Raw genomic sequence first — 250,987 nt, forward strand, 5'->3', positions numbered from 1 at the left:
GAACGCGCCTGACAATGAAGCACACTGTCATTTATGACAGGAGGCGTTCAGACTACGGTCAAACCGAACGCCGGCGTTCTAGATTATTTATCCGCCGAAAGAAAGAACGCCAGGACGCCGCAATATCAACCACTGTTCATATAGAAAAATATTGAGTTTGACTACACGAATCGGAACAAGAAAGAAGGAGTTTGGCTTAAATTACGATTTTTCATTACCAAGTATATTAATTTCATCTCGCCAGTGGGTGATGGACAGGCACCGATGGAGACAGATCACAAGAATCAGACATCCAGGCGCGGGGAGCGTATGCACCCGTTCGTGGTCCACATTCCATTCGTTCGGACGAAACGTTTTGCCTCCTCCTTTTTGGTACGGACGGCTAACGAATGGAATGCGCTCCCGCCATCTGTATTCCCTGATCAATATGACCTCGGTCTCTTTAAAACAAGAGTGAATAGGCTGTTACTGAACCGGTGAGCTCCATCTTAGGCCCTGTCTTCACTTTCCATCAGGTGTGACTAGGGCCAATCGCCGATCAGTTTATAATAAAAAAAAAAAAAAAAAAACAGGTGTGGAGCATCCACATCCACTGATGACCACGATCCTCAGTCATGAGGGAGCGACCACAGAGAGAGAGATTGGGTGATTGGGTGGGCTCTGTGATTTCGACGTGCACGACTGCACGTACGATAACACACAAAAATGGAACGCTGGATTTAGCACGCCACTCTGTGTGCGGTAGAACGGTTTCGTTTATCAAGCGTTCAGCGGTCAGTAGAACGCGAAACTCCAAACCGCTCTCTGTGTGTGCGGGCTCTTAATTTTTAATTGCATTTTGTCAACGAAGAAATGAAGGGTTCAAAACAATTGACGTTGCTGATAGTGTGAAAAATTATAAAAAGTTAATACTAATCTTATCCACGCAAAGCGAACAAGTACAAAATGTCACCACTTCCTACTTAGAAATTTTGGGCTTTCGCCGATGGACCTACCTACTCGTACATTCGCAGACCCATTTCCTGGAGTATCGAGCCGTGGTACCGTCGCTATAGGTCATTCAGGCTGGATTGCCATGACAAAACGCGACATGTTCGGGAATTCTAGTTTCCTCGACATTATTTTGCTCGACATGCTTAATATCAACCTCGATTTCGGACTACTAGTAATCTAAAATAACGGCCTAACACATAATTTTAGAATCATATATAGACTGACGGCTCCTGGCGCCACCGCCGGGGCGCGCAATAATTGTAACGTGTAGTGTCTGCCGCCGCTGTAGAATCGCGCCTTTCACGAGCTTTAGGATTCCGTAGTCAACCAAGAACCCTTATAGCTCACCGATCGCACACTAAAAATGTCACGTTCGTGTGTAAAGTGCGGTGATTTTTTTAACGTTTAGTGCCTATCGGACCTAGTAGAGGTATCATTAGATATCTAAGTAAACAGGAATAGGAGTCTCGAAAAACGTTTTTTGATAACGTGAATATTTTCGGAAGTAACCGCTCGGTTGAGTTAGTTTTGAAAATTCACAAAAAGAGTCATCCCTATCCCAGTAAAAGCACGTAAGCACTGCATAGACACTCCCTTCTGCGTATTATGTCAATAGTAATTCTAAAAGCTCCCTTTTTAATTCCGCCTACGCCTGTTTTAACGGATCGGCAACTGCGGAACCCTACATTGACTTTTTTATGCCCTTTTGACATGGTTTAATAAAGTAAAACGTTAACCGTAGCGTAATAGTGAGCATGATCATTAACGGTTTTCCGGCGACATTCAAACTGTCGGCTTTATTTATTCACGGGGTATTTGAGATCACTGAAAATTTTACGCACTCTACTGGTGAAACGCTGAACATAACAGTGCTGAAAAGTAGAATTTTAATCAGAGGAACATGAAAACTTGTAAGCTTTAGTAATATTTAACATCGCGGAAAGAATTTACCCCCCCTTCCCCCTACACACAGGTGTATAAAACCATTTTCACCGCGTGGACGACTATGAGTCAAGACCAAAGATTTGTTTCGTTGACTTGTCAGTGATTACAATCAGTTTCGGATATTGTGTGGATTGTTTCGTGGATGATATCTCTAAAATCTAACTCCATGTACATCGAAGTAAGTGTTGATTTGTCCTTCAAATTATCAAATTTTCATTTTCACTAAAATATGATTCATCAAAAAAAAGAATTTAAATGAAAACATTACCCGGACCCGGTTATGTGTGTAGGTAGGTATTGTCTACCTGTAAATATTTAAATAATATATTTGTCCTTATAGGAATATAGGTGTAGGGAATAAGTGCTACAGATTTAACCTTGTGTATGCATGGTGTAGGTATATTTAAAGCTAGAGCATTAATCTAAGAGAAGATTAATTTACGTTGCCAATTTCTTTCTGGGAAAATGGATGTCTTTTCTGACTGGGTAAGATGACTACGTAATACATGCTCAGAAACCATAACAATTCTTATCATGGAAAGTAAAATCCGTTTATTTTCCTCGGTTGTTAAGGTCGTGCGAAATGAAATATTCATAGAGCAGTGACAGAAAGTTTACCCTCTTGGAATCGCTAGCTGCTTATTTTAACATAAGGGTTTCTATTGAATTAAATTACCTTACGGGTCGGTACTTATGAAAATAGACCATGGGTCCTCTTGATCTTTATCAAACATCGGTGGCCTACTTATTCCCAAAATAAATTAATGAGTAAAATACAAAGTATTGACATTATCTAATTACCTAAACACTAATAACCTACCGTAAAATAACTGCATCATCATCTACCTGTATTTAGTAGTTTTCAAATAGATTGGGTACAGTGACAGCTGTCATCTCCAGACAATTTATAACCTTAAAGCAAAAATATGTATTGAGAGTACTGCTGTCACCGAACCTATTGTTGCCCCGTCATTTTTTTCACTACTCGATCATTTGGGGAGCTTTTGGTCCGCTCGGCAACCTACTTTTTTAAACTCTTCTTTCGTATACTGATAGCTCTTGATAACTGTACTCTTGTACAGTGGCATTTTAACGCAGTCGTGTCAAAATGTTTATTATGGAATTCCCCCGTGTGTTTTCCTCATTTTAGAGGTATTGTTAAGTGCAATCTGTTCAGCCGTTACGAGTATTTACGTGCCGACACAAAAATTAATACGAAACATAGTGATGATGTTGTACTTTGGAATTCGTTTTCTTCTTAGTACCTACCTTCACTCTTTACTAAGCATTGTATTCATGCCATGGATCTTAGTAGATGTTATTATCCTCACTCCTAGGAAAAATTGTTATTTGTTATACAAGGGTGCGAAGTTGTATTTTACCCGCGAGTGTTTCAACACTTTCAACACACGAGAAGTAAAATACATTTTCAGCCGTGTGTAACGCAAAACTTTTCACCTCACTATAACGAGGAAAGTGCAACATACAAAAAAATAGGTCATAAAAAATAAGTCTTTATTTGTACACATTATATTCATCATCAGGTTAATTATAAAAATCATCAATAAAAGTAAAAATTTTGTTGACAAAATTGACATTTCTGATGATGCGTTTTGAAATTGCATCGACCCAACTTGTGCGTTATCTGTCAAAAGTTCCCCACTAGTGGATAAAATGCGTTTTTACCAGCTTGTTTTAAAGGATAAAAGACGGCTTACCGAGCTAGTGAGGGGAAAAATACATTGCTTTTTCTAAACTGGAACTAACTCATAATTACAGACTAGCTGACAATGTCCGGAAAGTTCTCAGCAGCCCTGCTCTTCGCCGTCTTGGTAGTGAGCCTCGGCATCACCAACTGCAGTCCTGCTATCGGTAAGTTCATTAGCTAAGTTGATTGTTAAGTTGGATGAGATGGGAGGAAGGAATTAAGTGTCTTCTGTTTGAACTTGAAGACAATTATTGCATTGTCTAGCGCATAGCATTATGTTTCACTACATATCGACCTACTTCTTTTGACTATAGGTAGGTACGACATGCACCATATGTGTCGTTTCCAAGCAAAAATTCCCACTTTGTCGCTTGCCATAAGCACGATATGAAAGGTTATTCGTATAAAGATACAAGTGAATCTCGTCCTTATGATAAGTGACAAAGTGGGACCTTTGACGACTTCGACACATATTGTTCAAGTAAAACATACCTACAACCGGTACGAACTGTACGAAGCCTGGTATAAAATATGACTGTCGTGTTCTAAGCATCATTGATGTTGGGCCCTAGGTATAGTTGTGCTGTGTCCGAGAAAGTTTTCCATTTTGTATGGGGAATATTCTCATGTTCATAGCCCCAGGATACGAAAATAATAAAACTAATACCAGATGGGTACCTGCCTATTTACCTAGCTGCTATCTATATAACCGATTTTTCATTCACAATATAATACTAAAACAACACATAGCTCTTGACTTAACCTCTGGAGTTGCAGGCGTCCATAGGCTACGGTGACTGCTTACCATCAAGCGGGCCGTATGCTTGTTTGACGCCGATGTGGTATAAAAAAAAGCCTAGCCGTAACAGCGTGCGGCTTTCAATCGTCAGATGGTAATGCAGTATGTCATTATGAATTCGGCCAAAGCAGTATATATTTGTTTTAATAAATCAAAAGACGTGAATTGTTTTAATTTCTTAAATAACCAGGTTAGCTTTCTTATTCTGCCGTTAACGTATTTTACATGCCTATACCAGGGCAGACGCAGATCAAAAATAACGCCAAGGTACAAGGCATGTTTGTCGTCATCTATGACTGAAATTGTAATCGCGGAAAATGATGACTTCAGACGTGATAATTGTTATAATAAATTTCCCATAAAAGCTTATTCACAATAGGTATGTATTTGCACGTAGTACAATTATTAGCCAATAAATACTGCACCATAAATACTTATTAATGTCGCCTGACTGGCCAATAGAGAATAGTACTTAAGAGGCCGAGTTACTTAATAGATGAAAATGACTCATTTCGCAAAACCTCCATTAATTATAATATATACATCATCACACAGGAAATATTTTTTTTGCTGAATTCCTATAGCAGCAGACAAAAAGCTGCGCCAAGCCAAATTAAGACCCAGACTACTTTTTTGTGTCTTCGTGATTCATCTCTACCTATAATGCACAAATAACAATAGATATTTAAAGTATAAGTTTATATAGAATTGGAACGCACTAGAAAATTGTTATTTTTTTAAGCAAATGATATAACAAAGTTATGAATGGTGAATTTTAAGTAGTTATGTTGCTTTTAAATAATTATGCATACATTTAAAAAAAATCTGTTATGTAAATAATTACGAACTTTTTTCCTAATGGATTCCTTCATCTTCTGCACAACACTTTTGTCCGATATTCTTGGCGGTGTTGATCCCATGTAGATCGCAACGAATTAATATCCTGGACAATTGAACTAGTTTATTTCTTTTTTTATGATTGCCCAGTAGTTTTCGATAGATCGAAAGTAAGCACAATTTGGAGGATACATCTCGCGGGGTATGTAATCAACCTGACTACATACCCCGCCAAACGATGCCAAAACTTTTTAGGGTTCCGTACCTCAAAAGGAAAAAACGGAACCCTTATAATAATAATAATTAACAGCAAACTTCTCCAAAGGGCCTCTACGTGTTGGATCTGTATCCCCACGCACGCCTATCAAATGACCGGGATGTATATACCCGTGAGTTTATATGAGATACAAATAATAATAATAAATAATAATAAATCATTTATTTCAGACCGAGCTAATCCATAGTTTGTTAGTTACAGAGTATCTTAATAACTATGTTAGTGGCACAATACAAAAATATAGCAGTGTTTTTCATACTGTGGGTCGCGACCCCTTATCCAAGGGGGTCGCGAAATTCAGCTTCGAGAGAAGATTAGATTTTTATAAATCCTTTAAAATTTAAAGGATGTAAATGTACTTACAACAAATATTTTTTTAGGTAGGCTCCTAAACTGAATTTATTTAATTGTATTCAGTGTCTGTATTCAGAAAGAGCAAGTTTGATTTACCTTTGTTGAAAATGTCAGCTCGCATAAATAAGAAGTAGCAAATGATATCAAAATTTTAAGGGCTTATTTTGCTAGATTAAGATATTCAGCCATTCTTTAAACCCAGAATGCACCAATCGAGATGGATACAAACTTCAACTTCAGCATCCTTCCCTTCCTGCAAGTTCCAAAAGTATTTTTTTCAGTCGAGTTGAGATAAGCCACCTCAACGTACCTATTAAAATATCGTATTTAAAATAGTCATGGTAATTTTTTCTAGTTTTTATTTTCTTCTAGGCGAAAATGTGGCTTCAAAGTCTAACTTGCCTAACAAACATAGCGAAGAGAACAAATCGCCAAACGTGAACTATGCGTCGTTGAAGATTTCCGTTCGGATTCATCAGCAGCAGTTCCGCTTCATAAAATGTCACTTTTTTAATGCAAGTGCTTGATTTGTTGATAAAAATACAAAACTCACTATGTGTACCTATGCCTTTAAGATTCGAGGAGTTCCTCCGATTCCTCATGGATCCCATTATCAAAATGGAACCTATCTATATGTATAATATGTCGCAGTCAGATCGTATAATCCGCCGGATTACATTATAGCTAGCCTTTCAATAAAAAAAAACTTCAAAATCGGTCTAAAAATTATGGTTATAAAATAACAAAATGTTAAATTAAAAAAACACAACTGAATTGAGAACCTCATCCTTTTGAAATCTTGAAGCCAGTTAAAATTGATAGTATGTGAAACAGAAAACTACCTTCCTATAAAAGTAGCTTGCGTATGCGTACCAAAACGCATATGTAAGTTATGTAACTCATTGAATGATAGAAAGGTGCGTTCCAGATTTTTTAAACATGATTTTTTGAAACAGTGTTGGGGTCGCGAAAGAATTTTAATGATCATAGGGCCGTGGCACCGTAAAGTTTGAAACGGGACCAATTAAGTTGAAATTTGGTACACATATGTAAGATTGTGACCCAAAGACGAACATGTAACGTAAACAAATGAATTTTAAACATGGGGGCCACTTTTGGGGGGTATATGAGAAAATTAAAAAATAAAGTTTTTCAAACTATATCGTGTTACACATCAAATAAAAGAGCTCATTGTGAGACTCTCAAATTTATATATTTTTTATAATTTTAGAATAAACAGTTCAGAAGTTATTCAAAGAAAATAGGCAAAAAATGACAACTCCCTCCCCCCCTTTATCTCCGAAAATACTGGGTCTAAAATTTTGAAAAAATAGTAGTTTAGTTTATAGTTCTTTATCTATAGATTACAGGAAAACCTATTAGAAATGTGCAGTCAAGCGTGAGTCGGACTTAATTACTTAGTTTTTGATCCGACCCCTACGGGTTTTTAAAAAATACATGGTTTAAATTGTGTAATGTACGGAACCCTTGGAACGCGAGTCCGACTCGTACTTGGCCGGATTTTTTTGAGTAGTGGCAGCTGGCTAAATTAGGCCAAAATTTCATGGGACCGTTATGGGCTTCCAGGAAATGGCAAACCTCATCTTTTATATTAAAGTCCGACTTCATTGTTGACGACGTACCTAATAAAACTTTTTTCGTCTTAAGGCCGCAACTACAATTTCCTATATTTGTCCCCATCATATAGCCATATCATATATTTTTTGCGAACTTGTCAAGTTTGACGAACTTATATTTTTCAACTATTTTCAAGTAAATATATGTATATATATACATATATATATATATATATATACGCGATAAAGCTACGCCGGCTCTAATCCTACACCTCTGACCCGAGAAGATTTAATTCCCTCCTAAATTGTAGGAGGGTATCCCAATATGGGATCAGCAAGAAACTCGGCGGGACACATCTTTTCAAAACATATTATAATCAAAATGTCCAACATCATCCAGTTCACTACATCCAAAACAAAGGTCTCACAGTCTATGTCTCGCTTGTTCCTTTATCAGATAGACTACTGGATCCCAAGCTGGTGGTAGAGAAAAGCCATCTTCCCTATTAAAGTTTGGATATTTCCTTTTAAGTTGCACTTAAAAGACTCAATACGGAAGTTTTTTAAGCACTGAGTCGAATATCACATTTAGACTCAAAAGACTCGAGTTTCTACCAAAAACATGGCAAACAATGGCAAGGTTTTCGTGAAAACCTTCTTTTTCAAAGTCTGCTAAATATGCAACCTACGTAACCCAAGTCATTAAATAAACGTATCGATTGACATTTCATAGATCAAAATCGACTTAGTAGTAGACATGGTATAATAATATACTCCGCCTGGTACTCTCTTCCGAGTCTCGCGAACCACGTGATTGACACAAGCCTACGTCATCGCGAACCTTTTAACAGCACGATGACGTAGGCTTGTGTCAGTCACGTTGTTCGCGAGACTCGGAAGAGAGTACCTTGTTATTATTATACCATGGTAGTAGACACGACACAAACGTACACCACAATATACTTAAGGGTCCCCGGCAAGCTCGGTTCTCCATACAAACGTAGTTACGCGCTCATTTTAAAACGATCCGAGTAGCTAGTTTGCTCCGAAACTCTGACTTACATACATCCTATTATAGGATGAGGTAAATCTATGTCTGTAATTAGTTCAGATACCATAGTAAAAAAAATACAGCGAATTTAAGTTTTTCATACAATACTTGTTTTTGCTCTATTTCGTTTGATTTATGAACTAGAGCTATATAAACTAATTACAGACCTAGACCTCATGTCATTGTACGTGCAAAGTTTCATTACAATCCAAGCCGTAGTTTTAAAATGAGAACGAAACTCCGTCTGTATGGGAAGGTGAAATTCGGCCGACTTCAAGATTTGAAAGGAGGTTCTCAATTCGGTTTTTTTTATTTTATTTAATGTTTGTTACTCCATAACTCCTTTGAAAATTCTTTTTTTGATTGTAAGTATATACATACAGATTGGTCCCGTTTTTGTCAAAAAGCAGTTCTGATGATGGGATCCATGAGGAATCGAGGGAACTCCTCAAATGTTAAAGGCATACATATAGTGATTTTTGTATTTTTATAAACAATACCAGCACTTCCATTTTAAAAAGTGACATTTGATGAAGTGGAACTGCTGATGATGATCAGAACGGAACTCTTCAATGACGCATAGTTCATGTTTGGCGATTTGTCCTCTTCGTTATGTTTGTTAAGCAAGTTAGGTTTTCAAGAAACATTTTTGTCAAGCTCGAGTTCTGATGATGGGATCCATGAGGAATCGAGGAAACTCCTCAAATGTGAAAGGCATATATATATAGTGATTTTTGTATTTTTATAAACAAATCCAGCACTTCCATTTTAAAAAGTGACATTTGATGAAGTGGAACTGATGATGATGATCAGAATGGAACTCTTTAATGACGCATTGTTTACGTTTGGCGACTTGTCCTCTTCTTTATGTTTGTTAAGCAATAAAACTATGAAAACGGATTATATCGCGTATATTGAATTTATAATACATCCCGACGTTTCGAACTCTTTACAGCGTTCGTGGTCAACGGGTGACTGAGGAAAAATTACAAAATGCAAAAATACCCACATACTAAAATAATGAACAATCATAGACTACAAACTTTAAGGCTGGTTGTACATGCAAAATCGGTTCATAAGGCTAGTTATACACTATAATTATTTTTCAAGTAAAGATATATATATATATACGCGATAAAAATAAACTATGCCGGCTCCAACCCTACACCACGGACCCGAGAAGATTTAATTCCCTCCTAAATTGTAGGAGGGTATCCCAATATGGGACCGGCAACAAACTCGGCGGGACACATCTTTTCAAAACATCAGAATGTCCAGCATCATCCAACACTACGGTCTCACAGTCTATGTCTCGCTTGCTCCTTTATCAGGTGGACTACAGGATCCCAAGCTGGTGGTAGAGAAAAGCCATCTTCCCTATTAAAGTTTGGATATTTCTTAATCTCAATGGCCTCGCGCAGCATTCTGGGTATGTAACGCTTCTCCTTGGCAAGAACCAGAGGCTTATCAAACTTGATTGAGTGATTGGCTTTATCCATGACATGCTCACAGACAGCAGACCTAGGTCGACGGTGCTTGACATCAGCTATGTGTTCCTTCACCCGAGTGGAAATGCTCCGTTTCGTCTGCCCGACATATGATAGGCCACACTCACAGTCCAGCCTGTACACTCCTGCAGTCTGTAGAGGGGTATTGCATTTTACAGGCCTCAGGAATTGTGACATCTTCTTCATTGGCTTGAAATATGTTTTTATAGAAGCACGCTTCAAGATGTGGCTGATCCTGTCCGTGACCCCCCTGACAAAAGGCAGAATGGCAGGCCTGCGCTCGACTGTGGGGATCTTAATGTGGGACCTCTGGTTGACCCGCGGTATCCTGAGCTCGTTTGCCTGGAGCGCGCGCCTGGCATGCTGGAGCTCCGCGGCCAGATGCTGGTCATCACATATCCTCTGGGCTCTCTGAAACAAAGATTTGCCTACTGTAACAAGTTGACTGGGATGGTGATGCGATTTGCCATTTAAGTACCTATCAGAGATGTATAGGAATATACACAGTGCGACCTAGGGTGTTATCAGGATTTCTTTTTACCAATACATCTAAGAAGGGGAGAGAACAGTCTTTTTCCAACTCCATAGTAAATTTTATTTTGCTATGGATGGAATTTAGGTGATCCAAGAAAGTTGAAACACTACTTTTTGGAAGTATAGTAAAAGTGTCATCTACGTATCTTTTAAATATCTTCGGTCGCACAGGAGCCAATGAGAGTGCCCTCTCCTCGAAGTCCTCCATAAAGATGTCAGCGACTACTGGAGACACCGGAGACCCCATGGCCACGCCGTCGACTTGAAGGTAGAATTCACCATTCCATAGCAAGTAGCCAGATGTAAGGCAATGTTCCAACAGCTTAGCATATTCCTCTGACATGTTCTGCTCACATAACCTCTTCTTGACAATTTCAATGCAGTCTTGTACCGGTACCATTGAAATTGTCAAGAAGAGGTTATGTGAGCAGAACATGTCAGAGGAATATGCTAAGCTGTTGGAACATTGCCTTACATCTGGCTACTTGCTATGGAATGGTGAATTCTACCTTCAAGTCGACGGCGTGGCCATGGGGTCTCCGGTGTCTCCAGTAGTCGCTGACATCTTTATGGAGGACTTCGAGGAGAGGGCACTCTCATTGGCTCCTGTGCGACCGAAGATATTTAAAAGATACGTAGATGACACTTTTACTATACTTCCAAAAAGTAGTGTTTCAACTTTCTTGGATCACCTAAATTCCATCCATAGCAAAATAAAATTTACTATGGAGTTGGAAAAAGACTGTTCTCTCCCCTTCTTAGATGTATTGGTAAAAAGAAATCCTGATAACACCCTAGGTCGCACTGTGTATAGGAAACCTACTCATACTGATAGGTACTTAAATGGCAAATCGCATCACCATCCCAGTCAACTTGTTACAGTAGGCAAATCTTTGTTTCAGAGAGCCCAGAGGATATGTGATGACCAGCATCTGGCCGCGGAGCTCCAGCATGCCAGGCGCGCGCTCCAGGCAAACGAGCTCAGGATACCGCGGGTCAACCAGAGGTCCCACATTAAGATCCCCACAGTCGAGCGCAGGCCTGCCATTCTGCCTTTTGTCAGGGGGGTCACGGACAGGATCAGCCACATCTTGAAGCGTGCTTCTATAAAAACATATTTCAAGCCAATGAAGAAGATGTCACAATTCCTGAGGCCTGTAAAATGCAATACCCCTCTACAGACTGCAGGAGTGTACAGGCTGGACTGTGAGTGTGGCCTATCATATGTCGGGCAGACGAAACGGAGCATTTCCACTCGGGTGAAGGAACACATAGCTGATGTCAAGCACCGTCGACCTAGGTCTGCTGTCTGTGAGCATGTCATGGATAAAGCCAATCACTCAATCAAGTTTGATAAGCCTCTGGTTCTTGCCAAGGAGAAGCGTTACATACCCAGAATGCTGCGCGAGGCCATTGAGATTAAGAAATATCCAAACTTTAATAGGGAAGATGGCTTTTCTCTACCACCAGCTTGGGATCCTGTAGTCCACCTGATAAAGGAGCAAGCGAGACATAGACTGTGAGACCGTAGTGTTGGATGATGCTGGACATTCTGATGTTTTGAAAAGATGTGTCCCGCCGAGTTTGTTGCCGGTCCCATATTGGGATACCCTCCTACAATTTAGGAGGGAATTAAATCTTCTCGGGTCCGTGGTGTAGGGTTGGAGCCGGCATAGTTTATTTTTATCGCGTATATATATATATATATCTTTACTTGAAAAATAATTATAGTGTATAACTAGCCTTATGAACCGATTTTGCATGTACAACCAGCCTTAAAGTTTGTAGTCTATGATTGTTCATTATTTTAGTATGTGGGTATTTTTGCATTTTGTAATTTTTCCTCAGTCACCCGTTGACCACGAACGCTGTAAAGAGTTCGAAACGTCGGGATGTATTATAAATTCAATATACGCGATATAATCCGTTTTCATAGTTTTATTTCATGAGTAACTATCGCGGTAACCGAAGACAATATTTTGTTAAGCAACTTAAGTTTTTAAGACATATTTTTGTCAAGCTCGAGTTCTGATGATGAGACCCACGAGGAACCGAGGGAACTCCTCAAATGTGAAAGGCATACATATAGTGATTTTTGGATTTTCATCAACAAATCCAGCATTTACATTTAAAAAAGTGACATTTGATGAAGTGGAAACTGCTGATGATGATCAGAATGGAACTCTTCAATGACACATAGTTCACGTTTGGCGATTTGTTCTCTTCCTTATGGACCCAGACCTAAACTTAACTTGGACCCGGACTCGGACCCGGACCCGGGTCTGAACATGGACCCCAACTCGGACCCGGACCCGGACCGAACTCTGACCCAAACTTGGACCCGGACAGCCCGACACGGACCCGGACTCTGATCCGGACCAAGACCCGGACCCGGAAATGCTACTAGAAAAGTGGGTTAGGTGGGTGGTTGGGTTTTGAACTGCGATTCTCACAGAACAGAACTGCTATCAGAAAAGTAGGTTAGGTTAGAGCTGTGACCCTTACAGAAACGAAATGATATCAGAAAAGTAGGTTAGGTTAGGTTAGAACTGCGATCCTTACAAAAACGAAATGCTACTAGAAAAGTGGGTAGTTTTACCTCCTTTTCTACATAATTAGGCAAAAGATGCTGTCTTTTTCATTTCATTGTCTGGAATCTAAGAGTGCACCATCAACAATAAGTGAACTTTCAGCGGCCCCCATTGAAGTCGGTTTTTTTTTCTTAAAAATTATTATGTATCTGATTTTTTCGCCTTGTATCCGTCTGACTGTCGTTTTTGCCAATAGGGTCGACCGAGGCGATTTCACTGGGGAAATCGGATCAAAATAAGCATTTCTGTAAAATTTGAAAGATCGCGGATAGTTACAGCCAGCAAATCAGCGCCCCGCGTTCGTTCTGTTCCTATCCCGCCGGCCGCCGCACGCCGCCACAGTTACTGCCATTGGATAAGACTCACGCATGACGCTTCCCGATGAGTTTTTGTTTAGCTGTATGTTTGCATGTTTTAGATGGTTCGTGCTGCTGCTAAGGTACTAACTAAACAGCTATTCCTACGTCGAGCTGCCGAGTTTTACAACGCACCGTTCACGAGCTTGCAAAGACTAGTCACAATGTCTCGAGGTGTAGTAAAAAGCCGTGCTTTGTACTGCTAAAGTAAAACGTTAAAGTTAACATAGAAAGGACAAGTAAAAATAAATTTAATAGCAAACAGCGGCAGAAAGATAAAGAGAACATGCCAAAGAAGAAAAAAAACAACACCAAAATTAAGAGCTAAAGGTGCATCCTCATCTAGAGACTGGTATTGTATTCAATGCTCTGAAAAGTTTATACATCCTCCTGTGGAGGATTGGATTCAATTCCACGTTTGTAAAGAATGATGCCATGAAAACTGTGCTGATCGAGGTGTCACAGGACCGTACAAATGTGAAGTGTGTAGGATAACAATGATAAGTGATCTCATTAATAGAAAGTTAAATATGTTTTTACTAATCATAAATAATATTTTTATTACAGTTGCTCAAAAGTGCTACTTTACTGTTTAGCGTGCGGAAAGTTAGTTTTCGCGAACTAGTGCTTTTTACTTTTCCAATTTTTTTAAATTTATATTGTTCCAATTCATGACTACTTATTGATGAGTGTTAATCTGTTAATATTAGTTTTCTTTAAACGTCGTAAAAACTGTTAATGTAAGAATACGAATACACGCATATACATACATATACATATTTCATACCTACATATTTCATATTTTGTTACTTACCTCATTTCATTTCATTTCATTTATTTGCACACATGGACAACATATTAAGTATTTACACCATTTTTTGTGAACATGTACCCTGGAAGGGTGTAGCAACATAAGTACTTAATACTAAAAACTTAAAACTAAAATAATTAACTTACAATAAAATTAATTGTTTTAACATTAGTATTTATATGTATATTATATGCTTTGTATTACTAGGGCCACTTATCATTCAAGAACTCTGTTATATCGTAATACACTTTGTTCACTAGCATGTTTTTTAATTTATTTACAAACGAAACGTATTTCTCTTCTGATTTTATATCATTTGGTAAGTGGTTATAAATTTGGATGGATGTATAGTGCGGGCCTTTTTTGAACATTTCCATTTTTGGTTCGGGTAGGACTAAGTTTTGGTTACGACGAGGGTTTGTATCGTATCTAAACAAATGCATGTTTTTACGCACAAATTTTGCTGATTCCAGTATATATATAGAAGGGACGGTTAATATTTTAAGTTCTGTAAAATATTGTTTGCAGCTATTTGGTTTCTTGATATTCGCGATTGTACGAACGCATTTTTTTTGCATGATAAGAGCATCAGATGCATCTACACTGTGTCCCCAAAGCAAAATGCCGTAACTTAATATGGAATAGGCGTACCCATAGTATGCTGTAAGTGCACATTGTTGATCCGTGTTTGTTTTAAGAATGCCTAACGCGAACACAAATGACGCTAATTTGCTCTTGATCCGTGCAATGTGTTGTTTCCAATCTAGATGGGTATCTATAGTTATGCCTAGTAGCGTGAATTCGGAGACTTCCTCAATATTAAGGTTTCGTGTTATAACATTTATGTTGATAGGACGTTTTTGATGCGGTCTAAATTGGATTGCTTTGGTTTTTTTAGGATTTATATCTAGGTTGTGGTCATGTAACCAGCTGACTATATTATTATATGTTACGGTGATTAAATCGTAAGCAACATCACTTGTGGGGCATTTAAACAGGAGCGAAACATCGTCAGCGAACATAATGCACGTGTGTTCCGTTACTCTAGGCAGATCATTGATGTAAATTAGGAAGAGTACGCATCCGAGCACACTTCCTTGAGGAATTGAGTTGTTAACGCATCGAAGGGAAGATTTATATGTTTGCAGCTGATGTGAGTGACTATTGTAATGCTCTATTTGTACATATTGCTTCCTGTTCTCTAAGTAAGATTTTAACCAAGCAAGAGCTGGGCCACGGATTCCAATGTCGTTTAATTTTTTAATTAAGATTGAATGTAACACTTTATCATATGCTTTCGTCATATCTAATAACAACCCAACTCCGTAGGTTTTATCTCTAATGTGTTCGAGAATGGTTTGTATGTAGTTATATACAGCTAGCGTAGTAGAGTTGTTCTTCCTAAAGCCAAACTGATTTTTACTTAGGAGTTGATATTTTTCAAGAAAGTTGTATATGCGGTTAGTTACACATTTCTCGAAAATTTTCGAAATTGTGTGGAGTAGGGCTATAGGTCTGTACTGGCTAACATCGTCTTTTTTGCCCGATTTTTTATAAAGAGGTCTAATTTTAGCGACTGAGTTTTTCTGGGAAACAACATTGTTCTAATGATTGATTGATTAATTTTGTTATAGGAATGGTAAGTTCATCCACGCACGTTTTGATTAATACGGCGGGGATTTCATCGGGGCCACTACTGAATTTGTTTTGCATTTTATTAATAATTTTACGTATTTCTTGTTCTGTGACTGGGTATAGGTACATGGAGTTATTTGCTGAGGTTAGGCCCGTACGGCCAACCATGTTACGGTTTTGAGGTTGCTCACTTATCGATGCAAAATAATTGTTAAACTGGTTGGCTATCTGTTGCGGACAACTTATTTCGGTATTTGAGACTTTCAGTTTAATATTTGTCGTTTGGGTTTTTGCAGTATGCTTTCCAGTTACTTGTTTGATGACATTCCACATAGTCCTAGTCCTGTTTTTAGAATATGTCATACTTGTTATATAATTTATTCGTTTAGCTTTTTTAATGCAGTTTTTTAAGAGTTTTGTATATAGTTTATAATATCTCGTTAAAACTATATTATTTGATTGGTTTACGAGTGATTTTAATAGCCTTTTATGTTTACATGATATCTTTAGGCCCTTAGTGAGCCAGCTGTTATTCTTTTGAATTTTTTGTTTTATTAATGTGTCGGGTATATGTGTATCTAAAAGAGTTTGTAGAATCTCATCGAATATGTTATAATTATCATTTATCGTATAACAGCTTTGAATTTGCGAATCCCAATTTATATGGTTTAGCGCGTATTTGAATGACATTATACGGTTGTAGCTAAAGTTACGCTTCCGGAGATATTTATTACTATTATATTTATCGGTTGAAATATTATTTTCTTCAAAGAAGTATTGCAAACTTTTGTGATCGGAAATGCCCTCGTCTTCGACTATTACTGTGTATTGTTTGCTGTTTGTAAATATGAAATCTATGCATGTTGAGGAGGTGTTAGTTACCCTTGTCGGTTCATCTATTATTTGGTGGAGGTCGTATTCTAGCATCATGTTTATTAGTTTCTGGTAGTTATTTGACATGCTAAATTTATTTAAGTTAAAATCGCCTGTTATTATTATATGTTTGTGGCTTTTACATTTTAGCTTACATAAGATTTGGTTTAGTACTTCAAAAAATATTTCAATGTCGCGGTCTGCTCTATATATTGTAACAATAATAATATTAGGGTTTATTTCTATTGCGCAACATTCTATGACTAATTCTATTGATAAATCTGCAAATTCTGTTCTGTCGTGGTAAGGGATATCGTCTCGTAACAATATAGCTGCTCCTCCGCCCCTATGGTTGGCGCGATTATAACTTGCTGCGGTAACATATCCGTTTATTTGAACGGCGTCTTTCTGTTCTCGTGAAATCCAGGTTTCCGTTAAGCACAATATCTGGAACGGTTGATCGTGTAATAGAGCTTCGATTATATGCGTTTTGTTTTTAAGACTTTGAACATTTTGTACTAGCAGTTTAAAATCAGGTTCGAAATAAATGCTTTCCTGGGGCATTTATTTCAGGCTCATGGTTTGTTTGGTTATTGACGATATTTGGTGACGAACTTCTGGGGATGGAGTAGCTTAATGCAGATGGACTTTTCGGGGCGACTGGGGCCGCGTCTGAGGTATGGCTTGTGTGTGCAATGGTGGGAGTGGGCAACGTGCTGCTAGGGGTGGGATACATTGCGGCAGGCTGTTGCACCTGGGCTTCAAGGGTCTGATTTGCAGGAGTGAGGGTCGGCGATAGGCTGCTGGACGTAGCGTTAACCGCAGCAGGCTGCTGTTCCTGGGTGCTTGCGACTGGTTTATGTTCCTTTCCATTTATATATAACTTGTTGTTTCGGATGATTGCGTGATCTCCCTTCTGGCGTGCATCTATTAATATTTTTTTCAGTCTGTTCCGTTTTTCTAAGTCTTCCTTGCTGAGAAAATCTGATATTGCGTAACCGTAGTATTTAAAATAATGAGCATTTTCTAATATATAACGCTTCATCCTGCTGCTAAGGAGCTCGATGATTAGAGGGCGGCGGTTTCCTTTCCGTCCAACTCGTCGGATGGATTCAATAAATCCGTTAATGTCTATGTTTAATATATCGCTAAACATGTGGCCTATACGGGGGTATATACTTGCTTCGGTCTCCTCGTAATACTCGTCCATTCCGTATAGGACGAATAGTTTATTCGCCTCGCAGTCGCCTCTTCATCATTATAACACGTTAATTTTTTAAAGATAGCGGACGTGCCTTGTAAGTCGTGCTAGTTAGAAATTAGCTATTGTAACGTCAAGATAACATCGATAATAGACGTGACGATATTTCGCTTCTGTCAATCACTCGTTTTGTCTGGTTATGATTTATGATTAATTATGTAATTCAATTTATTATAGAAGCAATTGCTTCTACAATACAATATAATTTTATATGACAAGTAGGTACAATTGTTGTTTCTTGCAGCACATCCTACAGCCTAAATAGGTACGAGAGAGATGCACGAGCGAGTGATGTCAAAAAGAGATTAAATTCACATCAATTTGTAAAATCGAATGCATCAGACGGTCAAGTCCCTACCTACCAATTGGTTTTGTTCTGTTATCGATTTAATCACGCCACTGTTATAAATTGCAAATCGTAATGGCCGTATCCTCATTATCCACTTGTAAAGACCAATTATTGTGACACTGGTTTAAGAGGCCGTAGTTGATTTTGGAGCAAAAATTTAAAATTGATAGATTTAGTCCTTGAAATTATACACGTTTTGTTACGTAATATCTAAATAACAAGTATTGGTTTCTATTAGCACGTCTTCTCATCTTGCCTTTTAATAATGAGGTCGCGAGCGTGCGTCACCGGTAATATATGAAAAGAAGGGGTAGTTTTTAAAAATTTATCAAAAATGTATGGTGGTAAATTATACAAATTGATGTATAAGAATAGTTTCAGCAAATGTTGTAGATTGTTTAAGTATCAAAATTATGTTGAAATTAAGTCGATTTTCAGAGAAATTGTCACTTGTTTTGAAGTAATTTCTGGAGAAAATTGATTTAGTCTAACTTTCATTTACACTACTTCAAAGTCATAATAATAAAAATGTAGTCTGACAAACGTCAAGTACAGGATAAGTGTAATACAAAATTACCATGTTTAGCAGTCCAAACTTTACGACATTTACAAATAAGAGCGACAAAATCAGTGCTTTACGCGCGTTTACCTAAACGTCCATCAGAAAAGCCAACATTACTAAGTTAGTGAGTCTGTTTTCAAAAAATTTATCTGATAAAAGGTAAGATAAGAAGACGTGCTAATAGAAACCAGTACTTGTTATTTTAATTAGGTAACAAAAGGTGTACAATTTCACCGACTAAATCTATCAATTTTACATTTTTGCGACTAAAATCGACACCTAACTAACTTAACTACTTAACTAGAAACAAAATTGCACAAACCGCGACATGGGAACGAATGTTTGAGATTTCACAAAAAGTCATTAAAGGATGTCACGTAAACAGATGGAAAGCAGTCATAGAAGTCGCGTGCGAACCGAGGCAATGACCCCAATCGGCAGATTTGACCGGTTTGCTTTCGCCGTGTGTTTTGTTACGCAATTTCACCTTAGCCGCTTACACTTGACCTCGTGAAGACAGTTCGAGTTACAAACGACGAGCTCAAGATAATCTGGCAAATGTGGGCCCTGACACGTCCTCGGCTTGTCCGGCCCAAACAATTAACTACCTAACCTTATAAAAACTTAAAATGAGCTTAGATATTCTTATTTCGTTTCGCCCTCATGTCAGAGGATACATTGTTATTTTAGCACAAAATTTAATTGTGTAACAGACACCTCTATAAATATTTCTGTAATTCAGTTTACAAACTTACTAAAGTTTTTAGACAATAGTTACCTACCTAGTATATAATGGTATAGTAAAAGCAGTTTACGAAAAGTCAGAGCTTAGTGAGTTCGAAAGTTCCAAAGCGTTGAATAGAATAGGTAAAGTGCTTTGCATGAAAATTTCAGCAGTCGCCTACATAGAAACTGAAGTGTCCTTTCCGGAGGGATGAAGTGATTTTGTTTTTCATATTGGACAAAAGCTTGGTGAAGGAGGGTGCGCACTACAGATACTCGTATAAATAATGAAGAATTTCCACAAAACACGCTATGAATAGGTTTAGGGTTATTGAGTATTCCTAGACAATTCGCGGTCATATCTATCCCATCAAATTGCCATAGATATATCGCACGGCTGCATAATGACATAAGGATCATCGTCAACTATTAAAAATAATTCTAATTGAACATAATTCTAGCGCTAATCACATGCAGTTTGAGCATTACATATATTTATAGCTAAAACCACCGCATGAAAACTCGCTTTCACGTAACAAAACAGCATCGAAATCGGCCCATCCGTTGGAGAGCTACGATGCCACAGACAGACATTGGCGTCAAACATAAACACCCCTCTTTTGGCGTAAGGGATTTAAAAAAATCCACTTATAGGTATTACGAAGCTTTTATAAAACGCCCCAACATTCAGATATTGTACCATCTCTTTTTACTATTACAGCGTCCGGTTTCGACCCTCTGGAAGTGTGCATAGAAAACTGCGCGCAATGCAAGAAGATGCTGGGTGACTGGTTCCAGGGCCCGCTCTGTGCGGAGACGTGCATCAAGCTTAGAGGCAAAGTCATCCCTGAGTGCGAGAACTTCGCTTCCATATCGCCTTTTATTGTCAACAAATTTTAACGTGATTGGAATCATTTTGTGGAGTGCACGATATAAGACGGATAATTTTGGACACTGAAGAATGGGCTGTTGAGTGTAGATTTCCAATATTCTTGGCAGTGGCATCTGTTGATATTATTGGAGAATGCAGAAGCTAGCTAAATATCTCGACAGTAGTAATAAGGGGCAGAAACTAATCCTGTACTAGTTGTGCAAGCTGAGCAATTTAGGTCAGTAGATACAGTAGGTAGATATACCTACATACTATAAATAAACAATCTAAAAAGTTTTTTTTTTATGAAATAGGCAAACGAGCAGACGGATCACCTGATGGTAAGCGATTACCGCCGCCCATGGACACCCCCAACACCAGAGGGGTTGTAAGTGCGTTGCCGGCCTTTAAGATGGGAGTACGCTCTTTTCTTGAAGGTTTGAATTATTTTAATTTAATTCAAATATTGCAAGCTAATTCAGAACAATTTTCCGGTGTTAGATGAAATTTGGTATATGTATGTATGTACTAAGCGTTATCTCGATGACAATGCAATCGTATGCACTAATATATTAATATAGAACTTCAGATAATACCAGTATGCACCTATATAAGAAAAAAATAGATGTAATAGATTTAATGTCCGAGAAAGTTGTCTCATACTTACTTCAATTTGATTTATATTTGACCATACTAGCTCGTTAAGGCTCTCTTTATTCTTCGCACACTGAGAAAGTTGCATTTTATGATACTAATTTTGAGGTTTTTCCTCATGTTGGCTCGTAGAATTTATTTTTAAGTAATGATTTTCAATGATAAATATTTAAAAGCGTTCATTTATATGGATTTTATTTGTAATGTTTTACAGTTTGTATTTTCCTCGCGTTGGTGTGGCGAGTTTTATTTCAATCGGTGGCAAAGTGTTTAACCCTCGTAGTTCGAAACCTCGCGACGCTCACTTTTCCATTTTTCGAACCACTCGCTCTCGCTACGCTCGTGGTTCAATTCTGGATTCTTTCGCTAGCTCTGGTATCAATTTTTTTTTTATTTCTTTACAAAAATTAAAACAGGCCACAAGGCCCATATTACAAATTATACCTTACAGACTAAAACATATAGAGGGTAACCTTAGCCATTGGACAAACCAAAATCCCACTTAGGGTTGCTTCTCAGGAATGCTCTAACGTTAATATTTTTTAATTAGAACAAAAGATAAAAAATAAAATTTCAAACAAAAATTAATTCCAATGATCGACAACAAAAAGAAACATGCTGTATTAATCATTGGCAGTGTTTTTGACCACTTGTTCGAAAATGTGCGGCAATGATGACATTTGTCAAAAGTCAATCTTATTAATGTCATAAAAAAAAGATAATCAATAAGGTCGAAGAAGGTTTCATACTATTTATTACGTCAGAGCTATTAACACATACAGGCTGCTCCAAAGTAAAAAATCGTAATTTGTTAATTTCTTCGTAACCGCTACACCGGTTGTTATGATACTTGGTATACTGATTCTAAATACCCTAATGGATATGTAAATTTAGGCTTTGTCCAATGGCTAAGGACACCCAGTATATATATGCATTTTATAAACTTAAAAACTAAACACTGTTTAGGCGACAAAACAGCGTGGCTCCGTTGAATCGTCTGGTCTTGTGTCGGATTCGGCAGTTTGCCGCGGAACCTCTGAAACACGACACCCTTCGGCCAGAAGTCGACGCACTCGATGGTCCCCTGCAGCGGTCGCGGCACGCGCACCACAAAAGAGTTGAAGCGCACGTCGTGGCGCGATCGAAGCTGGAATACCCTCAGCGTGTAGCCGGTCTTCTGGTGTACATACTCCACCACTACATACAGCAGCCGTGGCGGTGTAATGCAGGCGCGACACATACAGCGGCTTACTCGGTGTAGCAATCCGCAAGCCAGAATTAGCCATTAGCACGAGGGCACAGAATATATAATAGTACTAGGTAGGACGAGGGATTGAACAATGCTTCCTTGTAAAACAAATAACTATCGTACACATTAAATTTATTTTAGGTATTTAACGAATTGTGCCAATATTCACATGCTCTTCAAACTATTCAAATCTGCGAAACGCCCTTTATACTTTCAAACTGGCCTAACTTTGAAGCTCTCTATTTATTATGAATGAAGGGCTAGGCGGAATACAAACATATTTTTTTTACGCCAACAAGAGTATTTAAAAAAGTCCAATTAAAGTTAACTCGGAAAATTTCGCAGCCCTCAAAATGCTCCGTATGATGATAATCAGGCATCGTAAACTGCGAGCGAAATCCATTGAAGTACTAGGATTGTTACTTAGTCAAGTCAAAGTCAAAAATTATACGTCATTTCAATGGATTTCGCTCGCAGTTTACGATGTCTGATGATAATATAAAGAAACGGTATTTTAAATTACTCCCTAATGGGTGATTACTGCCTGTAATCCTGCACCAACCTTTAAAATCATTTTTGATGATTAAAGTTTGCGGACGCTCTCAGTACTTTCACGCTTTTACTGGTTTTTCTATTTTTTTATTTTTATTTATTTGAATGGAGTATTGGAGGAAATAAATTTTGTTATCCCCAAGGAAAAGGACTTAGTGATCGCGACGTTAGCGCTTACTGCCCCTTTCACACATTTCCACATAAAATCCATTATCTGAAACTGAGATAATTTGTCAACTGACAAATCAATGTGCGTGTCGTGTCGTGCACTCGACGAACCGCTATGAACGATTTTTGAAGATAAAGACGAAGCCAAAGTATTAGCTATATACTCATTAGTACTTAATTATTAACTAAGGTTATTATTTTTATCGGTAGCTATACACTTATTTTTAATTTTTATACAGGGACATAATAAACCATGAATATAATAAAATAGTTTTATTTATTTCATTGTATTTTGTAAGGGCCACTTGCACCATATCCCATTAACCCGGGGTTATGCAGTTAACCTAGTGTCAAATTGTACTGGTAACCATGGTAACTTCAGGTTTAACCGGTTAACCCCGGGTTAGTGGAATGGTGCAAGTGGCGCTAAGACAGATTTATTGACATGTAAATATTTTATTACGTAAAAAGTTATAAGGTTAACTCTAAAGCACACTCAGTACACAAATGTTTACTCCAGATCTGCCCTACCACAACCACATGTTACATTGGGAAATCTTAAATAGTACACCTTACTATGCGTAATAATTAGCGCGATTTGTTAAGCGGAGTGGGACAGAAATAATATCGTGCTGAGTAAAATACCTCTTCATAAAAAATAAATTCATTGTAAAACATTTATTTACAAAAATCAAACCCCTGCTATAGTGGGCCAGAGGAAATGCATAGATTTTAACTACGTATTTTTGATTTGCAAATGGGGTTGGTAAAAATTGTCAGATCAAGCTAAGTTGGCACCGATTTTGATAGCCCAGACGGTGCTAGTTTTATTTTAAACGTCAAACTTCTATGAAATTATGTATTTAAAACTTGCACCGTGTGGGTTATCAAAATCGGTGCCAGCTTAGCTTGGTCTGACTCTAACCCTTTTCCATGCATAGTACGATTTATCGACCACATACGCGCCAATAGAATTTCAACTAGAATTCCGATTTAAGGTTCAAATTATATTACACTTTCGGGAAATGTGACTAGTCTTCAAATTAATCATCATAAAGTGGATTATTTGAATATATTTGGATTTTTTGGGAAACCCTTGTAAATTGGTTCGGCCTGAAAAAGGGTTAATTTAGAAAATATACGAGGACATTCTTTGCCACTTTGTCATGCTTTTTTGGAGTTTGAACTGGACATAGGTAGTTAAAATAAAAGCTTGCCAAATTGAACTACATACACCTATTACTAAGACTTGTATCATCTTATAGAAGCATGGCTTGAATGACAAATTAATTGACTTCAATACTTGGAGCAGTTTCTTCCGGCATCTGAACGGGAGGGGCGACGTCCATAGCAGCAGAGTCTTCAGGGCCTACATAAAATAAAAATATAGTTATGGATGAAGATCATAAACAAGTTGGTCAATAATACAAGGGCTTGCCTGCATGGTGCATAATGCCTGGACTTTAAGGCTGCGTTTCGACCAGAGATGTGCGAGGTAGCTAAGCGGCGCGAGGCTGTGTAACGAGGAGGTGTAACGGTGTGAGTGTTTCCATCAAAGATGTGCGAGGCGGCTGAGCGGCGCGAGGCTGTGTAACGAGGAGGTGACAGAGGCTACGAGCGGTGCGAGGATGTGTTGGCCGACGGACACGAGCGTAGTCACTGGACAGTCTCAGAGGTAGATAGATGTGTAGCATGGATCAGCGGAGAAAAATACTTTTATATTTATCAATTTGCGATGAAGAAATGGAGGCAGAGAATACAGAATTTATTTCTACTCTTTTGACACACAGAAGACGTCACAGATTTTGGATACGAAACCATATAAAATTTCATCGACAACATGGAGAATTTTTTACTTTTTTCGCCACGGCTGATGATGAAACATTCGAAAATTCTTATCGGGTGTCTAGAAATACCTTTGAAATATTATTCAATTTAATTGAGAATATTATCAAGAAGAATGACACCCACTTCAGAGACTGTATATCAGCTAAGGAAAGGATAGCAATATGTTTGAAGTAAGTAAAAACGTTTTATTTTTAAATTCGTTTGTTTTTATTAAATCGTAGTAATTAGTACAAAAAATAATCATTTATTATAATAGAAGATGTAATCAATTATATTCTTCACGGGAAATGGTTTTTTTCTGATCCCAGTGGTGTTGGTTTTGGCAGCATGCTAGTAGCTTCAGATTCCGACGGTGTTTCCATCTGGCCTACCACGTTATTAGTCAATTCAGATTCCAGTTGTAACGACGGTGTTTCCATCCGGCCTATCATGTTATTTGTATCGCTACCAGAGCAAGTAGAATAACCACCATTATAACCACCATTTGGATTATACCATGACATTACGTAAGATTCCTCAGTTTCGGATATAATATTAAAAAGTTTCCTTTTTAAAGGAACTTGTAGATAATCAGGTAGTTTTTTATATGTTTTTGCCATTGAAAGAAAGAACAAATCAATATCATCGTGATCCGTTGGTTTTAAGAATTCTTTTAATTCTTGTCTTTCTTTTCGAAAATTTTCCTGATTTTCTAGATGTCTATTCAATATGCATGATAAATCATCTTCTTTTTTCTTCTTTGATGAGGATGAAACATCGGACGTTGACGCTATTTTAGTTCGCAGACTTAAATCATCGTTGCTTTTATTGGAATTTTGAGACGCTATTTCACTTCGCAGACTTAAATCATCGTTGCTTTTATTGGAAGTTTGAGAACTTGAATCATCTGTTTTTTGTGATAGAATAGTATTCTCCAAACTTGAGTCCCTCTCTCTATTTGACATGTACGGCAAAAGGTATTCCATGATCTTTTGATACTTCCATTCACGTATTTTTCGTGGAGACTGTCCGCTTTTTTTTGTTTTCTGCCTCTTAAGGGCGTCGCGATGGCTGTCCCGTAGCTGTTTCCAACGAGATTTTGCGCTTTGAACTGAAACAACAAAACGTATGATTGGTAATCAATACGTGTATTGACTTGTTATAAACACATATTTTATCATTATCACCAGAAATCGGATAAAATTGCGACATTGCTATCAATAATATGGACATAAGTCCAAATATGAATAAATTAATTAATCGATCAATCAAAATTTTAAAAAAACTGCAACAGATTATAATAAATACTAACACAAGTAGCTTTATTACCCTCGACTTGAAAATTAATTAAAACAGGTTTTTTTAAATTATGATTGAATGATTAATTTATTTATTCAAATTTGGAGTCATGTCCATATTATTGATAGCAATGTCGCAATTTTATCGGAACCCTGATTATCACCTATATTTTTAACACGTTCGTTTTTTTTTCAGGTATTTATCAACGGGTCTGTCATTTCATAGATTGGCAGAAAATTTTAGAATTGGAGTCTCAACTGTGTCGAGGATTGTAGTCGAAGTTTGTGATGCCCTTTGGCTGGTACTACAACCTCTTGTCATACCAAAACCCACTGAAGATGATTGGAAACGAATTGCAAAAGAGTTTGGAGAGCTATGGCAGTTTAAAAACTGTTTGGGAGCTCTAGATGGTAAACATGTTTATGTCAAGTGTCCTGCAAATTCTGGATCATGTTTTTTTAATTATAAACATCGATTTTCTATAGTGTTAATGTGCTTAGCTGATGCAAAAAGAAAGATTATAATGGTTGATGTAGGATCCCAGGGAAGATTCAGTGATGCTGGAATTTTCGATGATAGTGTTTTCGGAAGATTGTTAAGAGAGAAACAATTAAATATTCCGCAACCTGAACCCTTATATGAAGGAGGAGAACCAGTACCGTTTGTGTTTGTTGGAGATGAGGCTTTCCCTTTATTGGAAAATTTTATGCGCCCATACCCGCGGGTTCAGTTAAATGAACAAAAACGTATATTTAACTATAGACTGTCGAGGGCACGTCGCATTGTGGAAACCACTTTTGGAGTATTGGCTCGAAAATGGTATGTTTACCGTAAAGACTTTGAATGCAACGTAAAAACAGTAGACAAAGTCGTAAAAGCCACTTGTGTGTTGCATAATTTTTTAATAGAAAGACAGCCCGATTATTTCTCTACCATCGAAACAACAATTCCAACGGGTACTCTTAGACCCATTACTGACAATCCAATCATCGTTGAGACAAGTGATGGTAATCAAGTTAGAGAAAAATACTGTTCCTATTTTAATAATGAAGGAAAAGTGTCGTGGCAAGATACTCGTATTTCGTCACGAATTCATCCGGCACGTGTACAATAAGATATTCTTTGAAAAAAAAACAGTTTTTCTACTTACCGTCTTTAAACTTTATTTGTTCCACAATTTCACCCCATGCAGCATCCTTTGTTTCGTTACATTTGTAATATTTTGAAGAAATGTCCCATAAACATGGATAATTTTTAACCGCTTCAATTAATTTCTCGTCCATAACTACGCTGATTACGCACACCGATCGATGATGGAAACCGGGAGCCAACTGAACTCAGCGGCCAGTATCGCGTGCGCTCCGCTCTCGCCTCACCGCACCCCGCTCGCCCGGAATCCTCGCTACGCATCCTCGCACCGCTTAGCTACCTCGCACGACGCCGCCTCGCAACACATTCCTCGCACACATCTTTCCCTTCGTTTGTATGTACAAAAACCTCGCTTCTCTGAGCTGTTTCCACCAGAGCTAAGCTAAGCGAGGATAGGTAAATGAAGCGTTTCTATTGGTTAATGACAAACACATCCCTCGCAACGCATCCTCGCACATCTCTGGTCGAAACGCAGCCTAAGTATTAAAGACTGAGCACTCATAAGGGCAACAATAGGGAAAACAAACAACATAAAGAATAATGACAAAAGAGTATGAACTCAAAGTTCTTAGAAATAAAATATAATTTGATTAACGTATTGCGTAAATATGTACTGCCCAACAAACTGTATTTTTGTGTTTATCAGTTTATATTCTAAAATAATATTTTCTGGTTATAGAAAATCCCTCCGCGTGAAAGATTTTTATACAGCTATTATTTCTGCAGCTTAATACTGCACAATACGGCATTTTAAGTTTAATAAACAATATTTTGTTACATAAACATACGTGTCACATGAACGTCATTTAAGTATGTATTTAACCCAGAACTAGGATGACAAAGAACAACTGTCAGGCTTTAAAAGTGCGACCAAAAATGAAATGCAAGTGTGTGCGTAAATTGTCTATGTGAGATCAAAACTAGTGATGTTTGACTGCTTTATCGACTACTATTTCAAAATTTCTTTTTTATTAAAATAAAATGTCTCAATTATTACTATTATTAGGCCCTATTAGCGCCTATATTCATATTATATATTTGTATGCACGTAATCGATTATAAAGAAATTGTAGTCGATTATATGTATACTAATTTCATATTTCTTTGTGTCAATATTTCATACTGGCAATAAGATGTCCTTAAACAGAAAAGTGCCACTGATCCCTCCTAGCAGGGAAGAAAAAGCCAGTTTCCGAATAGGTGATGTGAAATAGTAGATTGTGTTACAAGGGAGCAAAATGGCATATTTACGGCGAGGGCGTACATTGAATCCTAAACGAAGCGAAGAATTCTATAATAGAATCCCGAGAGTAACGAGGGATTCTAAAGTAGAATCCTGAGCGTAGTGAGGTATTCAAGTGTGTTACGCCCAAGATGGAAATAATTTTGCTACCATGTGACACATAATGCTTTTCACATCACCTATGAGGTAATTATGACGTTTAAAAATATTATTTCAGCTAAAATAATAATGTGCAAAAAAAAAAAAAAATAGTGTCCTAGAACAGAAAAGTGTTACTTTGATGAAAACCACTTTTTCACATCACTAATTCGAATTCTTCCCTGCTAGGAGGGATCAAAGTGGCACTTTTCTTCCCTGCTAGGAGGGATCAAAGTTTTCTGTTCTAGGACACTATTTTTACATTTTTAGTACATTATTTTTTTAGCTTAAATAATATTTTTAAAAATCATAATTACCTCATAGGTGATGTGAAAAGCAGTATGTGTCACATGGTAGCAAAATTATTTCCATCTTGGACGTAACACACTTGAATCCCTCACTATGCTCAGGATTCTACTTTAGAATCCCTCGTTACTCTCGGAATTCTATTATAGAATCCTTCGCTTCGTTCAGGATTCAATTTACGCCCTCGCCGTAAATATGTCATATTACTCCCTTGTGACACAATGTACTATTTCGGATTGGTGATGTGAAAAGATATATATGTAACTCCGTATAAGATAAGTAAAGTCTAATGAAAAAAAAGCAAGCAAGCGTTGATAATAGCCGTAAGCCCGTAACATACTACCGCACCGCACCGTTACAGCTTTAAAGTAGGTTTCTCGTCGTATGCGTGTGTGTGGTACAACGTCGTTATCACAAACACATGCTAACAGTAGGCGCAAAGGGTTGACTTACCACAGAAAATATGAAATTCGCCACAGAATAAATAATAGTACTACCGTAAGTACCGTACAGAAAGGAAACTTTCTACAAAACCGAAGTTTGACAGTGGTTCAGGGTCGAATCATGATGTCCCTTTCTAATATATGGCACTATCCCTTTCGGCTATTTAGGGTTGTCAAAATTCAGATCATTATCTTATCTGTGACCACTGTGTGCACGACCGTGCACGCAAAGGGACGTCAAGTTGTGACAACCCTAATAATGAGGGCTAACGCGTATGAATTCGCCGCTAGGGGCGCTAGTGTAGATGGTGGTCTTTTCCATAGTTCGAAATGTCAAATGTCACTTGTCACTTCAATGACTGACAGCTGTTCTATAGTCTTTTGGACCACCATCAACAGAGGCGCCAGCTGGTGGGCAAAAAAACGATAGCCCTCATTGCTCGGAGCAATGCTGAGCCGAACAGAGCCGAGTTTGCCCGAAGCTAGGAGTTTCGCACCCCTGATTTCGCGCCTTTTTCTACTGACAAGTTGGATTGGGTGTATACGCTGTGTGCAAATATACGCTGTCTTGTGTTTCCTTGTGTTGGCGGCAAAGTCGTGGAAAAGTGGCTAAAATGTAAGTAAGTACCTACTGTATTGGAAATGAAGTTTAAATTTACCGCTAAATATGTGCACCTTCAAAAAAGGTATTATAACAATCGTTATTATTTTAACTCGGTTATAAAGGCTAATATCTTAATGATGTGAAAAAATAGTTAAATATATATTGTACTTATTATACCGACAAGTTATCGATACAGTCATATGAACATTTTGTCAAGCCCTAGCGTATAGTAACAGTTTAAGTTTTTACACAAAATATTCCAAATTATTGACTAATATGATAAAATATTAGCACACAACTGAAGAAAAACTAATAAATTATTGTATAAACCGGCTTTTTACACTTTTTATGCTGTTAATTTAACAAAATATCGTTAAGAAAACTTCGCTCGGAATTTCATAATTACCTGTGAAATGAATGTTTGCCAGGGTTATTTCGCCCTGTGATACTACGATCCGGCACACTACACGACACCATCTTCACTACATTACTTTATTGTACGTTTTCTTCCTGATTTCTTTTTATTTTCAAGATTAAAAAATACGGCAATGCGCTCCGGGTCGACTTGGGTTGACTTATCACTCAAAAATGGTTACGTTTTCTCATTTGTAGTCTGACTCGCACTCATGGGATGTTCATATACGTGATGGCTTCTCTTTCCCACACTTCAGCTGTCTTTATGCGTAAGCATAAATTTAAGGTCTGTGGTATTTAATAAAACTACTGATCGTATGGTCCGAGAGCTGATGAAGGTGTGTAATTGTGTATGTACGAGTTTCTGGCTTACTGTCTCTCACATTCCGAAGTAAAGCCCTTAATTTGACTGGATTAAGAGATTCGTGATAATGATGTTATATTGTATATTCCTAATAAACAAGAGGGACTTTAGAAGCACTCGCCATTACACAAAACAAAACATCACCTTCTGATATCAAGTGTTACCAGAGGTAGCTAGACTAGTCGCGTAAAAAGTTATTAATATCAGCAAAGAGGATATAATAAGATAGAGCGGTACTGGCATAGTAAATTTTGTAACCACTGTAAATTCACTGCCATCTATCGACATACTTTAAAACTAAACATGAAGATTTATAAAAAATACGTTAAATGTATTTAAATATGGATAAATGATTTTTTTATTTGCATTAATTATTTTTATATGATTTCGACCCATGTTCTTTCACTGATATGCGTTAAAATTATAAATAACAAACGAAACCGTCAACGCCCTCTATACGAGAGTAGGCCAAAACTAGTGGCGCCATCTGATCGAGAATCAAATTTTCGTGATTTTCGAGGCACGTGTTTTCCTTAGACTGTATCCATATCCATCTTTGATATCAGTTAATTTCATGACAAATGAATTAAATTCCAAAAGACGGGGGCCTGATTCCCTTTTTGCTTATATTACCTAAATTATAAACACGTCAATATTTCCTTACCTGCCGCAGAAAGAGAGGGCGTCTCTAGTGACGGTGCCGTTGTATCCATTGATTCGTTTGCCCGATCTTCGGTGGTCTGCGGAAGCGAAGGCTGAGGGCTTGGCGACAGCTGAAATAAAGGCAAATTGTTTTTTCACTTCTCATGCTCGTAAAATACGACTTTAAGTCATGCGTAGACGACATAAAGTTGCTTATTATGTTCTAGAGCATAAAGTAACATCATCTATTACGATCCTTATTGACTTAGCAATAAAATCCAAAATCTGCCATACAAACTGCCAGCCCTGCCGGGGCGCGCCCGACCGGCGCGCTCCCGCCCGGCGTGCCCCGCGCCCCCGACACAACCGAGTACAATTTATTATAGTCTTGAATAAATACGGTAAAATAAAATAAAATATTGGATATTTTTGTATATTTTACTCACACTCGAAGTGAAAAGCAGAGTGTATAACTCAGGCATAAATGTCCATTTTTATCCTCGACTATATTGGTCCTCGCTGCGCTCGAACCAATAAATTGCCTCGGATAAAAATGGATCGCTTTATGCCCTTGTACAATATACTATACTCAAACATGCAATGAAATATCGTCCTTATGTGCGTTACAACAGGCTTCAAAGTATCACGTTTCGGGCGGAGCAACTCCAGAGAACTGTAAAGGAATTTCATAAGAAATTTTCCTGTTATCTATAGGTAAATAACTATTTTGTGTATTTTTTCAGTTTTAGACCCAGTAGTTTCTGAGATAAAGGGGTGGGGTGGGGGATTGGTAATTTTTAGGGTTCTGTACAGTCGCAATCAGATATATCGGAGCGGCCGAGGTGCTCATAAATATCTGAACACGCACTTACCGCCTTGACAATAGAGGCGTGTTCAGATATTTGTGAGCACCTTGGCCACTCCGATATATCTGATGGCGACTGTACCTCAAAAGGAAAAAACGGAACCCTTATGTATGTATGTAAACACTTTATTGCACATAAGACAGGTTAAGATATACAATTAAACAGAAAGTATACAATGTACAAAGGCGAACTTATCCCTGTTAGGGATCTCTTCCAGTTAACCTTTGAGCGACTGAGAGTGGACAATTAAAAATGACATACAAACGAACACTATGTACAGATAAGTGAAATTATGGTTCAATTATTACACGAGTAAATAATTAAAAACCTGTAGCCTATATAATAATATAAATACACATATAATACATATTAATATAAATACATACATATAAATAAATATATACATAACAAATATTAAATAAAAAATACTTAGTACTCAACCAGAACACAAGTCATTGGAGAGCCATAGCTTATGCAATTTACTCTTGAGTGATGCTACCGACTGGGACTGTCTAAGGGTTAACGGCAACTTGTTCCACAACTGCACAGCACGCACTGTGAAGGACTTGGAGTATAACCGGGTCTTGTTACACGGTACAGCGAGAGTTAGGTTTGCACTCGATCTCAAGCGATGACCACTACCATCCGCCAGGTATGTAAACCTTTCAGAGAGATATGGTGGGGCGGTTGGATTAACCCTTATCACTCGTGCGTCTGTCTGTCCTTCTGTTACCGCCCATTTTCTCCAAAACTACTGGACCAATTAAGTACCGGCTGTGCCCAGAACCGGAAAATGAGATTCTTGGTACCGGAACCAGTACTGCATGCCCTACTCATAAGTAGGGTGGCGATCATATAGGCAGGGTACTTGGGTCTCAGTTGCTGTCTATGGATGAATGAACCCTACAACATTATTATATCGTGAATTACCTCGGGAGCCGTCCTGGGCACCTTGCCCACCTTGTGCCTAACGCTAAAGGGCGCGCAGCGCTCGTAGTAGGCGATCATGAAGTCGGGATATGCCTCACCGAACTCGTGGCCTGGCACTACGTCGAATTCTAGGCAATCTTCCCTGGAAACAGATTGACACGCGGGTAAATACGTTAGTTTTTGTAAACTTCTACATAGGTCTTGGCTTTTACGTAAGAATTGAGGTGAATGATACAGGCCACAGCTACTTAGGTATACAGATCACTTTTAGTTAGTTACTAGCTGCAACCCGCGTCTTCAACCACGTAGAATTATTATTTTCGTGATAATAACTATCGTATGTGCTTGCTCGGAAATCAAACTTAATTTTGTGTGAATACTGTGAATATAATTATATGTAGTTTTCATTCAGTACGCGTGCAGAGGTAACAGAGTAACTTTCAAATTCATAACATTATAGTAAAATTAAAAATATATATATATAGTAGAGTCCATGAATCATGTCATGTTAAATGTCAATTTATATCAAAAACATAAATATGTGAAATGAGAGCCAAGTTCAACAGTAAGAATATACTTATGCGCCGTTGTTGACTTCGCCGGCGAAAGAATTGATATATATATATATGTGTGCCAAGTTCTAGTTTACTTGGGCTGTAATTAAAGTTCAGGATTTGTCTTTTGGCTAGCCAAGTCAATTCTTGAACTTCACTGTAATTGAGCAGCTGAGCCAGTGCAGTTCTCTTCGTTTGAACTTGGCTTGACACGCTTCCGCGTGTCTAGATGTAACATAGAAATGCTGCCATTATAATATAAAGGATGAATTAAGTTTAAAAAAATCATTATGCTTACCATTTAACAAGAAAATAGAGAACCCCATGGAATAATTGTCCAGCAAGAATCTTCTCTGGCTGCAAACCACGAGCCAAACCTCTGGGTTTTTCAATTTCCTGTAAAGCAAAATATTTTACCAACTAAAAAAAAAAAACAATTTTTATAACACACATGGCAGATAGTAGTCGCTTACAAAAGCTAGTGCCTACCACACCTCTTAGGATTACTTGTTAAACGGACCCCAGGATCCCATGAGAAATGCAAGGGACAACATTGTATGATATGGGAAAAAATACCAGTTTAATGGGAAAACATTTTCATGCTATTTGACAATGTTAATTGACATACTTTTATAGCATATTCATATTCACCGCACATTTTACCGTCAAGATACAACATCACATTAATTTAGGCCTGCTGCTATATTGTGGATAACGATAAAGATAACCAACCGTCATATGTCACATAGCTGCCAGGGCTGCACCACCATCATGCACAGTAAATAAAACAAAAATTACTTCAATCTTTTTCTTCTTTTCAGCACCTCGACGGCCGCGTTTCCTGGTGCTATACGTTTCCTCCACGGTTTCTGATGGAGGTGTAGGAGTTACGGCAGCGGGAGCAGCGGCCGCTGCGGCAGCCGCAGCGGCCGCAGCGGCAGCCGCAACTTCTACTGCAGCAGCAGTTTCGGCTGTTGCTGCTTCAGCCTCTACAGCTTCACGTTCCCGCTTAAGGCGAGCTTCTTCATATGCTGATATAAGCTCTGGACAGTCGAGGTTGTCCTCAGGCTCCCAGGTGTCGTCCTCACTGTAATGAAAGAACATGTACATTAACTAATTTCAAATTAATTACTTTTTGTCACACAGATTAAACATGATTTCAGGATAATCTGGAGTATTTTTGGCTCTGTTAACTGTAGACCTTGTGAACCCCGATTACTCCATCATTATGATGAATTGCCAAAAATTGAATTAGCAAAAAATTCTACACATATAAATATTGAACCTGTTCACAAAACTTCACAAGAATTGGTTGAGTAATGCCTGTAGAGGAGAACATCCAGACATGAAAGCTTTTTGCCCATGCTGAAATATTTGTGTTTATGTAATGTACATTCTCGTGTTTTGTTATTATTATTTTTGTTATTTTTTAATCGTTACATCATGTAACTCAATGGATGACTGTTATTGGCCTTGTTTTATGTAAACATAATTATGTCTTAGTTATATTTACGGCTGTTGTTATCCTTAATACCAATAAAATAAAATAAAAATAAAAATAGAAACCTTCGCTAAGCTTGGTCAATAAAACTAATTGAATTATCCAGGTAGCATTCAGATGATTTGTGAAAACCAATTAAAATAAAGCAATAGTTTTAGTTTGTCTTTGAGTTTTAAAATAATTGTGATTCTATACTCTGTATCTTTAGGTATTTCAATAAAAGTAAACAAAACCTACACTCAAATAGCCCCTTGAGCCAGTTGAGGGTAGTTAAAAACATTACATGATCAAATAATGTAGGTTAAAGTCAGGTCGTTCAGTGACAGATCCAAGGGGTTTTGTATTTCGTTGGTTAACCAATAAATGTTATAACTACCTGAAAATGTACAAATTTTTTGTTTACTTTTATTTAAATACCTAAAGATACAGAGTATAGCAACAACCAAACCCAGATTGGAGGGTAGGGTAATCACAAAATTGGTGTTTGGTGGAGACATTCAAAGTAGGAATGTACCGACTAGTCGCCGACTAGTCTGGATAGCTGACTATTCGGTCACATTTGTAGTCGGCGATTAGTCGGCCACTAGTTGGCCTATTATTAAGTACAGAAAAATAGCACATAAACGAAATAAACAGCAAATATTTCTCAAATGTTTAAACCCATTTTACTCAAATTATAAAATAATATTTTATACCTAAAATAAGTAAAACATTAAAAGAAAAATATTAATTAATAAATAAACAATCAACCTCACAAAACGCGGGTCACTTAAGGAAAGGATATTTTGCTCAAATGCCCAAAGTCAATTGGCTTCATGTATGAAGTCTGTATTTGAACGAAATTTTTTTTTACTGGGATATTTGATGCCGTAGTATCATGTTACATATAATATGCATTTCTTTTATTAAATCAAATGTACAAAAATTGCGCGCGAAAAGCTATAGTGATGCAATGAGCAATTAGAATGTTCTTCAAAGCATCCAAACTTAGACAAAGCTGCTGCAGTGACCATCCGAATGCAAACTTTTAAGAGAAATATTTTTTTATGGATTTTGCCGACTAGTCGGCTGACTAATCAGCCATCCGAGCGCTGATTAGTCGGCTAGTTGGCCAAATCAATAGTCGATACATCACTAATTTAAAGTAAATAAAAAAAATTGTTTTCAAAAGACATAAAAAGGACTTATTATTCTTTATATGTTTAATCATATTATATGCGTAAAAACAGCCAAGTGTTTACTAAAAATATGCATTAACAACTTCATAGAATTCATCAAATCAGGGATTGTTACTGGTACTTAGATAACTAAAAATCAAAATGTCTGTTTGCATTCACAATATTTCATATACACTAACCTAGGATAGTTTTTGAGAGCCAACATGGAATAGCAATCAATCTTGTAGAGCAAGCCAAGTATTTAGTTCCACAAAATCAATTCAGAACTTACTGAGAATATCCCTTCCACTTAAGCAAGTATTCAACTTTTCCGTTCTTCACACGCCGGTCCAAGACTTTTTCAACAGAAAACTCTTCATGTTTACCACTGGGGCCTAGTGTGCCGGGTTGTCCCGTAGGAACTTGATTCGGTTCAATCGGTTGTACCGGTTCTTGATTAGGCTGGAAGTTTAAATCAACTTCAGCTTGCATATTGCTCTCAGAGAGCGACTCGATAGCTTCCTCCATCCCTAAAAACAAAACTTGTTAGTATGAAATATATTTAAGTGGCCAAGAAATTCGCAGAATATTACAGAACGATTAATTTGACATACTTGTAAATAAATTATATCCTTTTTAATTTACGAAAGTTATGAAGTATATAAAAAAAAACACTAAATTGATACAAAATAAAATGGCTATCTATTAATACTAACTACTTGTATATACTATGTCTATGATTAGATTGATTAGTATGATTTATACATGATTTAAACACAAAAATTAAATTCAACAACGCCGACGTCGCCGACCAAACAAGTCAGTCAACCAACGCCAAACTGAGGCCAAAGAGCATATAATACTTGGCCAAACAAACGCGCTTCACAATTTGACATAATACGAATGTTACCAGTGAAAAAATATATATTAGCATTTATTGAAAACTCAGAATAATGACTAAAGCAAAGAAGCCGGGCAAAAATAAAAGCTTGGTAAAAGATATCGTATTCACAACACGTTATTACTTTTTGTCTATGAGTGAGTGAGACAACAATCCGCAAGTTCTTTCGTTTTTTTCAGTATTGTCATAAGATAAACTGAGGGAAATGTCAAATGGTCCTATGTGGTTCTATAATATAATCCAGCCAAATAAAATATATGTTCGTTATTTCACAGGTAGGTGACAACTGTAACAACTTGACATAGTCGTATTATTTTAGTTGAAATATTTCGGGATGTTTCAGCGGTCATCTTGGTTTATTTTAATTATATTGTTGCTATTCCTGAAAGATTGTTGGAAAACGTGCTGAGTTTTTATTTGTAATGGTTTGAAGTTCCCTTTGTGATAATGTCTTGTGTGATCGAGGGCTGTAAATCGCATACAGGAAGAAAAGAAAATACGCACGAACCGATAACCTTTAATCGGTGAGTTTTGTTCAATTTTGAAGAAATTAATTTATAGGACCTGACCCTAAACATAGAAATCGATATGTTGTTTATGTAATTATTACTTGCATTCAAGTCTATATGAATTTTTGCATATATTTTCTAACTTTTCTGCTAAGTATGAAAGGTTATATTTTTGGCATAGTGATGTAACGACCTCAGATCAATAACCTATCGACATTTACAGCTTTCTTATAGTTTGGCCCAGGACTGTCTCATTTTAATTGATGAGTACAGTCAAGGGCATAAATATATGTACATTCCCAAAGTCTCAAAAATATGTGTACGCTCAGACAATAAAATCGTGTTCACATATTTTTAAGCCATTTGTCTGGATCGATATTTTTGCCTTCGACTGTACCTATAGTTTTCTTTGTTCTTACTTACTGACAGATTGTGTTTGCCAGACTATAGTTTAATACTAAAAACCGGTCAAGTGCGGGTCGGACGCGCGCACCAAGGGGACCGTACTTTTTAGTATTTGTTGTTATAGCGGCAACAGAAATACATCATCTGTAAAAATTTCAACTGTCTAGCTATCACGGTTCATGAGATACAGCCTGGTGACAGACAGACGGACAGCGAAGTATTAGTAATAGGGTCCCGTTTTTACCCTTTGGGTACGGAACCCTAATAAAAAAGACATTAATGATCATTGATAAATGTTCCTTTTATTAATATTGTTGGTCACAAAACTCAACTTTTTATTTCAGATTTCCAAAGGACGAGGAATAGGGGATATTACTGCAATGTTCTGCCACCAGAGTGCAGCACTAGCTTTTTTAGTGCATCGTAGAGTAACTTATTCATACTGTACCTTTAACAGGTTTTTGACAAGTTTTCAGGGGACCTACCGGAAAACTCGAATCCGAAATTTCGTTAACTAGCTGCCTCTTTATCGCTCGAATACGCAAGAGTGACAGAGATGTTAGATAACGAAAGTTCGATTTTCTTGTTTCGCGATAGACCCTCAGATTGTGATAGTGGCGCCACCTACGCCGAGTTTCGCGTAATATTCCCTATTATTAAATAAAAAAAATATATTACACGAACGTTTTTTTTTTCATTTCCTATTTGGTACAGTCAGCTGCAGAGAAAAGGTACCCTACGTCCATACTAATTTACAGAACTTTGTATGCAGGGGGGTGCCTTTTCTCTGCAGCTGACTGTACATGACTAGAAACTATACTTAGTCTTTTAGCATTAGAAAAAACGGTAAACCATTTCCACGTGTCTTTTTATTGACAAGTTTTTTTATAAATATAGCAATATTTTACTTATGAAAGCAAAAGTATGTACCTATAAATGATCGTATATTATATTTGTTGTGACTTATTTTCAAAGTGTTTTTCGATAAAACGACACGTTAAGATCGCTTGCCTTCTTTCTAATGATAAAAAAACGAGAGGTATAGTTAGACGGTTCTGAGTGGTAGACTGCAAATGAGATAAAAGCTATATAAGGTACATGCATTAATCCTCATATCAGGCGGGTCTTTGATTCCAAGGATTGCATAATTTTTATACTTTTTAATGATTTTTAGAATATGAAAATTATAAAAAGTATAAAAGTTATGCAATCCTTGTATTCCACGCATTTCATTTCATTTCATTTCAACGAGCCGCCTGCTACAGATTTCTTGATATTGCCGCGTTTTTTCAGGTTCAAATTTCATTAGCCAGACTATTATCAATTTGCCAATTTCGTGATTATTCTTTTACACGGCACATAAACTTATGCATCATTTATCGATATAAAAAGTCGACACAGTTACATCCCTAGCAAATTATCAAACTTATGACACCGTACGTAAATGAGAAATAACAAGCATATATGCATCTCTTTTCGGCACATTATCTAATTCGTAAGGAAGTAAAGTACGGGTATACATATTTGCGAAGCATTTTTGCCCGACTTCTATGCTTTAGTCATTATTCTGAGATTGAAAATTTGTAACTCAAATATAGTTGGTCAAACCAAAATGTCAGTAAAGAAGAACAAAAAAAAAACTATACATCCTTTTCTTTTGGGCGCTAGTACTAGTGTAAGACAAAGATAGTATGATTCTCTCAGTCTATGTTTGAAATGAGACAGTCCTTTGACAAACTATATATTATACTTAATCCATAGACCTAGCATTACATAGATCAGCAATACGCGTGTGCCCGTGAGGGACAAAACATACGCAATGCGACAATATGATGGGTCGAGTTGATTTGTAGCCCACCATAAACCATACTAAATTTACGGTGGGGAATAAAAAAAATGTGAGACTGTGACAAGGACAAACAATAACAGCGCTTTCTCTGCTACTCCTACCGAAAGATACATAAGACTATCCCGTTCGGTCATTTCCCCCCACCCCTCATGACCGATCCAGTTATATTAGATTCATGACTTAATCGGTCAAACAACTTTACTGTTATTGTCAAAGGACTGTCTTTATTCAAACATAGACAGATAATCATACTATCATTGTCTTACACTAGTACTAGCACCCAAAAGAAAAAGATGAGTATAGTTTTTTTTGTTCTTATTTACGGCCAATTTGGTTTGACCAACTATAGTAGAAAAAGGCGCGAAGTTCAAATTTTCTATGGAACGATACTTTTTTTTAATTGGCGCTTTTTTTTACTAACGAAAATGGCTTGACAGACTATATCTACTACATCATAGACCTATGCAACCTGGCGCAACTAGGACCACAAATACAATATGTATGGAAAAAGGCATAATACCAATGGCGGTGTAAAGGCGGATATTGCCGTCTCATTCTCTCGGTGTATCCATTTTACTTCATCTGCCAGTCGCCATTTTTATCTGCTCCGTATCGGCCATATTGTGTTTACGGCAGTTTCAACAATTTCTGTTAGTATTCGAGCTTTTCGTCGTATTTTTGGTTTTAATTTGTGTTATCATTTTATAAAAATCGTTTACTGAAACGGATTGTGCATATTTACATAAATACCACCAAGGAAACAACATAAAACTTGTGCTATTTGTGGAATTCTTGCCTACCGATGTGAAAATAAAGAAAGGAAGTTTATGGTGAGATTTCCTTTGGATCCTGACCGGTAGGCAAGAATTTTTTTGTTTATGAAATAGGAGGCAAACGAGCAGACGGATTAGACGGATTAAGGATGACTCACGTTAGACCGGGCCGTGACCGGGCCGGAGCTTCCGGCGCTTCGTTTTCTATGGAAAGCATCACGTGATCACCTGTCATGTCATAGAAAAGTAAGCGCCGGAAGCTCCGGCCCGGTCACGGCCCGGTCTAACGTGAGTCATTCTTTAAGCGATTACCGCCGCCCATGGACACCCGTAACACCAGAGGGGTTGTAAGTGCGTTGCGGGCCTTTAAGATGGGAGTACGCTCTTTTGAAGGTTTGTAGGTCATATCGGTCCGGAAATACCGCAGGCGACAGTTCATTCCACAGTTTAGCTATGCGAGGCAGGAAGTTTCTAGATAAACACATAGTTGAGGACTGCCAACCATCTAAGTGGTGAGAATGGTAATGTTGTCGCGTAGGGCGATGGCGAAAAGAAGCGGCATAGGGATTAATTGGACAATATTTAGTCCCGTGTAACGTGAAAGTACGATTGCATGCTTTATTTGTTAAAAAAATTGTTAAAAATTGTTCTGTTCGTAACACTAGTGCTGCTCTTGGTATTTATCGATAACTAGGTATTTTTCATTTACAGACAGTGGGTGAAATGGCGTCATTTGTAGCAGATTCTGTTTAGCATTTCCAGCCGATGAGCAGACAAGAAAGGGCGACAAATGTAACCTGTGAGAGTGGCACAAAAATTGTATTGTTTTCTGTTTGACTATTACTCAATGAATGTAGCAGACAAAATGACTCATTTTCTCTGGTGAAGATAACACTGCCAATTTATTAAAAACCGGCCAAGTGCGAGTCGGACTCACGCACCCGGGGGGCCGTACTTTTTAGTATTTGTTGTTATAGCGGCAACAGAAATACATCACCTGTGAAAATTTCAGCTATCACGGTTCATGAGATACAGCCTGGTAACAGACAGACGGACAGCGGAGTCTTAGTAAAAGGGTCCCGTTTTTACATTTTGGGTACGGAACCCTAAAAAACGTCCGGGCAAGGTGGCAAAGCAAAATAGGCTTTGTAATGTTTGTAATATTTTTTAATAAAATAGACTGCAAGGTAATGTTTTATTTTTTATCGATAAAAATTATAACTTATTATGTATCGCCCCAGAGGCACCACGGAAAATTTATCGATAAATGCTAGGACTGCGTGCGAACAGCACTATTCGTTTCGCTATGTTGGCACTCACGTTGCTTGAATCAATTTTGACGTTTGACGTGTCATATTGTGCGTGTGTCACTAGACGTATGCTAAATTGATTCCATTGGCCAGTAAAGAAGTCCCGTCTCTTAAAACGTAGTGGTTATATACTCTTTTTAATTCACCCACCAGTCTAAGGAAGGTAGAGGTAAGGAAATGAATCTTCATGTATCAAAACGTGACCGTAAAAAACAGTAAATAGGCGGCGCCACCATACACTGAAGTACCTAGACCATACACCTAGTATTTTATATAGATGTGCACCCGTGCGACCGTGAGGGACAGAACATATGCAATGCGACAAAATTAAAAACACGTTTCAATATTCCTGACAACATACAAGAATCAACCTACGTAATTTGGTCGAGTTATTTGCTGTTTCATCTCTACATTATTGTACCTCTATGGTTCATGTCATCGATTCTCCTATATATTACAATACTCTTTGGTCTCAGAGCCTACCTAGCGCCACCGGAGAGATTAGGAACTATTATTTAAAGCTGAAAGCGGTCACTTTTGCAACAATTCTGCCATAAGAGATTGGCATCCTTTCTTCTATACCATCCATACACCAGTCAATTGTCAATCTCACGTCACGTCACGTCTGACAGTCTGACATGCTTGATGCTTATTTGATTGGATTAATAACATCATAACCTATAAGTTTATAAGTCGTACATAACTAAATAAAATAACAATAATTACAGATTTTCAATAAATTTATTCTAAATAAATACCGGCTATATTTGAGGTAAGTTTATTTTAAACGTATTTCATAGCTAAAGAAATATGTACATGCTAGACAAGAAAGTTTTGTTTAATTAGGGAATGGTTAAAATCTAGTTTTCTGCACATCAGGCTATGGCGAGTCGAGTTCCATTCCAGAGCACAACGGGTTTTTGCGCCAGGTGCGGCTCCATTCTTCCTCTATTGCAGGAATTTGGTTCTGTAAAATGCTATGCTTGCAAATCCGTGTATGGGGCTGAAAGTAAGTAAAGTAACATAACTTACCAAGTATAATCGGTGTTACCTATTATAATAGTTATTTCTTGTTTTAACACGTTCATTGTCTTAGACAAACATTCAGCACAGATTTTGAGTTTTTAAAGAAAATAAAAAAGCCTTATTTATAGCTGCATTTCTCCAGAAAGATGGATCATTGTTTTTATAAAAACCAAATCATTGTTCATTTTATTCCTTTGCACTGTTTCTTAATTATCCATGTGAGAATTGATATTATGAATTAACAAAGTGTAATTTTAATCTTAATTTATTAGAATTTTCAGGATAAGTACATACTTATATATTATTAGTGATCGGTAACGTTTTAATTTCATAGCAGGTGAGTTAGAGGAATCTGTAAAGTAAAATTTAGCTCAAAATTATTAATTAAAGTTAATAACCTTTAAATGAACCTTACACCCTTGGGGACCACTAATGTGGGATAAAGCTAAATAATAATAATTAAAAAAAAGGAACCTTACCATCTGCTTCAAAGTTCTTACTTTCCTTTACTTTAACTCAACTACTCTACAATGAAATTAAAACATTGTTACCAATCACTATATATTGTATAGGATGGTGACGTTAGTCCTGGCTTTGTTTTTATATATGTAGGTAGTAGGTCCTTACCATCCTATCTCTTTTCAGACTTTAACAACATAAAATTTAAATACACAATTCACTTTAACACAGTATCATTGTTGCCCAATGAAAATATTTTGAATATGGACAACCCCGAGGGTCCAGTTGTTGAGAGGAAATGTCCCAAGTGCGGCAATGACAGAATGTCATATGCTACCCTACAGTTGAGGTCTGCGGATGAAGGGCAGACTGTGTTTTACACCTGTACAAGTTGCAAGTAAGTTTTAGTTCACAACACACATTATTAACTTAAGAAAGTGGGAGGGTGTGCACCACACCATAAAACTAACATAGGGTGTGGGAGGCAAACGGCTCTTCAATACAATTTCTCAGAACTGCCATCCATTTTATCCACAGGTAGTTAACAGAAAAATTATTTAAAAAAAACTTTTTTTTTTCAGATACAAGGAAACGGAAAATTCGTAAAGGATGCTTCAGATTGTATATTCTATTTAATTATAAGACATTTCAAAGTATTATAGGATATTTTATATGATTTATATTTTATAATTATTTCCTATTTACAATACTAGCTTTACATCAGGCCCGCTCTCACTATACTTTACCAGAAGTCCATACAAACTACTGCTGTCAAATACATCACTCCTAATGCAGTGAATAAATGAGTTTGACGGATGTAATGTGGCAGTGGCACTACCCCGATTTTACCCTAAGCTAGTGCAGTATCCTTAAAGATTCCCTCGTAAGTATTCCCTCTAATGTATTTTTTTTTCTTTTAATTATCAGAAAGGTACACTGTATCTGATATACCTACTACATATATTAATTCATTAAGTATTTAAAATACGCACTAACCTCGTCACAAAACCCCATATGAATCATAGGGACTAAATCTTCATCAAACATCTTTTTAGGGTTCCATACCCAAAGGGTAAAAATGGGACCCTATTACTAAGACTTCGATGTCTGTCTGTCTGTCTTTCTGTCTATCACCAGGCTGTATCTCATGAACCGTGATAGCTAGACAGTTAAAATTTTCACAGATGATGTATTTCTGTTGCCGCTATAACAACAAATACTAAAAACAGAATAAAATAAATATTGAAGTGGGGCTCCCATACAACAAACGTGTTTTTTTTTGCTGTTTTTTTGCGTAATGGTACGGAACCCTTCGTGCGCGAATCCAACTCGCACTTGGCCGGTTTTTTCAAATTTCAGGCATATTTCTAAAAACCTGCATAATAATAATAATAATACGCCTTTTATTCTGAACTTCTCTGCTTTGTATGAGTACTAGGCATGTTCTTGTTTGTTATATTATGTCCCGAAGCTCAGTTTGCCTCTTGGCTTGGCATAGGCCTCTAACATTTTCCATTGGAACCTGTCACGTGCAACTCTTCTCCAGTGATGTCCAACTGTGAGTTTTAGGTCATCTTCCCATCTTGTCTGTTGGTGACCTGCACTTCTCTTCCCATCTCTGGGGTACCAATTCGTAACCGTTTTACTCCATTTCTCTTGTGATTCGCGTAGCATGTGGCCTGTCCATCTCCACTTTTGTTGGTCAATCCGGGTTATTATGTCTACAACTTTGGTTTTCTCTCTTATTATACTGCTTCTCACTCTGTCCTGTTTCCTTATACCTGTCAGGCTTCTCTCCATGGCTCTTTGGCAGCGTTTCAGCTTTTCAATGTGATCTTTCTTGAGAGCCCACGTTTCGCATCCATAAATCATGACTGGGAGTACACATGTGTTGAAGACTTTGCTTTTTGTTTGCATACTTAGCTCCTTAGACTTCAGGACTTCTTTCAATGACCAGTATTTTTTCCATCCATTTCCTATTCTTCGCTCAATTTCCTTGGTGGTTTGATCTTTATGGGATATTATCTGTCCTAAGTAAATGTACTCCGTTACATATTCGAGTGGTTCATTGTCAATTTTTATAGTTACTGCTTTGGAGTTTGTAAGTAATTTTGTTTTTTCTTTGTTCATGCATAGGCCCACTTTCTTACTTTCGTTGTTTAGTGATTCTATCATTATATTCAGGTGGCTTGGGTTTTCCTCAAATAAGACTATATCGTCCGCAAATCTTAGGTGGTTGAGTTTTACGCCATGCACGTTGAGACCATATTCTTTCCATTCTAGTTTGCGGAAGATACTTTCTAGAGTAGCTGAGAACAATTTTGGTGAGAGAGGATCTCCCTGTCTTACTCCCCTTTCGATCTTGAATTTTTTTCCCAAGGTTTCTAGTTGGATCCTCGCTTCGCCATACAAGTAGATATTCTTTATAACGTTTATAACGTTGATGTAAATTGGAGGTATAGTATTCTACCTGCATAGTATTCTTTGAAGAATGCACAACCTAAAAACTTTGAAGAACAAATAAGATAATCAATTGATTTTCCCGCTTAAATAAATAATAAATAAATATTGGACATTCTTATATACACAAATTGACTAAGCCCCACATTAAGCTCAAGAAGGCTTGTGTTGTGGTTACTCAGACAATGATTTATGTAAATACTTAAATACATAGAAAATACTTATGACTCAGGAACAAATATCTGTGTTCATTACACAAATAAATGCCCTTACTGGGTTTCGAACCCAGGACCATCGGCTTTACAGGCAGTATCACTACCCACTGGGCCAGACCGGTCGTCAAATAAAATCTAAGAAAGAAAGAAATAAACAAATACATTCTTGAGGAGATAGGTATATAAAAATATATAAAGTTAATATACACATGTTTGAAATTCATACAGTTATAAGCCTTATGTATATTTTGAATAAATTCAAAATATATAATAAAAATATTCAAAGTTAGGTATTTGACAAGTTCTGAACTTGTCACGCCTGATCACGCCTGATTATCAATATATATGTATATAACAGCTATTATTCATAATGCCTCAGCCTGTTAGACCTTATAGTTTTTTGATTTATAATGGTCAATGTAAATAATTGCTTTAAATGTATATTGGTCCTTAGCATGTATTGTCCTTCTTCTTCTTCTTCTTTTTCTAGGGGCTATGTAAGGCTCCAGAGCCTATGTATCACTGCGACCATCTCTGATCTATTGTGATCGCCACCTACTACAACTCTCGATCCAAACCTGCAACTTCAAATAGCTGCAGGATCTTTTTGGTTTCGAGAGACTTTAACTCCTCCGGGCGCAATATATGTCCACCCAGGATCAAGTCACGAGTGCGCATTAGGCAGGGGCACTCTGTGAGGATGTGTAGGGGCGTCTCCTCTGCCTCCATACAGAGTCTGCACCGCCCCATGTCACGTTTCCCCATAGTGTGCATGTGCTTATTTAGGCCGCAGTGCCCGGTAAGCACCCTAACCAAGTTGCGCAGTTGGTTCCTAGGCAGCGCCAAGGCGCTCGAAGACGCCTTTTTGCTGAAGGCCTTGATAAGCGCTTTGGAATGGTTCAAACCTGGTTTTTCCCTCCAGAGTTGAATGGTTTTGTAGTGACAGTAGGTCTTTAGGGTGAGCCGCGTTAGGCTTCTGGGAATCCCACAAAACGGTTCAGGACTGTAGTTCTTCCTATGTATTATCCTTAGTTACAATCATGAAATGGATTAAGCCCATCACAGACGGAGCGATAATATATCGGCAGATACCGTGAGGTGGTTGTCACACTGCCCCCGCGTCTCGTTGCGAGACGCGGGGCAACGGACTCGCATGCCGAGACAACGCACTAACGTCCGAGTTTTCTCCGCATCTCCGTCCGGAGCTGCGATGCGCGACGTCCCGCGCTTCCGTCTCGCGTTCATTTCACATTTCACATTTGAACGTTAAGGTGAAGACAGTTCCTATTTGTCGATAAAATGGAAACGGAACTTATTCGGAACGCTGCGGTGATATTTTCAGTTTGGTTTTTGTACAATCGAGTCATAAAACGCAGAAGACACTGGGTACATCCCTGTTTACAAACCAGACCTATAAATGGGTCTTTTGCTAGAGATTACCAAGATTTATTATTTAAGGCAACACGAAGAAAAAAATGTTAATTGCACCCGTATGTCAACCGCGTCATTTGATTATTTGCTAAGCAAAATTTGGGTGATTATTACTGGCGCGGACACAAATTTTTTAGTTTAGCTTTTTATATTTTGATTATGATTAAAACCGATACTATAAAACTAAATAGATTTGGAATTAAATAAAAACAATATTTCGATTAAGTAACTTTGGACGACTTTCAATTTCAAAAATAAACTTAGTCATTTTTTCAATATTGCATAGTCATGTACATAATAAGGTTTTACATTTTATATAGCCAGTTCATGACACCCTGTAAGGGCACACAATAGTACAGTTTTTCTATTCTATTAATTCTAATCTACATATTGTAATTAAGGTAACATAACGTAACTTATCGACGTCGATATCCATTGCGCCTACTGTCCTTCTTGCACTAAAATCCGTACGGCACTGCGGAGCTCGGTGTGACATACCCTGCGGCACGCACCGCGTCTTCGTCCGAGCGCGCGAGTCGTCGTGCGTCTCGCACCTCCGCGCGTCGAGGCGGAGCCAGTGTGTCGTACCATGCGATTTTTCTATACAAAATCAAGATTCTACATACAAAGTTAAAAAACGCATCAACGGACGCCGCTGCGAGATGCGGAGCAGTGTGACGACCGCCTAAGATACGGCATCTGCCGATATCTTTTACGTACTATTTGACAGAGTCCACACACGAAGCTGTAATATATATTTTCGTATCTTATGATATCTTATCGCAAGGCATCTTAAGATGCCTTAAGATGTTATACGGTATTATTGCAATTTAGGATATTTCGTCTCTCTCACAATGTAGGTGCTAGACAGAGAGCGATATATATTTTGGTAACGTTGGCGTATGTGGTGCTTAGCGATACTCAGAGATATATATATATACATATATATATACATATACATATATATATATATTATGTCGGTATCTGCCGATATATTATAATTCGCTAATTTAACCTAGCGTTATGTTACATTCAGACGAATTAGTTGCCAACCAAAACGAATAGGTGTCATTAAATACAGTCCGCTTTTAACTTTTATGACATCGAAATTATAACCCTCTTATATTAAAAGCTTTGGCGTGGGACATAATGAATTGCCAAAATTAATGATACCGTCATTGTAGTCTCTTAAGATGCTAATGCAAGTCCTCGGCCCATTTCCTTATCAAACATCAACGGTGTTCTGACATCAAACGGTACCGCGACCACTCATTCACAACACAACACTACCGCGCTCACCAACTTATTCTACGTCATATCCAAGCTCTTACCTCATTGACAAACAGACTATAATTGTTGAAGCTATGTTACAAATAACTTGGTAGGTGGTACAGGTGAAACCTTCGTTTCACATTCGGCACGCGCTACCGCCAAAGATTTCAAGCATTTTTTGACGCCAAAACGAGAAAGATGCACGATTCTGAGAGTTCTTACTACGCGATAGAGAGGGAGGGCCGATAGTTTTTTCAACGATCGTGGCTCTGCGTTGAGATGAGGCGGTAATTAATTTGATCAGTCGGTGTACGTTGAAACCATGTGGCTAAGGAGGGATGCTGCTCTGATTTCAATTTGTCGATAAACGGAAAGTGTGTCAGCCAATTTTGCATCCTGATCACAGTTATCCCTGTTGTATTAAGCCGTGCGACTCCTAGAATACGTGTTTTTATTATTCAACTATATTATTTTGAGATGTTATGTTAAATAAATGAAAAAAAAAGAAGTATTCATTTGAAAATACACTTTTTAATAATATCTGCTATATGAACCACTGTGGCATTTTTAATATTTGATGTTTATTGAGACAATTAAAAATTCTATCTACAGTCAAGTATTATAACAATCTTTTAAGAGGAAATATACATATTTTTGTTTCTTTTAAAGATATTTCTTCATAATAACTGATCTAGTAAGACCAAGATAACTCTGCAGCGATTTTTATAGCACAGACGTGCAAGTGTTATTTAAACGTCATAATTTCATAGAAGTTTGACGTTTAAAATAACGCACGTCTGTGCTATAAAAATCGCTACAGAGTTATCTTGCTCTATAACTGCCATAAGCTCCTTACAAAAACACTCTTATCTCTAATACTCTCTCTTACACCTGGACGTCCTGGACTGACCTGGAAACTAGATTTTGAAATTTTGCCCCTTGTTTACATTGAGCATTTTCCATAATTAATAAAAAAAATACACTTCCAATCGTCTGGGTTAGCGTTGTTCATAACTTTTCAAAATTTGAAATCGATAGCTTACGAGGGTTGATCCGTATGCACCACCCCTAACCCTCTTACAATGAAACTACATTCAAGATTTATTTTTTATTTTTCTACATAGTCTCCCTCAACACTAATACACTTATTCCATCGGTGCTCCAGCATTTCAATAGCCTCCTGAAAAAAAATGTCCGACCTCTGAAAACCACTCCTCCACAACAGATATCACCTCTTGATTATCCAAAAAAAAAATTCCACGTAAAAATTCCTTTAATTTTGGGAATAGCCTGTAGCCGCTGGGGGCCAAGTCAGGCGAATACGGTGGGTGCTCCATCAATTCGAAGCCTGCTTGGTGTATGGCAGCCTTAGCGACACAGGACGTATGGACGGTAGCATTGTCTTGGTGGAAGAGTACGCCACTTGTCAACTTGCCCCGGCGTTTCTCTTTAATAGCCTCTCGCAATTTTACAATTAAGTTTGCATAATAGGCCCCTGTAATAGTCTCTCCCTTTTTCAAATAGTCAGCCAGGATTATTCCTTGAGCATCCCAGAATACAGACAGCATAACCTTTCCTGCAGACGATGCCACTTTAAATTTACGTGGTGGAGGAGAACCACTGTGTTTCCACTGCTTACTTTGAATTTTAGTTTCGGGATCATAGTGATGTACCCAAGACTCGTCCATGGTTACGTATCTATAGAGAAAATTATCTTTATTAGCTTGGTACATATCCAACAGACGCTGGCAAATCAATATTCTGATATAATACAATATAATACAATACAATGTCTTTTCTGATCAATGGTTAACATTCGTGGCACCCATCTTGCACTGATCTTGTTCATACCCAATTCTTTAGTAAGTATCTGTTGCACTACATGATATGACAAGCCAGTCTCTTCAACAATTTGCTTGATACGTATTCGCCGGTTTTGTAACACCATATCGTGAACTTTATTAATGTTTTCGTCTGGAGTGACCGTTACAGGTGGTCCACCGCCATGTTGGTTTTCACAACTTGATCTTCCGCACTTAAACTCTCGACACCAACGTTTCACTATGTAATAGGATACTGCACACTCCCCTACAGTTGCCACAATATCTTGATGGATTTGAGTTGGTGTAAAATATATTTTTTGTAGACATTTTATTACCGCCCTCTCCTCAACAAAATCCATTTTATTACACATTACAGTAAGCTGTAGCTCAATAATAGTTCGACATTTAAAAATGTTTTTTTTTTAATAACCTCTAAATGTCTATAAACCTACAGCAAAAAGGTTTTAATAACCAAGTGACAGCAAAGAGGTCAGGGGTGGTGCATACGGATCAACCCTCATAAGTAGTTCTTGAGGTACTTAGCAATGTGACAGACAGACGGACGGACAGAGTCGCACCATAACGGGTTCCTTTTGTCGGGTATCTTTTTGGTACGGAACCCTAAAAAGGCAAAAAGCAGAACAGTTCAACACGGCTATTAATAATAATAATATTAATTTGTGTTGAAAAATCATTGCTCTAGGATCAAAAACCACGGAGGAAAGAGTCGACCTACGTTTGTATGGAGAAATGAGCACTCCTATATCCTTAAAACTATCCTGGAGGGTCAGATAGGACACAAGCGAGGTAAAGGAAAACCCAAACGCAGTTGGATCTAGTGAAGTAAAAGTAGGTAGGGGTCGTGGGAGTCGTGTCGTATCAAAACGTCAAAGAGCTGGCGTACCTAAGATAGGAAAAGCCGGAAGATACTCCACCGACAAGAAAATAACTCTTAAGTCCATGATGATGTAGATGATGAAGTTGCAGAATACGTCTTCTCTGGTAAAGTTGAACAAGATTGTCTTACTTTATATAGTGAGCCGATCTTGTTCAAACTTGTTCGAGAGATCGGCACACTTTATATTTCGTCAAGCTTACCATGAGGGTTTTGGCAACATATCGATATATCGACATGCACCTGTCCCTAGCCGCGGGGTCCGGGGCAGGTGCCTCGAGACGCGGCGGCGCGCCAGTCTCCCGCGCCCGCCGCCGCGACCACACGTCGCGATCATCGACAATCGAGAGAACACACGTGCGCGCAACCCTATTCGTTTTAATTTCTAATTTTACTAAAATAGAACATTACAGTGCAGTGCTCGCGGATTTTAATCGACTATTTTGTTGCAAGGTAAGAGCTTTTTATGTCACAACTTGTTTCTGAAAGAATTTAGCTATAATATGCCATTAAAGTGTGCCAGTTGTACAAATGTTTTCTAAAGTTCAAAAATGCGTTTTGTTTGTTATCGGTTCGAGATGTGGTTACGAGATAACATTGATTGTACAAACAGATTCGTACCATAATATAAAAGCTCTTTACAAAAGACATCAACGCGCTGCGAGCTGGACTTATGTGTCAGTGGTATCAAGTTTGGCTTCTAAGGTCTTTATTTGATTGGTAAACGGATAAAAGTAGACGGTTACTTTTTTTAATGAATGACTTTCAATTATGAGTTATATCCTGATCGGTACCTATTTACTGCAAATGATGTACGAGTATGTCGAGTATAAGAAACTGTGACTTGACTTGGAAATGAATGTTTATTTGCATTCGAAAAGCATATTAACCATAACGACGGTACCTATAGGTATTATTGCAATATAATTATCATATTCACATATTTAAAGTAGAATAACCGAAGTAAAAACGCCCCCTTGACATTTCTTAGTGTTACGACTTACGACTACATACATATATATTTGTTTCAAAATGTCACCTCACAGCCATAGACTGCGATTTTCAGCGATTACCCATGACAGGTAAACTGTAACGTACCGTTAGCGTCATACCTGTTAAGGAAACAAGAAAAACTAGCATTTATCTGCAAATGACACAAAAACCTGCCTTTCAGAGGCTGTGAGTCTTTTCTACCGGTTGTTTCAGGCACCTTGTAGATTCACCTGGATGTGTTTATGGTAGGTAACAGTCATAAAAAAAAATATTTTACAGTTTCTTGATGGGTTCCATATTATCTGATTTAAGATAGGACTGGGCCAGTTTTGCCAATCACTAATAACGAGGGAATGATCAACGTAACTGTAGACCTATGAGTTTTCCCATGTACAATACAATTTTACGAACGTAATAACAGACAGTTTGGTTCAACCCTTAACGCGATAATGCACCCACTGAAAAAAGATGGTATTCGGGTATGTTTTATGAGATAACCGACTTAGTGACATCTCCATGATATTAGGATATGACCACTTTGTCTTTTTTTACTTGTTAGACTTCGGATAGAAATGTTTAACCATTTACCATCACAAATTCAGATAGGTATAACATGTGTATGAACGCGACGCGCTGCGTGCTGATATCAAATGAAATAGGTAGGTACATATTATTAGTACCTATACTTTCTCCTGGATCCCTGACTATAACATCATGTGCAAATTATTATGCGCACGTTCGCATGCAGTAAACGAACATCAGCTGACATCATGTAAAGTAAAGGATTAAATTACACTCATAATCTTACTGAAAGTACTGAAACGAACACAGCTACCAACCATTATAGGTACCTACAGGGTACACTACATAATTCCGAAAAATTTTATGCCGAATTTTAGAATGTCGAATTTTATCATTCCAATTTTTAAATGCTCGACCCATCAAAATCCGACTGTCGTAATTACGAATGATGAAAATCACGAAGATTTATATTTCCGAAAACCCGAGAAGCCGAATTTTGTAAATTCCGAACCATATAATTCCGATTATTACAATTCCGATGGTGACAAACACCGAATTTAACAATTACGATTTTTGAAATCACGAATTCGAATTGCCATTATTCCGAAATTTTATAATTCCGAATTGACGTGATTCCTATTTTAAATATCCCAATTTTTAAATTTCCGAATAATGATATTCCGAATATATTGTTAAAGTTCGTTTTCTTGAGGGTCGCAGTTCTAACCTAACCTAACACACTTTTCTGGCAACATTTCGTTTTCTTAGGAGTCGCAGTTCTAACCTAACCTAAATTACCTAACCCACTTCTGGCAAGAGTTCGTTTACTTCGGGGTCGCAGTTATAACCTAACCTAACCCACTTTTCTGGCGACAGTTCGTTTTCTTGAGGGTCGCAGTTCTAACCTAAACCACTTTTGTGGCAACAGTTCGTTTTCTTGGAGGTCGCAGTTCTAACCTAACGTAACCTAATTTTCGGGCAACAGTTCGTTATCTTGAGGGTCGCAGTTCTGCCAAATTTATTTATTCAGAATTTTTATGCCAAAAATATTTTATGCCGAATTTAACGTGATGCGACACGACAGGCACCTGTAATAATTACTAAAACGTGAGTCTTAATTTTAATACCACGGATTTAATTTTTCCGACCTTACAAAAAACTGAATTTCATTTTTCGGTATTTAAAATTTCGGAAAAAAATATTTCGGAAAAGTGTCAAATCGGAACTTTAAGCATTCGGTCAAATCAAATGACAATCGGATTTTAAGTTTGCGGAAATAGCACATTCGTGATTTTATTTCATCGTGTTTTTAAAAATCGTAATTTTTATATTTCGGACTTATGAAAATCTTATGAATATATAAAATCGGGATATTTGGGTGTTCCCGTACCGCTATATATATAAAGTTAGCCTCGATAGTCTACCCGACACTGTCTATGTTTATGGAAGCCAGTCAGCCAAAACGAGACCTGACAGATCTGGTTGATAACTAGACGTGGCGTAGGCATTTTCATTTTAACTTTTACTTGTAAACTTGACTTTAGCTATCGACCTTACATAGGTTCCGTTTTGTGACAACTTTAGCGTTTTACTATCGGTTCTGTGACTGATAACTTGATAAGTAATGAATGAAAAACCGGCCAAGTGCGAGTCGGACTCGCGCACGAAGGGTTCCGTACCATTACGGAAAAAAACAGCAAAAAAATCACGTTTGTTGTATGGGAGCCCCATTTAAATATTTATATTATTCTGTTTTTAGTATTTGTTGTTATAGCGGCAACAGAAATACATCATCTGTGAAAATTTCAACTGTCTAGCTATCACGGTTCATGAGATACAGCCTGGTGACAGACTGATAGACGGACGGACAGACGGACAGCGGAGTCTTAGTAATAGGGTCCCGTTTTTACCCTTTGGGTACGGAACCCTAAAAAAATTATCAGTTTCTTTAGGCATATTATAATACCAGTATCTGAAGCTACACACTCTAATGCTAAATTGCTCTACCTATAACAAATGCTGCCGTCACAAAATGATTGTATAATGTTGGCATAAAATTTATCAAAGAATTAAAGTGATTTAAATAGAATTTACTCTGAACCCGGCAATTCCTTTGTAAAAATGGACTGTCAGGAAGTGTGAGGTCCGTTCCTACATCATTTATGTAGCCACACCCAGCGGGTGCGTCATCACCGACTCTATCGACGACTTGTTCGTGAATTTTAATCACATTTTATGACCCTTAATTGCTTTAATAGATATAAACTGCTCATTTATTCAGTTAGTCTTTTGGATCTATATTAAATGAAAGTTTTGAATTGTAAAGTTAAAATCATAATAAGGTATTTGCAAGGTACCTAGTTGCAGTAACGTTGCGTTGCGGTAAGTTGTAGGTCTTAACAGGAATCCAGACAATTCTAGTCCCCTTTTTCTTGATGAATGATGACTAATTTAATGCAGTTTAATTTAGGTTTACCAGAACTGTTTTCCTAAGTTTATATATTTATCATAATATAAAATTGCTCAATTCAAATGGAAAGGTTCAGACTCACCGCTAGAGTTCTGTAGTTGCCCATCCATCACAATAGGCATACTTGAAGGGGAGATTTTTGTTGATTTTTGTATACCTAATTAGGAAAAGTTAGGTTAGAGGGACCCTTTTATATTTTCTTTCGAAACGATTATTTCTGAAATTATTCATTTTATCAAAAAAAAAAATGACTTCTCGAAAAAAGGAAGATGGGAACTAGGAGGGGATTTGGTGGCAGTTATTTCTTTCGCACTCCATCTGTTTTACGAAAAAGCGTATTACTTATTTTATAAAAGTTACAAACAACAATATAAGCGTAAGTAATACGCATCGCTAAGTTGACAGAATCACCAGCAGCGCCGCGGGTTTTCCATTGGAAAATAGGTTTGGCACTAATTTTCCTATTATAACACTCGCGTTATACGGGCAATCAGAAGAAAGTGGCAACGAGTAAAGCCGCGGCGTCAGTGTTCGAGTAGAACTGGGTTACTCGTACGCGAAAATATAATTGGCTTTATTTCACCATGTATCATTCACGCGGACTGAACATCTGTGGACGACGCACTTTTAACGCGGCTACACGCTAAAACCTACCTTATTATGTTAAAAATTTTGATTAAGATAATATTTATCTAGTAGAATCGCTCATTATAAAAGATTAACGTAAGCAACTAATATAATCGCTCATTATAAAAGATTAACGTAAGGAACTAATGCTTGGATGTCAGCTCTAATAACCAAGAGAGATTTGATTATCACCACGTTTTCATATATAATATAGGAGGCAAACGAGCAGACGCGCCCATGGACACCTGCAACACCAGGGGGTCTAGCCAAGATGACAAACGCCAAACGAATAGAAAAAATGGGTATGATGTTACAGAGGGGTTACAAGAGCATTGTAGGCATTTAAGATGGGCGTAAGCTCTTTTCTTGAAGGTTTGAAGGTCTTATCGGTTCGGAAATACCTCGGGCGACAGTAATTGCTTACCACAAATTGCGTAATTACACACCATTTTTCAAGTTTGTTATATGAACGGCTTTATGACTCTAGTTTACTCGTATCACCATTAGCTGTAGAGTAATTCGCAGTAAACATGAAGCTTAAGATAATTTTGCGGACGATAAGTGTTGTATAACTTTCTCCTTTTTATATTGGAATATTTCTTCTAATGAACCCAATTAATCTGGCTTATTAAATATTATTTTATTTTATTTTCGGAAAACGAGTATTAAACAAATCTTCTAATTAAAAATTTTTTTGGAGAGAAATTAATTTACGCAAGCAGCTTAGCCGAGGAGTCAGGACAGGTGATAGGATTTTGTTAGCACAGACTGTGCAAGTGTTATTTTAATGGTCATAATTCAATAGAAGTTTGACGTTTAAAATAACACTTGCACAGTCTGTGCTATCAAAATCGCTGCCAAGTTAGGTTGGTCTAACTCTAGATACTTGCCTTAAGAGTGCCGTATAAAATCCAATTGTACATTGTTTTGCAAGATTTTAGTTCTCGTATTGAATATAACATTTTGTATGATTATCACCCACGATAATTTCATACGATTTTTTGCCCAAAATCGTACAAGAAACTCGTACAATGTAAATAGGCATTGGGCATTAATGCTGTCTCGCTCTGCTTGACCCACTCGGCACGGCATGCGACTAGTCCCACACTCTTACAATCAATAAATTAAACTTACTCGTATCTAAATGAATTATTAATATTATTGTATCTCCTGATTCCTTCTAATAAATCACTCGCTATTAAATTATGAAACGTGTCGAATTCGGGCTTCGAGCTAATGAAATCTATGTTGATATATTTCAGTTGACGGTTATATTATAATTATATAACCGATTTGGAATAGGAATAACATAGTCCTGAGACCCACTCAACCATCAATCATCATCAATTCATCATCATCAAAATTAATGATGATGACAATTGCATCATGTAGTTCATTGAAGTAGGTAAGTTATGATCGTATGTCGTATACCTCCCTAAATAGTTTGTAACAAACTTGTCCATATCCCACGGGTAGCCGAGCACTTGCGAGATATAAAAGTTTTAAAATTTAGAAATATTAAATATAGGTCATACAAAATATATTTAGATTCTTTTGCAGAATATACGCATCCTTCAAAGGACGAGAACGTAAGGTTATTGACAATTAAAGTCCCTGGTAGACTGAGTCATATTCCAACTTAATTAATCATAAAACTTTGACCCGACACTAGTTTCCTTTAAAACCCACATCCTTAAACCCAACTCTCACTCTACCGCAAGATAGCGGAATTCCATAGAATCATTATTAATTTATTAATTTATACGCTCTCTCCGCACGGTCGGTTGCGCGTAGCATCCCCGGCGGATAACGCCACTACGTGATGGATTAACTACGGTTAGACGTGCGATTCTGACATACGCGATCGGGTGAGAATAATTTTTATTGATTCAGACTTCTCAGTAGGGTACTCGACAAATTTCTACTAATTTCTAATAAGTCGATCAAGTTTGTTTTGAGGATCAAATGTCTGTATGGGACCCATTGCCTTAAAGCTATACAAAAGTCACAAATGATAGTCAGTCTGGCAATCGCGCTTTACTGAAGAAACGCTTCTAACAAAATGGCAATACATCGTGACGTCACGATGTCATGTCACTATTGCTTAGAACCGTTTTGATGTATGCAAAACAAGGAAATTGCGATTTTGTCGGTGAAATATTACGTTTATGTATTATATTGTTGCCGTACAATATTTTTAATACAATTTAAGCAATCGAATGGTACCATTATTTTTTTCTTTTTGGATGTTTAAAAAGAACTGAAATTTTGAAACAGGTATTTTTTTCCATTTATATTTTAAATTTCCAATTTATTGTGATAAATTGCTCATTTTCTATCTTCAACATGTGTCAACAACCCTATTTATAATACAATTTTGGTAAAAAAATCAAGGTTTTTACCACCATTTCCTATTTGTCCACCTTCGAAAAATATTTCCCATTACAATGTTTACTTTTAAATTAAATTTATTATTGGATATCTCTCGCAAGGTTCGTTTTTAGGGTTCCGTACCCAAAGGGTAAAAACGGGACCCTATTCCTATTACTAAGACTCCGCTGTCCGTCTGTCTGTCACCAGGCTGTATGTCATGAACCGTGATAGCAAGACAGTTGAAATTTTCACAGATGATGTATTTATGTTGCCGCTACAACAACAAAAACTAAAGAGTACGGAACCCTCGGTGAGCGAGTCCGACTCGCACTTGTCCGTGACGGTTTTTTACATTTAGTATGACATAGAAGTTAGTTTTTCATGAAAGTAATACACCGCGTACATCCTTGTTAAATATGTACCTAATATTCGTTGTTTATTATTCCTATGTATTTTTAAAGCGTCAAACAACGCTAGTTGAACATCTGGGCATCTGCACAACTAGTGAACAGAAGACTCTCTATTTGTATTTATTTATTATTTGTGCCATTTTCAATCAAAAGGGTACTTATTGTCGGTTGTCAATAAGGCGCTATTTCCATACAGCTTCAATTTGAAATCAACCTTATTGACAAGCGACAATGTGGTACCTTTTGGTTGAAAATGTCACATCTATCATATTTATTTAAAGATGACGGCTGTTTTTCCAAACAATTGATTAACTGATTAGTTTTAATAACAGTTAAATTTACAAATTTAAAAGTGCCAAAAATATTTGCTGTTCAACCAAAGTCTTTGAGTATTTTTTTGTCATCAAAAAGCAGTTACACAAAAAATGTAGTTTATTATAAATTATTTTAAAATAAAATTTGTGGCATGGCATGGCATGAAACCTTGATAGATTCTGGGATGGGATGGGTTACTTAAACCAAAGATAGATATAACTCCGTAATAGATGGATACAGTCTAAGGAAAAAACGTGCCTCGAAAATCAAGAAAATTTGACTCTCGATCAGAGGGCGCTACTAGCTTTGGCCTACTGTCGTATAGATGGCGTTGACGGTTTCGTTTGTTATTTAACAATTTTTACGCATATCAGTGAAAGAACATGGGTCAAAATCATAAAAATCATTAATGCAAATAAAAAAAATCATTTATCCATATTTAAATACATTTTATCGTATTTTTATAAATCTTCATTATTAGTTTTAAAATGTGTCAATAGATGGCAGTGAATTTACTGTGGTTACAAAATTTACTATGACAGTACCGCTCTACTACCTATAAGTTACTCTATGCTTAAACGAATGGACTCCAAGGAGCAAAGGGTACTGTAAAGTCAGTGTCAAAGTCAAGTTTATGTTTCTGCGTGTCCTATTCGAAAAATATAACATTCGCGATCCAATTAGTTACTTACTCGACTTAACTAGATACTAAATCGAGCTTGTTCATTGTTACACTATGAATCGTTAAGTAAGTGTGGCGTAAATTTAATGGTCGATACGATTTGTTAGCGAGATCATCCACTTAGCGCTAACTCGACAACAGAGAAAGGCAGTTAGTCACTCAATTCCCGTGACAAACAAGCGTGTCTACAAACCTACATCATCGTTAACGAGAATCCTCCTTAGTTAACATACCTCCATACATAATGCGTATTGTATTAGACCTTTAATGGAAAACACAAGCTATGACAACTTAAACAGGTCCACTTACAGCATTATATCGTTGTATGTACAGTCATTAAAATCACAAGTATGTTAGAGTTTTGAATGATTCACGGTTAATTTCACTAGACTTATATTGACCGGGATATAGACCGTGATTACCTTTTGTATTATTTGTGAGCTCCCGATATTTCGACGCAGTTAAATGCATCATGTTAGGTAATCACGGTCTATATCCCGGTCAATATAAGCACAAGTATGTTTATATAAATGTTTCCTTTGTTATCTTTTTAGTCTTGTGCGTTTTTGCGATAGGTATCTAATACCTCTGAAGAGCCCGCTTGAGACTATTCTTACTCAAGTTGTAATCACGGCAAAAGTCTTATTATCAATCAAAGACATGTTGAATTAATAACACCTTGCGATATTAAAACTGTTTACTTTTTATCCATAAATAAGGTAAATATAGGTATAAATAAGGTATAGGCAATTACAAGAACCATCTTGTTAAATAGGGTTATGTGTCAAAGACTGTGTTCTATCACCTTATTTAAATGTCACCATAAATGACAATTTTCCTAACAATTCTTGCAGCAAATGAATTTCGTGCGGCAAAGTGCGATCTTGCGCACACGCAAACGCGATGTACCGTACAATGCCGTAACTTGGGAACGCGCAGACCCGGCACTGGCAGTTAGCGCCGAATATAGAAGCTTGCTACGTCTTAATAGCGAGAACCGAGATGTCAGGTTTGTGAAACTACTTTTTTCGAGTTATTTTAGCGGTCTGATCTCTGGCGAACTTGTATAGGGCCTTCTAGTTGACAGTTAAGTATTAAACTTGTCTGAGATATTTTAAACGTAAGTAAATTCAAAATGTTAGTGCTCTTTAAAGCTTAGTGGTTCGATAATACAATACTGATATCACATCATTGTAATACAATGATCGGTTGTTTACCTATTTTATTTCTTATTTGACAAATGTACCTAATATGTATTCCTCATATGTGCCAAACCTATAAATAATGGTTAGGGTGGTTCACGTTTGTATGGGAAAAATTCAAACTCTAACTAGAAGACGCGGCACCCCCCTTATTTTGTTACATTTAGTATGTTTATAAAATACGCCAAGTTTTGTAACTTTAGCTCAACCACTTTGAAATTGTTTAACCTTGTATGAAATAATAATATGTATTTTTTTAGATTGTTTTCACATTATTAAAAAATGTGATTTATAATTACTTAAGTAAAAAATATTTTTATTTCCATTTTTTACAAAATTTTTAGGTTAAATTCAAAACATCTAACTTTTGAAAAATTTTAAAAAATAGAAATAAAAATGATGTTTTCTACTTCAAAACTTATAAATAACATGTTCAAATAGTGTGAAAACAGATACTTAAATAAACGTCTAAAAATAAATACTTTTTTTTTGGATTTCATACAACATAAAACATTTCAGTGGTTGAGCTTGTAGTTGAGATAAAGTTACAAAGCTTGGTGTATTTTATCAGCATAATAAGTGTAACATAATTTTTAAGAAAAAAAAATAACCGACTTCAATGGGGGATGCCGCTGAAAGTTCACTTATTGATGATGGTGCACTCTTAGATTCCAGACAATGAAATGAAAAAGACAGCATCTTTTGCCTAATTATGTAGAAAAGGAGGTAAAACCACCCATTTTTCTAGTAGCATTTCGTTTTTGTAAGGGTCGCAGTTCTAACCTAACCTAACCTACTTTTCTGATAGCATTTCGTTTCTGTAAGGGTCACAGCTCTAACCTAACCTAACCTACTTTTCTGATAGCAGTTCTGTTCTGTGAGAATCGCAGTTCAAAACCCACCAACCCACCTAACCCACTTTTCTAGTAGCATTTCCGGGTCCGGGTCTGGGTCCGGATACGAGTCCGGGTCCGTGTCCGGCTGTGCGGGTCCATGTTTGGGTCAGAGTTCGGTCCGGGTCCGGGTCCGAGTTGAGGTCCATGTCCAGACCCGGGTCCGGGTCCAGGTCCGAGTCCGGGTCCAAGTTTGGGTCTGGGTCCATAAGGAAGAGAACAAATCGCCAAACGTGAACTATGTGTCAATGAAGAGTTCCATTCTGATCATCATCAGCAGTTCCACTTCATCAAATGTCACTTTTTTAAATGTAAATGCTGGATTTGTTGATGAAAATACAAAAATCACTATATGTATGCCTTTCACATTTGAGGAGTTCCCTCGGTTCCTCGTGGGTCTCATCATCAGAACTCGAGCTTGATAAAAATATGTCTTAAAAACTTAAGTTGCTTAACAAACATAAAGAAGAGGACAAATCGCCAAACGTAAACTATGCGTCATTAAAGAGTTCCATTCTGATCATCATCAGCAGTTCCACTTTATCAAATGTCACTTTTTAAAATGGAAATGCTGGATTTGTTGATAAAAATACAAAAATCACTATATGTATACATTTCACAATTGAGGAGTTCCCTCGATTCCTCATGGATCCCATCATCAGAACTCGAGCTTGACAGAAATGTTTCTTGAAAACCTAACTTGCTTAACAAACATAACGAAGAGGACAAATCGCCAAACGTGAACTATGCGTCATTGAAGAGTTCCGTTCTGATCATCATCAGCAGTTCCACTTCATCAAATTTCACTTTTTTAAATGTAAGTGCTTGATTTGTTGATGAAAATACTAAAATCACTATATGTATGCCTTTAACATTTGAGGAGGTCCATCGATTCCTCATGGATCCCATCATCAGAACTGCTTTTTGACAAAAATGGGACCAATCTGTATGTATATACTTACAATCAAAAAAAGAATTTTCAAAATCGGTCCAGAAATGACGGAGTTATAGAGTAACAAACATTTTAAAAAAAACAACCGAATTGAGAACCTCCTCCTTTGAAATCTTGAAGTCGGTTAAAAATAAGGGGGATCGGATAATTAGAAAAAATGATTTTTGAACCACCCTAATAATGGTAATTAATAAAAAATGGTAATTAATAAACAATATTGTAATTAATATTCCATTCGTCTGTTTTGATCTGTCGCTAACTTGACTATGTGAGTTCGGCGCCACACCATAAGAAGAGATGAAAACTTATAAAAATAACGCTTGATGATATTCGTTGAAATTTCAAGTTAAAAGTACCTACCTTTTAGGATGAAATTCTATAAAGTCAAAACTTTAAATATATTTAAAAAGATATCCATCCACTTTTGGCATGCGGTATAATGGCAAATAATGTTAGTTAATTTCTAAAGTATTAATTTCCTCACTGCCAATTCTGCGAGACTTTCGCGGCGACTCGCAGCGGACCGCGACATTTGAAATTAAAAATATAACGGACGCGCGATCTCTTATAAACAATTGTTCCGATTTTCCTCAGAAATTAATGCAACTTCGCTCTCATTATCAAGTAGAGGAGGCACGATAAGTGCTCGAACATAAACGACTCGCAAGCACGTACGCTTACAGCACGTTACATACAATACACACAACTATAATATGAGCTTTACTTTACCATCAATGTGGGAGTTATAGAGTACTTTTTAGTTCTCTATAATTATACTTTTCATATAATATACACTGTAGTAGTACTTAACTAAAATAATAAGGAACAATCAAAGGATTTACGTATAATCGTTAAAAACCCATATATACTTACATAATTTACATTACAAATGAATTTAATTACGTTCTGAAACTTTATCACACATTGCGTCTAATGGCCGACCTAGTATTCCCGTAGGTACTGAATTTATCCTTCCATTTCACCCCTTTAGATTTAAACTCTCGTGATAGAAGTATCTTGTAGGAGTTGTATTAGGTATGTATGTTAATATAATATTTTATTTATATTATAAATGTACTTTTGAATTTGTTTTATTTTGTGATACAGTAAAGCATACTTACTTTTACAGGTTGAAAGCTAAAATATACAAGCTGATTGTTTTTAAATTCGCAAACTTTTTGTTCTGTCTTAAGTACATTTTAAGGAATCTAAATGCCATAGTCAGTTTTCGTAAATTAGGATACCTATACTTTTTATACATAATAAATACTTTCGCTGTTGTAAAACAGGCATTATAATTAACACAACCAAACAATTGAAAACTTTTTCATGGCAATTTCATTTCGAGAGTCCGAGATTTGGTATCTCGAACTACTTAATTAACAGACATCATAGTATGATGAAAACCTTACCCCCTATATTTATATCTGTCACATAAAAATATAACGACCAGACTTCATTCATGCTACTGCTAAACAATGAGACAACTTACTCGTATATCTACCAGTAAGTTCACCCCGACGCAAAATTACATGGGCAATGAATTGATTAATTAAGTGGCCATGCAATTTTGCAGCTCACTGTACACACAAAATTGTGACCCACTCTTCGGCGTTAGAATTCATTAATTGGCCATTCAATTTTGTAGCTAGTGAGCTGTACAGTGGTACAGACAAAAATGTGACCCACTCTTCGGTGTTGGACGGGCAAAAGTAGCAAATTTTTGATTGGTCAATGTAGATTTGTGTTTTGGCGGGTACAAGGTTAACGCCCAAACGTATGGTTAATTTTGGTATGCAGTATGAAATTGCTTTAGAAGGTAAGCTAAGCCGCGTTACGAGTATATGTTTGCATTGAATGAATGGTTGTTGGTTGTATTTGAATTCTCAAATAAAGTAAGTGCTTGTAAGTGCTGAATTAAAACAAAAATGTGATGGTATAATTAAGTGAAGATGTTAGCATACCGTTAACCGTTAGCGGTTTTTTAAGAAGATATATTAAATATTATGAAACGGCTATTCTTTAGATTAGTAATAACTTATTACTAATAAGTCTTGTACTTCACAATTCCTTGAGTATACATATAGAAATACAAATAAGTGTTGTAAGTTATTCTTGTGTGTCATCGAAACTACTCTTGGTGCACAGAGCTTTAGAGAAAAAAAAAAGAATAAACAAAATAAGTGTTTTGTGACCACTTTGTGACAATTTGGAATAAAGTATTACCTAGTTTAGCCATAAATTCTGTTACACAGTTAATTGTACGTAAGAACTATAAATGTAAAGTTATTGAAACAAATTTTATATATGAGATAGACAAACTAATTAAGAATTTAAAATGCGTAAAGATTATTGGATTTGGTCATCTCTTGCGTATTTACATGCTTTTTAATTAAGCAGCGAAGTGCGTCAAAAATACGCACGTCTTTTTAACCACCTCCGTCGGGATTTTTTTTTGTCAGAGGAGGAGGTAATCCTCATTGGATACAGTGCCGGCCCGGTATACGGCAGCATGCCCGACTCGGCTGCTCTGGAGATTTAGCCGCCTACTGACTAAACCCCTCCACCCTGTAAAGTGTTTTGTTGCCAGAAACTCGGCGCTATCGGTATACGCGTTGTTTCTGGGTGTGTAGTTGTGTGAACCGGGAAAGATTTGTGTCTAGATGTAAGTGTGATGAATTGTAAAGTGGTATGTGTTTATCAGTGTAAGAAGCGGTCCTGTGACCAACTCTATGCATTGCGAAGTAGAATTTAGAAAAGTAAGGGAGAATGAAGGAGAGGAGTATGGTAGGGTATATCAAGGCTTGCAGTATCATCTATTTGGTGATTAGGTACCGTTGATTTTTTTCAGTTTTTTAACTATATACTCAATGAAGTCGTGAAAGCTTTCTGTTGTAGATTCTTTACTGAGGATTTCTTGTATATTGCTAGGGTCTATGTGTAAGTTTTGACATGTTATAACGTGATTAATTCGTTTAGCTGCACACCTTGGACATTCGTTTATTAAGTGTTCCAATGTTTGTTTGATTTGTTCTGGAGGGTCGCAGGGACAGTGGTCATTATTTACAATTATAAATCTTAATAGGTAAGCCTTGTGAAACCCGTGGTTGCTGAGGTATTGCGTTGTTGCAAAGGTAAGTGGATTTTTGTTGACGTAGTCTATTAGCTGTTCGTGAGTGGGAAATAATGTTTTTGTGTATTTACAATGGTTTGGATTATTGTATAACAGTGCCTTCTCTTCCGCGAGTTTAGTTTTAAGTTTTAGTTTTATATAGCTGATGGGGACATTGGAGTAATCAGATGTACGGTACAATTTGGTCGCGGACTTGGCTGCGGCATCGGCTAGCTCATTGCCCAGGATACCGCAATGAGCTTTTGGGAAGTAGGAGTTACGTCTTTTAGGTAAGGAGCTTTAACAAAATGTCAATCTTTTATCATGGAATACGGTGTTGCAAATAGGTTAAACTTAAGCGTCTATTACGGTATTTTGTTACACTCGTGCACGTGTATTCACTAAAATGGATCAATTTTACGCAAAAATTGGGCTTAGTGACCCTTTTATCGGGGCCTGCTCACAAAACCATAAAATAAACGAGATGATAGTCTTGCAGCACTTTTTTAACTACATCTGCCGCTTCGTTAGATATGTATTCAGACAAGGAATGCATTGAAAATTATAAAAAATGTGGTCACCTGAATATTTTTTTCAGAACAAGAATGTCATATTTCCGCAAAAAATGGTGCGTAAATTAGGCCCTTTTCCCTTAAGGTGAGGGCTGGTAACATGGAATAATTATTAGGCATTTTTAATTCGTTATCAGTTTCTTTATTATTAGGTATATAAAACTTTATCAAATAACTTTAAAATTATAGTCTCTACAGACAATTAACTTTGTCACTGAATTTATGGCTAGAATTGGTATACCTACCTCCTTAATCTAATGAGATTCAACACTTAAATTAAAAATATTCGAAAGTTCCCAGTGATATATCTAAATAAATTATTCATATATTTATTTAAACAATTCTCAAATATTTTATATCCACTAATAAGTTAGGTAGCGAACAAGTAACCTCATTATCAATTATATTACATTGTACATACAATCTGCGGGTCTTTGATGGACAGTAACCAGAAATTCGCCATGCCCAGGATTCCGAAGCGAGATCTTTCGAGAGCAGATGAATAATGCAACGAACGGGCTAATTGTTAAGAATATGACAATGTTTTTGGTAGCTGGCGTCCACATATGTATAATAAGTAGATAGTTAGATACTTATTATTTATTCACGTTCAGAATGATATTTAAACATGAACATATTTTAATTCTCAATTGATCGACACGGACAATGTAAAAGTATACGATTTACTAAAAGCTTTCATCATACAGCTTTAAAGTAGTAGGTAATAGGTACCAAGAAAATCGGGCATTAAAGTTATTTTATGATGTCAAATGCCTTATATAATCATTTTAAAATATTCAGCTAAGCTATAAGAACAAACTATGCGTAATGCGATAACAACGAACAAAGTGCCTAGTGAATGATGAGAATGATAAAACATTAGTTAAATGAATAACAAAAATGACGTCGCTCATTAGTCATTAAACAAGACTTTAGCTTTGCCACCCACTTCATTGTAATAAATAGCTACAATGTTTCTCAATATATCTTACAGTTCTTGTTATTCATACAAACTTTATAAAAGCATCCTTAGGAAGAGGCCATAAGAAACAATATGATATATAGGTATAAGTATGTAGAAAGCGTACCATTCTTATGTCCAGAGCTACTGACAGAAAAGCAGTACATTCATAATCGTTATTGATAGTGGCAGCCAAAGAGTAAAGTAAGTAAGTAAGTATAATAGGTAGTGGCAGCTTAACAAAAGTTTTACGAATTTAATTGGTCATTTATATTACTACTGCCACCATCATTCTGAGTGTTGACGTTCATCTTTGTGTCACGTATAAGGAGGCTGGAGCTATTCAAATTTCATTCATTCATCCAGGCAGTGCGGCAACCATAATGTAAAGTGCATCTGTTTTGACTACCTTAACAGTGTGCAGCCTGTCAGGCTTTAAATGGAAATAAATTTCGTTTTTCTTTGTTAGAGTTTAACAAATACTTAAAAAAATACTAAAACATGAAACTGTTTAATTATCTAATAAAAATCACTTAAAAAGTAATCTAATCAAAACGGATGATTACATTTATCCTTACATATACATATTTCGTTTTTGCACTTGTACCGGTTAAACTGTTTTAATATTTCTAATCGCTTTTAAGGCAGTTTACTGAAACACTAATCGACTTATAATTATTTATTAAAGCACTCTATATTTATAATAAGGGGTGTACCGAAAAAAAACTGTAAACTTCAAATGAAAAAAACTGATGCAATTGATAAGGATTTTTGGAATTTAGTATTACTAGAATATAAAGCTACTTTTAATTTAAATAATTATCAGTTTTTTTTATTAAGTCTCTGCAGGAGTGATAAGAAGCTTTTTCCTAGCGCATTCATTGGCAGCTTTGTCCGGAGCTGTTTTTCATATTTGCCTGCACCATCCCAACACCTGCTGGAGTTGTTAAAGTTTTTTGGCTGTTTTATCCTTCTCTTTTAATAGACTCTTGATTTGAGCCCATGAATAGTCGAGAGAATGGCACTGCAGGACGTATGGTGGTCTTACTTTGCTCATCGTCTATTACAAAATGCGATTTTTGTACGAAGGAAATTGTATGATTTTCGACTTGGCTCAGAAATTAATAACGTAAATTTTCGGTTACTTTAGCTATCCTAACTTTTGTACGAATCTATATACTATGTTTCTTTATAGTTCGTTTCACTTAAGCCGCATATGTACCCCAATTTTTCACGATAAATTTGACGGCATGAGGGGGTCGGCGCAAATTATATTACCTAACAATCTTTCTGATGGTCCTACGGTCACTTGTCCCTAGAGGTCCGCCGCTTCGAGACCTCTGTTCAAGAGACAACGTACAAAATTATTTATTTATATTATGAAATGCACGAAACTTCGAGGTAAGTTTAAGTGCATCGAAAGCAAGCATGGAGGATGTTGAAAATTTTCTTGCCATTTGGAAAATATTAAATTTCAGTGATCTCTTCTATTCACCGGTGTAACGTCGCATGGCGTAAAACCAGAATTATTTATATTGGAATGTATAATTTAATAATAGGACTATTAACTGCGGTTAGAAAGTTGTAGTCATCTTGCTTGGAAATAAAATTACAGCCGTTTGAAATTTACAGTTTTTTTTTCGGTATTATATTATTTATGCTGTTTTTATTAGTATTGAATTTTAACAAAATTTGGTGGTAACTACTGGGGAACAAAATCCCACCTTTTACCAGTGGTAACTACTAGGAAAAAAAAACACCAGTAGTTACCACCAAACCGAGTTGGAGTACCAAACCACTGGTAACAACTTGGTGGTAACTAGTTGAAATAACCCTAATTCATCCATTACAAACCATTACCTTTAAACAGACAAGCTCACGGTTCAACTCTTAACATCAAGGATGCCCTAAGGTGTTCAAACATATCGCCCAGCTTAAACAGAACTCTCTTTTCCGACTAAAGTTTATAAGACGCTGGCGTTAGACGAAGGGGCAGGGGTCACGACAACTGGTAATTGCAGATGATTACATGTTCGGATAGTAATTTCAAATCCAAGACACCCACACCAGAAGCGGCATTTGATTAGAAAAAAATAATGACCAGCAGTAAAAACACCCGAAAAAGGATTCCTGAGATTTGCTATGCTCTGTTTTGAATAAGGTATTTAGTAACTAAGTACCCCACAGTTGTATACGTTTGGAGTAGTGTCCCTTAACTTTATCTTACATACATTGGTAGATGTTAGCTGACTATATGTACCTATATGCGTTAGTTGCTATTGTTATTAGTGTCGAAACTTTTGTCTGGTCTGGTGTAAATATAAATAAGAAAGCTCAAGTCATATTCCATGACATGATTCAGAAAAATGGTAAAGGGAGTCCACTCAATATGCAATGAACACGGGTTACTTTTAAGGTAGGTACATTTCAATACCAATGGACCGGTTTTCATTGCTCTTGAGTGCACACTATACTGAAAGATTTTCTCACATCGTTAATGCAAATAAAAACAAAACTTCAATCGATAGTATCGACTCAACGGCATTAAAGTACCGGAAACGACGTCCAATTACGTACGAAAGATGCGAATTTAACTCAAATCGAGCCGTCGGCGTCGTAGATTATTGATAGGCTCGGTAGATGTTTGATTCCAATATATACGAACCTCACTATTTGCAACGACCCTTTAATGATTTATAGTAAACTTCTTTGAATATTAGGCTTAGTAAAAATGAAAATAACATATTTTTAACAAAATTCAATTCGCAATTCTTTTAATTTAACTGCCTATGAAAAGAATAGGTAAACTCTATGGTTACTAAAACCCAACTACGGTTTATTTGGTGTTTTCCCATTTGACCCTGTCCCACGTGACGTGACCGCTGTCATACATGAGACATGAGGCTAGGAAAAAAAAATTGGAAGGGAACATCATGCTAAATACAGCCAACTTTTTGACTTCGCCGTATTTAGGTAAAAAAAAACTAACTAACTAACTTAATATATGAATATGGCATTATGGTCGACACAACGTAAGTTCCAATATTTGACAGTTATGAATTGACCCTTATTATTATAATAGGTATTGGTTCTTACGTTGCGCCGACTATAGTTATATTAGCATAATTTAAAACGTGATCGGCTAGACGAGCCGCAAATAGGAACCTTTGGCTGCTATATCGCATTATTCAATGTTGGGTCAGCTAGCAACAGTGCCTGTCTTATTAACCTGCAAAGGCCAAGACCGTCTGCCACAGTGTGCTGATGGAAAGGGGTCTAGTACGTAAAATGAAATACATATTATTCTAATGAATAGTCAAAATTGAAGTATTGGTTTGGCATTTTTTATCATATATATTTAAGTATATCATAGTTATATTTTTTGATTCACAATGACTCGATCTAATAAAAATATATAATAATTGTGATCAGTATTATTATATTTGATTCAGGTGTTCAACATGATTATAGGTTTGTGAAGTTATTTGAAAATTAGCTGTCATAAAAGTAAAAATGTTTGCCACAATTAGGAAATAAAATTAGTACCTACCAACATCATTCGCGAATGAAGAGTTGTTTAATTAGTCTGACATCTTTAGTTTTTAGGTTTCCTATTTCCTTCTATCGTTTTTATGATATAAAACGGCAAGTGTTAAATTAACGAGCCTATTCAAATATTCTTATTTGTCTATTTATGTTAGCTTACCTTACGAACCATGCAACTGACGTGACACCTCGATAAAAACCCGACAACTACTAGCACAATCGGATTAAGTCTAACCTCGAAATCCTTCCAAAGTTATGAAATTTGTATGTTAATTAAAGGTCTCTTTTTCATGTCCACACTATTTGACATTTGGGGATTTCGAGGAATCGCAGCCATCTTGGAAAATGTGTACCATCCTGGAGAATTTTGCGTTTTACTCTAAATATATGTTCTCTATGAAAATATGGTGTAAGGCAACATTAAAGCTTATTAAATTCTACACAAAACAGTCCTAGATATCTTTGCGGACACATCTTGTTATAGAAAATAATAGCTGAATCCAGATTGGGTGTTATTTAATCGATCTGCAAAATATTCCTATTTTGATGAATAAAAATATATATTCGGTCAGCCAAAATGTGTATTTGATCAGCAACTGAAGGTTAGCAAGTATTTCAAAATCAGTTCGCAATTAATGTCATAATGAGCTGCTCTAAATTGATTTGGTTGGCAAATTAATTATTTGATCGGCAGTAAGCGATCCACCATTAATCAAAATTTGTTAAGCAGTCAGAGGGTAAGCGGATTATTTCATTTTGGAGTACAATTTAACTGATCCGCAAAAATTTGTTCTAACCTAACCTAACCCACTTTTCTAGTAGCAGTTGGTTTCTGTAAAGGTCGCAGTTCTAACCTAACCTAACCCACTTTTCTAGTAGCAGTTTGTTTCTGTGAATGTCGCAGTTCTAACCTAACCTTACCCACTTTTCTAGTAGCAGTTGTTTTCTGTAAAGGTCGCAGTTCTAACCTAACCTAACCCACTTTTCTAGTAGCTATATCTTCCATTTTACACCTATAATACTGTCAAAGTACCAAAACGGATAAATATCACCAACAAATACTTACGTTAGAACACCGCAATGTGAATGTTAATATTATAATCATCGAATGAAATGCACGCACACGATTCCGCTCCGCCTGCAACACTGCCGATTTTTCAAATCAAACGCAGCCCATCTTATTATATCAGCTTACCATTTCTTTAATATGCATACGTCTCAATTAAACTGCTAACCAATTTTTAAATCTTGCTGACCAAATAATAATTTCGCAGCTCAACTATTTATTAAGCAGATGGATATTGGTTATAAATGTTGACCGTTTGTGAATTATTTGCTGAACAAGAGTTACAGCTCGATTTTTATTTATTGCCGGCAACATATTTGTATGCTGCCCAAATGATTTAATGGCTATTCTTTTTTGCAGATCAGTTTTAAAAATGGCTGATCATTTAATTACTTCCCATCCAGATTTAGCGCTTATACCCATTCAGGGGATATTCTCTTAATATGAAACTTGGAGGAATATGAATTCCACTTTTGTCTATACATTTGTATACGTTCTACCCCAATATCAACATTTTACCAGGAATTCCTTAACCCACCACAGCATCGTCACAAGTCCCGACACCCGCCCTATCAAACCGCTCAAACCCTGACGCAAGATGGCTTCAATATAAAAGACGCTTGGAAATATGAGTGGCAATCCAACCTGCCAAACCCCAGCCTAAGCCAGGGTCGTAAGTAACCCTACCAAAAAGCCGTATGGCTTTTCAGCATCTAGGAAGGAATGGTGCCAATTGAACAGACTTCGCACCGAAAATGGACGCTGTACGGACTACCTGTTTAAGTGTGGTTAGAGAGACTCACCAGCGTGCGACTGCGGGGCCCCGGTACAGACCATACACCACATTATGCATAATTGCCCGATACGGAAATTTATCGGAGAGGCCCTAGATCTTCACTCACCTAATGCACACGCTGCCCAATGGGTTAAGAATTTAGATATCATATTGTAATTAATAATTAGCGACTCTGTATATGCCATACGAATAAATAAAAATAAAATCAACATTTTACTCGACTGCGACTTAAACAGAAAGTAGTGTTATGGGTTTAAATACTGAAAATCAGTACACCCTGTAGCTCAGGATACTGGACGGATTTTTTAAAATGACATATTGGTAGATTCCTCTTGCCCTTTACAACCTGTTTACACTTGTTTTATTAAAGAAAAATCAATACAGCCGCCTTGAGAGGACGCCGAATATTAAATCATATTTTTACTCCTAGCGCCTAAACTATTGAGTGGATTTTAATAAAATAGACATCAGTAGATCCATAATTGGTACACGAGTGCTATGCAATACAAATTTACTAAAATAAATGGAGGTAAAATGTTTAGGACTTAAAAATGTAACTGCAAAAACAGAATTTAGGTCTTAAATGGGGATTAAACAATAGTGACAGTAATGAAATTTTACACCTACAATTTCAGGGATCCCTGTTTGCGTGTCATAAAATTGGAGCTTCGGGGACCACGGGTATCAAACGCCATCTTGAAAAGTATGTCTTTTTTTGGTTTTTCTGTTTTTCTCGGAATATCTGGGTTTAATGTGAATACTGTGTATGGCGAAACGAAAGCTTATTAAATTCCACACTAAAAAGTTATACAACACCATGTCTCAAAAACGAAGCCTTTTTCTAGAAATAGCGCTTACAAGTTACAAGGCAAGCTTACAAGTTTCCACACATTTTTTTAAATTCGTGGTTGGGTAGATAATGTTTTTGTGTTCCAAAAATTGGTAAAAAAATTATACAAGTATTTTTTTCTGCCCCATCTTAAAATAAAATGTTTGTAGGAGATGATTAAGTATATAGACTTTTGACTTCTGAGCCATATTTCTAGAAGAAAGCTCCGTTTTAGGGACATGGTGTTCTATACCTTTTTTGTGTAGAACTTAATAAGCTTTTGTTTCGCCATACACAGTATTCACATTAAACCCAGATATTCCGAGAAAAACAGAAAAACCAAAAAAGACTTGTACTTTTCAAAATGGCGTTTGATTCCCGTGGTCCCCGAAGCTCCAATTTTATAACACGAAAACAGGGATCCCTGAAATTGTAGGTGTGAAATTTATTTACTGTCACTATTGTTTAAACCCCATTTAAGACCTAAAATCTGTTTTTGCAGTCACATTTTTAAGTCCTAAACATTATTCCTCCATTTATTTTAGTAAATTTGTATTGCATAGCACTCGTGTACCAATACTACCAATTATGAACCTACTGATGTTTATTTTATTCAAATTTACTCAATAGTTTAGGCGCTAGAAGTAAAAATATGATTAATATTCGACGTCCTCTCAAGGCGGCTGTATTGATTTTTCTTTAATAAAACAAGTGTAAACAGGTTGTGAAGGGCAAGAGGAATCTACAGATATGTCATTTTAAAAAATCCGTCCAGTATCCTGAACAGGGTGTTGCGATTTTCAGTATTTAAACCCATAACCTTACTTTCTGTTTAAGTCGCAGTCGAGTAAAATGTTGATATTGGGGTAGAACGTGTATAAATGTATAGACAAAAGTGGAATTCATATTCCTCCAAGTTTTATATTAAGAGAATATCCCCTGAAAGGTTATAAGCGCTAAATCTGGATTCAGCTAGTATTTTCTATAACAAGATGTATTTTTTCGCAAAGATATCTAGGACTTTTTGTGTAGAATTTAATAAGCTTTAATGTTGCCTTACACCATATTTTCATAGAGAACGTATATTTAGAGTAAAACGCAAATTTCTCCAGGATGCTACACATTTTCCAAGATGGCTGCGATTCCTCGAGGTCCCCAAATGTCAAATAATGTGAACATGAAAAAGAGACCTTTAATTAACATACATATCAAATTTCATAACTTTGGAAGGATTTCGAGGTTAGACTTAATCCGATTGTGCTATACGTCATTTCAAACAATGCAGTCATTGTTTGAAATTTAACAGCCGATGAAAGTAGGATTTACCTTCTTTAGCAGCGATGTGTCATTCGGTCGGAGTGGGTGGAAACTATACATATAGTAGGTACAGTGATGGCTGGGTAACAAATTATTGATTGTCAAAATGGCGTTATCACCATAACCTACTGTTAAAAATTGACAATACAATTCAAAAAAAGAATTCAAGAATAATTAATTTAACAATTTACTTTACAGTACATATGGTGCTACTTTCTCCCACTAGTGCGTAAAAGAGCACTTTTCGGGCATATGTCGAAAGTTTAAAGGGCCATATGTACTGTAAAACATTGTACGATACACGTGCGAAAAGGTAATTTGCAACTCGTGTCGATTTAAAACACTCCCTGCGGTCGTGTTTTAATTTATCGCCACTCGTTTCAAATTTCCTCTTTTCCGCACTTGTATCGTAATTAACCATTCATCATTAATTAACTATTAATTAACCATTCATCATTTTTGATAAAAAAAGATTCAATGCGGGATTAGTAAAATTAGAACAATTACCAATTGTTCCAGGCTGGGAAATAAAGACACTATTTTTCCATTTTGTTTCCACCCAGTTGCTCGTGGGACGGGGACGCAGAGGAGTACACCACTTATCTGCACTAGAGCAGAATCGTATCACTTTCTGCGCACTTTTTAGAACAACAACGACCCACTTTCAGAGCAAGAGATATGAAAATTAATAAATTAGTTTAATTAGGAAAGGATGTAAAGGAGAAAGAAACTAGGAGGAGGAGAAAACTGCGATTAATGACGTCCAGTCAGTAGGTTATTATCACTGAGCTATAGTTACTTAGTAATAACATAATACTACATCGTACAATACGCCGGATTTACGAGATAGAGTGATTATAATAATAACAGTAAAAGTACCTACCTAATTTAAATCTTTCTTATTAATTTTAATTATCTATAGTCTCAATTTAAACAGGTCCACTCACTAAAAACAGCATGCTGAATCTCGTGGTACAAGTGTACCGACAGTATTACAAATTACAAGACTAACAAATTTTACTTCCCCAACTTCTTAGGAACCCACTTGAGACGATGCCGAAAGTTGTAGACAGTAAGGCTAGGTTCACACGGCGTTAATTTTTCCCATATACCGTATACGGGATTTTATCGAATACCGTAGTGACAGCAAAATTTGTATAGAATCGTTAAAAAATGTTCACACGGCTAGGCGGCTTTCCCGCATAGACGCTGTGTTACGAATTTGAACATTTTTATACAAAATTTGCTGACCTGACACTACGGTATTCGATAAAATCCCGTTTACGGTATACGGGAAAAATTAACGCCGTGTGAACCTAGCTTAAGGCTTATTATAGCTTGGCGTTTGCGATATCAAGTTGTAAGGTGCGTACTCGATAGCTCGTAACACTTACCGTTATCGTGGTACCGTCCGTCTGACGGCCACTCGATCTCTGCGTTTTCATTTCCACATCGAACGGTATTCAATTTTCGAATTTCGCTTAGCATTCTTATCACTGTTTGTTGATCCTCTTTATTAATTTAAGTAAAACCACATTATGAGCTAATTTATCAGTTTATCACAGACCAATATTGGACTAGACGTAGCAATTGCGTCATTTGCGTGTCTTTTAACAAGTATCAGGCACCGAACACCCTTTGGTTCTACTGTAGAAAATCTGTTGGATTGTTAAATAAAGAAAAAAAGCTTATTGTGAGAAGGGGGGCTTCTGCAGGTTGTTTGAGTTTATAAATTTGCCGTGGGGCAATCATGTAATCATGAATACAGGACGACAATTTTTTTACGTTTGTAAGCAATTGTAAGACCCAAAGTGTGGACTTGTTTGGTCGTCTAGTACCTACGATTTTTTCTTACGAGGAGTTTGATCCTAGGTTGATCTGTGTAAGACTGTTCTCAAATATTTATTTATTTATATTGGAAGTAACGTACTTTAACTTAAATATTGTTTGATACGAGTAGGTCGGCTTTTAAGAAGCAGGCAGCAATAATTTAGTTGCCAGATTAATCCCGGTATCGAATTAAAAATTCATCGTAAAATAAATAGCTTGATTAATAATACAAAGGAAGTTTCCTTTGTATTATTAATCATGCTAACAATCCGTCGAATTATAAACAAGTTATTTTAAATGAATTTTCATAATAATGTCGTTAACAATAAAATAATGAACAGCATAATTTTTACAGTTATTTTTATAGGGTAATTTAACAAACATGGATGTTTTATTTACGTAAAGCCTAGATCAAGGCTCATGAAATATTTCATGTTGTATAAAACTCGTATTTATGTAACAATGAGTTTTAATCACAAATAAAAATTACATTACAGTGTAGTAAAGTATTTCTCTGTCGAATTAAATACCATCCGTCATATAAATAAATACTCGCTTTATTTAGAAAAACCGAGTCGGACTCGCCCACCGAGGGTTCCGTACAAGTTAAACTTATTTTTTATTTAATAATTTTTACTAATACTTTTTAGATTTTTCCCTGTACTTGTAGTGTAAGACAATATTACTTGCGAAATTTCATAGTTCTAGGTCAACGGAAAGTACTCTATAAAGTTTGATTCCCTTGAGAGGTCGAAATATACGTTTTTTGCGGCATAAACGTATCGTTTTTTACGTTAACTTAGAAGTTTGATTTTTTACAGCTTCAAGGGACCGTAGACCTGAGTATATGGTTTTTATTTCAACTCAATACGTTCACGCGTTCCCGAGATAAAGGGTCTTGACAGACAGATGGACAGATAACCAAGTTATCCTATAAGGGTTCCGTTTTTTCCTTTTGAGGTACGGAACCCTAAAAATATTTTTTATGGAAGGATTAATGCTTATACTGTTTAATATAAATAAATACCTACAAAAATATAGTTTACGTACTGAATATATACATAAATATAAATATGTATTTATTTATGTTTTCAGTACGAATATTTTAAATAATATATATAAATATGAATTTGTCGTTTCTACCGATTACATTAAACCTTAATTCAACACAAAACACTATCTATGGTTGACTAGTAGAAAATGCCTTGAGGCATTAAGTTCGCCATTTGTACTCATTTTTTATTGTGCAATAAAGTATAAATAAATAAAACGTCGTCGGTTGATGATTCTAATTAAGAAAATAATCTAAGGCTCAAAGGTTGTGTCCATGACCTAATATGGACGTTGTCGAATTAAAAGAGTGGAAAATATGCATAATAAACAATACTAACCTAGCCCGGTCTATCTTTTGCGCACCCGTACCTGTTAAAACTATCAAGTACAAGAAAAGAAATAGCACTGAATAATGTTAGACCAATATCAAATTAAATTCTAAAATTTCAAAGTTTCTCCAGTACATGCAGTAGCCCGAACCCGACCTAATCGTGATATAACAACAAAACATGGCCTACATTTGTACTCGGAACAGAACATCAATGATTGCATTTTTTAGGGTTCCGTACCTCAAAAGGAAAAAAACGGAACCCTTAGGTGGTTGTCACACTGCCCCCGCGTCTCGTTGCGAGACACGGAGCAACGGACTCACATGCGGGGACAACGCACCAACGTCCGAGTTTTCTCTGCATCTCCGTCCGGAGCTGCGATGCGCGACGTCCCGCGTTACTTCCGTCTCGCGTTAGTTTCACATTCGAACGTTAAGGTGAAGATACAGTTCCTATTTGTCGATAAAATGGAAACGGAACTTATTCGGAACGCTACGGTGATACTTTCAGTTTGGTTTTGTACAATAGAGTCATAAAACGCAGAAGACACCGGGTACATCCCTATTTACAAACCAGACCTATAAATGGGTCTTTTGCTAGAGATTTACAAGATTTAGGGAAACACGAAGAAAAACATGTTAATTGCACCCGTATGTCAACCGCGTCATTTGATTATTTGCTAAGCAAAATTGGTGATTATTACTGACGCGGACACAAATTTTCGACGTTCCATTACGGCGGAAGAAAAGCTTTGGCTTACACTCAAGTAAGTAATAATCTACTACTTCAATCTTTAATTATACTTTTATAAGAATTCCTTATATTTAGATTATGATTAAAACCGATACTATAAAACTAAATAGATTTGGAATTAAATAAAAACAATATTTCGAATAAGTAACTTTGGACGACTTTCAATTTCAAAAATAAACCTATCGACGTCGGTATCCATTGCGTCTACGTCCTTCTTGCACTAAAATCCGTACGGCACTGCGGAGCTCGGTGTGACATACCCTGCGGCACGCACCGCGTCTCCGTCCGAGCGCGCGAGTCGTCGTGCGTCTCGCACCTCCGCGCGTCGATGCGGAGCCAGTGTGTCGTACCATGCGATTTTTCTATACAAAATCAAGATTCTACATAAAAAGTTAAAAAACGCATCAACGGACGCCGCTGCGAGATGCGGAGCAGTGTGACGACCGCCTTATAGGATCACTCGTGCGTCTGTCTGTCTGTCCGTCTGTCACAGCCTATTTTCTCCGAAACTACTGAACCAATTACGTTGAAATTTGGTACACATATGTAAGTTTGTGACCCAAAGATGGAAATATAACGTAAACAAATTAATTTTAAACACGGGGGCCACTTAAATGAGTAAATTAAAAAATAAAGTTTGTCAAGCTATATCATGTTTATCAAATGAAAGAGCTCATTGTGAGAATCTGAAATATATATTTTTTATAATTTTAAGATAAATAGTTTAGAAGTTATTCAAGAAAATATGTAATAAATGACCATTCCCCCACAGTAAAACCTATTAGAAATGTGCAGTCAAGCGTGAGTCGGACTTAATTACTTAGTTTTTGATCCAACCCCTACGGGTTATTTAAAGACATTTCACATAAAAAATACATTGTTTAAATTGTGTAATGTACGGAACTTGGCCGGTTTTTTTGTTACAAATTAAGAATGTAGCTACAAACTCCGTTACTTGTGGCGTGGCATACTTTACAAACATGTTCAGACCGAAAATGAAATACCCTCCAAGCGCTCGTTTCCGATAATTTCAGGACACATAAGCCTTTGTGTACTCTGATAAAAAAAACTTTGTATTTCATGATGTTATTAGTAGAAAAATAACAACGAGATAATTCCATGATTTGTACCTATTCAAATGCACCTAAGTTATTTTTAGGATTTCATCTTATGATTGTATGCTATTAAGTGTATACTGGCAATATGGAATAGTATCTACAATCCAATTTTGAGTCTCATCACAATCAGGGTGTCATCACGAAAATGCCTATCTTTAACTGTAATTAAGATACGAAATCATTCAATTTAATCATGTTCTGAGATACTTTAAAGTGATTAATAACAAAATGTTAATATATCGTGTCCATTGTTACAGATAACAAATATAAAATCATTGAGACGAGCAAGTGCAGTGCAGTGACACAAAGGATTATGTTCAGTGCCAAAACTATTCTAGTGGCCAAGAACAGAAGGTGACAGTCGTGCGGCTCATGTCAGTGTTGTTGTGAACAATGATTGTTTGGCGAACGAAGAACCCTAGTCGTCGGAAAATAAGTGGCTGGTAAGTTTTGAGTACCACTAATAATAACATTAGATACTTAGAACAAATTAAATTATTTTCAGAATATATTAATTTGTTTTTATTTTAAGTAGAAACACTACTATATAAATTATAAACTGAAATAAATGTCATATACTAAGAAAGAGTGACCAAGACCTCCAGTGCTTCAGGCTGGAATCGAACAGGCGTCCTCTGCTATCGCGGCAGGTGCCTGAGCCATTCGGCCACCGGGGTCACGGCGGCATAGATCTAGGAAGGATCTAGGATATAAGGGGCCATAAGCCTTCAGTAAGAAATGCATATACTTGGAAAAAATCGATCTATGACGCCGTGACCCCAGTGGCCGAATGGCTCAGGCACCTACCGCGATAGCAGAGGACGCTGGTTCGATTCCAGCCTGGGGCACTGTAGGCCTTGGTCACTTTTTTTCTTAGTATATGACATTGATTTCAGTTTACCACTAATAACATTTAAAATATGTAATAAACGCAATGCAGTTTAAATGAATTATTTCAAGTTAGAAAACTTTCAAATTGTGTTTATATTTAATAAGATAAGGTACTTATTTCTGATACTGAATTCCGCAAAGTAACGCCCATTTCAATTAATAACTTTTTATTAAAACTTACACTTAGATTATAGTTAATTTATGGGACCTGTCGGTAACTAGACAGTTCCATCAACTTTACTCTGCATCACGGATAAAGCTGCGTTAACACTAAGAAAATTAATAATTTAATACAAGACTACAACATTTTTTCAGGGAAGCTTTTTGTTGGTTTTATGAGTTACCTATTTTAAAAGTTATTTTTGGTATCTACTACGGTTACGGTTACGGTTGTGAAGGGCAAAGATCTCATTTTTAATATCTGCAATGGTCAGGTCAACAGTTGGATAGACAAAATTATTGTAAAGAGCAAAAGATACAGGGTATTAAAAGCCTTATATCTCGCTAAGTTACTGATAACTCTAACTACTTACAAGAAAGGTAGTTGTTACAATTAATTGTTACATGCAATGGACGTCATTAAATTTGTCTACTAAGACGTTTTTGGCTGATTGTAATGGTATATTAAAATAAAGCATTTAATTTAGTCTCATAGGTAAAGAGACTTGCACGGTTTATTCACGTCGCAAATGCAAATTACACAGCGTATCACGATGGTGTTTTTGCTAAAGATGTGTCCTATTCCTAACTCTGCTCCGCGGGGCATCGACGGACGCAGTTACCTATGTGCGCAGACACCGTCCATGTATCTTCATCATGCGTTATTGCATACGTCCGCGGAGCAGAGATCTCGCAGGAGAATACCTCTCATTGGAAATGTATTATATAGCTGATAGTCGTATTTGTAATAAATTTATTAAATTATTACATTAATTAAATAAATGGAAATATGTTGCTACTGTTGCTATCCGGGAATTGTTAAAATATTAAATAAGAGTTAAGTAGAACTAGCCGAATTAATAGGAACCTCGTTTTTATTCAAAATTAAATTCTTAAATATGTGATATTTTTATGATCATTAGTTAACAAGTTTTTGGAAACAAATCAAATTATTTTATTAAATATTCTCGCTATAACGTAATTCCGTAAGGAATTCGTTTAGGAGGTGCAAGCGCGCACTGCTTGCCCTTAGAGCTGGTCAAAGACGCCTAGTCTTACTAAGATGGCATATAGTCGAGAAATTGGGACGGGTACCGCCGTGGCGAGGTGGCCTAGGGGTTCGTGGCGTTAGCCGCGATAGCTAAAGACGCCGGTTCGAATCCGGCCTTCACCACTGGAGGGCGTCACTTTTTCTTTAATATTATCATCTATTATAGTTTTTTAATCATTAGTTAAGTGTAAAATGACATAATATTACATTCCTTTACTTAATATCCAAAATTTATATATGTATACGTACCTATATGATTATAATAGAATTTCACAATACTCATTTGATTTGATATGATACATTGAATTCCATAATATTGACATCGCTTATATCCATAACATGTACAATAATCAGCAAGCAATTATAGCGAACTACTCAAATTCTAAATTTTGTGTTGTAAAAAATTTAAATCTTTGTTTTTGGCTTGTATTCGATTGCAAATTATGCTACTGAAGACGTAGCTATATTTAATGAGAGCATAGTTTATTTATAGTAAATGTAAAATAAAATTCGCTTTCGAGCCATATAGGGCTGATGCTTCTTCGTCGACTTCGTTGCCCTGCGTTTAACCACGGGAGGCCCGCTGGCTTGCTTATCTATCACGAAATAGTGGAGTAATTTCACTACCCGTGTCACAAGCCGGCCAAGTACTTATACCAACCAGGAATAAATTGGCATTGTTATGGCTAGTTATTATTAAGCTTAGTATACCCATGAGCAATGAAAATTACCAGTAAATGTAAAATAAAATTCGCTTTCGAGCCATATAGGGCTGATGCTTCTTCGTCGACTTCGTTGCCCTGCGTTTAACCACGGGAGGCCCGCTGGCTTGCTTATCTATCACGAAATAGCGGAGTAATTTCACTACCCGTGTCACAGGCCGGCCAAGTACTTATACCAACCAGGAATAAATTGGCATTGTTATGGCTAGTTATTATTAAGAGCCCGGTTACGATTTTAGTCGCAAAAATGTAAAGTTGATAGATTTCTTCTGTGATTTTGTACACCTTTTGTTACCTAATTGAAATAACAAGTACTGGTTTCTATTAGCACGACTTCTTATCTCTAGGTTTATCAGATCATTTTTTTGAAAAAAGGCTTACTAAATTAGTAATGAATTTTTTTCTGATGGACATTTAGGTAAACGCGTGTAAAGCACTGACTTTGATGCTCTTATTTGTAAATTTCGTAAAGTTTGGACTGCTAAAAATGGTAAATTTGTATAACACATATTCTGTACTCTAGGTTTATCAGATTACATTGTTGTTATATGACTTAGAGTTCGAGGAAATGAAAGTTAAACGAATTCAATTTTCTCCAGAAATGACCTCAAAACAAGTGACAATTTCTCCGAAAATCTACTTATTTTCGACGTAGATTGCATACTCAAATAATCTGCAATGTTTACTTAAACTGTTGCTGTACTTCATTTTATTTAAATTGCAACTTTTATTTTCTGACGATTTTTTAAAAACTTCCCCTTTTTCTGGCATAACATCGGTGACACGCGCTCGCGGCCTCAGTCCCGCGCGGGAGCTGGTAGAGGCAGGACGTTTGTTGATCGGCTCCGCACGTTGCATCGACGACGACGAAGTTATTTATCATTGTGTGCGTCGCTCGCCGTGTAAAAAGTTATATTTGTTTGCGTGTTTGGCTGTACTGTGTGCGTGTAAACTGCGACCAGAAACTTTAATCCTTGGGTTGTAAGTACTTGTTTATTACGCCTTCAAAAAAAAGGAGGTTCTCAGTTTGACCCGTATGTTTGTACGTATATGTATGTATGTTTGTTCGCGATTATCTCGCATTTGGCTGAACCGATTTTGATGCGGTTTTTAGAAAAGTGTTTGTTACATTCTGGAGAAGGTTTTAGTATACATAGAGCTAAGCTGATGCTGAACCCTGGCTGTACCTAGTGGAACGCGGGTTTAGTGCAACATAGGCAAACGCTGTTTTGGTCTGTCTTGATGAGCAATTAGGAGAGCAGTACCCAAGATGGAGCTGATGCTGAACCCTGGCTGTACCTAGTGGAAATCAGGTTTCGTGCAACATAGGCACACGCTGTTTTGGTCTTCCGACACGTCTTGATGAGCACTTGGGAGAGCAGTACCCAAGATGGAGCTGATGCTGAACCCTGGCTGTACCTAATGGAACGCAGGTTTGATGCAACATAGGCACACGCTGTTTTGGTCTTCCGACACGTCTTGATGAGCAATTAGGAGAGCAGTACCCAAGATGGAGCTGATGCTGAACCCTGGCTGTACCTAGTGGAAATCAGGTTTCGTGCAACATAGGCACACGCTGTTTTGGTCTTCCGACACGTCTTGATGAGCACTTGGGAGAGCAGTACCCAAGATAGAGCTGATGCTGAACCCTGGCTGTACCTAATGGAACGCAGGTTTGGTGCAACATAGGCACACGCTGTTTTGGTCTTCCGACACGTCTTGATGAGCAATTAGGAGAGCAGTACCCAAGATGGAGCTGATGCTGAACCCTGGCTGTACCTAGTGGAAATCAGGTTTCGTGCAACATAGGCACACGCTGTTTTGGTTATTCGACACGTCTTGATGAGCAATTAGGAGAGCAGTACCCAAGATGGAGCTGATGCTGAACCCTGGCTGTACCTAGTGGAACGCAGGTTAGGTGCAACATAGGCACACGCTGTTTTGGTCTTCCGACACGTCTTGATGAGCAATTAGGAGAGCAGTACCCAAGATGGAGCTGATGCTGAACCCTGGCTGTACCTAGTGGAAATCAGGTTTCGTGCAACATAGGCACACGCTGTTTTGGTTATTCGACACGTCTTGATGAGCAATTAGGAGAGCAGTACCCAAGATGGAGCTGATGCTGAACCCTGGCTGTACCTAGTGGAACGCAGGTTTGGTGCAACATAGGCACACGCTGTTTTGGTCTTCCGACACGTCTTGATGAGCAAATGGGAGAGCAGTACCCAAGATAGAGCTGATGATGAACCCTGGCTGTACTTAGTGGAACTCAGGTTCATTTATTGTTATCAGAACTTCCACCCCCTTTTAACCCCCAGTACCTACTGCATGTTAAACGTGTGGTAGCTCTGGTCAGGTGCCTGCTTCATCTGGCAGCCCTCCAGGTGTTCCAGGTCTTGAAGAACTTAACCTGCCTACAGCATACTCTACCAACTTCAGATTAAAAGAGTTTTACCCCTGATCCGATGCGTCCAGCAGCACTCCAGGTGTTCCAGGTTTTGAGCTGTCTCCGTCATACACTACCCACAACACGTTGAGCGAGTGTTACCCACCCTTTGCCCTTGACCCTTTGCACTCAGCAGCACTCCAGGTGTTTTAGATCTGGAGCTTTCCCCATCATACACTACCAGCGGCACGTTGAGCGAGTGTTATCCGTTACCCCTGACCCTTTGTACCCAGCAGCATTCCAGGTGTTCCACGTCTGGAGCTTTCCCTATCATACACTACCAGCAGCACGTTGAGCGAGTGTTACCCCTGACTCTTTGCACCCAGAAGCATTCCAGGTGTTCCAGGTCTTGAGCTGTATCCATCGTACACTACACACTACCAGCGGCATGTTGAGCGAGTGTTACCCCTTTTTTTTTTTTTTTTATAGAGGGGAAAATGCTTTTCGCATACCACCCAGGCGCGGGGACGGGCCTGGGATGGTTATGTGGGACTCCCGTATAGGCTCATGGGACCCACGGTTTACCCACTAAAAACCCCTCTTGACCGCCTCAGGGCTATAAGGCGAGGCCACAGGAACACTGGAGCACTCTTCCGCAGCCTCGCCAGCGGCTGTCCGGACTCCGGACCCAACTCTGGAGGGATTTTTTTTTTAGTGTTACCCCTGACCCTTTGCACCCAGCAGCACTTCAGGTGTTCCAGGTCTTGAGTTTTCCCCATCATACTCTACCAGCGGCACGTTGAGCGAGTGTTACCCCTGACCCTTTGCACCCAGAAGCACTCCAGGTGTTCCAGGTCTTGAGCAGTATTCATCGTACAACCAACCACACGTTGAGCGAGTGTTAGAAGAGTGGAGAAGAGAAGAGGATGACTGGAAATAAAAATTATTATCACCCTTCCCAACGATTAAGACTATCTCCATAATATCAAATTCCATCCAAATCGGTTTTATTGGATCCCATACAAATTTCCATTACCCCCCCCCCCCTGCCCCCCGTTTCTGGGGTAAAACCTATCCTATGTCCTTCCCCAGGACTCAAACTATGTCCATACCTCATTTCATCTTAATCGGTTCAGCGTTTATTGATTCCCCATACAAATTTCCACCCCCTTAAAGGGTGAGTTCTTGAATAATATTCTATGTCCTTCCCTGGGATTCAAACTATCTGTATACCAAATTTCAACAAAAGGCTAGTTTCCCCTCTGGGTTGGAACGTTGGAAAGTCAGATCGCAGTCGCTTTCGTAAAAAATAGTGCCTACGCCAATTCTTGGGATTAAGACTTCCATGAGCCGTGGCAAAAAGGCTGGGATAACGCGAGTAAGATGATTATATATATATAAGATATATATGCCTTAGTGCAAATCATTATCATCATGCTATATAATTTGTATGTATTATATGAATACATAGGTAAATTGTTAAGAGTAATAAACGATTATATCAAATTTACCGAAAGTTTTATTTTAACCTAATTAAAGTTATAAAGTGACGCATAATGTTGCGAAAGTATCAATATTGTTTAGGCGGTCGCGTTATTTCAAGCAGCGGCCGGCGTTCGGTTACTGTGTAAAAGTCGTATCTTCGCGCGTTTTCAAATCGACTACGGGCTCTTAAGCTTAGTATACCCATGAGCAATGAAAATTACCAGTAAATGTAAAATAAAATTCGCTTTCGAGCCATATAGGGCTGATGCTTCTTCAGTAAGTGTAGTTGATGCTATCGTTGTTCTTTATCAAAATTGTTAAATTTTTATAGCACAAAAATCTAAAATGCATATACTAAATAAATTACTGCAACCAAAACTGTTTACTCAAGCTGTATAAACTGCTGCAATAATGCTATCTATAAGTACAGGATGTTTTTTTATCGTGAAATAAAAACATTTTTTCAAACTTCATGTTTAAATTATAACAATTATTTGGATAGTAATCGTAATGAACCCAAGTTTATTTGGGCCGAGCAGACTATTTCTTCTTAAAAGTAATCTAAAGTCTTAACATTATTAAAGCAGTAAATTAGTTTTTGATTTACACTTAACTAGGTAGGTAAACACTATCATTAGGTCACTTGAATAGTAGGGCGACTATGAATGCTAACAAAGAAGAATCAAATTCTATTAAAATAAACAATCAATTATCCTTAATTTAATTGCTAGTTAATTGTAATTTGAGCTAGTGCTCCGTGTTAGTCTAATCTTATACCTTTAAACGAGCAATTCTTGTATATATCTATCTATATTTATATATTTCGGGGATCTCGGAAACGGCTCTAACGGTTTTTGGGGGCGAAAAATCGATCTAGCTGGGTCTTATGTCTGAGAAAACGCGCATTTTGAGTATTTATATGTTTTCCGAGCAAAGCTCGGTCTCCCAGATACGCCAGATAGCTTTATACGTATATGTGATTTTGGATGTCTTAATACACGACTAAAAGATCAACATATATATGAGACGTAATTCTTTAGACAAACTACAACAATGATATAATGCCACCTGACCTTGGAATAGGATGCTCTTATCTTAAAATCTATAATTAAATAAGTAGGTAATGAAAATGCAATTAACTATTCCGCTCACTACCGATACCTGTGTTCAAAATGAACTGCAAATCAGACCCGGCGCAAGTTCAATTGATTGATGAACATGGCCCACATGCTGCACGCTGCTTCCAGGAACAGTTAAAAAGTGGCCCGTTTACGTGCAATAACAAAAAAAACAAAATAGTTATAATATGTTTTTCCTTATATATAAACTAGTGTTGCAAACAACCTGTTTGCAAAGTACCTGGTGTATGATTAGTAGCCAGGTATAATTTTTCATTAGCTTAGCGACCATTGCTTAACTTAGTCCCTAATATAAAATTTCCATTAATATAACACCAATCTCACATCACGCCGACAAAATAAAATCGATACCCAAATAAAGGTTCGCAAGAAGACGAAAAGATTTTTCTTTCGCTTCTATCCTATAATTTATAAGTTTAAATATTCACTCAATTTCCTGTCGTGTTTATTGAAATGCAGTCAGCCGAATGCATGGCAAAAAATTAGCTGTCTCCGCAATTCTTTCCTATCTTTACACTACCTATACTTCAAACATTTTACAAGCATAATACATGTGTCTGAATTAGTGTCCGACCGAAACCAGATTTTTTTTACGAAACCCTAACTGAACCTTTGTTGACACTACTGAAAATAAAGTTTCGGTGTGTCTGAAATGTTTGTTAGTTTTTTGGCCGAAACCGCATCTTGATTTTAATACCGAAACCAGCCGCAACCGAAACCAAAACTTCAGTCAAACATTAGTCTAAATACATACAAACAAAGAAGTGGTACTTATGAGTAAAATTCCTTGTTCAGTACGGAAACTCATGCGTCGGTGTTTCGCTTTTCATAATATTAAAGAACATCGATTTTTATTAATTAATTTATTATCAATAATAATAAAACATATTATTAAGCATGAACTGTAAGCTATAGGAGTTTTACTTCTAAATGAAATTAATTAGTCATCAAAATTGCGCGCGGTGCATCAAAGACACTTCTCACATCGATAGGGCGGGCTTCCTGTCCTCATAATCTTAAGATACACGATGTGAAAGTATATTGTACGTATCAGAAAAATCCGGGATTATATTTTTGTTTTGCTAAATAACGATAATAACGAATTACTAAATCGGTCAGTTGCAAAAATAACATACTTATATAAAGTTGACTTGCTAAAAGTTAATCGTTTAGGAAACAATAGATAGATACGTAGGTACTGTCCGTATATTATCCGTAAATTATTACCCTTTACCCAAATACCTAATATACTTATTACTTACTTATTATTTACTGTCATTATTTAACGCTATCTGTAGCCGGAAATGATGTTGCTATTACCTTCAAGTCTCCACAAAATGCATTATTTCTTATGTTTGTGTTGTAACTACTAAACATGCGTTGTCAGTTAGGTACTTCATTGTAATGTAATTATTTTGTTGCTTGCTTCTATATGTAGCTGATAATTGAACCTACAACTTGCCACAAATAAATGTGCTGTAATTTTACTGAAATTGGAAAACACATTTGCCATAAAAAGAAAATTATATGTGTTAAAACTTAGTATAGGCAATTAAATGTAGGATTAGTTCTAGTTTTAATGACCTTTTAATATGGCAGCTTCGTTAACAAAGATTGTAATATATTACATATTACTAACTATTAAATGCATTAGGTTCAGAAAACGGAGTTTTTAAAAAGTCGTAGCGTTTTTTTGGATCACAATACGGCTGCCATACATTTATTTAATTAGCAATCTTGAGGCCTTTCTCGACGGACTGTATCGATTCGAATTCTGAGTTTTTGACTTTCGCTCGATAGAAAACTCTCGAACATAGGTCTAAAATGCCCTTTAAAAATTTGTAACAAATTATGCACAATAGGTTTGAGGGAATGTATCGATAACTTTTTATTTTATTTAAACGTACAAAAAATTTAAATTAAAAACATGATATCCGCGCTTGCGGGCACGCATTTCCACCTCGCTCGCGCTTACGCTCAGTGAGAATGAGAGAAGAACACCAACTTACTGGGCCTTACATTTGAATTAATTGATACCTGATAATCAAATTAAAGGGATTTATAAACTTTTATTGCAAATGTGAGAATTTTAACATTTTTAACCACTATACTCGTATATATGTATAATTAAATGACATTGTCAACTAGCTGATATTTTTTTCGTTATATTAGGTTCCAGCATAATATCCGGCATGATATTATTAAAAAATAAAAACTTAATTTCGTAAAAAAATATTATTTTACTATTATTTAATCCATTTCATTCAAATATAAGTTTTACCAACATTTACAAACCTAGGGCTGACTAAATAGAATAGAAATCCCAATTAGATTCAAGAGTTAATGTAATTATAATTATAGAAACTCTTGAGTAATTTTATAAAAAATGCTGACAATATTTCCATTAACCTACAATGTACCTACATAAGTTAGAAACAAATTCAAGCTATGCAAATTAACAAACTAACCAGCTTTCTAACTAGGCTTTAATGGCCTAGGACTTGGAGTGACACCAATTTAATATTACTCGAATGAAATGACGGTCCGCAGACACAGCAAGTAATGTCTTCATATGTGATTATATGGGAGAATTCCGCGGTGGAGCGTGTAACGTCCGAAGAGCTGGATTCCTAACAGTCACACCACTGTGCAACTGATTTGTAATAAGCTTTCTTTGTTAACATTGTGTACGGCATGCTATTTCATTATCTTAGTAGCAAACTTTTTATTTTGGCTACTTTAGTTATAACAAATCACACTAAATTGCCTAGTTTCACTAATGCAGTTCTTAAGCTTAACATATTTATGCAAGGTCATAAATGTATCTACGTTGAAAAACATCATTTATATACAATTACCTAATGAAGTTTGCGTTCACATAATTTTGACGTTGTATTGTAAGGTATTAGTTCGGTACGGCCGCTTGCTGAGATTCTTGAGTGACAGAATATATCATCAGTATCATCACTACAGGAAGCACAGGTAATTAATAACTATAAGAAATATAAATAGTGAATGAATATAATTGAAAAATATATATGTAGGTACTTATTTTAAATATAATCGCACTTAAAGTATTACTAGGTATACTGAGATGGAGCTGAATTGATTAGGTACTTATTTTATTTTATTTGCTGTATTTATTTTCTTTTATTAAGGCGCGCAAAATAGAGGATTTGTATTGCAGTGTGTGTTACAAAAAATAATGCATTACCGTTTGAAGTTAGGTAACCTAAAAAAATATTGTCGTTAAAATCCGTCTTTCTCATTTGTATTATATTGTGTCGGGCTGCTTATCCACCATCTTAAAGAAAAAAAATCCTAACACGGCTAGCCACATGTGTCCTGTCTGTATAATGAGAGTCCAGTAAATAATAGCCATTTTCTTCGTATTTCCGCGACATAAGTAAAGGCCATTAACTACCATAAGTATCGGGTGTCGCATATCGCCGGGCACGCAACGCTTTAGCGGTTCCACACTAGGTCATAGAGTTTCACAAATATTTGTGACTAAAATGCATATACTTATTCGTATATCACTATTAAATGCAATTATAATTTCAGATTGCTTAATTTAGTATTCAGTTTTGATGAATTAGGTGTTAGATTTTTGTTGTAATACGTAATCATGCAACACAAGTTTAAAAAATGACTTTCACGGTCTATTATTTAGTTACGTGCTCGTAGTATTGTGATTTATTGGTATCATTTTGTATGACATTTATTATCAGATAGTTACGGAGGTTCGTTTAAAAAAAAAACAAGTTTTAAGATTTTTTCTGATACATACTTTTATTTCCGATTAGACCTTTTTAATAAGCCTTAATTCAATGTGTTTATGTTTTTCCATCGAGTTCCTTTGGCTACCTTGCGACAGCATCATCAATTCAGCTCCATCTTAGTATACCTAGTAATACCTACCAATGCATTGTCATAGGAATCTATTCGCCGAACTCAATCAATCAGACACCGGGAACTAGTTTAATGTTACAACATTTGAATCTAATAATTATACGAGCTAAAGCTAAGCAAAAAAGACTATTTCTCTTTCACGATATTATCATTTGACGACCGATCTGGCCTAGTCGGTAATGACCCTGCCTGTGAAGCCGATGGTCCTGGGTTTGAATCCTGGTATAAGGGCATATAATTAAGTAATCTTCTTGAGCTCACTGTGGGGTTTAGTCAATTTGTGTAAGAATGTCAATGCGATTCTACTAGCAATAAAGGTTTCTCTGATTTAGGGCTCGTAAATGATAATTGAAATAAAATAACCTAGCATCACATTATCATCATGATAAGATTCCAAATGCCTTAGCCGTTCAAGCGAAAAAAATGCATTGTTTTTACACGAAACGAAAGTACGTGATCGTGCAGCGACGCACGCGCCTGCGCGCTTCATTACACTGCTCTCTGTAAAGATTTCCAATTGTGCAATAATATGCGATTTATTTCTTTATTGTGAGTAAACCGCATAATATTTCCGCGGCATAATACAAATACTACAAACCCCATACACTAAAATAATACTTGCTTATTAAATCCACTTTTATTGTTTATTTCCTACCAATATTCATTTTGATTACCTGCAATAGCGCATTACGCGGCCTAGTGCACTAATAGTTATTATTTACGATACAAGTGCGGAACAGAGAAAATCCGAAACGAGTGGCGATAAATTAAAACACGACCGCAGGGAGTGTTTTAAATCGACACGAGTTGCGAATTGCCTTTTCGCACGTGTATCGTACAACGTTTTACTGTACATATGGCTCTTTAAACTTTCGACATATGCACGAAAAGTGCTCTTTTACGCACTAGCGCGAGAAAGTAGCACCATATGTACTGTAATAGTTATTTGTTATACAAGGGTGCAAAGTTGTATTTTACCCGCGAGTGTGGAATTGAAACACGAGCAAGCGAAAGGATTCTATAGTTGAACCACGAGTGAAGCGAGTGTTTTAACACACGAGAAGTAAAATACATTTGCACCCGTGTGTAACACAAAACTTTTCCCCTCACTATAGCGAGGAAAGTGCAACATCCACAGGCGTTAGATCATCTTCATCAACTGGAATCACTCGTTTTTTTACGATACTATAACAAAAAACTGGAAATTCTGTACTTTTACGTGAGAAGTTTTTAAGTAAAAATTTTGTTGACAATGTTGACATTTCTGATGTATGAAATGTCAATGGTGCGTTTTGAAATTGCATCGACTTAACTTGTGCGTTCAGAATTATATTTAACATAATTATTAAAAAACAAACGTTTATTATGGAATTTTAAGGTTTATGACTTAAAATCATTAAATAAAGCTAAATCTGGTATTTTTTATTAGATTCTCAAACCATTTATTTAATGATAATTAATATCGAACGAACCATTATTATGAGCGTTTTACGTTTTATTTTTGTCAAGCTACTTAAACACGCTCCATCCAAGGTCAAGTTACTTTCCCCACTAGTGGATAAAATGCGTTTTTCCCCGCTTGTTTTAAAGGATAAAAGACGGCTTTCCGAGCTAGTGAGGGGAAAAATATATTACTTACCGCCATTTAGGGTCCTAGCTAAATTGGTTGTCTTGTCCAATACTTACGCTATAGAATTTCCAATTTAGCAAGAACCCTAAATAGCATAACAATCCCGTGTGGTGACTGTACCTACCGTCTAAACTTTTATTAACAAGTTATTTATAATATTAGGTAGGTACACCTTAAAATTCGATTCTTGTCTATAAACTGTAACTTTTTAGGGTTCCGTACAAAAAATGTACAAAAGGAACCCTTATGGTGCGACTCTGTCCGTCCGTCCGTCTGTATGTCAAATTTGAAATTTGGAATAGTCATGAAGAACGCTAACCCAAACACATTGAGTGTATTTTTTAAATATTTTTTTTATTAATTATGGTAAATGCCCAATATAAAGAGGGGGCAAAATTTCAAAGTCTAGGTCTAGGTCGAGTGGGATATCATTTGTAAGAGCTCAAACTTTTCATAGTAAAAAAAAAAATTACTTATGAAGGAAAATGTTTCAAAAAAATACAACCCTTATCTCCGAAGTTTACCAACCAAACATTATGAAATTTTTACACAATAATAACATTATCATAAATATTACAGGAAAAATATAATCACACCTCTATCTTGAATATTTTTTTTAATTATAAAAAAACATTTTGTAATTTAATTTGCAATTTAAGCGCTTTAGGTGTTCATTATAGTTGACATATCTATGAGATAACACTAAAACCACCTTCTTTCAAATAAAACAAAAACTGTTGAAATCGGTTCACATGATAAAGAATTATCCCAGAAAACCAACATACATACAGGTCGCGTAAATTAGTTAGCCAATTTGCCGATAGATGGGGCTATACACAATTACGCTTATCACTTATGATAGTTATGATTCTGGTCAAAAGTCTTTAGTGATTATAGTTACATAGAAAATTTAAAGTTTGTACGGAACCCTCGGTGCGCGAGTTAAACGAACTCGCACTTGACCGGTTTTTATTACTACCTTGGCGTTTACAAACTTTAATCCCAGTATAAAGAAACAATATACCTAGGTACTAATAAACATTCGAATAGTTTCACGATTACTCTCTAATCGAGCAGTTTTAAATTAAGTGTTTTCCCACCGACTTGGGACGATTTATGTCGAGACGAGATATTGCTTATTGCCCTTGTTTATTTTTCCTAATCGATGGTATGCTTTTAGTTTTAACACCTGGCCTTTGGTAGGATACCTAGTATGTGGTAGGATAATTTTACGACTTTTATTGAACAAAAATATTGAAAGTTGCATTTTCATGTAATTCGTCAATCTCATCATAGGTAAAACTGCAAGTTCTTTTTCCCCTCACTAGCTCGGAAAGCCGTCTTTTATCCTTTAAAACAAGCGGGGAAAAATGCATTTTATCCACTAGTGGGGAAAGTAATTTGACCTTGGATGGAGCGTGTTTGAATAGCATTTGACAGATAACAAAACGTAAAACGCTCATAATAATGGTTCGTTCCATATTAATTATCATTAAATAAATGGTTTCAGAATTTAATAAAAAAAATACCAAATTTAGCTTTATTTATTATGACTTAATGATTTTAATTAAGTCATAAACCTTAAATTCCATAAGAAAATTTGTTTTTTTAAATGATGTTGAATGTTATTCTGAACGCACAAGTTGAGTCGATGCAATTTCAAAACGCATCATCAAAAATGTCAACATTGTCAACAAAAATTATCTCACCGACTCCGACACGACAACTTCCAGTTTTCTGTTATAATATCGTATTATCGTAAAAAAATGAGTGATTCCAGTGATGAAGATGATCTAACGCCTGTGGATGTTGCACTTTCCTCGCTATAGTGAGGGGAAAAGTTTTGTGTTACACACGGGTGCAAATGTATTTTACACTCGCTACGCTCAGGATTCTATTTTTGCTTCGCTCGTGGTTCAACTATAGAATCCTTTCGCTTGCTCGTGTTTCAATTCCACACTCGCGGGTAAAATACAACTTTGCACCCTTGTATAACAAATAACTATTGATTGGATATAATTTATGAAAATATCTCTTTCTGTATAATATAAATTGATACAAATAAGAAGATGAGCTATTATTGATACTGATTGTACCCACCTACATAGGTAATGTTTATTTTATTTAAGAAGGAACAAGTGCGGAAGGTGTTTTTAGATTTAAGACTCCAAAACAGAGAATATTTTAATTCGTGTGAAAGCGATATTGATATGGGCATCGGTTCAAACTGGCTTCCTATGATTGTTTGCATTTATAAATAACATTTTCACTTATGTAAATCTAACGAGTCAATAACTCCTTAGAACTCCTATTACCAGGAATACGCACAGCTAAATGCGTCAATTTGACATCGATTTGATTAACGTTAATATGGAGATGACCGACATAATATACATTTTTGTTTGGGAAAACCGTCGTAGGGCAAGAACTCTCGTATTTGTACACGTACTTTGCTCAAACACACAGGCCAATTCGGATGTACACTGATATCAGAATGACATCTAAATTATGTCATTCAGATATAGTGCATTTTGCTCGTACTTGTCCGTACATGTATTGGCGCGAGCGTCAGGCACGATAACTAAATGATATCAATCTGATGTCAGTGTACCTTCTAATTGGCCTGTCAGTCAGAAAGGAAGAGCTCCTGCATGGTCGCATTTTTATCACCTGCCATGCCATGCGTCACTTTCGCACTTACATATTTGTTAGAACGTGACAGGCATGGTGACAAATGATAAAGAGCCAACCATCTTAGCCCTACTGCTCGCTCCTGCTCTACCGACCTTCTGTAAGTCGAGTATGTGTACCAACTAGGGCATGGTCACGGGAATTCCCGGGAATTTTGTAGTCTCAAAAGAACCGGTACTGAAGACCCGGAACCGGGAATTCCCGGTTCTTTTCGAAATATTCGATTTATTTATTTTTTCAATTTATTTCTGTCCGTTTTGCGATAATAACGCATTTAGTATTTAATGAATTCGCAATGTTGCATCTGCAAAGATCAACATGACTGTATTGCGAGCGTAAAACATCTTCCTTTTCTAACTCATACCAGAATTTATCCTATTTTATTCATTCGCACCTGGTGACCGAGAGATAAGATAACGACTCGTGCCATTTCACGCATTATTTTTTAGCAATTGTTTTAGTTGGACAGAAACATTCATGTTAAACGGTCGTTCGTTTGTGTTTTATAGAATCGTGAATGGTTACGACTTACGGATTACGACGAAAAAGGCATACGATAGAGTCCCCCGTAAGGGTCTATGGTGGTCTATGAGAGAGAAAGGAATGCCAGAGAAGTATGTGCGGCTTGTTCAGGCGATGTATGATAGAGCCAGTACCTACTCACGTCAGGTCTGAAGCTGGAGTAACCGACAAGTTCAATGTGGCGGTAGGTTTACACCAGGGATCGGCTTTAAATCCATATTTGTTACTCCTGGTTATGGATGCTCTGACATCGAACATACAGGAGGAGGCACCCTGGTGTATGCTGTTTGCCGATGACATTGTTCTTGTCGGAGATAATACACTTGAGGTCCAGAGCAGGCTGGTAAAATGGCAAGAAAAGCTGGAAAGTGTGGGACTGAAAATAAGCAGAGCCAAAACGGAGCACATGTTCTGCGATTTCGGTGGTCTATCCAGTTTTTCCCATATTGCCTTAGATGGTGTATCCCTACCAGTCTGCTCCGACTTCCGGTACCTTGGGTCATTGATCCAGAGCGACGGACGCATCGACCGTGACGTGAAAAATAGAATAAATGCGGGATGGATGAAATGGCGACAGGTCTCTGGAACAACTTGCGATCCACGAATGCCTCTTAAACTTAAGGGGAAAATTTACAGGACGATCGTGAGACCTGTTGTAATGTATGGATCAGAATGCTGGGCGACGAAAGTGACGGATGAAAGAAGAGTGCACGCAGCGGAAATGAGAATGTTGAGATGGATGTGTGGAGTGACGAGAAAGGATCGGATTAAGAATGAGTATATTAGGGGAAGTTTGAAAGTAGCACCAGTAACGGAGAAGATAAGAAGTAGTAGGTTAGCGTGGTATGGGCATGTGATGAGGAGGGATGAATGCCATATAGGCAAAATAATGTTAGGGATGAATATTGATGGACGGAGAGCGTATGGTAGACCCAAAAAGCAATGGATGGATTGTGTGAAAGAGGATATGAGAAAGAAAGGAGTGCTGAGGTGACGAAAGATAGAGGAGAATGGAAGAGAAAAACATGTTGTGCCGACCCCACATAACGTGGGATAAGGGCAGGAAGAAGAAGACTAATTATTTATACCTTACATAACTGATTCATAAAGTTTTATTGGGTTTCCATCATTATATAAGCAATTAAAAAAAAAGAATTAAAATTACTAAGAACCGGGAAGAACCGGGATTCCCGGTTCCAGTCCCGCCCGGAACCGGGAAATGAAATTCTTGGAACCGGAACCGGTACTGCATGCCCTAGTACCAACGCATGAGTTGGTAGCGACGAAAGAGTTTTACTTTAAGTTTAAAATTGTTTATTATTTTCTAACATATTTTAGGTAAAGTACTTAACATAAATTTTATTTGTTTTAGTGTAGGTGATTAATAAAATAAATAGATCTACGTTCAATAGTAAAAAACCTACGTACCTACATACAAACATACTAGCGACCCGCCCCGGCTTCGCACGGGTTACACAAAACCTTAACAAATTATACACCTAATCCTCTATTGATAGGTGATAACCGCATGAAAATCCGTTCAGTAGTTTTTGAGTTTATCGCGAACATACACACAAACAGACAGACGCGGCGGGGGTCTTTGTTTTATAAGGTATAGTGATAGTGACAATAATAAGAGTTTTTTCGATATTCCTGATTTACATATATAAAAAAAAATATATATATAAATATTAAAATGCTTTATTTCATCTTCTGTAGAGGATAATTAAAAAACAAACAACACGATGTAAAAACTAATCGATGCCAAAATATCTGTCGGCTGTAGCCGTCGTGGCGTCCATGGCACGACTTTTTGATGTCGGCCACAACTGACTGTGGCGGTCAAAAGGTTAATGTTATACATCTTTTGAGGACCTCATATTCAACAATAACATAATACATAGCAATATTTTTTTGTTTCAGGTCCAAAATGGCATCAGATGTTGCGTCTCATATACCGAGGACGACATTTGTTTGGTTAATTTTTACATTGGTTAATGTAAGTATGTCAACTAATTTAAACTTTTGTGTAATACATAAAATCCCTACATTTCATTATTTAGTAAACCCTACAAGCCTTGAATATTATGAAATTTTAAGGTGCCAAACTATCTAGTTTTAATTATAAGAAAAATGGGTTTGTTTTTCGTGCTCAGCCCGTGCTAGACAATTTTGAAGGCAAATGTTTGGCACCTTAAAATTTCATAATATTATAGGTATTTACTATTATCTACGTTTTACTGACTATACAACAACAGCTATCGTAACATCATTGAACTATCAATCGGTTATCGCCCCGCAAAAACTAATAATCAGTGTGGGTTACACATATTGTGGTAACATGACTGATGAGTTTCGTACTAGTAGGTACTTAACTCTGTATGTATAATGAAGTTGAATATAAAAATGTTGGATTATTGTTGAAGATTATTTTCAAACTTTACAACATTATTTTCAAACTATTTAAAGCTATTTCACTTATCAAAACGGACTTTGAGGTCAAAACTATTTCGAAATGCGAGATTGCAATGTTTTAAGGGTTCCGTACCCCAGGGGGAAAACGGGACCCTATTACTAAGACTCCTCTGTCCGTCTTTCTGTCCGTCCGTCTGTTTGTCATCAGGCTTCATCTCATAAACCGTGATAGCTAGACAGTTGAAATTTTCACAGATGATGTATTTCTGTTGCCGCTATAACAACAAATACTAAGAATAGAATAAAATAAATATTTAAGTTGGGCTCCCATACAACAAACATGACTTTTTGCCGTTTTTTGCGTAATGTTACGGAACCCTTCGTACGCGAGTCCGACTCGCACTTGGCCGGTTTTTTCTCTTACTGTTTAATAAGTAGCGTAGAGTCATCAAATTAAATTAAAATACAAATTACATTTCACCATTCGTCGTACTTCTTAAAAGTTAACTGCACTATAATATTTAATACAAAGTACAAAATTAAATATAATTAGCATTTTATTTAGAGATTGTAAAAGGTTTCATAATATATATAAATGTCAATCAATACTCGCCACTTACAAAATTTGGCTAAAATAATAAGGGAAAGTTTTATAAAAAGTTCTAAGTAAATTGTTAGGGTTGCCCTTATAAAGGGCTAGCTTTATTGTTTGGTAAGTTTTTTGGTCAGGGATAGTCAAATGAATGGGCTAGGCTAGCAGTTCGAACTAGTAAGCCTTTTTCTGGGTTAGCCATCTTAAAGGGACGCCCATTGAAAGGCTTTTAACGAGGAAAGGGTTATGACGGTCCGTGCGCGTATATTTTGTTAACATTTCCTTTTCCCATTTTTCGTGATATTATAATTATTTGTACTGTCAGCAAAACCATTAGTTTAGCACCGCTGCATACAAATAATTATGTATGTAGGTGTGCTAAGCTAATTAGGTTTTATGCTGACTTTACTAATAAGAGATTTAATATTAACAGTCAATAAAGTTTAACATCGTGAGAGGTTAAGCAAACTTAACACGTAATATAGCAAAAAATTTCATTATTTTATGATAATGGAGATGGAGATGATACGAACCATTGTTGTACCGATAGTTAAAAACAAAACTGGTGACATTTCGGACAAAAATAATTATAGACCTATATCGCTAGCAACTGTTCTTGCAAAGGTTTTTGACGGTGTGCTGGATGCGCACTTGAGTAAATACATAAAACTGCATGATAATCAGTTTGGATTTAGGTCTGGTTTATCAACAGAAAGTGCCATTTTAGGTTTAAAGCACACTGTTCACTATTATACGAAACGGAAAACCGATGTTTATGCTTGTTTCCTCGACCTTTCGAAGGCGTTTGACCTGGTCTCCTACGACATACTGTGGAACAAACTAAATGAGGTTCATGTCCCGCCAGAGATTGTTAATTTATTAAAATACTGGTATGGAGGCCAGGTCAACCAAGTTCGATGGGCAGGGGCATTGTCGACACCATACAGACAGGAGTGCGGCGTGAGGCAGGGAGGGTTGACCTCGCCGGTTCTTTTCAACTTGTATGTGGACGGACTGGTGGGTGCGCTCGGTAACACGCATGTCGGCTGTCATGTGGACGGTGTATGCGTAAACAATATCAGCTACGCGGATGACATGGTGTTGCTGAGCGCATCCATCTGTGGCCTGAGGAAACTCGTCAGTATTTGTGAAAGGTATGCGAAGGATCACGGGTTACTATACAATAGTAAAAAAAGCGAGGTCATGGTCTTTGGGGCCGGCTGTAAGATCCCAGATCACATGCCCCCAGTTACATTGAATGGTACACCTCTACAGAGAGTAAATCAGTTGAAATACCTAGGGCATCTGGTAACGGCCGACCTCAGGGATAATGAGGACGTTGAAAGGGAAAGGAGGGCATTGTCACGAAGAGCAAACATGATTGCCCGCAGGTTTGCACGATGTTCACGTGACGTAAAACTTACACTTTTTAGAGCGTACTGTACAAGTTTTTACACGTGCAGCCTGTGGGCTAGATTCACCAAGACTGGTTACAATGCCCTCCGAGTACAATACAACAACGCATTTAGGGTACTGTTGGGGCTGCCTCGACACTGTAGTGCATCAGGGATGTTTGCAGAAGCACACGTAGATTGTTTTTATGCAACAATGCGTAAAAGATGTGCCTCCCTGGTGCGCAGGGTGAGGGCCAGCACCAACAGTATCCTGAAAATGATCTCGAGCAGACTGGACTGTCCGTACATGAATCGGTGCTGCACAGTCGCAAGTGGAGGTGTTCAGCGGTGATCCATGAACGGACAATAATAATATAATGTAATGTAATTTAATTTTCAATTTAATTTTAATTGTTATTTTATTGTATTATAAACCTACTAACCTTAGTTATAAGTAAAACAAAATATGTAACTAACAATATGTGGATCCTGGTTATCTAAATAAAGAACTTTTAATAATAATAATAATAATAAAATAAAATAAGAAATTGCCACTTTTATGTTACCTATTTATTTTTACAGAAAAATTAATAGTTCAACATCATAACTTCCTCTTGGTCGCTGATTCTAAATCGATATGTTATGGCTCCTCTACAGCTATGCGGTGGAATGAGATAGCAATATCACTTGCTTCCTTTAACGCATAAATGCGTACCTTGGACTGGCCTACGCTGGGCCATCGTGTAGAGGAGCCATTAAACATACAATTTTTTTTAAAGAATAGTGTTGATTTTAAGAATAGCGTCTGTTTCGGCGAATATGTATGTATATTTAAAGTAGACAATTCCAGACAGTCTATTTTTTATAACCTTATTAAAAGGTACGATACTTATATTAGATTTTCCACGTAACTTGTTGCACGCATAACATTCTGCATATAAATTTCACTTGTCAATTTGTAAACAACTTGGTTCACGCAGTTTATGCGAAGCAAATTCAATGAACCCACTTATAAGATGACTAAACATTCAACCAAGCGGGTCACTACAAACCGGATCCATGTTAGAAAACGTCAAATTCCTCTGTATTAATTCTGAATCTCAAAATTGCATTCCGCTAGGCTCCGTATCATACAAAAACCCGTCTTAGAATAGTGTAAGTGTGTTGAGTAAGCAGAAACGAATCTCCGTTCCGTCCTTGGGGAGGTCGGGTTGGCAGCCCAACCGATGTGAAAAGCTGTCGGTTCAAAGCTAGGTGCTTTGAATTGAGGTCTTGCTCGTTTGGTCGGTTGTCGCGCAGCGTCCGTTCCATTTGAGCTGGTGGCTGCGAACGTCCGCTAACACACATAGCGTACATATCGCACGCTTGCAACTGGACCGCGAGGGGAAAAAACAAACGGATGGATGCTGTACGGTTAGCAGTGTTGACTTCTGAGTTGTACTTGATTTTTAAACAGGAAGTAAAACTTGAATTAGTCTATAAAAAAATATTTTACCTGTTTTTGTCTTTAAATTAAGTATCATATAATTACAATGCTCAATCTAATCTTATTGGATAGATTTTGTAGATGTGAAAAATCATTTATCATTATATATTATATTAATCATTATATGGCCTGTGTTGCGGGACTTTAACGGCGTCTTGACAAAATGTATTTCTTAAATATGACGTCAAGATTTCATTTCATTTTCATTTCATTTCTTCTCTTCAATTTCCTTGTTGAATCGTCTCTCCTGCTGTCGTTACGTAACGGATCCCGCCTGACTTTACAGTACAATTCAATGAATTATTGAAAAGTACTTGCTTAGTTTTAGCGCGTGCGCGAACTCATGTGTGGGACGAGTGTACTTAGGCTTTAGATGCTCATCTAGATATTTATAACAGTATAGGATAACAATGCTGGTGCCATATTATAGTATTTTTCACATACCTTAGGTACGGATCTCGATTCATTACTGTTCAGTTGATAAGCTAACCATCTTTCATCCTGTGTCAATGCAATTAACTAAAAGAGAAAAGAGTTTATTGAATCATGTGTCGTTAATTTTGCGTTCGTTCATACCATGGAGACTATATAAAGGAGCCAAATCTCTATGTATGAAAAGTGTCCATCAAAAAACAGTAATGAGGCAGCGCCACCATACACCGAAATACTACCAAAAACAACCTACGTAATTTGGTCGGGTTATTTGTTGCCTTATATGGTTCATGTTATACTCATGTCCCAGAGCCTAACTAGCGCCACCGGAGAGATTAGGAACTATTATTTAAAGCTGAAAGCGGTCACTTTTGCAACAATTCTGCCATAAGATATTGGCATCCTTTCTATACCATCCATAGTTCATACAGTCCATTTGCAGCCCATAGACAATTTTTCTAAACTAAAGTAATCATATTATTTGAAAAGAAAGAAAACAATTGTTTCAATGCGTTGGCCATTTAATCATCTCATCAGTCATCACTGACAATAAACGTCAAAGTTTATTATTATTTTCTATTATCCCAAAAATTACAGAAGGTCTGCTTTCCGACTTATGAGCAATGACCTTTTATTAATAATTAGACGCGTGACTTTCATAGTTGACAAAACTAAAATGCAGGCAATATTTAGTAGATGATTGTGACAATCTTGACACATTGGCGTCAGCCGTACGACTTACACAATATAGGTTCAGGAACCTATATTTGATGGCTCAATCAAGCGCCTGGTGCCATATCTACCTCCCTTTATTTACATCCATGCTTATGAGTACCCTACACTGCTCGATTCTGGGTATCTTATTTTGTAAGCTTGTTTATGAGCAGTTTATGTTTCCATAATGTAATGTATTGTTTTTAGTTAACATTGTGTCAGGCATACAGTAATCTCTGTAACAAAAGGTCTGTCAGGTGTCATGTAAATAATTAATCATTTCCTTCAATAGAAATGTTACTGTAAAAACTCTTGGTTCAAATTGTTTTTAAAATTCATCCTAAATAAATGCCCCAAAATTGCCTAATGTAAAACCTGCATTAAATACAAAAAATATAAAAGAACTCGAAATCCTTATTTTATACTTTTATATATGTCAACAAAACTACTAGCTTACTAAACTATTGGCCCGCCTGCATACACATAGAAATGTATGTACGAATTCGTAGCATTAAATTTTATTAAATTAATACAAATAGGTTTTTGTTAGCTTTCATCATTACGGATATTAATGGTATAAACAACTCTATATGATATGTTACATCGAGGCGCGCGCGCGGCCGCGTCGAGTGGGTACGGCTTGTACAATAGCTACTCATTTTTAATTACTCAAACCTACCTCTTTATAGTAATTACCAACCCAGTTTTACGATTTATGTGTTTTTTTATTTATAGTTATGTATGTTAAAGTTGTTTGTGGAAAACATAAGGATGTTACCGCTAAAGATTCCAAGCATGTTAACTCGTCAGCCCTGCGGCTACTGTCACGCCGCTCTCGGACAATACACGTCCTGCCGCATGTAATGGCTGTGAAAGCCGTGTGAACCCAAATGCATGGGAGCCATTGTGGTTGTCACGTACGATCGACTCAATTACCTGTGGCTAATTACCCACCAACCTACATTAGATCTGCTCGTGGTTTCCTTCAGCAAATTGTGGCAAATTGACGAGGTTTGCTCAGTTAATGCACTGTTTGTATTGTGGTCATGGGAATTATGATTATTCCCAGCGAAAGGTGTTGAGAGCAATTGGAGGAGTTCAATTTTAATCGGTGATATAAATGACGTATTCAAATATTTTCCACGATTTGGTTTTCAAATGCGTTAATTACTTACGTTGGCGCGGTACTGTGCCAGCATTCTGTTTGTATTGATCTAATACAATACGAGTCCTATTTCAGACACGTTGTTCTCGCTTAGTTCCGATTTAGCAAAAACATACATATGCAAACCAACGATTCATAAATTCTAGTCGTAAACTATGGATACGAAGTCACTAATTAATTTGGTAATGGCTTAAGGAAATGACAACATGCCTATACGAATGACCCTTTTCTAGGACTACATATTTAAATATTAATTGCCAGGTACGGTTATATGTTACAAAATATCTATTATGTGCCTGCAGACAGCTACCTATAGTGTTGACTAATAATTTGCAACACTAAACTCCCCGAGTAAATTTGCGTTATTCCTTTGAAACTCCGATTAGCATGTGACACGCGATCAGTAAGCTTTCTCTGAGTGCTCTTTACATCTTTACAATTACTAAGATTGTTAGTACATTCCTCTCAGAGGTCACTAGTTTATAGGTTGCAAATGCAACAGGACTCGGTAATTTGCGGTGCATTTCCCATGAATAATGTATAAGAAGTTGTTCTGAGCAACAATCACTATCTCAACAGGCACTATCTAGTGCCTATTTACGTGAGGAGAATGAGGGATCAGTAACGGTCACCAAACCGAGTATCCACGGATACTGTTGAATATGCACATCGGATGACGCCTCGTCGTGGAATGTTAACGGTAGTTACATCTACAATGAAATCTCTCGATACATCGGTTCAGTTTCAGCTAATGAAAGTGATAGCGATCCGGTTTGTATAGATTATTTGCATCAGATCCCATATTAACTTTTTAGTGTGTTGCTAGGACTCATAGTTTCCAAATGACGGGTCAAGAAAATTTTTTGGCGAGTAATGTTACTCTGCCATATTGTTATATGAAAACTTAAGACGTATGAACCAAACAAAAACTCAGCAAGCTTCGTGGCCTAAACACGGTACTGGACTAAAAAGCTCGCTATTAAATATATCACGATTGTATACAATAATACCTACTATTGAAAACTATATAAGTTCGAAAAATATACCTTAGAGACAACTATTATAGAGAGTTTAATGAAAGATTGGTTAGATCTGACGTACGTAACCGTACGTTCCTAGTTATAGTTATATTAATTAAACCATTGTACGCTACGCCATTCCCTTGAATTCATCGTAAAACTACCGCAATGGCTTTTAAACGCCTTTATCGACTCGAGGCAATAATAGATTTTGTAACATTTTTTGAGCAAAAGAAAAATACGTAATCTAAGTTAAAAATAAATAATAATATATCTCCGAACTTACGAAACTTTACTGAAGCGCCTGAAGCCACGCACCAGACTCTAGCCTCGACACTGCGTTGAGTCTCGCAGTGATGGGAGAGCCCAGAAGATTGAAGGTTCGAGGTCCTGAGTCCGGGGAGTAATTCATAAAACGGAGGCAAATAAAGGCGAGTTTTGGCGCCGCAAGGAAATAATTTGCATTTGTCCGAGTTCACCTCTAGTCCCAGCTCTCGAAAACGTGGAAGCATGCACATTGTATTTATTATATTATTGGTTGATTAACCATATTTTATTGCACCGAAACATTAAATCTTAAGTAGAAGCTGTTCGTTATCATAGCTAACATAGGTAGGTACTATAACAATTTAATTCATTTATCTCGCTTGTTTATGCTTCCCTTCGAGGGTGATTTTATCAAACGTCCTTGCACCTTGCGCTTAGTTTATACAACTTCAATATTGAATTACATTGTAGATAACATAACAACTTGGTAAGATAGTTCGGAATAATTTAACTTATTCTGATTAAACAAGCTTGTCTAAGTTTCTTGGATTCATATGAACGGATAAAAATTAAAATTAATATATACTCGTATTATGTAGATAGGTACTACCTAGGTTGAATTTCGAACTAGCAACATTACCTACAGCTACACGATCAAATAAAGTTCAAAAATTTAGAAAATAGAAAATAGAAATAGGTACCATAAACCGGGCTATTAGACATATTCGCCTTAATCAAAAACGTGGACAGTGCCCTAGCAATATATACATTTTGACCGCTTATTTATACTCTGGAAGAGATAATTTTTTGACATTGTTAATATTTTGACAAGTCCGTTAACTCTCAGAATGACATTAGTTTTTCGGGTAAAATCGGACGTAATCGCGTAATAGAAAATGACAGTGTCTTACTGATTTAGTTGCAATCCAACACCCAAAGAGTGCAGTCGTCTTTTCAGCCTTAAACTATATAGAGTAGTTAATACCACCATAACACTAATCACAATTTTCCAATTGTATAATTTTACCATATGAATTGAAATATGTGACTGGTATTATCAACTCTATATAACTTCCGCCAGAAGTGACGGTGTCACGTTCTGTTTTTCAAATTTGTTTTCGAATTTCAAATTCTGATTCTATTTTATTTAGATTATAACAAAAAGTCAAATCGCAATATAGTCATCAACCGAATATTAAGCATGTCATTAAATTAGGGCTTATTTTACATTGAGACAATAGATATCCTTACCTTTTTGCGGTAAGTTTAAAACTTTTTGTGAGTTAATAAGAAAGCAGAACAGCACTGCAGTATCACCTTCACGTGTTACCGCCGATACCCGATGTATCTTTCTAAAATCCGAAGGTCATTCTCAGAGTTAAAGGACTGTAGGTAATTTTTTGACATTGTATTTAGTATTATTATATTCTCTGACATTTTATTTCACTGTATTTGATTTTTAATTTTTTATTTGTTATGATTTGTTTAATTGTTTTTATATATTACTTAATCATTTCACTGAATTATTATCTTTTACAAATTGACGATCTATTTGTGAGTTCATGTTATTTAGACACATTGTGACATTGTAAAATATCATGTAATTTACAATAAGAAATACATTAATATATCTATCTATCATTGGCATGATACAAGTAAATTATATTTTCTCAAACATGCTATGTAATATTGATATTACGTTCTTTATATTAGGCTGGGAAGTATCACGACTCCGGCGCGGCTAGACGAGGGGCCTGTAATGAAATTTCATACAAAGTTGCAGGCCTAGGCCGGGAAGTGCCTCTTTTTTAATTTCCATTTCACATATATTTGTGACACAGCATAATGGCATTCAGCCAAAAAAAAACTATAACCAATATTTGCTTATGGTTCGGAATGACGTTCTGCCAATACCCCTTTAAAAAAAACAATAAACGATAATTAATATATTTTGCAGTTTTACAAAAATATATAAATAAAACACTAACAAATTCCAATAATATTGAATTGCAAATTTACCTACAAATACAGATTTAAAATATAGTTGGTCAAACCAGTTTGTCAGTAAAAAAGAACAAAAAAACTATACTCATCCTTTTCTTTTGGGTGCTAGTACCAGTGTAAGACAAAGATAGTATGATTATCTCTGTCTATGTTTGAAATGAAACAGTCCTTTGATAACCTATATTTCATTTAAATATTAGCGGTAAAAATGTCTATTCAAACACGCGTTGGTGTTTTTTTAATCGTTTTGGAGGTAAAGTTGAACATTTTTCATTGTGTATCTGTAATTCTATTTTATTGGATTTATTGTGCGTTGTTTATTGTATAATATGAGTTCCGACGAAAATATTAAATGAATACCTGTTACTTATACTCCATGTTTAAGGCAACGATGTATGTGAAGCATAATATCAACATAAAAAACGATGTAATCTTAGTTATGTGGCTAAAACTACAGTCAGAAGGATGCAAGGCGAAAAATCAAAGATTCATAAATATACCTTTGAACATTTGTGTAATAAATTGATTAACTACATGTGTAAAATATACGACACGTGTGATAAAGATAGGTACAGGTGGTAGTTATATTTTGTGCCTAGTTTACTTTTAGTTTCTTTAGAATTAAAACTTTGATTTCGTGGAGATTTCTTTATTTATTTCATTGCATGTTTGAGAAAAGCACTATACATACATCGGCGTGAAAAGGGGTTGTCGGCCTCATAACTATCCGGCCTCACTACGTTCGGCCGTATATATGCATTCGGCCGGCAACCCCTTACTTCCCGGCCTCTGTAGTAATGTACTATTTTGTTTGACTAGCTAATCATTTATCTTAAAAGAAAGTACATTAAATGACATTTTATGTTATGGTAGCACGAGTTAAGATCATTAGTATCATTACTATTCACGTTTCATAACACCGTTAATGGTAGTTTGTTTCCGTATTCACTTATAAAAATGTTCAACGAATTGCGCTTTCGATGGATTTTGATGCTTTTATAACAGATATTCTGTTATTATATGTATATATTAGATGAAATAGGTTTCATATTAAAGAATAAGTGACCAACCCTCCGTGGGCCGAGGCCGGAATCAAACCGGCGTGTTCAGCTTACGCGGCTAACTTCTAACCACTACCGAGAGTTCCGAGCGACTGGGTGACCTTGGTCACTATTTCTTTAAGTAGTTGTTGTTTTGGTAGTAGAACTTATTTTTAGTTTAAATTACATTAGGGTAGGTACCTAACGTAGGATTGAACCAACGAGTTTTTTTCAATAAATCCTTTTTACAATAAATACTGATTAAATAAGAGGTATTTCGGGATCCTGTCAGCACTGCATTTGTATAGCGTACCCATGGTTACTAATATTTAGGTAGTTACAAGGAATTACACTCTACTGCAGTGGGTAAATGTAAGCTGGCTCATGAATGAGTTTTTTTCATTTTACAGTCTGACGTTTCAACTATTTACATAGATACAAATAAACCGTTTAAGTATAAGCTAACTTTGCACCGATTTGAACAGAAAAAAGTGAGAGAGTGTCATTATTAATGTCATAATTTTGATATTAATGATGACATTGCCACACATTGTTATTATGCTATGTAGAGTTAGCTTGGCCCGACTCTAGGTATGTATTTATTATACCGTATGTACATACATCTGAACTATTAGACAGCAGCTGCAGCAGTGGCCTCGTTGATAGTCGTTGCTCGATCATACTTACACAGGTAGATACCAATAAATACACCTAATAAACTGCGGGCTCGCCATTACGAGGTTCTTCGTTGTATGATAATTAGTTACAATATAGAACTTTGTAGAAAATGCCGTAGGCACTTTTGCTATGAGCAAATCGTAGTGCGTGTCTCGCACGCCTACTCTACTGTCTATGAATATACTGTGCCAGAAGCGAAGACTTACATTTATTTATTTAATTTTCTGTAATTTATATGTGGTCTCTTAACGTGTACCTATAATTAGTTTTAATGGTATCGCGTAGGCTGTACTTACTGTTCTTATTATCTTTGAACTATACGTTTTTTGTTCGCTCTTAATACTGTTTTTGCAATAATGTTTTAATTGAAGATTTTGATTAATTATTACTTCGACCGAAGTATTAAAGAAAGATTACATAATAAATAATTATCAACAGTAACAAAAAAAAGCAAATCTTTTTCACGTGTAGCCGTGAAAACAACAATAACTAACAGTACAAAAAAATATAGCAACGAAACTCCATAACATTAACTTGGGGGCCCTATGTGATTATCAAACCAATATAACGATAAACAGCTGTTCAGACGACGCTAACGTGTAATTTACCCGCGATACTATGTCAGCCGCATAAATAGGAGAAATAGAATGATAATCACCAAATTACATGCTAAGGGCATGTCGAAGTCGCGATCGCTATAAATTACACATTCAGTATGAGTCTTAACCGTGGAAGTAAACGCTTTTAGACATAAATAGATACAGAATGCATTATTGTTTATTAAGTTATAGGGACTACATCCAATATAGGTATAGGAGGCAGACGTAAACATTGTATGCTTTGATGTGGTTTCTTTATCTCGTGGCTTCCATGATGATGATGAGGTTATTTGTTGTTATTATTGGTTACTTTATCTACTATGTCGGAACTCCGTTCTTGAACAGTTCATTCAAACGCAAGATTCATTAAAACGACTACTAAGTAAAAATAGGGCCAATTTGGTACAGTACAACTTTTTTTTAAGGATAAATTCAGAATACAGCTCAGCTCAAAAGCTCCATACATACATTAAGTAACTTCACGGTTTAGACTCACTTGTTTTAGTCACAACATACATAGTATAGCAAAGTTACAAGTGTAATACATATATTATAAGGTCGGGAGATGTATAAGGTGAATGCACGACAGAATGATCAAGTACGAACCTACCTACGTTTGTAAAACTTCTTATTAAATTCAAATCCATTGCAAAAAATCGCAAACACTTTCAACGTTACGTTACTACAATTATAATATTTACGATGTGGAAAATACCTGCTCCCAGAATATACTCGTACCTCGTAATTGTAATAACGGTATACAATGATCCAATCATTTTATATCTGCTTTTGAGTTTGAGGAGTCAGTGACATCAATTAAATTTTAACAATGGATAATTTAATATTAACCTCAAATGTCAATCAAGTTACGGTGAGCCAAAATACTTATATACTTTTGTACTTATGCTTATAAATATCCAAGATCAGGTTTGTTATAGGTACAGCCAACATCAAAAGTAGCGAAAGAGACAACGCGGCAAAAGCATCTGCTACCCTCGAATACTGTTCCAAATAGTGATCTAGAGTTCGTGTTTAAAAGTATCCGCCACAGTCTTCATTTGTTCTACATGTAAACACAATAATAATAATAATAATAAAATACTTTATTGTGCACTACAAAGAAAAATACATGTTACAAACAATGACAGGACATAAGTGAGTAGGTAACAACAGGCGGACTTATCGCTAAAAAGCGATCTCTTCCAGACAACCTTCAGTATTTCAGTAGTCGGTGAAACAATATGTATTTTTGTTAACCTATTAGAAAACTTTTGACGCATAGTAGTCTGATACGTTATTTTTGATGCTGACTGTACATCGTGCATGTAGGTGCCATAGTTTAGGCATTTTAGCACTACAGAATTTACAGCACGAACACCTATGTACCTGCCCTCTACAGAAATTTCGAATGACCACAAAATGTTATGGTAAGGCTAACCACAGACACATACGACACGAAAAAACATTCATTGTTGAGCTATTTATTTAATACTATAAATTCCTTACAATTTCTGAAATTTTCAAGTATATGACAATAAATAAGCTAGATGACAAATTTTCATTAATAGTATCAACGGATAAGATTTGTCTTTAGGATCAAATGCCCATAAGTCCGACAGTCTTACTTCATTCGCGAAACGCTCCTAACAAAAAGAAAATTGCGTTTCTGTCGGTGAAATACTGCGTTTATGTATAATATACTATATGTAGTTGCTACACAATCTTTTTTTGGATAAAATGTAAGGAATCGAATCGTACCCTTACTTTTTTCCTTTTTGGAAGTTGTATTGTAAAAAAAAACCTTAGTTTGAAATTTTCAGGTCCTGTATTTTTGTATTATTTACATTTTTTTTATATCAACATTAGTGTGAATACTCATTTGCTGTCTATTTTACTAGATTTTCTTATAAAATTCAACATGTGTCATCATCCCTATTTCCTGAAGGTTTTTTTTCCGTGGTAAGTATATGATATTTATTTCGGTTTATAGTTGAATAGTAGTGTGTCTATTCGAAAAACACAAATTAAAATATTTTCATAGAAAGTAATTTAATTTGTTCTTAGAATACAAAAAGGTATCTTAACGTATAAATTTTCCGTTTTTTAAACCTGTTTAATTTTGCATATATTATATTTTAGTTGGCATTTTTTTTAAACCACTAACATTTATTGAACTATATCTAATGCTTACCATGATTAACCTAATATGGAGAAAGATTTACCACAGTTATGAATAAAGCGAAAACTCGCGATAAACAAGGTTGCAACCCCCAATATTATGCATTTGATATTTGCAAAGAGGATATAATAGGATAGAGCGGTACTGTCATAGTAAATTTTGTAACCACGGTAAATTCACTGCCATCTATCGACACACTTTAGACCTTGAGATTTATAAAAATACCATAAAATGTATTTAAATATGAATAAATGATTTTTTTATTTGGTGAAGGTCGCGGGACTTCGGTGGTTGCGAGCGGCACAGGATCGGTCGGAGTGGCGAGCCTTGGGGGAGGCCTATGTCCAGCAGTGGACGTCTATCGGCTGACATGATGGTGATGATGATGATTTTGACCCATGTTATTTCACTGATATGCGTTAAAATTGTTAAATAACAAACGAAAAAGCCTTCTATACGAGAGTAGGCCAAAGGTAGTGGCGCCATCTGATCGAGAATCAAATTTTCGTGATTTTCGAGGAACGTTTTTTCCTTAGACTGTATCCATCTATTACGGAGTTATATCTATCTTTGATATTTGGGAATACTTCTGTCTACACTAGCGCCCCTAGCGGCGAATTTGAACGTGATAACCCTCATTACTGTCTTTTATGAAACCATAGTTTTACATCTCCAGTTTTCATATTACTCAGTCAAACAATTGAACGTGTTAAGGTAGGTCCAAACAAGTCTTGTGCGTTTACATGCGCTGATGACGTCTTCCTCAATCCTCATTCAATTTAATGACAAACTCAATAGGAACTCCTATGTCGTTAGTTCAGTTATATATTATAGTCATTTTTCGTAGGTCCAGATTATAGATAATACTAGCGATGTACCTATCCCTAACTTCTCTATATTACTACTATAATAAAACTACCAGAATTGTTTGAAAAAGATTAAATAAAATATATAAATTTGGCCATGTGATCGTCTAATGTTAAAAATACGTTGTGAACCTTAGTACCCATCGTCTTTTATGTGCAGATTGATTAGATTTGGATTTCAAATACTATCCCTAAATATTCTATGTGTTTGTAAATATTGCTACTATGTTACTTTTATGACTCTATTGTATGATAAATAAATAGTAAAATATATTTTTTTTGAATTTATCTCCTACCGGGCCCTAACGTGACCAGTTACCGTGGACAGTAGTAAGTCCTTTTAGTTTGTAATTTAAACCTTATATTTTCCTTTTATATATATCCATTCGCTAACCTAGCTAGCTAAAGGAAAATAATTATATTAATGTAATGTAAAAATAGTACGTACAAACTTACTTTATCTACTGCCACGCCCGGATGAAGACGGGTCCCTAATCTAGATAATACCCATTTTATTTTATTTTTATTTTTAATAGGTATTCCTATGCACTATGTAATATTTATTTTACCAGCGTTTCGTAACCTAATTTCAGACGAGAAGAAACGCCAAGAAACTCATCTGAATATACTTTAAATGAATGAAATACTGAAACAATCGTCTATTAAATATGATTTATACCCTTATTTACCCAGTTATAGAAAAGCTCAATTGTCACTAGTGAACTGCTCTGCCTGTCACTAGCTCCCTATAACAAAATTATTTAGTATGTCCTCAAATAACTTTGTTCCCCTATCTCACCCAATATAAAAAATGTGTAAACCTTTATATCATATTTAATGTACGAGCCACAGTAACCCATCCATATGCTACTGAATCTAGATATTTATTTTGTATTTTGAACCAATTAGCACTATAAAGTTTTTAATACTGTACGCAATCAAACCATATGTGAAAGTAAATAATTGAATCTAACACCCAAATAATGACTCTACCCTAACTCTACCCCAATTTCACCTATTCTAATGAGTAAAACTAGAAGCGAACCACTAGTTTTACAGGGAGGAATGTGTAAGAGGGACCCTAATCTAAGCTGTAAACGTTCGGCCGACAAAACCGAGGTATTGCAAACCCTAGTGTCTGTGTTCTTGCCTCCCCCCGTCTGTTTAAGCCGAAGCTAAGGGTACAAACGAGTAAGGCGCCCTATCCAGATATATAATGTGAATATATAAATATACATAACAAGACCACGCTTCTTCAATTACTAACAGATTTCAATGAGTCTGGATTACTCCAAATGGTCCACACGTGAGACCCTCACATCCCTCTGTCAGACCTTGAAGAGAACGTAAGAGGTATATTCGTCACCTGTGTTGGTAAAAAGGTTGACGCCAGGCCCCTCTCGCGACCTGGACCTAACACTCTACTGGATTCCCGGAAATGCCTGTTTAACAGCCGCAAGGTTAGGCGTTTCCGGTAGATCGACCATGCGATCTGACACAAATCTGGCTCTAAAACACAATAAAAATCACAAAAATAGGTAAGCACTGACACTAAAAATAACAATTGAACAGTTTGACAAAAAGTAGCATAATAACTACGTCATGTCAAGCTTTCAACCGTCAAAATAACCACCTTTGTTTTAACGTCTACGAATTAGCCAGAGATTGTGACAATCCGACGAACAAAAATTGAATAACCCCTTCCCCGCTTGGTTTAGGGGTATTTATAACCATACAACACATTAAGAAAACGCATTCCTCGACGTGCTTTTTTAATAACTCGAGCACCATACTTGAATAGTTTCTGCAAAGATATTATGTGACTCGTATAAGAGAAGCAAAGTTTAAGCAAAAAACGCTCATCGGAAACCAAGGAACAATCACTCTCAAACAGATGGTGCCACACCTCTGATACTTAACAATAGAGTATTATCCCTCCAATCGAGCTAGTTTCTCCTTTTAGAACGGTCAAATCGCCCCGCTAATATGGAATTCATATGAAACACCACATAATGACGTCACGGTCATCTCATCCTCCTTTTATAATTCTATCTGATTTATTAAATATAACTTGTATTTCATAACAACTGCTATCTATGTTTTTCCAATAAATATCCGATGCTTTATTCCATGCATTTCATTTATTTTAACTACAATAAAAATCCTATTTTAACACATATTAACGAAATAACATGGGTCAAAATCATATGATGATCCAATAATAATAATTTACATATATATATATATATATATATATAAATCTTTTCGATATTTTTATACATTTTCATTCTTAGTTTCTATGCTGAGTCGACAGATGGTAGAAAACGAATTATAATCATAATCAAATTGTTAATAATAAAAATTACAAATCATAGTTATTGTCTATATCTAATAGGCAAATATCAAACACTTTTAATACATACAAAATACTGTACGTAGCATTACGTATCTGATTTTATAAGACCACAAACCTAGAATTTACCATAACAACAACCCTCTTAACAAACTATTCTCTTTGGTGTCTGCAATCATTTTTTCTGGTTAACGGCCCACTTGGACACATGATTTGGTTAGAGTTTTTTGTTTGTTGTTTGGAACTTGGCGTGAGAACACTTTTGCTTTTATTTACATATTGATTTACTGAATGCATACGTATTTACTTTCATGTATTCTATTATATGTAACATTGATACTTAGTAATCAAGATTTTAAGTTTATGAAAATATTATAGACTGATCAGCTGTGTCGATCATCCTAGTATAAACCAAAGTCGCTTTCCGCTGTCTGTATGTCTGTCCCTATGTATGCCCAGATCCTCAAAACCACGCAACGGACCTTGATGCGATTTTCCCCAATAGATAGAGCGATTTAAGAGGAAGGTTCATATGTATAACTTGTAAAGATTTTGTTTAAATTAGTTGAACTACCCGTGCGACGACGGGGCGGGACGCTAGTTTTATAAATTAACTAGTTCAGCTAGTGCGTCTAGTTACAATCGCCCCCTCGAGAATTCGCAATGTATTGTCATACACATACATGTAGTATTCTCGGACCCTATTCCAATAAAACTGAAAACTATCTCCTAAATTTGTTGGTATTATCCCCTTTCCCCCCTCTATAAACGTAATCGTGTGGTGTATGATGTGTGTTTAAACCAATACTCATTGATTGCGATTGATTCGGTATAAAACTCAGATCATTGAATTCTATTAATGAATCATGATTATCTTTTCGTCACGATTTTCCTACCAGCACAGGGTATTGGGTTGTGAATCCAATAAACTCTAGTAGTTCGATTTTATGGTCGCATCCTAGTCTATGGATCTTTCTATCCGGCGACTTAACCACATTGTCCGGTTAATAGATGAACCAGCAAAACCTCCCTTCACAAAATAGGAAAAACATTTGGTATAAGTACTGGGATACTCATTCCCCATTAATTAAAAATCAATCCGAATTCCAATACCAAAACATACCTCCCAATCAAATTTTCTTGGAGCATGTCACATACATGAACAAGATATTTGTCCAGACTTATTCCCATATTAACAATAAAGTATTTAAAAAAAAACCTAAAATACCATGATAATATCCCGATACATGTATCAAAATATTACCTTTACAAACATAACATAGATATAAACAAAAAGATACTATGCAATGTCTGCAAATAGATATTAAAAAAATATATTTTTTTTTATTCAATCGAAAAATTTAAAATGTTTTCTGAATTTATAATTTCCTACAATAATATAAATACTTCACCATTATAACATATGAAAATAAGTCTTACTTGTAGATATGTAATACTACTATTTATTTTTCTATTTAATAAATAAATTCATAAAACCATTTTTCACACAAAACCGTATTTCAAATGTCATTAAAATTTTATAAAAAAATATTAATAATACTTTCTTTAGCATATAATAATATGATAATGCATGTTCATTGACATATCATTATCAGATTTGATATCAAAGATCTTATTCACGATGTGGTGTGTAATTAGTCATGGTCTTAGCTTCTTGTGTAGTGTATAGTCAACAAAAACTACCCTTTGAAATGGGTCGAATCGTCATACGATTTTAGCCTACTGATAAGAATTTGTTGACTATTTTGTGTATTATTCGCAACAAAATACCAACAAATCCAGGTTGACTGCAATCTAACAGTTGTCTAACCGTAAAAATCATTCTTACAAAAATACAAAAGTTTCACACTTTTCTTGCAACAATAACAAATATCCATCAACCTTTTAAAATTAAATTAATCATTAAACTTTCATTGCCTTTCATTTGCCAGTTCACACAATCCATACCAGGCCATTTCTACAGATAGCCAACGTTAACGATATGCAATCAAAATAAAATGAAACAAATGAAACTAAATTTTTTTTAAAGACAAATCAATAATTCTAACATAACCCCAAGTTCCCTCCTATTAATTGTAAATCAATAACAAACGTAATTTTAATTTTGCAAACCTATTTATTATTAAGTTAAAAATTTCAGTTGAGATAACGTTATTACCGATTAAGTTAACGTTACGTTATTATATCTTACTATGGCAACACAATAACTCATTATTTTATCACGGCAACCCCGCAAGGATGCGTCGCAAAGTGACAGTAAAAGGGGGAAGATGATTCGCGCCTATCTGACCGTTGTCAGTTTGAATGAACAGTTTTAAATTTTACTCAGTGCTGTGTAGATCAGTTTAATGTTATTGTGAATTGTGACTAGTGAAATTTTGCTGCTGAATAAAAATCGGTAAGTTTGGATATATTTCTTACTTTTTACATCCTATCTAGTTTTTTATTTATACAACTTAAATCGTTAATTTTGTACATTAATGCCATTGTTTCTGCATTATGTATATCACGTGTATTATTTTATTACCATCTCATGTAAAATATGTATTATGTAAAATTAATTTTAAAGTATTACCTTCAAATATATTTTTAATTCTTCTTGATATGTATTTTAAAACAAATATTTAATTTCCATCGTTTTAATCCAAAGATATCATATTTTATGATACTATAACAAATATTATATTAAACTATTTATTTAATAGTTTAATAATCAAAAGTATCATTGTATTAATATTTTGTTAAACATATTTATAGACATGTTAATATCTTTACATACTAAAGACCACAAATAATTGCAAGTAACCGGCATTCGATCTATTCGATCACTCTTGCTAAATATTCAATATTCAACCAAAATCACTATGCATGGCATATTTACTAAATACTTGTGTTATTTTTAGTATCTAGATCAGTTAAATAACATTCTATCTCTATCTTTGTACTCAAAAACCCCACACATTTCGAACCCAGGTATAAAATCTCCGAGGCGCTGGACGTTTTTTTTTTTTTTCAACTTCAACATGTGCAACCAGGCTGACTCTTCTTCGAAAATCTATTGTCTTTAACGGTCTTTTGTTTATACGACCAATGGCTCCGGTTCCAACTTATCAATTTTATGACTTGAACATGTTTTTATGGTAGTGAATAATGATAATTACTCAAACCCAAGTTAAAAATATTTTTGAATGGTTATTAATATACTATTGCAAATAATTTGATTGTTAGCAACATTGATGCTACTGTTAAAACTATGACTATGGCGTCCTCTGTGGCGCCCCCTGGCATAAACTATAAGTTACAAATTGGCACTTCGGTATATCCAACGTCAAACTCTTATTTGAAGTGCTAGCTTGTGCTTGAAACGTGTTAATCATGAAACTTGAAAATATTGACCTTTTGATCTGCGACTTTCCAATAATTTGGGATAGAAATAATTTATTCTATGGAGACCAATTTTTAACTGAATTGGCTCGTAAAGAACTTTTGAAAGTAATCAAAAATGAAAAACCTCATTATAACATAAACATGGTAAACCAAAAAAATTAGAAATTTCAAGGACCGTCTCCGTAGATTAACGGTATATATTTTCATGTTTATATATTTATTTATTTATATACTTGTTTTGACAAAACATTTTATCATAATGATCTCTTAACTATTATCATAAAAATGTTTAATTCTAATACCAAAACATTTCTTATTACAGAAAAAACTAATCGACAACAGACAACATTTCCGGTATAAAATCCGAATAATCCAATCGTCTCCGGGATTCCCACACTACGCTACTATCACCGTTGAAGAAATTCAAGATCAAAATCAAGTAAGTATAATCAACATATTGATAACCTATTTTATTTATTCATTGTTTAGCTTTTTGTTAATTTTATTGTTTATTTATTTTTAGATTCCATCACAGTTAGAAAATTTACTATTCGACATCCCGGAGAAAGTGGTTGAAAACGAAGAACCTCCTTTTGACTTCAACGTACGTTGTTTTTTTTTTATTACATATATTTTACTTTCTTATTCCATTATCAAAACTTATAATAATGCTTATTTAAAAAAAATTAGGCCCTAATCAATGAATCCGGATTGCTGAAGGACGGATGATCATACTTGATCCTACCCTTTATGTAAGTAGTACACTGTTCTTTCTACTATCATACATTTCTCTTTCTCTTTTATGCAATGTTTTTCTAGGAATGCCAATTTGGTAGAACACGATCAATTCTTTAAGTATATAATGCATTACGTAATGCTAATTTATACTTAACATTTAATGAATATCTATCTATGTTGTACTATCCTAGTGCCATTTTATTAACTCATTACGTATAAGTATAGGTATATTATATAAATTCAACTCATTGATCTATACCAATTTTTCTCGTCTAAAATCTTTGTTTACACTAACTTTACAGCTAACCTTTTTTTCCGATCCCTTTTAAGTGGCTGAATGCGTCTCTCGATGTTCATCAGCTAATTTTGGAACATTTATATGTATTTGTTTTACAGTTTGTAAATTTTTACTTAAAAATGATTTCAGACACGTAAGGCGATCGGGCAAGCTGATTATATGTAATTAGACCTCCTAATTATGTGACAACAGTTTCTAAGTAAGTATGCTTTTCCTAACCTTATAATATTTCATTTTTATTTATAAATTAACTAAAATAATTTTAATGAACTATCAAACATCTTCATTATAACAAATTAATAAATTATATTGCAGTAATCAAACATTTACTCTATTTTCTTATTCAGATTAATTATTTTTAACCAAAAATGTTTTTAAACAAAAATGATATTTGAATATGTCTTATTAATATGCCCAAGTTTTTTTTTGTTCTGTATGACATATTGAAATCTACGACTGCCAAAATAAATACAAATCGATCTTTGTTCTTTGTCTAAATTGAATTCTTCCCGTTTTTCAGATGTTCCACCTAACTAGAGACCGAGTGTGGCTGAAAGCTGGCTCTTCATTTTATTAGAGGTAATTAAATTGCTTACTTGTTACTAACATACCATTCACTTTTTCTATCAGATTATAATATGATACCATTTAAATATACTTTTCAAAATGATTTACTGAATTCATAATAATTACTACTAGTCTCTTGTTGATTTAAAGATATTTTCTGTATATACTTTATTTTTATTTTTTTATGTATATAAAAATATTTTTTATTTTTTTGTGAAAATCCACTACCCCTATTTGTGCCTTCGGGTAACATAAAGTAGCCCAACCCTTTATTTTACATGCTTAAAAGGTTATTATAATTAACACATATTTTTCACTTATTTAAAACACTTTTTTAACACAACTTTCAATGGTTTTCTGCACTGTGTTGATAGTAACAATACATATATGTATTCGCTCGCACATATACATATATGCACATATTTGTTTGTTGAAAACAAAACTATCGCCCCCTATCTTTTCGAACTTGAATAACGCATTGTATTTTTAGCTAATCTATACTAGCTTGTTTATACTAATGTATTTTTGTGTTTGTTACAGGTGATATTACGCTAAGCCACGCTACGTCGCTACACATCGGTACAGTGAAGTCAAGAGGAGGAGAGTTTAATATTAATGTTAAAATAATATATAGAAATAATGTATAATTTTTAGAAAAATCCAAATCAAATCAACTCACATTCCAGTTTTCTTACGGCAGCAAAAATGTAGCCAAAGAGGCTACCTTCTATAATAAACTATTTATGTATTTAATCCTGGTCATTCTGGTACCAAAAATGTACCTATCCCTAACCTCTCTATATTACTACTATAATAAAACTACCAGAATTGTTTGAAAAAGATTAAATAAAATATATAAATTTGGCCATGTGATCGTCTAATGTTAAAAATACGTTGTGAACCTTAGTACCCATCGTCTTTTATGTGCAGATTGATTAGATTTGGATTTCAAATACTATCCCTAAATATTCTATGTGTTTGTAAATATTGCTACTATGTTACTTTTATGACTCTATTGTATGATAAATAAATAGTAAAATATATTTTTTTTGAATTTATCTCCTACCGGGCCCTAACGTGACCAGTTACCGTGGACAGTAGTAAGTCCTTTTAGTTTGTAATTTAAACCTTATATTTTCCTTTTATATATATCCATTCGCTAACCTAGCTAGCTAAAGGAAAATAATTATATTAATGTAATGTAAAAATAGTACGTACAAACTTACTTTATCTACTGCCACGCCCGGATGAAGACGGGTCCCTAATCTAGATAATACCCATTTTATTTTATTTTTATTTTTAATAGGTATTCCTATGCACTATGTAATATTTATTTTACCAGCGTTTCGTAACCTAATTTCAGACGAGAAGAAACGCCAAGAAACTCATCTGAATATACTTTAAATGAATGAAATACTGAAACAATCGTCTATTAAATATGATTTATACCCTTATTTACCCAGTTATAGAAAAGCTCAATTGTCACTAGTGAACTGCTCTGCCTGTCACTAGCTCCCTATAACAAAATTATTTAGTATGTCCTCAAATAACTTTGTTCCCCTATCTCACCCAATATAAAAAATGTGTAAACCTTTATATCATATTTAATGTACGAGCCACAGTAACCCATCCATATGCTACTGAATCTAGATATTTATTTTGTATTTTGAACCAATTAGCACTATAAAGTTTTTAATACTGTACGCAATCAAACCATATGTGAAAGTAAATAATTGAATCTAACACCCAAATAATGACTCTACCCTAACTCTACCCCAATTTCACCTATTCTAATGAGTAAAACTAGAAGCGAACCACTAGTTTTACAGGGAGGAATGTGTAAGAGGGACCCTAATCTAAGCTGTAAACGTTCGGCCGACAAAACCGAGGTATTGCAAACCCTAGTGTCTGTGTTCTTGCCTCCCCCCGTCTGTTTAAGCCGAAGCTAAGGGTACAAACGAGTAAGGCGCCCTATCCAGATATATAATGTGAATATATAAATATACATAACAAGACCACGCTTCTTCAATTACTAACAGATTTCAATGAGTCTGGATTACTCCAAATGGTCCACACGTGAGACCCTCACATCCCTCTGTCAGACCTTGAAGAGAACGTAAGAGGTATATTCGTCACCTGTGTTGGTAAAAAGGTTGACGCCAGGCCCCTCTCGCGACCTGGACCTAACACTCTACTGGATTCCCGGAAATGCCTGTTTAACAGCCGCAAGGTTAGGCGTTTCCGGTAGATCGACCATGCGATCTGACACAAATCTGGCTCTAAAACACAATAAAAATCACAAAAATAGGTAAGCACTGACACTAAAAATAACAATTGAACAGTTTGACAAAAAGTAGCATAATAACTACGTCATGTCAAGCTTTCAACCGTCAAAATAACCACCTTTGTTTTAACGTCTACGAATTAGCCAGAGATTGTGACAATCCGACGAACAAAAATTGAATAACCCCTTCCCCGCTTGGTTTAGGGGTATTTATAACCATACAACACATTAAGAAAACGCATTCCTCGACGTGCTTTTTTAATAACTCGAGCACCATACTTGAATAGTTTCTGCAAAGATATTATGTGACTCGTATAAGAGAAGCAAAGTTTAAGCAAAAAACGCTCATCGGAAACCAAGGAACAATCACTCTCAAACAGATGGTGCCACACCTCTGATACTTAACAATAGAGTATTATCCCTCCAATCGAGCTAGTTTCTCCTTTTAGAACGGTCAAATCGCCCCGCTAATATGGAATTCATATGAAACACCACATAATGACGTCACGGTCATCTCATCCTCCTTTTATAATTCTATCTGATTTATTAAATATAACTTGTATTTCATAACAACTGCTATCTATGTTTTTCCAATAAATATCCGATGCTTTATTCCATGCATTTCATTTATTTTAACTACAATAAAAATCCTATTTTAACACATATTAACGAAATAACATGGGTCAAAATCATATGATGATCCAATAATAATAATTTACATATATATATATATATATATATATAAATCTTTTCGATATTTTTATACATTTTCATTCTTAGTTTCTATGCTGAGTCGACAGATGGTAGAAAACGAATTATAATCATAATCAAATTGTTAATAATAAAAATTACAAATCATAGTTATTGTCTATATCTAATAGGCAAATATCAAACACTTTTAATACATACAAAATACTGTACGTAGCATTACGTATCTGATTTTATAAGACCACAAACCTAGAATTTACCATAACAACAACCCTCTTAACAAACTATTCTCTTTGGTGTCTGCAATCATTTTTTCTGGTTAACGGCCCACTTGGACACATGATTTGGTTAGAGTTTTTTGTTTGTTGTTTGGAACTTGGCGTGAGAACACTTTTGCTTTTATTTACATATTGATTTACTGAATGCATACGTATTTACTTTCATGTATTCTATTATATGTAACATTGATACTTAGTAATCAAGATTTTAAGTTTATGAAAATATTATAGACTGATCAGCTGTGTCGATCATCCTAGTATAAACCAAAGTCGCTTTCCGCTGTCTGTATGTCTGTCCCTATGTATGCCCAGATCCTCAAAACCACGCAACGGACCTTGATGCGATTTTCCCCAATAGATAGAGCGATTTAAGAGGAAGGTTCATATGTATAACTTGTAAAGATTTTGTTTAAATTAGTTGAACTACCCGTGCGACGACGGGGCGGGACGCTAGTTTTATAAATTAACTAGTTCAGCTAGTGCGTCTAGTTACAGCGACCCGCCGCGGCTTCGCACGGGTTGCACAAAACCTTTACAAATTATACACTAAAACCTTCCTCAAGAATTACTCTATTGATAGGTAAAAACCGCATCAAAATCCGTTGCGTAGTTTTAAAGATCTAAGCATACATATGGACAGACAGACAGCGGTAAGCGACTTTGTTTTATACTATGTAGTGATATCCATTCAATGGGTATAGAGTATTTCGACCAAGTCCTAGCTGTCACTACTAATGTACATTCCGTTAACTCTCAGAATGACATTCGTTTTTCGGGTAAAATCGGACTTAATCGCGTAATAGAAAATTACAGTGTCTTACTGATTTAGTTGCAATCCAACACCCAAAGAGTGCAGTCGTCTTTTCAGCCTTAAACTATATAGAGTAGTTAATATCACCATAACAATAATCACAATTTTCCTATTGTATAATTTTACCATATGAATTGAAATATGTGACTGGTATTACAACTCTATATAATTTCCGCCAGAAGTGACGGTGTCACGTTCAGTTTTACAAATTTGTTTTCGAATTTCAAATTCTGATTATATTTTATTTAGATTATGACAAAAAGTCAAATCGCAATATAGTCATCAACCGAATATTAAGCATAATGTCATTAAATTAGGGCTTATTTTACATTGAGACAATAGGAATCCTTAACTTTTTGCGGTAAATTTAAAACTTTTTGTGAGTTAATAAGAAAGCAGAACAGCAGTATCACCTTCGCGTGTTACCGCCGATACCCGATGTATCTTTCTAAAATCCGAAGGTCATTCTGAGAGTTAACGGACTGTACCTAACTTAGTTTACCATTGCGAGACCTTTTTTGCATTGGCGTAAGGGTCAGCTACACAGTTGGCCAGTTAAGTGTGTTGCTGTTGTTACCTATCAAAACTTGTTATCAGGTTTCAAAGTAGAACCTGAGATTCAGATTCCTTAGCCTGGTCAAGCAAATCTGTCCAGTCCGATCTATTTGTGGCTTTCCTTCTCCAACTTTTCACTCTAAGGTCCTGATGTCCTGGTATTCGTTAAACCATCTGAGCTTGGGCCTGCCTTTACCTCTGTGGCTCCGCATCACATCACAGCTCCGAATATGCGTCTTAGTATTCAATTAACGCGGTGAGAAAATGACATGTCTATCGGGTGAGGCGGTCGACGGCTCTAAGCTATCATTACCATTATGATCGGAGCGCGGATATTACTGTTCTAGATGAGACTAACTACTTGTAAAATGTTCTATCAGCAGAATGCTACGAAAAGACAAATATATAGATTGTTATTCTTCTATTTATTCTTCTATTACAAAACACTTATGCCAACATCTCTGTACACAGTTATTCAATAAATATTATCTTATCTTATGAATATCAAAAGCTACCACCGGAATTACTTCTAAGTTTTATTTAAACGCAGACATTTAATTGCTTATCTCTTAATCCAAAGGGCCCAAGAAGCAAAATCTAAAACTACATATAAGAGATAGCCTTTGTACTTAGAAACCACAAGGATAATTATAAGATAAACAATATATAATATATAGATTTACAGAAAAAGGATATGAAACGGTTGCTCTGAGGCAGTGTTTTGAAAAAATAATGATGAAATGTATCAATTTCTAGTCGTAGATAAATGGTTCCATAATATAATCCGTTGCTAATAGTTTGGGCTATCTTTTTATGATTTTTTTTCCATTTAACTTTTTATTTCATTTACGGGTAAAGTTATTTAGGTAGACATCATACTTTGATACTTTTGTATTTTAAACATAATATATTAAATACATCTCTACAATTTCCGTTATTATAATGCGCTGTGTGAACAGAAACTACGCTCACCAGCCATCTAATATAAGTACACTCATGCCTCTTCCGTCTCTGCTAATTTCACGATTCACACCACCTGGCGCGGTGGCGTTGACCTTCCACTGTACAAGTCGGTTAGTACGACGACACTATGCCAAAAAACTTGAAGCATATGAAATACATACCTACCGATGAAATGCTACCGACGAAGAGGCGTGGTTTCTAATGGTGGGAGACTAACTTACAGGATTGCGTCATTGTTATAATGAAAGTACCGATATGTAGGTACGATGTCTAACGTTTAACGTCGCATCCATCAATAGAATCCTAATCACCACAACTCGACTTTAAGTCTAATAGGCATATAAAAAATATGAGAATTAAGTGTTTGCTAACAGTAAGCATACTTAATACATTAATTAAATTAGCGCTAATAGGTAGTAGGTACTACGTAATAAACGGGTGAGACATAAAATTAGCAGTAAATTCGACTATGTCTATATTTTGGTTGTGTTGTGTAGTGGTTGAGTATCAGAAAATATTGATACACAACATAACTAGATAAAACAGTATAATTAGGCCGGTTAGGGCTTTCTTTTTTTACAAGCATTTATTTTTTACTTGCCTTGTTAGTATGTTAATGTGGGTCAAATCAAATCTTGGAAGCTAAATTTGACTCACTTCCCGATTTTCAATTGAGCTGGAATTTTGCATACCTACATAATATGTAGATTGGATAAGAATGCAATATTATGTATGATGATATGGAACTGATCAGATGACGGAGACAGGAGGTGGCCATGGGAGCTCTGTGAGAAAAAACGTAAACTATTTGTGTTTGGGGTTGTTAGCATTGCCTGGATGAGTATTAGCTGCCTGTGTAAAGAAGTACATTTAGCGATAAAAGCTTGTACCGAAAATTATTTTTTTACCAAAAACTTCTTTCTAGTTTATACCTACCTAGATCCATACAATAGATTTATAAAAATAAATGACCAGTCATATAATGTACCTAGTCATATATTTTTCAATATATCTTATTTTTAACATGAATCTTTTCTTATTATGTATAAACATCGAAGATCTGTGAGGATATTACGGTTTGTTTTGCGGTTTTTGAAATAAATTGATTTTTTGTTCCTGCTCCATACATTTTTTTTGAAAAAACATCATAACTCGACACTCTTTAAACCCAAATCGTCCCAAATTCAAAAGTTACCATAACAGTGCTGGTCAAAACCTATTTCAATAAAAAAAATGAAAATAACAACTTTAGTTTCTATGTCAATGAAAGCCGAATTTCAGCCCACAGTGCGGCAGGTAGGTACGCTTAGTGCAGCAGTGCTAATATCGAAAGCAAATGTTGTAATCCCCATCGATAAATTTCTCCGCTCCAGTTTCACCATTAATAACGCGCAGCGCTAACGTAAGTTCCTGAGTTCCATCCACTTAATTCGTAATCAGCTTGCAGGCTCTCGCAATTATTTCCCTTAAAGTTGTTCAGGGATTAAAGCGGTGTAACAGATCAAGATACCTGGGGCCCTATTCGAGATGCACAACTGTCAGTTTCGGCTTCAACATCAGTTCAACAGTGGAATGAATCATTTGTTCATCAACTGTGGAAAGTATCATTTGGTTGTACACCAAAACTCATTCATTGAAAAAATTATGCAACAAAAATCAACTTTGTTTTCTTACTACTATACGGTTTAAAATGGCTCTGAACTCTGCGTGGTTCGGTTTGGTTTCGTTGTCACCTAACTGTGGATTGCTAATGTCAAATTTACCTATTTGACAACACACGATTTCTTCCATTCAACTGAAGTTCAACACGAAACGTCACTTAACGCATGTCGAATACCGCTCCTGGTATTAGTTGTATTTATTTTGTGCAATCATAAGGAATTTTAATTTAGTACATCATTTAACAGATTTAGATGCAAACAAACTTACTGTCCGCCTAATTGTAAGCGGTTTCCATAACCTATTTTATATTCGATATCAGATTTTTTTATAGTAAACTGCTTGTAAATGCATATTTATCTGATCATTTTGCAATTTGGCTAGTTTACATAATGTCTGGTCAATAGAATTTGGTTCTAAAAATACTAGCAACTGGCTTGATCATACCTAGCCTGTATAACGTATTAACGCCACGCTTCTTTAATAAAGTTACACATTTATTACAATTTTATATATCAAATATACTCGAAATCCTTAATTCACACCAAAACACACAACTTATAACATCTTAGTTTAGGTACTAATATAGTAATTTAAGTATATTTGTAACTAACAAAATATGGATTGTTTTGTCCGAAATAAATGTATTTTTTTTATAATTTTGCCTAAATTTATATATTTGTGTTGGCTGGAGTAGTGTCTTAATATATAATTTTAAAGCAACTACTAGATAACTACTACCTGTTGCTTTTGTACTATAATATAACTAGGCAGATGTCGTGCAATTGTTGTACGTCGTAACTTTATTAGAATAGTGCCACATAAGTCTATAGGTTCTATGTTCATAAGTTGTTACTCTTTCTATGGTGTTTTCTATAGCTAGTCATGACAGTAATGACGTATACTAGACTTTTGTTCCCGTTGCTCACCGAGCAACCAACAATAATTGGCGCAGGAACCGGTGTAAATGTAACCTCGACATCGGTAAACATTATTTGTAATGGTAGTTACAGTTATATGGTTCGTTTGGGCGGCTCACCGGTGCTCAATAAACTAATGCGAAAACGCTCCAGCAAGCAGCAAGTCGTTAGTGCTAATACTGCTAAATAACTGATTCATCAGTAATGTTATTGCCGCATAAAATGCGCCAGTTTCTCTAATCGCAGTGGCATGGATTGCAAACCAATGCCACATAGCAAATATAATTTATCTACATACCCGCTAAACTGTGAAAATCAGTAAAATCTCCACTTCATCGATAAGTAATAAATATCGTGATATTCCCATATAGCTGTTTTTAGAGACGTTGAATTCGTATTGATCCTTACTAATAAGTAGGTATTATATATGCGAAAGTAGGTAACTATCTATCTGTATGTCTGTCTCTACCACTTCACGCTTAAATCGCTCAACTGTATTGACATAGCTTGAGGCCCCAGAAAGGACATGCGATAGTTTTTATCAATCATCATTATTATTCGACGCAGACGGAGTCGCGGGTAGAAGCTTATTTATTTAAATATGTACCAATCGCTATGTAGGAAAAGATTATTTTTGGGAGTTCTTCTTAAACGGTTTTCTTAACTAATTTTATGTACATTAGCGGAAAATAATTATCATATTTTTTCAGGTACATTTGCATAAAATTTTTGAAAATTTCTCAAAAAGGGCTCCAGTGATTTCGATGAAATTTACAATATAGGGGCGTATGAAAACGACAATTTGATCAAACTAGTGTTCATATTTAAAATAATTATTTTGCCCGAGTTTTCGCTATTGCCCGGTGGGTATTAATTTGTAAAGTAATAATTCGATATAATTTTCAAATCAGTCTAGGTTTTATTGTTGGTAAGATTCGCTGTTGAGTGTTTTCAAATAAGAAATTCAATATTGCGTGTGAAGTCCCTAATCCGCATTGTGCTAATTTGGCGGCCTACCTTGCCATGTGCAGTGGGACGTACGTTTATATATATGGTCGTGATGATACAATCATTGTTTACATGATATGAAGACTAATTTCACGAAATTTTGAAATCAAAACAAGACAGGTTACAGTGAAAAGTGGTACTCTTTATTTTTCATAAATATAAGTATTAAATTTAAATAAAAATAATGACTTGGCTTCGATAAACATTGTTTATCTATAAACATTTTTGTTTCATGAAAAAGAGCAAATAAGCATACATTTAATTCAAAAACTCGATGACAGGTTAAGATGTCACTTTTTTGAGAATTACTCTTGAGTACATACATACACATACATATAATCACGCCTATTTCCCGGAGGGGTAGGCAGAGACAACGGCTTTCCACTTGCTACGATCCTGACATACCTCTTTCGCTTCCTTCACTTTCATAACATTCCTCATACACGCTCGCCGGTTTAGGGTGCTCTTGACCTGGCCTTTCTTCAGAATTTCCCCGATCTGATCAGAGAAAGCCCGCCGAGGTCTGCCCCTTCCAACTCCCGTTTCTACCTCTCCCTTATACACTCTCTTTGTTAGCCTTCTTTCACTCATTATTTCCACGTGTCCAAACCATCTCAACATACCTTTCTCAATTTTTGTCACTACATCTTCGCTCAGTCCACACTTTTCCCTTATCACACTGTTCCTGAACTCTTGAATGCCTGCAAAAAATGGCAGTATGATAGTTTTTTTGCCGCTACTGTATGTACCAATAATCCAAATTCAATTAATAGACAAAAATTAATCACTCATTAATCGTTTTCAAGGAATATGCAACTAAAACTTTTGTCCGTACTTAGAGCCGTACTTACGGCTACTTGCGAGTACATCAAGAGAGTAGCAAAATTACTTGTGATTAGTTCGATCGGTCTCTATAATTCCAGCGCTTGCACAGAAACACACTGTCGTTACTCCGTAATAACATAATGATATTATTAAAATATGTATACTCGATATTTATCACGTACTCCAAACATGAGTCTATTATTTTGAACATGGTGAATCTTCAAATAATTATAAGTGTTGGCAGGAGAGTTTAGGTAAGTGTTAAAACCGAATAATAACGAATTATTTCTAAATTTACAACACGTTTCCGTCTTTACTCAGCAACAAATCATGGGATAATATCTAGTCCACACTCATACTAATTACGCGGAAAATTTGGTTGCAATATAAACCTTTTGTTTGTGCACTATGGATTATTTATATACTACTTAATTATAATAAAACTTTTGCCGTAAGTAGTACGAGTGTGAACTAAGGGTATCGAATGTGGTTTTTCATATCCGGTTATGAATACTCCGGTGGGGTAAGAGTAAAATACATATAGTTAGCTAAATCTTTTTTTATCTGTGGAAGGTTCACATGGGAGTCAATGTTGAGTGTTTTAACGTTTCCGATGATCAATAGGTAACGTACAGCATTTATATACACGGATTTAGGAACTACATATACCTATCGATCCTATCCGGTCAGCATTTCAATTTCACCTAGTCCTTTTTTGTTGAAAAAGTATTTTTAGAAGGTTCTTTATTATTTACTCATTGATAACAATTTACTAGGGTGTAGGTACTCGTATATTATATGCCTTTAAACCAAAAGCGCCATTTTTAACACAAACCTTCATATTATGCAATACTACTCATCTCATCAAAAAACCATTCCATCTTACTTAACCCAACGTACGTTATTTTCAAAATCCCGCTGTCGTTTCATGAATTGTTACTGCGCGCGTGACCTCAACTCTGATGATAACCGCGTGAGCATGACTGTCACCTCTCTCGAATTGTCAATAATCATCAAATACATCAATAACGATTTCCTATTGTTTTATTTATGATATTGCCTATTGAATTTTGCCGATCGTTTTGATGATCGGGACTGATCATTATCTCTCTGTTATCGATAACGAAGCATACTTTGGTTTTAAATTTAAATCATATCGTCGATCTGTCTATAAATATATAATGTTTTTAGAAAAAATACGTCACCCATGTAAGTTTTTTCGTAACATCAGAAGGTTGGCGTTAAGAGTAAAACCACTGGAAAATTCAGCACTATAGGTATATATTTTTAATTGACATATTCAACATGCTGTGGAGTTGTATGCGTTATAACAACAAAGTGGATACTACAATTTTCAACGACGGTGGCTATCGTGTTATTCTATTGTGCTTTGTTACCAATCTTATGGCAATTGCATTAGCCACTGACAAAGGAATAATTAATATAATTTAAGTAAGTACCTAAGTAACATACAATCCGTTAGTTGCAGCGTGGATAAGTGGAGCATGGATACATTATCGAATATTGAACAGAAAACTAAAGAGACAATTTGAGAATAAACGGCGGTAACTATTGAGTAAGAGTATCTGCTTATACTGGATGTTTAAAATTAACTTTCTCTTCAAGTATGCTCCGGGAATCTGGACGGACTGCTTTACACAGGAAATAATAGGGATAGGGATCCAACTACATAGTTACTTAATAATGCTATGATTATCCTTGGACATAATGGGCTGATAGCGTTTGGTGTTTATTAAGCAGAACAATTATTTATTGAATACTTCACTTAGTGAATTAATGTGAATAAATCTACCTTTGACGGCGTATTGTAACTGACATAAAAAAACTGTTGTTAAATGGTTGGATAATTGACTGTAATTTCCCGCATAATGATAAAAATGGATTGAAATCGACGTGTAATTGTCTATTTCTTAAGGAACATGTGTTTAAATTTAAGAACAAAGTTTAATACAACAAAGTATTAGTAATATAAGTAGACGATAAGTATTATCCCAAAATAAACTTAGATACCCACTTATATATAAGCTTTCGTAAAACATTTACCTACAATTGGTTTCGTAAAAGCCGACAACGCTCTTACAACCCCTCTGGTGTTGCGGGTGCGCTTACCATCAGGCGATTCTTCTGGTCAATTGCCTGTTTTTTTTTACAAAAATCCATTTATTTACATACAAGATATATACAGTGGTACTACGTAAACGAAATTAATGACTAGCTTAAATCTAAAATTGGCCCTTGAGGCATTGTACCAAGGATGCTGGCGGCATTTCCTCGCTGTATGCTGATACGTTGTGCGAGGAAGCCGCCAGCTCTTCAGTCAGCAGTTACGTCAACCACATCTTTACATTAGTCCGTTGGAAACTGACAATATAACAAAAACTGATATACCGTAGTTCAACAAAATGTTTTTGAGCAGTTTGTTAAAAATTGTATCGCATAAACCATCAATCTCAACTCCAACTTCTTTAAAATCATTTATTACACAAATCATTTTAGTGTTGTGCTCTAGTCGGTTGACCCAAATTATGATTAAGCGTTCAGTAATATTTCACTGCCATACATAATCATAGTCGGATTCATACTCGTAAATGCTACCCGTGTCATGTGATTAATGTTTTAAATAATGTACCTTTCTTAAAAAAGAACACAGATATCCACCATACCTATAAAAGAATTGAATGACCATGATAGGTTGAACTTAAAATGCTAATATGACTTTTACTACTTTAAATCTTTCAAGATTTTAGTAAAAACACTGTCTCATCGCCAGTACCAGATACCAATTCCTCTAGGTTTATACATTATAATATTATGCACTAATGAAATATACGGGCATGCCGCCCCGCATACCTGACAAGTGCTAAACCCGTTCAGTTGCGCAGTTTTTGGTGCATCCCTGTACAAAAATGCACGGTAAGTACCTACTCAAGTACTCACTCACACATCGCCGAATCGCAAATTCCTCGTGGGAACTGCGCGAGCGACGTTCCAGGAACGTGCCTCGGACGCCTCGGTACTTCATCAAATCGCTCGCAAAGATCACTAAACTTAACCTGCGGAGCGAATCGGAAATAGTGGATTTACACTTACTAATTGGTAGTTTCGAGATATGTGTTTCTTAGAGTAGAATTTTAATAAACAACGCGCTCTTATGATTTTTAATCTAATAAAATGATTGATCTATATAAAATGATTGTCTGAATATAAACATTAAAACCTTTAGGCTTTTAAGATGCATATTACTGACACATCTCCATAGATGTGTCAGTAAAATGCATATAAGTATCCATATACTTATGGTGCTCATGGTCCGAATTAAACAATATCATTTTATTTTTATTATTTATTATATAAATGTCAATATACAAAAGAAAAGCAATTCCACAACAACTTATGGCTAAACTTAAGCCTAGTCAAAGAGTCCCCCCCCGAGTTGTCCCTGGCGCAAAGGTGCCCATCACACTAGCCGCGTTACCACGTTGAATTGCGATGGACAACCTTTACACCAGGTACGAACCCGCGCGGGCGTCAGACCCCCTCTCCCTAATACGACGTCCCACTTCCCATTTATTTTCCGTTTTATTTTATGTATTTAAAAGCATTAAATAGTTACCTATTTTTATTAAACTGTAGGAACACCTTTGCTTAATGAAGTAAACCTGAGGAAACGCAGTTTACGTGTGATTTAAGTACCTACCTAATTTGATTAGTAGCTAAATCATGGACTGGTAACTGAGTGGTAATGCATACAGCTACCAAACCGGTGGACGTGCTTATCACCCAGGATCATGTCAATGAGTTTCTCAAAACTTATAGTTAAAAATATGTTTATGTCAGAGCCATCTACCGAAACATTATGATATTTTTTTCTTTGCACCTATATTAATCCCAATGCATAATGTGACCGCTATTACCAAGACACAAGGTCTCGTTTTGATTAAAAAAATTATTGATCATGAACATATCTTCGATCAACTATAGTTGCCACCCGTAATGTTGCAAATTTCAGCTTCATATCTTCAGTGGTTTAGATTGTATGATGTCCGGAAGTAAGCAAAGTAAGGTAGAGTTTTGTTAAAGATATTAAAATGTATGGGATATTATGAAAAAAAAAAACTACGGAAAATTTTGAGTTGAAAGTTTAAACATCGATTAATTACAATAGGTTTAAGTTAGTTATAAAATAAAATTTAATAAAAATATCCACCCTTAATGGTGAAATGGGGGGGGGAGTGAAAATTGTATGAATAAAAAGAAGAACGACAAATTTGGTACCTTACTCGTAAAATGGCATATCGCGAAAAAAAATGAACCCTCCCTAGAAAATGGACCAGCCAAAATGTATGAAACAGCCAAATTTTTTTTCGCGATTTCGGGGTTGGTCCCGTCGTAAAAGTTGCTCAGTATAATCCCAAAACCTCCCTGGCACGGGATTGCACTTAATTTTTAGCCACCGTGTATATCAACTTATATTAAAAAATGGAGCTAATTTTGGAGCACATTTTAAATATTGAATGGACATCCTTTGCCTTATGGCAGTGCTTACTTAACACCCTAAAGAAAGACATATGTTTAGGTTTTTTGCTACAGTAGCAGCCAGAATAGCCGGTATTAACGTAAGTAGTACAAAACAAAAGTATTGCTAATAATTAGACTGTTCCTTATTGTTCTCACGACCACCTTCTTCTAGATGTGTAGATGTGTAGTAATAAATTCGTGTGTGAATGTGATGTACATATTATGTTTGTTGACAGACACGGGTACGGGCGGGCGAGCTATGGCCCGTCGACAGGCCAGACGGCATGCCAGTCATACAGTCGCTAGAAGTAATGTGCGGGAAGGATCATATGGACGTACACCTCACGTTCTCACATCCTTTTGAAGGAATCGTTTCGTCAAAAGGTAAGTTGAACATACGAGTACAATTATGTAAGGAGTTGCAGGTAGGTATGCTATTATACATACATGTATTGGGGGGAGTGGGGGAATTGGGAACGGCGGGTAATTAAAAACAGTAAGATACTTCTGATTGCACAAAAAATCTTTAGTATGTTTAATACGAACATAAAGAGGCCTTGATGTGCCTAAGTGACTGTATGATTCGGAAGCTACGCACATGTGGTCACGATCAATCAAACAAAATATTTTCAACTTTTGTTATATTTTTTATCATATACGTATCATGATAGATGTAAGCATTGAGTTTTTGGAGTTAGAGACTCCAAATATTGTTATTATCTTGTATATGATATCTGCCTTCAAACCCCAGTTGGTTTCAAGTTCACCAAAATTACAATCATGAGTGATACTCATTTTGATTGATATTAATTATTTGGGGTAATTAGGAACTAAGAAAATGAGAGTTTTCCCAATTAACCCTTGCATTCTCAATGATTCCTACTACTTACTGATTGAAAATCCAATATGTTTTACTTTGTAATTTGTTATGTATCCCGTTAGGTAAAAAAAGATCCTTGAAAAGTTATAATAAACTGAAAATCTTCAGTGTTTCCATTTCCCCCGCGGACTGTTTCCAATTACCCCATACGGTTTCGGGTAAAATGGACCGGCAAGGTTTTTGTTTTTGTCCAAATTTAGTAGGATAACATTAACTTATAATTATTATTTTATTATAATTTGATAGACAGATAACCAAACTAACGGTTAGCATAAAAACAATTCGGTTTGTGACATTTCTATATCTTTTTAGAGCGTTTGAAGTTTGAAGTTAAGTGTTCTCAATTCCCCCACTCTCCCCTACATTTCAAAAACTTGTTTTAATGGTTAAGGGTCTATTCAAATGGCAGGGCGAGGGATAGGTGTTCATAATAAATGTTAGCCACGTCGCAGCTAACACTCTAACAAGTCGAATAGATGCCGTTATTTTTTAAAATCAACATACAACACGATCCTCATATCAGCGCTGAGGAGAACGAAGCAAGGAAGATGAAACTAATTTATGTTTCTTACTATTTTCAGGCATATAAAGGTCTACAGAAACATCATAATATAATCTAGAATCCTAGATAACCAAGGAAGCTGAAAACGTTTTTTTTTCCCTACTAGTTTTACTACCAACTACCATAGCTCATCAGTTGATTCATTGCCCATCTACACTACAGTCATATTCGTTTATTTAATTTTTATTAATGTAATGAAATCTCATTTGGGCTAGAAATCCCACTCTCTGCCCATCATATATAAGTTGAAGCACCTTTCAACTACACATACTAGTTAAGTCTCACCATACCCCACAGTATTTAGACCGCTACTAATTGTTATTTGTAATTGCCCAGTTTCACTTACAATTATGACGGATACATGCTGAACTATTAATACATGCCCCAGTTTCAGGCTTTAGTGAACAAATGTGTCAGTTACCGGGATATAGCCCTTGTAAATGATAGTTGAAAGCAGATAACACGTGCTTTACTTCTGAGTATTTACATTCAGTATTGTATATTTACAGGGCTAATAGTTATATTAGTTATACTCTTTTAAAATTAATAATTTATATTGCAAAGCGGGTGAGGTGTTTAAAATTCTCACATGCTTTTACCCCTACAATAAAGGTGTATTTAAGCCATATTGAACAGCTAGCTGCTGACGATGCTAAGTAGCTACCTATAAAACATAATTAATGCTGAAATAAAGCATCTTCAATTCAACCAATGATTTTTAAATTGTATTTTGTACACTACTGTTTTTTTTTTTCTCGATATGTATAGCTTACACCTTTAAAAAAAGCCATCAATTGAAAGTGGCTTCATTATTTTCTTCTATGATGTAAATTCACGTCTGGCATACAGCAGCAGCCGTCGCGTTAATCCTGTGATGTGAAGCTGTTTTGTCACGCGAGTGCGAAGACTCGAAATCTTAACCGCTGAGTGAAATGAAACATTCCTCTATAAATATTAATGAATGAAAGTTTATATCGAAAACGCAAGCACGGGCTTTGAAATTTCTATTGGTATCATAGAATTTTAAAGCAGAACTAGTTAGATTAAATTATTCTTAAAAGTTATTCATTAATATGATTATATGCCTATATTTTTATTTGTCAGAAATTAATGATTATTTGATTAATACGTTGGGTTTAAACTTCATTAAACCGATTTTTATCAAATTGTACTAGGGATATATAACCTAAACATACGAAATAGTGTGAAATCAATGTTTAGGTAAAAACAATCTATAAAATAGTATTTTTTTTTTGTATTTCATGCGACATAAAAAAATCAAAGTGGTCGAGCACATCTTTGTAGTTGAGAGTTACAAAACACGGTGCATTTTATTAACATAAAAAGTGTAACAAAACAATACACTCCTTTTTTTGGGCAGTCGTGTAATAAGCGGGTGCCGTGTCTTCTGGCTAGACTTTTGTATTTTAGTAAAATAACAGTAAAATAATTTTACCCCTGTCAGTTTTTGAAACAATTACACATTCAGGAATTTGTATACTTACATGTTTTTTCGTAATTTACTTGATTGTTGTACATTTTGTGTATAATATTTAGTACCTTCTACCTATATATATATTCTAAGGTCTAAAGTAAATTAGGTCTCAACTGTGTTTTTATTATTAAACGGCCTCGTAGTCTGATTGACGTTGACTGCTTACTACGAATCATGGATATTATTTGATATTTACTTATTAATTTAATTGAAATCAATTTCTGTAAGATGGTCCCATAATATTGATTAATTGATTTCTAGAATTTAGTAGGTACCTGGGTAAATGTACCTAGGTATTTAGAAGTGGGTCACGTGGAATACCTAGTGTTGAAGCTGATGGTGATACTGATAACAAGTGATAATCATGCTTTTGTTTTGCCAACAGGTCAGCACGGGGACCCTCGCTGTGTCTACGTACCGCCGTCGACAGGGCAAACTTACTTTTCCTTTAGGATCGCATACGCAAAGTGCGGAACAAAACCAGGTGAGTTCAAAATAAATTAAATTCGTATGAGTACCGCAATTAACATAACCTCCCAACTAAGCCTGAACCGTACCTTCTCCTTTAGGTGTAACTATTATTATTAATCAATCTTAAGAGGAAAGAGGACGGCCGTTTCTCCATACAAACGTCCCCATTTTCTTCTCCGGATATTATCATTTTTTACTTATTTGTTGAAAAATATTTTTTAATACAGTTGCTCAAAAAGTGCTACTTTACGTAGCTGTTTAGCGTGCGGAAAGTTGGTTTTCGCGAACTACTGCTTTTTACTTTTTCAATGTTTTAAAATTTATACTTGTTCCAATTCATGACTACTTATTGATGAGTGTTCATGTTAGTTTGTTTCCTTTAAACGTCGTAACCAACATAAAAACCTACTGTTAATGTAAGAATACGAAAAATATACATATTTCATATTTTATTACTTACCTCTTCATCATTATAACACGTTTATTTTTTAATATTGTAGATTGAAAAACCGTTCTTGAATAAGTTGTCTGAATGGAACGGAATAGCTATGGAAGGTAGAGGTAGGAATAGCTGCCGAAACGCCTGTCAAAGAAGAGGCGTTTTTTCTTACTGCAAGCTAAGTTTCCAAAGGCAACATTCGATTATTGTTTTTATTCCTTACCTACTTGTTGTTTTTCTTATTTTTTCGCAACTGTATTAAAAAACGTCGTTCGATACACGTGCAGAAACGTCATTAAGTAATGACATACATTCCGAACTAGCAGCGAAATGTACTATTACCATAACTGTATGTTAACATAACATGTATATGTCAGTGTACGTTCGAATTGGCCTGTTCGTCTGTACGTACTAGACTATATTTAGGCGTTGATATTTTGGAAGCTATTTTTGTCTACTTACAGCCCCCGCTCATAGTTACGCTTGTTTGTAAACATTAGTTTCCTTAATTAAAACAGCAGTTTTAAGATAATGATTTTTTCAATTAAGTTTGTAGAATAAAATTGTTATTATATAAATGTCTGGGAGACCGAGCTTTGCTCGGAAAACATATATAAACTTAAGAATGCGTGTTTATATATATAAGAATTGCTCGTTTAAAGGTATAAGATATGACTATGACCCTACGTTTGACTTTTTTGACCCGCCCCGGCTTCGCACGATAGTAAAGCGTAATATTTACATATATATAACAAATTAACCCGTGCGTTAATATGCCTAAACTTTTTCATTTTTTCAACTTCTACCCTCATCTCATCCCTTTTCCACCCTTAAAGGTATGGCTAATTGGTCAAACATACATAAACATTCTTTATTTCTTCATCATCATCATCCACCGACAACATCAGCTTTCCCTATCCTGTGCCAACTCTTTGTCTTTGATACGACACGACCCCTACTATTTGTTTCACTTGTTCTAAACAGCTGCGTCTGGGTTTTCCTCTACCCCGCTTGCTTAGCCCTATCCGCCCCCCCCAGGATAGTTTTAAAGAAGCGGTCGTGTCGTTTTCGTGTCATCCAATAATTTTCCCGCGTCTATTTGCAATAGTGTTCAGAATAGCTCTCCTTTCACTCACTCTTCTTAGCACCTCCTCATTCGTTATCCTGTCTCTCCGACTAATGTCTTCCATTCGCCTCCAGCACCACATTTCAAATTCTTCCATTCTCTTTCTAAGACCCTTTATTTCTTACGAAAACTTAATAAATGGTAAGTGTCATTATTTAAGAAATTATTGATCCCCTCTACAAATGTAGCCCCCATTTTTTACACCCTAAAAGGATGATTTCGGGGATAAAAAACTGTACTATATCCTTTCCCACAAATCAAACTATCTCCACACCTCATCTAATTTGGTTCAGCGGTTATTGATTCCCCATACAAATTTCCACCCCCCTTTTCACCCCTTTAAGGGGTGCGTTCTGGGATAAAAAAGTATCCTATGTCCATCCTCGGGACTCAAACTATCTGTATACCAACTTTCAACTAAATCGGTTTAGCGGTTTAAACGTGAAGAGGTAACCTAAAGACAGACACACTTTCGCATTTATATAATACTAGCGTTTGCCCGCGACTTCGTCTGCGTGGACTTAGTAACCCTAGCTAGAGTAAGAATAGATTAGATTAGAGTTAGAATAGCGCCTGGAGAAAGTATTATAGCAATCATTCAATTTGAGCATAATATGCACACAAATATTAGGCAACTCATTTATTATCTCAATTCCACCATGATTCCACCCCGCGTTTCACCCTCTTATGGGATGATTTTCGGGATAAAAACTATCCTATGTCCTTCCCCGGGACTCAAACTATCTCTACGCCAAATTTTAACTAAATCGGTTCAGCGGTTTAAGCGTGAAGAGGTAACACACAGACAGACAGACAGACAGACAGATTTTCGCATTTATAATATTAGTATGGATTATTATATAATTTATATAGTATACCATGTAATAAACGATACTTAGAAGACACCTCCCAAACTGAATAAAATAAAACTTAAGTTGGTACAAGTAGGTTTCATAAAATTTTAGTTACCTACTTATTTTGTTTGCGTGCTGCAACATTACGGTGCAATAGGAACGTTAATGTTCTTGTGCTCATACATTTGACACAAATATTTTGGTAAATGTGACAAATTTTACTAACCACACTACCGTTATTATTATGTTTATAAACTTTTCCGATAACATTAACTCTTTACTCGTAGTTATCACAAATTTATTGCGGGTTTTCATGCATTTTATTAAATAATTAAATTGCAACTTTCTGTTAAACGACGCATTAAAAATGTTAACGAGAAGCAATATGGCTAACGCTTAATGTTCCTCCTACTTAAGTCCTAACGATAACATATTGAGCAATGTTTGGAAATAAAAAGTGGTTAATTATCAGCGGTTTCTGTATGACTTAAAAGTAATGATCAATTATAAATATTTTTTAGTGACTTTTATACTCTTTACTTATTAACTACAACCTTTCAAATATTCACTTGAGATACCTATCTATTAAAAAAAAACTGAGCAGCCCACTGCTGGACACAATCATCATCTCATTGACTAGGCTCGACTAGATGGTAATAAAATAATTTATAGGTAATTTAAAATTTATTAATTTTAATCTAGAAGGCTCACAATCAGACAAATGTTATGAAACTTGTTGTATACCTGCGCTCATTATTAATTACTATTTTATGGGTAACTCCAAATACACAGGTGTGTACCTACCTGTTTTGCAGGGTACGTCACTTTTCAATAAAAATGTCCCAAGACGTACATCCTTTTAGTTTCTACGTTAGAACTAGTTACGGTCCGGCACGCTACCCTGCTCGGAATGGTGGGTTTTTTCACTCGTGCGCTAATGTGGAAAGTGCACACTGTCAACATAGACACAGAACAGTTATTATAATTGCATCCCAGTGTACTGTCGATGTCGTGGTGACTTATAATTTTTAATAGCTGTTATTTTTGCATTAAAGTTCAGTGCAATTAATCTAATAATTTGTGCGGAAAGAGAAGAGTCACAGAATGTATTGGTTCCCTTTCCCTTATATTCCACGGCTCGTCTCTTTCTGCACATACTCTAATGGTGTAAAATTTGAGAATACTTATCTTATATGGAAAAATCGGCCAAGTGCGAGTCGGACTCGCGTTACAAGGGTTCCGTACATTACACAATTTTTAACAATGTATTTTTTTATATGAAACGTGAGTGAAAATCGAATCGAATCAAAAACTAACTTATTAAGTCCGACTCACGCTTGACTGCACTTTTCTAATAGATTTTCCTGTCATCTATAGGTAAAGAACTATTTTTTTTAATGCTAGACCTAATAGTTACGGAGATAAAGGGGAGGAATGGTCATTTTTTGCCTATTTTCTTGAATAACTTCTAAACTGTTTATACTAAAAAAAAATATATATGAGTTACTCACAATGAGCTCTTTCTTTTTATATGTAACATGATATAGTTGAAAATCTTTATTTTTTAATTTTCTCGTTTACCCCCCGAAAGTGGCCCCCATGTTTAGAATTCATTTGTTTACCTTACATGTCCGTCTTAAGATCACAAACTTACATATGTGTAGCAAATTTTAACTTAATTGATCCAGTAGTTTCGGAGAAAATAGGCTGTGACAGATGGACAGACAGACAGTCAGACGTACAAGTGATCTTATAAGGGTTCCTTTTTTTCCTTTTGAGGTACGAAACCCTAAAAACATAGAAAGTGAATTAAATACCGTTTGTTATAGTCTATTGTACTTAACCTATATTGAGTAAATAGGACTTTTTTGTCAAAAGTAATTAAAATAATTATATTTCTATTATTTGAATTTCAAATGGGTATATTAATTCTTGAAAGTATATTTTCTTATATTTAAAATGGATTGTTCCATTGACTTAATTAATCTACCCCATCATGCTGACAGCACATTACGCTACGTTCTGTTTAAAACGCCATACGCTACGGACAGCGTGCCGATGCCGGACGTAACGACTGGTGACTGACTGGTCTGTTTGACCACACGCCGTCCGCGGCGTACGAATGCTACGTATCATAAAAACTGTGTTAGGGCCACCCCAATCTAGCGTCTCGCGAGCGACGGCGTCTAGTCAACTCTATGGCTGCTGCTCGACGCAACGTTGGCGCAACTGCGCAGCGAATGCACATACAGTTGCACAATATAGTACAAACGTAACAATCAGACGTCGTCGGTCGCGGGCGGCTGGCAGCCGCCCACCGCGGACGGCGTCTGGTCAAGCAAGCCGCAGCCTAAGATTGCGATGTCTACCTACCTACCCATAAGTCTATAGGTATATATATGTGTATATGTATACGTATATTTTACTAAGAAGAAGAATCGCCTGAGGTCGGAACGCGAAGACTGAGTCTTTCAGTCGTTCCGCGGGATAATTTATGTGACAAATGAATAGAAATAGCAACCAGGCAAAGCGGCGTTTTCTTAGGAGCACCGTTTCCGTCCATAGAGGTACGCTGCGGCTATACTGCGGCAAATTCGAAAACGTTTTGTTTACTTATACATTGAGGATATTTTCGTTTAATGTATAACATCACTGCCAAACTACAATTGGATATTTATTCTAGTTAAAAAATCAAAATGAAAAAGCTTAATAATTCATAAATAACTATAATTATGTTGCCGAATAATGTTGGCTAATGGTAACATTATATTATAACAGTAATCTAATACGTGTAAAGTATATCAAAATGTTATACGAGTAACACATAACTTTTTTATTTCTTTGAACTCGGTGTTTTTGTGGAGCACTTGCTCTCAATTTTAAAACTGCTTTACATGAATATAATTTGATCCGTACTCGATAAAAGTGAAATAAACATGTAAAGAGTTAGGTACCTACACCTCCATTTCTTAGTTCGTTATACTGAGAACAATCGCCGAAGGGCGTCGAGTAAAAGTAGACAAGTGTCTTACTAAACTTACTGCGAACGTTTCGAGCCACACCAAGAACTTGCTGACACTTCTAACCATAAACTATGTAGGTATGTTTAAAAATGCAATGTAAAAGAAACTGCTTCATTGTTAAAATGCCTGATAGTTATGAATCTAGATTACATGCATATCCGTTTAAACGCTGTATGTATAAACTTCTTGGCAGCTGCGGTAATTCGTAACAATTTCGCAATAAATCGTTGCAGGCCAAGTTTTATGGCATGTCGGTCCCATTTCAACAAAGTAAGAGAGTTTTTCTCGTTCCGATTCCTAGTTGTATCCACTATGGCTACTGTGGTGTATAACGGACGACGCATGCGTCCCGCTCCTTCTGCGAATGTTGTGCGCGCATTGTTTCTCAGAATCGCTACCCACCGGACCACATAGCGAGCACGTAAGGACCATTCTCCCTTGATACGATGCCATCCCTCAAAGCAATACTTGCTCTGCGTACTAGCGTATTTCCTTCCCTCCGCATCGAACTATTTGCGACTTTAAAAATAAACCAGCAAAACGAATTATTATAAGCTGATCTGACAATGAAAACTCGATTTTAAAGCTTATGGAATAAAGACTGAACGTACAGGTTCGATTGATGTTGGTAGATTAGTATCCTAATAGCTGATGGTGCTGAAAGGGAGTTGAACTGGAACTTTCAAAGCTCAGTTTCGCTTGCGCGTTGTCGATCAAGAGGCCACTGGTTCGATCCGCGTTCTTCGGACGCGACTTCAACTTTTTGCGCGAGTTCATCCGCATGTTCAGCCCTAGCAATAAGGCTTTAAAAATTAAATGTTTGGTTTTTAATTTCTCATATTACAACTTCATTTATAATCTCGATACATTCTCATGTAACTATAAGTAGATGATTGATTTCTAAAACGATATCAGTCAATTATGATTCCTGTTACAAACATAAAAATCGTATTTCAGATCTCCACGGTCAGTTCTACGAAAACACAGTAGTAGTCCAATACGATAAGGATCTCCTGGAGGTGTGGGACGAAGCCAAGAGGCTGCGCTGCGAGTGGTTCAACGACTATGAGAAGACCGCCTCCAAACCCCCCATGGTCATCGCCGATTTGGATGTTGTGCAGCTGGACTTCAGAGGTAACTTTACTTGTGGTACAGGATGTCACTTGTAACATCAGCCACAGACATATGGTGTGTCTTTTAAATCTTAACAGCATCAAAACAAATAGGAAAACAATTTTTTTTGCTTTCCAAATCGCCTGGTCTAATATTTTATTTTATTCTTATAATAGGTATGTGCCTGTATTTTTTGTTTCCAAACACTCAGCTTAATACCAAATTGCGGCTAAACTCGTAGCCAGATAATATTACCAACGTTTTGATGGACTAATAAAAATATTTGGGGATTTTGTTTTTCACCAGTGGCTTGATTTTAATAACTTGTAATAAATATTGCAGGAGATAACGTGGACTGCTGGATGGAGATCCAAGCCGGCAAGGGCCCGTGGGCGCCGCCAGTGTCGGGCATCGTACCTTTGGGGTCCACACTGACGCTTGTAGTCGCCATCAACGACTACCGAGGTGATATTTTTTATAACAATTTTTAACGGTTTGTTGAGAAATACGTGTTATATAAACTTAAAGATTTCGTCAAAATCTAGCCTCATCTGAACCATGGTTACGAATCGCAAAATATAGATTTTAAAGATAAAATCTAGTCTTCTCTGAAGAGTAGACTAGATGTGTCGCACGATCTGTATTATTTTACAGTTTGATTTGACGACAACATTGAAGCATTTAACCAATGACAATTTGACCCACAGAAAAGATAATATTGATGAAAATTAAAAAAAAAAAAATTATTTATTCTGTGATTTGACCAATACATATTAGCAGTTAACACAAGCATATTAGTGATAATCAGTACCTACATATGTATTACCTATTCGTTCTATAATATTCGTTATGTTTCGTAAAACGGCACTGACTAGTAGTGGACAAATACATTTTTCTTACAAGTTTTAGTATTTATAGCAACTTAACAGATATTTTACAAGCTTTTTATTAACTTGCAACTTTGCCTATGTATGTTAGTAATCAAATTTTGCAAGTTAAATTTGACCCTGTTTCCGATGAAGTCCGATATGTAAGTCGGGTGACAATGCAATATTATGGTACTATCGAGCTGATCTGATGACGGAGACAGGAGATGGCTAATATAAGAACTCTGTGATAAAACAAAGCCACCTACTGTGTTTGGGGTTTTTAAAATTGTCTAGATGAGTTAGTTGCATGTAGAAAGAAAAGTACAATCAGCGATAAAAGCTTGTACCAAAAATTTTTTTTTTGCCATAAACTTATTATATTTTTAATAATTCATACATTGTTAAACTTCAGGTAACGTCCCAAATGTCATGCGAAAATATCCAATCAGCCCTTAATCAATTAACAATGGTTAATGGTTGAGAGACTTGAGAGTAATTTATATAATCTTAATTTCTCAATCAACATTGTTCCGTCGTTCTTACAATTATGCTTTTCAATTTTACAATACTATTCAATAAACCGGATTCCACTATAAAACGTTCGTTTAGCTTTATAACCAATTCAAAAACGAAGACGTTTATATAAATGTTTATCAATTCCACCGATTGGTGTCTGTCATTATGTGAATTATAGTGTATTGTTGCATGACCCGTTAGGATTCCGGCAATAAACAAAATATAAAAGTCTGGCACAAAAATAGTCATTACCTATTGTGATTTTGTTAGTTCCATTAGCGTGCCTGTATTATTATATTTTGTTTTCGAAATTTAAAGTTATGGTCAAATTCTGGGAGAAATTGATGAATTTAGTAGTCATAATCAGAGCGGAAATATAATAGTAGTTTATGTAACTGCTACTAATGAAAGGCATTAAAATACGAGTGTGGGTTTATGATACGAATGAAACGAGTTTCATAAAAGGATCACACGAGTATTTTAATGCCTAATTATGTACAGGTACATACACTGCATGTCACGCAACCGTGGTTATTTTTTAATTCAGAGACAAACTAGAGTCGGGGGCCGACTGCCATATTTATATTTGCCGGCGGACAGTTATTAGCCTATTACTAAACGTTTATACAACACTTCTGTGTTACTTGGCTATCGTTCGACATCAAGTAATATGCGAAATTTGACAAAATTGTTTGCAACTAACACTTCATTTCGAATAAAACGTCATCTCGACTGATATTAGGATAAAGGCCAAATCAAATTTCTGTTTCTCAGAGATGTTCTATATTTTGAATGTAATTAAGGTATCGGTTATCGATAACGTAAAGTTAAAATTACGATGCACCCACAGATACATGTTTGTTAATATAGGCTGTTAGCTTATCGTTTCTGAATATTAAAGGGAGGTATGATCAGAGTTCGGACAAATTATCGCAAAAATAAATATGGTATGGAACCAATAAAAAAATGAACAATTTTAAACTGCAGTTTTGAATATAATGTTATTCAAAAATACTGTACATAATAATGTATTAAATCTTGTCCTATTTTGAGATATAAATAATTTTTGATGGTTTTGCGATGATTTGTCCGATCATTGGTTATTATATTGGTGTAGATAAAATGATGTATGTACTAAACACAAGCGTCATTAGATATTAGTCTGTCATATTAATTATTTCAATTATAGTTTTCGTGATTGTAACAAAGTAAAAGTCCTCCTTCTCAACTTAACATTTTTCCGGTTGTATCTTAAAATAGTCTAATCATAAGGATGCGTCTTACGTAGGCGAACAACTCGCGAACGCGAAGCGAAGCGGCGCCACGCGGCGCGACGCGATGCGATGGCCTTGTCCGAAGTGGGCGCGTCTATAATACACGTGCATGGGTTTGATGCTGGAAAGATATCGACTTTATTCTTATTTAATACAGATTTTTGTATTGTGTGCTAATATTGTCGTGAATTTTAAGAAATAAAAATAAAACAACTAGTGGCTCTGTGAGCTTTTGTAGACCTCGCGATAAGCTTCATAAGGTAAAAAATTTAAAAATGATAAATCTTAATTAGTTGAGTCATTATCACAGTAGTCTTAAGTGCCATTGACGTTACATGCACTTAAGTCCTTTATCTCAATTTCCACCATTTTGAACATTGATATAAATAGGAAACGATCAAAAAACCGGCTCACAAAATTTCACGAAAATCGATTAAGAAATGCGACCTGCAGAGGAAAACATCCGGACAATCGAAACGGAGACCTTCGCTAACGCTCTTTCAATAAACGAAACTAGGGGCTCTGTGAGCTGTAGACCTCGCAATTAGCCTAACAACCGTAATACTCCTAATAATAAATAATCACTTCTATGGGTACCTGTCAAAGGATTGATCTAGCCGCGTCGCGCCGCTTCGCTTCGCTTCGAATTGGCACAGGCTTTTGTTTTAACGAAAACGTGCCATCTGATTTACCAACCCAGAGGGTAAACTAGGCCTTATTGGGATTGTTCTGGTTTCCTCGCGATAATATTACCTATTCTTTGCCGAAAAGCGATTGATAAATATCAAATTATATTACTTACATAAGAACCGCTAGGCCATAAATGCTTGGTAAAACATCTGTCATTAAAAGTACCTAACCATTAACAGCTAAAGTGGTTGATAAATATGTACGAAAATATAAGCTTTAAATTGACCGTTTTGGTTTTGCAGGACATACCTTGTCGGTTCGTAATCTAAATGGTCCAAAATTAGCACAGCGGTATCTTAAAAGCCCCAAGGGCCAATTCTTTACCAATGTTAACGATTTTAAAATGTTTTGTACCTTGTAAAAATGCGCTACGGACAGCCAAAAAGAAAATAATCGTTAATCAGGCCTGTTCACTGCAGTGATGAATTACCGGGCACCGCGGCAGATCGAGCCGTTTGATTCTTGAAGCTCGAAAAGCACGACCTAAGGTTTATCGTCAATTGCTTATTTTTTCATATTTAAGGCGGTTCCCTGAGCCAGAAAGCGAAAAATCTCCTTACATGATCATGTTTTTCTAAGAGGCGTTGATTTTCGTAGACGTGGAAAAAATATATGTAGTTCTTGACTATATTATCTTTAATAACATAGCTTCCGATACACGAATTATTACACTTCGCTCGATACAATTAATTCCCAAAGTAACCTCTAACTCGGACTTTTAATCCAACTTAACTCGGTTATTTATTATGTGATACTATAAACAAAAAAAGAAGAAAAAACAATCTTAACTTAAATAGTAATTTCATAGCTTTCGAATTTCGATATTGTAAGGTAACGTTTTTAAAATAAATAAAAATCGTCAAAATTCGATCAAAATTGACACTTGGCGTGCATTATCTTTCCCGTTCTTTCTTGCGAAATGTGACAGTGACAGCGGCAAACCGATGGAACGGCCTTAAGTACCTACTGTACTTACATCCGTGCTCGGTGAAGTTATACCTAGTTAAAGTTAAAAATGCCAGTTGATAACCATAAAACAGATAAAGTGTATTATTTTATGACACACATCAGATGGTGGCCGTGTTAAAACTGGCAATTATGTTATGGCTCCCCTACACGATGGCCCAGCGCTGGACCAGCGAGATGGCTATGCGATGGTTATGGCTCCTCTTCACGATGGCCTAGCGCTGGACCAGACTGGATGGTTGAGAGCACGCACTATGGAATGGGCCACGTGTAGAGATGCATACGTTCCCTAGTTGGATAGATGGCAGCACCATCTCTTTCGCTATACCGTAATCCAGTAAAGGATTCGTATAGGTGCAATCACACACTGCTCGCCCTTAGAGTTCGTTAAAAGGCGCCTAGCCTTTTAAAGATACCATACACCAGAATTTGGTACGGGTACCGCCGTGGCCGGGTGGTCTAGTGGTCAGGACGTTAGCCGCGTAAGCTGAAGACGCGGGTCCGATTTCCGCCCCGGCCACCAGTGGACTTTATCACTTTTTATTTAATGTATGTTATCTATTTAAGTTTATTAATAATATGATAACTGCAGATATAGTATTTAGATAGTGACTTTTATCTCTCTGTACTGATTTTCTTTTCCGCACCAATTGTAAGTTTTTGTTTGGCCCAATGTTTGACATTAAGTCCGCCATTTGTACTTTCTTGTATTGTGCAATAAGGGATAAATAAATAAATAACGAATCAATCAAAATATTATTAACAGGTTTTAAAAGGTGAATTACCCGAAATAACTTGATTTTATTCAGAACTTTAAATACATGCAGTTTATGAAAGACAGGAAAAGCGTTAATGTTCAATTATGAAAAACATGGGAAAACCAAATTATTCATTTTATAGTCTATGTAAACAAGTAGGTAAATCGAATTGGTGTTTTAAAACGTAAGTAAGGTATAGGTATTAACACCCACGTATGTCAGTGACAGATTCATTGATATGAGGGTCTCACTGACAGACGAGGTGTGATGTTAACTCGAGATATAAGCAAACAGTTATGAACATGTTATGAATGTAATGTTGTTTGATGCCCGGTGTTAATGATGCAGCTCGCGAACACTCATTAAGAGCGCGTTCGAAATATTTATCATTATAGCTTACAATTGTGGCACTTAGCTTTGGATTACAACTTACAAATTTGTGCGACGCAGAATTTGAAAATATAAGTCCAATGACCTTAAAAAGTGACCTTGATAGCTCATTTCATGAAAATATGCTTTCAAAGGTGGAAAGTTTTCGTAGAAGAAACAATCAGTCGACGTGTTATCCCTACTTCTATTTTTTGTACTTTAAACGGTTCCCAGTCAAGTGGTAAAATCTGAGTAATAAAAACCACCTTGCTTTTTTTTCTCATTTGTTACCAATGGGGACAATTAAGTTTTTTTTACTTAATAATACCTAGATAAATATAGTACACAGTTTACCTAATAATTGTGAATATAATTGTATGTCCATTAGTATTTAATTAAACCGATCCTAAACAGATCAAAAATATTTAAACAATTTTACCGGTACAAGTTTAAGATTAAAATAGTTATTGAGAAATTAACGTTTATATGAAATTTTATCTTATTAATTGTAAATTAAAAAGATTTTTTTTTTATTTACACAATTGCGTTTTAGTTACACTTTAGCCTTTACATAAATCACTCGTACCCCTGACGCCAAAGCAAACTATATCATATCTGGAGGCCAATTCAAACTAACGACATCAAAATGATATCTAAATGATGTCAGTCGCGCGTACATTTCGCTCGTACTTGTCTGTACATGTATTGGCGCGAGCGAAACGCACAGGCGTCTGACATCATTTAAATATCATTATGATGTCACAATGTAAGTTAGAATTGGCCTCAATGTAAATATACCAAGCAATAGACCTACTACGGGAGCTACTCCATTTCGTTATATTGTAATACGAGCCAGAGCTGAGATATTCATAATTTAGGCTCGAGCTTAACAAGGTGTGTTTCCAGTACTAGTTTCTATGTATAAGTCCCAAAACCGGAAAATTCCGCGTCTTACCTTACAAATTGGGTCCCGGGTGCAATCCTTATGGCTTAATCACCCGCACTAGTGGGATGGTAATCTAGTTACCACCAAAACGCGTTGGTGGTAAGAACTGGTTCTTTTTTCTGAGGGAACAGGGGGCCTAGCCATGATGACAATCGTTTGCACCGTACCGAACGATTGTCAGCTTGGCTAGCCCCCTTGTTGCGAAAAAAAAACTGTTGTATAGAATAACCCAATTCCTAAAAAACATATGGTATTCTTCTAAGTCACAAAAAAAGATAACTCACTAATGAGTTTCTCGGAACTTAGTACGAAACGTTACTTATTTTGCCCCTTGCTTCTTAGTAAAGCGACGAAACCTGACTATTCCCAATAAGACCTAGCCTTTGGGTTCAAAATTCAGATGGTAGTTGTTTTTGTAAACTTAGGAAAAATGTCTGGACGGATGCTAGGAAAATGCTGAAGGATCAAAATAACTCGCGAGTTCAAATCTCGCTCGAGGACAACTATCCTTGTTTTCTTTTAATTTATTATAATAAATATTAATTTTGCGTTAATATTAAGCATATCAATTTTACTAGCAATAGTTATATGAGTCACCCTAACCTTACGGAAACTCCTTCAGTTCATATCAACTTATGAATAGCAAGCAAAAGCTTCAAGACAGCTCTTAATCGCATAATGTGAGTCTAACAAGGCAATAATGACGAGCAAATATCTCCGTTAACGGTATAGAGTATGGTAAAAAGTATACTAGACAAATACGCTCGAATACGTTTGTTTAACGGCATGATGGTCTCGTTACCAGTGGGTTGCGATAATGGGCTGTCATAAAAAATTAAATAAAAAAGATTCGTATCTAAGTCATCAATATATAATATTATCTAAGCTTATAAATAAACATGAATAAAATAAGTTCACATTTCTCAACCGATTCTCGGGAAATATTGTGAGCAGGCTCAAATTAGTTAGGTATATGGATGTTTTTTTTTCTCAATTTAGTTTTTGGATTTTCGTTTTCAAAATGGCAGAGCCATGGGCTCTCGCTAGGTCTACAGATTGTAGAGCCACTAGCTTTAAAGCTACTTGGTACTCATATTCAACAACCGCAGCGGGCTAAATTAAGATAATATTTCAAGATTTATGAGTGGATGCTAAATTTTATGGACAAAAAATCCTCACAATCGCCTGGTTCTACAGCAAAAGAAGTAAATTAATTCAAGTAAAACGAGAAAATATCGGTGTGAGAACATTCGCATCAGATATAAAGATGTGAACAAGATGTTTGATAAAGAAGATTATTATCCTAATTAAGATAAATTATGGTTTGATTTAATTGATGACAAGTACGATGTTCAATCGTGCGTCGACCACCTCATTATCTTTGAGCCCTCTGATTGTTAATCTGATGTTATCCGATATTGCAAAGTCAGAGCAGATTTAAAATTTAAAACTTTGTATTAAAGTAGGTTGCGGTCGATCAAAATTGGTGGATCGCGTGTAATTGTTTATGTATTAAATATATTATAAGTAAACTTAGCATTACACTGGTTGTCATTGCATGCACCAGTGTCTCAAAATTGGGCGAAATAAGAGATATATTTATAATAAAAAGATATATGTATAATATTAATTGATTTATCGGAGACATGTTAATGATTTGACTTTTGACATTAAATTAAATTGAAATAAGAATACAATCAATAATAATATGTTTATATTTTTCTAAATCTTAATTATATTTTCTGACATGTTTCCCATAGGTCAATAGAATTTGTATTTTTTAATTTTAATTAATTTTAATTTTATTCTTAATTTTCTATTTTCAATTTTAATGTTTCACTGCTTTTATGAGCCATGTTGCTTGAAATAAAGTATTAATAATAATAATTACAACTTTGGAAACATATTTTGATTTGAGTTTGTGAAGTAGTGACACTGCTACGAGTATATATAAATTATAAACTGCAATAGATATCATATACTAAAGAAAAGTGACGAAGCCCTCCAGTGTCGGCGTCTTTAGCTGTCGCGGCGCGGCTGATGTCTTGAACCCATACCACCACATACCAGGGCCACCTCGCCATGGCGGAACCTGTCCCAATTCTTCAACTATATGCTATATGCCATCTTAGAAAGACTAGGCGTCTTTGACCATCTCTAAGGGCGAGCAGTAGGTACGTACTTGCACCTCCTATGCATACTCTTACTACTGAGAATTTCCAAAATCCAATAATGGGAGAAATATAAGCAGGTACTTAAAATAGTCAAGTCACTAACGTAAATATGCTCTTATTTGCTTATTTTTTATGACGATAGTTCAAAGTGCTGTTATAACATTTAGGCATGTCACGCTGCCGACGTGTATATAGTGACCTTTTTACGTGACCTCGCTCGCTTTCAAACCACAAGATGGTACTAAAAGATACCTACCGCCCCCGTATGAAAATTATGAAACAACAAATATTGTAGTAAGGTGAGATTTATTTACTATTTTAAACTGTTACGAGTCGTATGAACATTTATGGATTTATAAGAAACGATTTCTTTTTGATGAATAATAAATTATGTCTAAATTAATTTTGTATCAAGCAGAAACGTCTGCTAACGATGCTATTAGTGGTCGTGGGTTCAAGTCCCACCCAAGACAGTAAATTTTTCCCTTTTTAATTTATTTCTAAGCTTCATAATATACGAGTATCTATACAATAACGTACAGTATCTTTGAATGTAAGGATTTTTTTTATTGCTGGCTTTGAATGACTGTTTTCATAGATACCTGTAAATTAAAACCGCTATGATACACTCATAGGTACTATATACCGTGTTTTGTTTAACTCCGTTAATTATAAGGCTGCATTCCTAAGCGTAAATTAAGTTAATTTCTTAAAGATACTGGTATTATTATTAACTCCGTTTTGAAGATAATCAATAATTAAGTTTTACCTTTCTGATAAGGCATTTCCAAGTGTGACCATTTGCCATTACTCATATAGTCTAAGATACCGCTTCAAATGTCTGCAGCTATCAGTTTATTCATTTCAAATAAACATTTTAATTTGTTGTTTGTTGCAAGGCAAAATCTAGTCACAAAAACTTAATATGTATTGTTTATGTATTTTAGACATAAAATCTTATCTTTTTTGTAGTACCTAGTCAGAAAAAAATTAATGAAACTCTAATAGAAAAAGAAGAAAAAAAGTAAGAATATACCTATATACGGTCATGCTTAATCTTATTTTATAACGGTATGTATATTCATTAAATTATGGAAAGTATGTAAGTTAAGGTATGAAAGTGTGGATTGGGTATGGATATAGGTAGGTTTTTAAAACTTACATTACTTTTACATACAATATAACAGTAGTCTCGAGTTCTGTAGATTACTAAATTCTTCAACCGATAATTACTGATAAAAAAAACGTACAAAGTAAATAAAAAAATAAAGGTTTATTTTTAGGCGGATATAACATATTAAAATAAGTAGTTGAAAGAACTTTGATTGTTGATTGTTTACTAAAACTTTAAGATTAATCTCAAGATGATCAAAGATACTTAAAATAAATATTAAACTAATATTTTCAGTTTGTTATTCTTCAGTTTTTAGACCACTCATTACCTAATTACTAGTAACTAATAGGAAAAAAAATGGCGTACTATATCGGACTGTAGGTGCCTGATATGATATTTACATGTCATGATATTAACTTTATATTTAACTTTTTTGGTTACGTTAATTGTAATGCCGGTTCTACAGTAGCGGAAAATGTAGCATTTAATTGTTTTGTATAAACAATAAAAAAAATGTTTCAAAATTTCGAAAACAAACTAAGTATGCCATTTAGTCTCCTTAAATGTACTTAGCCAAATGCCGGAGTAAACGTGAACAAAAAAAAACAGCCCGGATAATATGATAAAATCCAGCCAAAAAATACATAAAAGATACAGTAGGTAGCTAGGCAGTAAGGTGGCCCAAAAATATACAACTAAATATTAAACTGTGATTTTTTTCTAAGATATCCTTGCCACTTTTGACCGCCATCAAGTAAAGTTTAGAGGTAGAAAAAAAACAATTTTAACAAATGAAACCATAAATGAGTACAAAATGTATTGGAAATCAATTAACTATTCATTTTAGCAACAGTAAATACGTGTTCCAAATTAATTCGAAAACAACATACTTACCTATACATAAATGTACATCGTGATACTTTGAAGAAACACGCGTCTCTATAAAATACTTTGTTGTATTATTACGTACAATCATCATTTAAGCAGCTTACACGTAGGATCGTCAGGAAGTATGTGATGTTCCTGAAATAAGATTCAAAATTGCATGAATATTTGAGGCTTGACCGTACTACATTTATTTAACCATTTTAAGCCCACTCGCCGGTCGCCGCCGTCGTGTCAACTTTGTATTGCGACGCGACAGCTTTCTTCGTGTTTACTTTGTTTAATGGTATATTTGTTTACGTGTTTCCGTCTTTGCATGTTGGCCATACTTTAGCCTTTTGTGGTTTCGGTAAACAGTTTAATCACTTTTCACTTAACTTGGATGAATGGGTTAGTTAAGAAGCACTCTCGTTGAAACCGCTAAGTGTGAATGACATTAGTGTAAGTACTTAGCTTGTGCGTTTTGGAAATATTAAGATAGCCATGTACCGTACCTATGAAAACAACAACACTTGTAAGTTACTAAAAGAAGGACAACTTTGTTACGAGGGGTGGCTGGAAAGTAATCTACCTAAGTATGAAGTAAAAAACTGTCGTGGCTAGTTTTTTTTTTATTTTTCTATATAGTCTCCTGTAAGAGAAATGCACGTATTGCATTTGTCATAAAGTGACATTAGACCGTTAAAATAATATTCTTTTGTTTTGCTGTCAAAATGCTCGTTTACTGCAGACTTCATGTCTTCATCGGTCAAAAATCGCCGCCCTCTTAGGCCTTTTTTTAAAAGCCTGAACAAAAAGTAGTCGCAGGGGGCTAAATCTGGGCTATAAGGTGGGTGATCCAGCTGGTCGTAGCCGTTTGCTTTCATAGCTGCCTTCACAACTTGAGCGGTGTGCACGGGGACGTTGTCGTGCAATATAAGAATTCCTTTGGCAAGTTTGCCTCGTCGTGTCTGTTTTATTTTTTTTCGGAGCTGATATAATAAGTTTGCATAATATGTACCATTCATCGTAGTATTTTTTGGTAGATAATCTATTAATAAAATCCCCTCGGCATCCCAAAAAATTGTCGCCATCAGTTTGCCTGCTGACGGACGGACCTTAAACTTGCGAGGAGGCTTCTCACCCTTAAATATCCATTGCATGGACTCCTGTTTACTTTCAGGATCCCATTGGCCTATCCAGGTTTCGTCACAAGTCACTATTTTAGAAACAATTTCTTCCTCCATACCTTTGCTCATTTCTAAAAACGCGTTGCAGCACTCGACACGTCGCTCTTTATCAAACGGAGTCAGCATTCTGGGCACCCATCGAGCACTGACCTTGGACATTCCCAAATGTTCGTGAATAATTTGGTGCACCCGTTCTTTACTAATGCCAATATCTCGTGCAATCTCCCACTGCTTAATACGGCGGTCTTCCATAATGAGTTTTTTTTACACCGGCCACATTTTCACCAGTAACCGCTGAAACAGGCCTTCCGCAGCGATGATCGTCTTCAAGGCTCTCGCGGCCATTTTTAAATTGTTTCGACCAAAACTTTACGACAAATTCGGAAGGACATGAGTCACCGAACACCGCCAACATGCGTTCTCGGATGTGCGATGGAGTATTACCCTCCCGAGTGAGGAACTTAATAACCGCACGTTGCTCAATTTTTACCATTTTACTTTTTTCTTCCGACATATTCACCAATTAATGCTGCCAATTCAAAGCAAAACGTAATAAACAAATGAATGACGGCAAATTTAAAAAAGGAATAAACAGACATTTGGAAAACATAGTGGCCAGTGTGACTTTCTAATTGTAATAGACAAAGGAGATTACTTTCCAGCCACCCCTCGTAGATACTGAAAGAAAAATCAGTTTTAAAATTCGTATAAAAATAATAATTCGTACCGGTCTATGTATTTATTAATACACTTGTACAGTACAGTACATCGGGCAATAAATAATTATTCATTAAGAAATAATAGCAAAAAATAATAACCCGACTTCTAAATAAGGAGGAATCACTTCATAATTATTACGTCAAAACACTGCAAGGTTCTGAAGTTTTCTATAGCAAAAAACATCCTGCCATTTTATTACCCACAATTAAATTCCTACTCTTTCTGTTAAATGAAGTGATTTTATGTTGTATTACGTTTATACAGTATTAAGAAATAAACGTTAAAGACCGTCATTTTACGTATTTACTTTTGTTTGCAGGTGAATTCGATATGCGAGTGAAATCGTGTGCAGCGTCTGATGGCTCCGGACACATTATACAGCTTTCCGATGAATACGGCTGCGTTTTGCGTCCGAAGATGATATCCAGGTAATAGGATACCGATTATAATGCTTGGTAAACCAATCATCTGTTGCCTGTTGATGAACCTAGTTAGGGTCTGCTCCTATTATATGTATAGCACGATCGAGTGCCTGTACGAGTAGGCAGGGACCTACGCCGCTTGATCTGATTTCACATTATTGTAATTTCAGATTTTTAAAAGCTAAGGCAGCAGATGAGCGAGCAACGGTGATCACGTACGCTTTCTTCCACGCCTTCAAGTTCCCCGATGCCTTAAGCGTGCATATTCGATGCAAAGTGGAGATCTGCAGGCACGGCTGCTTGGACCACTGTCAGCTAGCCGGTGTGGCCCCTCAGAGACACGGGGCTCTGGACAGGAAGGATGATCGGACTCATCGCGACCACAATGAAATCAAGTAAGAATACAAGTGGCATACTTTTTCTAGAACATGCGTGGAGCTCATTTAAATAGTGCCAGTAGAGTTACGATTTTTATATTTAAAAAAAATAAAAATTAAAAATAGCCTTTATTCCACCATAATAATTAAGTACATTTTTTAATATTGCCTTTGCATGCATAAAGATTCTAGTTGCACATTATATTGTATTGTATTTAGAATTGTATAACATAGGTAAGTAACTAGTAGTAGGTATTATTTATAAAATATAAAGATTTAATTTAACATTCTATTTAAATTTCATTATCTATTTTTTCAACACACTTGCTCAAAACGACGTTTTTATTCCACCGATTTTTGGCTCATAATCCTAGATATTTAACACGCGTGCTCTTTCAGTGTATTATTCCACTCGTGCTTTTTCATTATATTATCCGACTGTTAAGAAGCTAACTGATTGCTAATAATATGCATGGAAATTGAGCCTCCTTTAATTGGTCGGACTGGCGGGCACGGGCGCGCCCGACCGCCTGCGCGGTGCGCGGCCCGGCCGGCCCGCCCGCCGCGCCGTCCGCGGCCGGGGCGAGCAAGGGCCGGCCGGCAGAACGAGTATGACAGATGAAACACACAATACTAACTGTTTTAACTATTAAAATTTGATAATTATGAAAGTTTCTTTTTTTTCTCGCAAGTGTGTTGAAAAACGTCGTATGAAACGCATGTGCATTGGTCATTACACACATCGGCTGTCTTATTGCGCGCTCGCTTACAGCTCGCGCGTACAATATCGCCTCGTGTGTAATGACCAACTTAGCACACTTGTATCATAATGTACTATTATCACAGTCTTTTAAAATTAAAGCCATTTTCACTATTACAACTAGGTATGAAATATATCATATTAATATTAGTATAAGTTTAATAATTACTAGTACATACTTTAACATTAATTTGAAATACTTAAAACAATTATCCTTCATTAATTATGGAAGTCGCCTCTTTGGCGTAGGCCTCCCCCAGTGTTCTCCGTGTGTCTCTATCTTGAGCTAATCTTCTCCATACTGTTCCACAACGTTTTCTAAATATGTCTGCCCATCGTGTCTTTGGGTGACCATGCTTTCGTGTTCCTTTTTCTTTTGGTGGGGTCCATTATATGATTTTCCTTGTCCATCTATTGTCGTTTATTCTACTACTAGTGGCTCTGTGAGCTGTAGACCTCGCGAGCATAGCTTAAGATGGATGTGTCTAGGATGGTTTAAATAAGAGGGTAGAATAGCTATAGACAATAGGTACTTTTTTCATACAATTTCCATTTCGGGAGAATGGATGGCTCGTCCAACAGGTCTCCATCGCCATACAGCGGGGTAACGCTGCTAGTGTTATGGGGGCCTTTGGACCCGGCATGGCTCAGAACGGATTTTAGTTTCTAATAAAAAAAATTCGTATTTCTTGTATTACAAATAGTACAGCTATAATGTAGTAATGTTATTTATAATAAAATTGTATGGTGTTTGAGCGCTCGAAACTCTAAAAACCGCACAAGTGCGGGTCGGACTCGCCCACCGAGGGTTCCGTACGTTTTAGTATTTGTTCCTATAGCGGCAACAGAAATACATCATTTATGAAAATTTCAACTGTCTAGCTATCACGGTTCATTAGACACAGCCTGGTGACATGCAGACGGAGAGACGGACAGAGGAGTCTTAGTAAGTAATAGGGTCCTGTTGTTACCCTTTGGATAAGGAACCCTAAAAATCGGCCCGTTTCGACCTCACGATGTCACCACATATCGAGCAAATTAGGCACTACTTAGCTAGGTCACCTGTTTAAAAAGTGACATCTTTGTTAGTTATTATTAAACTTAACCATCTTCACCATCCATTCGTACTTCACCATCTTGTTTAACATGGATGATCACTCACCTGGACAGGCGTTGGGCAAAATTTTCTCAATTTTTATTGAATTTTTCAATAATATTATTGACTAATTGGCTCCATAAACCCGCTCAGACAAACGAATCTATACTACCTAAACCTCAAAGCAAAAAATCAACGTATTTTAAGAGAAATACTGTAAATAAAATTATATGAAATTCGGAATAAGGTGAACCACTTAAATCTAAATAAATGTATGGCTCCTCGGTTAAGAACACTAGAAAATTAAAATAAAAAAAAACATATGTTTTAGGTCTAGTTAAAGAAAAGCTTGTAAAATGAAACGAATACGCTTAGCCCGCGCTTGATTAATCAATAATATTATTTTCATTTTTTTTAAATAGAAAAATATAAAATTAATAAAAAAACAATACGAAATTTAAGTGAAAAAAAATAATACAAAAAGTTATGCAGCAGCATACAATTGCCGAGGATCGAACCAGGGACCACCCGTTGCAAACGAAAAAAGCGACTGTTTGCAAAACACGCCACGCTAGTTCTTATACAAGCTGACGAAATATGGCTACTCTTTCTCGAGTAAAAACTAAACATCTAAATACCGCCAAAACCAGCAATACAAAATTTCTGCATTTTTTGCCGATTAATCTGTAAACATATCTCTAAAAGAAAATACTGTTATGATATCGATACGACTATTTGTTTGGGCGCGAGCTATCACGACTCCGCCATTTTGAAAATTTTCCAAAAACCGGGTCGACAAAAAAAATCTATTTAATCATAGAATTTGGTCACAAAATTTCACGAGAATCGGTTGAGAATTGCGACCTGTAGAGGAGAACATCCGGACATACAAAAGCAAAATGCGCGAGTCAAACCGTAGACCTTCGCTACGCTTCGGTCAAATATGTCCAGCCCACTTCCATTTCAATCTTCATATTCTCTCTATTATGATGTCAGTTACTTTAGTTTTCTTTCTTATATTATCGTTTCTTACTCGATCTGATATTCTAATTCCTAGCATACTACGTTCCATCTTTCTCTGTTCTATAGCTAGTTTTGTTTCATGTTCTTGACGTAGAGCCCATGTCTGGCAGCCATATGTTAGACAAGGCAGAATTGCAATTTCATATAATTTTCTTTTTGTATTTATGGATATGTCCTTATTTTTCATAATTTCTCGTAAGCTTGAATTTCAATTTCTACTTTCCCCATGACAGGGCAATTCTACGTTTTATGTTTTTATCAGTCTGTTCTTCAAAAAAGATCAGCTGGCCTAAATATATATAATCTTTAACATATTCTATTTCCTTGTTATCTACGTAGATCATTCTCTTTGGACTATTAGACATATTTTTAGTTTTTTAGGTGTTTATTGATAAGCCCACTTTTTTACTTTCGTTCACTACGTCTTGTATCTTCTAGTTTGTTAGGGTTTTCCGCAAAAATTACAACATCATCCGCGAAACGTAAGTTGTTTAGGTATTCTCCATCAATTTTTAGTCCTTTGTTATCCCAGTTAAGATTTCTAAAGATCATCTCCAGCACTGAACAAAATTATTTCGGGGATATCCGATCGCCTTGACGAACACCTCTTTTAATAGGGAAAACTCTTCCTTCCCGTTCTAGTTTAATCTTTGCTGTGAGGTTTGCGTACATATTATACAGTAGTTCTATATAATGCTCTTCTATTCCTTGTTGTGCTAGTGCTTCCCAGATTGCGACATATTCTAATGAATCAAATGCTTTCGTAGTCAATAATTCTTCTATATTCATTCGATTTTTCCACTATCTGTGTGACAAACTGTATGTGGTCTGTGGTTGAGAATCTTTTACGAAACCCGGCTTAATATGATTTTTGAGAATATTTTATATATATTGGACATTAGACTTATCGGCCTATAGTTCCCTAGGTCGCCTCTGTCACCTTTTTTATGTAACAAGGTTATTGTAGTAGACTGTGACCATTGTCCAAGGATTTCTTTACTAAATAAGATGTTTTTAAATAGTACCTGGAGCGGACGCTTTAGAAGTTCAACCATAGATTTTAGTAGTTCGTTGGTAATGTTGTCTTCTCCCGGTGTCTTGTCCTTTTTTTGAGTTTTGATGGCATGCTCAATTTCTGCAACAAGTATCGCTGGAACATCTCCTTTTTCTATTATAATTTTCCTGTGATGCATACAGGTCTTGGTAAAAAAGCGTAGCTTTATGTAATATTTCAGCTCTGTCGGAGATAAGTTTCCCATGTTTGCCTTTCATGCTTGTTGCCCATTGTGAAGTTCTTTGCAGCTCTTTGTATGCTTGCTTAATTGCACCGGATTTATTTATATGGCGTTCAAATATAAGTTGTCTTTTCTGTTTCTTATTTTTATCCATTAGTCTGTTGATTTCTTTACAAATTTTTGTGATCTCTCTTTTTGCTCCCTTTATTTTTATATTAGCAATCCATAATAGGTACATAACGATCATAAAAAATATAGCATAAATCGATCTAGCTTAATTTTCATCACGATACGAGGGCCGTTCAAAGTAACCTAACAAAAGCTTGTCACTTTTCAGTGATTCATCAGCTGAAGAAGTAGCAGAATCGAGTATAATGGAAGAAAGTCGTTTACCACTAGAAGAAGCTTTCGGGGACGAGGTATCGGGCGACGCGGTGCCAGCGCCGGCGCCGCTGCCGCAGCGCGCGCCCGCGCCCGTGGCCGAGGACTCTGACCACATGTCCGCTGTCGAGGAGCTAGTCGAGGCCCTGGCTAGACCATTCACTGTGAGTAGCTATGACAGTGGCCGTTCGGTAAAGAGGTACCGCCGAGTTGGCAATTACCTTTCCAAACCTGTATCAGCATGACACAATGTTTTGTGTGCATTATGCGAGGAAATTAAACATAATTAGATAGTAATTACTAATAGAGTACCAAGTCAATGTCTGCCACTGACTAGTCGATAAGCGCGCTGCGCGAGGTACCCTTAAAGTATACAAAAGGTATACGGTAAAACGTACGTACGGGTAAAGGGGTACGGTATTAAAGGTATATAAAAGGTATAAGGTAAGGCAAAAGTGAAATCACGCAAAAATAATAGGTACACATTATTGCAAGTGTGCAAAGTGTGTCATTATGTAACTATTAACTTAACATCATAACTTACTCAAAAATATGTCCCATAGTTCTTAAATCGCTGACATAAGAGCTATGGGACATATTTTTGAGTACTGTGATGTGTGCACCCATATTTTTACACTTGACTGTACAAGTTCTCTTCTTTTTTGTTTTCACGACTGCCAACGTTGCAATGATAGTCTCACTCAGCCAAATTATGAAAAACTTTTTTTATTAAATATTGTGCTTTATAACATTTTATTTATAAATAACTATAGTTAATGACAAATTAACTTTTCTAATAAATAGGTACGTAATAAGTGTCAAAAGGCGAAATATAAATTATATAAAGTATTTGAAAATCCAAACTCTTTGGTATGGACTTATGGATTAATTAAATTAAAATTAAAAAAGTACTAGTTCGCAAGAACGAACTTTGCGAATGCTAAATAGCCACGTAAAATGGCACTTTTTAAGTAACTGCATTAAAAAAGTTATTGTTGATAAAACCTACATTCCTCACTCCAGGATCGTCCCAGCGATCTGGACGAGCGCGAACGTTTCCCCCATGGACCGCGGACCTTCGGCTCCGACAAGCCAGTCTCCGACGCAGTGGTGCCCGCCAAGCCTCCAGGGCCCGCCGTGGCCGGCCCCAGGTCTCTTCGCAAAAGGAGGACCGTTCGGGAGGGACGATCCGCTGATGTTGGCGTTTCGGGCATATACGAAGTGGTGTCAGAGGCTGACTTGGCGTTTGGTCCGACAAGAGAACCAGTCACCGTGTTTAGTGGCAGGATTAGAGAAGAAGTAAGTGGATTATGATTTAAAAGAACTATTATGATTTAAAATGAAGTTAAAAGGTGAGGCAATGTTTGATTAAACAAATTGTGAATAAACCAAATCTACATGTTTCCAACTAGACGCTTTCCTAAGCTAAAACATAATTATAATAATGACGATTAAATTAAAGTGGAAATATGGAGTCGCGAGTTCAAATCTCGTCGATATTTCCTTTTTACCGTTTACCGGTAGGTAAGCGATCACCACAATTTATTTATAATAAACATTCGGACCATTATTTTTAATCAAAAATTTAAACTAACTGACTGATTCAGGATTATTTAAAATGTATATATATAAACTTAAAAGTCCTGACTGACTGACTTAAATCAACGCCCAGCCCAAACCGTTGGACCTAGAGAGCTGAATTTTTCACAATAGGTAGCTCTTATGACGTTAGTATCCACTAAGAAGGGGTTTTTCAAAATTCATCCCCTAAGGTGGTGAAAAAGGGGTTGAAAGTTTGTATGGAGATCATAATTTTTTTTTTAGTGCGGGACTTGAAACGTATAAAGGCATATTATTAAAATACAAGAAAAGTGATTTCAGCGTTTTTAAAAATTCATCCCCTAAATGGGTTAAAAAAGGGTTGAAAGTTGACTCCATTACAAATAATTTGAAACTTCCTAGAAAGGCATAATAGCCATTAAAAAAAAGTAATATTAACGTTTTTGGAAATTCAACCCCTAAGGGGTTTAAAAAGGGGATGAAAGTTTATCTTTGTATAAAGGCATATTATTAGAATACAAGACAACTAATTTCAGCGTTTTTAAACATTCATTCCTTAAAAGGGTTAAAAAGGGGTTGAAAGTTTGTATAAGGTCTAAAAAAATTTTTTTTTTTTTAATTATTATATTTTTAAATATATATTTTTTATTTATTTTTTTAACTTAAGTTTGAAACTTCGTAAAAAGGTAATTAAAAGAGAAGAAAGCTAATTTCAGCGGTTTTGAAAATTCATCCCTTAAGGTTGTGAAAAAGGGGTAGAAAGTTTGTATGGAGGTCAAACATTTTTTTAAGTGCGCGACTTGAATCTTTGCATAAAGGTATGTTATTAGAATACAAGAAAAGTGATTTCAGCGTTTTAAAAAATTCATCCCCTAAAGTGGTTAAAAAGGGGTTGAAAGTTTGTCGTGGTCCTAATTTTATTTTAAGCTACGTACTTGAAACTTCATAGAAAGATATATAATTAAAAGAGAAAAAAAACTTATTTCAGCATTATTGAAAATTCATCCCCCAAGGTGGTAAAAATGAGGTTGAAAGTTTGTATAGAGATCAAATATTTTTTTGAGTGCGGGACTTGAATCTTTGTATAAAGTTATTAGAATACAATAAAAGTAATTTAAGCATTTTTAAATATTCATCCCCTAAAAGGGTTAAAAAGGGGTTGAAAGTGAATCTATAACAAATGCTTTGAAACTTCTTAGAAAGACATTATATAAGATTCCAAAAAAGTTATTTCAACGTTCTCAAAAATTCAACCACTAAAGAGTGTAAGTTTATATGTGGTACAAATTTTCTTTTAAGTTAGGAACTTGAAACTTGGTAAAAAGGGCATTATATTAAAATAGACGAAAACTGATTACTTACCTACACCGTTTTTGAAAAGTTTGTATTAATAGTTTCGGGAGTGAATTTTTTTTTTAATAATGGACTTGTAAATCTTCTAAGAGGGTCGAGAGGGATTATATTGGGAACAATTTTTTTCAGTAAGGGTCTTGAAACTTCGTAGTTTGTGAAAGATAAATTTCATGCGTTGTATAATTATTAACAAATGATTAACCGTCCCTACTGATATATTTTGCTGCATAATGGTCTATATTATGCTCATGTAGAATATATAACCACCAACATACAAATCCACGCGTACGAAGTCGCGGGTATCAGCTAGTAATTTATATTATTTAAAATAATTCGTTCTTTAATAACAAAACTTCCGTGAGACACAGACATATTAAACACCCGTTATTAATATGTTTAATTAGTTCTTATTTAAAATAATTAGTTCTTATTATTTAAATGTTACTTTTTATGATCAATAAATGTACAGCTACACCTACGATAATTGTACATATATTTAGTTTTGCGGTCGACGGTTATTTGATTGGTCACATTGTGAGTTCAGGTGGTGTACGGCGTGTGCATGGGCGCGGTGAGCTTCGGCGCGCTGTTCGCGTCGGCGGCGGGCGCGGCGGCGGGCGCAGCGCTGGCGGCGGCCGTGCTGCTGCAGCGCCTGCGCACGCGCGCCGCCGCCGCCGCCGCCACGCCGCGTCAGACCCACCCCGCAGCCGCCTCGCACTCGCTGGCCGCGTGGATGGCGCTGCGGCTGCTCGGCGAGCCGCAACACCCGCACCGGTCGCGCGACGGCTGATCTTCGAGAGACTGCCCTATTTTTATATTCTGTGACCTTTTTAATGACGGACGATGAATCTAATAGACGTGCCCGGTCGAATGTGAATCGGTAGCGTCCGATGGTCGGTTGCACCGATCCGTCTGTCACCGTTAAAACGTTCGCAAAACTTTATGGTATGTGAAGTCATGGTTCATTGACGTTGACCAGTCCGTCAGTTGTGGCCGGTGCGACTTAAATCTTCTAGAATCGGTGTAGTGTTGCGATTGCTAAACTACGACGATTAGGTACCTTAGCATCGATTCGGCACCGGTGATGTAATTATTCCGGCGCGACAAATTTTTGTTTGACTTGGCACGTCTATAAGTTGTATCGATTTGGAGTCGTCCAAAGCAAAAGAACGCCGGTATAATTATAATTCTTATTCTAATAGGGTAGTTGACAATTTTTTTTAATGGTATCAGTCGATTCGGTTTGTTTTGAGGATCAAATGTCTAAAGCAATACAAAAGTCACAAACGATTGCTGTACAATATTTTTTTTAAATAAAATGTAAGGAATCGAATGGTACCGTTATTTTTTTCCTATTTGAAAGTTTAAAAAAGAACATAATGTTTGTTATTTTTTTACAAGTTGCTAGTATATTAAAGTAATTTGGTTTTAAATCACACCGCGTGCTTAATGGTGCTAAGACGTGCTACGGACGCAGTCCTATGAAACCTGATTGTATTCATTTTTCACTGTTGTGAATATTTTACATTTTATACCAATAAGTTTTGTACAGAGTTTGCCCTTTATTAATTTATAATCATTTACGAATACTATAGCATTAAGTGTAAGGATATTGTCCAGTCATGCCAATAGGTTAAGTTTAGCGTTTTAGATAAGTATTTATAAAAGTATCTTTGACAGGTACTTTTACATATGCACAAAACTACTCTTTCGAGAGGAAAATAATTAGGTACATTTCACGTATATCAAACTTAATTGTACCTACGATCGTTTACTGTCGTGTATACCTTAATGTATATTTTCTACGCTATTTCATGCATTTTTCTTATTAACAAATCAAGGTCCAACGGGTTCTTGAGTATGTCAGGCGTATTCTGATTTCCTTTGACAAACTATAGATCTGGACTAGTTATGGATCTGATCTGTCAGTGTCAAAAGTGACGTTTTTGGTTGAAGAATATGCCTGTATATTTTAAATAAAACGTGGCCCTGACTTGAAAATTACAGCTTTTTACATTTACATTCTAACAGAATATTCTCACGACGTCCTCGCATAACCTGAAAATTGTGACTATGCTTCTATGTTGTTAGAATATTTAAGAACACTTAAATACCCCTTAATAAGTTATTTAAAAAATATATTTTTAAATGCGTAGATATAATAATATATACCTATGCTTATAATTTGGCCATCCATTTTCAAAAGTGAAAAACGTAAGCTCTCTCTTCGCGTCTTTTTTATTAGTGAGAATGTGGTTGGCCATCTATAAGTGATGAATATTTTCTAATAGACAACTGTACTGTATAGTAATACCATCGCCCACACTGTTAACTGTACAGGGAGGTTCGAACCTCACTGTACATCGGTGGATCTTTTGTAAGAAGGTTCACCGATGCACAGTTAGTACACATGTTATAGGTAGTTAAAACACCAATGAATGTTGCATACTAAGTAAATATTTTATTATTTAGTGGTTGGTTTTAAATCAAAGGATTACGATTTATAATAATGATTCAAAAGAATCGTAAATTATCTTGCTCAATATTATTAATTTATATATTATATTTTATCAACGTGAATAATACGTAAACATGAAGCTAAGAGTAGATTTAATATTTAGTCAGTTAATAAATAACGTATTTAAAGTGAACTTAGCAGGTTTGTTAATGAAATACGATTACAAATTAGCGTTGGGAGAACAAACCGACATTCAAAAGGTAAACCGATTATTTAAATGGCGCAAACGTTAATGAAACATACCTAACAGACTAAGGGCCAAAATAAATAACGGCATATTATCTCATGTTACAATACTTAACTTTTAATAATGCTGACTAACGAAAATTTATAAAGTATGTGGACATCACGATAGTAGAAATTTTCTTGTCTCACATTTTTATTTTTCCAGCTGAATACCAAACATACCTACATTTTATATATAACAAGAAGTAATGTAACAGAGATAGTCATCTACTAGTACCTACCTACTTATTCACGATGTATAAACAAAAATATGCCGCTGTTCTCCCAGCTATGTACGTATCTGCCACCCAAAAAAATGCATTTATACTTACCTACTTATTATAAACTTAAGTTACGTAGCGTTTTATGAGAAAGTCATTTCTCTAAGTGCAATTTATTTATATACCCATTTAATTTACAATTTTGTATATTAAAATATTCTCTACCTATAAGTTTTTCTGTTATGGGTTTGTGTTTCTGTTTCTTTTTTTATATTTATATTGTATTTGGATCGTTCTTAACGAATATTTCGTTATGTCTTTCCAGAAGTGTGTTCAGTGCGTAAAAAATGTTAATAAATTCGTTTAATGGAATAAAATGTGTTAAAACGATTTTTTATTTTTTTAGTCTGTATTTTTATTATTTCTTACTATTTTAGTAATTCAATTTCCTATAGGTACTTCTTAAGGATAAACCATTTTTAAGGCTGCTCCCTGAGCCAGGAGGCGAAAAATCTCCTTATATGATCACATTTTTCTAAGAGACGTTGATATTCGTAGCCGTGGTAAAAATATATGTAGTTCTTAATTATATTATCTTTAACTTATAAGCTTCCGATACACGAATTATGACACTTCGCTCGATACAATTAATTCCCAAAGTAACCTCAAACTAGGAGGTTTTAGTGCACTGCCTTATGGGAATATAGTTCAGATCCGGCAACCGCTATCACCTTTTAGTATGTTATTCGACATAGTATTAGGTTTACAAAATTGCCGGGAGACAGCGGCGCCGGCTATCTACTTCAACGGAATGACGTCATCAGAATGACTCCCGCCTAGTTGCGAATATTGCATATTGCACCCAAACTATGCATTGCACATACAAGTGTGAAGTATTTAATGAAAGCCAATGAAATATTCTTTATTTCATTTCTACACTATGTACCAAAATATTCAATAGTTTTAGAGGAATTTACAAAGAAATCAAAATGATTTATAAAAATATTCGATTATTTGGGTTTTATAACCAAACCATAAGTCGGACGTTAAAGCAATGTACTACAACAATAAAGATGATGTCTCAAGCCATGCGCTGTTGCACTGATCCCAAAAAAAATTGAAAATTATGCATATAAAACTATATTTATATTTTATTGATTGAAATATTTTGAAATATGTCTCACGCTAGTTTCAAGTGCGATTATGCATTAAAGTAAAAAAAATCGAAATTTGTTATTTTCAGGATAATTCGCATAAGCTTCTAGTATGTTATTAGCAATATAAAAAGGATCATAAAACTGCTGGGAGATATCTCTATAGAGCCTGAGTGACAAATAATGGCGTCATACATGTGTGACCACTACCGAAATTTTGCTAAATCTGAATTATAACCATTATTTATAAAAAAACAAACAAACAAAAACCTTTTTTTATGAGAAAAAATCGTGTATATATATTTTATAGCTCAACTAAAAACGTTATAACAATGTTGCGTCTAATATAAAAGAAACCAGTTATTCAACTATACGTCAGAGCTTAAATTTTTTAATTTCCGACAAAAATAAAGCGCGCCAACAATTCTACCTTAATGCGCTCATATTATGCAAATAATAGTCCTAATTATCGGGTATTAAATGAAAGAACATTACATAAAACACATGAAAACGATATTTTGGAGTGGAATCATAATTTATAAATTGAATAATAATAATTTATTTATATTTTATTGATTGAGTTGACTAGCTGGTTTCTTTTATATTATACGGAACATTGTTATAACGTTTTTAATTGAGTTATAAAATATATACTTGAACTTTTTTCTTTCTCTTTTCATTTGTAGCTCTTAAAATATACATTGTTTTTATAAATATTGTATTTACGAATCATAATATATTTAATAACCTTTCGTTTGATGTAGCACACGTGTATATATGACTCATGGTATAGTTATAATTTAGATTTTGCAAATTTCGGCAGTGGTCACATGTATGACGCCATTATTTGTCACCCAGCAGTTTTATTATATATATTATATTGCTAATAACATACTAGAAGCTTATTATGCGGATTATTTGAGTCATTTTCAATTTTTTTAACTTTAATGTATTTGTTCTAGCACATACCTAAATTTCGATGCATAATTTCCACATTTTTGGTCTGATTTTGATTTTTTTGATATCAGTGTATGGCTTGAGACATCAGCTTTAATGTTGTAGTACATTGCTTTAACGTCCGACTTTTGGTTTGGTTGTAAAACCCAAATAATCGGTTTTTTTTTTCATCATTTTGATATCTTTTTAAATTGCTCTTAAGCTTGTATATTTTGGTACATAGTGTAGAAATAAAATATAGAACATTTAATTTTCTTTCGTTTAATATCCACACGTGTATGTGCAATGCATAGTTTGGGTGCAATATCAATATGCAATATTCGCAACGAGGCGGGAGTCATTTGGATGACGTCAATCCGCTGAAGTAGATGGCCAGCGCCGCTGTCTCCCGGCAGTTTTGGAGATCCAATACCATGCCCAACAACATACTAAAAGTTGGTGGCGGTTTCCGGATCTGAACTATCTCTTCGGCCGTTTCCCATAAGGCATAGTACTATTTAATCCAACTTTACTCAGTTATTTATTATGTGACACAATAAACAAAAAAAAAAACTTAACAAATAGTAATTTGACTGCTTTCGAATTTCGATATTGTAAGGCGTTTTAAAAAAAATAACTAGTGGCTCTGTGAGCTGTAGACCTCGCGAGCATAGCCTAAGATGGATGTGTCTAGGATGGTTTCAATAAGAGGGTAGAATAGCTATAGACAATAGGTACTTTTTTCATATCGGGAGAAAACGGTTTCGACTAACTAAATCTTAACAAATCACTTTAATTTTGATGTTGATCGCTTCAGCATAATATTTTCTAGGTTTATAAATTTCGTTTTGAAAATTATTGTGGCTTTTTAGTAGGTACATTACCATTAGTTGAACCCTATGAAACTATTGATACTGGATAGGAATGGAATCGATTGGCATAAAAAATAGCATGTGAAAAATAAAAGTTTTAATTTCATACAAATTGTATCGGAAAAGTTTTCCTCGATTTGTGGCTTTCCTAGGCGAAGTTTTTTATGGTCCCATACAAGCTTTTGACCGTGGATAGGAATGGGATCGATTGGCATCAAAAAAACATGGGAAAAGGCTATTAGGGACACAGCCGCAGTGGTTGACGTGAAACGTGGCGTGGAAAAGTTATTGCGAAGACCGCATAGGGCCACTTAGGGACCTTATAGCGTAAGGCAGGCGCCCTGTATGTAAGACTTGAATGTTGAGCTTTGCCCTACCCTACAGTGAAAAGCTTGTAGGTAAGAGAAAAAGGGCGCCGCAGGCATTTGTCAAAAATGATCTTTTTCTTGCATCCTGTAAACCCCAATCTTCATTAATTTGAAATTGAGGGAAGGTTTTCTAAGACCATTTTCACGTAGCAGCACGGGATCTGGTAGTTGCCCTCACTGACCCAAACCACCCTGTATACCTGGCTGATTTTTGAATTTCTAAAAGTATTGAAATGCTTAGTAGTGGAGATATATTTTAGGGAGCCACACAAAATCAAGCGCTCGAAACTCTAAAAACCGCACAAGTGCGGGTCGGACTCGCCCACCGAGGGTTCCGTACGTTTTAGTATTTTGTTCCTATAGCGGCAACAGAAATACATCATTTATGAAAATTTCAACTGTCTAGCTATCACTGTTCATTAGACACAGCCTGGTGACATGCAGACGGAGAGACGGACAGAGGAGTCTTAGTAAGTAATAGGGTCCCGTTTTTACCCTTTGGATAAGGAACCCTAAAAATCGGCCCGTTTCGACCTCACGATGTCACCACATATCGAGCAAATTAGGCACTACTTAGCTAGGTCACCTGTGTTAAAGTGACATCTTTGTTAGTTATTATTAAACTTAACTTCACCATCTTGTTTAACATGGATGATCACTCACATGGACAGGCGTTGGGCAAAATTTTCTCAATTTTTATTGAATTTTTCAATAATATTATTGAATAATTGGCTCCATAAACTGGCTCAGACAAACGAATCTATACTACCTAAACCTCAAAGTTTATAGAGCAAAAAATCTACGTATTTTAAAAGAAATACTGTAAATAAAATTATATGAAATTCGGAATAAGGAGAACCACTTAAATCTAAATAAATGTATGGCTCCGCGGTTAAGAACACTAGAAAATTAAAATTAAAAAAAAACATATGTTTTAGGTCTAGTTAAATAAAAGCTTGTAAAAATGAAACGAATACGCTTAGCCCGCGCTTGATCAATCAATAATATTATTTTCATTTTTTGAAAATAGAAAAATATAAAATAAATAAAAAAACAATACGAAATTTAAGTGAAAAAAAATACAAAAAGTTATGCAGCAGCATACAATTACCGGGGATCGAACCAGGGACCACCCGTTGCAAACGAAAAAAGCGACTGTTTGCAAAACACGCCACACTAGATCTTTTTTTAGCTGACGAAATACAGCTACTCTTTCTCGAGTAAAAACTAAAAATCTAAATACCGCCAAAACCAGCAATACAAAATTTCTGCATTTTTTGTCGTTTAATCTGTAAACATATCTCTAAAAGAAAATACTATTATGATATCCATGCGACTATTTGTTTGGGCGCGAGCTATCACGACTCCGCCATTTTGAAAAATTTCCAAAAACCGGGTCGACAATTTTTTTTTTTTTTAATCATAGAATTTGGTCACAAAATTTCACGAGAATCGGTTGAGAATTGCGACCTGTAGAGGAGAACATCCGGACATACAAAAGCAAAATGCGCGAGTCAAACCGTAGACCTTCGCTACGCTTCGGTCAATTATTATAAAAAAACAAAAAACCCGACTGCACACAAAAAAAAGAGGAAAACAAGAAATATTGTTTATTTAAATGCTAAAACCAAGCTATGGAATACCGTTTAAACAATATAAAATGCACTATGAAATGTGTTCGTAATCGATAGTTAAATAAATAAAAACTTAGTTATTCTAAATACTAACTAAATACAATTTTTTAATGTTGATGGTAAGTATCGCAGGACTTTGGATAAAATGTATCCTGTGACACTCCCGTGATCAAGACGAATCTAACGATACCTCATACATCAAAATCCATCAAGCCGTTTAGGCTACAGGAGGCCACATAGAAACAGACATACATACATACATACATACATACACTCGAAAAACATTACCCTCCTCCTTTGGCAGTCGGGTAATAAATAAAAAACGACAAAATTCGATCAAAATTGACACGGCTTCCCGTTCTTTCTTGCGAAATCTGACAGTGATAGCGGCGAACCTTAAGAGATTGTCGTCCTTTCTATACCGTCTATATAATAGGTAAAGCGATGGAACGGCCTTAAGGTAAAAGTACGCGCCCTCCCTAGGGCATCTACGCCGACATTTAAACTTTAAAGTATAAATGTCGGCTAGGACATATGTCCTAGATCTTATACATGCACAGCACACAAACACGGCAAAAGTATCGATGTATCATTGAGATGTGGGCTTGTACTTGTACTTATTATATACCTACATCCAAGTTATTTTTCAGGCCTATTAAGCCAATAGAAATCCGATACCCCACACTGCTGCACTGCTGGTCTCAAATCCAGAAAAGTAAGACATTACTTATTATTTATTTGTCTTTCCCATCACGGAGCAATTGTGTTACGGACCTTTGGGAGGCGTGTGCGGAGCCGAAGCCAACACGTAGATGCCCTTTCGGGCATTTCGACCCTTTAATGAAATGAAAGGGGTGCTGCCGTTGCCCGTGTCATGGGATGCACGCAGATGCAGCACCCGCCAAGGTGTAAGGACTATTGAGAGTTGATGGAATCTAAAATTAACTAGGTTATTGGGTGACTATCGATGGACTAAGTACTGAGCTATGGGATAAAAACCGGACGGCTGCCTATTAAAACGGTATGCAATTTTATTTCTGGCAGACGGTGAATCGTCCTCACAAGATGGACCCCACAAAAAGCGACATGGTTGGCTCAAGGGCAACACCGGTGTGAGCGGCTCAGAGGGCCTACCGCGAACCACGTTCGACGTGTTGCCTCCCTGTCACCCTTACGTACGAATTGACGAGTGCGGCAGAGAGGCAACACATCGAACGGTATGCCGTCTAGGGTGTCGAGAGTTGTGCGCCGCTTTCTCATTTAATTATTAAGAGTGGGTTATTCCCACTACTTACCACCAAGTTGTTACCAGTAGTAGTTCCCAACTACTGGGAATTTTTTTTCAGTAAAATTTTGTTCGTTCAATGCTAATATAAAACAGTATAAATAGTATAGTGGTATAAATACAGTGATTTTATAAATAATTCAATTAGTGTTTCAGTAAACTGCCTTAAAAGTTATCAAAAATATTAAAACAGTTTAACCGGTACAAGTGCAAAAACTAAAATATATGTAAAGATTTATCCTTAAATTTATTTAATCATTCATTTAAGTAGAATATTTTTCAAGTGATTTTATTAGGGAATTAAACAGTTTGTTTTTGTAGTTTTGATCATTTTCAAGGCAGTTTACTGAAATGAAACGCTAATTAATTTATAATAATTTATTAAAGCAAAATGTATTGAAAAAAATGGCTGTGTCATACATTTTGCCTGGTCTGATGTTGATATTTGTATGGCAGAGTCAATTTTTTTTCGTGATTTCGGTATTGGCTGCATAGTAAAAATTGTTCAGTATGACCTACATATTCACCCGTAAATTATTGCAGGTGACTATAAAAAACATCCTGTATTTATACTGTTTTTATTAGTATTGAACTCTTAACAAAATTTTGGTGGTAACTACTGGGAAAAAAAATAGTTTTCGCTGCAAAAAAGTCGTATTCGACGGGAATAAGGCTTCAAAAAATAATTATACGAAATGCTGATTGATTGAATTTAGATTGGTTTGTAGTGAGTCGAAAAAGGGGACCGTGGCAGGATAAGGGATCATCTTGTGCCTTGATAACTTTTCGGCCTGTTTTATTTTTAAATATTTATTTTAAAGTTGTTGGAAGTGAGACCAGAACAGTCATCAATCTACAGTGACATTTTTTTTTTACTCATCACCTAAGTCTCGCCACCCATTATGCGTTACAGGCTTACATTACAGCCCAAAAGCGGTGATTTTGACATCAAATAGACCGCAATTTGACTTCTGATCCTTGTAGTGGTGTTCCTAGGCTAACCCTTTGACTGCCAAAGACGTCAACTGACGTACTCGGTTACAGTGTAATATCAACCTTCGTGCATTCCGATAAGGTTTACAATGGCGCGTTGTATATAATATAACAGGCGTTGCGTTAAGTACCCGATGTTGCCAGCCAGGGTGAAAAGTTATGTCGTTACCCCGCAGGCAGTAGCCCCTCGAATAGGGTAGTTGACACATGTTGAATTTTATAACTAAATCTAGTTAAAAAGATAGAAAATGAGCAATTTATCACAATAAAATTGGAAACTTAAAAATATTTGGGAATAATAAAAAAAACAAGACCAGTTTCGAAAATAAAACTTTTTTTAACTTTCATACTTATAGGAAAAAAATAACGGTACCATTCGATTCCTTACATTTTACTTAAAAAAATATTGTACGGCAACAATATACATAAACGCAAAATTTCACCGACAAAATCGCAATTTCTTTGTTTTCCATACACCGAAACGGCTTCAAAGCAAAGCGGGTTCGGAAAAAAGTGACACAGTGACGTCACGATATGTTGCCATTTAGTTAGAGCGTTTCGTCAGTAGTGTGGGTGCCAGTCTTTGACCAAAGGCATAGCCCAAGATCCCTTGGCACAGTTCCACATCCTATGGCACAGTTCCACACCCTATGGCACATGTCCATATCCTATGGCCTAGTCCAAGATCCTAGGGGTCCACTGGAACCTTGTGAAGCTTTCCGGAGCTGGAAAGCGTCCTTCGGAGTTCATCTCGTCGATTCATTCTGCCTGTTCGTGGATGGCTTATCTCTAGGTGGTATTGAACCGGCAAGACTGTGAGGTCAATTTGGATTTCATTTGGTGGCCAGTGCCCCGATGTGAAAATTATAAATATTTTAAAGTCTGACCCTATATAGAGGGGACTTTTATAAAATTTGGTAATCCCTCATAGATTTAAGTATCTATTGTTATGAATCCGTAAAGGTTCATTGTTCGACATCTACTCCGGGATGTTCTAATTTTAGGGTTCCGTACCTCAAAAGGAAAAAAACGGAACCCTTATAGGATCACTCGTGCGTCTGTCACAGCCTATTTTCTCCGAAACTACTGGACCAATTAAGTTGAAAATTTGTACACATATGTAAGTTTGTGACCCAAAGATGGACATGTAACGTAAACAAATTAATTTTAAACATGGGGGCCACTTTTGGGGGGTAAATGAGAAAATTAAAAAATAAAGTTTATCAAACTATATCGCGTTACATATCAAATGAAAGAGCTTATTGTGAGAATTTCAAATATATATTTTTTTATAATTTTAAGATAAATAATTTAGGTTATTCAAGAAAGTAGGCAAAAAATGACCATTTCCCCCCCCCCTTTATCTCCGAAACTACTGGGTCAAAAATTTTGAAAAAAATACACAAAATAGACCTTTACCTATAGATCACCGGAAAACCTATTAGAAATGTGCAGTCAAGCGTGAGTCGGACTTTTACTTAGTTTTTGATCCGACCCGTACGGGTTTTTTAAAGACATTTCACATAAAAAATACATTATAGTGTAATATACGGAACCCTTGGAACGCGAGTCCGACTCGCACTTGGCCGGTTTTTTTATATTGTGTTTATAAGGCTCTAAAAATTTAACTTACTATCATTAATGGGTGTAATTTAAACATTTATCTTTAAATTTAATTTGTGTTAGCGTAATGCATCACTGATTTGCCTGCTCACCATGACTATTGACAAAAGGGTAACTCCAAAGAGGGTATTTAAGTGAATAATATATGATAAGTAGCTGTCTGTATTTACCTACCTTTGTATATTAAAGTGTAATTAATAAGTTAACTCCTTGTTTTCATTTGGACCTGTCCTGCGTTTGTCAAGTTTTTATATCCTGGCGTCCTATTTTAAATTTTGAATATATATTCTTGCTCCATTGTGGCCTTAGCTTTGCTCTAAGCCGGCCGCAAGCTTTTCTCATATAGTGAGTAATTTAAATTTAAAATTCTTAGGGGCTCACTCAGACAATGGGTCCCGACAGACATTTGATCCTCAAAACAAACCTGATCGACTACCCAAAAAAAAAAAAATTGTCAACTACCCAATTTCCCTCTTACAATTCTCTCATTCGCCGTCGACACCTTTTTCACAAATCGGACTTAAGTGATTTCGGAATTGAGCTCTTAGAGTAATTAATTGCATTACCTGATTAAGATTGGTGTCAATTTAAAGTACTTTTAATTTATATTGGCATATTTTAGTATTTGCAAATAATAAACGTGCAATTATTTAGGCTAAAATCATTGAATAAGTCAGTCAGTAAATAATAACTCAGTGGCTAAAAGCTAGATTCACTAAAGTTCGATTTGTAAAAAGGTGTTTTTTACAATGTCAAATGTATAAGAAAATAAGGGGGAAATTCAAGAGGTTTGTGGTAGTCTTTATCACTTTTAAGCGTGGCCACAAGTATGGATCCGCGCAGGAACGCAACTCATGCTAGACCGTCAGGTTATTAAAGCTTAGGAACACCACTACTAGGATCATAAGTCAAACTGTGGTCTATTAAATTATGCTTACGATATTGTTCAAGAGACCCTGGTCTAGCTGGAACTGTAATGTTCTGCATGTCATGGATCCCACAGGTAACCTAAGACGGTTTCGGCCTGCCACGAAATCTCTGGTGGTAGTTGTACCAAGTCGTGTAGACGCGGCTTTAATAGTTGTCTAAGATTTGCCAAAGACCTACGTAACTCCGTATAAGATGAATAAGCGGAGCGTGAATCTCGCGACTTAAACGCGTAAGCGCCATGATTTTTACGGCGCTTAAGACGTTTTGGTGGCGTGGTATAGGTTGTGATTGCGACAATTTCTATCAGCCTAAGGAAAAAACGTGCCTTAGAAACCAAGAACATTTGATTCTCGCACAGATCGCGCTACCACCAATATCAACCTTTGGCCTATTCTCGGCTAGATAGCTTATTACACAATTTTAACACATATCAGTGAAAGAACATGGGTCAATATCATATAAAAATAATTTTACAAATAAAAAAACATTTATCCATATATATATATACCTATATACATTTTTGGATATTTTTAGTTTTAATCGTGTGCCGATAGATGCCAGTAAATTTACTATGACTACAAAATTTATTATGACTAAGTACCCCTCTATCCTATATATTCTCTTTGCTATTTGCATTGGTTTCTCTTAAGGCTTCTACAGACCTTGCAATGGCTTGCGATTATCGTTGGCCACGCCCCCACAACATGGCATGAATAGAACGTTTTCGTTTCACGAAGTTTTCAACTGGTAACTAACCTTTTATTACTAGTCATGAAAATAATTGTTTATTTTATAAAATAATGCCTCAATTTCTATTAAAATTAATATTTTATTACAAAATTTTTACCAAAAGCATTGTAAATTTTTACCAAAAGGTTGAACACCGCGTGAAACGAAAACTCAAAATCATATCGGAACCGTTTCCTCATCAACATATCGGGTGCAATACGTTACGTTGTCTAATTCTAGCTATCGCTCCAACCAAGTATGTCGGGCCCATTGAGTTATTATTACTATAGAGCAGCCATACCAAACAATGAAATTGTCGCAATCACAACCTGTACCACGCCACCAAAATGTCTTAAGCGCCGTAAAAATCATGGCGCTTACGCGATTAAGTCGCGAGATTCACGCTCCGCTTCTAATGGTTTGTCGTCAAAACAACACGAACTCATGTCGCAAAATAATTGTTCTCTGTGCCGGTTCTATACCTAGTAATAATAGTTCAATGGTCGAGCCGATATATCGTAAACGTTTGTAATAATTATGTTTTCTCAAACATGCTATGTAATATTGATATTACGTTCTTTATATTAGGCTGGGAAGTATCACGACTCCGGCGCGCCTAGACGAGGGGCCTGTAATGAAATTTCATACAAAGTTGCAGGCCTAGGCCGGGAAGTGGCTCTTTTTTAATTTCCATTTCACATATATTTGTGACACAGCATCATGGCATTCAGCCAAAAAAAAAACTATAACCAATATTTGCTTATGGTTCGGAATGACATTCTGCCAATACCATTTAAAAAAAAACAATAAACGATAATTAATATATTTTGCAGTTTTATTTGTATCGAATTTACAAAAATATATAAATAAAACATTATTAACAAATTCCAATAATATTGAATTGCAAATTTACCTACAAATACAGATTTAAAATATAGTTGGTCAAACCAGTTTGTCAGTAAAAAAGAACAAAAAAAACTATACTCATCCTTTTCTTTTGGGTGCTAGTACCAGTGTAAGACAAAGATAGTATGATTATCTCTGTCTATGTTTGAAATGAGACAGTCCTTTGATAAACTATATTTCATTTAAATATTAGCGGTAAAAATGTCTACTCAAACACGCGTTGGTGTTTTTTTAATCGTTTTGGAGGTAAAGTTGAACATTTTTCATTGTGTATCTGTAATTCTATTTTTTTGGATTTATTGTGCGTTGTTTATTGTATAATATGAGTTCCGACGAAAATATTAAATGAATACCTGTTAATTATACTCCATGTTTAAGGCAACGATGTATGTGAAGCATAATATCAACATAAAAAACGATGTAATCTTAGTTATGTGGCTACTAACACTACAGTCAGAAGGATGCAAGGCGCAAAATCAAAGATACATAAATATACCTTTGAACATTTGTGTAATAAATTGATTAACTACATGTGTAAAATATACGACACGTGTGATAAAGATAGGTACAGGTGGTAGTTATATTTTGTGCCTAGTTTACTTTTAGTTTCTTTAGAATTAAAACTTTGATTTCGTGGAGATTTCTTTATTTATTTCATTGCATGTTTGAGAAAAGCACTATACATACATCGGCGTGAAAAGGGGTTGTCGGCCTCATAACTATCCGGCCTCACTACGTTCGGCCGTATATATGCATTCGGCCGGCAACCCCTTACTTCCCGGCCTCTGTAGTAATGTACTATTTCTCAAACATGCTATGTAATATTGATATTACGTTCTTTATATTAGGCTGGGAAGTATCACGACTCCGGCGCGGCTAGACGAGGGGCCTGTAATGAAATTTCATACAAAGTTGCAGGCCTAGGCCGGGAAGTGGCTCTTTTTTAATTTTGATTTCACATATATTTGTGACACAGCATCATGGCATTCAGCCAAAAAAAAAACTATAACCAATATTTGCTTATGGTTCGGAATGACATTCTGCCAATACCCCTTAAAAAAAAACAATAAACGATAATTAATATATTTTGCAGTTTTATTTGTATCGAATTTACAAAAAATATATAAATAAAACATTATTAACAAATTCCAATAATATTGAATTGCAAATTTACCTACAAATACAGATTTAAAATATAGTTGGTCAAACCAGTTTGTCAGTAAATAAGAACAAAAAAACTATACTCATCCTTTTCTTTTGGGTGCTAGTACCAGTGTAAGACAAAGATAGTATGATTATCTCTGTCTATGTTTGAAATGAGACAGTCCTTTGACAAACTATATTTCATTTAAATATTAGCGGTAAAAATGTCTACTCAAACACGCGTTGGTGTTTTTTTAATCGTTTTGGAGGTAAAGTTGATCATTTTTCATTGTGTATCTGTAATTCTATTTTATTGGATTTATTGTGCGTTGTTTATTGTGTTATTTAATATGAGTTCCGACGAAAATATTAAATGAATACCTGTTAATTATACTCCATGTTTAAGGCAACGGTGTATGTGAAGCATAATATCAACATAAAAAACTATGTAATCTTAGTTATGTGGCTAAAACTACAGTCAGAAGGATGCAAGGCGAAAAATCAAAGATACATAAATATACCTTTGAACATTTGTGTAATAAATTAATTAACTACATGTGTAAAATATACGACACGTGTGATAAAGATAGGTACAGGTGGTAGTTATATTTTGTGCATAGTTTACTTTTAGTTTCTTTAGAATTAAAACTTTGATTTCGTGGAGATTTCTTTATTTATTTCATTGCATGTTTGAGAAAAGCACTATACATACATCGGCGTGAAAAGGGGTTGTCGGCCTCATAACTATCCGGCCTCACTACGTTCGGCCGTATATATGCATTCGGCCGGCAACCCCTTACTTCCCGGCCTCTGTAGTAATGTACTATTTTAGAACGTAAAAACAATACAGTAATAGATGATGGAAACTTTACGCCAGCTATCGAGGAACTTTGGCCCGCGTCTCATAATGAGTTCAAGTCAAAATTGTAACAAAGTTGGACCAGTAATAGATAATACTTCATTATCCGTTAATAGTACAACCAAGTACACTTATCTTATCCCACAGTTATCTAAAGTATTAATTGGAATTAAATATATATTGACAAATACCGATAGCTTTATTTAATTCATAGGTACTTTCGACAAATTACTTCAAAATAAATAAATCAAAAAAATAACAAATTCCTCTGTCGTATTGAGTTTATTTTTTCAAAATTATTTTCTACACTTAATACAGATTTATAACCGTCAAACAGAATTATGATCTTCACTACGTATAAGTATTAAAGAATGATGGCATGCTTTCAAATATTGCATATAAAAACAATCACAATAAATAACTTAAAAAAACAAGTAAGTAACGTATCATAAATCCTTTATCTGTAAAGAAAAACAATAAATAAAAAAGAAGAGGTACTGAGGCGGTATAACATAAATATATTACATGTAGCAATGCGGCTACAGCAATAAACTTACCTAGAATAAATAATTATTAATACTAATGACAAGTTATTTTAATTTATTTTCTAGCGGTTCACCTAAATGCTGATTGTTATTACCACGCATGTATTTTCCGTTGCCCCTGAGACAAATAAAAATACCTACTCTTATTTGCAAAGAGGTAACAGAAGATTGTACTTATATTATTTAATACTATATTTGTGTCGTAAAATAATAATTTGTTCTAATTAAGAGTAAAGTACACGGGTAGTTTCCTTTCAATAAATATAAAATATATCAATAATACAAAGGCAAAAACTAATAATTTTGTATAAATAGGAAACAAATTAACGACGTCACTGAAGTTTTTTGTTAAAATTGAGCAGTGTTGTGGATGAAATTCCAAGCCAAATTAATTATATTTTTATTATTTTAAACATCACTATTTGGATGCGTATTAATCTGATCATTAATATATTGAGCAAACTATTTAGCACAGGTTAATGAAATTGGAATGGTCTACATCATACTTCAGTCTCATCACACTAATATGTACAAATTAAATTATATCAATGAATGTTACGAATAAAACCGAGCTGTTGGTGGATGTGGCCGGGCTATCGTCGCAATGGCAGCTGTTTTTTTCTTCAAAGTTGTTATGGGTCTTAGTTTTAAGAAAAGCACCACTGATACAGCGCACGAACATACTAATGTGGCAAGAAGCGCTCCGAGGGTCGCTGCGAACCCTGGAGTAGTCATGCAAACTAGACCAGGAGTGGGTACAATTCTTGGAGCAGCAGTTTCTTCTGTAGAATCTAAATTTAAATCTCCTGCGGAAACAACACGTATAACTCTGTTTACTCCTACTTCTTTTTCAGGCGATGTAGCACGACGTTGTCTTCGTACTCTTCGCTCGTCTCTTCTTACTTCAGCGCCAACTGGGAAAGCGTCTATCTGAGGAGGCCCGTATTCGGCATGGGGAGCAATAACATTTTGACCACCATCAGAGCATTGCTCAGGGCAGCGATACCTGCAAATCTGTATGGTACATTGAAAGTGCACTTCCATGGAATCAGGGAACTTAAATGCTTGGAAGTGTGCGTATGAAAGAACAGAAGCACTGGCCCCGAAATTTTTAATCTTCGTGAATCTTGACATTAGTTTCGGTCGTGTTACACAGCCTCGCCTATCGACTAATTGTATAGGAGCGCGTTGACCGTCGTGAGCTACACAGTCTCGTACAAGCATGTCGAACTTCGCATCGTCATCCTTAATGGCCAACACCATGGTCATAGTTTGCCCAATCTTTACCAGACCTGATACTTCAGAGGCCCATGGTCCTTTACCCACTTGTATTTGCATCCAACATCCAACGTTATCACCAGCAAAATCGGCGCGTACAACATCTAACATATCTACTGGGAAAGGTCGGAAAGTGACTGCTTTTTCATACTGATCGTGCCATGTGCAACGTAATTTTCGAGCCTGATCCCAAACCTCCTGGACCTGTGGGTCGTACTGAATAACTATAACATTTTCAAAGTATGTACCAGCTGCCGTCACGTCTCCTCTGTATCTGGGATCCCCACTACCGGCTGTTCCACAAGCGTGAGCTCCAATCTCAAACGATGCTGTTGTTCTGCCTAGGTTGGGTGGCAGGTGGACGCATTGATGATTGGAATAATGCCCTTTAGAGAAAACTATTCCAAAGAACGGTTTGTCAAAACTCAGAAAAACTCGCATGGCATTCTTTTCACACTTGACGTCCAAAGAAACAATTTTAGGCATATCAGGAGCAGGAGCCGGCCACACGTCTCCGGCACCACTGAACACTTTGTCGCTGGCAGATGTTTGAGCGTCGACCGGTGCAGCAGATTGAGCGGGTGGACCTCTGAAGCCAGGTCCTATGTCGTTCTTATGGTGACTAACTGGCGGCCCCAGAGCAAATGGTTTCGAGTGGATAGGATGATGATTCGTGATCCTCGGCATACCTGAAACCCCAAAGTAATATTTCCTTAGTTAACCTATATTCGTTATTATTCAACTATTAAGTATTATGACTTTATTAATTACATCTTTATTGTACAAAAGGAAAATGTATCGTACAAAAAGCGGACTTAATGCAATGGTATTATCTACCTGTCCACCTTAAGGCAAAGTTAAATTAAAACTTTAAAACATAAATACAAATGTAAAAACATAAAAATATATATATAATACACACAATACAATGTATGTAATAATACTTATACAATGACCTATACATATATACAGACGTGAAAGTTTATTTGTTTCGACATTTAGCCATTTCGATATTTTTTGTACAGTGACTCAAAATGGCTGAATGGATTTGGATGAAATTAAATCAAAGTTTGATGGAATACAATACAATAAAATACTCTTTATTGCACACCTCAATAAAGGAAAACAATACAAAAAGGATTGATATTGGAGTAAGACAAATTTACCTATTAAATTATAGCTATAGTGTAGGTACTTTAAATTCCAAATTTCATCTCAAGGGGTGAAATGAGAAATGGTGGAGTGGAAAGAAGTCGCTGACAAATATCTTGTAGGTACTCACAGCAGGAAAAGTGCATACCCTCTTTATGAATGAAATTATATACAAAGCGGGTATACACTTTTGCAGTCGCTGTACATTTAAAAATATAAAACTATTTACCTATTAGCATCACATCATCATGCTCCTCGCGTTGTCCCGGCATTTTTGCCACGGCTCATGGGATCTGGGGTCCGCTTGGCAACTAATCCCAAGAATTGGCGTAGGTACTATAAGTTTTTACGAAAGCGACTGTCATCTTTGGTTCAGATGATCACTTACCTAATGCGTGGTGTTGCTGATGATGTGGTGGATTTTGTCTTCTGTTGTGTGGTGGGGGCGCCGGCGGCGGGGGTCCATTGTACGCGTGGCTCGGCGTCTCTCGCTCTGAGGACTCCATGGCCAGCTGGTCAGCCGACGGCTCGACGGCATTGCTGGAGTCTGCGTTAGCACCTCCGCCACCCCCGCCACTCTCGTTTGACGTTTGGTCGCTGAGAGTTCCACTCTGAAATTTACAAATATTTGTTTTGTAGGTAACTAACTAAAAATATATTTTTGTATAGCGTGATAATAGTACATTACTGTCGAGGTGAGGAATGCTCACATTTTCAGGCGTGAATGTTAAATTTTAACGGACAAGCATGGAAATCCGTTTAATTTAATACCATTTTCCGGCCGCCTTAAAAGAATATCGAAATTATTGTTATCGAATACTTTTAATTTCTCTGGAAACATAATATCATTCAAATTAATTTTGTATCAAGCAGAAACGTCTGCGAGCGATGCTATTAAGCTTAGAAATAAATTAAAAGTGGAAAAATTCACTGTCTTGGATGGGACTTGAACCCACGACCACTGGATCACTAGTACAACAGTGGCCAAGACAGTGAATTTTTCCACTTTTAATTTATTTCTAAGCATAATATCATTCAGTATCAGTGCTAAAGTTATCTATAAGTATATCTGAGTTCTGTTTGAGCAGCAAAATTTCGCGGCAAAACAAAAGACTGTCGCAATCTTGCTAGAGTTAGAAACATTTTTTTAACGATATCGGTAGTCGGGTAATGGAAGAAAAAACCGGCCAAGTGCGAGTCGGTCTAGCGCACGAAGGGTTCCGTACCATTACGCAAAAAACGGCAAAAAAATCACGTTTGCTGTATGGGAGCCCAACTTAAATATTTATTTTATTCTGTTTTTAATATTTGTTGTTATAGCGGCAACATAAATACATCACCTGTGAAAATTTCAACTGACTAGCTATACAGCCTTGTGAAGTGGTGACAGACGGACAGACAGACAGATGGACAGCGGAGTCTTAGTAAGAGGGTCCCGTTTTTACCCTTTGGGTACGGAACCCTAAAAACAGTCAACCAAATAAAAAAAATAAGAAAATTTACGTGAGGTTTTTATAAAATTACATTACTTATATAGAAACAGATGCAATTTCTTCATCGAAATCTACGTCAGTACACATAGCAGCACATAACATTATATTTGGTTTGTGACAGTGATAGGAGTAGATAGTAATTATCATTAATTTCCCAAACTTCTCTGGGAGAAAACAGTTTCGTTTATCACTAAACCGCTGCTGCTGGCGCTGGGTGTGTGTTATAAAGCCATTTATGTATACTATTAAATTATGTATACAAATTGTATCTGTTTGTTTATAATTTTAAACAAACCTCTCATTTTTTTTTAATTTATCTGGGTTTTAAAAACGGGACAAGTGCGAGTCGGACTCGCGCACCGAGGGTTCCGTACTTTTTAGTATTTTTTGTTGTAGCGGCAACAGAAATACATCATCTGTGAAAATTTCAACTGTCTGGCTACCACGGTTCATGAGGTACAGCCTGGTGACAGACAGGCGGACAGACGGACAGCGGAGTCTTAGTAATAGGGTCCCGTTTTTACCCTTTGGGTACAGAACCCTAAAAAGAAGAACCTGTTCACAGTAGAACACCGTCCAACGCCGCCAAGTAGAAGCCAAGTTGAACTTCAAGGTACTCCTTAAAAAAACTGTAAGTATTATTCTGACACGAAAATATCCCATTTCCCTCGTAGTATTTAAGCCACGGTCGGCTTTCACTGACTCGTGGGCGATATTTTAAGTGTTATTTAATACGACACACTGACCGTCTTTAATACATCTCTGGGACACACCTGTATCAAAAATGATGTGACAACCTAGATAGTAAATGCAAGTTAGTTAATCGAGGCTAGTAATAAATACTAATGCAGCTCGTCTTTCGCCGGGTCGGTCGGGCTCGGGCTCCTGGGGGCATGAATGGAATGATCTCGAGAAAGTTGTTCGTGATTCTGGTTTCGAATAACTTAAATCATTGCTCATTGGACCGCTTCGGTTTCCGATTTTTTTCCGGTTTAATCAAGACATGTTTTTAGCTAATCTTTTTTGTCACCGCATTTCTAACTTCATAATATCGATGGTATAAAATTATAGAAACATGGACAGTTAAAAACGAACGCATTTGTTAAAGAGCTTCGTACAGCCTGGGTGGCCGGGCTATAAATAAAATATGAACAATTTCCACTAAAACCAAATTATCAGCGGCACTCTACAATTTGGAGTCATTGTGGGTGTTGACGGCAATTTTCGAACCTAGAATTAACGAATCGTCAAGTGTTTTATACCTCTCATCTGTTTCGCCTCAAGGAACAACATTAGAAAGTATTGCCTGCAAGAAGCGTGTAGAGCTTTTATTTTACTTCGATAAAGATTTACGAGTAGGTAGTCTTATAGAGCACGTCGGTCTCGGCAAAGAGTGGAATCCAGCAATTATTTAAGAACAGGATCTAAATTGATCCAGGGGATACCGATGTACCAAATTATGTAATAAAAAGTAGAGGAGAAAGTTTTAATGGAACGGAGATTAATCTTCGATGGTTATCTCAATGATAGCGGGCATGGCGTTTTATGCCTCGTTTGTAGTATTGTATTTACAGAATAGTGTAATGACTTTTTTATTTTCAATCTGATGATGATGATGAAGCGTTAAGCGGCGTTAACTTCCTGAGGAATTAGTATAGTTGTCCAAATAGTTTTAGAGGAAACTTCTCTACTTCTGCTGAGAAATTAACACCCTGGCAAGGTATCCTCGGGGAAGCACCGTAGGTTGTAGAGGATCTTCGAGGAATGAGTGTACAGGTTATAGTTTTCGTAACCTTCGATCAGGCGGGATGTATCTTGTTTGTACTATTACATTTATTTATAAAACTAATTTTTGGTAGATTTCGGGGAATATTCACTATCGAATAACAACTTAATAAATTGCATAACATACATAACATTAAATAACATACATAATTTGTTACTTATGAATACACAACAAACGTGTCAATTTCTTTCTACCATATAATGACTTTTACCATAGTTTAAAGGAGAACGGTTATTTTGACAGGGGACAGATGTGCTCGTAATACCATGCAGGTGCTTTATATAATGTTTATAAATTATAAAACAATAAGAGAACTAGCACAGCCGTACGTAAGTTATCGATACCCAAATGCGACTAGGCACCGTACCCAGAGTTCCGCGTATTCATTACCAGTAGTGGTACAAGTATTTACTCGGGGAGTGGCACTCAAGAGCAGTGTGTCAGCGCGCGGTCGTTGATCTTAGCGGGCGAATTTCACTTTCATTCAATTACTTGGGATATAGTACTCTGTCGGTGTACTGAATTATGAGCTACACTGTATGTATGAGTAAAGCAAAAAAAAAATTGCGCCTCAAGTATCGTTTTTATCGATACTCGGTATCTGCCAGTCACCACCTCAGTAGTTTACGCTGGCGGATATGTTTTATGGTGAAAATGTAGTTTTACACATTATAATTTGTGAAAGTGCCAGTGATTGTCATTAATACGCATTTATTTCGCTTCGTTGAGTGACTATGTATCTTTCGAGATGAGAATTTATAATATGCTCTATGTAGGTATGCATATTGGAGTCGATTAACAGCCAAATTGTATGGATGAGTGATATAGACTGCCATTAGTGCAACAGTTAATAATTTTTAAGAAAAAAAACCTGAAGTTGGGTTTTTTGGGGGATGCCGATTCCAGACAATGAAATGAAAAAGACAGCATCTTTTGCCTAATAATGTAGAAAAGGAGGTAAAACCACCCACTTTTCTAGTAGCATTTCGTTTCTGTAGGGGTCGCAGTTCTAACCTAACCTTACCTACTTTTCTGATAGCATTTCGTTTCTGTAAGGGTCACAGCTCTAACCTAACCTACTTTTCTGATAGCAGTTCTGTTCTGTGAGAATCGCAGTTCAAAACCCAACCACCCACCTAGCCCACTTTTCTAGTAGCATTTCCGGGTCCGGATCAGAGTCCGGGTCCGTGTCCGGCTGTCCGGGTCCAAGTTTGGGTCAGAGTTCGGTCCGAGTCCGGGTCCGAGTTGGGGTCCATGTTCAGACCCGGGTCCGGGTCCGAGTCCGGGTCCAAGTTTAGGTCTGGGTCCATAAGGAAGAGAACAAATCGCCAAACGTGAACTATGTGTCATTGAAGAGTTCCATTCTGATCATTATCAGCAGTTTCCATTTCATCAAATGTCACTTTTTTAAATGTAAATGCTGGATTTGTTGATAAAAAAACGAAAATCACTATATGTATGCCTTTCACATTTGAGGAGTTCCCTCGATTCCTCATGGATCCCATCATCAGAACTCGAGCTTGACAAAAATGTTTCTTGAAAACCTAACTTGTTTAACAAACATAACGAAGAGGACAAATCGCCAAACGTGAACTATGCGTCATTGAAGAGTTCCGTTCTGATCATCATCAGTAGTTTCACTTCATCAAATGTCACTTTTTAAAATGGAAGTGCTGGATTTGTTTATAAAAATACAAAAATCACTATATGTATGCCTTTCACATTTGAGGAGTTCCCTCGATTCCTCATGGATCCCATCATCAGAACTCGAGCTTGACAAAAATGTTTCTTGAAAACCTAACTTGCTTAACAAACATAACGAAGAGGACAAATCGCCAAACGTGAACTATGCGTCATTGAAGAGTTCCGTTCTGATCATCATCAGCAGTTCCACTTCATCAAATGTCACTTTTTTAAATGTAAGTGCTTGATTTGTTGATGAAAATACTAAAATCACTATATGTATGCCTTTAACATTTGAGGAGTTCCATCGATTACTCATGGATCCCATCATCAGAACTGATTTTTGATAAAAATGGGACCAATCTGTATATATATACTTACAATCTAAAAAAGAATTTTCAAAATCGGTCCAGAAATGACGGAGTTATGGAGTAACAAACATTAAAAAAAAAAAACAACAAAAAAAACATACAACCGAATTGAGAACCTCCTCCTTTGAAATCTTGAAGTCGGTTAAAAATAAAAAAAATAGGTACTTAAGTAATAGAATCTGAATTATACTTAAAATATGATCTTATAAATATTCGGTTTTGAATTTAGATTACCTTCATCCAGTAAATCAGCCATCATCGTCCATACCACTCACATCTCATTAATCCATTTTTCCTTCACAGTTAAATTTTCAGCCGAGTTCCTGTTTTGTACCTATTCCTTTTCCCTTTATGCGGAAGACAGACATCCACAACCATCCGTTAAATAATTCTGTTGAAAAAGTGTTTTTATAAATTTCAAAGAAAAATTGTTATCATTTTATACACCGTGTAAAATGTGTTCCTAATTACCGAACCAAACCGAACCGAAATATTTTTTGTATGAGTGCTAAAATTACACGTGTAACGCAGAAGAAGTTGTTTTACTGCAAATTTTACCAATAAATAAGTATTAAATGTGATCTTATTATATTCAATAAAAATAATTAGTTTAATATAATTTAATTTAGTCATAACTAGTTTAAGATTGTTTATCATGATTGAATTGTAGGTATATTTACTTAGCTACGAGTATCTTACTCTTAGTTTACCCCTGACCCTTACTAGTCAAGTGAAAATAATGCCGACCCCGAACAGCTGATAATACGGCGACCCCTCGCTTTTGCTCTATTGAGCGCTTTGATATGGCGCGATGCCAAATATAGCGCATAGGACACGGCCGCCTGTACTAGACAGCTCATTTGCAAATAGGCTTTTAACTCTTGATAAGTAGGTCCAAATGTTTGAACTCAATATCAAACAACATAGCTTCACATTCTCGAGTTCGGGACAATAAGTATTAGCATTTATCTCGTTAATTGCACGCTGATGTATCTTTTTAATGTTAAAGGATAATTAGAGCAATAAAAATTATATAATATAAATTTTAGGGCTCCGTAGTCAACTAGGAACCCTTATAGTTTCGCCATATCCGTCTGTCTGTTTATATATATATAATATATAAATCAATAAATCCGACAGTCTTATCATACAACAAACATTACAAAAAGAATTTGGCTACCTACCTCCCCTACACGTAAAGTGGGATGTAATTTTTTTTTTACTTCAACTCTACAGTGTAAAATACCATTGGATAGGTCTCTTAAAACGAATAAGGGTCTTAAACAAACACAAGTATAATAGGTATTTTTTGGAAATAATCGCTCAGAAAGAAAATAAATTGTGCCCCCCCACCCCTCTAACTTCTGAACCATGGGTCCAAAAAATATGAAAAAAATTGTAGAAATAGAACTTAAGAAAGACATTAAATGAAAACTAAGCAAACATGATCAGTTTAGCCGTTTTAGAGTTATCGAAAAAAGTCTCCCCTTCATAGTAAACAGACGTACCTACAGCCACAGTTAAACGTTATTACGACTTCAAATGCGTTTTTAAAGTTTTTTGGCATTATTCATGTAAATAAAGTAAAATTAAAGATAAAAATTGCTTATTTTAGTCATTTAATTGTTATTTAATATTTTATTTCTTTAAAAGCTTCATTGACTGAATGAGTAATGCAGTTGACTATCTATCTATTGGCAGTTTTAGAACGAAAAAGAAAAAATTAAAAAGTAAAAGGCAGTCCTGCTGATTTCCATACTTTTATTAACAAATCATTCTAAAAATTTTATTACTTTACTTAAGTACTGATACTGATACTTTAATTAAGTACTGATTATGTAAATTTGCCTTGTCTTTTTGGTTTCCTCGTATTCGATATAAAAAGTAGATTGTTTAACTCGGATGAAATACACCAAGCATCATTTCATCCCTTTGTTAACAATCTTCTATACTACCTAATAGCTCCAGTTTAGCCAATTGTGACGGAAAGGTAACTACGGAACCCTCCACTGAGCATTGCCCGACATGCTCTTGGCCGGTTTTTCATATGTAGCCAAGATCTCCATAGGTACGAAGTTGTATTTAAATCAGTCGTAGGTGTCTGTCTATGAACGTTTTTGGCAGTAATAAGGTTAAGGCAAATCGTTTGATATAATTACCTATACTTAGATCGACCAACGTACTTGCGATCATCAATGACAGGGGTGTTTTTACAACTGCGCCAGTTTTCTATTTTCACCTCCATTATTTTTTTCAAACAGGGTAAAATGCCATTTGTCGGTCGCTACAACGCTGAGCAGGATTTCAAGTTCAATGTGTGTCGTCGCTGTAGGTCGCGCGGTGACCGACCGCCGCCGCCGGGAAAGCCGGCTTTTACTCTTCACTACACTACTATTGTCGTAAATCGACTCGGGTATTACATTTTGCTATAGGTGCCTCTTAATTTGTGTCATTCTATATTTAGTCGGTTTCGATTGACTAGTTTTGACACCAATGGTATACAATTACATAGTATAATATGGGCGTTATCCCAAATGATACGAACGTACGACCTATATATGAATATAAATGGTAAAGAGTTACTTTTGAATAAATAAATACGTACAAATTTGAAAATAATCTTTGGCACAAATTGAACCAAAAGGGAGAGTGGCGATTATTTCCCGAAAATAGAATTTTACTAGAAGCAATTTCTCCATTCGCAAAATTTCCTATTTTATTATTTCTCAATAGTTTCCTTTTCCCGAAAGCATTTCTAACCAATTTGCACATTTTCCTATTATATTTATTTTTCAATAGCTTATTTTCCTGATACGTTTTCTACCACTCCACCTTGCTCCGCTCGTCGTCGCACCTAGCTAGGCTCTGTCAAATGACACTCTTTACTTTACTCGTAGCAAAGATAGATATAACTCCGTAATAGATGGATACAGTCTAAGGAAAAAACGTGCCTCGAAAATCAAGAAAATTTGATTCTCGTTCAGAGGGCGCTACTAGTTTTGGCCTACAGTCGTATAGATGGCGTTGACGGTTTCGTTTGTTATTTAACAATTTTAACGCATATCAGTGAAAGTACATGGGTCAAAATCATAAAAATAATTAATGCAAATAAAAAAAATCATTTATCTATATTTAAATACATTCTATCGTATTTTTATAAATCTTCATTTTTAGTTTTAAAGTGTGTCGACAGATGGCAGTGAATTTACTGGGGTTACAAAATTTACTATGACAGTACCGCTCTAGTATAAGTTACTCTATGCTCGTAGTGATTGATTGTAAACAAATGAAATATAGTGGGAAATCATGCGAATGTTTAGAAATCCTGTTAGGAAAATAATCTATTGAAAAATAAATATAATAGGAAAATATGCGAATTGGTTAGGCTTTTGGGAAACGATCCTATTAAGAAATTATAAAGTGGTAAAAAATGCGGATGGCAGAAATCGCTACTAGGAAGAAACGATTTTCGGAAAATAGTAGCACCTCTAACAAATAGTTTGTTTTCTAAGTACTTAGTTAAAAGATGAAAATGATGCATAGGCTGAATCAAATTTGCCCTCCTCTCTAGGCAACTATTACTCGTAAAACCCTGATTTAAGTATGTTATATACATTTACAGATAAGCCTTTTCCATAATGGGCCAAATATTAGGTGGTACGTTAGTAAAACATGACGCAACATTTCTTCTAATAAACTTCTTCTTCTTCTTCTCCTGAGCCTATTTCCCATGTCTCTTGGGGTCGGCCCTCCTAGTCTGTAAACGCCACTCTGGGCGTTTTTGTGTCATCTCTGGTTTTAAATCCGTCGTCTTCATGTCTTTGGAAATGATCCCCATCCAGGTAGTCGGTCGGCCTCCTGGGCCATTCTTAGGTTGTTCTATTTCCATGATGGCTCTTGTCGTATGCTCTTTGTTTCGCCTCATGACGTGACCGTACCACCGTAAGCGATTTTCTTGAAGCTTGTCAGTAATACACGCAACTTTGAATGTTCCCCTTATGTATTTGTTTCTGACTCTATCTTTCAAAGTTACACCACCAGACCACCGCAGCATCTTCATTTCTGTGACGTGGAGTTTTTGTTCATCTGATTTTCGCGTGGCCCAGCATTCGGATCCATACATTAAAGCTGGTCTGATTGCTCTCTTATATATGTTTCCTTTAATTTCTATTTCTTCTAATAAACTGTATTGTGATTCTAATAAAATTGTCTTATATTGTATCTATACATTTTATAAAACAAAGTCCCCCGCCGCGTCTGTCTGTTTGTATGTTCGCGATAAACTCAAAATCTACTGAACGGATTTTCATGCGATTTTCACCTATCAATAGAGTGATTCTTGAGGAAGATTTAGGTGTATAATTTGTTAAGGTTTAGGTACCCCTGCCAAGCCGGGGCGGGTCGCTTGTTAATTTATTGTATTATTGTTAAAGAAAACGAGAAGGAATTAACAACACAAATAAGTTGATCCACACATAGGTAGATAGGTACTCATATACTTATTATAAAGTTGGATAAATTTATCGATAGTTTGAGACGAGATTTTTAAAAACAAGACTCAGTTAAAATTTTCCGCTACTATAGCTATTAGGTATCTGCAGTTTCTTATTAAGTGGGGAGATTGATACCGCCTAAGAAAAAAAGATCGCTTTTTGTTTATGATTTATGACACCAACACTGACGAAAACCAGAGGGTCTAGTGAACATAAATTGAAATAAAATGTGACTAACTGGTTGCTGTTTATTAACTAACACTTGCAATGGTGGAGTAGTTAATTAACCTTTTTATATCAAAGGGGGACCACCAGTAGTAGGCCTAGCACATGATTGGCGCGACAGCCTATCTCGCGGCGTGATAGACTACCCGTCTTTTTCTAACTATGTTAATTAAAGAGGAACGGGTAGTCTATCTCGCCGCGAGATACTGTCGCGCCAATCATGTGCTAGCCCGGCTGATTGTTGTTGTCGCTCGACTGTCGAAGTCGGGCATTAGCACTATGAAAGTTTGTCGATCTAATTGCAGTTGTAAGGCACATTATGCACATCAGTCGAGCCGCTCCGTTAGTTCGACGGTTCGATTTAATGTTTAGAAAGAAGTTTACTTGAAGTCCCTGTTGTGATAGACAAGGCAAACAGTTGGGCCATGCGTCTTGGATTCACCAAAAAACTAAACACGGATCAGATTGGAGATATCTGAGGACCACCTAAGATTATTAGGAGAGATAATATCACAAGAATAAAAATACATAGGTAAATACATATTTTACCAAGTAGAAAATATTCATGAATACTCAGGACTACCTTTTGCGAAGACAGTGTAACGACTGAGTTTATTGGACGTTAACTGAAAACAAGAAAATTTTTAGAGTACAAGCTTTAAAAAGTTACAATGTTAGTAAACAGAAACAGTTCAAGTGCCTTCTTACTTTCCACAGGGCAAAGCGGGTAAAGACTTAAAGAGTGGACACAGACGGAACTTGCCGCAGCGTCCGTCAGCGCAGTGGGTCGCCCGTGCCCATATTTGGACTGTTTACCCGGTCACCGTATTAGATTCTATGAGTCTGCTTCCTCGCGACTCCACCCTGGTTGTTTATGCTCTTTGTTACCCTAGTTCAGAGCTAAGTGTGCAATTAATTTAAACTTGTTTAGAATTTGAAAAGCATAAATATTTAAATCTAATGATTTGCCATAAACGTACTCAACATTACCATACCAAACATTGCTGGGCTTAATAAACCGGCCAAGTGCGAGTCGGACTCGCGCACGAAGGGTTCCGTACTTTTTAGTATTTGTTGTTATAGCGTCAAGTAAGTAAGTCAAAAGTCATCTGTGAAAATTTTAACTGTCTAGCTATCACGGTTCATGAGATACAGCCTGGTGACAGACAGACGGACAGACAGACAGACGGACGCACAGTCCGGTTTTTATGTTTCAGGCGTGTTGTATCAAAGATTATGCAATTAGTTTTCACAATTAACAAATTAAAACTATGTTTTTTTCTCCAGTCATGGGCAACAAAGCTCCAGTAATGGAATCCCAGTAATGGACGTGGCCCCATGTTCATTATGGGGGCCCCATGGCCAGTGATGGGGCCCCCATAATTAACAGCGGTCTAAAATATTTTATTGAGAATAGGGAAAAACCATATCAATTTTTCCGAAGTCCGAACATATTGACATATTTGTTGGCTATATTTTACGTATTGTTTGAACATAAAATTACGACATGGCCAGCATAGTTCTATAGATTGTCTCATCATAGGATGTATGCAGTTTTACAGCTCCCATATCGAGATTAGGCATAAATTCACTAATATTTTCACATTTTTGGAGTAACAACATAGTGTTTTGAAGACCTGATCTGATGGTAAATGCAATCAACAAAACACATTCTAGGGAATACAAAGTAATAAATAATAATCAGGTAAAATATGTACTCACCTCGATTAACAGAGTTGTTAAGAATTATCACTCATTATTTTTTTAGCCACCCGATAACTTTCGGCTTGACGCCAATTCTTAAAAAAAAAATCGAATTTAATGAAACGTCAAATTTGAGTAGCTCTATTACTCTTGTTTATTGTAAAATAATGCCATTATTTATAATAAACTGATTTTAGATACTTATTTTACAGGATTTGTGGTTTTATCTCCCATTACCGGTTCCACGCCCATTATAGGGGTGCTTACTATATATACTTTTAATTTATTCTGTGATACCTATCACTTTCCCGTAGAAAAAAGTAAATATTTTATATTTACTTCTCACCAATTTATTAGTCGGTCTTTTCATTTACCTACGCAACAATTCGAAATACATTTAATTTACTGTCAAACACTTGGTTCTGGTATTTGTACTTCTGATGCACGTTTTAGTATCTATGCTATAACAAAATACAATTTGGCGGGCATAGCACAGAAGAAAACAAAGGCGCTCAGGCTCCTCTACCTCAGGGTAGTCAGAACAAAAGCCAGATTTTGATGTCGCAAACAGAAGTCACCTAGATAGACTTATCTACAAAACGGGAGCACCACCACAACAGGCGCAGGTTTTAATCAAATTATTCCAATGAAAGCGCTAATTATGGTTCTAAAAATAAACTTATCATCAGAGAGATCGCTCTTGAAATAATTCAGGCATTTTCCGACTATTACAAATGAAGTGAATCCTGCTTACTTACATACTTGTTAGAACGTGACAGGCATGGTGACAGGTGATAAAAATGCGACCGTGCTACGGCCGCTGGTCATTTGCATTCCTCGGTTCCCTAGCTAACATTAAGAGGTAATTGAAAATTAAATGAGTGATGAATGGAAAATGAATTTTTTTATTCAGATGAAGCCTTTGAAAATTTTATGTAAATCAAATATTAAATTCAAGATAATTACCTACTGATATTAAATCACATTTAGAAACGGGTCTATCGCGAATTTATTTTGTTACCTTTATTTACCGACGTTTCGACACAGGTTTCACTGGTCGTGGTCGCGGCTAACTGACGTCCCAGCAAAATGTCAAAACAGAGTCTTTATAATTACCTACTGGTTTAAATACTGTATAAAGGAGCCGTAATAAATAAAAATGTATCACTCATCACTCGTAGCTTAAGAGCCTCAGGGAATATAATGCTACTTAAAAAGTTGATAATTGAAATGTTTTTATTTGACTGACCGGTCAATTCGAACAACGTGATAATTATAAATAAAATAAATAAATAAATAAATATTATAGGGACATTCTTACACAAATTGGCTAAGTCCCACGGTAAGCTCAAGAAGGCTTGTATTATGAGATCTAATAGATACGTTATAGTTTTTAGTTCTCAACTAGTTATCTTTTGCAGTTCGATTCGATAAACCAATAATTATTGTCATTTCATGCTACAATTATTGTGACGTTTTGGTATATCCATTAGATATCCATTGGATGTCTAAGTAATATCTTAAGCAAATCTTAAAGAGATCGTTCAAGAGGATATTTGGAATCGCGGAAATTTATGTCAAATTTGACATGACTTTCTTAAATATCTCGTTATCGTTTCTGTTTCATACCTAGTGGATATCTAGTTGATATCTAGATCATTGTTCGAATTGGCCCGTGAGTGTAAAAGTCCGGAAAGAAAATAAACTTTTAAATAGTCATGTTAGAGAAACCCAAGAAAACTCAGGCAAAATACTTTCGGTACTTATTTAGAAAAGCGGAGTCCAATAAAATTAATGTTAAACATTATTGCAAATTGTGAAAATAGTCGGCACAAGCGAGACGGAGTGCACCATAAACGGTAAGTGTCTCGATTATAAATCATTAACTTTCATGCGGTAAGTACCTACGCTCTACTTATGTACGTGCTTTATTTGACCGATAATTTTGGATCAAGATTCAACAAAAAAATTGAAACAAATATTATCAATGCGAGGAAATATGTTGTAGCACCATAAGTACATGTTGTACAATAAATAGCTAAAAAAGAAGTAGTTAAAAATACATTTTAAGGATCAACGCCCTCACGCTTGCTTTCTACTTTTTTTTATACTACGTCGGTGGCAAGCAAGCATACGGCCCGCCGGCTGGCCGGAAATGTCAGCGGACCGTGGTTTTAAGATCAAGTCAACAGGGGGAGCAAAGTTGCAAACATTATAAAATAGCAGGCAACACTTACGTAAAATATGATAATCATGGTAAAATTATTCTTCATTCGATAAAATTTTTGATTACCAACATTCACTATTAAAGCCTCGAAATAAATTAAAACGAGAATCAATATATTCAGGTAATATCAATATGTAATTATGTAGTGCCCGCGGCCCTATAATACTCCCATACTAACCCATACTTTATGAGAATAAATATCTAAATCTAAATCTAATTAGCAACCTTTGTTGTAATCCCCTACGGAATGAATTCTAGGACAAAAATAATACTATATTTACTATTCTAGGTTAAAAACTATGATATAATTTGTGTGGGTAGTTATTAAAAAATTAGCAGGTAAATCACATTTTAAGTTTTGTCCCTATTCACCTCAGCTATCCCTATTCCCCCCGGTTGACGGTACCTAATGATTTGTGTAAAACAAATAGAGTATGTATAAAAAGCGATCAATGCAGCCAGCTTTATTATATAAATAGATGAGTCACTTACGTATTCATAAGAAGTAGCAAACGTGACCACAATAAATTCATAACGCAGTCTGTTGATTGGTGGTTATTGTGTAGGTAGGCCCCCGGGCAGTGACCCACCAAATCGTCAGTGTTTACATTCGTACACCTACACCTACCTTTTTAATATTAAGAATTTGTCTTTAGAAAATTAATTAGTGTAGGCAAAGATAGATATAACTCCGTAATAGATGGATACAGTCTAAGGAAAAAACGTGCCTCAAAGATCAAGAAAATTTGATTCTCGTTCAGAGGGCGCTACTAGCTTTGGCCTACTGTCGTATAGATGGCGTTGACGGTTTCGTTTGTTATTTAACAATTTTAACGCATATCAGTGAAAGAACATAGGTCAAAATCATAAAAATAATTAATGCAAATAAAAAAAATCATTTATCCATATTTAAATACATTTTATCGTATTTTTATAAATATTTATTTTTAGTTTTAAGGTGTGTCGACAGATGGCAGTGAATTTACTGTGGTTACAAAATTTACTATGACAGTACCGCTCTAGTATAAGTTACTCTATGGTGTAGGCAATCGTTTTTACTTGTCTTACGTTGTGATTTAAGTTTAATCCTGACTAATCTAATCTATCGTACATGATCTAACTTTTAGACTAGTGTGGGTCCATTGCGAACGATCGTAGCTACCCCATTAGGTGTTCGTGATTGCCCGACCAGCGTCGGGAAAACACGATCACTAGAGGTTTTGTTTTTGTTATGAAAGTTGATTACTTATATAAAGTTAATTTAATATTGTTGATTAAAGTACGATAATTTACCTTTCAGAAAAAGCTATTAAAGTAAAACCTAGACTTATTTCAAAACTCCCTTGGCCTTAGGTGTTCGTAATTAACCCGCCTTTCCCTAAGTCGCGAGTGCTGGGCACCGCGATGACCTCTTCCACCAATAATTCACCGCTGGCAACCCTACCAGGAAGTAGCGTATCTATGGTGAGTAAACCAGATCTAGTCTCAATGTAACATTTTTCACATTACTTAAACTTGCTTCTCTATACAAAACTATGAAACGTGACTATATCCACCAAGTACTACATCACTTTAATCAAAATGAGTAAGACTTTATTGTTATCGGTGACATGACCTGTCACAAGATAAGATAGGGATGAGATTTAAAAGTTGTCTCTCTGGCAGGCAGTTTTTGGTGATCCAGACGTGGCGGATAGTGGAACTGCTGATGATGACCAGAACGGGACCCTTTAACAACGCATAAGAAGGACTAAAACAACGGAACTTTTAGCACTATTTCAATTATAGAGGTCATGGATATGATGTGTTCAATTGCAGAGGCCAAATTAAGAAAAATACTAAAATCTGGATTTCATTTAAAGAGGTTCCGTAATTTCAATTATTGTAGAGGCCTTTGGGCCAAGGGACCGGAACCCAGTCATTTAGATTCCAATTAACCAGGTTTCACTGTATGTCAATATGTCCAATATAATAGGTATTCCTATCTTTAGGCAATTCAGCTTTTCAAAATCAGCCTCCCAAAAAAAAGCCTTTCGCCAAGACGAACTCGAGTTGTATTTAAACTTTGTCTCACCAAGTGTAATATGAGGAGGACGCCTATAGCCAGCCCGCGTCGCAGCCGCATCGTTCAACTGCAAACAAAAACATAACAACATGAGTTGCCATCCGGCTTGGGTTACAACGAAAGTTCTAGGGAAAGTACACACAATGTAAATTCTTTGCTAGGTCAATGCTTAGCTTGTCCTTAAGTGTGACACGCTTTTTGTTGAACACATAGGACAGGTACTTATGCTTGTCGGCAGTTTTTAAGATAAAATAAAAATAAAAATTACTACCTTGAGTGAAGACGTGAAACTCGCGGCTTCAAGTCTCACCCAAGGCAGTAATTTTTCCACTTTTAAATTTATTTAAGCTTAATAGCATCGTTCGCAGACGTTTCTGCTTGTTATAAATTAATTTAAAATAAAAATGTTTTTAAATTAATTTTAAAATCTGTGTCTCACGCGACGGAAATCAAGAATAAGAATAAGTTTATTTTCAAAAGAACACATACCTAACAGAAATTGTCTCCGCCCCGCACTAGGCAAGCCTCTATCGCGGGGAACCAGTTACAGTTTAAATTATAGATCTAAGTTACACAATCAAGTCCTGATATCTTAGGTATGTTTTGTTATAACATAACAGACTTAAAATTAAGACTTATAATTATAACATAACATTGTAACATATAAATCTAAAAGCATTTTTTTAAACGGGTCTAATGTTATACCTAAATAAATAAGCGGTGTATAACCAATGTGTTGTGAAAAACCGGCAAAGTGCGAGTCGGACTCGCGTTCCAAGGGTTCCGTACATTACACAATTTAAACAATGTATTTTTTATGTGAATTGTCTTTAAAAACAGTCGGATCAAAAACTAAGTAATTAAGTCCGACTCACGCTTGACTGCACATTTCTAATAGGTTTTCCGGTGATCTATAGGTAAAGATCTAATTTGTGTATTTTTTTTTAATTTTTGACCCAGTAGTTTCGGAGATAAAGGGGGGGATGGTCAATGTTTGCGTATTTTCTTGAATAACTCTTAAACTATTTATCTTAAAATTATAAAAAAATATATTTGAGATTCTCACAATGATCCCTTTCATTTGATGTGTAACACGATAAAGTTCGACAAACTTTATTTTTAAATTTTCTCATTTATCCCCCAAAAGTGGCCCCCGTGTTTAAAATTAATTTGTTTTCGTTACATGTCCATCTTTGGGTCACAAACTTACATATGTGTACCAAATTTCAACTTAATTGGTCCAATAGTTTCGGAGAAAATAGGCTGTGACAGACAGACAGACAGACAGACGCACAAGTGATCCTATAAGGGTTCCGTTTTTTCCTTTTGAGGTACGGAACCCTAAAAAGATTGTAACTTTTCTCAAAATGTGAGTTATCTTTAGAATCAAGGCTTCTAAATTCCTGCGTCGTTACAAATGTTTCTAATAGAATATGGTCAAAAGTAGGTAACTAAAAGTAAAATGAATTTTCGCATCAATTGGCACCGTGCGAAGACCGTGCTACGGATTAGCGTCTTTAACATTTTCATACTAGTTACATGGGTCGAAATGGAACTTTAATTTACGATTACTGCTGAGATATTAATTTAAATTGTATGGTGTACGGGACCATTGTAATCTGTATGAAATGCTTAATATAACTAATGTATTTAATTTGATAATTATTAACACTGTATCCGTGTAAATAGCTTTGCAAATACCACATACTATGAAATCTTTTTGTAGAAGATAAGAATGGGTATAGTAAGTTATCCTTAAAAGATAGACATACACCATCGCGGACTTTTTTGTAGAGCAATGAAAGAGAAATCTTTTCACCATACATTGTTTTGTTATATCTCAAACGGGTTGGGCAGCGTTTTCGATTAAAGCTCTTAGCCAGCGTGATTTTTTTCTGACTTCATTACCAAATATCATCATATTTCAACCAATTTACACAAAACCCTAACAAATTATACGCCTTAAGCTTCCTCAAGAATCACTCTATTCATAGGTGAAAACCGCATAAAAATCCGTTCAGTAGTTTTGACTGAAATTATTACGATTTACTTACTCTCGCTTAATAGTTTTGACAAAATACAAGCCTATAGTTGCAACCGCTGTGTGGCGCTGACATCGTGCACGGTCCCAATGCAGATATTTGCTTTCCTCTTCCCGGATAAATCAATAACTACTTACCTCCTCAATTATATTAAAAAGTTCGGACCTTACATTTAGGCACCTACTTATTAGTTCATTTTACTTGTCGAAATGGTAGAATTATGTTTTCTTCATATTTTAGAAACTCGCTCGTGGCCAGCGGTAATACGTGCGGCTTCTAAACCGGGGGTCGTGAGTTCGATCAAAGATAGATATAACTCCGTAATAGATGGATAAGGAAAAAACGTGCCTCGAAAATCAAGAAAATTTGATTCTCGTTCAGAGGGCGCTACTAGTTTTGGTCTACAGTCGTATAGATGGCGTTGACGGTTTCGTTTGTTATTTAACAATTTTAACGCATATCAGTGAAAGTACATGGGTCAAAATCATAAAAATAAATAATGCAAATAAAAAAAATAATTTATCTATATTTAAATACATTCTATCGTATTTTTATAAATCGTCATTTTTAGTTTTAAAGTGTGTCGACAGATGGCAGTGAATTTACTGGGGTTACAAAATTTACTATGACAGTACCGCTCTAGTATAAGTTACTCTATGGTTCGATGGTTCGATCAAACCCCGACCAATGAGTTTGTTGGAACTATAATGTACACACAGATGCAACTATCCCACTATGAATGAAATTCATTTATAATGTCGGCAGGTATGCACTTTTACAGCTCGCTGTACTTACGAAATATCATTTGAAATATTAATAGTTGCTCTCCGGTGAAGAAAAACAACGTGAGGAAACGAGACTAATCTAGGTTTGAAGGTTAGTTTGCATTCGCTTTCATAAAAACAAGTTAATTCTTGATAAAAGCGGACCGAGTTCCTTTCAAATGTTACGCTAATAGTAGATGAGGATTTAATACGAAACAATGAGCAACGAAATCCATTACCCAATTATTATTTTACATAGGTACACGTGTTTAAAAAACACTATGTGAAGTAATTTTATGCAACTTTATGACCAGGGCAAAGTGATTCTTCAAGCCTTCATCGCGACACAGAAAATGCACCTACATAGTACTTACGATTCTTACAAAATTGCGAACATGTCTGGTCTGGTATTTACGTTGTTGATCTAACAGGTCAATTCGAAAGTACACTGACATCAGTATGATATTAGAATCATGTTATTTGGTTAGATAATACCTACTTGAATATTATGTAATTTTCTCATTAAGCGAAATGTAATTTTTTTGAGATACATATAAACTTCGTTAAACCGAAATACGATATGTTTTATCACTACACCTTATAAAACAAAGTCCCCCGCCGCGTCTGTCTGTTTGTGTGTATGTATGTTCGCGATAAGCTCAAAAACTACTGAATGGATTTTCATGCCGTTTTCACCTATCAATAGAGTGATTCTTGAGGAAGGTTTAGGTGTATAATTTGTTAAGGTTTTGTGTAACCCATGCGAAGCCGGGGCGGGTCGCTAGTCATGAATAAGTTCATTAACATAACTTGCTACCTTTCACGAGCTAATTCGTCGTTCTGCTTGTTAACCTCAAAGATAAAAGTGAACGAGCCACACTCGAAAAGTAAACAGTTGAAAAAAAATGTCATTCAGCTTGTTAAAAGCTCCCGCCGTGCGCACCCCTGCAAGCTTAATTGGCCGCGAAAGTAAAGCCTGTGCATGCTTCAATCACCGAATAGTGGGCGTTCCTGCCCAACGGGTTGGCTGCATTTTGGGGCGACCGGGCCGTGGGACCATCGGGAGAAAGTGGAGACCTACCGGAAACTGATGAGCTCTTTGTGGCAGTTTGCCATATTTCGGTAAAATATGCGGACGAGTAGTAATTACAGGGTGCGGTTGAAGCATAAGGTTTATTATAAAACGCTCCCCGACGGAGATGAATGAAACTGCTTTAGCGTAAAAAAATATGGACTACTAGCGACCCGCCCCGGCTTCGCACGGGTAGTTCAACTAATTTACACAAAATCTTTACAAATTATACATATAAACCTTCCTCTTGAATCACTATCTATAAAAAAAACTGCATCAAAATCCGTTGCGTAGTTTTAAAGATCTAAGCATACGTACTTTCCGCTGTGGAAAGCGACTTTGTTTTATACTATGTAGTGATGGTAGAACTCTGTCAGCGACGAAATACATCAATGAAAGAAATGACATAAATTTCCAAATTTAAAACAAAAGTGTAGTGTACCTAGACATTTTAATAGGTAATATGGGCCCATTTACTTAAAATGATTCATGAAGTCATGAAGACTCAAGCTTAATCGAGTTTGTGAAATATCGATTTATAATATTATAATTTATCTGTGTGTTTGTCACAATAATTTTTCCTGAGTTTTGCTTATTGTCACTGAAGCAATAAGCAACAAAATTGCTTACCATTCGCTTTCACTCGATAACTTAGTTAATTTTAAGTGGATTCCATCAACTCTCAATAGTCCTTTTTACACCCTGGCGAGTGCTGCCTCTGCGTGCGTCTCATGACACGGGCAAGGGCAGCATCCGCTCGGTGTACCCATGACATATATCTTATAAGGTGCCAAAAGGACCTATACATACGTGCTGGCTTCGGCTTTGCGCACGCCTCCCAAATGTCCGGAATACCAATGTTCCGGGATGAGTAAAGACAGCAATCAAATTAAATTTCTTTTACTTTAAAACACTTTTTTCGGGTTCCGTAGCCAAATGGCAAAAAACGGAACCCTTATAGATTCGTCATGTCTGTCTGTCTGTCTGTCCGTCCGTATGTCACTGCCACTTTTCTCTGAAAGTATAAGAACTATACTGTTGAAACTTGGTAAGTAGATGTAATCTGTGAACCGCATTAAGATTTTCACACATAAATAAAAATAAAAACAATAAATTTTGGGGGTTCCCCATACTTGGAACTGAACTCAAAAAATTTTTTTCATCAAACCCATACGTATGGGGTATCGGTGGATAGGTCTTCAAAAATGATATTGAGGTTTCTAATATTATTTTTTTCTAAACTGATAGTTTGCGCGAGAGACACTTCCAAAGTGGTAAAATGTGTGTCCCCCCCCCTGTAACTTCTAAAATAAGAGAATGATAAAACTGAAAAAATATATGATGTACATTACCATGCAAACTTCCACCGAAAATTGGTTTGAACGAGATCTGGTAAGTCATCTTCCTCATCTTCCTCGCGTTGTCCCGGCGTTTTTGCCACGGCTAATGGGAGCCTGGGGTCCGCTTGGCAACTAATCCCAAGAATTGGCGTAGGCACTAGTTTTTACGAAAGCGACTGCCATCTGACCTTCCAACCCAGAGGGGAAACTAGGCCTTATTGGGATTAATCCGGTTTCCTCACGACGTTTTCCTTCACCGAAAAGCGACTGGTAAATATCAAATGATATTTCGTACTTAAGTTACGAAAAACTCATTGGTACGAGCCGGGGTTTGTACCTGCGACCTCCGGATTGCAAGTCGCACGCTCTTACCGCTAGGCCACCAGCGCTTCGAGATCTGGTAAGTAGTTCTTTTTTAATACGTCATACATCGTCAACCGCAATTAACCTTTTAATCACGATTCATATAAAAAATACATTGTTAAAATTATGTAATGTACGGAACCCTCGGTGCGCGAGTCCGACTCGCACTTGGCCGGTTTTTTAATTTTATTGCAACTACAACAACAAATAATAATAAAAACGTAACAAATTAAAAATTAAATGCATTTGTTATTTCACGTCCGGATTCCGACTACAAGAACAAAACGTGTAACGCAAATTACACTCACGCTTGTTTCTAAATGCTCTTAATACAGGTAGGTAATCGACGTTTAAACCTAGTTAGAGTTTATTTACCTAACTCATATTTAATGTAATAATTCACCACCTGAGATTCAACCGACGGAGCATTACTAGTAGGATTATTATTCTGTGACGCGAGGACTGAATCTGTATCGGACGGCAACTAACGTTTCAAATAAAAAGAGCTTGAAACCCAACGCAGCGTAAACGTTCTTGTGCGGTTTGTTTGCATACACATTTGTATCCAATTTTTAGGTTGTATTGTATAAAATTTATCCAATCATTTGTATCAAATTTTTACCTTTATAGGTACCTTTTTTCTATATTTTAGCATCTACTTGTTAAGCAACATATTAACTGACATCATTTTAGATCAATTGACCATACAAGTGGCTATTTTATATTGTGTAATTTCTAGCCGATAATAAATTGCTATTTTACAGCTATTTAATCTATCAAAAACATACAAATGGTACATTAAATACCTGATGGATAAGCTCATGATAATCTAAAAACTTATTTTTAGGTGGTAACTTATATACAATAAAGTACAGATATCTATAAGATAAGTAGACAAGTGGAGTAAATTATGGGTATTCAAATATTTTATCTTTTATGAGTAGGCATTGTGCCGTTCAGCACAATATCATGTGTGCAATTTAGAAATGTAGTATATTTAATTTAAAATAATATATCTATAATTTTATTGGCTCAATCCAGAAAGTTTCGGTATAATCCGCGTATACCTAATGAATGATCACATTTTATTTTACTTTATTAGAGATAAATCACAGTTACATGATATTTGATAAAAAGCATTGTTAAACCAGAATGGTTTGTCTCGATACTCCATTCCGCAGTACTTACATAATTCAATATACAAGGTACACATCCAATTCGTAAACAACATAATGATTGCAAAGAATCACAAGAGAGCGCATCTCTTTATCACACCGGCCGGCCGAGCAAAACTAGAACCAGTCGGCGCATATTTTAAGTGACGCCTATAAAATGTAGGTACTACATTAAAAACTACCTATTTAGATAAATCCAAATCCAAACACAGATACGAGTATGATCTGGTATGTTTGATTTGAAATAATATATTTATAATTTTATTGGCTCAATCCAGAAAGTTTTGGTATTATCCGCGTATACCTAATGACCCAGGTAGCATTTACACGTCATTATGACGTCAGCGTCGTGATTATAATGTCATTATTACGTTATTATGACGTCGCGGACGTCACTTTGCTACCTGGGGAATGATCATATTTTTTTAATTTATTTATTAGAGATAAATCACAATTACATGATATTTGATAAAAAGCATCGTTAAACCAGAATTGTTTGTCTCGATACTCCATTCCGCAGTACTTACATAATTAAATATACAATACAATACTTAGGTACACATCCAATTCGTAAACAACATAATGATAGCAAAAATCACAAGTGACCGCATCTCTTATCACACCGGCCGACCAGCAAAACTAGAACCGGTCGGCGCATATTTTAAGTGACGCCTATAAAATGTTGGTACTACATTAAATACTACCTATTTAGATAAATCCAAACACAGATACGAGTATGATCTGGTACTGGTATGTTAATAAAGATCTCTATCTCTCTATCCGTAATATGTAAACCATTTAGTAATTCGTCCTAGTACCGGACAATAGTTTCTGTTTCGTCACATTAGCATAACACCTAATGGGTTGAACGAATGAATGGGTCTAAACTCAATGATCTATTGAATGAATGGCGAACTGGTTTTGTTTGGCAAAAGGTTTATATCGAGACTATCGAGAGCGTTGAACCAGCGTGCGCGCGTGAAAACGAAAGTCGACAATGCGCAAAAGGGTTGAACTTGTTGCATCATTTTGACGATTTGGTGGGTTACAAATTTACAATTTGAATCAAAAAATCTAAGTTTCATGAATAAGGTTTGTAACTTACAAACCTTATTCATCAAACTTTACAGTCCTTATAAAGAAAGGGATAAAACCTAAATCAAAATCGATTAATAGCTAATTGAGGCTTGTAGCGCATTACGTTCGATAAATGCATAAATATCAATTATATACTTCGTAGGCAGTGTGGTGCGGTAATTTTACTGATTGCTTATGAAATTAACGATGTTTTATTAAATTTAACTAATATTTACTCGTGGAGTGCGTTGTGATCAGCGCAAGGAATCAGAAAAGAATAAGATATATTATATAACAAGTTTTAATGCCGTAACGAGGTATAATCTTATCGCTTTTAGGTAGATCCAAGTATATTTGGCAACTAGTATTGAGTGAGTTGTCTAGAGCAGAAATATAATTCTTCAGAATATTTTTTTTCTTACTTCAATGATAGCTAACGAGTTGCTGTATTGACATATGTAGGCGAGAATAAACGATCACAAAGCTTGCGTGTCTTGTCTTTGTTAACTATGTTTACACTTTCTACTATTGATTGACACAGACACCGACTCTACTGGTGTTACGATGCGCCCACGCACGTCGCACATGCTGCGCATGTGGTTCCGGATATAGATTTTATAACATGCAATGCATCATCATTTAGCCATTGGCAGCTTAAGGGTCTCCGGTAAGCTCGGTTCTCCATACAAACGTAGTTCCGGTCTCATTTTAAAACGACTAACTAAATTGCTTTGAAACTGTACTTACAATAGTATATCTATGTCTATAATTAGTTTATGTTATATGTAGCTTCAGATACCATAGTTAAAAACATAGAGCGAATTTAAGTTTTTCATACAAAACTTGTTTTTGCTCTATTTCGTTTGTTTTAATAAACTGGAGCTATATAAACTAATTTCAGAACTAGATATACCTCATGTCATTGTATGTGCAAAGTTTCATTACAATCCAACACGTAGTTTTAAAATGAGAGCGGAACTACGTTTGTATGGGAAGGTGTCATTTGGCCGAGCTTGCCGGGGACTCTTAAGAAACTTTTGAGTAATATGTGAGTTTTTTTAACCCACTTAGCGATTTTAAGTATATGCAGACCTAAAATGGTATGGGCTGTGGTGTAAGACTACAAGAGTAGCCATTGCATAAAACACATAGGGATTAAATAAAAGTAATTCAGTTTCAGTCCAACAGACGAAAAAGGTTCTCATAGCCTAATCTAAATTTTATCTCCATGAAAACTTTTTTAATTCTCGAAATAACGCATCGTTACGAGCAGAGATGTGCGAGGTTGCGTTGCGAGGGATGTGTTTGTTATGAACCAATAGAATCGCTGCACGCTGAGCGAGGAAAACAAATGAAGTGATCCTATTGGTTCTTAAGGGTCCCCGGCAAGCTCGGTTCTCCATACAAACGTAGTTACGCTCTCATTTTAAAACGAGTAGCTAGTTAGTTCTGAAACTTTGTACTTACAATAGGATAAGGTATATCTATGTTTGTAATTGGTTTATGTAGCTTCAGAGTCATAGTAAAAAAATACAGTGAATTTAAGTATTTATGTATGTAAAAACATACAAAACTTGTTCTTGCTCTATTTCGCGTGTCATTGTATGTACAATTTCATTACAATCCAAGACGTAGTTTTAAAATGAGAAAAAACTCCGTTTCTATGGGAAGGTGAACTTCGGCCGAGCTTGCCGGGGACTCTTAACAAACACACCCCTCGCAACGCATCCTCACACATCTCTGGTCGAGGCGCAGCATAATGTTTTGGAATGAAACTGTAAACCTTTTATGTCCGAATTATTGACATCACCGAATGGTTACGCGATTACATAAAGTTCGCTAAATATAAGTACCTAACTACTTAATATCGAATTGACAATCCGTATATGGGTCCCACCTCATGAATCCAGAGTCCAACCACGCTGAGTTTTCATGCTTAGTGCTACGTACGACAAGTATGGCGATCCTATCGGGATGATGATATTTTCGTAGTAATATGGAGTTTGTCGATTAAATCATCATCATCTGGCGTCGTTGTCCCCGATTTTTTTGCCACGGCTCATGGAAGCCAATCCCAAAGTTGGCAGTATCCGAACATTCCGAACGTGGCAGTTGGCAACTAACCTAAATCACAAGAATTGGCGTAGGCACAAATTTTTCGAATATTGTCGATTATATTCCACTTACATATAAAATTATTTTACAATTTTGACTTAGTGAAATCCGTCAAACTTTACCATTTCTAAGTGCAAAGTATTTACCTATTTACGCACGTTACGAGAGTCATGTCAATGTCATGTTGACGGTCAAGAGTTAAGAACGTGACATACGACATACCGCGGGCGGTCAATGACATTTTAGGCTTTACTCTTGCTTTCACTAAAACTTTTACTCCTGCATTCCATTTTTACTGATTTTGTACTATTACCAGTTATCAGTTGTTAGTGGTGCTAAATAAACGTGTGCTGCAGTCCACTTTCACCGATCTTCTCGTGATTTGGTAGTTCAATGACTCACGAATCATCGGTACCTGGAAGTTACCGATTGTTATACATATTATACAATATTTGATAATTCATATCGATCCGCTAATACTAGAAGCATGTGATAAGAGCGCGCTTTAATATACTTAGGTACCTAAGTAACGTAAAAAATATTAATTTGCAAAATGCCTTTATTGCATGTAAGTATGTAGGTACCTACTTTTTTACGAATTAAATAAAATTAATGTCGTGTCGGTGGCGTCATAATTCAAAGTTCTTAGTACGACTGATTTCGACGGAACGTCGGTCAACCAGCTAGCCTTACTATAAGATAAGATAAGATAAGATAAGATAAGATAAGATAAGATAAGATACTATAAAACTCCCGTGAGACTCAAACATGTTAGATTATTTTAAACCGGGTCACTCACGTATTATTAAGTCCAGTGAAGACGTGTCGTGTCTCCGTGAAGACGGTCCTCGTAAATTGGACCGAAACATGTCGAGCTATTCGACTTAATAATATGTGAGTGACCCGGTTTAAAATAATCTAATAAGATAAGATACATTTATTGATAAAATTGTACAAATTTTACACGTCAATTCAACCATACTATAATAATATATACAATGTCAACCATTATATTTATTTATTAAACTTCAGTTTTTTATCTAATGTCAGGGCTTATTACACTTCCTTAAAATAAATTCATTCACACTGTAGCAACACAGGTCAAGCAACATTTTTTTAATCTTATTATAAAATATTTTATCGCTCGCCGAGGTAATTATGTCACTAGGTAGGGTATTATAGATCTTGACACGTAGGACAGCGAGTGACTTTCGAGCTTTAGCGAGTCTGCGGTGCGGGACAAGTAGCAGGTGTGCACCTCGGGTATTTCTATTTCTACCATGACACTGACCGCGCGTTGTGTATTGGTTAAGATTAGACCTCACGTGTTGGCAGGCTATCAATATGAAGATACAAGGCAGAGTGAGAATTTTATGCTGCTTAAATAATGCTTGGGCTGGATGATCGTAGGGCTTACCAGATATAATTCTAAGAGCACGCTTCTGTTGTTTAAACGGTCTGTCACAGTCTGCTGACGTACCCCATAGTTCGACATCTTGAGTTAGGATTGAGTGAACGTACCCTAAATAGGCAGTTCTAAGGTTGTCAGGGGTCAGGGTGGGTGCCAGTCTGGATGATGCAAAACAGGCAGATGCTAACTTGTCGCAAACTGCGTCTATATGGGGTGACATCATGACTTATATTACCTACTTAACTAGCTGTTTCCTGCGACTACGTTCGCGTTGATTTAGGCGCATGGCACACTGCGTCGTCCGATTCGCACGTCGAGACAACGCTATGCGTGTATTATAGCGACATCCCGCTCGCACGTGCGAATTGGATGCAGTGCAGTGTGCCATGCGCCGTAGTTGAGTTAATTTTATAACACGTTACATCTGGCATACGAAATTCAAGTCCCTCACTAAAAAAGAAACATTTTGGATAATTACAAAACTTTAACACTCTTTTAACTCAATTACGGGACAAATTTTACGAAGTTTCATGTTGCTAGCTTAAAATAGAATTGTACAGTCGCCATCATATATGTATATCGGAGCGGCCGAGGTGCTCAAAAATATCTGAACACGCACTTTAGCGCCTTAACCATAGAGGCGTGTTCTGATATTTGTGAACTCCTTGGCCTATCCGATATATCTGATGGCGACTGTACCACATACCTTTATTTACCGACGTTTCGACACAGGTTTCACTGGTCGCAAACAAAATAAATTCGCGATAGGCCCGATTGTAAATGTGATTTAATATGTGTTCAAAACGCGAAAGTTTTAAATGTTATATGTACCACATACCTACAAACTTTCATTCTGTTTTTATCACTTCTGAGTGGTTGCTTATATTGTGAATTCAGCTTTCTAAGTCAAATGGTTTGTGCTAGGCGTTGATTTAAGTCAGTCAGTTAGTCAGGGCATTTACGTTTAAGTAATATACGTACTATATGTAGATAATAATATTTCTAGACACCTTGCGCTTGCGTGCTACAATAAAGAATATGTAGTGTAGTGTCATTTATAAGTCATAATATTAAGGACATTTAGGCATGGAACGCCACATTTGCTCTCAACTTTATATTACCTATTCCTATTCATCTTTACTATATCAAACAATTCAAGACTCAGAAGAACTATAATTGATAAGGTATAATTGCAATAAAAACAATCCCTCAACATTCATTCACATGAAATCCTAGGAAAATCATACAGTTACGGTGTTAATTGTCGATAGACAATGGTGCGGCACCCATGTCGCTGGGAAGCGCCGTAAACCCACATACCCAGACCTGTTGGCACACATTAAATGACCTCGCCTCAGACTCCATTTTTTAATTAGGTGAATTTGTGGATGACAGAGAGCGGTCTCCGCACTACGGTGTGATTACCTGTTTCAGCCCTCGACACTGTTTCTAGGCGTGACGTCAGAAAGTCATTATCATTAACTATGCATTCAATTTCAAATGATTTCGTTAGTAGCGTTTTGTTCTCTTCCCCTTTTCTTCTCTTCCAAAAAGTCTAATCTTACTATAACAGAGTACGATTTTAAGTACTAAGAACTTTATCAGTTAATTAAAGTAAGCAATGCATGCTATGGAATTGAAATAAAAGGAATGAAGAGCAGTTTACATTAAGCTAATTTTACGGTTTAAATCACGTGTTTTAGTGCCGTTTAAATTTGACGGTTTTATTTATGTATAGGATATATAAAATAGAGATAATAAAAACAATCAGAAAAAAATGTTGATAGATAGGTATTTGGTAATAGAATTGTGTGTTTCCCGTGAGTTCATTTAACAAGGGAGCTCACGGACGGTTACTTTGAACCTTATTAAATATATTAATAACGGGTCAATATATTTAATATGACTGTGTCTCACGGAAGTTTTGTTATTAAAATTACTTTGAACCTTCTTCACTCACACCTTCATGAAGAATATAGAAGTTGTCTTCGGTTACCGCGATAGTTACTCATGAAATAAAACTATGAAAACGGATTATATCGCGTATATTGAATTTATAATACATCCCGACGTTTCGAACTCTTTACAGCGTTCGTGGTCAACGGGTGACTGAGGAAAAATTACAAAATGCAAAAATACCCACATACTAAAATAATGAACAATCATAGACTACAAACTTTAAGGCTGGTTGTACATGCAAAATCGGTTCATAAGGCTAGTTATACACTATAATTATTTTTCAAGTAAAGATATATATATATACGCGATAAAAAAAAAACTATGCCGGCTCCAACCCTACACCACGGACCCGAGAAGATTTAATTCCCTCCTAAATTGTAGGAGGGTATCCCAATATGGGACCGGCAACAAACTCGGCGGGACACATCTTTTCAAAACATCAGAATGTCCAGCATCATCCAACACTACGGTCTCACAGTCTATGTCTCGCTTGCTCCTTTATCAGGTGGACTACAGGATCCCAAGCTGGTGGTGGTTTTTCTCTACCACCAGCTTTTTTTTGCATTTTGTAATTTTTCCTCAGTCACCCGTTGACCACGAACGCTGTAAAGAGTTCGAAACGTCGGGATGTATTATAAATTCAATATACGCGATATAATCCGTTTTCATAGTTTTATTTAATATAGAAGTTGATCAACAAAAAAAAAACATTTTACTTTACTACGAAGACACGGACTAACAACATAGCTCCGACGCAAACGCATCTAAATTCTAAATAGACATCGCTCATCAAATTTATCACCTTGTAATCTCAAAGCAGCATCGCTTAGTCACGCTCAAATTCACAATCATAATACCTACTCGATACAAAGTGGTCAAGATGCAAATGACGTACGCACGTAAAATAAATCAATATTTCAATAGTGAGTGGTAAGTAAGAGTAGTCAAAAACGAAAGTAGAATCGATCTAAAATCGGCACCGGCATCGCCGAAACATCGGCTCGGCTGGGATTGTGGTCAGTCGGTCGGTTACTTTCACCGGGGACTAATTAGCGATCAACTTGATGTTTACACGACCACCGCGTCGATATCGAGATATCCATGTGTATCGACACATCGATGTATATTAGCCATCTATAACCAGATAAGAGCGGAATGTCGGATTAGATTTGATGAGTAATTATGTCGACCGGTCTGAGATTGGGCAAGTGTAACTCGTTACTTTAATTTATGATTGAATTGAGTGAAAACTACCTGTATTCGCGTAGGTGGGAATATTTATTTGTTGCAATTGAATGAAGTTTTTACTTCTCTTTTCATTGCTCATTCAAATCAATCATGTATATTATTAATCAACTTATAGTAATTCACGTACCTACACTTTAATTAAAAAGTACGAAACGTAATCAAATAACTTTCAAGTAAGATTAACAAAATGCCTGTGAAAAAATGGTACGAGTGCACCATGGCCACCATGCATGGCACCATGCGGCGCCTTTGCGTCTGCGACATAAAATAAATGCACGCAATAATGCGTAACGTCGATTTGTGTAGCAGAATCCACGCGCCTATGGGGAAGACGCCGGAAGTTGTACGTCGCGTATAGAGCCCAAACGAATAATGTATATTATTAATTCACATACAGATGGACGTATGACGTCTCTATTAAGATTATTCCGTAAACGGCTAAACGATATAAATCTGATAATCGCAAATTTCTATTGAACGCTGCGTGGCGCGGAATCACAACTGGTGGAATTGTTTAAATACATACAACGTTAACTAAAAAAGCCTTGCCTACCCTGGAAGGAAGTAATTTATCGTTAAAACGCCTCAACTCCACAAAAAGCTCCTAACGATATCCGTAATCGCGAGAGCACATGAGTAGCAAGTTGGATCGATAAATCCATCGGCTGCCGACTGACGTGTTTATGTGGAGTAAGTGCGAGATAATTACCTACCTACCACGCTGTGATTAATGTATGTAATTCCGCGTAATAATTAGCATTATTTATCTGACAAAGGATATAATTTCACGTTAAAGTAAAACTATAATAACAATACTAACCCATTCGAATCCTGATAAGGGCATTTATTTGTGTGTTCATCATGAATATTTATTCTTGAGTTATGGATATCGTCACCTAGTAGCCTACCTACCTATAGTACAAGCTTTGCTTGGTTTGGGGCTAAATTGATCTGTGTATGATTGTCCCCAAAATATTTATTTATTTTTACTATGGTAATATCTGACAGAAGCATGGGTAACATATTTTATTTCTTACACAAAAAAGTAGTAGGTACCTAATTATATAAAGTTGACTAAGTAAATATTGTTTTAATTGTGATTACTGCCCTGTGAAAAGGTACTAGGAATACATATTTTTGTAGTCGACTATAGCTCCATTTTGCACTTCAACTTTTCCCTGTTCCACGAAACACCAATTATCATATTCAAAGATTCACCAACACCCCATGTGTGAACTGATCAAACAAAAGACCATTTGTATATGTCAATTAGACGCCGGCGTGTACTTGAAGCCGCTTTCCCTTCGGCTATGTGATCGGTATTTGATTGTGATAAGCGAGATTTAATAGAATTACTTAGAAGCTAAGAAAACAGAAAGTGTTCAAGTGGGAATAATTAATTTGGTCCAAGTTTTTTGCATAGATTTAATAAAGAAAAACACTTACCCAACAAGCTTAAGCATATTTAATTATACGAACGGGTCTACCGCAATTTAATTTCATTGTTTTTACCTTAAATTCCGACGTTTCAGCTGAGTTGTACAGGTAGACCCGTTCGTATAATTAAATATGTGTTCAAAACGCGCGAGTTTAAAGTGTTAAGTTTAAGCATATTAAGTATAACTAAACTAAGTAGGTATAAAGAGGTTCTTGTGGCAAGGTAACGAAGATGATGTTGACAGGATCATCCCGCTGTATCATGAGACTGGTGCATTGGGCGAGGAAACTGCTAGCTCTTCGGTCCCCAGTGGTGTCTTTGACCCTCCACAATGAACAAAATCAAATTTGGCACTGAAACCACTGTATCTTAGCATACAGAGCACGATAGAATGTATTGTATAGTTTTATCTTTTGCGGTTAAACTTTAATTATCTTTCTCCGATTTTTACCATTAATTCAATAAAATGAACTAAATATAGTTTTGGAGCATTAGTAAAAGTATGTTTTTAAGTTTTCAGGGACTTAAGGTTCAATAGGATGCGGCCGAAGGAGCGTTATTGTTGCAGCTTTACTGCTGCAGCGTCGCAGCAGCGGTGAACGGGTAGCTAGCAAACGGGTAAACAGGACATTGGGATTGAGAGTAACGCAATTTTTATCGATAGATTCCCGCCGCTAAATCAGCAATGAGGCAGCAGCTGTTACAATGTTTCGAATGCGAATATCACCTAAGTAAATAATTGTTTGTAAAATACTTCTAGGTAAGGTACTTCAATTATTCAGAACGCGTTCGCAACTTGTTAAAATTCGGTACTTCTCTGTCACATAATTTCACAAAACATTTAGCAGCGAAAATTATACGTTGGGCATAATCGCCGCATTCCAATTTTGAACTTCAAAAGGCCCGACAACATATCGTGTGCGAAATTAAAAACACTTTCGCTTCACGTCGAGGAACCTGTTTCGTAAGCTTATAACGGTTTTGGACTACAATAAATTACTAAAACATATGTTGTTATTGGCTGTGTAGTGTATAAAAACGTTTGTGATGACAAACATACGAGAGACACGTTTCCTTATCGGCAAATCCTTAATATTTATGATTTTATTTCAAATGAATGAAGCATAACTTCATGTGGAAGGAAAAAGCAAAACATTTTAATATATCTATGGATACTAGAATAGGGACTCATTTGTAGGTTTTGACAGTTCTACCAAGTTTGAAACTCGTAACATACAATATAATATGATACGGGTAGGAGTCGGAATGGGGTTTATAGTACTAAAGGGGTTAAAAAGGGGATGAATTTTTTTATTTTAAGCTAGGAACTTGAAACTTGGTAAAAAGGGCATTATATTAAAATAGACGAAAACTGAGTTTCGGGCGAGCGAATATTTTTTAACCGACTTCAAGATTTCTAAAGAAGGAGGTTCTCAATTCCGTTGTATGCTTTTTTTTATGAAATAGGAGGCAAACGAGCAGACGGATCACCTGATGGTAAGCGATTACTGCCGCCCATGGACACCCGCAACACCAGAGGGGTTGTAAGTGCGTTGCCGGCCTTTAAGATGGGAGTACGCTCTTTTCTTTAATGTTTGTTACTCCATAACTCCGTCATTTGTGGACCGATTTTGAATTTTTTTTTTGATTGTAAGTATATACATACAGATTGGTCCCGTTTTTTTATATTTGTATCAATAAGTCCAGCATTTCCATTTAAAAAAGTGACATTTGATGAAGTGGAACTGCTGATGATGATCAGAACGGATCTCTTTAATGGCGCATAGTTCACGTTTGGCGATTTGTCCTCTTCGTTATGTTTTTTAAGCAAGTTAGGTTTTCAAGACACATTTATGTCAAGCTCAAGTTCTGATGCTGGCACCCATGAGGAACCGAGAGAACTCCTCAAATGTGAAAGGCATACGTATAGTGATTTTTGTATTATCATAAACAAATCCAGCATTTACATTTAAAGAAGTGACATTTGATGAAGTGGAACTGCTGATGATGATCAGAATGGAACTTCAATGACACATAGTTCACGTTCACGTTTGGCGATTTGTTCTCTTCGTTATGGACCTAGACCCAAACTTGGACCCGGACTCGGACCCGGACCCGGGTCTGGGCATGGACCAAAACTCGGACCCGGACCCGGATTGAACTCGGACCCGGACTTGGACCCGGACAGCCGGACACGGACCCGGACTCGGATTCAAACCTAGACCCGGACCCGGAAATGCTACTAGAAAAGCGGGTTAGGTGGTTGGGTGTATTTGAAATGCGATTCTCACAAAACAGAACTGCTATCAGAAAAATAGATTAGGTAAGAACTGTGACCCTTACAGAAACGAACACCTATCAGAAAACTGGGTTAGGTTAAGTTAGAACTGCGACCCTTACAGAAACGAAATGCTACTAGAAAAGTGGGTGGTTTTACCTTCTTTTTTTACATAATTACGTACATAAGTAAACTTATGTACGTAAGTAGTACAGGATGTGGTGTCTTCTCAGAGGACCTGAATATACACATCACAGAACCCCTTAGTGAACACAATACGGTATTCCAAGTTGAATGTGTAGGAATAATAGAAGCTTGCAATGCTATTACAAGACGACAAGTGAAACACGAAACCATACTAATGCTGTCAGACAGTAAATCGGTACTACAAGCGCTATGTAGCGACAAACTTACCTCAGAGCTTATACTTGAATGTCATCGGAGCCTCACTGAAGTGAGCAAAGAAGGCAACAAAGTAACAGTACAATGGATAAAGGGGCATAGTGGATCAAGAGGAAACGATGCAGCGGATGAACTGGCCAGGAAAGGTTCAGAAACACCGGCATATGGACCCGAGCCAATTATGCCTCTACCAATATCCTACATACACAACCAGCTAGAACAACATCACAGACAACTGCACAACAAGTACTGGAGTGAATTGAAGACATGCAGGCAAACCAAAGAAATTCTACCGGAACTGAACCACAAGCTTACCAAAATATTACTGAAAACACCAAGAAGCCAACTACGTAAAATAGTAGGATTAATAACAGGACAGAACACACTAAACAAACACCTACATAATATGGGTAAAACTGACAGCCCCATGTGCAGAGCGTGTATGAAACAACAAAACATATCATCCTAGACTGTAAACAGGTGGAAGTATATAGGAGCAAATACCTAGGGAATCCATGCACACTAAAGGAGGCAACTAGCAACCTGAAGACTTTGCTAGGCTTCGTGGAGGAGCTGGGATGGTTAGAGTAGCGCTACCTCGTTTCACGCAAAATAGGCACATTGGATGTCGATTTGCGGAAAATGCCCAGCATAACTAACTAACTAACATAAGTAAACTTTCAGCAGCATCCCCCATTGAAGTCGGTTTTATTTCTTAAAAATTATTTTAAATAGTGGACTTGTAAATCTTCTAAGAGGGCCGAGAGGGATTATATCGGGAACAATTTTTTTCAGTTAGGGTCTTGAAACTTGGTAGTTTGTGAAAGACAAATTTCATGCGTTGTATAAATATTAAAAAATGAATAACCGTCTCTACTGATATCTTTTGCTGCATAATGTTCTATATTATGCTCATGTAGAATATATAACCACCAACATACAAATCCACGCGTACGAAGTCGCGGGCAACAGCTAGTATTTGTTTTTTTTTTGGTATGATGACTGTGTAATTTTTAATAGAGAAATACTATATATATACTGTTAAGAAACTTGTAAAATCGATTATTGTAACGCTGGTTATTGCCTGCAGTTTCTGAACGCATTTTAAATGGTTTTTGATAGGTAAAGGTGTAGACAGTAGATACTGTAGAAAAATTAATCAACACACGTCAGGAGGGCAAATGCAGCTAAATTATTAAAATAACTTTTTAAAGCTTTACAAACATCAGTGTGCCTGATTGGCATGTGTATCCACTCCAATAATCATGATTGACAAAAAATAGCCGCTATTGATGTCTCTTCTTTTGACTGCAACCTATTTTATATGTTTTTTTGGCGTATGACAGTTTTGAGCGATTCGAAGTAATTAATTTTGTCGTGAAAAAACTATTTTTATGCCAGTACAAATATGTTATTTGCCATCCCATCACATATATGAACGTGTGTACGTATAGGTACCTAATGTCACTAATGTGAATACAACGCAGTGATTAACTTTGGACGTTTTATAGTACACGTCGGTTCTATCACTTTCATTTTCGATAATCTTGTTATGAAAGTAATTTGTTAAATAGTTAGGTATAAGTATTTATCGGTTCTTGGGTTTAATAAAATATGTGCTTTTCTCTACGTAAAATAATACCTAATGAGGTAAGTGACATTTTTATTTGCACTTTAGTTTTTAGAGAAGATATATATATCGTCAAGAGAAAATAATCACTTTAACATATCCGCTCAAGAGCCTTCTTTGAGCCACTTCAAACGCTCTTATGACAACAAAAGACAATAATTTTATTTGTTATAACAATTAGTCTGCAAATCTGATGGCAAAACTTATTTACCAAAGCAGTCCGAAGGATTTCGCTTCATCGCGCTTTCTATATTACTTAACAGAAAAATATTTATTTCAATAAGCAGAGCATCGTTGAACACAAAATCAAGTATAGGTTATTATTTCGTAATGTAAATTTGATGTTTTAAACTTTTGGACGCCAATGACCGATATATACGCACCGTAGGTTCAACGCCAAACACCGATTAATCGGTCATAGACCACACAGCAACATAGACCTACGTGCATATGCATAAAGTTCAATTTCAGTTTAGAAACTTCGGTGACGTGGCGTCTGGATGACTGCTTTTGTGTTTGACACGGCGTCGAAAAGGTTAAGGTGCGGTCAGATTGCCAGAATGCGCAGCTATCGCTAGCGAGCTGCTCACGCTCATGAAAGCTTCAGATTGCGTATAGTTGTGCCGTTCTCGAGAACGTTCTCCGTTTACTATGGGGAATATTCACGCACGAGAACATTTCCCATACAAAACGGAGAACGTTCCCGAGAACGACACTGCAAGTAGTAGTAGTAGTAAGTTATTAGGTATCTAGTCCCCAAACTTGACATATACATACATAGATAGATAAATACATACTTATATACATAGGAATCACCCATGACTCAGGAACAAATATCTGTGTTCATCACACAAATAAATAGTACGTACTGTCACACTTGGCTTGCCGACCCCCCCCCCCTCCCCCCACTCCTCCCGCTGTTGCTGTGACGTAATATGTGGATGAACCCCTATGGCCGCCAATGGCATCGAGACTACGCATACACCTTTTTTTTTCGTAATCCAACTGCTTGGCCATCAGATGGATTTGAAATACATATCTATTAATATCTTATGCACAAAACATTCACCTATAAACATGAATCTATTAACACTGATAAGTATATGCTTGCTGATGTACCTGGCCATTTGACCTGAGACCTGAACTTTCTCCATACCGTGCTATACTGGTTCTGTTTGGCATTATACATACATAGAATTTATATTTGTGTTCACGTATATTGGAATGTGAGTTCCTATGTTATGTAGCGGTAAGGAAATTGGCTGTTTTCAATCAGTAAGTCAAATAACATGTTTGTTTTTACAAATACTAGTTTTAAAACGAGTCCTTCCTTAGGTAGTGATAACTGTGATAAGGGCACGGGACGCCAGAACCAGTGCATGGGAAATACAAGTAGATAGTAAGTGTACATACTGTGCATGCATTTCTTTCTTTATGTTTATGGGACTATGTTATAAACAAAAACTGGACAAGTGCGAGTCGGACACGCGCACGAATGGTTCTCATACTCATATATTTATTGCATCCATGGTAGGTACACAGGTGACATAATAGTTGATCTCACATGGGCCCTGGTAGGGCACAGCAGTAAAGCAGTATGCTTAAATCCATAGAGTAACTTATACTAGAGCGGTACTGTCATAGTAAATTTTTTAACCCCAGTAAATTCACTGCCATCTGTCGACACACTTTAAAACTAAAAATGAAGATTTATAAAAATACGATAGAATGTATTTAAATATAGATAAATGATTTTTTTATTTGCATTAATTATTTTTATGATTTTGACCCATGTTCTTTCACTGATATGCGTTAAAATTGTTAAATAACAAACGAAACCGTCAACGCCATCTATACGACTGTAGGCCAAAACTAGTAGCGCCCTCTGAACGAGAATCAAATTTTCTTGATTTTCGAGGCACGTTTTTTCCTTAGACTGTATCCATCTATTACGGAGTTATATCTATCTTTGTTAAATCTTATGATTGTTATACCTGATATGTACAATGATTATCAATGTATTAATTAATTAAATATTCATGCTTAAAAAAATGTTACAGTTTATGTCAAATATCAATAAATTATATTAAATGAACTTAAATTAAAAATTAAAAAAAAATCAAAATTAAAATTAAACATTAAAAATTAAACATCGAAAATTAAATTTGAAACAAAGATTAAAAATTAAAAATTCAAAATTGAGTCATTTTATAAATAAATATAACAAGTTAAAAAATATTTACATTACATCATCCACAAAGTTTCGTACCATTACGCAAAAAACGGCAAAAAAATCACGTTTGTTGTATGGGAGCCCCACTTAAATATTTATATTTTTATTCTGTTTTTAGTATTTGTTGTTATAGCGGCAACAGAAATACATCATCTGTAAAAATGTCAACTCTCTAGCTATCACGGTTCATAAGATACAGCCTGGTGACAGACGGACGGACGGACGGACAGCGGAATCTTAGTAATAGGGTCCCGTTTTTACCCTTTGGGTACGGAACCCTAAAAAACGACAATGCGCATACCGCAGCGTTTACCGCGTAAAACAGCATAGTGACATTAGATTATCAAATGTATTTATTTATTTATCGTATGGCATTACAGTTACTGGATTTAAATTGAATATTAATCTAAATATTGATGTTTGCACTCTTCAGATACTCGATCTAATGTAAAATGTCATTTTTTTTTACATTCCGTTGATCGCATGCGTTCAACGCTGCGTTTATCGCATAAAACAACCGCGCACTTTACCTACATAAAAACCAAACGATTTGTAGGGTGTTATTGAGTTGAGATTAAAGTAAGTGAACTAATTGTTTTTTTAACAGCTGTTATAACTTCTGCTATAACAGTATAACAATAAGGAAGAGAGGGTTATAAAGTAAATATATAATTGTGGATATAAAAAATTGTTTTAGTTAGGTTAGGTATATTGAATTATTTATGAATAACCCCAAGGTCACTGTTGTAGAAGTCTTTATTTTATATAGGATTTTTATTTTTGTGTAAAGTCGGCGGAGTTCCGTACATTCAACCACCGTGTTAATATAATTCCTACTTTGCACACGAAGTATTGGAAGTTACTACTTTTGTAATCCGTTTTAAACTAAATATTAGGGAGAAGTAAAAAGTAAGTACCTTAAAATTTCATTAACTTTCGAACTAAACGTTAAAATGTCTTTTTTGAAAAACTGAAATGTTCTCAATTGTTTCCCCGAACACCAATCAATTTCCTAACACTAGTTATGAAATGGATACATTCTCACATCTCACACACTACTTTCCATTTTTATTGACGACCATCGCTAAACAAAGGTGAGATCCCAAGTTTAAGAAATTAATTAGACACCTACTCGAACTTATACCATTTTCTCACGGCGGGTCAAAAACTTGTCTCTATGCATAATAGCCTATTTGGATGGGACTTTTACTTTGTAATCACAGTCTGCAAAAACTCGGTACCAGTAGGAGAACAATGTCATTCACTTATAGGTAGTCAGATGCGACATTGTTCTTTCAAGCGAAATGGGTTATACACACGTAGAAAATCAAAAGCTGCCTCCTCTGTCCGAAAGTCTAATTTCTAAACATTGGAGCCTAATTTCTAGTTTAAAATTATGAGATATTTGACATTTATTTTGTTCCAAAATGTTTGTCTTTGTTGGGTACTAGGGACTAGGGAATGCAAATCGGTTATAACCGTAACCGAAATAATCGGTCATATTATAACCGGTTATTTTGACAAAATTTCATAACCGATTATTGGAAACTCGAATAACCCGTGACGGTTATTTATTGATGACTTAAATACTATGAAGTGTTCTTCTAATGACTACAAAATCCTACCTTTTTGGCTGTGACACCTTTGACTATAATTTTTGTCATTCGTGTACTTTAATACAGAAAATACCTATACCAAATTCACTTTCCTTATTTATGAAATATTTTGATTGAATGTATCACGTCCAAGGTCATTTTTTCACTTTTACTGTTGTGTGTTTTATTATAAGACGAAGACTTATAGTCACAGTCACAGTCCCTAATACTGTACCTATATTTTTTATTACCTACTTGATTGCAAATTTATCATTTTTTGGTCGGAAATAACCGTAACCGATTATAACCGATTATCGGTTATTTTTATCGGGCATTACCGTGACCGAAACCGGTTATGAAGTTTGGCCGGCTATTGCATTCCCTATTGGGTACCTACAGAAAATACTAATTCGAAATTAAATCTGCATGATCCAAATAAGTTGGGATCTTAAAGGGTTGTATTGATAGTAACCAATATTAAACTGCTCTGAAAGTGTTATAAGTATTTATGCATATAATATTGATATAAGCCCAAAGATTTGGACGGGACATTTTGTTAAGCTTGCATTGAACCTTAAATGTATCTAAATAAATAGATAGTCGATAGATAATTATTTCCCGTAAATAAGTAGTTGTAATAAAAATCAATTTATTAATACGGCTTTTATATTAATCGCCTAATAAAAGTCCATATACCTAATGGACCGCGAGCCAGGCGCAAATTTCGTCAGTCATCGCCTCCCGGGTGAAAACTCGTATAGCGGTTAACGGCTATGTATGATGAACCCTCGTGAACGTCAGCTGCCGCTCCGTAGGTGGGTTGAGGAATGGCAGCCACCGAAACGCGTAACACGGTCTTTCCACCGCGATACAACACACTGACGATTTGTTTTATTAACAATAGCATCTAAACTATCATCTGACAATGTATCAAACGGGAGGCGATGACGCCGATGACTGAAAATATTTTTTTTACATGTTCATGTGACCAGCTGACGGTCTTTCCACAGCGATACAATCGGCTGACGATTTTGTTTATTCACAATAGCATCTAAACTATCATCTGGCATAGGCTACAGTATGGGGTTCTTCAAAAAAGGAGTGTACAGGTTTTTAAAGGGTCGGCAACGCGCATGTAATATATCTGGTGTTGCAGGCGTCCATAGGCTACGGTGACTGCTTACCATCAGGCGGGCCGTATGCTTGTTTGCCACCGTCGTGGTAAAAAAAAAAAAAGTATCAAGCGGGAGGCGATGACTAATTTTTTTTTATAGACTATTTCCTGCCATTCCTCAACCCACCAACGGAGCGGCAGCTGACGTTCACGAGGGTTCATACATAGAAGTTAACCACTATACGAGTTTTCGCCCGGGAGGCGATTGGTCGTGGAAATCTGTTCCTGGCCCGCGGTCTATAATTGGTACCATCGATCTTTCTTAACTGGAGAGAGTGTACAAAAAATAAGGCACAATCCTTGATATTGAAGCCGGCCGGAGACGAGTTTCACCTATTAAACTAACGATTAAATGGCGATTAAATAAATGCCGACGAGACAACCGTAGACGCGCGGACGTTTCCTGTTTACCGCTCGTTTGTAGGGAGCCGTGTGAATGTAGTCCATCTGCCTACAATGACCTCCTTGCTGCTGGTGCTAGGTTTCCGGATTTTGTGACGAGTCTCCATGGCCGATGCAATACTCGACCGGATGGTTAGCCGCGTAAAGTAAGGACTTTCTTTATAAAGCTATATAAAGGTTAAATTTGAAATCATCTACGTTATGATATAATTAGAAATCATTGTTGTTGCATTGCAACGTATCTGAAATAAAATGATTTCCGCCTAACTGGATTCAATTTGCATACTACCTAATGGCGTTATTCACAAACGCGTTACTGGCCTGAATTAGCTAATATGAATCGTTTGTCTTTATCTGCCATTTTGACTTATGTATTTGTAAGTGAGGGATAAAAAATAATTTAACCCTTAAATGCATAATGATGTATATATGCATCGTATATTTGATGGTCCGTGGCTCAATATGCAGCTATCCAAAATCACATTTATTACTTTTATACAGCATGACACATCTATTTCAATTTATTAAAAAGTTATACAAAAAATCATGCATTTAAGGGTTAACTAACTCAGGCCCGTAAAGTTTTATAAATAAGCGGGTACATATGTACCAGAATTGTTGTACAGTCGCTATCAGATATATCACAGCGGCCAAGGTGCTCACAAATATCTGAACACGCCTCTATTGCTAAGGCGTTAGAGTGCGTGTTCAGATATTTTTAAGCACCTCGGCCGCTCCAATGTACAAGTCACCTGCAATAATATGTTACTCTTTGAAAGCCGCAAAAATATGTGACACGCTCTTATGGCCCTACAAATAAGAACGTGTCAGATATTTTTGCGGCCTTCGTTGTGTAACATATTATTGAAGTTTACTGTACAGATCTCACAAACCATTACTCAGGTAATAGCGATTCTTAAACGATGTAACTAAGTGTAAGACACTGTTTCAATTATCGGCACTGTGATTTGGTGGATAAACATCAAATTTGAATTTGACTTTGGATGTATGTAAGTACTAGCGACCCGCCCCGGCTTCGCACGGGTGCAATGCTGATACATATAAACCTTCCTCTTGAATCACTCTATCTATTAAAAACCGCATCAAAATCCGTTGCGTAGTTTTAAAGATCTAAGCATACATAGGGACAGACAGACAACAGGAAGCGACTTTGTTTTATATGTAGTGATTAAGCACCCCGTTTAAGATTGTCATTGGGCCTTTTGGTATGGTATTTTGGCCAAACAAAAATACCATGAAATTAATAATGCCAACATTATATTGTATAGGTAGGTAATGATTATGAGTCTAAGCGCCGCGCTAAGAAACCTCTATCGCCACTTGCACCATCCCACTAACCCGGGGTGGACCGGTAAAACCTGGAGTTACCATGGTTACCAGTAGAATCTTGACACAGGTTAGCGGTTTAACGGGTTAACCCCGGGTTAGTGCGATGGTGTATGTGGCCCTAAGTGTTTATCTTTGGTTTGCCAAACAAAGCTTCACAGGTACGAGTGATAAAACTTTTTTTATGAAATTTATTACATTCTTTGTCTAGACGAATTATCAGAGGACTAAAATTTAAAATCAACTATGTACCCTAGTAGCATTTTTTTAGGCATTTTGTTAGGCCTCTGTTTAGTTATAATATCTGGGAGACCGAGCTTTGCTCGGAAAACATATAAAAACTCAAAAATGCGCCTTTTCCTAGAGATAAGACCCAGCCAGATCGATTTTTCGCCCCCGAAAACCCCCATATAGCAAATTTCATCGAAATCGTTAGAGCCGTTCCCGAGATCCCCGAAATATATATACATACATATATACAAGAATTGCTCGTTTAAAGGTTTAAATAAGATGTAGAGGCCCAACAAAATGCAGTACCAAAATGCTACTAGGGTAATATCATATTGTGTATGTTATATTTTAATCTCTTAAAGGGCCCACTGACTATCGGCGTGTCAGTTGTTTGGAACTGAACTGATAGTCAGTGGGCCCCTTTATAACGGAAGCGTTCGAAATATTTGATCAATTAATTTAGATGTGATAATGATAATATTTGAGAAAATGTAATATAATGTAATAGCAGACTAAGTAAGTATATTTTGAACTTGGTAACAAATAGCGGGAGACTGCTGTCCGTTACCCGTTACCGTATTAAAGGAAAGCTTTGTTGTTAATTTTCGAGTGTGACTTTGGAAATTTTATTGACGGCACATTTCTTGTTTATTTGTGACGGTTCCAACTTTAGTACCACATTGTCGGTTGTCGATTAGGTTGATTTAATTTCGAACCTTTATGGAAATAGCGTCTTATTGACAACCGCCAATAAGTACCCGTTTATTTGAAAACGCCACATTTTCTCTCTTGTGACCTTTAAGGCGACATTCAAAACGAAACAATACCTTCGCCTTTCCCACGCTCGTGTCAACGTACCTTATTTAATTACCTATTCTCAGTCAAAATCTCCACCTAACACACTTTCTATACGAACAAATGCAATAACTAATATCACTCACTATAATTTTTGATTACATAATTACCCTTAACAAATCGTTGATTCCTCTAATAAAAGACCAATATTGTTAAATCGATTATTCGTATAACCTTTAGTTACGAAAACGTTCGATTATATGTAAATGAACGAGATATCACGCCATCCTTTACTCGAGCAACAAGTGAGAATGGGATGGGACTATTTAATGCGATGATAATTCTGAATGATCGTGAACCCGCAGGTTAACTGGTAAATGGAGTAGAAAATTTTAATGTAAACGCTTAAATGATCCGTATGATAGCTGTAAAATTGAGCATGAAATTTAATCGAATCGATTTAAATAAGTAGTAATTAGTTGTTGGTAAATAAGTACCTACAGCGTGTGTACAAATAGGAAACCAAAAAAAAAATTAAACTATTTATAAGTAGTTACACCGCACAGTAATATTGTTATAGTATTTTATACAATCGTGATATAATAGAGTGTTTTTAGTCGATTAGGTAGGTAGGTAGGTCACAAATCTTGCTAAGTAGCCTAATGAAGGTACGAGATTGAAAAGCTTGATTATATCACTATTGTATACAATACTTTTTCTACGAGACATCTAAAATAATACCTTTTCTACTATAAAACCTAAATAGTAAATAGATAAAGCAAAATTAAGGATCTCAGTAGTACAAAATACATCAACGCGTGCATAATCTCCTGAAATTTAATAGTCGTGCGTTGGTGTCTTTTACACTGGACCGCGGTGCCACGTGATTGGTGAAATTAATTATAGGTGACTAAACCATTCCGAAATGAATATTATAGTTGAGTTGGGAGCCCATACATGTAAATTACCCATTTACAGATTGGTATACGAAAACTTAATTCAACCATTACAGTCGACGAGTAGAATAAAAGTATTTTACTAAATTTATCATTTTATTGATGTAAATACAATTACAAAGACATTCTTATAGTTTAGTTAGTAGGTATAATTAACAGGTGGCTTATATGTATGTTATTTACCATACACCGTGTCTAATAAGTCCGAATACACATCTTTTTACCTTGGCTCTAAAGACATACGGATTACAGGCCACCAAATTCTTATTTTAATATCGGTGCACAATATTTTGAGGGTGAATAAGTACATAGCATTTTCGAAGCAACTAAGAAAAAGAGAGTGCAAAGATCTAACATAATACTTTCTTCAGGTGACGAGTTTGTTTTTTCTGACGAGAAACTGTTTGAGTGAGAACAGCCTTATAATGCCCAAAATGATAGATTGTGGGCACCACGGATAGAAGACATTCCGGACAACCAGAAAAATGTTCCTAGGTTCCAGAGCTCACCATCGGTCATGGTGTGGGGTGCAGTATGTAAGAGTGGTAAACTACCTTTAGTATTTATAGATAAAGGCGTTAAAATTAACGCACTTTATTATAAAACCGAGGTATATTAAATGTATGTTTGGGAATGAATATTAATATGTGTTCCAACAAGACGGATCTCCTTCATACACGGCAAATGCTGTTCAAGCTTGGTGCCAGCCTAATTTGACAGATTTTTGCCGAAACATGAATGACCAGATGGCCACCCAGTTCTCCAGACTTGAACGTATTACATTATTTTGTATGGTCGTACATGCTTTCGAAAATACATGATTATAAAATCATAAACCTGGATCATTTCAACAAAGTTATCGAGCGTATTTCGGACGAAATGCCAACTAACTATTCGTACATTTATTTTATTTAATAATTGTACTGCATTCGGACTTATTGGACACGGTGTATATAGCCATAGCCAATTAAACAAGCAAATGAGTAAAGTAAGAACGCTAACTACGAAAATTTTCGTACATTGACCCGCCAGTTCCTATCTCTATCGCACGCGCATAATTATATCTCTGTCCCGCCCATGTGCCGGCGCGCGGCGGTCAATGTCCCTGTGCTAGCGGGAAACCAATATATATTATGTGCCTGCGATAGAGATAGGAAATGGCGGGTGAATGTACGAAACTCATTATTTATAGGTATTACATAAACGTACTTGTTTTGTTTTAACTGTTACGCTGATAGTTAATATACAAATGTGGATACATTTCTTTTGAGAATAAATCTAAAGATTGTGGCAATGTTACGAATCACCTCAATAATTATAGGACATTAAGTACCTATTATATCCTGTGAGAGCTAAACTTTATTTCTAAGCGTTGCTGACCCTAATTCGATATATGATATACATAATATACTATGATAGCTTGAGCGGACAATGCAGGCCCTCGCTGTGCATCCTCATTTAAGAAGTCGTGCCCTGTGCTTGTGAACGCACTCGGCCAATAGGCCAAGGTTGCGTGTTCAGTTCACCGCAGTTGTTTACTCGCTGCAAGCGGAGCGGAAATGCACTCGGACGAAACGAGACTTATTGGAATTAGTAGACATGGTTTCATCCACATAGTTAACCGAACGAGACTACTGCAATGGTTTTGACCTTTTCAATATTGGTACCGCTTTGACGGTTTGACTTTAATTTAAAATAACTACTAGCGCTCAATAAATACAATCAAATTACAAATAAGTTTTAGGTACTAACTGATACTACGTTGAAATATACCGGTTCTACCCCGTGGGGGTAATTATCTCGAGGTTAGCCACTAATGGTCTCAGTAATAATCACAATTAAAACTACCCGATGCGCCAACTCTAATTATTATAATTGTATTTTAAATGCCTAATGATTACCTTACACTTGTAATGTAACAAACATTCTGTAGTTACATATAACCCTACTACGGTACTACTAGGTACGGTATGTACTAGGTACGTTTAAATATGAGGATTCACTAGATGCTTCATATTATTTTCACATGATGCTTCATAAAGAACCGGAATTAAAGTGTTATACCTACCAATTAAGCGCCACTTGTGCACACAGCACATGGGCGGGCGGCGGCGGCGCAGCGACCCGCTCTGTAAACTATCCTAATTCACTTTCCATTTACAATGTCAATAATGAAGTACTTAAGCAGTCACGGATATTAAAGATCGTGAATATGAAAATCTCGTTTCGGTCTGATTCCTTGATCTCCATTACACACATATACATATGCAGATTTCTTATACATATATATTGGGAGCTGTAGCCGTGCAAGTACAAGAATAGGTAATTCATTTGAAACTTATGATGACCAATTAATAATTCAATACATACATACGTTTTGATCTTCCAAAGTTTACACAGCAAACCACCACACAGTCCAACACACACAGCCACAAAAATCCCACTGAAAATATGATGCGAGCACGTGCGTGCCGACGCGTTTGTATGTCTGGCGCGGCGGTTCCGCGCGGCGGGCTAGTGACAAGTGTAAACTCAGGCGCAGGTGCCAGCCAGCAGCCAGCCTCCCTCTAACAAGGTCGCCCCCACTCCGTTTCACCCGGAGAAAGTCTGCCTACATACATACCAAATTTCCGAACTGATTGAGTTGAATTTAATAGTGATGAATGAAGTAACCTTAGCGAATCAGCACATTGCCCTTTAGAATTAAATTAATTATATTTAGGCACGAACTGACTTAGACAACACATTTTCTTTCAATAATGATAAGGAATTAAATAGACATTAAATATAAATGTTTATGTTGAACAACATATTACTTCAAATATACATATTACTAAAATATACTTACTTATACATACATACTTAAATATATATATACACATACCTGCTTTCAGATTAAAATGAGACTTACCTAAGTATTTTAGAAAAGTCTCTTAGTTAAGAGACTTTTCTAAAAGATGTCTGCGCGACTTGATCTTAAGAAAATGAACTGTGGGTTAGGTTAGGTTAGAACTGCGACCCCCAAGAAAACAAACTGTTGCCAGAAAAGTAGGGTAAGTTAGAACTACGACCCCCAAGAAAACGAACTGTGCGTGTGTCGCCAGAAAAGTGGGTTAGGTTAGGTTAGAACGGCGACCCCCACTGAAGGGACCTGCTGCTTACAGAAAATTAATTAAAAAAATTGATATATTTAAAATACGAATCATGTAAAATCGAAATTTAAAATTTCAGTATAATGAATGGCAATTCGGAATTCGTGATTTCAAAAATTGTAAATGTTAAATTCGGTGTTTAGGCCAGGAAATGAATACCCAAAAAAGTTATAGAGGGAAATGCTTGGAACACAATTTTTGACTTCGTAGCTTTGTTAGGACTAGTTAGGAGGTGAACATATCAAAAGTCCCCGGCCGTAACCCTTGTGCTGGGGGGGAGAGGGGGGTTTGAAGGTTCCGTTTTTCGGTTTTTCGATTATATCTCAAAAACTTTGCGTCTGAGCGACTTGGCCACTTATACAACCACCATACCATAAATAAATTCAGCACCCCCGATTTATACGAAAACGTAACCAAACCCGGCCTAGCAGCTTCACTGATTTAGAGAATCAAGATAAAAATGAGAGCCCTAAATAAACCTTCAAGAGCGGATATCTCAAAAACTATACAAGATATCAAAAAACTTGATCTAATAAAACTTGTAACAAATTAAATCACTTTTCATTTTGTATATGTGGCCATGTCGCTTAGACGCATAGTTTCCGAGATAAAACCGAAAAACCGAAAAATTTAACCTGAAAACCCCCCCCTCCCCCCAGCACCAGGGTTACGGTCGGGGACTTTTGATATGTTCATCTCCTAACTAGTCCAAACAAAGCTACGAAGTCAAAAATTGTGTTCCTAGCATTTCCCTCTATACCTTCTTATTGCTTGGCCTAGTTTGTCACTATCGGAATTGTTATAACCGGAATTATGTGGTTCGGAATTTACAAAATTCGGCTTTTCTGCTTTTCGGAAATATAAATCTTCGTGATTTTCATCATTCTTAATTACGACAGTCGGATTTTTTATGGGTCGAGCATTTAAAAATCGGAATGATAAAATTCGGTATAATTTTTTTTAATACAGTTGCTCAAAAAGTGCTACTTTTCGTGGCTGTTTAGCATGCGGAAAGTTGGTTTTCGCGAACTAGTGCTTTTTACTTTTCCAATTTTTTAAATTTGTACTTGTTCCAATTCATGACTACTTATTGATGAGTGTTAATATTAGTTTCCTTTAAATGTCGTAATCAACATAAAAACCTACTGTTAATGTAAGAATACGAAAAATATGCATATTTCATATTTTATTACTTACCTCTTCATCATTATGAGTATTATAACACGTTTATTTTTAATGTTGAAAAACCGTTCTTAATAAGTTGTCTGAATGGAACGGAACGCCTGTCAAAGAAGAGGTGTATTTTCTTACTGCAAGAATGTTTTAAGTTTCCAAAGGCAACATTCGATATTGTTTTTATAAATATACGATACACAAATAATCGTAAATAACGATATTTAGGTACAATGTTACAATAATAACAATGTTACATAATGTTGTGGTAATAGTACAATGTTTTAATATTTACAATTGTTTCTGGCTTATAGAACATGCATTTGGAAAAAAAAAACTTTCATTGAAGCGGGTTCAATAATAATAACAAAATCTATTCTAGTCGAATAAAAGCTAGAAAACACCTCTTCACAATGTCAATGTCAATGCTGTCAGTGTCACAGAATTAATAATATAAAAGTTTCGAATTCCATTTCTTACTTGTTGCTTTTCTTATTTTTTCGCAACTGTATTAAAAAACGTCGTTCGATACACGTGCGGATATGTCGTTCTTGTGGCAAGATATCTCGGTACTCGTGAAGTAATGACATACTTTCCGCACTAGCATCGAAATGTACTATTTCGGAATTATGTAGTGTACCCATGTATTATATATTATAACTATATATGACAGTTTATATATTTGTTTTATTTTACATATCTTTTAGGAAATTAAATATTTTCTTTTTGTGCCGTTTATTACAGCTTTGATGTCTACCGTTCTCCAATTCTCCCTCAATTGCTTAAAGGTTAACTGGAAGAGATCCCTGAAAGGGATAAATTCGCTTTTGTACAAATGATGTGTGTTTTTTCCTGTTTTGTTTCTTTTACTACTACAACTTAATAAGTTACCTAATTAAGTTTTTTGTCAGGAAAAAGAGGTTAGATAGGTCGCAGGACTGCGACGACCCGAATAGCAAATCTTTATCCATTGAGACGTTACTTTCAGGTCATTGGCCCTAAAATAACCGCTGGGATTTTTATGGAAACCTACCTGATGTTATTTACAGACAAGTAACAATAATGGTAACATCTAAATCGAAACAGTAGATTAAGCAGCAACAAATAGACCTAGGTATAGTGTCCTTACATATTAAAAATACGTATTAGCAAATGCAACTTTAAATATAAAAACAATTGTATATGAATGCAAAAAAAAAAATATAGGTACTTTGAACCAACATTTGTAAGCTTGTCCATTTGCTAATCCGGTTTTTTAAGATAAAATAAACTGATATTTACACAATTTTTAACTTTTAAATATTACCGCTCAACTAACAATGAAATCCAAACGAAACATGACTTTCGACAAGGTTCCACAAATAACTCTTCCGATTATTAGTCATACTCGTATTTGTACTAAGAACCAAAAGAAATTTAGATAAACAATGTGTCCGGTGAAACTCATCCTCAAGCCGAGAACGTGAGAAAAGGCTCGAGTAAACAGATTCCTACTCCGAAATAATAAATAGGTTGTGTAGCTATTTATTTCCTGTATTATGTGTAGATATCTAAAAGAATATAACTATTACCTGACATTCGAACACCTAACATTTCTAACAATTAATTTCTATTTTGTATTAAAACTATGTGTAGGTACATATCTAGCTATAAGTAGGTAGTTTCACTTCTTCCTTAACTGCCCCATTTGTATTAACATTTTATATGGTATGCATATGTACTAAAATTACATAGAAAACATTTTCATCACGCATACACATTGGCTTCATTAATAAATAATGCTAAGTATATATAAAACGCCTGTTTTAGTTCCCGTGACCTGCTCATTTTCTACGCCAAACCTTCGTCACCCTTCTATTCAACACATACCTACAAAATCCCTCTCCTTATTCAAATACCTCTATTAGCGTGCGTTTCTTTTCTATAGCCCATGATGCGTAATAGACATGGTTATGTTATGAGTTAGGGTAAATACTGGATTCCAAATGCCAAAATACATAGTACGTATAAGTAGTTAGTAGCCAGAATACACAGTAATATAATTTGTAGGTAGTACTTTACTGTTGTACCTACCTGTTGTTCTTAAATTAATTAATTAAAAGTTCTAGCATTATTTCTGCAAATCAGCAGCTTTAAAGGTGAAAACAACACTGTTGTATAATTCTCATAATTTTGATATTGTCATTGAATTCCATACACGATCAAACTACAATGCGGTCGATAACTACTATAAGCATTGCTTATAAATATAGTGCTTAATTAAGCATAGATAGTACTTCGTTACAGCAGTCAAGCTCAGATGACGCTCTATAATCTACGATTGAAAAAGAAACGCATTTAGCCAAAGCTTGACATTAAGTAACCCAAACTATAGGTATACTTTTTCATTATGTTTATGAATTTTATGATACATGCAATTTAGCAAATTTCTGAAAGTGTTAGATCATAGTAATAAATAGTACTATTATTATGAGACATCGCGTAAATTTATCTATTCTCTGACCACTGCCATTCAGAAGATACAAAAATACCATAGAACTATGAATCTGAGAATGAATATGAAACAAAATATTATTCAAGAAAGCGTGAGTTTCCCCGTCGGTCCTATTATACGGCCTCCTGTATAAGCCGGCTTTCGCAATGTCAGCCATCTAATGGCGATTGTTAATTGCGATTAAACATCAGCAATTTTAATAGTCGAAGCCGAACGTTATTTGTAAACAAAATTCCTTCGCAACAGAACAGGACTAAGGAAAAAGTTTAGCAAATAGTTACTGTATTTAACTTCCAGACTTCCAGCAGTGCAGCGCTGTCCCTTAGTCCCTTACCTACAGTTTGCTGTTACAGATGTAGTGCATGATAATTTACCATCATATTTTCTCGGAAATGTTCGTATTTGTAATGCAACTTCAGTCAACGTCAGTACTTTTTGTACTAAGACTAACTGAAATAGCATGACACGTTCGTACATTTCCGTGAAATACGATGGTAAAGGTTTAGCTCCTACGATATTTTGTTCCGGCCACGGCTTGGAACCCCAGTGTCACTACCTAATCGCAAAGTCGAATGCATCAACGAGTGCAGCATACACTTACACTGCGAATTAGTAGGGTGAGTAAGCGCCTTGAGTATGCACTTTTGTCTCAGGCGATACCGCTTCGCACGATTGTTCCTTAGGTCAAACAAAACTGATTTGGCCCGGTAGGCACGATATCTTACCGTGCATACCCCCAAAAAGGGGGGTTGAAAGGGTCGGCTCCCCAGGTCCAATCTATGCTATATTTCTTCCTGCTCTAACTAGGGCAAGTTATATATCATTTTCGTATAATTTAGGGATGAGGAATTCATGTATGAAATAATAATAATTATCTTTCCATACAAAAAACCGGCCAAGTGCGAGTCGGACTCGCGTTCCAAGGGTTCCGTACATTACACAATTTAAACAATGTATATTTTATGTAAAACATGAGTGAAATGTCTTTAAAAAACCCGTAATTCAACGGATCAAAAACTAAGTAATTAAGTCCGACTCACGCTTGACTGCACATTTCTAATAGATTTTCCTGTTTTCACCGGGGGGGGGTGAAAGTTTGTATGATGATTCGGGGGTGAAATGGGGGATGAAAGAAAAATAAAAACAACAAATTTGTACCAAAGAAGGGCAAAAAAGCATGAAACAAGCATTAAAACATTATAATCATACTTTAGAAACGCCAAATTCAGTGTTTTTGTAAACTATTTTAATCTTTGACTTTGGCCATAGTTCCATTTGTATGAAAATTGTCACCGCCACGGGCTACAAATTATTTTTTCCTACAAAAAATGTATAAATGCCTCCTTGGAAATAATGTTTCCAGAATGAAGAATAAATGGGCAATATTGTCAAATTTTTTATTTAGCGTAAATCGCCACACTATGATTGTAAAAGCCAAAAAGGTCACAAAAAATTATATAACATTTTCATTTTTGGCAAAAAAAACATTTTTTTGTATGAAAAGGTATAGCAATTATTTCAAAAATGAATTCCTCGTCCCTAAATTATCCCAAAATGATATATAACTTGCCCTAGTTGCTAAGACCTGGACGAATTAGACCTGGGGAGTCGACCCCTCTTTTGGGGGGGGGGGGGGGTGTAGGCAAGCGGCTACCGGGCCAAATCAGTTTTGTTTGACCTAAGGAACAGGCGTGCCAAGCGGCATCGCCAGAGACTAAAGTGCATACTCTTCCATACATTTGCTGTCACTACTTACCTTACAAGTGTCCAGCAGAAATAAAAGTAACAGATAAACTTATCTGACAGTAGGCAAGTTGTATCACATACTAAACCAGCCGACATCCGTATCAAAATCTACGTCGTGTTTAAACAATTTTTTTTCCAAGAGGAAGTGAAAACTTGGGGCGATGTCGGTCGGCAAGGTCGCGAGTAGGATGCGCGCAAGTGGGCTGTTGTCACTGCGTCTGCGCAGCACGCGTCGCATGTGCGTTCACTTGAGCTGAGTGCGCGGATATCGAAATACACCTTACACATATACTCTTTAACCTGTCAACTAGGTGTTATCAATGTGTAGCTAAAAAGTAAGTATGATCACTTAATAATTACTATGACTATAAAAATTTAAATTTTAGGTACTGATGTTTATTGCTTTAGGCAGTCGACTCAGAACGGAAATATATCACAATCCATGTTTTTAATAAGAAAAAATGGGTGCGTTTATTGAACATAGTTTCCCTTTAGACTCTTGCACTGTATTTTAGGGAAGCGACGCGCGACGGCTAGCGAGCGAGTCGCGTGCCGCCGCCCCGGATGTGTTTCTAGGAGATTCCACTATGTATCCCGGCTCTACAATGTTCATGCTTAAGTTTCCGTACTTAGCTAACACTAGCTTCACTTGAAAAAGTGATTATTACCCATAAGTCCTGACGCATGTAGCGTCCCAAAGCAGGCACTCTCCTTTCTGCCAAGGCACCAGCGTCAAACCATCAGGCCTCTTACCATCCGACCGGCTAAGGCCTGGGGGCTCGAGCATGCATGGGACATTTGCGGAAATAAGCGCCCTCCGGACCAGGTTGTTAAGAGCGTGATGGCGTGGGAATCTTCCCGCACATCGACCACAACTCAAAACGAGATGCATAAGTTAGGAACACACACATCGCAGCCCAGGCGAAGAGCAACTGCCACCCGCATCGAATCGTTGTCGAAGGGTGCCCTAATGCGGAGATTCTGATGATTCTGATCTGGACCCCGCCAGAAGTCTCGCTCTATCCGCCCCCACTGCATTCTCTATCAGACCCTCGACAATCCTCTTGACCCCAACATCGTCCCATAACCGTTGTACGTCCGGTTTCTCGGGTCGGGGCGCGTTCGGATTGAGAGCCGTCCAAACCGCCAAAGTATCAGCAGCGTAAGGTATGGATACCCTGTTACCATTGCAAGATAAAATTCGAGTAACAAGATCCACGACCCCACTCGCCGATGCCAAGAATGCCGGTATACTCACATCCCGCGCCCACCGCACCCCCAAACTCCGAATGGGCAAGGACGCCGGTCCCATTGTTCTGGATTGAGATCCACATTGAGCAAGGATTCAACAGACTTCCTCAAAGCACAATCGAAAGAGTCCATTTGCACAGGGTGAAGCCAAGTCGGTACTGTGCGCAAAAAGTACATGAGCTTGGGAACAGCAAAGCAGACCCGCAACAGGACGAGAGCAACTGCGCTGACAGTTTCTCTAATCTCTCTCTTGCCGTCAAGCTGTCTTCTAACCTCGAAAGCCTCCGGGATCGCTTCTGCAAAACTAGGGGAGCCAAAAAGGTTATAATTTTGACCGGACACCTCCTTAAGACCGGGAAGCGTATCATAAAAGGAGGGAAAGGAAGAACGGGCCCCGGCGCTACAGGGGAAGAACTCGCACTTGGTTAGCTTCTAGCCCCAATTCTCGAAGGCGAGGAAGTAGCGTGAGCAGATCCCGTTCCACATCTTCTGGTTTACCCCCGATGGTACCATCATCCAGATACCAGATGTTTAACGGGGACTGAATTGCGGAAATAGCCTATATAGGTATTGTAATAGTATTGTATTGTAACTGATGATAAAGATTTTATTTATGGATTGTTTTGGGAATGAAAACATCGAATACATATTATTGTACTTGTATGTATACGATGCTAACCTGCTCTCTTCTATGTTATCTAAATACACAAAACATAAATTAACAAGTCATCTTAGGATGGTTCTTAACTGTTTGGTCTAAGAAAACCATCAATGAATCCCCATCTCTCTATGTTTAGGATCCGGTTTGTTAAACGATGCTGCCACGACCAACTTTTGTTTCAGTTAGAACCTTGTGGCCGATATAGGTAAAATGATAGGAATATGAGCCACACGAGAACATATATCATTTTCAACCTTAGGTTTATTGTGATAAAGTGTAAGTAAAATCGGAAAAAACTGCGACTGTAACAGGGAGAGGAGGGCGTATAATATGGACTGATTGAGACGACAACTGTTGAGTCCAAGCCTGTACATTTTAAGGTTGCATTTACAATGCTTTAAACGTGGTTCGCTGTTTGACGGAAGGAAACAAGATAGTAAACCTCATTATGCTGGTTTATGGATAAGCAGAGGTTATTATCCATCTCCGTATTATGCGTCTGTCATGTTCATTGGAAAATTAGGGAAATTTTCTCTGTAACAATTTTGCTAAACAAAAGTACATATAAAACTGGTAAACGTAACGTATTTACACATCCGTGGCTTAGGCGGCCACTTTGGTAGTCGTTAATATATGGCATTTGATAATTCAGTTACCACAAAGCATATGGCGCTATATAGATCCATCTTTTTCTTAGACGTTAGACATCATACAATCAATGAATCTTTGGCAAAAATATATTGAAGGATTAAACGTACACCTTAAAACACAGTTTTTAAACTAAGCAAAGTGTAACGTAAAAAACTATGTTTTGAACATTTTCCCTTACTGCCACTGTGCCACTGCACTGTAAGTATTGTGTACATATTGGAAACTTCAAAATCATGACAAAGGCAATTCAATGTCAAACTTACACATAGAAACTATGAAAAGCATTGTCCTCTCTCCTGGTGCTCTAAAAAGCCTATAAGGCTAAGATCGACTTACCGTAGTGCCATTAGCGCCAGTACCATTAAAACTTCTGGTGCATTCATTGGTAAGAATTTCCCAAGAATGTTACTGACCAACACTCAACCCAAATATGTCGAATAGACGATAAGGTCCGCCTACGTTCTGATGCGCTGCTACCAATCCGCGACTACAACTTGTCCACCTTTAGTAACTTTACCATAGAGGTCAAAGTCGTGTTTTCGAGTTGATAATAAAAAAATGTAAGGTCTTACTCTTACAGCTACTTTCCAACGTGTCAATAAGAGCTTTCGCTCTCTGTGACCGTCGCTCGCTTTGTTTGTTTTACTTATTTGAACATTCATTTTTGAGCCCCCATTGATAAGAGCTGGGTGACGTGAATCCGATATGTCAGTGAATGGGCATCTCATTGTTTATACTTATAAAATAATCTTGACTACAGATCTACCTATACTACTTTGACCACAGATCTATTAGAGGAACCTTTTGTTGGACTACCTTCTGTACTCAGTAAATTATTTAAAGTTATAGTTCCTTATGGAAATGGTTTTCTTTATCATAAAGACGATCCTTAATTCTCATCTCAAAACTTTTTTGTAGTAGAAAAATTGCGTTACGAGACTTGCACTTTTTTACATATAATGTTTTTGGTGGGATTCCAATTTTAATGACAATCCTTATTGAAGCTACAATTTAATTTCATTAGTGTGGTACGTATATATTTTTTTACCTTTCTTTATAGTATAAAAATTTGGGTACCTTTGGGTACGGAACCCTGAAAAACTACAATGCGCTTACCGCAGCGTTTACCGGGATCCCTTTGTTTGACATAATTATTGAAAGTCATAATGTAATGATTGTCATATTATCAGTCATGTCATATTATACTTTTCAGGATTTTCCTCGGGTTATCCTATAGATAGGTTAGGTTAGGTTTGTTTTATGGCAATCCTGAAAAGTTACGCGTTTCTGAGATAAACCAAATTATGACTAATTATAATATGACATATATATTATGACTTTCAATAATTATGTCAAACAATAGAGACCCGCGTTTACCCCATAAAACAACATAGTGTCATTAGATTTATCGTATGGCATTACAGTTACTGTATTTAAATTGAATATTAATCTAAAGATTGATGTTTGCACTCTTCAGATACTCGATCTAATGTAAAATGAAATTTTTCCTACATTCCGTTGATCGCATGCGTTCAACGCTGCATTTATCGCATAAAACAACCGAATTTACAGAATTTTTAAAAGCTACAGAATCGAAATTCCCGACAGTGCAGAAGTGAGAGATGATAAAGTAGTGCGTATTTTTGCGTCGCAAGGGATCCATCGGTTTGCCGCTGTCACTGTCACATTTCGCAAGAGAGAACGGAAAAGATCATGCGCACCAAGTGTCATTTTTGATCGAATTTTGTCGATTTTTATTTATTTTAAAAACGTTACTTTACAATATCTAAATTCGAAAGCTATGAAATTACTATTTAAGTTAAGATTGTTTTTCTTATTTTTTTGTTTATAGTATAACACAGGCAAATTTTTAATGCATATAATAGATTGCCAAGTTATTATATGCATTAAAAATTTGCCTACTTTGCTCCAAAATTTGCTCCAAAAATCGGAATTTAAAATATTTGTTAAAATTGTTATATTGTGGTAGGTCAGCCGAGCTTATGAGGTTGTGATATATAATAGTTTTTATATATAAAAACTGTTGGAGCACAATTACCCAGTGGAGAGCAAAGTAGGCACATTTTACGGTATGTGGAAAACAACAAATTTTGAGTGGTAACCCCAAATGTAAATTTTAGTGGCATTGCTTTGCAAAGCCGGAACTTCAAAAGGGCCTAAAGTTTACTTAAACCTTTCTTTTAAAACAAGTTTAACTAATTCCGTCCCTATCGACAAGCTAAACGACGTCAACACACTGACATACATAGTTTTATTTATTTATCCGCGTTACGCATGCGCGCCTCGTTGTCTTAACGATTAGCAGTCCATCTAGTGCCGTGGGTTTAATCTTAACTGGGCATTTTGAGCCGAGTTTCACGTCAAATTTGGAGACACCTGACACTCGATTCGTACGTGTATGGAAAGGCGTTACAGGCTGCCTATAAGTAACTGCTCTTAATGAACAAGTTGTTAATTAGGGTTCCATAGCCAAAATCGTAAAAATGGAAACCTCATAGTTTCATCATGTCTGTCTGTCCGTCATAATTTTACTGGGAAACAATTAAATATAATTATTGTTATTAAATGAGATTGCCATTCCATGTACCCCAGGCCCCCAGGGTGCCTAGCCAAGATGCCAATCGTTCCCTCCGTAGAGTTATACGCTAATGTATCTGTGTCGCACTAATATGTAAGAGTGATAGAGAGAGATTACCGTTTCGTTCGCTACGGCGCAAACGATTGGCATCTTGGCTAGGCACCCAGGAAGGCTTGCGGTGTTGCGGGCGTGAATTTCATGAGATTATTAAATAATTATAATACTATATTTTTATTTTTTATGCTTTACAGTAAGATATTTTTATTTAGGTTGTTACAAACATCATTTTTAGGGTTCCGTACCCAAAGGGTAAAAACGGGACCCTATTACTAAGACTCCGCTGTCCGTCTGTCCGTCTGTCCGTCTGTCTGTCACCAGGCTGTATTTCATGAACTGTGATAGCTAAACAGTTGAAATGTTCACAGATGATGTATCTCTGTTGCCGCAATAACAACAAATACTAAAAAGTTCGGAACCCTCGGTGCGCGACCCGACCCGACTCGCACTTGGCCGGTTTTTTTACAAATTATTCATTGTTGGTAGTTTTCTATCTTGATTCTAGATATCCGTGTAAATAAATATTGTTTCATACTTTTTAAAACATAATTATACTTAGGTAGGTACTGGTTATCTCTGATTGTATCTCGCCCTTTTGCTTGTATGGATTTTAGTCTGTTGTTTTTTCCGTGTCGTATGAAGGAGAAGGAACCGTCCATGATGTGTGGTCCGACACGCATGAGCCGGTTGTTTTTTAACTAGGGTGAACTCGCTTTATTTGGTGACACGCCTAATTCGGTGATACAAGTTTTGAAGCATGACACCCAGGAAAGCTAGTGAATTAGGGCCTTTTAAATGATACCTCACGGCTTCACGGCTGCGGCGGCTTTGCCGTGAGGCCCATTTAAAAGGCCCTAATTCACTAGCTTTCCTGGGTGTCATGCTACTCATGCTTCAAAACTTGTATCACCGAATTAGGCGTATCACCAAATAATGCGAGTTTACCCAATAGTTAAATGTTTCTTTTAATTTAAATTATCCATGGGTAGAAAAATAATACTTTCTTAACATGATTATCACTACTATGAAGCACAATATACTTAATACACTACATTTAAATATTCACAATCCATAACATTTTACGTGATCAATTTAATCGAGGCAGACTAATAATTTTTCGTACTAAATGATAGTGATCGATAAATCATTAAATGTTGCTGCTATAAAAATTGCAAGACCATTATATTAGATAGAACTTGTTTATTATGGGTATTTGCAATAAAATAATTTTACTTTCTCTTAGAGAAAATCTCACCTTAATTTCTTCGGTAGGTACGCAATACGCATTACTTTAAAACTGAACGTACCTAGTTTATTAGTAGTTAGTTTAAAACGTATTTAGTTAAAATGTATTGAACGCAGATGTTGTATCTAATCTTTCTTTTTTATTCAACTGAGTAAAATATAAAATTTCATTCTAGTTCAAATTATTTAACGAGTATTAAATTTTAAATCAATATTGTGTTTATTTATTTCATATAAAGTGGACATTTTAATTACCTAGTCACATAAACAAATGTTTTAAAATTATGTAGATAATAGTATTTTTCACAGCTTGGGCACGGTGATGTGTGTCAGCTCAATACAACTTTGCATTTTAATCTTATAAATTGTATGGAGATGACAACTGTCGCCGCAGGCGCACCCAAGCTTTGTGGAAAAAAAACGATGTTTGGTCATAACAACGGCGGCTATAGTCACAACCTAAGTGCATAATACACATAGCTTAAACCTGAATCCGAGGCGCCTATCACTAGATATCATGAATCTGACCGATCGAAGACGACGATTTCTACTTCGTGCTATTTTAATACAAACTCCAACATTTTAATACTATTACCTACTCGGAATTTACATGTCATAATTATTTGCTTCATCGCTAATTCGGTAACTGAGTAAATTGTGAATATTTTACGTTAAAAAGCTTCCGTTAATGATAGCCCCGGTTATTTAACTGGCAATTAAAAACGTACGACACACACTTTCTATATACGCGTCCACAACTCCTATATTTATCTTAATTTCTAAAAACAAATACGAGAGACAATCTAGTCGGCTGCCACTCTCCAAAACAAAGTTTGCTTAGAAAACAGACGTGTGGATGCAACCCCAGACAAATAACTGTTATAAGTATGAATTAAAGTTCGCAGTGATCGCTCTGGTAGGTACCTACACGTCCTTAGTAGTTATAAAATAATTAAGAAGTACAATAACTATTATATTCCTGAATTGTTACACAATGCGGTGGTTCACGACCCACTGCTATTGTTGCTGTTTTCAGACAAAAAGCCTTTCAGCCTAATAAAATAAATATGTCTAATAAACTTACATTCTTGCTTGTAACATTTATAAAATATTCATTTTTGCTAAGAGTTAGCGTGCCAGTCCACAATTCGTTAGATCATTGTTTATTCCAAATGTTGATTGATATTTTATCTACCTACCTGTAAGCAATTATGTTAATGAATGTTATAATGGAGAGAATATAGAAAAACGTGCCATGTCAATAATCTAACCAACACACCCAACAGTCAGATATCATCATCCCCTTTCAAAAAAATCCGAGATGTTAAATTGTTATTGAGAAATATTTTCCCAGTTTATTACTGAAAAAATAATCGAAAGAAGTCAAAACAAAACATGTTTAACAGATGAAGGGCACGCCCACTCTCACGCAGTCTGTTAATTAGATACAGTTATTTTTCCATCGTACCTATACCTACTAACTGCAGGCGAAGCGATCGGACCACTATTGTGGATTCTGATTACTCTTAGTTGTCAAGGGCCTCGGGTTCTCATTTACTTGCCGTGCAACTAGTGACGCTGCTAAGTAAGTGATGGGAACAAGTAGTTTCGAAGATCGAACGCTCGAGCCGGCTGCTGTTGAGTGTCCCTTCGACTTATTTGTTGCGTTTACACTGCGGGACAATAAACGGTGTCAAGTTTTATATATTTTTATTTCAGCATAGGTAATCAGCAAGGTATGTATGTAACTTATACGATGTATATTACAGATTGTAACAAATTTATAAACCTCTTACAAAATGATAACGGCGCCATCTGTTGAGTTTAAACCTAATATATAGAAACTATCGATGGCCACAAACCCATTACAGAAAGCTGAAACTAAGAGTAAATCAGTCGATCCATTTTGAGGAGATATTTTTGAACATTTATTTGTATTTATTACACACAAACAAATAATCTCTCAGCTATTGCATATACCGTCTCTGTTCGTAGGGGGTAAAAAAGTACCCAGTTACGTGAAAACAGCGTAACAAACCAATACATATTTTATTTACAAAATAAGTAATGCTAATAAATCTTTTTCTTTTCATCGTGTTTTCTTTACCCAGTGTGACCTACCTACGTGAAAACAGCGTAACAAACCAATATTTACATATTTTATTTACAAAATAAGTAATGCTGTAAGTCTTTTTTTTTCATTATGTTTTCTTTACCCAGTGTGAGGTATAAATAAGGTCGTTTAATATTCTTCCACTACCTGCACAAGCCGATTTTACAAAACATGGATCTCTCGCGTGTTTTACCACATTTTCGACAACTAAATTATAGGTACCTACTCCAGAAAATTCATAAAAAAATTTAAAACTCAGACATTCATTGCCCTCTTACATCGAAAACTCAACTTTCCACATCTAACTTTGTTTCCTTAAGACGAAGGTGGAGGACCCGCGCGAAATCGCCTTTTCATACAAACGAGTCCTCATTTTCCTCTCTGGATATTAATTAACATTATTGAAAATATTTTGACATAATTTGTTATATATATCAACTACAGCAGCTATGCCCCTACGTTACACGTTTTTATAACAAAGTGCCCGCTGATATACGAGTAGTGTATTTGCCACATAACAAATTTAAGTCACATGTTAAGCGCTGTTTGTCAAGTAAGGCGTACTATACTGTAAAAGATTTTATAGACGATAAAGATCCCTTTAAGACAGTAGCTTGATCTTGATAGTATGATAAAATTTAAGCAATTTTTTTTTGTTTTAGTCTTTTTTTTCTGTGAATTGACCATACTAGTGTCCAGTTGAACTGACTCAAGAGACCATCATGTTCTCGCTTGATTGTATTGTTTTAGTTAATTTTAGTTTTGGACACTTAGAGACCTTATACACCTCAAAGATTTTATTTTATTTTAATTTATATGTAATAATACCTATATTATTAATGATTCTGACAGGACAGAGACCTTTACATCTCTATGTCAATTTAAATTTGTAATTTAGTTATTTATTGGTAGGCATACTTGTAGTCTTTAATGTAACATACGAGCACAAATGTTGTATCGCACTGAATTAATTTACCTTATATATATTAATACAGCCCGGCAGCTTTAACATGTCATGCTCTCTTAAAAGTCTTTGCTTACGGTGGCGTCGTTGATCGGGTCGCCACTTTCCCGAATGAAGGTTGAGGGAGACGATGGCTGAGATACGCGTCGTATTCGTGAACGGGTGCTGTTTGTGGAGACCGGTCTGTTTAAGTTTACACGGGCTCCATTTTACGTCCTATGTAACTTTACTTTTGAGTGGCATTAACGTGAGACACTTCATTCGGTTCTTGTCTGTCTGATTTAATTTCTTGTCTTATAATTACTTATATAACAATTCAAGTCTTGGAGACCTTTTACACCTCTAAGGATAATTTGATGATATTTTTATTTATTTATTATACATATTTTATCTCTGACACCTAGAGACTTTTACATCTCTAAACAATTTTAGTAATTGCCTGTTGTTTGTATATTTTTATTAGTTTTCTTTTTTTTTGTGTAATTCGACATTTAGACTGGATACATCTCTGACAAAGTATCTAATATTTTATTGATTCCATATTTGTAATTGTTTTTTGTAAATTTTGGTTTTGTATTGCTTGTAAAAATTGTCATGTAAAAGTGCCCCTGTGGCCTATTTGCTGAATAAATGTTTGATGTTTAGATATTTTTGAATGTTTAATTATTAGGAACATTTAAAAATTTGTATGAAAACACTTTTTTGCTCCTAATTTTTACAATCAAAAAATCGATAAAAGTCAAGCGTAGGGGCATAGCTATGGTTAATATACATCAAATTATGTAAAAATATTTTCCATAATGTTAATATTCAGAGAGGAAAATGGGGACTACGTTTGTATGCAGAAGCGGCCGTCCCTTTCCCTCTTAAGTTTATTTCATTAAACTTTGCTAATTAAATGACATTTATGAAAAACGATTACTGATTTTATAATTGACGCATTATTTTTTATGGCTTTATGTGTACAAAGTAACTCATTGCGTATATGTTCATTTGTAGGTTCCATTGACATGGTTAATTAAATAAAAGACTCTCACGCACGGCACCAGTATTTTATCGTGAAAATGTAAGCCAAAGTTGTTCTACTTCCCAATTATTTGTTTGACACGAATTAATTCAGGTATTAGAAGTAGTAAGCAGTTGAGTGATAATGATAGAAAGTGAACGAGCTAGTAAATAATTCCTCCGTTAAGTATTTATTGAGGAAGCTTAATTAAGATTTACGTCCAGTGTCATAAAAATTTGTAACTTTGTAATTTTCGAGAATATGATTTTTGTAGCAGCCGTAGAATAGTTTCAAATCTTGGGGATACGTTCGTCCGAAATATAATCTGTTTAGATTATGTGTTTTTACTTTTACGAGTTAATGTTACGAGTTTCTCCGATTTGTAAGTGTTTATCTTGGGGCCGCGTTTTGTTATGCACGCTTGAACCTCACTATGCACGTTTGGTACTTTGCACTAGACGGAACTGAATAACCAAAGAAAATCGTAGAAGGGATCCTGGATGGGAACACCCAAATATTCCGAAATAAGTTTTTCCGATTTTTATAACCACCATTTTCATAATCCCGATTTTTTTATAAGTCCGAAATATCAAAATTACTATTTTTAAAAACACGATGGAATAAAATCACGAATCTGCTCCGAATCCGATTGTCACTTGACCGAAAGCTTAAAGTTCCGATTTTACACTTTTCCGAAAATATTTTTTTCCGAAT

General features: G+C 36.1%; 7 protein-coding genes across 8 annotated transcripts; 4 read left to right on the forward strand and 3 right to left on the reverse strand.

Annotated features, from left to right (window-relative positions):
* The first annotated feature begins 1,915 nt into the window (after positions 1-1,915).
* On the forward strand, positions 1,916-20,732 carry LOC134755453 (eclosion hormone). The gene is made up of 3 exons (XM_063692009.1): positions 1,916-2,116; positions 3,718-3,810; positions 20,466-20,732. The coding sequence occupies exons 2-3, from the start codon at positions 3,729-3,731 to the stop codon at positions 20,642-20,644; spliced, it is 261 nt and encodes an 86-aa protein (XP_063548079.1). The 5' UTR covers positions 1,916-2,116; positions 3,718-3,728; the 3' UTR covers positions 20,645-20,732.
* Positions 20,733-24,731: 3,999 nt separating this feature from the next.
* Positions 24,732-27,860, forward strand: LOC134755454 (uncharacterized). Of its 2 annotated transcripts, XM_063692011.1 has the most exons (3): positions 24,732-24,913; positions 25,029-25,256; positions 26,560-27,860. In XM_063692011.1, exons 1-3 carry the CDS (start codon positions 24,867-24,869, stop codon positions 27,476-27,478), a joined length of 1,194 nt encoding a protein of 397 aa, XP_063548081.1. In that variant the 5' UTR covers positions 24,732-24,866; the 3' UTR covers positions 27,479-27,860. The 2 variants fall into 2 exon arrangements, with proteins under 2 accessions (XP_063548081.1, XP_063548080.1); XM_063692010.1 differs by having other exon boundaries at positions 24,732-25,256.
* LOC134755455 (uncharacterized) lies at positions 25,284-27,845 on the reverse strand. The gene is made up of 2 exons (XM_063692013.1): positions 27,515-27,845; positions 25,284-26,176 (listed from the first exon to the last, which is right to left on the reverse strand). The coding sequence occupies exons 1-2, from the start codon at positions 27,645-27,647 to the stop codon at positions 25,365-25,367; spliced, it is 945 nt and encodes a 314-aa protein (XP_063548083.1). The 5' UTR covers positions 27,648-27,845; the 3' UTR covers positions 25,284-25,364.
* Positions 27,861-33,421: 5,561 nt separating the features above from the next.
* LOC134752605 (chromobox protein homolog 1-like) lies at positions 33,422-37,483 on the reverse strand. Its single transcript, XM_063688278.1, has 5 exons — positions 37,290-37,483; positions 36,968-37,205; positions 34,816-35,104; positions 34,316-34,413; positions 33,422-33,605 (listed from the first exon to the last, which is right to left on the reverse strand). The coding sequence occupies exons 2-5, from the start codon at positions 37,201-37,203 to the stop codon at positions 33,437-33,439; spliced, it is 792 nt and encodes a 263-aa protein (XP_063544348.1). The 5' UTR covers positions 37,204-37,205; positions 37,290-37,483; the 3' UTR covers positions 33,422-33,436.
* Positions 37,484-43,033: 5,550 nt separating this feature from the next.
* On the forward strand, positions 43,034-44,560 carry LOC134755456 (DNA-directed RNA polymerase I subunit RPA12). The gene is made up of 4 exons (XM_063692014.1): positions 43,034-43,194; positions 43,302-43,431; positions 44,094-44,304; positions 44,489-44,560. The coding sequence occupies exons 2-4, from the start codon at positions 43,305-43,307 to the stop codon at positions 44,511-44,513; spliced, it is 363 nt and encodes a 120-aa protein (XP_063548084.1). The 5' UTR covers positions 43,034-43,194; positions 43,302-43,304; the 3' UTR covers positions 44,514-44,560.
* Positions 44,561-52,213: 7,653 nt separating this feature from the next.
* Positions 52,214-170,051, forward strand: LOC134752406 (cuticlin-1). Its single transcript, XM_063688120.1, has 12 exons — positions 52,214-52,456; positions 80,982-81,167; positions 99,236-99,311; positions 136,313-136,460; positions 139,399-139,497; positions 145,884-146,060; positions 146,382-146,504; positions 158,809-158,917; positions 159,082-159,306; positions 163,740-163,947; positions 164,807-165,082; positions 167,241-170,051. Exons 2-12 carry the CDS (start codon positions 81,118-81,120, stop codon positions 167,484-167,486), a joined length of 1,737 nt encoding a protein of 578 aa, XP_063544190.1. The 5' UTR covers positions 52,214-52,456; positions 80,982-81,117; the 3' UTR covers positions 167,487-170,051.
* Positions 170,052-183,410: 13,359 nt separating this feature from the next.
* Positions 183,411-233,808, reverse strand: LOC134752417 (uncharacterized). The gene is made up of 4 exons (XM_063688131.1): positions 233,536-233,808; positions 202,124-202,181; positions 186,456-186,678; positions 183,411-185,604 (listed from the first exon to the last, which is right to left on the reverse strand). Exons 2-4 carry the CDS (start codon positions 202,172-202,174, stop codon positions 184,193-184,195), a joined length of 1,686 nt encoding a protein of 561 aa, XP_063544201.1. The 5' UTR covers positions 202,175-202,181; positions 233,536-233,808; the 3' UTR covers positions 183,411-184,192.
* Positions 233,809-250,987: the final 17,179 nt, after the last annotated feature.

Source organism: Cydia strobilella, chromosome 2 (genome assembly GCF_947568885.1).
Source record: "Cydia strobilella chromosome 2, ilCydStro3.1, whole genome shotgun sequence".
Lineage (NCBI taxonomy): Eukaryota > Metazoa > Arthropoda > Insecta > Lepidoptera > Tortricidae > Cydia > Cydia strobilella.

Bases quoted from the DNA above. Each gene is read 5' to 3' on its own strand.
- LOC134755453 (XM_063692009.1), top strand. From the start codon at position 3,729: ATGTCCGGAAAGTTCTCAGCAGCCCTGCTCTTCGCCGTCTTGGTAGTG. The intron at 3,811-20,465 runs GTAAGTTCATTA...TTACTATTACAG, and splicing joins CAACTGCAGTCCTGCTATCG to CGTCCGGTTTCGACCCTCTG.
- LOC134755454 (XM_063692010.1), top strand. From the start codon at position 24,922: ATGTGTAGCATGGATCAGCGGAGAAAAATACTTTTATATTTATCAATT. The intron at 25,257-26,559 runs GTAAGTAAAAAC...TTTTTTTTTCAG, and splicing joins AGGATAGCAATATGTTTGAA to GTATTTATCAACGGGTCTGT.
- LOC134755455 (XM_063692013.1), bottom strand. From the start codon at position 27,647: ATGGACGAGAAATTAATTGAAGCGGTTAAAAATTATCCATGTTTATGG. The intron at 26,177-27,514 runs GTAAGTAGAAAA...TTGTTGTTTCAG, and splicing joins ACAAATAAAGTTTAAAGACG to TTCAAAGCGCAAAATCTCGT.
- LOC134752605 (XM_063688278.1), bottom strand. From the start codon at position 37,203: ATGGAGGAAGCTATCGAGTCGCTCTCTGAGAGCAATATGCAAGCTGAA. The intron at 35,105-36,967 runs GTAAGTTCTGAA...CTTTCATTACAG, and splicing joins AAGTGGAAGGGATATTCTCA to TGAGGACGACACCTGGGAGC. The intron at 34,414-34,815 runs GTAATTTTTGTT...TTTGCTTTACAG, and splicing joins AAAAGAAGAAAAAGATTGAA to GAAATTGAAAAACCCAGAGG.
- LOC134755456 (XM_063692014.1), top strand. From the start codon at position 43,305: ATGGCGAGTCGAGTTCCATTCCAGAGCACAACGGGTTTTTGCGCCAGG. The intron at 43,432-44,093 runs GTAAGTAAAGTA...ATCTCTTTTCAG, and splicing joins ATCCGTGTATGGGGCTGAAA to ACTTTAACAACATAAAATTT. The intron at 44,305-44,488 runs GTAAGTTTTAGT...TTTTTTTTTCAG, and splicing joins TACACCTGTACAAGTTGCAA to ATACAAGGAAACGGAAAATT.
- LOC134752406 (XM_063688120.1), top strand. From the start codon at position 81,118: ATGATTGTTTGGCGAACGAAGAACCCTAGTCGTCGGAAAATAAGTGGC. The intron at 81,168-99,235 runs GTAAGTTTTGAG...TTTTTGTTTCAG, and splicing joins CGTCGGAAAATAAGTGGCTG to GTCCAAAATGGCATCAGATG. The intron at 158,918-159,081 runs GTAATAGGATAC...TTGTAATTTCAG, and splicing joins CGTCCGAAGATGATATCCAG to ATTTTTAAAAGCTAAGGCAG.
- LOC134752417 (XM_063688131.1), bottom strand. From the start codon at position 202,174: ATGCGGCTGCGACGCGGGCTGGCTATAGGCGTCCTCCTCATATTACAC. The intron at 186,679-202,123 runs GTGAGACAAAGT...TGTAAATTTCAG, and splicing joins TCCTCCTCATATTACACTTG to AGTGGAACTCTCAGCGACCA. The intron at 185,605-186,455 runs GTAAGTGATCAT...TTGGGGTTTCAG, and splicing joins TCAGCAACACCACGCATTAG to GTATGCCGAGGATCACGAAT.